Source organism: Orcinus orca, chromosome 9 (genome assembly GCF_937001465.1).
Source record: "Orcinus orca chromosome 9, mOrcOrc1.1, whole genome shotgun sequence".
In the NCBI taxonomy this organism is placed as follows: Eukaryota; Metazoa; Chordata; class Mammalia; order Artiodactyla; family Delphinidae; genus Orcinus; species Orcinus orca.
Genome location: NC_064567.1, coordinates 11,161,618 through 11,423,849, shown reverse-complemented (window position 1 = coordinate 11,423,849; position 262,232 = coordinate 11,161,618). Strand labels below are relative to the sequence as shown.

General features: G+C 42.0%; 5 protein-coding genes, 2 long non-coding RNA genes and 2 pseudogenes across 21 annotated transcripts; 5 read left to right on the top strand and 4 right to left on the bottom strand.

Annotated features, from left to right (window-relative positions):
• The first annotated feature begins 6,684 nt into the window (after positions 1-6,684).
• LOC117202320 (uncharacterized) lies at positions 6,685-9,372 on the top strand. Its single transcript, XR_004484599.2, has 2 exons — positions 6,685-8,430; positions 8,969-9,372. It is a non-coding gene; the product is annotated as an uncharacterized LOC117202320 (long non-coding RNA).
• Positions 9,373-23,465: 14,093 nt separating this feature from the next.
• Positions 23,466-25,430, top strand: LOC117202275 (taste receptor type 2 member 143-like). The gene is given in 3 exon segments (XM_033432257.2): positions 23,466-23,570; positions 23,721-24,054; positions 24,057-25,430. Coding segments are annotated over 3 exon segments (585 nt in total). The 3' UTR covers positions 24,203-25,430.
• Positions 25,431-28,760: 3,330 nt separating this feature from the next.
• Positions 28,761-33,155, top strand: LOC101285603 (taste receptor type 2 member 60). Its single transcript, XM_049714728.1, is given in 2 exon segments — positions 28,761-29,508; positions 29,511-33,155. Coding segments are annotated over 2 exon segments (948 nt in total). The 5' UTR covers positions 28,761-29,291; the 3' UTR covers positions 30,242-33,155.
• A 19,817-nt stretch (positions 33,156-52,972) lies between these two features.
• Positions 52,973-61,934, bottom strand: LOC125965371 (olfactory receptor 2F2-like; annotated as a pseudogene).
• Positions 58,650-241,859, top strand: LOC117202274 (uncharacterized). Of its 6 annotated transcripts, XR_007479158.1 has the most exons (6): positions 58,650-59,023; positions 148,539-148,621; positions 174,316-174,463; positions 220,844-221,012; positions 234,465-234,843; positions 239,132-241,859. It is a non-coding gene; the product is annotated as an uncharacterized LOC117202274 (long non-coding RNA). The 6 variants fall into 6 exon arrangements; XR_007479160.1 differs by lacking the exon at positions 239,132-241,859 and having other exon boundaries at positions 220,844-220,924; positions 234,465-234,947; XR_007479159.1 differs by lacking the exons at positions 220,844-221,012; positions 239,132-241,859 and having other exon boundaries at positions 234,465-234,947.
• On the bottom strand, positions 66,233-67,912 carry LOC125965369 (olfactory receptor 2F1-like; annotated as a pseudogene).
• On the bottom strand, positions 78,935-88,074 carry LOC101284833 (olfactory receptor 10AC1-like). Its single transcript, XM_033432282.2, has 2 exons — positions 87,158-88,074; positions 78,935-85,641 (listed from the first exon to the last, which is right to left on the bottom strand). Exon 2 carries the CDS (start codon positions 85,594-85,596, stop codon positions 84,694-84,696), a length of 903 nt encoding a protein of 300 aa, XP_033288173.1. The 5' UTR covers positions 85,597-85,641; positions 87,158-88,074; the 3' UTR covers positions 78,935-84,693.
• On the bottom strand, positions 130,716-236,678 carry LOC101270044 (TRPM8 channel-associated factor 1). Of its 10 annotated transcripts, none has more exons than XM_033432276.2 (9): positions 235,917-236,676; positions 209,440-210,073; positions 199,635-200,629; positions 199,248-199,345; positions 197,904-198,117; positions 197,349-197,588; positions 195,962-196,299; positions 193,986-194,262; positions 189,775-191,447 (listed from the first exon to the last, which is right to left on the bottom strand). In XM_033432276.2, the coding sequence occupies exons 1-8, from the start codon at positions 235,930-235,932 to the stop codon at positions 194,008-194,010; spliced, it is 2,790 nt and encodes a 929-aa protein (XP_033288167.1). In that variant the 5' UTR covers positions 235,933-236,676; the 3' UTR covers positions 189,775-191,447; positions 193,986-194,007. The 10 variants fall into 10 exon arrangements, with proteins under 10 accessions (XP_049570666.1, XP_049570668.1, XP_004272287.1 ...); XM_033432275.2 differs by having other exon boundaries at positions 194,012-194,262; XM_033432277.2 differs by lacking the exon at positions 235,917-236,676 and adding an exon at positions 235,141-235,280 and having other exon boundaries at positions 194,012-194,262.
• Positions 241,860-260,739: 18,880 nt separating the features above from the next.
• On the top strand, positions 260,740-262,216 carry LOC101284088 (olfactory receptor-like protein OLF3). Its single transcript, XM_012533908.3, is given in 5 exon segments — positions 260,740-261,200; positions 261,202-261,321; positions 261,324-261,552; positions 261,555-261,629; positions 261,632-262,216. Coding segments are annotated over 5 exon segments (960 nt in total). The 5' UTR covers positions 260,740-261,116; the 3' UTR covers positions 262,084-262,216.
• Positions 262,217-262,232: the final 16 nt, after the last annotated feature.

Sequence of the window (262,232 nt, the reverse complement as noted above, 5' to 3'; positions counted from 1 at the left end):
TCCAGCTTCATAAAATGGAATCACCTGATATGTGTTCTTTGGTGTCTGAGTTCTTTCATTTCCTCTGCTGTTTGTGAGATTTATTCACGTAGTTGTGTACTGATTCATTCCTATCACTGTGTGGTATTCCATTGTATAAACAACACCTTATTTTTAAAGACCTCTTGATTGGTGGTTAAAGTACTGCCCTTGAATTATCTACTGGGCACCCCGCGAAGTTGATCGGGCTTGTCTGGGTGTCTCTGAAAGTTGCTTAACCTGCACAGAAGGTATGTCCGGTTTTTTTTTTTTTTTTTTTTTTTACCGGTACGCGGGCCTCTCACGGTTGTGACCTCTCCCGCTGCGGAGCACAGGCTCCGGACGCACAGGCTCAGCGGCCATGGCTCACGGGCCCAGCCGCTCCGCGGCATGTGGGATCTTCCCGGACCGGGGCACGAACCGGCGTCCCTTGCATTGGCAGGTGGACTCTTAACCACTGCGCCACCAGGGAAGCCCGGTATGTCCGTTTTTTAAGGAGACTTTTTACTAGCCCCATGGCTCCTTAATTGATTAAATACGTGCAGAGGTGGCCTGTGAGCAATGCTGACCTGGTTACCTCCCTCCCCCCCACCATGTGCCTCCCCTCTTCCTTGTCACTTTGCCAAGAGGAAAACACCTGATGTTTAAGTAGCTGCAACTCTTCATACCAGAAGTAGGACTGTTTTGAGATAAAGGCAGTTTGAAGTTTTCTCTGAGATGTTAGGAGCAAAGCTGGCTATTAGAAAGCTCTAATATTGTCACTTCATAGCCGTGCGAGCTTGGGCAAATCATCTAATTTTCCTGAGCCTCAGCTTCCTCATCTACAAAATGGGGGAAATGGTAAGAATGATGTTGGTCCTAAACACCTACCTCACGGTAAATGAGAGTATATATATGATCAAGTGTGCAAACAGATATTCCTGGTACCCCACATAACTTAAGGCCACTTCCTTTTCATTTTCGTGTCCTCCTACACAGTGTTATTTGCAAGACAGATTTGGGAGAGTCAAAGGAAAAGTCTGCTGAAGGATGGCAGAGTCTTGAGTAGCATCAGCCCCTGAATTAAAAGGGATGTTATGTTGAAGTTCAGATCTCAAGAAGAGGCAAGAGAAGAGTAAAGAAAGAGCTGGGAGAAATAGCTCTGGAGCCATTTAGACTGTGAGGCACTATGGGAATAAAACCACTCTAACACTGTCAGGTCATATTGCAATTCTCCCTGCACTTAAAAAAATCCTGTCTCTCTTTGCAATGTTAACATCCTCCAAAGCATTCTGTTTGTCTTAGAGAGGCAAGAAGGTGGCAGAGAAGCTGTAAGCCTCCATTGCATTGCAGCATGGGCCACAGAGAAGTGGAAACTTGAGTTGAAGAATGGATAGTAGCAGACACAGAGAAGGAAGTCAGATTGTTTCTGGTGCTGATGGGAGAGACAAAGGGGGTGAAATGGGAATTCTCTTGGGGTTATGCATTACATCCAAGCACGCATTTAGGTACAAGCTTGACCACACCTTCCTCATTCCCATTCTTAACTGATCTCACTCAAAAGTAAAAATAAAACCAATTCACAACCGTCCTGTTATTTCCTTTGGTTTCTGGAGCAGTGACATGAAATCGTGGAAGGGTCAGTCACATGAAGACTCAGAATTCCTTATACTGACATTTGTATGTGTCTCATGAGAAATTGTTGTGTTTCTACCTTAACCTGTTTGCTTTTGCTGACCTGAGAAATTAATACGCTGCGTGAATGCTTGGGCAGGTAGGAGGGAGGAAAAGAAGGAAGAGAACAAATGAGTCTCAGTGAACTGGGGCATGTCAGAAATTTAATAAGAACAAGTCGAGACAACTGTTAAACCAGAATCCCTTGGGTGAAAAGAGATAGCTTTGTCCTCATCAAAAAACGTTTGCGGGGGCTTCCCTGGTGGCGCAGTGGTTGAGAGTCTGCCTGCTGATGCAGCGGACGCGGGTTCGTGCCCCGGTCCGCGAGGATCCCACGTGCCGCGGAGCGGCTGGGCCCGTGAGCCATGGCTGCTGAGCCTGTGCTTCCGGAGCCTGTACTCCGCAACGGGAGAGGCCACAACCGTGAGAGGCCCGCGTACCGCAAAAAAAAAAAAAAAAAAAATTTGCGCATTAGACCGCTGGAAGAGAAGCGAAAGAGGTAAAGTAGCTATGTTTCCAAGTCATTTTTAGTTTAGCTAGTATGAGAGAGGAGAAGGTCGAAATAAACCGTCAGCTTTGGTTAACCAAGATTATTTGTAAAGCTTCCAATTTTATTGCTAGTCTAGGCTGGGAGTTCTCGGGAACTAACCTCTAGAGAGGGCTGAGATGTAGCTGGTTATAACCCACACTTACAGTTTTCATTTACTGGTCCTATGGTCTGAAGGCAATAGTTATTGCTGTCTTATAAAAGAAGTATTAGATAAGTATGGGGCCTATTTAATTGAGCATAAATTTGATTCCTTTTAAATTTTGCTTTGAAGAAGTTTCTCACCATTGTGGCCTCTCCCGTTACGGAGCACAGGCTCCGGACGCGCAGGCTCAGCGGCCATGGCTCACGGGCCCAGCCGCTCCGCGGCACGTGCGATCTTCGCGGACCGGGGCACGAACCCGTGTCCCCTGTATCGGCAGGCAGACTCTCAACCACTGCGCCACCAGGGAAACCCGGAGGAAATTTTTAATAAAGGGATTCTAATAGGACAATCTATAACTTCTTCCAGCAAGTTCTAGTTAGGAAATTACTGTTATAAATGTATAGACACAGAAACATACATGTTTGAATGGTAGATACCAACCACCTCTGTTAAAACGTTAATGTACACTTCTCCAAATACAGCCCTGGGTTTAGAAGGTACCCAGGCCACAGGTCATAAAGTGTGAGCGCCACCTGGTGAGGAAAGTGGGTAACTGCATCTGTATCCTCAAATTCCAGGTATGCTATCAGCAGATAATTACTGTTTATAAAATTTTAGAATGTCCTGGGGATATTCATCAGCATGATGTGAAGGTGACAGTGATTTTTTAAAAATTCTAATTATTATGATAATGATAATGGGTAGGCTTTAGGCTAGAAAGTAGCTCTCTTAGCTTGTCGGTGTCATCCCAGTAATGACAGCCTCTGAGAGGAGGGAAGGTAAGACCCTGGGGGGAAAGGAAGAGACGGAGGGGCTCATAGTGGTATGATGAAGGGTTTGCCTTACCTTCTGGCTTCAGTTCTAGACACAGACAGAAAAGCAGAAACCAAATCGTCTAGGAGGTGCTGGCTGGGAAAAAAGAATGACCATTATTTGAAAGTGTCTCTTGATACAAGCTAGAGAGAGAGGCTTCACTCTGCTTAAGGCTTCTTGTTGACAAGCTGCCCATCATCTGGACAGAGCACCGACTAAGCAAAGGTGGCAGCACTGTTTCTTTTCTTTTTCTTTCTTTCTCCCACTCCTCCTTCCTTCCCTTCTTTTTTTTTTTTTTTTTTTTTTTTTTGCGGTACGCGGGCCTCTCACTGTTGCGGCCTCTCCCGTTGCGGAGCACAGACTCCGGACGCACAGGCTCAGCGGCCATGGCTCACGGGCCCAGCAGCTCCATGGCATGTGGCATCTTCCCGGACCGGGGCATGAACCCGTGTCCCCTGCAACGGCAGGCGGACTCTCAACCACTGCGCCACCAGGGAAGCCCGAGGCATATTTTTGAATTAAAAAAAAAAAATATATATATATTTATTTATTTATTTTTGGCTGTGTTGGGTCTTCGTTGCTGTGCGTGGGCTTTCTCTAGTTGTGGCGAGCGGGGGCTACTCTTCGTTGCGGTGCGCGGGCTGCTCACTATGGTGGCTTCTCTTGTTGCGGAGCACAGGCTCTAGGCGTGCGGGCTTCAGTATTTGCAGCACGTGGGCTTCAGTAGTTGTGGCTCACGGCCTCTAGAGCACAGGCTCAGTAGTTGTGGTGCACGGGTTTAGTTGCTTTGCAGCATGTGGGATCTTCCCGGACCAGGGCTCAAACCCGGGTCCCCTGCATTGGCAGGCCGATTCTTAACCACTGCACCACCAGGGAAGTCCCATATTTTTGATTTTTAAAAGACATATCTCATTGTGGAAGTAGGTGTTCTGGAATGAACGTCTGCTCTTCTCCTCCCCCTCCCCCTGGGTTAAATGCTTTAGAGATAATGGTGATGAATCAATGTGATATTGTAATTTAATAAATATATATTTGGTCTTTGTCCCTGTTTCTGACCAGCACCTAAAACTCTTGGAATTTCTTCTGATGAGAGTGATAAAGTGTCTTTTGTTATGTTAATGAGGCAACTCGTGGAAAGCCCCTCGGTAGCCTAAGGATAGGGGGCCTGGTTGCCAGGAGAACCTATCATGTGATTAGAGGGTTGGAACTTTCAGTCCCACCCCAATCTCTTGGGAGAAGAGAGGGGCTCCATCAATCACTAATGGCCCGCAATTTAACCAATCATGACTACATAATGAAGTCTCCGTAAAACCCCAAAAGGACAGCATCTGGAGCGCTTCTGAGTTGGTGAACACATGAAGATTCTGAGAGACTGGTGCCTGGAGAGGAAGCTTCATCCTCCATCCCCCTGCCTTACCTCGTGCATCTCTTCCATCTGGCAGTTCCTGAATTATATCCTTTTATAATAAAACAGTAATCTTATAAGTAAACTGTTTTCCTGAGTTCTGTGAGCTGCTCTAGCAGATTAATCCAACCCGAGGAGGGGGTCATGGGAGCCTCTGATCTATAGACTTGCTGTTGGTGTTGGAAGTGGGGGCAGTCTGGTGGGAATGAGCCCTTAACCTGGGGTAGATAATGTCAGAATTCTGTTGAATTGTAGGATGCTTAGCCAGTGTTGAGGAATTGTTTGGTGCTGTGGCGAAAAACATAGGAATTGGGAACAGGACCGTAGTTGGAATCAGAATCGTTAATGAGGATTTTGTTTGGCTGAGTGGGGCGTGCGGGCTGGGGAAACTGAGAAACGGGATTGGCGGTGGCGACGGAGAGGCAGAGAACCAGAGAGGCCTTGGAAGAAGGTGGCTCGAGAGAGAACAAGAGAGTTGGCGGACATGCGGCAGGTGCCTTCTGTTACTGACCCTTTCGAGTCAGGTGTCGCTCGAGCCCATAGAATGAGACCAAGTTTGGTTCAGAAACAAAGGAAAGCTTTATTATCTGGTCAAAAAATGGAGAGATGCAAGCTCTGCTTCAGAGCACAGTGTTCCCCACCTAGGCCGTGGGTGGGGCTGCTTTATAGGGATCTCCTCAGCGGGGAGGAGAGGGGACGGGACAGACTTCCCCCCCTTCCACCTCAGCAGTGATGCTCACGGCTCCAGAGATCAGCTCCAGGCGCAGCCTCTCTGCACACGTCCCCGGCCGCCATCTTGGATGACACCGTCACGTGCAGCCTCTCTACACACGGCCCCCGGTCGCCATCTTGGATGACACCGTCACGTGCGGCCTCTCTACACACGGCCCCCGGTCGCCATCTTGAATGACACCGTCACGTGCGGCCTCTCTACACACGGCCCCCGGTCGCCATCTTGGATGACACCGTCACGTGCAGCCTCTCTGCACACGGCCCCCGGCCGCCATCTTGGATGGCCCCGTCACGTGCAGCCTCTCTGCACACGGCCCCGGGCGCCATCTTGGATGACAGCGTCACGTGCAGCCTCTCTGCACACGGGCCCCGGTCGCCATCTTGGATGCAGTGTAGTTCTCCTCACTTCTGCACACGCCCGCCTGAGGCGAGGTGCCGGCAGCAGTCATTCCGCAGGGCCGGGTGCGAGGCCTCAGCACGTAGTCCCCTGTGAGCAAGTGAAACCCGACTAAGCACAAAGGAAAAAGAAAAAGGTGAGGCTTCATTTTATTACCCAGAGTTTATTTTTATTGCCAGGAAATAGTAAATGAGCTTAACCTGGTGACACTTCTGGGGCAGAACATTGGTTAAAAACGGCCCAGATACTTCAAGGGGACATTTGTGAAGCTGTGCAGTGAGGTGTGATGGGGGATGTAGCCGCCGCCTCTGCCTCCCCAGAGAGGCTCTGTCCAAACGAAGTCATGGTGTGGGGCTCTGGAGTCAGACCTCGGTTTTCTCGGGAGGAGCGGGTGCCGGTGCCGAGGACGCTTACCCGTGAGCAGGCCAGTCTTTTGTTTGCCGTGTTGCTGGGCGCCTGGTAGGAGAATGAAGCGAGTGGAAATTCCAAGCACACGATGATATGTTCTCTGTCTAATGTGTCCTTTCCTGCTGCTGCTCTGCGGCGGAGGTTTTGCTTCTGTCTCCCAGCAGCCCAGCTGGATTGAAAATGAAGGTCACTCTTTGCCGCCCCTTTGCCCTCCAGCTCGCTCCGTCGGGCCGGGTCTTCAGCATCCTCCCCGTGGGCCGGGTCTTCTGCCCCGAGCGGGGATTTGTCCCGAGAGGCACCAAAGCTTACTTTGTCCTTTACTTGTCTTTTTTTAAAAAAATTTGTTTGTTTTTATTTTTGGCTGCGTTGGGTCTTTCTTGCTGCGCGCGGGCTTTCTCTAGTTGCGGCGAGCTGGGTCTCCTCTTCGTTGCGGTGCGTGGGCTTCGTGGTGTGTGGGCTTCTCATTGCGGTGGCTTCTCTTGTTGCGGAGCACAGGCTCTAGGCACGCGGGCTTCAGTAGTTGCGGCTCGCGGGCTCTAGAGCGCAGGCTCAGGAGGCGTGGCTTGTGGGCTCTAGAGCGCAGGTTCAGTAGTTGTGGCGCATGGGCTTAGTTGCTCCGCGGCATGTGGGATCTTCCCGGACCAGGGCTCGAACCCGTGTCCCTTGTAGTGGCAGGCAGATTCTTAACCACTGCGCCACCAGAGAAGCCCCTTTACTTGTCTTTTATTTTCTGGTGAGGGTTTGTTTTTGTTCCCTCTTCCTTTGTCACTTTTCCAGCTTGAAATACATCCCTCGCTGTCATTTTGCAATTCTCAGAACTGGAAAGAAAACCAGTAGGAAAACAGAAAAATGGCATTAACCTGTTATTATCATAATTATTGTTCCTTTTGTATCAAAGTCTGGAGGAAGCATCTAATTGTAACTGGCCTTTGGGGACAGCAGTGAACAAGCATAGTTTTTGTACAGAAATGCCCTTGGTTCTTAGGAGGTTGAGGGTTTGACACCAAGAACCATGGACACGCATATACAATGGAAGTGACCAAATGTCCTAATTTTATTGGATTAATTCTAACTTCTTTCTGCCTTTGATCCCTCATCCTTTACTATGAGACCCTAGCCAGGTCTCTTGAGCTCTCTTGGCTTCCACTGGGGCTAATAAGATCTTACCTGAAGTCAGGGGCAGGACCACATCATCTCTGAAGGCCCCTGGGTACTAAGAGCTACAATCCTATGAATACTCTTTATTCAGAAGTCCCCCAAACAAAGTCACAATCCAGCATAATTTTAGAACTCCCACTCTCCACAGAAGCATTATGAGATAAGAAAACAGTGCTAAAGAAAGGAGATAGTATATACATCAGAATACAGTTCTCTAAAATGTGCATCTCTGCGTCGGGAAGTTGTAGTGGGGGTTTCATCTGCACTCTTTCCAGGTGGCCCCGGGACAGAGCATTGATGCTCTTTTGGAGTCTTATGTGAACCAGGACTGTGCTGGGCACTTCGCGTATATTGCCATTTAACGTTTGGAAGAAACGTGTGGTGCGCTTATTTATAGATGATGAAGCTGAAATCCAGGAAGTTAACTAGCTCAAGCTAAGTGATGGTAAAGGTGACCTTCAAACCTAGTGGGCCTGACACCAGAACTCACACTCTAAATCACATTTAATGCTTGCCTGTGTAGACACCCGGACTCTTATGTCTGTGAAGAGTTTGTTAGTGATGGCTAGGTTCTGGGGACTTGAGGGTAAAAAATAAAGCAGTAAAGAATGTCACCTAACTGGATGCCTAGAAGGCAGGGAACTCCCATCGGGGTTTGGAGAGAGTGAAGGTGTGTGACCTCTCATAGCACTCGGGTCTTGCCATCAGGGAAGTTTTCTCAGGTGTTCTGGTCCTGACCTATCTGTCTAAGGTGTGTCTAAGGTTGAAGGTTGAAGGAAGGAGCATGTTCCTCTGAGGCAGGAACATTCCTCTGGGAACCGCAGGGCGTGGTGGTGACGTGAGGACATGGGCAGGCAGAGCAGCGACCGGATGGACAGCAACAGTGGGGGAGCCAGACAGCCGTGGGAGCAGAGCCCTGCACAGCTGTGTGGGGGTGTGGAGGCCCGGGGGGCCGGGTGTGGAGATCCTCAGAGCAGGCTGGGGCACACGGAGCCTAGTGCCACTGTGATGCGTCACCTGTCCTCCAGGCTGCTGGGACTTGGGGAAATGACTGTTACCATGCATGTAGATGGATCTGTTATGTTTAGAACGTCTTCCTCCAAACTGGGCTGTCTAAATGTACTCTTCTACTGCTATAGCTGCCTTTCCAAAAGGTGAGTTCCAAGTTTTCTGTTGTATTTAATATGGACAGTAAGCCCAGTGAACTTCAGAGAGGGGGCCCTTCGTGCTGACCATAACCACGAATCATTATGACTTAGTCACATGGCACTGTGGGATCAGGTACCCACTTTCTTTCTCAGAGGACATTGAGCCCTTGATCCTATGGTGATGGCAGAAGGCCCAGGGGTTCACTGTAACCCTTCTCTGATGCTCCTGTCTCCTTCCTGTCATGGGACTGGGGTATCCTGGTGCTTCACTGAGTCTTGGTCTGAAACAGAGGGAGGAAGCCCAGTTTGGCGCAGTCCCGTCTTGACGGCTGCATGGCATTGGCCCTCCTCTCCTGCGTGTAAAGCCCCAAAGCAAGGAGGCTTACCTAAGGGCTGCCTTTACGGCTGATGGTGAAAATGCAGGGCTGTTCCCTGGAGTGGCAGACCTTCGAATTGGAAAGCCCATTTCCCAGTGGTGTCCCGCTCAGTGGAGGGCTCCACCTGGGCTAAGTGGAGACCCGGGTCAAAGTGTTTTCTATTCCAGTCTCCTGTGCAGGATGCAGGAATCCAGACGTGGCTGACTGTTGCCGGGGGACTGCAGGTGGGGCTCAGAGAGCCTTCGGGTTGCCTGGCGCCGGTGAAGTTCCTCCCGCAGGAGGGCTGGCTCCAGGGGCAGTGGCCTCGCTATACCCAGGCTGCTCGTGCAGACGGCCTCCCTGAGGTTCAAGCCAAGAATAGGGAGTGACAACTGTGAGAACTCAAGCTTAGCTTTTTTTCCCAGCAATTCTTTTCAAAATTTTAATTTTAGCAGTTTTTAATTATGTGATGAATACCTGCATATATTCTCTGTACACATTTAAGCATTACAAATAAAGTGGAAATCCACTTTGACTGCCATTCCTGATTCCATCCCCGTGGCTGAATAAAATATAAGTTTATTTTACAGACTTTCAGATGTTTCCTCCATGTAGTTTTTCTCTATATATACGTGTGTCATCATACATAGTGTGGTTTTGTGTGCGTGTATTTTTGTTTAATTGGTATTAGCTGTACATACCGTATCAATGTCTCTGTACATACCGTATCAGCTTTCTTCACTCAACTATCTGTCTTAACGATTTTTCCATATCAGTATATGCAGATTTAGCTAATTCCTCTAAGTGTTGCAGAGTTTTCCATAATATAATGTATCATATTTTATTCAAGATACTCTGTCTGGACCAATGACTCTTTGTTATAAAAACATCGGAGAATACCCCCATACTGTCCTGAAATGAAATTCATAAATAATACAAGTTACTTAAAATATGATTAAAAATCAATATAATGTTCTAATTGTAATATAAGGATATAAAGAAAAAACATTTATAATAAATTAACATGTACTTTGATATATAAATGACTTGGGCACACTGCAGCAGATGACATCATCAAGTAGACAGATGCTTGTACCAATATAGACTCAAGTGAGTGCTACATTCCCAAATGCAGACAGATCTGGGTGTGATTTGTTGCTGAATTAAATACCCTGGATGACATTGCCATGGACTGCATGATTTTTCTGAGATGATGAACAACTCGTGGTAAAGATTCAAACTAAACAAAGTTCCAATGTGCCCCAGTTTATTTGGTGGTTCCATTCTTAGAAATCAACATATATTAAAACTGTGCAAAATTTGCTTTGTGTTTATATATAGTGGAGTTAAGTTCTTGGCTTAGATGTTTTTTCACCAACAGTAATGTGGCAGGACACCAAGAGTCCTTGCTGGATGGGGAAAATTCTTCCTTGCGTGAGATACATCATGGCTACCAACCAATAAATACCAGTGGTAACCCCAAAGATCATGACAATCAACACCTGCATAAATTTCCTAGGTATCTCTTGAGGGGTGGCACTGAGAACTAATGATTTAATGAGGACATTTATGCTTTATTTTTTTCTCTAGATTTTTTGCTATTATAAACAAAGTAGCAAAGAGTATCTTTATATTTGCCTTTTTACATACATGTCAGAACAGGTCTTGGGGGCAAGATAGATCCCCAAGCGATTTCAACTGAGTTGTCCTCACAGGTTGGCTGGGGTGTGAAGTATGACCTCTCTGGAGGACGGCTCTTTCTGTTCCACTTTTTTCTGCTTCCCAGTTAGCTCCCAGACCTGGATCAGAGCTGGTTCTGGTTCACTGGGAAAATTCAGAGCCATGGTCTCCCCTCCATCTCCAGGCAGGCAGCCGTGCTCTGGGTCAGCTGCTCTTACCTGTCTTTCTAATGGAGGTGGCACATTCATGATTTCCAAGAGCTCACCCCACTCTTCCCACATATCAGGTTCAGAACAGGGCAAAATAATTAGAATTGTTATTAGACTGATTTTTGGATTAATGAGGTAATCTTAATTGTGCATATTGAAAATTATGAGTAGCTTTAAGGCATTGGAGAGATGGTGAAGTTGGACATTTTCCCAGGACTGATGAAAAAGAAAGAGGTAAAAAGTTCTCCCACAGTGATTGGGAAAGAGAGGAGTCAGAAACAGGGACTCTCAGGCTGTCAGAGAACTTTGAGGACATTTAGTCTGAGTCTTTGATGCCCATTCCACAAGAGAGACCACTTTAGAAAAAAAAGCGTTGGATGAAGCAGGTGCTACTGAATGTTCTGAGAGAAAGAAACAGAATTTCAGAACTTTACAAAGAAGCTGTTACAAGATTTGAGATTTATTCATCAGTAAGACACAAAAGGCATTTTGGTTTTTAAATGAGGAAAGGTATTGGAGCAGGAATGTTGTGGGAATAAGTTTCCCTTCAGAAAAGGAAAACAATAGACAGAAAACTTGAGTTTGCATTTTATTTCTTTTGCTTTGTCGGTACCATCTTTTGTGGGTTGTGCCTGTTTTGCTAAATGACTAATATACAGGCCTCAGCAATGGACAAAATATTTTTATATATATATTGCTTGGTGACAGTTCACAAACTTGCCAAGTTTTTATTGTTAAGTTGTACACACCGAGGTTGAAAAAGAGGAGATTTAGTCCTAGGTTACATGTTGAGAAAATGACAGAAATAAAACCAAGTCCAAGTCTTCTGAAACTTAGTTACATGCCCTTTACAACAAACTGGCTCTAAGTTAATTTAAACTTGTAGAATGTTAAGATGAGCATTTATTTTTGTAAATTGCTTTGGAATGTCATATTTTCTTAGATTCTCCCTGATGTTTGCCTGCGTGGGCATATATTTATTCATTGCCACCTGGTGGTAAATAAGAAATATTATGGGGAAGAGGAGAAACAGGGAGATGACAAAACACTTGTTAGTTATTCCAAACAGCCATCTTGGTTCAGAAATTTGAGATTCAGACACTGAAAAATCGCAGGTTAGGTAGAGCTGGTTTCTTCTGGCCCCACCGGGCAATGGAAAACCCTGTCAAGCCACATGGCTTCCTGATTTTCCATCAAGGGTAAAGGCAGAGTTGCAGGAGCTTCTTGATATTTTCCTGCAGAACAAAAACAAAGGCATAGACAGTGTATCTAATAATAAAGAGTAAAATCTGGAGCACATATGGCATCGTTAAATAAGATTAAATGAGAAAATGCTATATGCAAACGTGCTTAGCTTAATGCCAGCCACAAATTAGGTTTTCAATGAATGGTGGTTCAATTTGAGATTGTATTTCTTTCCTAGAACTTTCTACTTAATAACTTGTGATCTTAAAAATTATTTCTCGCCTCTTACTTTTTTTTTTTTTCCTGCCCGCGTGGCTTGCAGGATCTTAGTTCCCAGACCAGGGATTGAACCCATGCCCTTGGCAATGAAAGCACAGATTCCTAACCACTGGACTGCCAGGGGATTCCTTTTCCTCTTACTTTTATTGCCACGGTCTGATGGGCAAAAACTAACCACTCCGCCAGCCTACCTGCCTGGGAGGCCAGTGCCCATTCCCTACTGGTTCCACACTCACCCAGTGTTCCTGCCACCATTCTGCCATCCTTCCCTATGTTTACCCTGTTGGAACTACCACTGCAGCCAACTGAAATCCCTCTATTTCCTTCATTTCTGGAGATGCAGACAAAATGATGGGAGTTTTCTATCGGGATTGTCAGGAGGAGCTGGAAAGTTGGGAATGCTTTTTTTTTTTTCTTCCAGGTTTATTGAGATACAATTGATGCACAGCACTATATAAGTTTAGGGTATATAGCATAATGATTAGACATACATATGTCATGAAATGGTTATCACAGGTAGTTTAATAAACATCCATCATTTCATATAGATACAAAATTAAAGAAATAGAAAAAAATTTTTTCCTTGTGATGAGAACTCTTAGGATTTGCTCTCAACTTTCCTATATAACATACCACAGTGTTAATTGTATTTATTGTGTTGTACTTTACATCCCTAGCACTTGTTTATCTTATAAGTGGAACTTTGTACCTTTTGACTGCTTCTGGTAACTACAAATCCTATCTCTCTTTCTATGAGTTTGTTTTTGAAGTATAATTGACTTATAACAGTTAGTTCCTGGTACACAACATAGTGATTCAGTATTTCTATACATTTCACAATGATCACCATGATAAGTCTAGTTACCATGTGTCACCACACAAAGATAATATATAATTATTGACTGTATTCCCCACACTGTACATTTCATACCTGTGACTCATTTATTTTGTAATTGGAAGTTTGTACCTCTTAATCTCCCTCACCTGTCCTCCCCGCCCTGCCCCGCTTCCCCTGGCAATCACCTGTTTGTTCTCTGTATCTATGATTTTGTTTCTGTTTTGTTATGTTTGTTCATTTGTTTTTAGAATTTATATACAAGTGAAATCATACAATATTTGTCTTTCTCTGACTGAGCTATTGCACTTAGCATAATGCCCTGTAGGCCCATCCATGTTGTTGCAGACGGCAACATTCTATTTAATGGTGGAGAAATATCCCATTATATATATCACATCTTCTTTATTCATCCTTTGATGGGCACCTTGGTTGCTCCCATATCTTGGCTATGCTCTTTTTTAACTCCTTCTCTTGTCCACTGAGTTTAAGAGGAAATCTGTGAACTTCCAGATTCTTAACCATTGGACCACCAGGGAAGTCCCTCAAGCTCTTTATCAGTGGTTTAAATCTTTCTCAACAATTTTGGTCTCATCAGGTATTCAAAGATTTTATTTGTCTGAGAAAGTCTCTCCTGGAGCCTCTTGTCCTGCTTCTAAATGGACGTGTCCCCATGCTTGGTGTACCTCCCTTCATTTAGAGATCTGCCTTTTCAGTCATCCTAGTGACTTGTTTGCGTCTCTCTTGGATCTTGTATTGTCTGTACCCTATGTCTTCCTTTATCATGGTGTACTCTCTAGCTTTGGAGGAGTAGTTCCCAGAGAAAGTATATAGAAAGTAAAGTACATAGAAGTGTATGGAAAGTAAAGTATATAGAAAGTCTTTTATTGAGACTTGGCTTGGCTTGTCTGAATATTCTTTATTTCCACCTTGCACTTGAGTATCCAGATAGAGGACCTAGGTTAGAGATAATTGTTACATTGCCTTTTAGCTTCCAGAATTACTTTCAAGAAGACTAAAACCACTCAATTTCTAATATTTTGAATTTGGTATCCTCCCTCTTTTCCCTCTGTAGAAGCTTGTAGGATGGTCTCTTTATGCTCAGTATTCTGAAATTTTATGATGATGTGCCAGATACTTGGTAGATCCTTTTAATATGAAAATCCATATCCTTTAGTTCTGGGAATTTTTCTTCATTTATTTTGTTGATGCTTTTCTGCCCTCTGTTTATTATATCTCTCTTTTTAGAATTTCTGTTACTTGGGTATTGGATATTGTGGACTGGTGTTCTCTGTTTCTTCAGTACATTTTTTTTTTTTTTTGGCTGTATTTTCTGAGAGACTTCATAAATTTTATCTTCCAACTCTTCTACTGAGTTTTAAATTTCAGATGTGCTTTTATTTACAAAGAGCTCCCCTTTTGAAATTTTTGAGTGTTGCTTTTAAACAACATTCTCTTACTTTATATAGTTTTGTCATTTTCTCTTAATTCTCTGGGAATATTGATATTGGGGGGTGGGGGGAAGATTTCTTTATCTTCCTTTGTTTTTTCCTCCAAGTAGCTATTTTATTTCTTTGTTTTGGTTTTATCTTCCATCTTTTCTCAGATGTCCCAAACTCCTTGTTGTCTGCTCTGTTGAGTGAGGGATGGGAAGGCTGGTTGGAAACCAAGCTCATGAATGGGACTTGTTGACCATAGGCTTCACTGTAGAGTGATTGACTGGGGCAGTTGTTTGAGGCCTCTCTGATATCTTCCTCTGGGAAAGTTCAAATTCTTGGAAAAAGGCTATTCTGTTAGACCTGCGCGGTCTCCTAGGAGTTTCGACTCGCCCAGGAAACAACAAGAGTCGGAAGTCGATGCAAAACGCAAGAGGTTTATTGAAGGCCGGTGCACCGGGGTTCCTTGGTCCTCACGCAGGAGGTCGAAGAAGGAACCCTTTTGGGCGCGAATATGTCAGTTTTATAGGTTCCCACTTCCCCGTATGTAAATTATAGATTTGGTTGTGTTCTCCTGCTGATTGGTCCCGGCTTAGGCTCGGACCAGAGAGGGAACTTGTCCCCAGCTGCCTGATTGGTCTTTGACAGACACCTTTTTTACATTTTGTTATCTCCCTCCTTCTCCCCAGCTGCCTGATTGGTCTTTGACAGACACCTTTTTTACATTTTGTTATCTCCCTCCTTCTCGGAAGGGGGGCCGGACATCCTGGAAATTCACCCATTGTCTAAGAAGCCCCTATTGTCTGGAGAGTTCTTAATCATTAGCTGGAACAATGTCCCTCGAGTCCCGCAATTCTTACCTCCTGCCTGGAGGGTGAAGGCCTGGGTGCCAATGTTCTGGACTCCAAGTGAGGGGAAAGCGTTTGTCCACCTAATTTCACTGTTTTCAATATACCTTTGCCTCAAATGGATTTAATATGCACCCAGCTCAGAGATCCTGTTTAACCCTCTCCAGAGGATACACCTGCAGTCTTTTCCTGGGGTAGGCAGGAGTGGTTGCTCAGTTATGCAAAAGGGGAGAAGTGATCTGGGAATCTGAACCTTAAACTGACTTTTTGCTAATTTTTACCATTTCTTCTTTGATGGTACCTGGTACCACAAATCCTGAGTAAAAGTCAGGTTATTTTTTGATTTTTCCTTCTGCCTGCACAGAGTTCAGTCTCCTCAGCTCTGCTCTGTTTTTATCACTCTTCCATCTACATACTTTCCAGTCTCCCAAATGTTTGTGCTGTCATTGTGAATTGGTGCCTTGAAAATAATTTTTAAAAAATTCCTTTACAGTCAATTTAGAAGAGTTTTGGAAGGGAGTGAAAGAAGATGCATTGACTCAACCTGTCTTTTTCCCTCTTGATAACTTTTGATCTAGGACAGTAGTTTCAAATTTGTTTTTTCAGAGGACTTCTGTCTTTAACTTAGATCTTATGCAGAAGCTTAGTCTAGAAAGTAGATATAAACAGAGCTGCTTTGTGTGAAGAGAAGATGAGAAGCTGTGGTTCTACTTTCTCAGTTTTCCTTTGCCCCTTCACTACTAGAAGGAGCCCCTGGAAGGCATGGCTTCTAAACCACAGATTTAGAAGTTGTTGAACGTGATTTCTCTCTCCAGTAGATATTAGAGTGAACTTTATGGCAGTATGGAAGGAGCATTGATTTATTCTTTAAGAGATTAATTGTATTGCTTCCAATTTGTTTAAATGGTGCAAGACAGAGAAAGAACTATTCAAAAAAATTTTGATTTGAAATAAAATTGGAATCTGGACCTCCTTGCAGGCTAACCTTATCATCATAAAAATGCTATTTTTATTTGAAAAGAAACTGTATAAATTTACCTGAATGTTAAAAAATGTTTAACTTGCTTATACATTTTGATAATTGAGGATGTTGGAAATTCCCAATTTAATTTTAGAGAGCTAAAATGCTGTTTTATTTTGGATTGCTATCAGATCCAATGTTTTATCCAAAATTATTTACTTAAATAGAAGAGTGAGAGGAAGTCTGTAGGGCCAAAATATTATTTAGAACTCATTCTGTATGAGCATCATTGAAACTGTGCGTGATTTAGCTTCATATTTATGTACAGTCTCTCCATTAAAAACGTTGTTATTTCCTTCCTTCTCCACCTTTCTGTGGCACAGACCATCAGTTACCTGATGAAACCATGGAAGAATGTGGAAGTATTTGCACACTGCAGGTCACTCAAAGGTCCAGTGGGGAATGGACACCAAGATTTACAAACCTTGCCAAATAAAATGTGTATTTTCACATGTTTTTAAGATGACTCAGTGAGTTTTTGAACGTAATAAGAAAAAATAGAACAAGACAAAGAAGCAAACTAATGAACAGAAACCAAAAAACTCCTTTACAAGTGTAGAGCACCAAAATGAAGGGAGTACAAATAGATCTTTTTGGAATCATACACTTGGAATCTGTTATGTGTTTGACACTAGCATCATTTCATAGAAGACTCAGGCATCATCTTAAAAAAATATTGCCAATTGTGCTACAGAAAAGGATTTATATGTTTCATTTGCAAGTATGAGACACCTTTAGAAAGGAGAAACACGACCCAAACTCTTGTGAGAATCACCTGGTATTTTTGATTGCTTTTGTGTATTGAAAGGGCTCTTAGCAACAGCTCAAAGGGTTGCTCTGCCTGTGGCCTCTTTTGGAGGCAGATGGTGAATGGGATGTTGACTAAAGCTATTCACAGCCTAAAGGTTGAGGGTTATGTTTTATTTGGAGGGAATTTTTAGGTCTTCAAGCCCAGGAGGCAGCATCTCAAGGAACCCTGAGAGAACTGCTCCAAGGAGGCAGGGGGGGAGCTAGGATATATAGGAACTTTGCAACAAAGGGAAGGTAGTCTGAAAGTCAAAAATTATTATTAATGAAAGAAAACCAGATATCCCAAGTTAAGGAATTTAGCGCTTTTCTGTGTATGGGAAGATGCAGGAGTCTGGGCTCACTGAAATCATTCCTTTGAAATGCACCTCAGCTCTCTGGGGCCAGTATCCTGTGTTTTCATATCCTGAGTTTCCTCAGGGCTCACCATGGGGAATGGCTGCAGTTTGATGGCTGCTAGATGGCAGGTATTCTTTCCTTCCTGAGTCCCCTCAGGGATCACGAGTACAGCCTAGTGAGCTGCAACTGCTGATGACTGTGACATCCTTTGTTTACTGTTATGGCAGGCAATATTCCATTTATCAGGGACATGGGACCTCTCTAAGACAGGTCTAGTGGAGCGCTGAGAGACGGATGAACAGGTACCTGAGGAACGGTACTCTTTCAACTTTTTTATAGAAGAGTATCAAAATGGGAGAAAACATGCACTTTGTAGAGCTGTTAACTGTAGAAAAGGAAGAGTCTTGGGAAAGACTGTTTCTGGGAAAGCATATGTTTTGATGACTGTGCAAGTCACATGAAAGTTGCCTGTGAACACACAGGGAACACTTGGTTACATATGACCACAACAGGGCGTGTGTACCATGGCCTCAACTTGCTTCTTGATGACATCATGAAGCTGGCTTTTCACCGAAGGATTCTGAGAAGAGCCAAAATGTTGTGAAACCTGCAGAAACCACGCATTGCTGCTGTCTTTGAGAAGCCAGAGAAAACCGGCAAAGAACTAAATCACATCACTGAAGCTTTGTTGCAAAACCATTGGTCACATTGGATTATCTGCTCTTCGATAACCTTTTGAGAAAAATAAAGCAGCTCTTCAAGCAAGCAACATAACCTCTTTCTCCTGAGGTCTCCGCTGTAAATAGTTAACCTTGGTTTTATTTATTTTAAATCTTTTGCACATAGACCTCTCACCTTTGGAATCTTGAGTGAGACTATGTGAAGTGGGAAGCAAGGCTGTTATCTGTGAGTGGTCATGGGGGAGGACCCTGACTCCGGGATCTTCCTTGCTTCACCACCTTACCTCTGCTTTCTTATACCCTCCTCTCTCTTTTCGTTTTTCCCCTTTTTGGTCTGTTTTCACGTTCACAGGCATTCCTGCCTTTTACAACCCTCTTTAGTTGGATCTTTCTTAGTGGCTACCTGAGCCTGGGTTGGCTGATCTGAACCAGTGTCCCTTTGCATGGTGGGCAGTGGAGGCAAAATGTAACGTGTGAAATCACTTTATAAATGGCAAGGTGATGCTCTAACAGGTGGGTTGTTATTATCTTAAGCATTATTATAGGAAGTGGTTCATCCCACAGACAATAGTCCCTCCCTGGGGGCTTGTTCTGAGCTTTATTCTTAGCTCCTCTTATCGTCCCACCAACTCTTGCTTCCTCTGGCTCTTATTGTGATGTCCACTCTGGATCTGATCTGCCTATTTCCATTCTCTGTCTTTCCCTTCTTCTCGTTATGACATATCTACTCTCTCTCATTTCCTCAGAGGCTTCTTGGGAAATGATTAATTTTGGTTTTCTAAGCACATTGAAACTAAAGTGTTAATGGCTAACAGATTTGGGGTTAACACATTAGGGAAACTCACTTTTTAAGTGGAGACTCCTTGAACTCCAGTATGGAGCCTGCCAGTGAAATTTTAGGCAGCCTGAGCAGCCACTAGAAGGGAAAGGGAGCCTTTTCTTAGTGTTTCCAAGACTTGTGCGTATGTATGACTTCTTCTTCTTCTTTTTTTCTATATTTTACAATATATATATATTTTTAACATCTTTATTGGGGTATAATTGCTTTACAATGGTGTGTTAGTTTCTGCTTTATAACAAAGTGAATCAGTTATACATATACATATGTTCCCATATCTCTTCCCTCTTGTGTCTCCCTCCCTCCCACCCTCCCTCCCACCCTCCCTATCCCACCCCTCCAGGTGGTCACAAAGCACCGAGCAGATATCCCTGTGCCTTGTGGCTGCTTTCCACTAGCTAGCTACCTTACGTTTGGTAGTGTGTATATGTCCATGACTCTCTCTCGCCCTGTCACAACTCACCCTTCCCCCTCCCCATATCCTCAAGTCCGTTCTCCAGTAGGTCTGTGTCTTTATTCCTGTCTTACCCCTAGGTTCTTCATGACATTTTTTTTTTCTTCTTAAATTCCATATATATGCGTTAGCATACGGTATTTGTCTTTTTCTTTCTGACTTAACTTCACTCTGTATGACAGACTCTAGGTCTATCCACCTCATTACAAATAGCTCAATTTCGTTTCTTTTTATGGCTGAGTAATATTCCATTGTATATATGTGCCACATCTTCTTTATCCATTCATCCGATGATGGGCACTTAGGTTGTTTCCATCTCCGGGCTATTGTAAATAGAGCTGCAATGAACATTTTGGTACATGACTCTTTTTGAATTTTGTTTTTCTCAGGGTATATGCCCAGTAGTGGGATTGCTGGGTCATATGGTAGTTCTATTTGTAGTTTTTTAAGGAACCTCCATACTGTTCTCCATAGTGGCTGAACCAATTCACATTCCCACCAGCAGTGCAAGAGTGTTCCCTTCTCTCCACACCCTCTCTAGCATTTATTGTTTCTAGATTTTTTGATGATGGCCATTCTGACTGGTGTGAGATGATATCTCATTGTAGTTTTGATTTGCATTTCTCTAATGACTAATGATGTTGAGCATCCTTTCATGTGTTTGTTGCCAGTCTGTATATCTTCTTTGGAGAAATGTCTATTTAGGTCTTCTGCCCATTTTTGGATTGGGTTGTTTGTTTTTTTGTTTTTGAGCTGCATGAGCTGCTTGTAAATTTTGGAGATTAATCCTTTGTCAGTTGCTTCATTTGCAAATATTTTCTCCCATTCTGAGGGTTGTCTTTTGGTCTTGTTTATGGTTTCCTTTACTGTGCAAAAGCTTTGAAGTTTCATTAGGTCCCATTTGTTTATTTTTGTTTTTATTTCCATTACTCTAGGAGGTGGGTCAGAAAGGATCTTGCTGTGATTTATGTTATAGAGTGTTCTGCCTATGTTTTCCTCTAAGAGTTTGATAGTTTCTGGCCTTACATTTAGGTCTTTAATCCATTTTGAGCTTATTTTTGTGTGTGGTGTTAGGGAGTGATCTAATCTCATACTTTTACATGTATCTGTCCAGTTTTCCCAGCACCACTTATTGAAGAGGCTGTCCTTTCTCTACTGTACATTCCTGCCACCTTTATCAAAGATAAGGTGTCCATATGTGCGTGGGTTTATCTCTGGGATTTCTATCCTGTTCCATTGATCTATCTTTCTGTTTTTGTGCCAGATTCTCTATGTATAGTATCATGTCATCTGCAAACAGTGACAGCTTTACTACTTCATCTCCAATTTGGATTCCTTTTATTTCTTTTTCTTCTCTGATTTCTGTGGCTAAAACTTCCAAAACTATGTTGAATAATAGTGATGAGAGTGGGCAACTTTGTCTTGTTCTTGATCTTAGTGGAAATGGTTTCAGTTTTTCACCATTGAGGATGATGTTGGCTGTGGGTTTGTCATATATGGCCTTTATTATGTTGAGATAAGTTCCCTCTATGCCTACTTTCTGCAGGGCTTTTATCATAAATGTGTGTTGAATTTTGTCAAAAGCTTTCTCTGCGTCTATTGAGATGATCATATGGTTTTTCTCCTTCAATTTGTTAATATGGTTTATCACATTGATAGATTTGCGTATATTGAAGAATCCTTGCATTCCTGGAATAAACCCCACTTGATCATGGTGTATGATCCATTTAATGTGCTGTTGGATTCTGTTTGCTAGTATTTTGTTGAGGATTTTTGCATCTATGTTCATCAGTGATATTGGCCTGTAGTTTTCTTTTTTTATGACATCCTTGTCTGTTTTTGGTATCAAGGTGATGGTGGCCTCGTAGAAGGAGTTTGGGAGTGTTCCTCCCTCTGCTATATTTTGGAAGGGTTTGAGAAGGATAGGTGTTAGCTCTTCTCTAAATGTTTGATAGAATTCACCTGTGAAGCCATCTGGTCCTGGGCTTTTGTTTGTTGGAAGATTTTTAATGACAGTTTCAATTTCAGTGCTTCTGATTGGTCTGTTCATATTTTCTATTTCTTCCTGATTCAGTCTTGGCAGGTTGTGCATTTCTAAGAATTTGTCCATTTCTTCCAGGTTGTCCATTTTATTGGCATATAGTTACTTGTAGTAATCTCTCATGATCTTTTTTATTTCTGCAGTGTCAGTTGTTACTTCTCCTTTTTCATTTCTAATTCTATTGATTTGAGTCTTCTCCCTTTTTTTCTTGATGAGTCTGGCTAGTGGTTTATCTATTTTGTTTATCTTCTCAAAGAACCAGCTTTTAGTTTTATTGATCTTCGCTATTGTTTCCCTCATTTCTTTTTCATTTATTTCTGATCTGATTTTTATGATTTCTTTCCTTCTGCTAGCTTTGGGGTTTTTTTGTTCTTCTTTCTCTAATTGCTTGAGGTGCAAGGTTAGGTTGTTTATTCGAGATGTTTCCTGCTTCTTAAGGTGGGCTTGTATTGCTATAAACTTCCCCCTTAGAACTGCTTTTGCTGCATCCCATAGGTTTTGGGTCGTTGTGTCTCCATTGTCATTTGTTTCTAGGTATTTTTTTATTTCCTCTTTGATTTCTTCAGTGATCACTTCATTATTAAGTAGTGTATTGTTTAGCCTCCATGTGTTTGTATTTTTTACAGATCTTTTCCTGTAATTGATATCTAGTCTCATGGCGTTGTGGTCGGAAAAGATACTTGATACAATTTCAATTTTCTTAAGTTTACCAAGGCTTGATTTGTGACCCATGATATGATCTATCCTGGAGAATGTTCCATGAGCACTTGAGAAAAATGTGTATTCTGTTGTTTTTGGATGGAGTGTCCTATAAATATCAATTAAGTCCATCTTGTTTAATGTATCATTTAAAGCTTGTGTTTCCTTATTTATTTTCATTTTGGATGATCTGTCCATGAGTGAAAGTGGGGTGTTAAAGTCCCCTACTATGAATGTGTTACTGTCGATTTCCCCTTTTATGGCTGTTAGTATTTGCCTTATGTATTGAGGTGCTCCTATGTTGGGTGCATAAATATTTACAATTGTTATATCTTCTTCTTGGATTGATCCCTTGATCATTATGTAGTGTCCTTCTTTGTCTCTTCTAATAGTCCTTATTTTAAAGTCTATTTTGTCTGATATGAGAATTGCTACTCCAGCTTTCTTTTGATTTCCATTTGCATGGAATATCTTTTTCCATCCCCTTACTTTCAGTCTGTATGTGTCTCTAGGTGTGAAGTGGGTCTCTTGTAGACAGCATATATAAAGGTCTTGTTTTTGTATCCATTCAGCCAGTCTCTGTCTTTTGGTGGGAGCATTTAGTCCATTTACATTTAAGGTAATTATCAATATGTATGTTCCTATTCCCATTTTCTAAATTGTTTTGGGTTCGTTATTATAGGTCTTTTCCTTCTCTTGTGTTTCTTGTCTAGAGAAGTTCCCTTAGCATTTGTTGTAAAGCTGGTTTGGTGGTGCTGAACTCTCTCAGCTTTTGCTTGTCTGTAAAGGTTTTAATTTCTCTGTATGACTTCTTATTCCACCCATATATAATACATGCAGGATATGGAATAAAATATTAACTTGGGACATGAAGGGTCAGGGAAGGTTTGTGGTCATGGGAGGCAAACAGGGATAAGGATTTTTTCTAACTTTTAAGGAAAAGTTAGAAAAGAGTATAGTGAGAAATGTAGTGCAAAATATGGGTGTTTTCAATCACCCTTGGAGCCTCTATTCTGTTACCATTTTCCTACATCTGGCCCTAATGAAGAACAGGCAAGTACAGGTTTGGCAAAACAGAGACAGGGTGTCATTGAGCTGGGAGGGATTTGCATGCCCGGGGAAATCACGGGGATCCTCTTTTCAAATCCTGGAGGACCGGCGGGGGTGGGGGTGGGGAGGTGGTAGTGTTTGCTGGTTGCTACGCTTTTGCCTGAATCCAAGGACAGCCTCTGAATCTATAGTCTCAACAGAGTGTGGCTTGTCCAGAGAGGCTGTGGAGGTGCCCCAGCACCCCGGAGGAGAAGCCGGGTCTGAGCAGAGCCTCCCTGGAGAAGATGCCCTCCTCACCCATGTTGATCTTCATGGTCATCTTTTTCCTGGAGTTGCTGGCTGCCATGCTGCAGAATGGCTTCATAGTTACTGTGCTGATCAGGGAGTGGGTACAATGCCAGACACTGCTTGCAGGCGACATGATTGCGGCGGCCTCCCTGGCCGCCTCCCGGTTCTGACTGCATGGGATGGCCCTCCTGAACAACCTCGTGGCCTTCTTTGGTTTTGGTTCCAGAATTTACTATTTCAGCATCCCCTAGGACTTCATCAACTCTCTCACTTTCTGGCTTACTGCTTGGCTTGCTACATTCTACTGTGTGAAGATCTCATTCTTCTCTCACCCCATCTTCTTTGGGCTGAAGTGGAGGATTTCTCGGTCAGTGCCCAGGCTGCTGCTGGGCTCCCTGATCTTATCTGCTCTGGTAGCCATCCCGTTAGACACTGGGAACACAATTCGTGTGCGGATGGTTGCTGCCCAGAGTTCCCATGGAAACAGCACCCTGGCTGGTAGAACACAGACTGTCTCTTTGTACTTTTTTCTACCTCATGTAATTATTATGCGGTCAATTCCATTTCTCCTGTCCCTGGTGTCCACCCTCTCGTGTTCTCGCTGCGCCGGCATTTGGGGCAGATGAGGGACCATAGACCTGGCCCGAGTGACCCCAGCACCCGGGCTCACACCGTGGCCCTGAAGTCACTTGCCTTCTTCCTCACCTTCTACCATCACGTTACCTGTGCCTGAATATCGTTGTTATAAACATCCTAACCCTCTGGAATCACTGGCGCTGGGCCTGGGAAGTGGTGACCTGTGCAGGCATCTGTCGGCACTCCAGCATCTCGGTGCACAGCAGCCCCAGGCTGAGAAAGGCCCTGATGAAGAGGCCTTGGAGAGCCCTGGGCAAGGAGCAGTTTGTCTCATCAGTGTCAGTAACTGCTGTCACTGAACAAGCCCATGGGTGGCAAGAATGCACAAGGTTTGGGTGTTGTCCTCTCTGTTCATTTCCTTCTTTCTTCCCCACTCTTTCTACATCCCATTAATTCTTTTTCCACTCCTCTCTGTTTCTACCCTCCCTTCCAGTGGTCCTGGTCCCTCATCTGGGTCCCAAACCACCTTGGACTAGAATGGTGGCCTCATTTCCTCACAGGCCTCCTTCACTCTCTACACAGCAGCCCTAATAATATATTCTCCAAGCATCATTTTGGTCTGTACTCCCTTTACAGAGACCTGTAACGGTTGTCAGTTGTTCTGTGGTCAACCTAAAGTTTTTTTTGAATGGTGACATAGGTTGTCTCATACCATCCCACACCATCCCACACACATCAATTGCCCTCCTCAACCTTGCTGTGCTCTCAGAGCTCAGTCTCTCTACTTCAGCCCAGGAAAGCTTCTTTCTGTCTCCCCACATGCTCTTCCCTGCAGCCTGTGGTCTTTTGGCCCATCTGGAACTTCCTTCTTTCCTTTCTCTGCTGTTTTTTGCCATTCCCTTCTTTTGTGCCCTGCTTAAGACCAGTTCCACCCATGGAGCTTTTTCTTTTGAACAGTTGATGTCTGAGGGCATGTATGAGTTTTGTGCCACTATAGGACCTGCTCATGGTTTTGTGTGTTCGGTATATGTTGAATTAAAAGGAATTTTATGATGTGGAAATGCTTTGGCCACCAGAAGATAGAAAAGGGAAACAAAGGAAATTTGCTATAGTTTTAAATTTTGAGAATCTTACTCTTCCTGTCCACTCATCCAGGAGGTGGACCCTGGATGCCGATGTCTAGGATGGTAGTCTCTAAATTAGGGTGTTTGCATCCCGGAGTGTGTGCAAAATGATCCATTGGATGTAGAAAGAAAAGCGTGACAATTTCCATTTATTTTTATCTCATCCTTTTAATCCCTATTTCTGATATGTGTTTTATGATGTACATAATGTATTAGTAGAGTATTACAAGCATATAATTAAAATAAATAAACATGCATACGGTGGAATTCATGTTCATAATTTTTTTTTTAACTGATGGAGTTTACTATAAAAAAATGGTGGAGACCAAGAGACCAGAAGAGATTGGGAAAAACACCATACATGGTTAACAGATTTATATCTCTGAGCTAATCAAGATAGGAGTAATAAACAACAGAACAGAGTAGAGTTTACAAAGGATTTTCAAGTAAATAACTGCATTTATGATAAGTTGTTCAACAGTCTTGGGAGCTGAGACCCCAAAACATTCTGTTGTAATGCTAGCTGGAGGCTGAGCTACGGCAAGAAGAGCAAGAAAGAGGAACAGAGATGAGGTAACGGGGTGAGGAGTTTTCACTTGGAAGAAGAAGATTAGGGCTTTAAAAGAGGAGATTCCCAAATTGTAGGAGAGGAGCACAAGGGATTTCCCAAAGAGTAGAGAGAGGGTGAAGCTGGATAGAGGAAACTGTGGAAAGCTGGGAGTATCATAAAGAAATTTTTTCTTTTTTCCTTTTTTTTTTGGCAGCAATATGAGTGAGCTGGGAGGGCAATAATAAATTGCGGGGACTGAATTTTGGGGCTTAAGCCACAAGAGGGATGGGTGGAGGCAGCAAAGGCAGGAGCATCAGGGATGTCACCTGGAAGACTGGCTTTCCCTTGGACAGAGCTCCAGAACTTTACTGAATGTCTTGGGTGGGAGGGGAATGGTGGTGCGACTCTCATGTTCTGCAACATTTTCACAGCCTTTTGATTTATGCCAGGACTAGTGGGCTTATCTCAGGAGTTTTTAATTGGTTGATGTTCTCAACCTCCCTTTCCTAGGCTCTAGCTCATAAGAGCCCATAAACATTTGGTGGCCCCATCTTGACCAAAGACACAGCCTAATATCTCATCCTGACTTTCAAAGCCTTCTGGGATCTCTCCCCAGCCTGCCTTTTCAGCCTGATATGCCACCATTCCCTTATGGAAATCCCCTGCTGTAGTCAAACTTATCTATTTCCTGGACATGATCAAACTTCCATCTCCTTTACTGGTGTCATCTCTGTCCTTTCAACATACAAGACAGCACCTTTGCTGTCCCACAATGAAGGGGCTGCTGATGTTACTGAATTCTTCCCAGAATTCCTGGTGTGGAAGTAGGATGACACATACATTTAGAACCACAGCCTGGGAGTGCTCCTTTTTTATCCTCTGAGAGATAGAACTAAGTGTTTCCCACACAGACAATGTACTCAGGATTCCTACCTTTACCACCCTCGTGATCATACATACAAAGACTACCTGTGAAAATTTCAAAATTCTCAGACTTGGCTTCCACCAAATAAAGGCTGAGAAACAAAATGTAACAAACAAAAAGCACAAACAACAAAAGAATCACCATAAAGCATATTCCATATTAAAATACAAATGATTGCTCACACTTTTGGATTAACTTAATCTGCACATAGTGTATGTCCAGTAAATGTTTGTGGTTTATGGTTAGTGCATGAAGGCACTTTGAGGGCAGATACCTAGTTCATTGTTACAGCCCCAGCGCCTTTCACAGCGTCATTAAGATATACAGGAGGTGCTTATTAATTGTTGTTGGTCAAATTGAGGGTTAACAGCATATTTTTCCCATTATATGAGCCATCAAATATGTAGGAAGTAGAAGGGAAAAGATGTAAATTTTCCATATTGAGAACTTTGTGGCTGGCCAGACGCCAGAGCTACGAGCTCAAAGTTTGCTTTATTGCTCCGTGTTCCAGGAGCAAACAGCCAAATGTCAGCCAGAGGAACAAGGGCAGGGTAGAGAGCAGCTGGGAACTTATCCCCTGGAGATTTGCATCTTCTGAGAAAGGCAGAGTGAATTCGTCGCCTTAGTTCACCTCTCCTTTCCCCAAGATCACCATGTTCACCACAGCAGGGCTTCTGTGTTGGAAGGACAGTTCTACTGGACCTTTGTCTCAGGTGAACTGGGAACTAGAAAGAGATGCTGAGAGTTCTGGATTCTGTTCTGTCTTTGTGGGGTTCTATGCATGGAAATAGTAGGCTATGGTGCTGGTCAGAAGATGAGTGTTCTGTAAAATACTCCCTTACTCTCATGTTACTTGATCCTGAGCCTTCACTATTGCCATAGCTGACCCAGAACCCTTTCTGCTTGCCTTACTCTCTGTGACACACTAACCTGCTCACACGCACCTGAGTAAGTAAGCGCTCACCTGATTGCTTTTTTTTTTTTTTTGATTCTTTGAGCCTCATTCCTATTGAAAATGTGGCCTTTGCTTACTCCACCTTCCTCTAATTAAAGTAGATACCCAGTATTTGGTGCCTTGGACCTCTGTTGCATCCATGATGCTCTCCTGAATTTTCCTTGGACCACTTGTCTCTCCACAGGATGGATATCATTATAATAACAGTTGTCATCACCACCTTACTTATTTCTTATACATGTGTAGAGATTTCTAGTTTCCACATATACATCCATATATGTGTGTGTATATATATATACATATATTTGTGATCCATATTTTATAGATGAAGAAAGTGGGGTTCAGAGAGGTTAAACGACTAGTCCAAAGTTCCATAGATAGTGACTGTGACAGAACTCAAAGCCTGGTCTTCTGCCTTCAGCTGTGGATGAAGAAGATAGGATACAAGATGTGCTGCTAACTATACAAAGATTTCTGGTCTTGGAATCAGTTTGGGTCTCGGTCTTTTCTCCAAACTGTGACTTTAGGTGGGAGTCTTAATCTATAACTTGAGACTTCATTTATTCATCTATAAAATTATTTAATATCTTTTTTGATGTTTCTAATGTTAAAAAAAATTTTTTTACTGGGGTATAGTTGTTTTACAATGTTGTATTAGTTTCTACTGTACAGTGAAGTGGACTTCCATGTGCTATACAGCAGGTTCTATATATTGGTTATCTATTTTATACATACTAGTGTATATATGTCAGTCCATTTAATGTCTTCTTTCACTCTGAAAACTGAGGTTCTAGTCCTAGAATCTAGTCTTATCCTGTGAATTAGAACAGATGATACTTTTCACATCTTACAGATGGAGAAACTGAGGCACAGAGGGGCCTACTGACATACCCAGTAACTCACAGTGATGGTGGAACTAGGACTAACACTTGCCTTGATTCCTAGCCCAGAGTTCTTCCTGCCATAGACCATTAGCGCTATAGCTATCATAGTAGGCTTTCCTATATGAAATGCCCTTTAAAGGTCACTAATAAAATATGGTTAAAAAATTCACTTGCTTGATTATGTATAATTGTTTGCTATGTTCTATTTGATGATAACAGTCACCACAAGTAATAGTATTTGAATTAACCTCTCTCAGTAGAGGTTTTGTTCAGTTTTCTGCCTGTCAAAGGGGTTTTCTAAAGGCACTTGCTTCATAGGGTCATTGTGAGAACTAAAGACAATGAAGATCACTTAGGACAATGCCCAGAACATACCACCCAACCAAGGATGTTGAGCTCTGACTGTTAGTAGCAGGTGTGTTCACTGGATTTCCTCACAGAGCAGCCAGTAGGTGTGTGGTCATATCTTAGGTGTCAGCTTGGAGAGGTATAAGCTCCCATGTAAGGGATGCTAAATGCAAGGGCCTGAAATAGTATCCACAGCAATGTTGATATAGGCAGACAGTAGGCAGAGGAAGGACAGGCAAATTCATGGGCAGGCAGGGGGACTTTTGAAACTGAGCCTTAATGATATTTGTATCTATTCAGAGAAGAAGAAACCTCTTCACCCTCCTCAGATAGCCCACATCCTCTACTTTATCCTCTGTATGTAGGGAAGCTGGAGAGACCAGCATCATACAGGACCTCCCAGAGCCACCCTACAGGAATAGACTTTGAAGTCTTGGGACCCATCTTGTCTGCAGGAGAGATGAGTGGAGAGGACATGGTTCCAGGACCTCAGTTGGCTGATAAGATAGCCTTTATCTTTGCTATCATTTTATTCCTTTTGTGCTTGGTGGCAGTGGTGGGTAATGGCTTAATCACCATGGCACTGGGCATGGAGTGGTTGCTGCAGAGAACTTTGTCACCCTGCAATAAGTTATTGGTCAGCCTGGGAGCCTCTAGCTTCTATCTGTGATGGGTGGTGATAAGAACATTTATATTTTCCTGAATCCAATAGCCTTCCCATACAACCCTGTATTGCAGTTCCTAGCCTTTCAGTGGGACTTCTTGAATGCTGTCACGTTATGGTTCTCCACCTGGCTCAGTGTCTTCTACGGTGTGAAAATCGCCATCTTCACCCACCCTGTCTTCCTCTGGCTAAAGCAGATGGTGTCTGCGTTGGTTCCATGGGTGCTGCTCAGCTCCGTGAGGTTCTCCAGCTTTAGCACCATTCTAGTTTTCATAGGCAACCAGAGAATAGATCAGAACTATTTAGAGAGGGTTCTGCAACCTTGGAATGTCGCTGGGAATGCTGTGAGAACATATGAGAGACTCTGCTTCTTCCCTTTGAAAATTGTTACCTGGACAGTCCCTACTGTTGTCTTCATCGCTGGCATGGCTTTGCTCATTCCACCTCTGGGAAGACACACCAAGCAGGTCTCCCTGTCCATCTCAGGCTCTCACGATCCCAGCGCCCAGGCACACATCAAGGCTCTCCTGGCTCTCATCTCCTTTGCTGTCCTCTTTGTTTCCTATTTTCTGTCACAGGTGCTCAGTGCCTCAGGTGTGTTTCCATCACGGGAATTCAGGCACTGGGTGTGGCAGGCTGTGATTTATCTGTGCACAGTAGTCCACCGCATTGTTCTTTTCTTGAGTAACAGCAGGCTGAGAGCTGTGCTAGAGAGGGGCTGCTCCTCAGGGCATGGGGCATCTTGAGTTGCTTTGGTGAAGAGCCTCAGAGACTCTACTGCAGAAGGCCTGGGTAGAATGGGACATTGCTTCTTTAAATCTCTTTGCCACGTTTAATGCTCTTTCCCTCTTTGATGCATTTCATGATTTCAGTGAAATAGGATTTCAAGGTGAGATGGAATGTACTGAACTAGTGGTCTAGTGTCACTGATTTCCACTCAGCAAGGGTGTAGCTGATATAGTAAATGTTCCCTGTGGGACTTGATGTGGCCAGAGAAGCAGGAAACTTTTATTTCCCTGTGACTAAACTCGGTGTTTAAAATTATCCCTCTGGAAACTGGATGCAAGGATCCGGACACATGATTCACTTTTTAAAAAAAAATTAATTTTATTTTTATTTATTTTTGCCTGTGTTGGGTCTTTGTTGCTGCATGCGGGCTTTCTCTAGTTGCGGCGAGCAGGGGCTACTCTTCATTGCAGCGCGCGGGCTTCTCATTGCAGTGGTTTCTCTTGTTTTGGAGCACGGGCTCTTGAGCGCAGGCTCAGTAGTTGTGGCGCATGGGCTTAGTTGCTCCGTGGCCTGTGGGATCTTCCCGGACCAGGGCTTAAACCCGTGTCCCCTGCACTGGCAGGTGAATTCTTAACCACTGCACCACAGGGAAGCCCACGATTCACTTTTTATCTGTTGAATCAGACTGGAGAAGATTTTTGGAAACTGAATTTTCCTTTGGCTTCATCCTGTAAAACCATATTTCCTTTTTCATCCTTAACTGATTTCTAGCCGTCTAGTGCAGTGAAGCTCTCTCCTTTCATGCAAGAGTTCCTGGTGTCTGAACTCTCTTTACAGAGCATGGTGTGATCTGTGCATGTGTGCAGCTGTGTGTGTTACCTGGGATTTGTATATTCACAGATTACCTTTTGAGATCCCCCTGAATTCTAGGGGTTTATGATTTATATATGGTTTATGTCCTCTACAGTAGCTCAGTTAGTCTGTTCTATAAATGTTAAGGTCCATGAACCCAGATGTGACTTCTTTTATTTTACCATTGGGACCTACTAAAATTTTTGACATGGAGAGGCTCATCTGTTTCTGATGCATAAGATTTAAGAAGAAGGCTCCCGTCTTGGTTTGGTGAAGCATGTAGACTGCTTTTCTGCCTTTCACAGATTTTCTCAAACTTTCCTTAAGCTCAATGACCTCTTGAATCATTCAAACTGAGATCCCTCAATGTCCCTGTATCTGCTTTGAAATCTCTCAGCCTCATTTCCTCTTTTTCCTCCCCTTTCCCTCTGTATTAGAAGACAGGTCCCTGCTTTTGGCTTTTCAGGGCTAACATTCATGCTATCCTGCCTCTTTTCTATCCCTTGCTGAGTCAAGAATTCCCACTTCTACACCAGTCCTCAACCTTTTCCTATTTACTGTCCTTTCCTTCTTCAGTGTGCCTCTTACCTTCCCCCACAAAAATCCCCTCCACTCTTTCATTCCCTCAAGTTATCATTCTACTAATTAGTCACTTGCTGAGAGTCTCCCCATGGGCACTTACAACCTCCTGCTGCCTTTTCTGTTGAAATGTGTTTCTAAAGGATGCACATGGGTTCCTGATCCCTAAATGTGGTATTATCCTCAGCCCCCATTTTCATGTGTCGCTGTAGTATTTGCCTCTCTTAATAGAAAATGATTTCTTAAAAAAATGGATTAAAATATTTTACAAAAAGTAATACCTGATTTTGGTAGAAGATTTTAAAGCAGGAAAATAAACATCACCAGTAATTGCTTACCCACATGTCTTCCTAAAAGTCCTTCTCTTGGCCTCTCAGATGCTACACTAAGTTCTGTTCCCTGCTCTGCGGCTCCTTTCGTGTCTTCCTCACTGTCTGTTCATCATCTTGACTCGGTGTTTTCCTTCACCAGCCCTCTTCCTTCCTTGACATGAATCTTCTCCTTTTTCCTTCATGTTTACATCTACTCATTTGGTTTCAATTATGACCTTCATGTGAATAATCACCAAAGCCTTGACCTTCCTCAAAACTCTAAGCCTATATTTTTTCCTGCTTGCGGAGCATTTCTGATAGTACCATGAGCACTTCAAACTTAGCAAGTTTGTAACAGCTGTCCTTTTTTTCTTCCTCCTCTTTCTTTCCCTCCACCGCCCAGTTGAATCTATTTTTTTCTATTATTGATATCTAATAAATCAGACTTACCAACTCTGAGTTAGTTTTCACTCCTCACTCTCCACTGAACCCTTCTATCTAATCAGCAGCTTGTCTTCGATTGGTACCCTTGTAGTATCTCTATTATCTGTTCCTTTCTTCCTGTTCCTGTAGATCCTACCTTAGATTAGACTGTCCTCTTCTCCCACCTAGACTGCTTATATTTCTTTTTCACCACTTGCTTCATTACAGTGTCTTCTCTCCCACACTCCCCCGACCCCCAATCAAAAGTACCATTACCAGATTGATCTCTTGACAATTTCACCCACACCCTTATCACTGTTCAGTGACTATCAATTAAAGCACATGTCCCTAAATTGGCATTCATGGACCTCCACAATGTGGAAATAGTTTTATCTTTCACTGCTTCCATTCTAGTAGAACCAACCCTATTTTGCAGCAAAATTTGGGTTGTCATTGTTCTGGACATGCCTGGAACTTCCTCCATGACGTGCTGAAATGTGTTCTCTTATCCCACATCTACCTGTCAAAATCCTATTTAATTTTTTTTCCTGTTTAATTTTTTTTTGTGGTACACGGGCCTCTCACTGTTGTGGCCTCTCCAGTTGCAGAGCACAGGCTCCGGACGCGCAGGCTCAGCGGCCATGGCTCACGGGCCCAGCCGCTCCGCGGCATGTGGGATCTTCCCGGACCGGGGCACGAACCTGTGTCCCCTGCATCGGCAGGCGGACTCTCAACCACTGCGCCACCAGGGAAGCCCTCTTGTTTAATTTTAAAGGTTAATTCAAATGGCTTCTCTTCAGGGAAGCTTTTCTGGATGCCCCCACACCTCAAGCTTTGATCTCTCACTTCAGAGGACATACAAGTGGGGTGTTGCTCAGTTGTGACATGAATTCTGCCTTGTGGTGGTATGATCTGTATACTCATTTTATTCTCCTTAGTAGATTTTAAAGTTCTGGAAAGTGTGGGCTGCCTCATAGTCTTCCATGTGTCCCCTGAAGCACTTATAAATACTTGCTACATTGAACAGAATGGTTCTCTTACATCTGGAATCCAGCTGTAAGCACATGTACTTTTGTCTGTGTATATGTAATCTGGGCTACCCACTACTACCAGTTATATTTTTAGGGTTCTATTTGAGCTGTATGCCGTTCACTGGCCAGCTTGTTTTTGGAGGTCAGAGATACATTCTGTTTCTCTTGAGTGATGCACAATGCAGGAATAATAAATGGATGAGAGTAAAATTAGAGCAAAATAATAAATGGATGAGAGTAAAATTAGAGCAAAATAATAAATGGATGAGAGTAAAATTTTGTGATACCTTTACCTTCCTTCTTTCTTATGCATTTACATGTTGTTAAGCAACTGTGAAGCTCCTACCTCTGGAAATATAAGGGAAGTGCCATTTCTCCCCTTGGTTACTGACCCAGTGGACCTTTCCTAAGCAAACTGTCAACTACTCTTTGTTCCTTCCACTCTGTATTATTAGGCTAGGAGATGGGACATCTGCCAGCACCTGCATGATCTCCCCACAGGGAGAAGTTCCCTTGGAACTTGAACACACAGGGAAATATAAAAGAGAAGTAGGATTTGTTATATTTTTAAAATACCTAGTAATTATAAAGCAGAAACTAACACACCATTGTAAAGCAATTATACTCCAATAAAGATGTTAAAAAAATACCTAGTAATATTATTATCATTAATTTTTGCCTATAGTCTAATTTCATCATGCTTTATGGTGGTATTAATAACAATCATTCGTGAATGCTTATCTTGTGTGAGGCATGGGGCCACAAAATTTATTTACTTATATCCTTTATGTACTTAATTCTCAAACAAACACTGCAAAGTAGAAACTGAGGTTTAGAGGAGTTTACTGAGGTCTCATGGTCAGTGTATGATATAACTGTGATACTTTAGTGCTATAATATGTAAAACATTTTGTTATTGGTGTAGGAATAGGTAAGTACATCAGCAGACAATCCAGATAATAGTTACATGGAAAATTATATTTGATAAGTAAGGCATTTCAAATCAGTGTGGGAAAAGATAGTCATTTAATAGTGTTGCAGCAAATATAGAGCCAACATTTTATCCTAGATCCTACATAGATGATCTTTAATGTAAATGTTATTTAATTTTTTAAAAGCTTCCCTTTCTTGATAATTTAATTTTCTAATATTTTATTCCATAAAGTACTGCCTTTATATTTTACAGAAATATTGACTCTTTTCTCCCCACCCTTTTGGGTGTCATCAAGAGTATGTATTACCCTTCAGCTCCTACAATTCTAAACCCCTGTTTTCTTAGGTCTTCTTAAGTCAGACTCAAAATATTGTCATAATGGAAATAATTGGTAAATTTGACTACAGAAAAATTTTAAACTTTTTAAATAACAAATTCTGTAAATGTAAGGATCACTGAAGTCCTTTTCAATTTTAAAGGACAAGTAACAGAAAGGTAAATCTAATATCTCTAATATACAAAGAGCTTCTACAAATCAATAAGAAAAAGACAGGCAAACTAATAGAATGTTGATTAATGATGAAAATATATAATAAAGATTGCCAAGTAAACATGTGAAAATAAGATTATCATCACTGTTGATCAAGGAAATGCAAACTAAAACAACAATAAGGCATAAGTCAGTGTTTTTCCCTCTTCTTTCCCTGGAAAGCACATAAAAGCAATAGAAAGTTGAAAAAGACTTTGAAAACTGCATTTTCAGTAAAACTAAGAGACAAATAATCCAGAATTTCAAAATATGTGATACCACTACCAATCACAGATGAGATCAGTTAAAGTCAAGAAAGTCAAGACACAACCTTTACTACAAACTCGTAGCTCCTGTAGATCAGGAGTCCAGGCACATCGTAATACAGTTGAGAATTTCAGCTGTATTCTCTGGTTCTGGGTCTCACAGGCTACAGTCATCTCCAGGCTCAACTGTGAAGGAGCCGCTTGCCAAATCACTCACATAGCTGTTGGCAGGATTCACTTTCTCCTGGGTTGTTGGACTGAGACATCAGCTCCTCATGAGCTGTTGGTTGGAGGCCTCCTTAAGTTCCTGGCCACAGCCTTTTCCATAGATCAGAGTTAATAAATGGGAAGGTGACACAGAAAGTGTCAGCAAGAGAGAGTGCCAGCAAGATGGAAGTCACAGCCTATTGTAACATAGTTAATTATTTTTTTCATTATTGCTCATAGGTAGTAACCAACAGATTTGATCAAAAGAAGCAGAGGACTAAGAAAATTATGTAAAATTATAAAGGTAAGCACTAGAACAAAAAAACATACTTTCCTTAGAATTAATAGAACCACAAACAAAAATGAAGAAACATGCAACAAATATAAAAATCCTAAAGAAATCCTTTAAAAACAAAACACAAAACATAAAATAATGTGCTAGAACTAAGACTAAGCATATTGGATATATAATTAAATAAAAATGGGCTTTACACCTAAAAGACAATGGTCTTCAGATTGTCTAAAAAGCAAAAACAACTTTATGGTATTTCTAAGATCCATAAAAAAGAGAGAGTTGAAAATAAAAGAATGAAAAATAACATGTCAAGTAAACGCAAACAAAATAAATTTAAACCTAAATGATCAATAAGATAAATTTTTAATGTTAAGAGGTAAAATGCAAAATTTAGATTGGTGTGAATATATGATAAATAACATAGCAGCCTTATAAAGTACAAATTACAAGAAATATAAACAGAATCACTAAAAGACTTTACCTTTGTCAAAAAGAGAAAAAAATAAATATCAAATAAATTAGCTTTTATTGATGTCAAACTGTACACACTCAGAAAACACAACTTCTTTGCAAATACCGATGGAATAGTCATGAAAACGAGCCTAACAAACAAAAAAAATTAGAAAGCAAAGTCCAGCAGTACGTTAAATCATTATCAAATAGAGTTTAATCTAGGAATTAAAGGATGATTCATTGTTAGCAAATCCATTAAATTATCTTATAAATAAATCTACATGAAAATTCATATAACCACCTTCCAAAATGCTGTCATTTGAAAAAATTTGATATGAATTTTGATAAAACACTCAATAATATATGTATTCAATAACGATGCATATATCTATGTCAGCCCAAAACCTGCAGCATATTTAATGAATTTAGACATTCTTATAAGACTCAAGATATTAAAAGAATGAGTACTATGACCACTATTTACATTTTTTTTGGTGGTACGCAGGCCTCTCACTGTTGTGGCCTCTCCCGTTGCGGAGCACAGGCTCTGGACACGCAGGCTCAGCGGCCATGGCTCCCGGGCCCAGCCGCTCCGCGGCATGTGGGATCTTCCCGGACCGGGGCACGAACCCGTGTCCCCTGCATCGGCAGGCAAACTCTCAACCACTGCGCCACCAGGGAAGCCCTCCCACTATTTACATTTTAAAGTGATAATACCTAATGTAATCAAGAGAAAGAAATTGGTTATAGACATTGGAAATGGGAGGCAAAATATATGTTTGCATAGTTGAAAAATCCAAATAATCAACGTTAAAAACTACTATAGAACAGTAAGAATTTTGTAAAGTAGTGGGGAGAAAAATAAATGCACAGAAATCAAAATTTTCTAATATATACAAATAGTCACCAGTTAGAATGAAAGAAAAGATTCTGTTTGCAATAACAACAAAAAGACAAAATACTTTGAAATAAATTTTGTGAGAAATATGTAAGACCTACATGAAGGAAGCTTTAAAGCACTCAGGAAAACGTGGAAGAAGATATGAATCAATGGAATACAATACCATGTGCTTGGATGAGAAGGCTCAGTACTGTAAAGATGTCAGCTACTCTTAAGTTAATTTCTTAATTTAATGTAAGACCTATAAAAATGCCAACTTACCCCTCTTTATAAACCTATTTAAAAAAGGGCTAACATCTAAGGCTATTATGGAAGCTGGAAGGAACATCCCCCCCCAAAAAAAGGTAGATAAGCTCTATCATACATTAAAAACCATGGTTTGATTTGTGGTATGAACCTCAAAATTTTAAAAGAGTGTGTGACTATACAACAGTAGAATAGAGAGTCCAGAAAACAAATATTTATAATATGGGACTTTAGTATAAATTCAGTGAATAAAAATAATATTTCAGATCAGAAGTAAATGGATTATTCAGTAATCGATACTGAGATAACAGGATAGTCATCTGAAAAAAAGAATTAAGGTGCTGCCATACACTGGGATAAAGTCCAAATGGATCAAATATTTTAATGTTAAAAACGATAGAGTTGGGCTTCCCTGGTGGCGCAGTGGTTGAGAGTCTGCCTGCCGATGCAGGGGACACGGGTTCGTGCCCCCGTCCGGGAAGATCCCACATGCCGCGGAGCGGCTGGGCCCGTGAGCCATGGCCGCTGAGCCTGCGCATCCGGAGCCTGTGCTCCGCAACGGGAGAGGCCACAACAGTGAGAGGCCCGAATACAGCAGAAAAAAAAAAACAAAAAAATAACCCAATAGAGTTGGGCTTCCCTGGTGGCGCACTGGTTAGGAATCCGCCTGCCAATGCAGGGGACACCGGTTCGAGTCCTGATCCGGGAAGATCCCACATGTCACGGAGCAACTGGGCCTGTGTGCCGCAACTGCTGAGCCTGCGTGCCACAACTAATGAGGCCCGCACGCCTAGAGTTTATGCTCCGCAGTGAGAGAGGGCACCACGGTGAGAAGCCCGCACACCGCAATGAAGGGTAGCCCCGCTTGCCGCAACTGTAGAAAGCCTGCGCACAGCAGTGAAGACCCAACGCAACCAAAAATAAATAAATATATTAAAAAACCAAAAAAAACCCAATATAGTTACTGGAAAAAAGTGAGAGGATGAAGATTCTTTTAAAACCTTGGTGTGTGGAAAACCTTTTAAGCTTGTAAAAGAAAAGATTAATTAAAATGAAAAAGTTCTGCATGGTAAAAATTCATAAGAAATTTACAAAAAAATATAACAAGCTGGGAAATGATCTGCATTCATAGCCACAGTTTAATCTCTACTATATAAAGAGCTTTTAGAATCTTTAGGGAAAAGATCAACAACCCAAAAGAAAAAGAAAAGACAAATAATATGAATATGTAATTCACAGAGAAGGAAATACAAACAGTTCTTAAACACAACAAAGATTGTCAAACTAATTTATAACAAGAGACACGGAAATTAAAACTATACTGAGATACCCTTTTTTAACTATCCATTTGGCAAAATTCCTAAACTTTGGAAATACTTTTCTGTCAAGTTATTGGAGAAATTAGTTTTCTTACACATTGCTGATGGGAGTATAAATTAGTTAATATGGAGGGCAATTTGTCAATATCTATCGAATATACTAATGTGTACACCCTTTGATCAGCAATCCCCCCCACCCCTCGACAGGATTTTGGTGTGTATTACCTTCTTACTGGTCACATTTTATGTCTTACACTCTTGGGCATGCTGGGACTTGAGTCTGGTTATAGTTCTAGAAGTAATGAGGGGAGATAGAGTGGGTTACTAGTAGGATCAGTAATGCCTTGCAAGGAAACTACCATAGGGGAGTGGGTTACTAGGAGGATCAGTAATGCCTTGCAAGGAAACTACCACAGGGGCCTCCATGATGGGCTCTGCAGGGAAGGAGTGACCAGTTTCCTCAGATAAGGGAGGAAGAGTTGCCTCTATTGATAAAGAAGATTTGACAGAATTTAAAGGTTCAAGTTTCTAGCAATCTATACTCCAGATCTCCCTATAGTATCAAACCAAGACTAGATTAACGCTCAAACCACTTTTTTTTTTTTTTTGTCTAGCTTCTTCCCCTGCCCTATCGGTTTTTTCTTTTTAACATCTTTATTGAAATATAATTGCTTTACAATGGTGTGTTAGTTTCTGGTTTATAACAAAGTGAATCAGCTAAATGTATACATATATCCCCATATCCCCTCCCTCTTGCGTCTCCCTCCCACCCTCCCTATCCCACCCCTCTAGGTGGACACAAAGCACTGAGCTGATCTCCCTGTGCTATGCGGCTGCTTCCCACTAGCTATCTGTTTTACATTTGGTAGTGTATATATGTCCATGCCACTCTCGCACTTTGTCCCAGCTTACCCTTCCCCCTCCCTGTGTCCTCAAGTCCATTCTCTACATCTGCGTCTTTATTCCTGTCCTGCCCCTAGGTTCTTCATAACCTTTTTTTTTAGATCCCGTATATATGTGTTAGCATACGGTATTTGTCTTTCTGACTTACTTCACTCTGTATAACAGACTCTAGGTACATCCACTTCACTACAAATAACTCAATTTCGTTTCTTTTTATGGCTGAGTAATATTCCATTGTATATATGTACCACATCTTCTTTATCCATTCATCTGTTGATGGACACTTAGGTTGCTTCCATGTCCTGGCTATTGTAAATAGAGCTGCAATGAACATTGTGGTACATGACTCTTTTTGAATTATGGTTTTCTCAGGGTATATGCCCAGTAGTGGGATTGCTGGGTCGTATGGTAGTTCTATTCTTAGTTTTTTAAGGAACCTCCATACTGTTCTCCATAGTGGCTGTATCACTTTACATTCCCACCAGCAGTCCCTGCCCTATCTTGTGTCTCTTAATTTTCTATAGGTTTCTCCTGAAAGCAATTCCTCAAAAAATCACTTGCACAAGAACCTCCATTATAGGCTCTGATTCTAGAGAGCTTGATCTAAGTGGTCTGATCTTCAGATTGTATCTCTCTGATCTACATTTGTATAACGCTTCTTGAAGGTCTACATGGATGTATAACAGGCATTTCAAAGTTATCATATGCAAAACTGAACCCCTGACATCTTCTCACTTCAGTATGCTTCTGTTACTATTTTTCATGTTTCAGGATGCGGCCATTCTTCTAGGTGCTCTGGACAAAACATTTTACATTACAATCATGCAGCAATTCTGATGCTAAGCCATTTGACTTGTAGCTAAACCATTTTTAATTTTTTTTAAACTTTTTATTTTATATTGGAGTGTAGCTGATTGACAATGTTGTGATAGTTTCAGGTGCACAGCAAATTGACTTAGCCATACTATACATGTATCCATTCTCCTCCAAACTCCCCTCCCATCCAGGCTGCCACATAACATTGAGCAGCGTTCCCTGTGCTGTACAGTAGGTCCTTGTTGGTTATCTATTTTAAATATAGCAGTGTATACATGTCAATCGCAAACTTCCTAACTATCCCTTCCCCCCACCCTTCCCCCCCCCCCCCCCCGGTAACCATAAGTTTGCTCTCTAAGTCTGTGAGTCTGTCTCTGTTTTGTAAATAAGTTCATTTGTATCATTTCTTTTTAGATTCTGCATATAAGTGATATTATTTGATATTTCTCTTTCTCTGTCTGACTGACTTCACTTAGTATGACAATCTCTAGGTCCATCCATGTTGCTGCAAATGGCATTATTTCATTCCTTTTAATGGTTGAGTAATATTCCATTGTATATATGTACCACATCTTCTTTATCCATTCTCTGTCAATGGACATTTAGGTTGCTTCCATGTCTGGCTATTGTAAACAGTGCTGCAATGAACATTGGGGTGCATGTATCCTTTAGGAGCATGTTTTTCTCCGGATATATGCCCAAGAGTGGGATTGCAGAATCATATGGTAGTTGTATTTTTAGTTTTGTAAAGAACCTCCATACTGTTCTCCATAGTGGCTGTACCAATTTACATTCCTACCAACAGTGTAGGAGGGTTCCCTTCTCTCCACACCCTCTCCAGCATTTATCATTTGTGGATTTTTTTCATTAAACCATTTTTAGATAAACTGCTTTTGGGTTGGGGTTTCGTATGCAACAAGCATCTCCTTCACTGCAGTCTATTAAAAGTCCGCCCTTGACACAAGGGTTTGAAAAAATTAGTGTTAGAGTTGTTAACTCAGCTTTCCAAATGAACTTGTAATTCTACCACTTACCACCACCTTCATTGCTACCACTCAGTGCAAGCCACTATTATCTCTTTCTTGGTTTACTGCAATGGTGTCCTAATGGGTTTTGCAGCTTCTGCTTTTGTTTGCCTTTGGTCTGTTTTCAATACAGCAGCTAACAGCATCCTTTAAAAATATGTCACATCTCTTTCATGATTCTCCACCTTCTTTTCAACCTAGAGTAAGAAGCCCAAGTTTTCATGACGAACAAAAATGCCCTTTATGATTTTGTCCTCCACCTCATACCTCTGAAGCTGCCTCCTGCAATTCCGCCGTCCTCTCACACTGCCCTAGCCACTTTGGCTTCCTTGATGCTCCTTGACTGCTAGGCACATGCTTCCCCAGAGCTTCTGCCTTTGGTGATCTCTGGTTGGAATGCTCTTCGCCAGATATGGGCATGGCTCGCTCCCTCTCTTATTTCTGGCATTGTCATTGCCACTCCAAATTGCAATCCTCCATAAGACTATTCCTTGCTCTGCTTTCTCTCTTTAACGTTATTATTATTTTACTTATTTTTTTTTATCATTTGTTTCCCTCAATCTAATGTAAACTTCATAAGGACAGGGATTTGTGTCTATTTTGTTCCCCACTGGCAAATGGTAAACAATAAATATTTGTTGAACACACGAATGCCTTATTTTATTATAATTAACTAGATTACTTTATTAATGCAAAGTTTCATTATTTCTATGCCTGTAGAAGTAACTATGGCTGCTAGAGAATGGATCATCAATGGACATTCTCTTATAAATTCAGACACTTTAGTGATTTTTGCTAGTTCACTAATATAATACTCAGTCTTCATATTTTCTGCAGTTGTTATAGGTAATTGCTGCCATGCTTCCTTTACGTTTGAACAAGAATTTATTGATCATCTAGACATGGATGTCTAGGTATAGATCTCCTTGCTAAGTGCAATGGAGATATGAAAGCAGGATTTAAACATTCAAGAAATCTACCATGTACCATACTAAACCAGTTAGAGGAATATAGAGCAGTTAAGAGCTAGTGACCATTGTCAAGTACTAATAGTTCATATAGTAAAGAGAGAGAGAGTGAGTTTTCAGTAGAGAGAATTCTGAAATGGAAATTAATCAGACACAGTTGTCTAACATTATCTAAAATGTTTCGCTGCAAATTTTATATGTCTCAGATACATGATATTGGGGAGTTTCCATCTATCTTTGATAATAGTCTGTTTGATTTTTTATTTCTTTTTGCGGTACGCGGGCCTCTCACTGCTGTGGCCTCTCCCGTTGCGGAGCACAGGCTCCGGACGCGCAGGCCCCGCATCCATGGCTCACGGGCCCAGCCGCTCTGCGGCATGTGGGATCTTCCCAGACCGGGGCACGAACCCGTGTCCCCTGCATCGGCAGGCGGACTCTCAACCACTGCGCCACCAGGGAAGCCCAGTCTGTTTGATTTTGACATTTCTTAATATCACCAATGGCCTCCTTTTCTGAATTCCTATAGAATTGTAGCCTGTATCATGGGCCACTCTTGTGTGATTCACTCAGGTGAAGGGCAATAATCTTGATATTTAAAAAAGTCACAAGAACAAGGGCCCACATGGGAGGAGAGTTGTGAGGGGAAATGAATCCTGAAATCAGGTCAGAGTTGTGAAGCAGGAGTGAGCCAGGGTGTGGCTTCTGGTGGCTGCTCCTGGGGCTGGCCTCTGTCACAGGCTCATGATGAATCTGAGTTCCAGTGGTTTGGATGGTTGGCCTTAGTGACAAAGAAAAGCGTTTGAAGCTGGGCTTTAGCAGTGGGCAGCCGAATGCCTTTTGAACTTCAGTAGGCTAAGCTGACTGACATATCTTTTAACTATATATAAATAATACTTGTCCTGGACTACAGTGATGGAAACTCAAGGCCAGGGAGGGTGTGGTGGCATTTTTTTTTTTTTTAGGACTTTTATTTTTCTTTCAATAAAATTAAACTGTTTTTAAGAAGAGGTTGAATTAACTATTTAAGGTACACTATTTACATAATAGTATTCATTCTCTGTTTTTCTTAAGACAGTTTTTTTTTTAAATGACTCCTTTGTCATCAGATTGTTATATCACATTAGAACTAAAGTGCAATGATTTTTGAGAGCAACATGGAAATTCTTCCTTCAGGGAGAACTATAGTTTTCATAAGATAAGGGATTAGGACTACGTTTTTGAGGTTGGTAGCTTCCTACCCTGCTGGCAAACTCTGTGGGAGCCCTGAGGTTTGGGTCAGCACCAAAAGTAGGATCCATTCAATCCTGTAGGGATCAGATTCAAGGAGACTGTTGATCTTACTGCGGGAGAGTTTCAAATGGAGAAGGAAAATATCTGGTTCAAAGCTTTAGAATTGGAAAGCATTTACATTCGGACTCCTCTGTACTGAATAGAGAAATCCATGAGGAAGCTAGGGGGAAGGCTGCATTTCTCAAGTTAAAGCCAATGACTGTATTTATGTGAGTGAATAACATACTTTACCTTATCTGTGTTTGAAATTTTTTGTTACATGTATTACTGTGGTTGAGTTTTTACTGATCTGTTATTTTTGGGGAATATCATCACCAACCTTTAGTAGCAAGACCAGACTTTCAGGGCTCTAACAAGTAATACTGAAAACATTTTTGTATGTACAGCATACCTGTTTCTTCTCAGCATTTCCAAGCTAGATATAAGCATTACTGCTTCTATCATCACAGCGTTTATATAAAGTCTTGCTAACTCAGTCTCCTCAAAGAACCAAATATTGAAAACATCTGTAACAAAATATATCAGTAATGCAATTTGTTCAAGGGTGACACAAAGATTATTTTAAAACGGGGAAGCAAGCAAGCTCATTTAACAAATATTTCCTTAGTGCCCACTGTGTGGGAGGTGTTGGGCGCTGGAGAAGACAGTTTTTGTTTTTTAAGGGAACAGCATACTTTCTAGTAGACCGAGAGCAACATCTCACATTGAAGCACGAATTTAAAAGATTAAGACCTATGTTGTGCCCAGAAAATATTCTTTGAGAAAATACTTTTTTTTAAATTATGGTAAAATACACATAACATAAAATTTGCCCTTTCAACCATTTTAAAGTATACAGTTCTGTGGCATTAAGTACATTCCCATTGTTAGGCTGCCATTGTCACCATCCATTCCCAAGAACTTTTTCACCCTGTCCAACTGAAACTCTGTATCCATTAAGCAATAACTCCCCATTTCCCTCTCCCTCCCAGCCCCTGGCACCCACCATTCTACTTTCTGTCTCTATGAATTTGATTGCTTTGGGTACCTCCCATAAGTGGAATCATATAGTATTTGTCCGTTTGTGACTGGCTAGTATCACTTAGCCAGATGTCGTCAAGGTTCATCCATGTTGTAGCATGTGTCAGAATTTTCTTCTTTATCAAGGTGGAACAATATTCCATTGCCTGTATATGCCACATTTTGTTTCTCCATTCATTTGTTGATGGACGTTTGGGTTGCTTCCACCTTTTGGCCATTGTTCATAGGAGAATAATAATTCTATGAACAAAGCAATGGTAAGCCAGTCTTCAGAAGATTAATATACAACTCTGCATAATAATGAGACCTTGAATACTGCTACCAGTTCTATCCTCCCTTACCTTCCCTTGCCCTATGCCAGATCAATCAGTTCTTAACTAGTTTCAAATCAAAGGGTCTTGTAGGCCAAGGTTAATGTTGAAGACAAAGTATAGTTATTTAGTCTCCCTTACTTAAATATATCACAAATGGTTTATTAGTTTTAAAATGTTAGTATTCTTTTTTGATAATTTATGATTATTGTAGGAAACTTGGAAAATTTAGACTATTGTAAAGAAGTTTCAAAATCACTCAAACTTTCATTATCTGAAGATAACCACCATTATCACTCATTATTTCTTCCAGACATTTTTTTCTCACATAAAATTGTATTTATATATATATACGCATCTACAGAAATAAATAATGCTAATATCTCAGACATTTAAATGATTTTTTATAAAATTGGGATAATAATTTATATTTTTATGTATTATGAATACATCCCTTTTATGCAGTTACAGACATAAGCCTTTAAATAAGTATTGAAAGCTACTTTGAAATTTATAAGTGAAAAAGCATGCAAAATATAAAATGAATAACGAGCAGAATAATCATTAATTTCTCATAAGGAATCATCATTTCTTTTCATAGATGGCAGTGTTCTAGGATACCCAAATATTTTGTGGAAAGTATGGCATGAAACATGAAAAATAAAGCTTACGAGTAAAAATATTTTATTCAATAACTTAGCCAAATAAGCATGTTTTTATTATAAACCTTTTACAGTGATTTTAAATAGAACTAGGACACGATAAACTTGGTGATGTTGTTTCATAATTATTCCATCATAGTGGTGCTCTCACTTCCTAGAACACAGCAGGACAGTCTGAAAAGGCAAAGATTCTGAATATTTTATTGCAGGACATATTATTATATCTTTTGTTCATTGTTTTGCAATCTACATTGTGATGAAATTTTAAATGTTCCATTTCCTTTCTTCAGAGAGGGAATCATGGGTCAGTTCTACCTAGAATCTCAGCCAGTGTGTTTTGGCATTATACTTTTATGTCCCAAGGAGCATGCTTTCAAGCATGACTTCACATTTACTATTTTTAGCCACTATAGACAAATGTTATGTCCTCTAAGACTGTCCTAGAGACCATATTTGCTGACTCCGCCTGCCACTTTGGGGATATTTATTCTGACTATTCTAGTTTGCATCAAAAGTATCATTGGTTCTCTCCCTCTCTTTCTTATAATTGCAAATTATGTGTTTATCCTTGTTTCCATTCATCCTGTCATAGACATATATATTTGAATGGTAATATAATAGTTAAAAAACATCATATTGTGTTCTACCTTTCTTAGTTAACATTCATAGTTAGTTTCTGACTGACTCCAGTCTTTTTTTCAGCTTTATTGAGGTATAATTGAGAAATAAAATTATTATATATATAGAGAGAGAGTGTACAACATGATGATTTGATATACATATACATTGTGAAAGGATTCCCATAATCAAGTTAATTAACACATCTCACTTCATATTTACCTTTTTTTAATGAGAATACTTAAGTTCTACTCTCTTAGCAAATTTCAGTTATACAATGCAGTATTATTGACTGTAATCACCGTGTTTTATGTTACAGAACTTATTAATTTTATACTGGAAAGTCTGTATTCTTATCAACCTCTCCCCATTTAACCCACCCCCCAACCCCTGGCAACTACCATTCTACTCTCTGTTTCTACAAATTCAGCCTTTTTTTAAAAGATGTGCAGTTGTTAAATGGTCACGCAAGCACCCCCCAGCTATCTCTGGGCTCAGGGCAGAGGGAGCCTTTTCAGTAGGTGGTGTTGTGAAAACTGGATAGACACATGCAAAAGAATTAAACTGGATCCCTATCTTACACCATACACAAAAGTCAACCCACTGAGCCCACGTGCTGCAACTACTGAAGCCCACACGCCTGTGAGATCACACATATGAGATCACACGGTATTTGTCCTTTTCTGTCTGGCTTATTTCAGTTAGCAAAATGCCCTTCAGTTTCATCCATGTTGTTGCAAATAGCAGGATTTCTTTTTTTAAAAGGCTGAATAATGTTCCATTGTGTATTTATGTATAGATATACATGTATGTATATATATATCTTTATATCTATATCATATTTGCTTTATTCATTCATCCATCAACAGATACTCAGGTTGTTTCCATACCTTGGCTATTGTGAATAGCCTGCAATGAACATGAGAGTACGGATATCTCTTCGAGTCAATGATTTAATTTACTTTGGATATATACCCAGAAGTGGGATTGCTGGATCATATGGTAGTCCTATTTTTAAATTCTTGAGGAATCTACATACTGTTTTTCATAGTGACTGTGTCAGTTTCCACCAACAATGTACGGGGGTTCCCTTTTCTCCACATCCTTGCCAGCATTTGTCATCTCTCTTTTTTTTTTTTGGCTGTGTTGGGTCTTCGTTGCTGTGCACAGGCTTTCTCTAGTTGTGGTGAGCAGGGGCTACTCTTCACTGTAGTGCGCAGGCTTCTCATTGCGGTGGCTTCTCTTGTTGCGGAGCACGGGCTGTAAGTGCGAGGGCTTCAGTAGTTGCAGCACGTGGGCTCAGTGTGTTGACTTTTGTGTATGGTGTAAGATAGGGATCCAGTTTAATTCTTTTGCATGTGTCTCTCCAGTTTTCACAGCACCATTTATTGAAAAGGCTCCCTCTGCCCTGAGCCCAGAGAGAGCCGTGGGGAGGGCTTGTGTGACCATTTAACAACTGCCTTGTTTGCTGCTGTCCTGTGGGACTTATGAATGCAAGTCACATTAGCCCTCAGAACCAGGTGATTTGGGCGGGGGGGCTGTGCCTCAGATGGCAGCCTTAAAAGTTGGAGTACTAGATGTGTGTTCCAAACCCTTTGTTCCTTTGGGGGAAGCTGGTAGTTGGGGTCTCCCTCCTGATTACAAGGCACTATGCCAAGGGTGGGGTTTATGATGAGAGAGTGTCTCAGCCTTCTGAACCCATTTCGATATGGGTATTTTCTCAGTTGCCCAGTGGGTAGGAGTCATTCAACTAGTTTCTGGATTTCTTTCAGGGGGAATCGGTCCACATGTAGCTGTATATTTGGTGTATCTATGGGAGGAAGGAAAGTCAGGAGCCTTCTGTGTCATCATCTAGGGGATGTCACCTTGGTTCTCTCTCTTTTACTCTCAAAGCCATACACACACAGTGGTGGTTGATTAGATGACAGCAGAGTGTAGAGAACAGGGCTTAGAACTCAGAGTGAGAAAATCTAACTCATTAGAAAATCTTCCTCTAGTGACCTTGAAGCAGTCACTTAAATTCTTTTAAAAATTTTACTTACTTAGGAGCTTCCCTGGGGGCACAGTGGTTAAGAATCTGCCTGCCAATTCAGGGGACATGGGTTCGATCCCTGGTCCGTGGGTTTGATCCCTGGTCCGCGAAGATCCCACATGCCGCAGAGCAACTAAGCCCGTGCGCCACAACTACTGAGCCTGCACTCTGAAGCCCGTGAGCCACAACTACTGAAGCCCGCATGCCTAGAGGCCATGCTCCGCAACAAGAGAAGCCCGTGTACCTCAGCGATGAGTAGCCCCCGCTCACCACAACTAGAGAAAGCCTGTGTGCAGCAACAAAGACCCAACACAGCCAAAAAAAACCCCAAACAAATTTAAAAAATTTACTTAAAAAATTTAATTTTGGTAAAATATACGTAAATAAAATTTACCATTTTAACCATTTTTAAGTGTACAGTTCAGTAGTATTAAATATATTCACATTGTCATGCAGCTAATCTCCAAAACTCTTTCATCCTGCAAAATTGAAACTCTATAACAATTAAACAACAAATCTTCATTTCACACCCCTCCACCCCTCAGCCCCTGATAACCACCATACTATTGATACTTTCTGTCTTTATGAATTTAATTACTTTAGACACCTAACATAAGTTAGTGACACAGTATTTGTTTTCTTGTGACTGGCTTATTTCACTTAGCATGTTCTCAAGGTTCATTCATGTTTGGCATGTGTCACAATTTTCTTCCTTTTAAAAGCTGAATGATATTCCATTGTATGTATATGCAACATTTTGTTTATCCATTCATCTGTCCATTGATGCTTGGGTATTCCTACTTTTGAGCTTTTGTGAATGATGCTGCTATGAGCAGGGGAGTACAAAAATCTTTTGAGATCCTGCTTTCACTTCTTTTGGGTGTATGCTCAGAAGTGGAATTGCTGGATCATATGGTAATTCTATTTTTAATTTTTTAAGGGACAGTCATACTGTTTTCCACAGTGGCTGCACCATTTTATACTCCCCCCAGCAGAGCACATAGGTTCCAGTTTCTCCCCATTGTCATTAATATTTGTTATTTTCTGTTTTTTGGCTAATAGCCATTCTAGTGAGTGTGAGGTGGCATTTCATTGTGGTTTTGATTTGCATTTTCCTAACGATAAGTGACATTGAGCATCTTTTCATGTGGTTGTTAGCCATATACCACTGTTAGTATATTATCTTTGGGAAAATACCTATTCAAGTCCTTGTCCATTTTTTCTTCCAGTTTTATTGAGATATAATCAATATACAGCATTGTATAAGTTTGAGGTGTACCACATAATGATTTGACTTATACATCATTATATGATGACCATAATAAGTTTAGTAAACATGTATTATCTTATATAGATACAAAATTAAATAGAAAAATATATATTTTCCTTGTGATGAGAACTCTTAGAATTTTCTCTCTTAACAACTTTCATATATAATGTAGCATTGTTAATCATATTTATCGTATTTATTGTATATTACGTCCCTAGTACTTATTTATCTTATAACTGGAAATTTGTACCTTTTGACCGCCTTCATACAGTTGCCCCTCCTGTCATCCCCTGCCTCTGGTAACCACCAATCTGATCTCCTTTTCTATGAGTTTGAGTTTTTGTTTGTTTTTGAAGTATAATTGACCTATAACATGATGTTAGTGCACAACCTAGTGATTTGAGATTTCTATAAATTTCAAAATGATCACCATGAGAATTCAGGAGTTTTAAAAAATATATTCTGGATATTAACCCCTTATAAGATATATGATTTGCAAATATTTTTTCCCATTGTGTAGGTTACCTTTCACTTTGTTGATTGTGTCCTTTGATGGACAGAAGTTTTTAAATTTTGATATAGTCCAATTTACCTGTTTTTACTTTTGTTGCCTGTGCTTTTGGTGTCATGTCAAAGAAATCTTTGTTAAATCCAGTATCATGAAATTTTTCATCATCATAAATTTTGAGCATAAATTTTATTATATATAAAGTGATTATGATAATTCCTATCTCATTTCTTATGAGAATAAAATGTGATAATCAAGATTAAATGCTTAGCATGGTGCTCGATGAACATGACAGGTGTTCTACAAATGTTACTAGAATTTAAATGAGGGTGAGATTTCAAAATTTATATATCTGTGCCAGTATTATATTCAAGCATCCACATAACGAAAATATCTGTAATTTTTTAACCTAAATATTGGGGAATAACACAGAGACAACCATTCCTACAATTGACAGACCCATGATGCTTGGAATAGTCTGGGAAATTATAAGTAGAACTGGTAGGTCTAGCCTTGAGAAATATATGATTGTAAAATGAACTGTTGTTAATTGTTATTGCCGAAATTGGAGTAGTGGCCGCGCCACCACTGATTTCTGATCCTCAGTCCCCCTGCCCTCTATTCTATTGCAATGTGTTTCTCCAATTCTGGGTAGAGGGGTGAAATTTCCATTGGTCAGTATCTCATGTTTCCATGCAACAAGTACTGCATAGCATGCTTATTAGCATGTTTCTCCTTTTCAGTTCTGCCTTTCTGTTTGGTACCCATGCCCGTGAAGCTGCCCATTGGAGCCTCTATGGCTCAGGCCTCTTGTGAGACCGCCAACATCCATATCAAAGGGGCTGTCCCTCAGTGCACCCAAGTCACCAATTTCCAGGGTACCAGAGCAGTGCTGACTCTGTACAGAGCTGACAAAATACTTTCCACCTCTTAACTGGGCCCAAAGCGTCCCATCCATGACTTTGTGTAGGGAGTCACAAAGACAAAGAAGTGTGCTCCAAAGCAGAATTTTCTTCCTTTTCTTGATCAAGTTTTCAAAAATGGTTTCCTGTAAACTTCACTATAGAGTCCAAGAACCTGATAATGACATATCAGGAGCTTTGTGATCTGGCCCCTGCGTAGCTTTCTGACATCGCTTTTGACATCTGCTCCCTTCTTTCCCTATTTACATAACCTTTCTTCAAACTCCTGTCGTTCTGAACTGGCTTCAGCTAGCTCTCCCTGCCTGTACTTTTTCCTATCATGATCTTTTAGCCTTAGCCTACATCCTTCCTTTTTCCATCCTCAGCTGCCTTACTGAATCCTATGTGAAATTCAAACTTCAAATCAAGCCTTGTATCTTTTTGCAAGGTCTCCCCAGGATCCACCTGTTTTTCACCTTTCCCCTCCACATCCCACTAGATTTTATGCAGTTTTTAATGCTTTCAGAGCAGACACCAGGTACTGTAATGGTGAAGAATACAAGCTACATAGTTAGACTGCCTGGATTGAAATTCTAGCTCTGCCACTTACTATAGCTGTAACTAGGAGATGCTACTTCTCATGTACCTGTGCTTCCTTATCTGTAAAATGAGGGTAACTATAGTACCTATCTCACTGGATTTCTTTTATCTGCATTATTTTTAATTTCAATGCTGAAATTTTCCCAATGGAACACTCTGGAGGCAGGCTTCTTGTGTCTTTTGGATATGTCCATCAGTTTTTTAAAACAACTTTATTGAGATACTATACAATTCACCCATCAGTAGTTCATTTCTTTTTATTGCCACATAATATTCTACTTAATGATATATCCCATTGTGCTTCTCCATCAGTTGATATACATTTGGGTTTTTTCTATTTTGGGGCTATTGTGAACAAAGCTGCTATGAATATTTATATACTAGTTTCTGTGTGAACATATATTTTAATTTTTCTTGGGTGTATACCTAGGGATGGAATTTTTGGATCATATGGTAACTATGTTTTACATTTTTAAAAAATTTATTTATTTTTGTCTGCATTGGGTCTTTGTTGCTGCACGCAGACTTTCTCTAGTTGCGGGGAACGAGGGCCACTCTTCACTGTGGTGCGCGGGCTTCTCATTGCGGTGGCCTCTCTTGTTGTGGAGCACGGGCTCTAGGGCGTGCAGGCTTCAGCAGTTGTGGCACACGGGCTCAGTAGTTGTGGCTCGCGGGCTCTAGAGCTCAGGCTCAGTAGTTGTGGCTCACGGGCCCAGTTGCTCCGCGGCATGTGGGATCCTCCCGGACCAGGGCTCAAACCCATGTCCCCCGCATTGGCAGGCAGATTCCTAACCACTGCGCCACCAGGGAAGTCCCTGTTTTACATTTTAAGGAGCTACACTCAAGCAGTTTTTCAAAGCAGCAGCCCCATTTTTGTAATCCTACCAGCAATGTTTGAGGGGTTCAATTTCTTCCTATTCTTGTCAACACTTGCTATGACAAATCAAAACCATGTGAAGTAGCATCATGGTTTTGATTTGCATTTCAATAATGACTAACAATACGGAACATCTTTTTGTCATTTGTATATCTTGGCCATTTGTGTATCATCTTTGGAGGAATGTCTATTCTAATCCTGTGGGCATTTTAAAATTTGGTTACTTGTCTTTTTATTGTTGAGCTGTGAAGTATTCTTTATATATTTGGGATGCAAGCTCCTTATCAGATATATGATTTGCAAATATTTTTTCCCATTATGTAGTTTTCTTTTTACTTTGTGGATGGTGTCCTTTGAAGCACAAAAGTTTTGATTTTTATTTTTATGAAATCCAGTTTATCTATTTTTTCTTTAGTCACTTATACTCTTTCAATGTCATGTCTAAGAAGGCTTTGTCTAACCAAAATCATGAAGATTTACTCTTGTGTTTTCCTCTAAGTGTTTTATAGTTTTACTCTTACGTTTGAGTTACTTTTTTAGTATGGTATGAGGAAGGGGTCCAGTCTATTCTTTTGTATGTGGAACCTAGATGTTACAGCACCATTTTTTTTTTTTTTTTTTTTTGCTGTACGCGGGCCTCTCACTGTTGCGGCCTCTCCCATTGCAGAGCACAGGCTCCGGACACACAGGCTCAGCGGCCATGGCTCACGGGCCCAGCCGCTCCGCGGCATGTGGGATCTTCCCGGACCGGGGCACGAACCCATGTCCCCTGCATCGGCAGGTGGACTCTCAACCACTGCGCCACCAGGGAAGCCCCAGCACCATTTTTGAAACTCATTGAGTTTTTATGAGTTGCAAAAAATTAATATCTGTAAAGCGCTTAGAATAGTACATGGGGATGCTAGCAGAACTGAGTAAACAGTAGTAACTATTATTTTAACACTTATTATGCTAAATCATCATCATAAGTCTACTTGTCTTTCTCTCTCAAGACCACCTTAATCTTTGTATCTACGTGCTTGGCCTAGCACCTTACAGACAGTACATGCTACATGCCGAATAGATTTTTTTGAATGGATGAATGATAAGTAGGGCTTCTATGCTGATGCAATCAGTGGGTAAAGCACAGGACAGATACCAATTTCAACACTGACATTCTGTGCTAACCTTGGGTCCGAACCAAAGGGCCTCTCAAACTTAGAACATGTCTGCCCTAGGGCATGTCTCCAGAGAGCATAGCACAAAACCCCTGGGTTCAGATCACTCTGAACAACTAGAATCTCTTCAGCATGTTTATCATTCCCACTTGTTTGTTTCCTTCTCCTCTCGTCCCTGAACATGAACTCAGGGAATGGAATCCCTCCCTAATATTTGTTTCAGCAAAATCTCCTCTGCTGGATCCTTTGGATTTCAACCCCTAAAAGTTGAAGAGTGCAAGGCTTACTCCCAGCACCTTAACTATTTCCGTCTACATTCTTTCCCCACATGATCTCATCTGGTTTAATGGCTTTAAATACCATGTAAGTGCTGATGACTCCCAAACCTGTTATTCCAGCCGTAAATCTTCACTGAGATACAGACTTATATTTCAATTGTCTCCTTCACATCTCTTCTCAGATCTCTAACAGGCATCTCAAACTTAACATAAAGGTAACAGAGTTTCCCCACATCTTCTCTCAGTCTTCCTCATCTGAGGAAGTAAATGGCTCCATAAAATTCTCCCGGTTGCTGATATAAAAAATTTAGGATTTGTCCTTGATTTCTTTCTCTCACCTTCATATCAAGCAAATTCTATTGGATCTGCCTTCAAAATATGCCAGCATTGTATGCCCATTCACCATCTCCCGCGCTTCCACTTGAGGACAAGCCCTCTGCTTGTACTCAGTTTAATGAAGAAGCTTCTGACTGCTCTCTTCCACTCCTGCCTCTTTCAATTCCATTCTTTACATAATAGCACAGAGGATATGTTTGAAAACATAAATTAGATTATCCTACTCCTCTCTTTAAACCCCTCTAATGGTTTCAGTTACATTGGGATAATGTCCAAATTTCTTACCATGACCAACAAGACTTTTTTTTTTTCTTTTATGTGGACCATTTTTAAAGTCTTTACTGAATTTGTTACAATATTGCTTTTTTTAAAATGTTTTTTGGCCTCGGGGCATGTGGGATCTTAGCTCCCTGACCAGGGATCAAACCCGTACCCCACTGTGTTGGAAGACAAAGACTTAACCAGTGGACCGCCAGGGAAATCCTCAACAAGACTTTCTTGATTTTGTCCTTTAAATAACCAGATGTTAAAGGTTGAAATTTCTACCAGGTGCAAAGATTTAATAATATGAGATTTCAAACTGAGTTGCCAGTTCACAATATGCAGATGTTCAAAGGAAATGGACATAAACTTTTCATAACTCTTGAAACCCTTTGATAAAAGAGTTGAAACAGTAGAAGAGAGAGGATTTTGTGAGAAATAAATACTTAGAAAAAGCTACATTATGAGTCCCATTCCATATTCTGCCAAGGAGGACTAGGAATGCCTCCCCCTCACCTCAAACCTGGTGGTGGTCGAGAGCTTCCATGGGGCCACTTGCAAAGCTTATAGGGTTATTTCTTCTGTTGGGAGGGACAGTGGACTTTCTTCTGCCTGAGGGATTAAGAGAACGAGAGACAGACTGACTGGGTAATTTTGGGGGCAGAATCAGGAGAATGTGGCTACATTAGGATTGTGGGGGCAGGGTTAGGGGCCAGCTGTGGGCCACAAGGGAGAGAGCATGTGTGTGAGGGTGTCTTGAGATCTGACTAACGGGGCTGTCCAGTGGAGTGTGGAAACTCCAGCAGCAACTATTTGGTGGTGAATGCCTAGGGACTGAGGAAGGAGTCCTGAGGGAGCGCTCAAAATAGAAGTGCTTTTGCCCCATCACAGGGAACTGCAGAGAGAGGGCTCATTAGGGAACCTCCAGAGCCCTGAAAGTTCCCATGAGGAAGAGAGTCAGCATTAAGCGTCTGCCAGGCCTGGGAAATGCAAAGCCAGATTACTTTGGTTGTAGTCCAAATAAGACCCTTCCTGCTCCTTTTCCAGTCTCCCTATGCATCAGCCAGTCTCAGAAGGGTTGAAGCTGCAGTTACCTAGTTTTCAATGTGCTGAACTGAAATGTCCGGTTTCTGGTTTGAGGCTGTTTTGTGACTTGAAGTGATCTTGGAACAACCTGTTTGACAAGCGTGAAAAGTAAAGTCATATGACACGCTGGAGTTCTTTATCTCTGGCTGGAGAAGTTTCCCTTGCTAAATAAATTTGGAAGAAAAAGTAGAAAGGAATGAATAAAATTACGGCTTAATAGTATTGTAAGTACAGCCGAAGTACACATGGCGAAGGCTCTACTTGCTCAGCCCCTTAAGCCATGTTATCCCCTGAGAAAGCCTTCCCCAGCCTGCAAGTCTAAAGCAGCAACATTTTTTTCTCCACCTGTTCCTCAGCAATTTTACTCTTCTTTTTTCTTCAAAGCACTGACTACAGTATGAAAGTACCTTGTTCAGGTGTTTGCTTATTATCAGTTATGTTCCCTTGGATTGTAAGTTCCATAAAAGCAAGAATCCTTCCTCTTTGGCTCACTGCTATATCCCCACTGACTACAACAGGTGCCCTGTGTATATAAGTGCTCAATAAGTATTTTTTGAGTGAATGAATGAATGAGTAAAAACTGTATAAGGAACATAGATCTAAGAGTGAGAAAAATGTGTATTTGCCCAACTTTAATGGAGTTTTTCTTTTCTTTTCTTTTTTTGTGGTTTGCGGGCCTCTCACTGTTGTGGCCTCTCCCGTTGAGGAGCACAGGCTCAGCGGCCGTGGCTCACGGGCCTAGCCACTCCGCGGCACGTGGGATCTTTCTGGGCCGGGGCACGAAGCCGTGTCCCCAGTATCGGCAGACGGACTCTCAACCACTGCGACACCAGGGAAGCCCTAATTCAATGCAGTTTAACCCCATGTATAGGTTTGTGTAACCACAGTCAAGACACAAACAATTCCATCATCACAAAAGAACTCCTTCGTGCCGTGACTATGCATCTGTACCTGCCCCTCACCATACCCTTTGTGGTTTTTTTGTTTTGTTTTTGTTTATGCTTCTTACTTTTATAGTAGTGGCTTGTGCCACACAGAGTTTTTTTATCCAAAACAGTTTTAGTAAATGTTGAGATTTTTGTCTCAGAAGGCATTCCTCACATTGATATCATAAAAAAACTGCCTTTTGGTTTCTTTTAGCACTTCTATGCTATCATTTTTAAAATATTTGACCGCTATGGAATTTACTCTTATATAAATTATCATGTATAGATAAATTTTACTTTTTTTTCCAGATTATTAGCTTGTTTCCCTAACACTATTTATTGATCTTTTTCTTCACTAATTTAAAATGCTACCTTTTATCATTACTAAATTCCTGTCTATATTGGTTTATTTCCAGACTTTCTATTATGTTTCACTGCCTTGGTGTAATCATGTGCCACTACCATGGCATTTTGACTCTTAGATTTATGATGTTCGAATAACTAGTACACTAGTCTTTCTTCATTAATCTTCTTTTTCAGAAATTTCTTGGCTATTATTTTTAAAATAATAGTGTCTGGTCTCAAACAAAAATTTCTTTTTTGTTATATAAACTTGATCCTATTCAATTTACCATAAGGAGACGTACACATCCACAATATTGAGTCTTCTATTCAAGAATATGGTATGCATTTCCATTTGTTCAAGATTTCTTTTATTACTTTCAGTAGTGTTTTAATTTTTTAAAATATAGATCTTTGCATTTTTTGTGATGTGAATTCCTAGGTATAGTTAACCCTTTATGCCTTAGTTTCCTGGTATATTAAATTTGGTAATAATAACTGTCTTAGAATAATTGGCAAAGATTGAAATGTGTAATATATGTGCATGACATGTAAGTAGTGCTCACCATAACTTGTTAATAGTATTATAATAATGCATAGTTAATATTATTTTTTCAAATTATTTTCTGTATCTGAGTCAGTATGAAGAGAGTAGGGGAACTAGGGTGTGGCAAGGACTTTTCTAGCCACAAGGAAAGACCAGTTCTTCTTTTTCTTTCTCTGACTCCTGTTTTTTTCAATATTTTGAATTGCCAAAAAGGGCAAATATACTAAGTGTGACTGAGATAAAGGAAAACCACTTGTGGTGGACAAGAAATCACTGAGAAGGAAGTCCGATGCTCAAGAAGGATATTGGAGGTTCACTAGAGGGTGTGGCTGAGAGAATAATTTACTTAAGTAGCATTTTGACCTCAGCTGAGGGAAGTGAAAAAAGCCAGGAGTTGTTTTTCGTTTTGTTTTTTCCTTTGAAGAAAGAAAGGGGAAAAGATGAAATTATAGGGATCGTAAGAGTGTTGCTAAACGTTATGTAGCTATTATCTTTAAACTCTATATTATAGTTTGTAAGGTTGCTATGTTACACTGTGACATTGAAGAAAGAAGCGAAGAGACTAAGAAAACGTATTAGAGAAATCAGATTAGATCAATGGGAAACCAGGTTGACTGATGGACCCTGGACCACATGCTCTCTTTGGGCAGTGTTTTTTAATGGTAAGTCCAATTCTGTACCATCAGGGAAGCTTATCTAAAACCCCCATCTTATCAATCAGTGGCAAATATCACAGCTGTCCAGTAAAGGTTTTATAAAACACATTTTCTAAAATTTAAAATTTAAAAACGTTAATGCAAACCAATACATAAATCGGGACGTGTTAACCTTTTGTGGGCGCCACAGATTGTTTGAGAATGTATTCAGTTAGCAAATATGTTTTGAGTGCTTACATGTAGACAACGCCCTGAGCTGGGGATAAAGTAGTATCACAGAAAACGCCTCTACCGCCGTGGAATTTACAGCCTTGTGGGGAGTCAGGAGTAAAGCGTCTAGTCATACAAGTGAGCATGTCGTTACAAACTGGGACAAGTGTGAGGACGGGAAAGCATGGAGGCCTATGAGTCTGTGTAACAGGAGGACGAGGCAGAGAGCTGGGGTGGGGGAGGGCCACTAGCGGAAGGACTTCCTCAGGAAGTGACAAAAATCGGATGAGATACCACTTTAGCACACAATTCCAGAGGGGTCACAGACCCCAAACCTGTCAGTGAGCTCCAGGCTAATAAGCCCTGCTCTCCAGTGTGTTCCTGGTCTCGATTGTGTGAAGCAGAGAATGCTGTAGGGGAGATTTTGTTCTGGGTAGAAGAGATTGGATTTGTGCCTGAGGAGCAGGGAGGTTCTGCAGTCAGGGAACCTCTGTCGTGGGAATTCCCAGGTGTGTTCAGATCCATGTTGCGTCACACCTGTTTGCTCCCTGCCTTGTCTCTAAGTGATTGTAAAATGCTCTCCTAATCTCGTTCCCGTCTTGGACCCTGAGCTTTGTCTCCTGGGCTTCATGCACGTATTTATTCTCCATTAAAAGTATAAATTTGAAGGCTTTCCCAGGCTAGTGCCTTGGTGAGACTCAGACTCATTTTGTGAACCTGCATTAGAAAAGCAAACTCCAGATCCCTCCTGACAGGGGTGGGGCCTATCTAACCAGGGTGTTGCTGCTAGAGATGTGACATAAGACAGAAAAACAGGCTCATATCAGAGCTAACACTTAAAGAAAACACCAGGTAAGCTCTGCTTATTTTTGCTTGGTCTTCAGATGTTACTCAGATGGCATGGTTATCTTCTCAATTAAAAAAAAGGAAAACAGAAAGTGCTTTATCTATAGTTATACCCTCTGTTCAATTCTCAATTTGAAGATCTGATCATTCATTTTTACGTCTAACATTTCCCTGTATTCTAAATAACTTGTGGTCTATATCCACTAGCTTCCCAATTCTTGGTCTTTCAACCTTACCTTAAACTCTGCCTGGTCTATGAAGTTTACCCAAATTAGAGGAAGTTGAATTATAAATAGTTGATTCACTTACTCCCACTAGTGAAGCATGAAATAGAGAGTTTTTTGGACTAAAAGAAGAAAAAAGTTTGTCCTATTTATTTTTGTCTCAATTAGTCTAACAGTCCTGGTGGAGAAGAAGAGGATAACTTCTAGAACATCATATATTAGATGTGCTATTTCCCACATCAGAAACTGTGCTAACTTGCTATTGCCTCTAATGCAAATTCCATGGCCTTGTTTTCAAAGCCCTACTATGCACACCATCCCCACTTTCCAGCCTTACCTCCTCCGCAGGACTCCTCAAAATGAAATCTTTGCTCTAACCAAACTGGTTTGCTCACTCTTTCCCAGACAGACCTTGGTATTTTTTATCTCCTCACCTGGCTTACGTCATTCCCCCATGAGCCAAGAATAAACCTCTCTCTCTCTACTCCCTCATCTATCCAAGTTCTACCATTTTCTGTAGCCATTTTAATTTTTCCTTCCTCTTCAATTCCTTTGCAAACGACCCAGTTTTTTCCCCTTCATGGGGGAATTTTGTGAATCCCCTGGGCTTTTAATTTCTATCTCATATTTGGCAATTAACCAAATGTTGCCTAATTATACTTTTCCATTGCTGGATTGTGTTGCAATTTCTTTTTTGGTATTTATCTCTTATCTTTCCAAGTAATCCCCGGGTTATGGGGAAGGACCTCATATTAGACTCGGCGTGTCTCTTGCAGCACCTGGCATGGTGTATTGAGCACAGTGGAGCTTGATACGAATGTGTTTACTGATTGATATTTCTTTCCAAGTCCTGCCTTTTTTCCAGGGCACCATGATGCTCTCAACACTAGGAGGGAGTTGTGATGACAACTGTGGTGATGAAAGGAGTCAGGGTGAGCACAGAAGAGAGGTTCATTAAATGTGCTATTTGACTGATTGACTAGATGGTGAAGTTGACATTTAGGACAATGATGAAAGTGGTTGTGGGAATTATTCTGATGTTCACTCAGTCAACAAATATTTAACATTTCTGATTGGTGTAAACTGCTTTTGAATTTCGGTGGAAAAAAGCAGAGTCACAAAGAAGATTCCAGCGCTTAAGTCATTATTTGTCGATACCTTCAAAAACAAAGAGTACATCTTTCACACACACATGTACTTGTGTGTATACAGTTGCAGAAACACTTTATCCCTTAGTACAAGCTTCTTTGTTCTCAGGGGAAACCCTCCTATTTCTGTTTCTGAGTTCTTCTGTATTTCTCGGTTTCTACAACTGAATTCCTACCCAGCATTCAGCTCAAGGCACCAGCAACACAACTCCACTAGAGTCCACCAGGACACCCTAGTGTGTGTGACATCCACACAGGCAACATGATTCAGCACGTGGTGCCCACAGCTGGGCAGGTGCATGGTGATTGCCATCTCCACTACAGAATTAGCCATGCCCACAAGCCAAGAGACCACTGTCAGCCTCGGGCCGACTGCTGCCCTGTAGTGCAGGGGGTCACCCACCATATAATGGTCATAGGCCATTGCTATCAGCAGCGGGAACTCAGGCCCCTCCAGAGCCAGGGAGAGGAAGAGCTGGGCCCCACATTGAGTAAAGGAGATGGTCTTCGTCTCCAGGAGGAAGTGCACCAGCATCTGGGGAACCCCACAATGGAGAGGTTGCCGAGGAGGAAGTACATGGGCGGGTGGAGGCGGGCATCCAGCTGATCAGGAGGGTGATGAGCCCTTTGCCCAGCAGGGTCAGCAGATAGGCGGCCCCAAACAGGACAGAGTTCAGCCTGATTCTGCCTGTCCCTGGGGAGGCCCATGAGGACAGACTCACTCACCCAGGTCAGGGTATCCCTCCTCATGGAGCAGGTGGGTCAGGCTGCAGGAGGAGGTGCTGGGTTAGAGAGGCCAGAATCAGGATCAGAATTCACAGTCTGTGTTTGAACAAAGGACTTTAAGTAGGACTGCAAGTACTTGTATTTTTCCTCCGTTAGACTCTGAGTTTCTTGAAGTCAGGGACCTTTTCTGATTTTTCTTTTTGTACAAAGAAAGATTTCTAACAAATGTTTCACAATAAAAACATTTTGTTGGGTAAATGAATAGAAAGAGTTTAAAGTAGTAGTCTTGAGGATTATTATCTGATCCCAAGATGTAGGACTTGTATTCTGAAACCCCCCCTTGTCCTTATTACTCATGCTGGAGCAGGTGGTTTTCCTGCTTCTCCCATTATCCAGGCTGGGTCAGTGACAGAGCAAAAATCCTTCATTTGGTTCTCAGTGTACTGATGAATCAGGCTTAATCCTAGGATGATAAGATCAAGGCATCATTGTAGAACATTATACCAACTATAATTATGTCCCAGCTTCTGTGATTTTGCTGTTTCCTTGGTGAAATGCTGGCGTTTATTTGAGTGCTAAACTAAGTGATTAATGTAAGATGAATGCGCACATCACTTACTTGCAATGACGTTTGGAAACTGACGGTGCCCACTGGTGAAGGCAGTAAGGGAGTGCCTCTGAAACCCTTGGGGCTTTGTTATGTGTAAATCCTTCTGTCATAGCAAAGACATGTTTGCCCTTGGAACACCTCCCTATTTACTTTGCTTGTCTTTAGCCTCTATCAAAGGATAAAGATGTCTTTTTTTTTTTTTTTTTAGTAAAAAGGTACTAAGCAATTTTATAGTCTGTATTTCTCTGTTAATAACAAGACCCTCTAGTCCCATTTCAATGTTCACCTCATGTGTCTTTACAACACGTCAGGAGAAGGTAGTGCTATTGGCTAGTATGAGAGTAAGTAGAGACCACAGAGACACATAGAAGAGTCTGACTGCTGGGAAAGCCCTTTTGGATGTCCATTTGGGAAAGTTTGAGAGGGAAGGAAAAAACTCCATGTTAAAGGGTTTGCCTATGAAAATCCCACAGGACCCAAGGTGGAAACCAGAGCGGTGCTTTCCACATTGGCTACACATTAGAATCACCTGGGGTGCTTTGAAAACTCCAGAAGCCCAGCCCACACTCCAGAGTAATTAAATCAGAACCTCAGGAGGGTGAAACCCAGACATTAGTATGTTAGTAACTTCTTAATATTTCCTGGTAACTAAAATGTAAAACTTTAATTACAAGTTTGAGAATCACTGCTTTAGAGGGAACTTTTAACCTTATCTTTGAAAACTTAAGACGTAGTATTTTTGAGAGAGGAGTATGTTTAGAGATAAAACCAGTAGAGCTTTTGAGGAGGAAAAATCTTTGACCTAAACTTCTCATTCTTTGTTTGAAAAAGTTGAGGCCAAATCCCACTGAATAGTGAAAAAGTGATCCTGCATTTCTTGCCGTTTGTGTGCTGGGTCTCCCCTTAGCTTTAGCCTTCTGAGGTCTGTCCAAAACAAATGTTTTAGAATGTCTTAGATCAAGGGAAGAACTAGTTAGTATCAACTGAGACAATGTGTGAGAAAGCCCTTCATAACTTCAGAGCATTATCTAAATAAAAAGGATTTGTATTAAAGATATGAGAGATGGGTCACAGAATCCAATGAAATGGAAATGAAAACAATTCACCCCAAGTCTTTCTAACAGGGTTTGAAGATAGGGCTGTGGTTGGATGGGGGTGAAGAGGGCAGAGCAGCTGGATGCTATCCTCCGTCTTTCCTACTAGCTAGTTGGAACTTACAACTTTCTTCTTTCAGTCCTTTTGTGGCCGGAACGTGTCACTGTAGAAAATGCCCAGAGTAGAAACTGGCTTTGGCACAATACCCAGCTGAGTTTCTGAACCCTGCACCTGGGATGGGAGCCCCTGGCTTTCCACAGAGCCTATTTCTTTTGTCAGTGCAATAGGTAACCAAGCTTTAGTCCCTGAATGTGGCTCATGAGTGCCAAAGACAGCAACTGAAATTCTCACCACTGAAGAGAATAAAATGCAAAGTGAGAGTCACAGAAAAGAATGTAGGCTGGAAGGAAATTCTGGGATCACCATTTCAACCTCATCATTTTACAAATGAGGAAACTGAGACTCAGAAAGCAGAAGTGGTTTGCTCAAGATCATTCTGCCAGTTGGAAGCAAAGCTGGAACTGAATCTGAAATCTGAGGACCACAGTCCCCATCTTCTTCTTGCTACTTCACATTATGTTACCACGTGGAGCATGAAGAGTGTATCGCAGCTGCTGGTGGGGAGCCACGTTCCCACAGAATGAAATGTAGCACAGGTTTGATTTATGGGGGGAGGGGAACGTCAGAAAAGGTGTGGTGTTTGGATGCCGCTCCTGGGGAGCCAGGTGGAAACTTTGAACTGCCACAATGTAACACAGGGAAACAGGCTGAAGAGTAGTTTGGACAGATCAGTGGACTGGTGGTCCAGTTCGTCAAGTACCAGCTGACCTCTTTCCATTTTAGCTGTAAAAGGGAAACATCCACCCCGTAGTGTAATGGGGGGATAGAGCCCACATACCTTGACTCTTAACTTATTCTGAAGCCAGGAGGTGGAACTGGAAACCCCCCTCCACTAAGCCCAGCTCTTTCACTCCTCTTTTCTGATTTCTAGCAAACAAACTGCTTGAAGGGTAGAGAGGGTGTTTTTTCTTTTTATTGTGCCCTTTCTAGTTCTAACAGAGACTGGCATATAGAGCCGGTGGACTGAATGAATGAGTGAACATCATATCGAGGAGGGTTTCTTTAAAATTCCTCCTCTCATCTAGGAGCTCAGTGTAGAACCTTGTTACTGATGTTTTCAGAGTCTGCTCTGTGATACCGGCTCAAGAATGACTCTAAACGGAAGGGTCTTTTGAGGAACCAAACAGTTGTTTCCTCCTGATTAGTAAGTGCCCTTTAAATACATTGAGTCTCTCTTTAAAGAGGCAAGGGCCAAGAAAAATTTCTAAATTCTAAAACTCAAACAGTGGGATAAGTAGGAAAATATTTTGGACATTTCCCCCCTCTTTTCTAACCTACAACCTAATGAACTGATGTCTTCTTTGGATAAACTAGATGTATGCACTACTGCTGCAGACAGTACAATCTAAATTTTATTTTATATATAAAAGATATGCTTTAATTATTAGGATTAGAAGGTGTCAATAGATTATTGTCCCAACTACGTCATAATTTAATGAAGGATTATAGCTCAACAAGTATAGAACGAACATCAGTTGACTCCTTCCAACTTTTAGCTGGTTTTATCCAACCTCATAGACAAAGTTTGTTCAATCAGCTACTTGGTGAGCATTTCTGTAGCCAGGTTATGTTAGAAGGTGTACTAGAATACCACACTCCTCAAAGCTGGATGTTCCATAGACATGTGATGAGGGTAAAGGAAAATACATCAAAGTATAAGCACTGTGGGTTTTTTCTCACTCACTGACGAGGAAGAACTCCTGAGGCTTCTTTGCTGTAGAAATCACAGACACTGGGTAAAGGGAGGGCAAATGCCTAAGTGTGGAGGCTTTGGTTGGGGGAGAGAACTTTGAAAAGGAATAGAGAAAGGAAAAGGTAATCTGTTGATTTAAGGGGAGAAATTAATAGTCTAAAAATGAGAAGTCTAAAAATGAGAGTTAAAATATGTTTCTCAGGGGATGGAGCTGAGTGCCTCAGATGGGAGTTGGAGCAGCAGGGGAAAGGACCAGGGAGGGGATTAAGAGGAGGATGGAGGCTGGTGGTCATGGTCCTAGGGGGAGAGGGAGGCAGGAAGGGGCTGAGGGAGTGAATGAAAGGGAGGGAAGGGAAAGGGAGGTCTTCAATAAAATTAAAAACAAAAGTTTTGCTGGACATGTCTCCAAAGAAGATATACAAATGGCCAACACACACATGAAAAGATGCTCAACATCGTTAGTCATTAGGGACATGCAAATTAAAAACATAATAACATATCACTTCATACCCACTGGGATGGCTACAATCAAAGAATCAGAACGTAAGTGTGGTCGAGGAAGTAGAGAAATTGGAAACCTCATTCATTGCTAGTGGGAATGTAAAACAGTTCAGCCATGGTGGAGAACAATTTGGCATTTCCTTAAAAAGTTAAACATAGAGTTACCGTATGACCCAGCAGTTCCACTCCAGGGTATGTACCCAAAAGAATTAAAGACAGGTTTTCAAACAAAAACTTGTACATGAAAGTATATAGCAGTACTATTCACAATAGCCCAAAGTTGGAAGCAACCCAAATATCCATCACCTGATGAATGGATCAACAAAATGTGGTTATTTCCCTACAAGGGAACATTATTCAGCCATAAAAAGGAATGAAGCCCTGCTACATGCAACAATATGGATAGACCTCAAAAACATTATGCTAAATGAAAGAAGCCAGACACAGAAGATCACATATCGTACGATTCCATTTATGTGAAGTACCCAGAACAGGCAAATCCATGAAGACAGGATGCAGACTAGTGTCTGTAAGGGCCTGGGAGGGGGGATGAACGGGGAGTGAGTGCTTAAAGGGTATGAGGTGCGCTTCGGGGGTGATGAAAGTGTTACGGAACTAGATAGCATGAGGTTCTGCAACATTGTGAATATACTAAGTGCCACTGATTGCACATTGTAAATGTTTAAAATCGTGAATTGTATGTGATGTGAATTTTACCTCAATTTTTAAAAAAAGTTTTGCTAGGAGTTTTCAAAGATACTTCATTTTCTCCTCCTCAACCTTTTGACATTTTCTCAACAGACTAAGTTTGAATTGTTCTCAATTTATATTTTGTATATTTGCTTGTGGGTAAGACAAACCAGAAATCTGTAATATTTAGGTAAGAGATGCTTCATTCTGATTTTTAAAAGTTGTTTTAAACATTTTTCTGGATCAAATATTATTGCCTCACTTTATTCTCACTTTACATTCTAGGATGTTTAGAGTTTGATCACTAACTGTGGGTTAGAAGAGTAGAGTGAAATGATCACTAACAGGGAGTTGTAATTCTTTTTTAAGTAGCTTGGCTTACCCCTAATGGTACGTGGCACAATTCTTAGTCACGCATGTGTTCTGAATACACCCTTCAGTTTTCATAAGAGCATGTCCTTAGACCTGATTATGTAGAAAGATATTTGTTTGAGGTTATGAACATTCACTTTCTGGCCAGCCACTTGCCACCCACTGCGCAAGTCTGAAGGGGAAGTGAGCAGAGTGATATCCACGTGACTCACACTGTGTCCAGTCCTGCTCGTCAAGGATGTGGGGATTATTACTATGACTTTGGCTCCAAGTCCCCATGTGAATATACCCCAGCCTGCTGAGTTGAGCTGGACCACGTGTGATCACATGATGACGTTTGTACCTCTGGCCTAAGACCTGTTTGATCCCATGGGCACGGTGAATCTTGTAACTTACAGCTTGTCCCCTCTTTTTTTCACTGATTTCAGAAAAGCTTAGACATATGGTTGTAGCATGTAGGAAATAGACTTTCTTAGCATAAATTTTGTGTACTGCTCAAGATTCTGATTTAGTCTTCCTTTCTAATTCATATGTGCCAGTATATCTTTCTTTTTCCATTTAATCTTCTGTAGGCTGTATGTATTTCTAAGTTGTTGTAATTCACCTTCTTTAGACTAAGTCAGGAACCAGAAATAGTGCCCAGAGATAAAATTCCACTTCTCTATTATTTCAAAAGATAGTATGGATTGTGGCCTCTCTCACCTGCTTCCTTACACACACGTGCACACACATGCCCACACATGCACATGCACACAGTAGGCGGAGGGCACGCTCCAGTGCCCACCGTCTTCAGAGTGAGGCCCTCTTATGACTAGGTCACATTCTAATGCTTTGATTCAGAGCGCCTCATCAGAGCCTGACTCAGAGCAGCCTTCATCTCCTTGCTCCTTAGACTGTAGATGAGCGGATTCAACATGGGGGTGAAAGAGCACCACCACCTTGTCCTGCTTGCCTGAGGCCGTGGAGCCAGGCTGCATGTCGGTAACCAGGGCCGGCCTGTAAGGCATGGAGACCACAGTGAAGTGGGAGGCGCAGGTCCCAAACGCTTTGCGGTGGCCCCCGCTGGAGCGGATCCGCAGGATGGTGGCCACAATGTGGGCGCAGGACAGTGCGACCAGGCAGCAGGGCACCAGCAGCACCACCATGCTGGAGGCCACTGTGACCGCCTCGTTGAGGGTGATGTCCATGCAGGCCAACCTGAGGAGTGCCAGTGTCTCACAAGCCACATGGTTCAGCACGTGGTGCCCACAGGTGGGCAGATGCACTGTGACCACAGTCTCCACTGAAGCATTAGCCAGACTCACGAGCCAGGAGACCACTGCCAGCCGTGCACAGAGCCTTGGCCGCATCACTGCCACGTAGAGCAGGGGGTCGCAGACGGCCACATAGCGATCATAGGCCATTGCTGCCAGCAGCAGGAACTCAGGGCCAGGGAGAAGAAGAGCTGGGTTCCACACTGGGTGAAGGAGATGGTCTTCTTCTCCAGGAGGAAGTGCACCAGCATCTGGGGAACCCCACAATGGAGAGGTTGCCGAGGAAGAAGTACATGGGAAGGTGGAGGCGGGCTTCCAGCTGATGAGGAGGAGGATGAGTCCGTTGCCCAGCAGGGTCAGCAGATAGGCGGCCCCAAACAGGACAGAGAGCCCAGCTGCGTCTACCTGTCACTGGAGAGGCCCATGAGGACAAACTCACCCAGGTCAGGTTGTCCCTCCTCATGGAGCAGGTGGGTCAGGCTGTCAGGGGAGGAGCAGAGGCAGGGAGGGGCAAGTAAAGGTCTCACTCCAGGAGTCTGGGAGTAAGTCGTGGGCCAGGACTGGAGCACCTCCCGTCAGGTTTCTTAACCTAGGTGCTTAGGAGAGAATGCAGTGAAGATGGTGGGGAAAAGGACATTTGAGTTCTCACACTAGACTCAAGGATGAAGTCCCTGTTCTGGTCGTCCTTTTACATCTAGGATCCAGCAGTTACAGTTATATAGGATATAAGCTATTGGTATAGAAGGAAAGATAGAGGGAAAAAGTGGCGGAGAAAAAGGAGAAAGAATGATAGGAAAGAAAAAAGGAAGGTAAAAGAGAAAGGAAAACTAAGGAAGGAAGGTAGGAAAACAGGAAAAGGAGGGAAGTGAAGTAGAAGACAGGGAAGAAAGGAAGGAGTCTCCACTGTGGGGTGGCTGTGGGAAAAGTATTACAAGCAGATACTTGAGACCAAGAGCTCCTAGGGGTCCAACCCTAAAAGACTGAACTCATTTGCTCTGTATGTTTCTTCTGGGGTTCAGGTCTGGGTCACTGCCTAGAAAGGAGTCCTCTCACATCATTCTCGTGCCCATCAGTCTGGACGAAGTTTAAATACTTGAAATCAGTATAGGTTAAGCCCCTGCTGTGTGCCAGGGACTGTGCTAGACGTCAGACACCTGTCTGTGGACCAGAAACGCAGAAGCGCGAGTCTTGCTCCTTGGTTCTTATAATTTAATTGGGGACATAGAGATTAAATTAATGATTACAAAAATTAATTAAGTATAATTGTGCTAAGTGCTATGAAGGAGAAGAACAAAGGTTACTAGTTGGTTAATTAAATTTGCAGTTGTAATTAAATTATGACTGCAGTTATGCCTTATTTCTCAATAATATGCAATTTATGTAGTAAGTTAGATGTTTAAATAAATGATAAAAAATAATATAATGAGAGCATCTGGAAACCAATGATACTTAACATGTCACTACTGAGTATGAAGTGACTGACATCCACTGATTCTTTTCAGGGGGAGTGAATTCTTTCTTAGCCAAGTTTGCCCTGGGTCATTTTCCTTCCAACATATTGACCAGTCTTCTATAAACATAGAATTAAATGCCATCAGTTTTTCTTAATGGAAATGTAATATCAAGGTATATTTCCTGCTCTTATAATATGAATAATTAGTACCTTAATTAACTCAATTATTTAAAAATATTTATTGAGCATATGAGGTACTATGCTTTCAACCAACCTCTAGGAAATACTGCCTTTCAGTGTTAGGAATTTGTTTTAGAAAATCAGCAGTGCCACAGAATCAAATAAGAAATTTTTAAAAAATTGGGTCTTGGTCAAATCTATGAGAATCAAATGAGACAGCGTAACAAAGGACAAAAGCAATATATCAGTGTTAAGAAAACCAGAGTGGAGCCACATAATCAAATGCAACAGAATTGAAAAGCATAATCCAATTCAGATTCTCTCTAGCTGGGAAGGGGGTCTGGGTGCTGATTGGTGGAGGGAGAGAGCAGAGAACCTGGATGGATCAGGCATCTCTTGCCTTCCACTCAGCCCTGGTCCTGCAGTGGCCAGCAGGTGTCACTGTAGAAACTGCTAAGAATAGAAACTGGCTTTAGATTCTCAGGATTGGAGACAAGGCTCTGGGGCCTGAGTGCAGTAGTTGGTGGTTGGGATTCTGAGCGCTGCCCCAGGAAGCCTGTGGCTACCCACAGAACCTCGTCCTTCTAACAGCAGAGAAAGCAATTCAGCTCTCATCTACTACAATCCAGAGGCTGCGACAGCATCCAGAATCCTCACCTTTGGAGCTGCTGTCATGAATCCAGATTCCCTTCAGAAGGGCCCTGTTGCTATATAAGAAAATTTAAAAAAATGTTAGACGTGAAAGGAATCATAGAGATCATGTATTTTATCCGTTTAATTCTACAGACAGGAAAACCAAGGAACAGGGGTAAGGTGATTGACCCAGGTGTCAGATCTACCTGGGACACAACCTGGAACCAGGTTTAAGGCTGTGCTGCACATTCTCAGTTCTCACTGAACCTGTTTGTGAGGGACGGGAAGGGGTTCTAAAAGGATATGGTCTAGGAAGGGAGGCACCTAAGGAATCTTAGATTGGAGGCCCAGGACACCTATCTTGCCATGCAGAGAAATGCTGTGTGCTGAGTGGGAAGATCTTTGAATGAGAAGTCAAGGGACCTGAGTTCCTGTCTGCCTCTTCCATTAGCCTGCTATGTGCCCTGGGCAAGTTACTTGTCCTCTCTGAGCCTCAGTTTCTCCATTTGAAATGTGGGAATAATAATAATGCCCAGCTCACAATATTTTGAGTAAGATCAGATGAAGAAATGAATATGGATGGGCTTTGTAAGTACTAAGTAAACACAAGTGGCTATTGTTATTATACTCAACGGGTGAGGTCAATTTGCGTGGTCATCGGGTGACAAGAAACAATATGAATTTGTGCTATAAAGGCCAGAAATTTAACAGAATGTGAGCCGTTAAGCCCCTCTGCAATACATCTTATTGCCTAAATCACTTAATTAAAAAGACCCTGTTACTCAATACTATAACCTATATGGGAAAAGAATCTGAAAAAGAATAGGTATATGTCTATGTCTAACTAAATCACTTTGCTATACACCTGAAACTAACACAACGTTGTGAATCAACTATACTCCAATATAAAATAAAAATTAAAAAATAAAGAAAGAAATAAAAAGACCCTGTTTAAATAAAGTGAAGAATAAGGTAGAGTCTGTTTATACCAGGTGGGTAGTACCATGCTCTACACACAATATAAATGCAATATATTTTTCTCCAATAAAAATTTGATGCTGTTTTTAGATGATAAAAACATTGATTTTTATTAATAGATGGGCTTGTTCTCAGTTTTGGGGGATAATTAGAGAATTTCTTTCCATTTAGCTTGACTTAGTAAACATTCACTGAGCACTGAGTAGAACCTGGTCCAGTGGCAAGTGCTGGGGTGAGAAGGATCAATACAGTCTGGTCTCCATCTCTAGCAACTCGGCCTGGCAGGAGGATGGAGAGGATGAGTTATCATGATCTTATCAGAGTTTTCAGAGGAAGCTTGAGTATCAAGTCTGGTAACAGGAGACATAGAGTCGGACTGTGTAAATAGCCGGGAAGATATGTAGAAGTACTAAAGTAGAAGCAAAGAAACAAGTGCATTTACGTCTTGTAAAAGTAGATGTGGTTTACAGTGTATGTAGATTGGTGGTAAGGAGGCATGGTTTTCAACCTGTATCAATAAACCATGTAGGTATGGTTGTAGGTCACTACCTTTCTGAGCCATAGTTTCTTCATCTGCAGAACGAATAAGTTAGGTAAACACTAAGATTTCTATCAGCTCTGAAGATCTGTAGTAAGTGAATATACATAAGCTGTAGTTTAAAGCAGTATAAAAAGAGGGAAAAAAATCTTTGGTCTTTGATTACTCTAAGTATGCATAGCTAGTGGGGCTGTAGGAAATAAGATATGGGTTTCCGGGGTTGGGGATCAAAGCATTCGTATCACACATAACTGTCTGCGGAAGTGCCAATGAGTGAGAGACCATGTTGGCTTGAAAACCAGAGGCTAAGGAAATAGGGACGGCACCATACAAATAGAAATGGGAAAACTACTTGGGTCAAGGCTGAAAGACCTGTAGGGTTTTGACACATGAAATTCTTTCCAAAATTGGACCCAGATATTTCTTACATAGTGTGGTAATCCATAACAACACTAGATCAGGGACCAAACCTGAGAAAAGGAGGGGTCCATGTCTATCTTCTGTTCTTATACCAATCCCACCTTCTCCATTCCTCTTTTTATCTCCAGTATAATGCAAATGCCTCGAAGCTAAGAAAAGAGACTTATCTCTTTTGATCGCCACTCTTCAGCTCTTTGAATGTATGTCTGTATATACTAAGCACTTCAGTTTATACTGTTAATTGGATGACTGACCAAGACCGAGGACTTGATTGAGTGGAAGAATCAAAGCGCCTCCAACTGCAACCAGTGAGAAAAACGAAGTAGAGGATCCTAGGACAGTCCTGGCTGCTCCAGGGGTTTGGGCTCTACTGTCTCACCCTCCTCCTGTTGTTCCCTGTGGGGAGGGCTCACCGAGGCTGAGTCCTCACCTTATGCACAGAACTCACTCACTTTGGATGGGGAGGCAGCACATCTTTCAGGAAGTCCTTGAAGCAGTGGTCCATCCTCTTCTTGGGGATGGAGGTTTACTTTGTCAGTCTTAGCTGATAACTTTCCAGAACCTAAGAATCCCCAGAGGGCAATTACTTGCTCTTGCTGTGTTTCTTTACTCATTCTCCCCCCAAGCTGCTTCTTAGCAACCACAGCTCCCTACTCTTCTAAGTTCCCAATGGGATAAACATTTTGAAAATGTTTTCTCTCAACTTTTAATTGTCTTTCTAGTTCTCAGAGCCCTTCCCTGACTTTTTTTGAGTCTTTCACTGCTTTTCAAGGCTATGGCATTATTGGAGACTTTTGACAGGAGTCAGGAGACAAGAATATTTACACCTCTGACCTGATGGGAAGGGACTGAGATTAATTGGGAAGGAGAAGTGGAACTAAAATCCAAGTTTGACCTCCTTTCTAAGAGAAGATGAATGCGTCTTCTCCCCTCCTTCCACATATCTAGTTTTGGCGACCAGGGAGTGGGGAGTAAAGTAGAAATTGCCAAGTAGAACCATCATGTTCACGTCCCAGAAGTCATTGAGAAGTCCCAAGTTCACAGTCATTAAAATACTCCCACAGGCTCCTTGGTGGTCTCCAATATCACATAGCTGTTGAGTTGTGTATTCTCACACTATCAGAAGTTTTTCAGGCTTTCCCTAAGCTTGATCTCCCAGTTCTTGATCATATTGCATGAAAGTTTTAATCTCTTCACTGGAATTACTAGGAGCAGAGAATACAGTGGGTTGGGATTCGATTTTGTTCCTATTTACTTATCCGTTTCTGTAGTAATAGAACACGGTCTTTGGTAAGATGGAAACAGATATATTGTTAGCAAGTAACCCATTAGAGTTTTTCTGTAATAATTGGTCAATATTAGCAAGATAAAATTTAATTATCTTGAAGATTTGCCACTTTAATGACAATGGACTGGGGAACGGTAGTTTCACTGCATGCTCTTCCCTTTGTGCAGGACCTGTAATCTCAGGTTCACCTCTGTTCCTTCCACCATCCAGCTATGCTCAGGACCCAGAGGACCTGAAGCTCTCCCAGCCTCAAGCATTGAAAACTGATGGGGCCCTTTGACAGAGTTGGAGCCAAAAGTTGAGGGGAGGGCAGAAGTAAAAAGTCTGAGGGTACCATGAGGGAGAAGAGAGAGAGAGATTGACACCTGAGAGGTGGGACTCCGGAAGTACATCAAAGATAGACTTAGTATAAATCAATACAGGTGACTCAAGTGTAAAATAACTGCCGGGTACCATCTTCCAGACAACATAGTGTGTGGTCTTCTAATAAAAATATTTCCTTGCTGTTAAAACAAAAATTCATCTTTCCTACTTTTCCAAGCACTAAGGTTACAGATAATATGTAACTGGGTGAAAACAATAGGTTAGAAAATAGTAGGTTCAGAACAATCGTAAATTGAAAAGAATATATACATACAGTTAGATATGCATAAAGACAGAAACACAAAGAAAGAACTGAAAGGATAATCATAAAATGTCAATAGATTATCTCTGGTAATAAGTTTGTAGGTATTTTTATTTTCTTCTTTTTGAAAAATGTCTATAATAAACATTTTTCTAATATGAGCCCAAATTAAAATTTAAAAATTATTATTGATATAGATATGTCACATTGAGATAGGGATGCTGGGAAATCAACTTGCTGGCTTAATGTCCCACACTACTGAATGGTCTTCGGAAAACATGGGTGAGTGTTATGGGGTGGAGGGAAGGTATAATTAAAATCCTGCCTCAGCAAAGTAGGTATGACTACAGGTTTAAAATCATTTATACCATGAAAGGTGAATCTGTAAATATTCTATGGTGGCAAACACTCTGGACTAGGGACAAGATAATTGGTGTTTGCCGGGGCTTTGGTGTAAATAGCTCTTTGCCTTTGGGCATGCTGTTTAATCTCCTTGGGCCTCAGTTTCCACACTTGTGAAACAGAGATTCAGTGAGACTGTAAGGATCCTGCAGCTCTGGAAGTCTATGTTTTCCAGTGTGGACATTGCTATATTTTCCTAGATACTGACATCTGAGACAGGAGTTAGACCCTCATGGGATCCAAAGAGTGGTCTTGAGGACATAGGGGTAATTATCTCCTTTGAGCCTGATTCACATGAGGAGGGAGTTTCATTGACAGAACCAATATTTTATGTACTATTTGGATCCCTAGCCCTTGGAGATAATTCACTTCCTGCAGTGCCTGTGCAGGCCCAGGCCTGCTGCTTCCCTGGGTCTTTCCCTTCATTCCTTTGAAATTGCCCCACGACTACTGCTTCCCCACCCCTTACTTCTCCCCAGTGATATCTCCTTGCCACAAGACTTTCCTGTTACTAGGAATAGTTTAGTTCACTCCCAGTGAACTACTTTATCGGGTTCTCAGTTATGCACCTACCTCCCTTTTTAGTTCTTTCTACTTTTTTTTTTTTCTTAACCAGGGATAGCGTTCCCACATGAAATGTCAAGAGGCGGCTTCTAGGAAGCAGGTTACCTGGGCCGATGGTCTCTACACTTGACAGCTGATTCAATAGCTTTGGCTGCAACTCATCACAAATTATCTCTGTCATGAGAGGGTCTGAATACTTCTCTGATCCCTACCTCTAACACACTAGGAAAATGTAAAATGATTTCTGTGATTTGGTCTTCTCTTTGTGCATAAGCAGCTATGTGACTTGAGGGAAACCGCTTAGGTGGTGCTGGTGGGAATGAGAAAGAACATTCTAATGTTCTAATGGCAACTCATATTTAACGAGTACTGAATGCTTTATAAGAATCATCTCCTTGAAATTTTATGTAATTTCCGTATTTTATATTAACATTGGACAGGTTCAGTACAGCTCATTTCTAGAAAAGAAGTCTTTCCTTAATAGATTACTAGCACACCAAGGAGCTCAGAGATACCTTTACTTCAAGATCGACTTGCCTGTGTGATGGTGAAACAACTTTAAATACTCTTCATGGATGTTATATGAAAATGTAGCTTATTTGTTTTCTCTAGTGATCTTGTCATCCCAAGTTTACATTCTGATGCTTGGTATGGAAAGAGGAAAAAAGCAAACAATGTAATACTGCCAATTGAAAATATCTTAGTTTCCTACAGTATAAACAGTATCTTTTGACTAAAAATAATCTTTCCAGGTAAATAGTTAATTAATTCAAAGTTCAGCCTTTGATCAGAATGGTTTATTTCTTTCTTTTCTCATTGGTGGATTCTGGGTATAAGAGAAAACTGCTACTATGGGATAACGTGGAACTTGGGATGAGGGTGTAGAATCCCTCTTGTTTCATGCTGGTCCTGGTCCTGGTCTCTGCAGTTGGGCAATCACTCTTATCTGCGTGTGTACACATGGCAGGTTTCTGCTGAGACATGGTCAATCTTGATCTAGCCCATGGCATCCAGTATTGAAGTCTGTGGCTGAGGGACACATGGGCAGTTTGTTGTCTTGGCTTTGTCAGGGTTCAGTGGCAATCCTTTTGTTGAAATGGTTCTGCTTCGGGGTTTCTGATGTGATTCCGACCCCCGTTTTCCACACACACACCACCTCCAAGAACTGACCGTGATTCCTTTTGGGGGAAGTCCACCTTGTAGTCCTTTTTCTCCACCAAGTTGATCCTACTCTGGCAGGTTCTCTGGTGGAACTTTCAGCTGCCTTCTGTACCTCGCATTTGAAACGTGTAGGAGCTTGAGGCATCCATCCCATGTTCTAGGAGCCGGGAACATGTCTCAGACCTATTTGGTGCCCTCTTCCACTGCTGTGCTGTGGCCTCATGAGCTACAGTCTCCCTTGAGGTCTCCAAGTGGGGATCAGGTAAACGTTTCTACCTTTGACGATGTCCTCCCCCTATCGCTTGTCTATCCTTTAATCTCTGTGCTCCATATGTATCCCAACTCTCATCTAGCAATCAGCAGTCACTCTGTTCCATTCATTCTTCCATGGATGCCATTGCCTGGGGGCGCTGTGGAACCATGTGGGTAGAGGAGGGATTGAAGGACTATACCTGGGCAGCTCTGACTATGGGATCAGACAGCTACACGACAATCAGATTGTCATCACTAAGCATAAGACGTGAAATATTTTGCTAAAAGAGCCTGTTTGGTTCTTTGTGAGAGTCACTTCCAAGTTCCCCTAGCTTGGTATGGGCTCGACCCTAAAGGGGGACTTGGGTATGTGCCATGTCCTGGGGAGTGAGGAGAGGATAACAGTGTTCTGTCAAATTCGTAACAACTCTGTGAGGTAGGCACAGACTTGGCCAGAGCTAGACGATTGGTAAAAAACCAGCTGAGATGAAAATCATTATATGACCGGTTTCAAATCTTAGACTCTTTTTAAAAAAACATTTTTTTCTTTTAGGCCACGCCACATGGCATGCGGGATCTTAGTTCCCCAACCAGGGATCGAACCTGTGCCCCATGCAGTGGAAGCACGGGATCCTAACCACTGGACCGCCAGGGAATTCCCGTGAAATTTTAGACTCTTTTCACTAGACCATGCTGCCGCCACCATTATTCTTTTCTTTCTGAAATAAAAGGGTTGCAAATGGAAGAGTGTAGAAGTCTCTTCATGCCCTGATGTTCTGAACTTCACTACATAGAGGTCAGCAGAAGGAGAAGCGGTTGGGATCTCTTCGTGCCCCAGTTAAGCAAAACCATGCCTCTCACCCAAAAGGAGCAGGGAAAAGTTCTGGCCGGGTGTTTCCTGCTACTCTTAGATACAACTGTCTTCCTGGCCTTTAGACGAGGAAGCTGACTTGCTTTTTGCTCTGGAGTCTTCCTACCACCTCCAGGTCTCTACATTTGCCTCAAGCTTGCCCTAACAAAATTGGCTATTTTTAGTACTGAAATGGGACTGTTTGGGGAACTGAAAGTGACTGTAAACCTTTATATTTTCTACGGGAACCAGGACATTATGCTACATGCTATGGATTTAGTCCAAGCATACCCCACAGTTCGTTTTGTTTTAATACATTTATTTATTTATTTATTTACTTACTTATTTTTGGCTGCATTGGGTCTTCGTTGCTGCGCATGGGCTTTCTTAAGTTACGGCGAGCGGGGGCTACTCTTCGTTGCAGTGCGTGGGCTTCTCATTGCAGTGGCTTCTCTTGTTGCAGAGCAGGGGCTCTAGGCGCACGGGCTTCAGTACTTGTGGCACGCGGGCTCAGTAGTTGTGGCTCACAGGCTCTAGAGCGCAGGCTCAGTAGTTGTGGCACACGGGCTTAGTTGCTCCGCGGCATGTGGGATCTTCCCGGACCAGGGCTTGAACCCGTGTCCCCCGCATTGGCAGGCGGATTCTTAACCACTGCGCCACCAGGGAAGCCCCACAGTTCGGTTTTGAAGGTGTGGGGGTGAGCAGGAATAAAGTTATTTTCTGCTTATACCCTGAGAATTCAGGATGTTCAGTGAGCCAGTTCCTCTTAGTTCCCAGAACACAATAGATCTGAGATCTGGTGGTCTGGAGCCTGGGAATCTCATCCTGGCTCTGACCTTTTCCCAAGACTTTTAAGCCTTTTAAAAGTCTCAGATGGATTCTGTGTAGCAGAGGTGGTTTTATCTACTTAGCAGATCATGATGTTGCTGGAAGAAGCAAAGCCTGGTGGTTAAGAGTATAGGCGCCTAACCCTGATTGCCAGCGTCAGAATCTTGGCTCCCTACCCTGTGCATTTATGACATTGGACAGGTTAAAGTCTCTTTTGCCTCAGTTTCTTCAAATGTAAAATGGAGAGAATGATAATATCTGTCTCATGTGGCTCTTGTGAGGATTAAATGAGAGAATCCATGCAAAGCCCTTAGCACAGTGTCTAGTCTATGATGAACCCTCAACCAACGTTAGATATTTTTCTGTTTAAAATACTTTCAGCATTTTAGAAGAAAGGTGCTAGTCAAACCTATGATACAAATAGAAACTATCCCCCCCCCCCCGCCCCTCATGCATTTACTTCCGTCCTGTTGAGGCTTGTAAACTCAACACTTTCTTTTCTCTTTTGCAAAATACAAGCTGTTCCAGCAGCTCTTCGCATCAGATCCAGAGTGTTTCATGCCGTCCTTGGGATTTTGTGAGAGATGTTTTGGAAGTACCTTTTAAGAAACTGCACTGGTTGGAACTGATGCTCAAGCTTTGCTATAAGTGTAGAAAACTTCCGAGCTCCTGTCCTGTGGAACTGGAGAGGGCAGCTGGAGGCGATCCAAAGGAGAGGATCGATTCCAGCCCAAGAAGCCTTCTTCTGGCCAAGAGGGGTGGGCACGGGGAAAATGAAGCCTGAAGGGAGGTCAAAGAGGAAAGTGAGTGTAGGGGCTGGGAATGATTATCCAAGAGCAGATATGGGTCCAGAAGCTATTCACAGAGGCGACAAGAGCCCTTTCCGTCTTGCCTCTGTTCAGGTTTAATAGTGAACTTACTGCCAGTGTCCTGAAGAAAGGGTGAGAGGGTGAGGAGTGCTGCCCCAGAAACTGCCTTACAGACTTCCATCCTCTCCTATCTCCAGGCCCAGTGCGAAAAAGATTCAAAGAAATTCCTTTGGCTCCCAGAAGAAAAACAACCCTCCAGCTCTGATCTTGCTAGATGGGAGTTCCTCTTCTCTTTATCCTGAAAAACGAAAAAAACCTTATATTTATATCATGCTTAATTACTTTCAAGCAATTTCATAGACACAATCTCATCTGAGGAAGGAGAAAGTTGAGGCCATTAGGCTACACAAAGTTTGTCCATTATCAAGTATTTCCTAAGTCTGACTCCAAAGCTTGTATTAGGTTGGCTCTTTTAAGAATTCTAGTGGGAGAATACTGTAATCATGATTAATATCACCACCATCAAACATATATTTAAAATCCTACTCTACTAGTTTGAATAGCATTAAAATCAGTGGAATGTCTTTAAAGGAATTTTTTCATGTGCCTGTTAAGTGGGCCTTAGTTTAGATGTGGGCAACTATCTCATACATAGGGAAATTTCATTAAAGATTTCATAAGCATCTTCCATTCTCACTTCACCTTTCTTCATCTCTTCTGGATGACCGTATTCTAGCCCTCCCCCTGCCCTCTTCTAACCAGCTTGTCCCTTGACCTACCTCAGGTGGGGAAGTATTCACTGACTGGGAACTGCTAACTCTTAGCAATCTAGCCATCACCTCCCCAGTTGGAACTTGCCGCTTCAAGGAAAAGGACCTTGTAATCAGAGTAATTGGAATTTTCGTATCAGAAAGATGTTTATATGCTCGAGTTCGAGGCATGGGAGATGTAGCAGTAAGTAATGTATGAGCTCTCCAAGAAGGTGGGTAAAGATGGAATCTGGAGCCCAAGGAGAAGGATTATATTTATTCCACACACACTGTCTCAGGTATCATTTGTAGAGTTTGTGTTTGTATTAATCATGTTTTTATATTTTTCATACTTTATGATGTTTTGACATCTTAGGGGTCTTGCTGGTAGGGGATAGGCTGCCCCTCTCAGAGCTGGCTAATTTCTAGACATTGCAAACCAACTTCCTTTTGATTACAATTTTCCTATGCAAACCAACCAATCCAAAGCCCACATCCCAGTCCCCTTTATTTAACTCCCAGGCACCAAGCCACCGTCTTCCCTGCTGTTATCACCTCAGGGCCAAGTCAACTAGACTGGACAGCTAGAGGCCAGTCCTATGGCCCAGAGCCTGCCAAAATTATTCAGACTATCCAAGCCTCAGTTTCCTCCAGCTTTCCTAAACTGCCTAATCCATTCCTTCCTCAGAAACCACAGTAGTGTCTGAGGGTCATGCCCTCTCCTCTCTCCTTCTGCCTCCTGAGTGACCTGGTGCTTCCCCACGGGCCCTGCGTGGTGTGGCCTGCCCCCTTCCCTTGCTATAAACTCTTCTTTCAAAGACAGTTGTCTCTGTGTCTGCCACCTTACCATACCAGAGTAAAACAAATCCCAGGTACAGGTCTTAAAACGGTGTTAATGATTTCAGCATTTAAAATGAAAGCCAGTGTTACTTTTTACTCCGGCAGGTGATTAGGCACAATTTGAGTTGGTTCTACATGTTTCTTCAGTATTGGCTGGAGTCGGGCAGTCCTTGCATGATCTCTGGCTAGACAGCCTTTCTGGAAGTGGGCTGTGTAGTTTGGCTGCCAGGCCTTTACACATGCTTTGCTGAGGTTTGTACGAGTGAGCTTGGTGCTCTTTGGGCCAGATTAGACATCTCTAAAGTCATCTGTGGCTCCAGCATCATATTATTTAGAAATAGCAGTATCATTTGGCACTGTTGGTCACTCCATCCTTGAAATGGTCTTTCCTTGGTTTCCGTGACATCATGTTCTCTTGGATTTTCTTCTACTTTTTTGATTTTTGCTCTTTTTCAAAAACTCCTCTGTGCATTCCTTTTCCTCTGCCTAGCCTTTATTTTTTTTTGAAAACATTTATTGAATAAATAATGCATATATGTGTTTAAGGAAAGTATTAAAAAAAGTAAAAGTTTGCTCCACCTCTGTCACCCAGTTCCACAGACTCTTAATTTGATTACAAATGTGTGTGTGTGAGGGTGTAAAACTATAGGACATACACAAGCACACACATATGCTCATACACACATGATACTCTGTGTGTTTTTATATGTAAATGCTATCATACCGTAACATTTATTTATTCACTTATTCTTTAACAATTTACTGCTGTTTACTAATTAGCAGCTACTACATGCTGGACACTGTTTAGACCCCGGGAAGACCATGTGAGTAAAGTAGACAATTTTCATAGAGTTTATATTCTGTTGGGAGGAAGAGACAATTTAAAAGAAAGTCATTTAAAAGAAAGTCAGAGAATTTTCAGTAATGAGAGATGATTAGAATTTAAAGTGTGCTAATGTGAGAGAGGACAGACAGGTGACATGTAGGGTGCCCAGCGAGGGCCTCTCTGAGAAGCCAGTATCTGAGCCAAGACGGCATCTGCATGATGAAGAGCAGCATTTCAGGAGTGGACATAGTAAGGAAAAGGCCAGAATCAAAGATGGGCCAGAATCAAGGATGACTCCTTAGTACATACTTTCATGTACCTTGCTTTTTCATTTAATAGCATGTATGAGAGATGGTTTCAGGTCTATAACAGATAGAACTGCTTCATTCTCTTTAGCAATTGCGTAAGATTCCATTATAGGGATAAAACCATAATTTATTTCATCAGTCACATACTGCTGTTTAAAAAATCTTTAATCTTTTGCTGATGCAAGTAATGCTGAGATAAATATTTTTGAACATACATGTTTGTTCACAAGGCAAATACATTGGTAAGGTCAAACTCCCAAAGTAGAGTTATTGGAACAAATGATATGTTCTTTAATTCTCATTTTAATTGATGTACACAATTGGCCTCCATAGAATTGAACAAATATATTTTACCACCAACTCTGTATGAGGGAGTCTGTTGTAAATATCCTCCGAACTCTGTGTTCACATTTTTGAGCAGGAAGTGCTCTAAATAGCATTTTCTAATTTTATTTTGCATTCCTCTTATGAGTAAGGTTGAAACTCTTTTCCTGTTTAAAATCCATTTGCATTTCCTTTTCTGTGAACTGTCTATTCATATCCTTTGCCCATTTTTCTTTGTGATTGTTAGTCTTTTTCTCATTGATTGGCAAAAGTTTCTTATGTATTAATGAAATGAACCTCTTTCATAATTAGATATGATCTTCCCAGTTTCTCTTTTCATTTTGTTTAGGGTAGTGTCCCAGGAATGAAGTTTTTACTTTATTAATATAGTTAATAAATTATGCATTTGTGTCATACTTAGACAGTCATCCAGGACTTCCTCAGAGTCCTATCTTGGAACTGCTCTGTTCTTCCTCTGCTCACTCTCCCTGGATCATCTCAGCCGTGTCAGTTGCCATTGATGTGTGGATGATTTCTAAGTATGTTTCTCCTGACACATACCCAACTGCCAACTGTACATCTGCACAGCCCAGGTCAACATAATCAATACTGAACTCATCATTTCAACTTCGTCCTGTATTCAGACTGGTCACTCTTCCTGTGTACTCCATCTCAATGAGCCCAATGTGTCATCTTTTCCAGATCAAATAATCTATATCATCAGTGAATCCTTTTTTCCCTAAGCTTTCAATCTGCACTAAATTCTATTATATCTACCTTCTAAATATTTCTCAAATCTGTCCATTTCTCTCCATTTCCATTACCACTTACCTAAAATGGGCCAACATCATCTCTAACCTGTGTTTCTACACTAGCTTCCTAATAAATATACTTTCTGTCATGTCCTTCTTCAATTCTTTCTCTACACAGTAGTCAGAATGTTCAGACTGGATCATATCACTCCCCTGCTTAAATATTTTCAATGGCTTCTCTTTTTTCTTCTTCTCCTTCTCCTTCTCTTCCTCCTGCTTTTTTCTCCTTTCCCTCCTCTTTATTCTCATTCTTCTTTAGGGTAAAATCCAAACTCTTTAACATGGCATACAAGGCTTACATGATCTGGCCTGCATTTGTACCTCTAGCATAACCTCTTAATACCTCTCAGCACACAGCACCCCACTTCCCAACATCACCATCAATAAGAATCAGTCCTCTTGACAGGTCCTTGGAATGTATCATGGCCTCTTACCTTGGGGCATTTGCACATGCTGTTCCCTTTGCCTGGACTCTCCTTTCTCAGCCATCTTTGTCTGGCTCTAGCTATCACAACGTGCCCTTAGATCTTACACATTACTTCTTCCATAACCTCCTGATGCTCCCACCACCCCAAGACCAGGCACAATGCTTCCAACAGGATCTTGTCACACCATAGTACTCATCACTTAGTAATGCAGTGCCTGTTTATTTGCCTGAATCCCCTAGCAGATTTCAAGCTCCACATGGGCCTCACCTTCATCGCTCCAATAATGTGGAATGCCATGTTAGGTATACAGTGGCGTTTGATCAGAGTTGAATCCTTAACTCTCCAGTCGCTGGCATGGAACCATCACTCAGTAAACAGTTATTTGTTGCACGTATGGATGAAGGAATAAATTTTAGAATTTTCCTAATGTAGCCTAAGTTTTGTGCCAGTTTGTTCGCTTTACTATAGGATATATTGATGTAGTAACACTGTATAGAAATAGTCACATTGAGGGAATTTCTCTAGTCAGTTTTACAAGGCAGAGTGTTTAGTAACTCTTCCTTAACGTCTCCTCACTTTATCTTTGACGGTAATATCTCCACCCAGCTACCGAGGTAGATGAGAGCACGTCAGTGCGCCCCTGCTCTTGTGCTACGTGGTAGAATTCCCTTCCACTTCACCCCAGAGCCTTCAGGAGACATCCTTCAGGTATTCATCCTGGGGGTAGAGGGGAAGAAGTCTCTCTGATTCACTGAGGCACGCCAGTATTATTTGTCTTAAATAGTAATTTTTATATATAAGAGTAATATCCACTGAAAATGATTATGAGAAATTTGGAAAATATATAATCAATAAAATATAAATCACCTGTAATCTTATCACATAAAGAGCAATTATTAGCTTTCTGGTGGGTGGCATCACTTCCTTGTCTCAGTAGCTGTCTGTAGTCTCAAATCTGTCCCCCCTCTTGAATCTCTCCCCTGAGCTCTAGACTGGTGTATTTGCTTCCTCAGTCGCCATCTTCGCTGGCTTGTCCTGGCAGCATCTCAAGTCCACACGTTCTAAGCAGAAGTCCCCATCCTCCTCCCTCCTCACTTGCACCTGCTCCTGTGTCCTTTTCAGCGATTGTACCACCATCCACCTGGTGACCTAGGTTAGAAATGATCCTTAGCTTCTCTTTCTTCCTCGCCCTCATATCCAACCAAGATTCTGTGGTTTCCTCCTCCTGCATATCTCTTTATTCTTCCCATGTCCCTTAATCAGCTGTGTCAACACTCTGGTCCAGACTCCATCACCTCTCTCCTGTAATATGGCAACAGCGTCCATGGGTCTCCATGCCTCCAGTCCATTCGCCACACTGTGGCCAGAGTGACCACCCAAGGAGGGGCAAGCTATCGTATCACTCTATGAACTCAAATCCTTCAGCCCTTTACAAGGACCTTCCCGAAATGCCCCAGCCCCTGTTTAACCAGTTCCATTTAGAGCATTCTTCACTCTCCTCTTCACTTGGCTGGCCTCTACCCATCCTACAGTTCTCCACTGAGCCATCTTTGCCCCCCAAGAAGTTTTCCCTGACTCCCCTCTCCCCTGGAAAAGTCTAGCATGAGCCCCTCCGTCCATCTCCTGTTTTCTCCTCACATCTGTCCTCTCTCCCCGTGAGCTCCCTGGGGCATGAGTTGTGCCTTCTTTGTCACTACAAGCCTGCTACCTTGCCCAAGCCCAGCACATGGGAAGAACTCTACAGGTGCTGATGGATCCACTCAGATCAGGTCTAGGGTTCTATTCCACACAGAACTGGCGGAGGATGGGGAAACTGTTGGGAGACTCTCTTAGGGGGACACTTTTCCAGATTCTCTCTTCTGAATCCGGTTCTTGAGCTCTCCCAGTGGCGTCCTCAGTGCAGACACCTGCTGATAGGGGGAACTTTAGGGAGCAGAGCCGCCCCCCCTGGCCTGGTCCCTGCCGGCTCTCATGGCTCACACAGATCCTGCCCTGGGGTTCAGCACCCAGCGGGTGGCGGCCATGATTTTGCCGTTGCGCAGGCTGTAGATGAGCAGGTAGAGCAGCGGCGTGACGTTGGTGTAGGCCAGCGCCAGCGTGCGATCCTGCCATGGGGAGTAGCTGGCCTTGGGCCGCATGTGCGTGAAGGTGGAGCAGCCATAGTGGAGGAAGGTGACGGCCAGGTGCGAGGCACAGGTGGAGGCAGCCTTGCGCCTGCCGCGTGGGGAGCGCAGGTGGCTCAGGGCGGCGGCGATGGCGCCATGGAAGGCCAGGATGAGCAGCGAGGGCCGCAGCAGCAACACCAGGCAGGCGCCCAGCAGATGCAGCTCCTCCGCGTAGCTCTGCGTGCAGGCCAGGTGCAGCAGCGCTGTGATGTCACCGAAGCAAGGCAGGTTGAAGACGGCCACCGTGAGCCCCACGGACACCGCCAGTCCCCCGAGGCAGCCGCAGGCCAGGGCCAGCCGCGTGCACAGCCCAGGTGCCACCTCAGCCGCGTAGCGCAGCGGGTGGCAGATGGCCACGTAGCGGTCATAGGCCATAGCGGCCAGCAGGAAGCACTCGGCCCCGCCCAGAGCCACAAACATCTGCATCTGAACAGTGCAGCCCAGGAAGGAGATGGGGCTGCCTCGGCCGCGGCCTGGCGAGGCCAGGTGGGCCAGGAAGCGGGGCACCACTGCCAGCATGTAGCAGAGCTCGATGGCTGACAGCTGGCACAGGAAGAGTAGCATGGGCGGCCGGCTGGGCACTAAGGCCACGGCCACCAGGATGAGCAGGTTCCCGCTCGGGGTAGCCAGGTGCACGGCCAGCAGCAGCAGGAAGAGCATGGGCCCCAGGTGGGGAGACTCCGCGAAGCCCTGCGGGAGAAAGCCGCAGGGCATGGTGGCATTGCAGGCGCTGTCCGCGCACTGGCTGCCCAGGGGTACCTGTGGGAAAGAAATGTGGGAAGGGAGAGGTTGTGGGCTACGCTCCTCGAGCGCTGCTGGTGAAGAAAGGGCTGGGTGGAATTTAGAGGGTAGGAGGGAGTAGGGCTGCAGAGAGGGAGGTGGGTTGATGAGTCCATTCCCATCCCCCCTCCCCATGAGGGACGTCTTATTAACTTGTTCTAAACAATGGTCCAGTTTTTCCTGCCTCTGGGCTAGAATTCTTACAGGTGCTTTCTCAACATGCTGCTTCCAAAGAAACCTTGATTTTAGGCCCTTCCTTTACAGTGCATCTCTCGGGACCTCCGCCTATGGAGAATCACCTCTCTTCAGACTCCACGTATGTCGTGGGTCCTATACAGCCACCGGTATTAGTCCACCTCAGCCTCAGCTCCCCGAGGCAGGAACTGTGTCTTTAGGCTCTATTTCCTCCTCCCTGCTCTACTCTGTCACTTCTGAGTTGCTTGTCTAGTGTCTCAGAATCACAAAGACGTAATGCAGATGAGGATCTTAGCCATCATCTCATTCAGCCTCAAAATTTTAAAGAGAAAAAAAAAAAAAAAAAAAAGCTGGGGAGGAGCAGGATGAAGGGCTTAACTGCTCACAGAAGGTTAGGACCAGAATCTGCATTCCTGAGGCTGAATCCAGAAATTCCCACGACCCCATCTGAGGTTGGTAAAAAAGGTCACTGGCATCAGTCAGTCAGTCCATATTGATTTAGCCTTAAATAGAGACCCGAGTCTGTGCCTGGCACTGAGGCAGACACTTAGGCAACAGGGGATGGTTAGCAGAGAGGCCTAACCGGGCACATCAGGAACAATATGTCCTAACAGTCTTATTAATACTCTGCCAGCATGAGAAAAAGTGATGTGTATCTGTTTTAACTCGCCCTTCAGAGGGAGCAGTACATTCCAGATATGCTGTCGGAACACAGTCTCTTTCTAAGCATTATCCAGTGACTCATGCAGGCAACATTTGGAGAACATTTGATAGCATGTAGGTTGGCTGCAATTGTTATAAACCTCTGGAGTCAGGGAACATGAGGTGGTAAGAAATTCAAGGCCATGACAACTAGAGGAGGACGTTTGATTTTTCCAGTAGTTATTAATGCTATCTCTTTTTAATTTTAAGTTCAACCATTATTTCCTCTTAGTGACTCTGAGTCACTGTCTATAATCAGTGTTGGAAGTGGAGTTTGTGCCCGTTGTTACACTACAGAGTGCAACAGCAATAAAGCTGGGCCACGGGCGACAGGTAAATTGGATGCAAGAACCAGAAAGAATGCAAAGAGCTTGGTTTTTGCTATTAATACTCCTTTCTGAGATAGTTCTGGGGATTTCTATTTAGCAGCGTCAACCTGTGCTCTCTTTTTTGTCATCCGAGGGGAATGCCTTCAAACAGATGTTTGCATTGCAATGGAGGAGGAATAGGGTGGGGTTGTGGGTGGGTCTGAGGGATGTGGAATCACTTCCCATCATTTTCCCCCCAATATTCAGCCACCTGGACAAATTTAACAAACCTGCGTTGAGTGCCTCTTCCCTGCCAGGTGTCATAGCTGTGGGTGTGACCAAGAGAGAGAAGGCTGACTGTCCTGGAGGTTCAGACAGGACGAAGCTGTTGAAGTAACCGGCTCTCTTCGCTCTGCCTCTGCTTACCCCTCGGTCTTTTACTTCTTCCTTTTCATCTCCTTAGAGAAGCAGGGTGTTGGGGGTAGAGAAACACAGACAGTTCAGTTCTTTCGCCTTCATGCTCATGCTTCACAGAAATGGAGATGATGTGGAAGGCCGGGCAGTGGCTCCAGTAACTCTAAGCTCAAGGTATACCATGTTTACAAACAAGGCCATGGAATGCAAGCCAGACAGTTTAGTTCAATCAAAAGGAGACTGAGGAGTATTTCTACTTTGTCTAGAGTTTTTAGGAGGATTTGTCACAAACTCTAGGAATGTATGTTAGAAATGTCTTTTCCCTGGGAGGGAGAAGGGAAACAGACACTTTCACAACTTCAACAATTTGGTCTGTTCAAAACCAGGCTCCAGCTTAGTAGGAGAAGCTACAGAGGGAAAAGAAAACACCCCCTTCCTCCTCCAGGGCCAGAAGGTCTATATTCTCACTCTTCAACAGTAATAGCTAAGAGAGTGTCAGGCAAATGCTCATAAGGACTTAATACATTTAACTCACTTAATCCTAGCAACAATCTGATGAGGTATGTGAACTCTCATTGTACCTATCTTACCGGTGACGAAATTGAGGCCTAAAAGAGTTAAATGTCATGAAGCTAGTTAGCAGTAAAGCCAGGTTTTCACTCAAGCAGTTTAGTCCCTGCTAGTCCATGGTCTTATCCACTATACTGTCTTCCTTACTTATCACTCTCCTAAAAATTCTTCTCACATAAGACACAACCTCTTCCCACATCTCCTACCTTCCCCTGTCCAGAACTTACCTGTACTCTCCTAGTCATTTCTATTCTCAGATTTCCCTTTGCTGACATTTCTTCTGAGGACATGTGGATGTGAGCAGTAATACAGATCATCTAAGATAGCAAATCTAAAAATAATTTCTCCTTAGCCTTGACATTCTTCATTCCTGTTGTTACTGTTCTGACAGATCTGCTTTCCTAATTGTGTAAGGCTTCGTGGAGCACCCACAGATTAATGGCTGGCTGGTGGCCCGGGACATCTGGATGCGGCTGGAAGCCTTGCTGGGCTGGGGCCATAGATCTGGGATTTGATTTTCACTGTGTAGAGTAATTAAAATTATCTGTAATAATGATGTTTTTTAATCAGTCATTTAATAGCCAATTGAAACACTTCTAAGGAGAGGTTGTGGGGAGATTTGAAAGGCAGACAGGTCAGGCTCCTCTGGGTCTTGAAGATTCCATAAAATGCTGAACTAGCTTGAAGGTCAAATGGTCCAGATCCTCATGCTATAGCAAGGGATGCCCCATAGAGGACATACAACCAGCCTGGGACCTCACCACTGTCTGCTGGCAGCAGAACTGGACTCTCAACTCCTGTTTGATGGTTCTATTTCTGCCAGAATTGTCTTCCAGAGTAGACCTGAGTCCACTGATCTGGTATTAAAATTGTTTACAAAAACACCAGAGGAGAGGTCACAGAAAAATCAGATCATTGTCCCATAGGAGGTTAAATTTAAAGTTGTACATATGCCTGAATTTCCATAATTTGACTTAATAACCTGTCATGAGCATCTGGTCTATGAATTTATACAAATTGTTCTGAAATCTATTTTTGTCCAGTGCTTTTTTTTAAGGGAAAACACACACCATGCATTCAAAAGATTTTTCCTTTTTCTTTTCCTTAATCCTCAGTGAAGTAGAAAGTCTCCCCACAGCCTAAATTTTTGCTTTGTTATTTGATGGGTGCTTGATTTGGGTTGGGGACAAGCTAATTAACACTTCGGAAACCTTGCCTCCTCACTGTTGAATGGGGGTTGTAACAAAGGAGGGACGTGTGAGTGTTCCGTGAGACAGCATGCAAAAACTAGCACAAAACCCCACACAGAGCAGGTGCACAACAAGACTAAAAAGTATTCTCATCTCTGTCCTTCATGCCTTGACAGGCTTAGATTGTATTTCTTCTGAATATTCATCTTTCCACCATGAAAATCTCCTCACCCCTTGATGGTGTCTCTTCAGGTGCCTTTTCCGTCTTTCTGGGATCCAAGAAACAAAGGTATACATAGTACTCTGGATTTAGGGAAGAATACTTTTCTCATGGGGAGAAAAGTAGAGATAGACATAAATAAGTCTATCTCTATCTATGATCATTATCATTACCATCATCTTTCTCCCCCCACCTCTCTTTCTATCTTTCAACTTTTTTTTTCTCTTTGGTTTCCTATCATCTTTATAAGACTGTACAGACTATGGAAGAAGACATCTATGAATTGAAATCCTGGCTCAACCACTTACTAGCCACATTACCTGTGGGTAATGTACTCAATTCCCCTGATCCTCAGTCTCTTTACATCTAAATGGAGATAACGGTATCTAAGTCATAGGCGCTCTACAAAGGAAGCTCACAGCACAGTGCTGGGCACAAAGCGGACATGAAGAGATGGTTATTAATCACATCATGTTATAACCCAACTTCTGCAGTATGATGTCAGCCTTTGGGCTCCACCTGCAGAGCAGCTGACAACTGTAATTACTATAATGACTCCTTTTCCTATGTCATGAGCCTTTTCCTTGGTTTATGACAGATAACTTGAAACTCAATTAACATATATTTGGATTATTATATATTTCAAATTTAGATGTGTGTTCTGAAATAAAATCCCTTGAATTAAAAAACTCATTAACCTTTTTCTTGCTTTGTCACGCAAAATTACATCTTTTAGTGTTTGTTTTTTTTTCTCATCAGTTTGGTAATTTCTTTACTCCAAGGAGCTAAATATCATCTTTGGTTGTAAAGATTTCACTGTGCTCCTTCTTCCAACCGTTTATAATCTCAGCCTCAACCCTGAGACAACCCTGGGACATGAGCCTCTTTTCTGGCATGATGTTTCTGTCTTGTGAACCAGTTTCTCTTACATGATAAAGCGGTCTACTGAGCCCCCATGACTAAATTTGGTAAGATAGCTTGTCAAAGCTTTTGAAAGTCTAAATAAAAGAAGTCCTTGCTAGTTTCTTGTTGGCATCTTTATCCCCTAAAAGCATTTAAGTAGATTTAATAGGGAATGTTTTCCTTACACAAACATTCTTGCTTTTCTCCTTTTACAGCATTTTCTGAAGTATTTGTTGATCCTACATGTTATAAAAATGAGATGCCCTTAATATTTCTGTGTCTGCTCTGGAGCCCTTCTCAAAATGATGGTTACAATTCTGAATCTTTTAGTTCTCTAGCTCTGGGTCGATATGTTACCTTGGGTTTTGCATTTTGGCCAACATTTTCTCCTCAGTTTCCTGACGATTCAGAGTTACATGACAATATGTGCACTTGTGTTAAGAGATCCCTGAATAGTTGCCACTGTTAGTTCTCTTTTCTCCAGAAATCAATTGTGGGATTAAAACTTTGAGTAAAGTGTCACTTCAGGTGCGCTGGTCTCTTTTATTTTCATCTGGAGAGGACATTTGAACCATACCAATCTAGGAGTCCTGCTGATTTTAGAGCTGGCTCTCTGCCTTTAATGCTTTTAAAGAAACTCTCTGCTTGAACAAAGCAGCACCCATTTAAACTAATATCTCTGACCCAGGCTTCCGCCAGAGGAAGAAGGATATGCTTCAAACATGAGCCCTTTAATCTTCAACATCAAACTTGTCCGGCAAAGAGACTGTCCCAATTCTGGAATTGTAAAGGTCAACTTTATCACACATAAATGCATGAACATTGTGCTGTTACATATTTTTTAAAGTATTCTAGGCCTGAGGGTCAGTTACTTTGTCTACTTGAATAAATATTTGCAGTTTTGCTCTATAAAAAATCTAATTTGGGACTTCCCTGGTGGTGCAGAGGTTAAGAGTTCGCCTGCTGGTGCAGGGGACATGGGTTCGATCCCTGGTCCAGGAAGATCCCACATGCCATGGGACAGCTAGGCCCGTGCACCACAACTACTGAGCCTGAGCTCTAGAGCCTGTGTGCCACAACTACTGAGCCCTCGTGCTGCAACTACCGAAGCCCGTGCATCTAGAGCCCGTGCTCCGCAACAAGAGAAGCCACCGCAGTGAGAAGGCTGCACACCCCAAGAGTAGCCCCCCGCTCACTGCAACTAGAGAAAGCTGGCACACAGCAGCGAAGACCCAACACAGACAAAAAAAAAATCTAATTTGTTTTCAAAATTTATTTAAAAAATCAGCTGTTGTTTTCCATGAATTTGGTTTTAGTAGGTTTGAGAATACTTTTAATTTCTAACTTCGTCTTGTGCTACAAAATAGAGAATTCCCTCAAAAACCCAGAAGCCTCTGTTTCTTATTGGCCACAGACTGAGAGTTGGAACTAAGTAATGGGGCAAAGCAGCTGCATGGATGAGGAAATCAAGGCTACCTCAGTTCTGTCAGGGTATTTTCATGATTCATTAAAATGGGAAAAAAAAAACATGGTTAAGGAAAAAATGTTGATTTCCTCGGCCAGCCACCTTCCAGGAGAGGGAGCTTCTGATATCTTTGGAATATTGTCTCAGAAAGCCATGGGCGCCTCAGAAAACCTGTCATCTGCAAGAGTCATGTGCATAATTTTGGCTTCAGGACCTTTTCCAATAGGACACTCCCCCTACCATCCTACTGCTTACCCCTGAGTTTCTAGAAGAGACTCCTGTGGTTGCTGAGAAAGAGGAACAAATTACTAGATGAAATAAGATGGAATGCACAGGATTCAGCCTGCCCAAGTGTGGGCTCTGATGGGGGACTGGGTCTTCTTCAAGGAAAGCCCTGTGGCCGGTGTACGGGGCATAGGGATTTAGTGCTTTGTCCAGGATGGGAGCATACATGGAGCTTTTCCTGTCATGGTATCATCAGTGGTCAGATTTTTGTGTCCCATGAGGTAGGATGATAATCATAGGTAACACCTTTTTGAATACTTTCTTTTCTGTCTCTGAGAGTTGAAGAATTCATATTTTCTTCAATTCTGTTCTTACATATTATTCTAAAGAAACAAGATATCATTGGATGCCTCTCGCCATGAAAACTTCTGTTCATTTGAGAAGACAGAACTCTCCCATTTTTAGATGAGGAAGCTGAGGCAGAAGAGATGCATTGGGGCAAAGTCATTCAATAAAAATAGAAGCAGAACCTAACAGTCCTGGCATTTGTAGCTGCCTCGTGTTTCTCAAGCCCAACCCTACCTCAGTGCACCCAAGATTGAAGGGTTCCACAGGTTACAGCACCTCGAACACCGGGTGCTCCATGGTTTATTGCTGTGAGGCAGCAGATCTGATCTAAGGAGGGTGGTCTTTCTCTCACCAGCGGTTATCTCTTTTGGGTAAACCTACTCGGGAAGTATTTTTATTTCCTTATTTTCATACTCTGCTCTCGACGTTTCCCTCTCTTCCTCTGCCCTCCTACCCCACAGTCTTCTTACCTGGGCTCAGAGACAAGGGTGACTTGGAGATGGGCGGAGAGGAGGTTCAGATCATGGTGACTGGAGATTAGAGAGATCACAGGCAAAATGAAAAACAGCAGACTCTAGAGCTGCAGTGGGCAGGTGTAGAGGAGAAGGGCTTGAAAGGAGAAGAATGAGGGATGGAGACGCTGGAGAGGGGCGAGCACCTGGAGGGGATTTCCCACAGCAGTTTCTGATTCGCTGTGTCTGGTCGGTACTATAACCTTAGCCTGCTTTATATCCCTGGAGAGTTGGGAGGATGGGGAGGAGAAGGTTATACTAGTCCCTTCCAGAGGGAGGGCAAGAGAAAAAGCATCCTGTGATTAATTCTCTCATCATAAAATCCCTCCTCAAGGTTGGAGACCTAGGAGGGCTTGGCACACGTGCAGTGACTTTGCAGCTGTCCAGAGAGAAACAACTCCCTATTTCATACTGACCACCTGCCGAGTTCTCTCTGCCCCACTGGTGCCACAGTCTTTCCCTAGAGTGTTCCGTACTCCTCTGTCATCACAGCAATTCTCATCTGTGCATGTGGTAGTTCTAGAACCTGTGGAGAAGGATCAGGTACCTGATAGGTCTAAGCTGTGTTAGTTTGTCCCATGTCTAGAGCAGGAAGCTAGCTGGATGTTGTGATGCATGAATGAATTGTCTTTAACTCTCACATGTGTCCAAGGACCCCAGAAACTGCACTAGGAAGCTTCCACCACGGGATACTCCTGACAACTCTGGCAGGTCCCTCTAAGTCTGAGAGCTGAAGACTTGCTCTTGATTTCCCGGTTATTATCCTGCCTGTCCACCTGTGTATATGCACCAGAATCCCAGGACTGTAGAGGTCATTTGCTCCAGTTCATTTACTCGTTCACTCATACTTTGATTTAATTATTCAACACATGATGCTTATTGAGTACCTACTATGTGCCAGCCTTTGATCTAAGTACTGGGGTATAGATCAAGGAGCAAAACAGACAAAAATGTCTGTCTTCATGAAGCTTACATTCCAGGGAGAAGAGATAGACAATAGCCAAATTAGGTAAATTACATGGCATATTTGAAAGTAGGTCCAATGGAGAAAAATAAAGGAGGATAGGAAATGTGAGGGGACATGCAATTTTAAATAGGATGTTTGAGGAAGGCTTTAGTGGAAAGGAGACATTTGATGCAAAATTTGAAGGAGGTAAAGAAGTGAATCGTGTGGCTATCTGGGGGAAGAAGATTCAAAGCAGAATTAGTCAGAGATCCTGAATGGAGAGCAGGGCAGGTGTGCCTGAGGCACAGGGAGGGAGCCCAGTGTGGCTGCGGTGAAGTGAGGACAGACTAGTGGCAGATGAGGTCAAGAAGACTGTGGACAGCCAGTAAGAGGTGCCTTGCAGGGGATTGTGAGAGACTGGCTGAAAGACTGAAATGATGTAAAAAAGGTCAGTCTGGTTGCTGTGTTGAGAATAGACTTTAGCGGGGCAGGGTGGAAGCAGAAATCAGCAATGCAGTAATCCAGGTGAGGGAATATATGATCTAGATGAGAATAGCAATAGAAGTGGGAAGACATGGTTGGGTTTTGAATGCATTTGATTTATTATTTCTTTTTTAAAAATACATTTTAAATGTAGAGCCAGCAGAATTTCCTGATGGGTTGGATATGGGATGTGAAAGAAAGAGAGAGGCCAGAATGATTTTTTACCTGAGCAACAGGAAGAATAGAGGTATCATTACCTGAGATGAGGAAGGCCTCAGATGGAGCAAGTTTGGGAAGAAAGAGTGGTCAGAAGTTCAATGTGGGGCATATTAAGTTTGAGATGTCTCTTGGATGTCCAAGTGGATCTGTTTAATTGACATACAATCTGCAGTTCACAGAAGTTCAAGTTAGAGGTGTAAATTTGAAGTCATCAATTATAGCTGATACTTTAAGTTATGAAACTGGGTGAGATCGTTATAGGAATGAGTATAGTTAGAGAAAAGAAAGGGTCCCAAAACTGATTGCAGGGGTTCTCCAAAATTAGGGCTTTAAGAAGATGAAAAGAAACCAGAAAGGGAGAACATGCGGGGAGTCTATAGCCTCCATTTTTCAGCTCGGTAAACCATATAATTGTGTCTGCCTATCACCAAATTTGCACATCTCCATCATGGAATATTTACATGGAGAATGATTCCATGATATAGTAGGATGACTTCCCCCATTGATAACAAACGATTATTTCAATCCCTACATAATTCTTCTGTTAAAGGTAATGTGGAGGGTTGAATGGTGTTCTTACAGGGAGCAGTGGACCTTCCTCTTCCCTTTTCCCCTTCTTCATAAAGTGTAAGGAGTTATACCGGAGGCTGGAAGTGAGGGCAGAACCCAAACCCCATGGTGAAGGAAAGAGTTGGAAACAAAAACTTCTGGGTTCTAAAATTGTAGATTTCTTTGCCCAATTTTTTTTTTCTCTGTATACTTTAGGAAGTAATTTACTTTGTCTGAGCCTTAGTTCACATGATTAAATATAAGAATGATAATACAACCTGTGTCTAATTAGCAGATTTTGTTTTGACATTTTATTTTTAACAGTTTTATTGAAGTATAATTGAAATACAAAGAAAACTGTACACATTTAATTTGTTCAATGTGATGTGTTTGGATGTATGCAAACACCCATGATACCATCACCATAATTAAGGGAATAGACATAACACAACACCTCCCAGAAGTTTCTTTGGGTCTCTCTTGCTCTCTTTCTCTCTCCCTCTTTTTATTTTTGGTGGCAAGGACATTTAACATGAGGTCTACCCTCTTAACCTCTTAACAGATTTTGAATACAGTGTTATTATCTATAGGCATGGTGTTGTACAACAGATCTCTAGTATTAACTCACCAAGCATAACTGAAATTTTTACCCTTTGAATAACAACTCCCCATTTTCCCCATCCCTCAGTCCATGGCAACCACTATTGTATTCCCTTCTTCTATGAGTTAGACTACTTTAGATTTTTCATATATGTGGAATTAAACAAACTGATATTTCTCCCATCTTATAGAAAATCTTTCTTGGTCCTATTTTTTCATCTAGTTACCATTTTTGTGCACTTGGAGAAAATCCTTAGGAGAGTTGTGTGCAGTTGCTCTCTATACTTCCTCTCCTCTTATTCTTTTTAAAAATAGCACTTCATTGAAAAAGCAACAACAAAATAACAGCTTATTGAGGTATGATTGACATGTAAAATGCTGTTTGGAGATTTAAAATGAGATCTTACTTATGAAAACTTTTATAAAACCTAAAGTACTCCATAAATGTCACTTATTATTATGTTGAAGAGCCTTGATCAACATATTTTCCAAACAGAACTCCATCCTGCCTTTCCCTGGCACTGAGTTTCAGCATGTAGAGTACCCTCCCATTCTCATTCTTTTTATGCCCATAGTTTCCCTGTAAAGTGAGAAGCAGTTGGGAAGGGACTCAGTCTGGACAGGCCTCCTTAGTGGTCAGGACTCACGGATGTGACGATACCGTTCACAAACAGCAGTGTATCATGGTTCAGAATTTTGGGAATGGTGCCAAGAGACTCTTAGACATAATTTACAGGATGTATAAGCCCTGACCTAAAGCAAAATTTACCAGTGACAGGAGTTTAGAGTTTTATACATAACATTTTCTTTGGCTGGAGTCTGGCTTTATTTAAAGAGTTGTGTCAACACAGGGATTGTCTGCTTGGGCCCAGGGATTCCTCAGAGTGTTGGTGCCTCTGTCGCCTCTTGGAAGGTTGGGATGAGTTTTCTCAGACTCAGAATTATGTGGGATCTGTGTTTGAACAAAGACTGGAAATACTTACATCATCTCTACATTCCTCAGCCATTTGTCACCAGATTGCAAATCCCTGCTTCTAGCGAGAAAAGATACTGCTGCTCTCTGACTTCAGCAGAGAAGAGGTCAGTCAGGTTATTGAGTTTGATGACTATCTATGGCCCTAAGGAGGAAAAGTTAATTTCTTTGCGGGTTTTGCATAATTGTTTTGGTAAATTTATAGAAATACAGGTGATAGGAAAAGAGCAATAAACTTAAAGTATCAAAAATAAATGCAATTATAATGCTACACAAAGAAATCAAGAGCACAGAAAAGAAACAACACAGATCATAAACAAAACCTTAAGTTGATTCTCTGGCGATTCTAGGAAGACAGACAAATTTCTGGAATTTTCACCATGGAAAAGTGAGAAAAGATACAAATGAATTAAAAAGTGAAAAGGTAGAAGTTAAAATAGATATAGTAGAGATTAAAAATAATAAAATAATATTATTAAATAGTATCTATGGATGCAGGTGATACATATCTGAAAATAAAAGCCTAATTGGCCCAAGAAGAAATAGAAAATTTGTATAGAATTATGATCATTAATGACCTAGAGCTGCTACTGAAAATATAACCCCTCTGCCCTTCTCACTACTCCGATGGAAAATACTTTTACTGATGGACTTTACCAAACTTTCAAGATGAATATAAATATAATAATAAATATAAATAAAATAGAATATAAATATACTATAAAGTATATAATCCACATATGTTTTTCCAGAAAATGAAAAAAAGCAAGAAAAATTGCCCAACTCATTTTATGACATTTGCATAACCTAGATTTAAAATAATTCTTATTAGTATATTATGTAAAACATATACACTAATTTTACAGATGAAAACATTTAAAAATATTATCCAAGGAAATTTAACATTTTTTTAAAAAACAACATATTTTTACCAAGGGACAATTTTCCCAGGAATACACAGATGATTCAACCTCAGAAAAATCTATAAATTCACTCTCATGTTGGTTGACTAAAGGAAAACAGAGTTATCTCAATATACATGAAAAAAAACATGAGAATTCTTAGAAAGCTAGAACTAGAGAGGAGCTTCATAACCTAATAAAAGCTACATATAAAAATTCTACAACAAATGTGGTATTTAATGGAATCTGAGGCACTTCTAAAATCAGGAGCAAGATACATACTATAAGTATAAATGATACTTAACAGCACAGTACTTACAATTCTAGCCAATACAAAAGGAATGAAAATAATAATTGATATGGAGGAGAATATAATTATTTGCTGACGATATGATCAGTTACATTTAAAATCTGAGAAAATTAATAGGCAAATGAGTCACACCAATAAGAAAGTTCAGCAAGATTTCCTAATATAAGATTTACATATAAAAGTAAATAAATTTTTTCTAAACCAGCAGTAATCAATTAGAAAATATCATAAAAAATAAGATACCATTACAGTAGCAACACATTATAAAATATATAGGAATTAATTTAACAAAATGCACAATAGCTTTGTGAAGAAAAATATATAAGACTCTAGTAAAGGACAAGAAAGGAAATCTAAATAAAGGTAGAAACCATATTCATGAATGGGTCATTAAAAATGCCTTTTTTCCTTGTAAAAATGTCACCTTTTCCAAGTTTGAGATATGTTAAATGCATTTCCAATAATAATTATGATAGGAAACGTGAGGCAAATTAGTATATTGGTTTAAATATACATATAGAAAAATAAAGACCCTAAAATAACTAATAAAAATGTAAAATTTTAAACATTTTTTCAAAGAGGAAAGAGTAGAGAGGATGAGTAACCCTCCAGATATTGACACACTGCAAAGCATCAATTAGTAAAACACATTGATATACATTTGTATAAGAAAAAAAATGGGCATTTGGTAAAAGATTGACACCTCAGAAACAGACCCATAAATTCAGGTGAACTTGGTAAAAAAAATTGATGGATTTGAGTACATTAAATATAACTATTTTGGTTAACAAAGGACAACCAACATAAGTAGAAATAATAGTCCAGGAAGTGATACTTGTATCATCAATAATAAAAAATGTATTGAGTTATTTAAGGAAATATCACTAATTAATTTTAAGAAAACAAAAGTGGACAAAGGATGTGATCAAGCTGTTCAAGAAGAGGAATTTGAATGAACAAGAAGTCATTGAAGAGATTGTCAGCATTGTTTTCAGCCAGGGAGAATAGCATTAAAATAGCCATGCAATCCCTCTTTTTTCTTTCTCCGTCATCACTGCTATGACTTGGATACTTGGCCTTCATTTTTTTTTCTTTTTTAACATTTTTATTGGAGTATAATTGCTTTATGATGGTGTGTTAGTTTCTGCTTTATAACAAAGTGAATCAGTTGTTCATATACATATATACCCCCATATCTCTTCCCTCCCACCCTTCTTAGCTGGTCACAAAGCACTGAGCTGATCTTCCTGTGCTATGCGACTGCTCCCCACTAGCTATATATTTATATTTGGTAGTGTATATATGTCCATATATACACTACCACTCTCTCACTTTCGCCCAGCTTACCTTTTCCCCTCCCTGTGTCCTCAAGTCCATTCTCTAGTAGGTCTGCATCTTTATTCCTGTCTTGCCCCTAGGTTCTTCATGATCTTTTTTTAAAATTTTTTTAGATTCCATATATATGTGTTAGCATGTGGTATTTGTTTTTCTCTTTCTGACTTACTTCACTCTGTATGACAGACTCTAGGTCCATCCACCTCACTACAAATAACTCAATTTCGTTTCTTTTTATGGCTGAGTAATATTCCATTGTATATATGTACCACTTCTTCTTTATCCATTCATCTGTTGATGGACACTTAGGTTGCTTCCATGTCCTGGCTATTGTAAATAGAGCTGCAGTGAACATTGTGGTACATGACTCTTTTTGAATTATGGTTTTCTCAGGATATATGCCCAGTAGTGGGATTGCTGGGTCATATGGTAGTTCTATTTTTAGTTTTTTAAGGAACGTCCCTACTGTTCTCCATAGTGGCTGTATCAATTTACATTCCCACGAACAGTGTATGAGGGTTCCCTTTTCTCCACACCCTCTCCAGCATTTATTGTTTCTAGATTTTTTGATGATGGCCATTTTGACCGGTGTGAGATGATACCACATTGTAGTGGGTTTTTTTGTCTGTTTGTTTTTTGCGGTGCGTGGGCCTCTCACTGTTGTGGCCTCTCCCATTGTGGAGCACAGGCTCCGGACGCACAGGCTCAGCGGCCATGGCTCACGGGCCTAGCCAATCCGTGGCATGTGGGATCTTCCCGGACCGGGGCACGAACCTGTGTCCCCTGTATTGGCAGGCGGACTCTCAACCACTGCACCACCAGGGAAGCCCCGCATTGTAGTTTTGATTTGCATTTCTCTAATGATGAATGATGTTGAGCATTCTTTCATGTGTTTGTTGGCAATCTGTATATCTTCTTTGGAGAAATGTCTATTTAGGTCTTCTGCCCATTTTTGGATTAGGTTGTCTTTTTGTTATTGAGCTGCATGAGCTGTTTGTAAATTTTGGAGATTAATCCTTTGTCAGTTGCTTAATTTAAAAATATTTTCTCCTATTCTGAGGGTTGTCTTTTGGTCTTGTTTATGGTTTCCTTTGCTGTGCAAAAGCTTTTTAAGTTTCATTAGGTCCCCTTTGTTTATTTTTGTTTTTATTTCCATTTCTCTAGGAGGTGAGTCAAAAAGGATCTTGCTGTGATTTATGTCATACAGTGGTCTGCCTATGTTTTCCTCTCAGAGTTTGATAGTGACTGGCATTACATTTAGGTCGTTAATCAATTTTGAGTTTTTGTGTGTGGTGTTAGGGAGTGTTCTAATTTCATTCTTTTACATGTAGCTGTCCAGTTTTCCCAGCACCACTTATTGAAGAGGCTGTCTTTTCTCCATTGTGTATTCTTGCCTCCTTTATCAAAGATAAGGTGACCATATGTGCATGGGTTTATCTCTGGGCTTTCTATCCTGTTCCATTGATCTATATTTCTGTTTTTGTGCCAGTACCATACTGTCTTGATTACTGTAGCTTTGTAGTATAGTCTGAAGTACAGGAGCCTGATTCCTCTAGCTCCATTTTTCATTCTCAAGATTGCTCTGGCTATTCGAGGTCTTTTGTGTTTCCATACAAATTGTGAAATATTTTGTTCTAGTTCTGTGAAAAATGCCAGTGGTAGTTTGATGGGGATTGCATTGAATCTGTAGATTGCTTTGGGTAGTATAGTCATTTTCACACTGTTGATTCTTCCAATCCAAGAACATGGTATATCTCTCCATCTATTTGTATCATCTTTAATTTCTTTCATCAGTGTCTTATAATTTTCTGCATACAGGTCTTTTGTCTCCTTAGGTAGGTTTATTCCTAGGTATTTTATTCTTTTTGTTGCATTGGTAAATGGGAGTATTTTCTTAATTTCACTTTCAGATTTTTCATCATTAGTGTATAGGAATGCAAGAGATTTCTGTGCATTAACTTTGTATCCTGCTACTTTACTAAATTCATTGATTAGCACTAGTAGTTTCCTGGTAGCATCTTTAGGATTCTCTATGTATAGTATCATGTCATCTGCAGACAGTGACAGCTTTACTTCTTCTTCTCTGATTTGGATTCCTTTTATTTCTTTTTCTTCTCTGATTGCTGTGGCTAAAACTTCCAAAACTATGTTGAATAATAGTGGTGAGAGTGGGCAACTTTGTCTTGTTCTTGATCTTAGTGGAAATGGTTTCAGTTTTTCACCATTGAGGATGATGTTGGCTGTGGGTTTGACATATATGGCCTTTATTATGTTGAGCTAAGTTCCCTCTATGCCTACTTTCTGCAGGGCTTTTTATCATAAATGTGTGTTGAATTTTGTCAAAAACTTTCTCTGCGTCTATTGAGATGATCATATGGTTTTTATCCTTCAGTTTTTTAATATGGTGTATCACATTGATTGATTTGCATGTATTGAATCCTTGCATTCCTGGGATAAACCCCACTTGATCATGGTGTATGATCCTTTTAATGTGCTGTTGGATTCTGTTTGCTAGTATTTTGTTGAGGATTTTTGCATCTATGTTCATCAGTGATATTGGTCTGTAGTTTTTTTGTGTGACATCATTGTCTGGTTTTGGTATCAGGGTGATGGTGGTCTCGTAGAATGAGTTTGGAAGTGTTCCTCCCTCTGCTATATTTTGGAAGAGTTTGGGAAGGATAGGTGTTAGGTTTTCTCTAAATGTTTGGTAGAATTGGCCTGTGAAGCCATCTGGTCCTGGGCTTTTTTTTGTTGGGAGATTTTTAATCAGAATATCAATTTCAGTGCTTGTGATTGGCGTGTTCATATTTTCTGTTTCTTCCTGGTTCAGTCTCGGAATGTTGTGCATTTCTAAGAGTGTGTCCATTTCTTCCAGGTTGTCCATTTTATTGGTATATAGTTGCTTGTAGTAATTTCTCATGATCGTTTGTATTTCTGCAGTGTCAGTTGTTACTTCTCCTTTTTCATTTCTAATTCTATTGATTTGAGTCTTCTCCCTTTTTTTCTTGATGAGTCTGGTTAATGGTTTATCACTTTTGTTTATCTTCTCAAAGAACCAGCTTTCAGTTTTATTGATCTTTGTTATTGTTTCTTTCATTTCTTTTTCATTTATTTCTGATCTGATCTTTATGATTTCCTTCCTTCTGCTAACTGGGTTATTTTTGTTTTTCTTTCTCTAATTGCTTTAAGTGTAAGGTTAGGTTGTTTATTTGAGATGTTTCTTGTTTCTAAGGTAGGACTGTATTGCTATAAACTTCTCTCTTAGAACTGCTTTTGCTGCATCCCATAGGTTTTGGGTCCTCGTGTTTTCGTTGTCATTTGTTTCTAGATATTTTTTGATTTCCTCTTTGATTTCTTCAGTGATATCTTGGTTAATAAGTAGTGTATTGTTTAGCCTCCATGTGTTTGTATGTTTTACAGATTTTTTCCTGTAATTGATATAACGTCTCATAGCGTTGTGGTCGGAAAAGATACTTGATACGATTTCAATTTTCTTAAATTTACCAAGGCTTGATTTGTGACCCAAGATATGATCTATCCTGGAGAATGTGCCATGAGCACTTGCGAAGAAAGTGTATTCTGTTGTTTTTGAATGGAATGTCCTATAAATATCAATTAAGTCCATCTTGTTTAATGTATCATTTAAAGCTTCTGTTTCCTTATTTATTTTCATTTTGTTTATCTGTCCATTGGTGAAAGTGGGGTGTTAAAGTCCCCTACTATGATTGTGTTACTCTTGATTTCCCCTTTTATGGCTGTTAGTATTTGCCTTGTGTATTGAGGTGCTCCTATGTTGGGTGCATAAATATTTACAATTGTTATATCTTCTTCTTGGATTGATCCCTTGATTATTATGTAGTGTCCTTCTATGTCTCTTGTAATAGTCTTTGTTTAAAAGTCTACTTTGTCTGATGTGAGAATTGGTACTCCAGCTTTCTTTTGATTTCCATTTGCATGGAATATCTTTTTACATCCCCTCAGTTTCATTCTGTATGTGTCCCTAGGTCTGAAGTGGGTCTCTTGTAGACAGCATATATATGGGTCTGGTTTTGTATCTATTCAGCCTGTCTGTGTCTTTTGGTCGGAGCATTTAATCCATTCACATTTAAGGTGATTATCGTTGTTTATGTTCCTATTACCATTTTCTTAATTGTTTTGGGTTTGTTATTTTAGGTCTTTTCCTTCTCTTGTGTTTCCTGCCTAGAGAAGTTCCTTTAGCATTTGCTGTAAGCTCGTTTGGTTGTGCTGAATTCTCTTAGCTTTTGCTTGTCTGTAAAGGTTTTAATTTCTCCATTAAATCTGAATGAGATCCTTGCTGGGTTGAGTAATCTTGTTTGTAGATTTTTCCTTTTCATCACTTTAAATATGTCCCGCCACTCCCTTCTGGCTTGCAGAGTTTCTGCTGAAATATCAGCTGTTAACCTTATGGGGATTCCCTTGTATGTAATTTGTTGTTCTTCATTTGCTGCTTTTAATATTTTTTTCTTTGTATTTAATTTTTGATAGTTTGATTAATATGTGTCTTGGCGTGTTTCTCCTTGGATATATCCTGTATGGGACTCTGTGCTTCCTGGACGTGATTAACTATTTCCTTTCCCATATTAGGGAAGTGTTCAACTATAATGTCTTCAAATATTTTCTCAGTCCAGTTCTTTTTCTCTTCTTCTTCTGGGACACCTATAATTCGAACGTTGGTGCATTTAATATTGTCCCAGAGGTCTCTGAGACTGTCCTCAGTTCTTTTCATTCTGTTTCTTTATTGTGCTCTGCAGTAGTCATTTCCACTGTTTTATCTTCCAGGTCACTTATCCGTTCTTCTGCCTCAGTTATTCTGCTATTGATCCCTTCTAGAGAATTTTAAATTTAATTTATTGTGTTGTTCATCATTGTTTGCTCTTTAGTTCTTCTAGGTCCTTGTTAAACGTTTCTTGTATTTTCTCCATTCTATTTCCAAGATTTTGGATCATCTTTACTATCATTATTCTGAATTCTTTTCCAGGTAGACTGCCTATTTCCTCTTCATTTGTTAGGTCTGGTGGGTTTTTACCTTGCTTCTTCGTCTGCTGTGTGTTTCTCTGTCTTCTCATTTTGCTTATCTTACTGTGTTTGCGGTCTCCTTTTCGCTGGCTGCAGATTCGTACTTCCCGTTGTTTTTTGTGTCTGCCCCCGGTGGCTAAGTTTGGTTCAGTGGGTTGTGTAGACTTCCTGGTGGAGGGGACTAGTGCCTGTGTTCTGGTGGATGAGGCTGGATCTTGTCTTTCTGGTGGGCAGGTCCACGTCTGATGGTGTGTTTTGGGGTGTCTGTGACCTTATTATGATTTTAGGCAGCCTCTCTGCTAACGGGTGGTGTTGTGTTCCTGTCTTGCTAGTTGTTTTGGCATAGGGTGTCCTGCACTGTAGCTTGCCGGTCGTTGAGTGGAGCTGGGTCTTGGTGTTGAGATGGAGATCTGTGGGAGATTTTTGCCATTTGATATTACGTGGAGCTGGAGGTCTGTGGTGGACCAATGTCCCGAACTTGGCTCTCCCACGTCAGAGGCACAGCCCTGACGCCTGGCTGGAGCATTAACAGCCTGTCATCCACACGGCTCAGAATAAAAGGGAGAAAAAAAGAAAGAAAGGAAAACATAAAATAAAATAAAAGTTATTAAAATAAAAAACAAAAATAATTATTAAGGAAAAAATTTTAAAGTAAAGAAAGAAAGAGAACAACCAAACCAAAAATGAAATCCACCAATGATTACAAGCACTGAATACTATACTAAAAAATCAAAAACAAACCAAAAAAATGGACAGAGAGAACCCTAGGACAAATGGTAAAAGCAAAGCTATACAGACAAAATCACACAGAGAAGCATACGCATACACACTCAGAAAAAGAGAAAAAAGGCAAAATATATATATATATCGTTGCTACCAAAGTCCACCTCCTCAATTTGGGATGGTTTGTAGTCTATTCAGGTATTCCACAGATGCAGGGTTAACTGCATCAGATACATCATGTTAACTGTGGAGCTTTAATCCGCTGCTCCTAGGGCTGCTGGGAGAGATTTCCCTTTCTCTTCTTTGTTCGCACAGCTCCCGGGATTCAGCTTTGGATTTGGCCCCGCCTCTGCGTGTAGGTCGCCTGAGGGTGTCTGTTCTTCGCTCAGACAGGACGGGGTTAAAGGAGCCGCTGATTCGGGGGCTCTGGCTCACTCAGGCTGGGGGGAGGGAGGGGCACGGATGCGGGGCGAGCCTGTGGCGGCAGAGGCCGGCGTGACTTTGCACCAGCCTGAGGCGCGCCGTGTGTTCTCCCAGGGGAGTGTTCCCTGGATCCCGGGACCCTGGCAGTGGCGGGCTGCACAGGCTCCCGGAGGAGGGGTGTGGAGAGTGACCTGTGCTCGCACACAGGCTTCTTGGTGGCGGCAGCAGCAGCCTTAGCGTCCCATACCCGTCTCTGGGGTCCGCGCTGTTAGCCGTGGCTCGCGTGCGTCTCTGGAGCTCCTTTAAGCGGCGCTCTTAATCCTCTCTCCTCGCGCACCAGGAAACAGAGGGAAGAAAAAGTCTCTTGCCTCTTCGGCAGGTCCAGACTTTTCCCCGGACTCCCTCCCAGTTAGCCGTGGCGCACTAACACCCTGCAGGCTGTGTTCACGCCGCCAACCCCAGTCCTCTCCCGGCGCTCCGACCGAAGCCCAAGCCTCAGCTCCCAGCCCCGCCCACCCCGGCGTGTGAGCAGACAAGGCTCTCGGGCTGGTGAGTGCCGGTCGGCCCTGATCCTCTGTGCGGGAATCTTTCCGCTTTGCCCCCCGCACCCCTGTGGCTGCCCTCTTCTCCGTGGCTCCGAAGCTTCTCCTCCGCCACCCGCAGTCTCCGCCCGTGAAGGGGCTTCCTAGTGTGTGGAAACCTTTCCTCCTTCACGGCTCCCTCCCACTGGTGCAGGTCCTGTCCCTTTTCTTTTGTCTCTGTTTTTCCTTTTTTCTTTTGCCCTACCCAGGTACGTGGGGAGCTTCTTGCCCTTCGGGAGGTCTGAGGTCTTCTGCCAGCGTTCAGTAGGTGTTCTGTAGGAGTTGTTCCACGTGTAGATGTATTTCTGATGTATCTGTGGGGAGGAAGGTGATCTCCACGTCTTACTCTTCCGCCATCTTGAGCTCCTCTCCTTGGCCTTCATTTTATATCTTCACGTTAGCTTCTCAGGATCCAGATATCTTTTGTCAAGAAGCAAAATTGCCCTATTTCTCAAGGGATTTGTATAAAAATTACTAATCCGAGCAGGTATGATACCAACACTAGACATGGAGAATAAGGAAGCTGGGTTTACATGAGGACAGCAGCTCACATGTTTATCTTCATTGATTCCACATTCTTACTAGACAGCTCTGAGCCAAGGACCTTTCATGGTAACTAGTTGCAACTTGGTGGAAAACATAACTTGTTGTTGTTTTCCCTGTTTTTTTGAAGTTTAGTAATAAATACATGTGATAACTTTTGAACTATTTTTATCCCTTAGTTTGTGAAATAACATATTTACCAAATGTGAGTTTGAGGCTACACCCCAACCTCACTCAGATGGTTTAATACATTGAATATCACACCTGACATTTACAAGATGCTAAACAAACTATTAAATGAAACAAGCAAAAACAAAAATCAACCAAGAATAAATGAGAAGCCCATTGTATAATCATCAAATTGGCAAAAATTAGAGTGCCAGATGATATAAGGTCCTGGTGGGCTTGTGGAGAAATAGGAACCCTCCTGCACTGTGAGTGGAGGTATAATTAATGCAGTTTTTATGGAGAACAACTTAATATTAGTGAAATTGCATCATGTTAATAGTCTGTGTCTGTGCAGTTTCACCTCTGAGAATATATCCCACACTTACTCTTCTGGAGAGACAGGAAAGATAAATTCTCAGAAGTTTACTGCAGCACAGTTTGAACCAGCAAAGAGCTGGAAATAACAGGAGTGCCCAATAGTAGAGAAATAGGTAGGAAAATGTGCCACATGCAAATAATGGAATACCATGCAGGGGGTTAGAAGTAATGAGCTAGAATTAAGTGTGTCTACATTAATAACTCTCCAAATGTAATGATGAGGGAAAACAGTAAGAAAAAGAAATGTAGCATAATGCCAGGTATCTTAATTAAACACATGAGTGAGTACCTGAATAGAATAAGAAAAGAAGAACCTTGCGTGACTGATAATGTAATTGTGCCGGAAGGTGATTATAGCCAAGTTAGCATTTTGCGTCACTCCCTGAGGCTTAGTTTTTCCCTTTATCCCCTGAAATGAGTGGGAATGGGAAAGGATATAATTGTTACAGCTAATTAATATCAAATAATGATTGATCCTTCCCTTATTACCGAGTCTTCTCATTTGAGGTCTATGGTATCACCAATTCATATCAGAAATTATTGTCACCATTGTTTACAAATTTCTAAGATTACTTTTACCATCTTTGATGATTTCTCATAATAACGACTTCGAAATGTGGGGATGAGGACAATATTTTCAGCCTCCTTGCAGTCACATAATTCGTTCGTTAATGAAGCAGTACTGTCGAACCTTGTCCCTGATTTTCCTATCCATTCACCTTCTGCTGCATTTTCAGTGACTTCGGCACTTAAGTTGTAATATACTAACCATACTTCCCATCCTTGACTATTTCCACCTTTTTGCTTAACTAGTAGTGAGGAGATGATTTAAACTTCATTACTATCACCAACACTCCTCTAAGATAACATCTACTAAACCTTTTAACTAGTTGCACCCTTGTGTAGTATGACTGCCTACTTACTGAAATTTCACCCATTATACTAGCCTACTTTCTGACCAGACACCTCCCAACCTTTCCCAATACCAATGCCTGGCTAAACTTCAAGTGGGTTCCTACAGATGCTTAATAATAGTTTGCTCATTTGCTGGTGAAATCTCCACAGTTTCCCTGTCCACCAACCTTCTTCTATTTTTCTTAAGCTTACCTCTGCTCACTTTATTCTGAAACATATTTCTTATTGATTATTGCCACTGTTGCTCTGTCTAATTCCACCATCCCCACTATATAATAGCTTAGAAAAGTTCCTGGAATACAGTAAATGCGCAGTAAATGTGTCCTGCTGTTCTTACTACCACCACTCCTACCATCTACTGCTATTCAGTCTCCTAGGGTCACCATATGTCAAACGATTATTATACATTAAGCCTAGTGCCAAGGATTTTACGTATATTATCTCACTTAATTTAATACGTTTTTACTGAGAACACTGAAACCGTTCAAGAAAAATCTTTAGGCTGTTCAAAATTGATCTCAAAATTTGAGCCCTCCTCTTATCCTTTTTATCTCAGAAAAAGAGGTGTGTTCCTCCTCTCCAGGGCCAACACTTCAATGTGTATTTCATTCTCAGTCCTTGTCTCTCACTCCCAAGACCATGTGTTCTTGTTTTCTGACTCCAGATTCTTTAGTCTCTCTCTTTCCACTGGCTCCTTTCTCAGACTTCAAATATGCTCAGGTCTGCCTAACTCGTCTTGAAAATCCCCAAGTTTGAACTGATTTCTGTATAAGATTCTATTATATCTTTCTCCTTCAGTTTTCACTATCTTAACACCTCTTCTTGCCTGAATTCTATGTTCCTAGAACCCACCTCTATTATTTCTGAACTAATCATAGTTGGTAATGATTTCCTAGTTACCAAATCCTCTTCTAAATTTTTAGTCTCATAGATTTTTCTAGTGCATTTGCCCCTTTGACTGCCGTATCCTTAAAACTCTTCTTTCATTTGTATTACAGGACAGATTCTTGATTCTTGCATACCTTTCTGTGCACGTTTCCTGGCTCTCCTTGCCTCTTAAAGGCCAGATGGTGAGCATCATATGAGGGTACCACCTGAGGGATGTTGGAAACAGAGCATGCACAGAAGGTCAGGGTTGAGGCAGCAGCAGAGTCATTATTCACATTGTTGCAGAGAAACCAAGAGGACACAAGAAGGTAGAGAAAGCCAGAAGGTTCATATTCCTGGCACCAATTGAGAGCTGAGATAGCTGCAGTTGTAGGTGAAATATTATGAATGTCTGGGCATAGTTTGTCAAAGGGTTTACAAAAACTGATGGAGCTGGAGGAAGGAAGGGCAGAAGGTGTGCAGGGAGCAGTTGGTTGCAGGTGTGCAGGGTGACAGGGAAGTAGGTTGGTTGGTGGGCAGAAGAACAGATGGAAAGCAAAAAAAAAAGGGATAAAGAGAAGAAGTTTTGGCACCATTTACTTACCTCCTCCTAGTGAAGTTAATCTTGGCTTGACCTTGCTCAGAGGCCTGGGGGTAATTATAGCACGAAGCAACAGACTGGGTGATCGTGAGAGCAAGGTGAAGACCTGGGTTGGTCTGATTATTGGCAGTGGAAAGAGTAGAACCTGGCAGAGGTACAGATAAGTAAGCAAGGCACTTGGACCATCATCATCCTTCCTCTTTAGTAAACATCAGCCATGCACACATTTTATAGCTTTTTATTGTAGAAAGTTTCATATATACTTAAAAATAGAGAGAATAGTACAATAAGCCTGCATGCATTTATTATCCAGTTCAGCAGTTATCAACATTTTGCCAATCCTGTTTAATCTATCTTTGCCCCACCCCCTTTGGATATTTGCTTTTGCTGCAGTGTTTTAAAGCAAATCCAGAGCATCCTGTTATTTCACACACAGATAATTGAGTGCACTCATTTGTTTCGTATCTAAGCACCTGCACACACTGGTGCATTTTCTGCTCTGGAACAATTATTCATGTAGCTCTTCAGTTACGATATTTGAGTACCAGATGAGTCTTAAGAAGGAGTAGTAGCCTAAAAGCCCAGTGGGTTCTGCAAATGGATGTAATAAGGACTCTGGAACTAGTATCTTCTGTCTCCTTTAAATTTTGTGGCTTTAAGAGGCCCCACTAAGGACTAGACCTTATTCCATAAATTAAAGCAGGTTATTCCTTTCTTAAGCAGTCTTTAAAGTTGAAATTTGTATTTTGGGTAAAAAGGATTTTGTTATTTGAAAGTCTCTGAGCTAGTCTGATAAGCAACATTAGAATCATCATTATAATCAACCTGAGTTATAGAGCAACTAACTCTGGGAGATAAATAAGTACTAGAGATAAATGAGCCAAACTATCAGGAGAGAGATGAAGGAATATAAAGCATAATTAACAACACAGTACTGCATACAGTGCCTCCAATAAGCGGTACAAAAATAGGTGTGCTCAGTAATTATAGTGAACTAACTATAAGTCAGCAATCAGAACATATAATTTAATAAAGGATTTTTTTCCTAACATGTGAATTTACTTACCTTAGAGATCCCTTCAAAAAAATCACATTTCATGCTATGTTTGAATCATCTTCATTTAGAAGAATAAATCATGTAAGCCCAGGGCCATGTGGACAATCTGGGACGAGTGAGCTGAGCACTCAACAGGCCTAAGGTAGTTACGGAAGGGTAGTGTTGAGCTCAAAGGTGGGCTTGATCGTACTTGGTCAAGAGCCAATTTAAAGGCCAGGAGGGATTTGTACAGGGTACTAGTGGAAGGTAAGTTCAGAAAAGGATGTGGACCTGAGGAGGTAGATGTCATAAACTGTGTTTTGTGGAACATTAGTGCCAAGCAGATGTTCTTAAGTTTTCATTGAAAAAAGTGTTCTTCTCAAGTGCATTTTGAAATGCAAATTTAAAAAAAGTTTCCGGTCTTGATCACATATTCAGGCTGTTAGCTAATGTTCATGTAAATGGAGAAGAGATGACGGTAGGTAGCATTTCTTTCTTTCCTTATTTTAAATGAAGTGTCTAGTATCCAAAGAGCATGTGTTTCTCAACACATGGTTTGGGAAACACCAAGGTAAGGAATTGATCTTATCTTAAAGGATATGAAGAGTCATGGAAAGTTTTTCTGCAGGAGACGAAGTGACATGTCACCAGGATTAATCTGGTGTGGTTTTAAGATGGAATGAAAAGGGAGAAAATGGAGACAAAGAGAACACTATAGTAATAGTTGAAAGGTGAAGTCGTGAGGGCCTGGATTTGAGCAGTGGGTGTGTGAATAAAAGAGAAAGTTCACATACGGGAGAACCTTCAGGTTCAATAGATAACTGAATGAGAAAGGTGAGGGTAAGGGATAAGTCAAGTGTTATTCAGAGTTTTTGAGTGTAGGCAAAATTTGTGACCGTTGACAGAAATGGAGGCATACGCAGAGAGAGAGCTAGTGAGCTGGAAAGGATGCTGAGGTCAGAACGGGACTCACTGAGCTGCACGTGGCCATTCAGGTGATGATGCACAACAGCTGCTGATGTGGGTGTAAAGTTCAGGAGAGGGAGGGCAGGGCAGGACATGGAAGCTTGGAAATTTTTGTGGCTGGATTTTGAGTGGCGGAAGGCTGGTAGTAAGAGTCCATGCAGATTTTATAGGCAGTGTGGTACCCCAGAAAGAATAGACTCTGTCTGGAGTTAAATCTGGTTTCTAGTTCTATCTCTGGCACTTTGCAACTTTGGACAAATTATTTATCTTTCCTGAACCTCGATAGATAGATAGATAGATAGATGATAGATAGGTGATAGATAGATATACAATAAAAATGTCTGTCTCGAAGGATTGTTGTGAAGGTTGACTTAGATAATGTTTGTACAGTATAAACTGTAAAGGGCGATACCAATATTAGTTACTGCTATGAGTGTTAGAGTTAGCAAACTAAAATGTAAACTCCAGATTCAGAGATCAGTCCCAGAATAAGTGGGCAGTGAGTAAAGACCATTATAGTTCATGTCTACACAAGTGCCAGGGGCTTCCCTGGTGGCGCAGTGGTTAAGAATCCGCCTGCCACTCCCTGACTTCAGACTATACTACAAAGTTACAGTAATCAAGACAGTATGGTACTGGCACAAAAACAGAAAGATAGATCAATGGAACAGGATAGAAAGCCCAGAGATAAACCCACGCACATATGGTCACCTTATCTTTGATAAAGGAGGCAGGAATGTACAGTGGAGAAAGGACAGCCTCTTCAATAAGTGGTGCTGGGAAAACTGGACAGGTACATGTAAAAGTATGAGATTAGATCACTCACTAACACCATACACAAAGATAAGCTCAAAATGGATTAAAGACCTAAATGTAAGGCCAGAAACTATCAAACTCTTAGAGGAAAACATAGGCAGAACACTCTATGGACATAAATCACAGCAAGATCCTTTTTGACCCACCTCCTAGAGAAATGGAAATAAAAACAAAAATAAACAAATGGGACCTAATGAAACTTCAAAGCTTTTGCACAGCAAAGGAAACCATAAACAAGACCAAAAGACAACCCTCAGAATGGGAGAAAATATTTGCAAATGAAGCAACTGACAAAGGATTAATCTCCAAAATTTACAAGCAGCTCATGCAGCTCAATATCAAAAAAACAAACAACCCAATCCAAAAATGGGCAGAAGACCTAAATAGACATTTCTCCAAAGAAGATATACAGATTGCCAACAGACACATGAAAGGATGCTCAACAACACTAATCATTAGAGAAATGCAAATCAAAACTACAATGAGATATCATCTCACACCAGTCAGAATGGCCATCATCAAAAAATCTAGAAACAATAAATGCTGGAGAGGGTGTGGAGGGAAGGGAACACTCTTGCACTGCTGGTGGGAATGTGAATTGGTACAGCCACTATGGAGAACAGTACGGAGGTTCCTTAAAAAACTACAAATAGAACTACCATATGACCCAGCAGTCCCACTGCTGGGCACATACCCTGAGAAAACCATAATTCAAAAAGAGTCATGTACCAAAATGTTCATTGCAGCTCTATTTACAATAGCCCGGAGGGAAACAACCTAAGTGTCCATCATCGGATGAATGGATAAAGAAGATGTGGCACATATATACAATGGAATATTACTCAGCCATAAAAAGAAACAAAATTGAGCTATTTGTAATGAGGTGGATAGACCTAGAGTCTGTCATACAGAGTGAAGTAAGTCAGAAGGAGAAAGACAAATACCATATGCTAACACATATATATGGAATTTAAGAAAAAAAAAAGTCATGAAGAACCTAGGGGTAAGACAGGAATAAAGACACAGACCTACTAGAGAATGGACTTGAGGATATGGGGAGGGGGGAGGGTAAGCTGTGACAGGGCGAGAGAGAGGCATGGACATATATACACTACCAAACGTAAGGTAGATAGCTAGTGGGAAGCAGCCGCATAGCACAGGGAGATCAGCTTGGTGCTTTGTGACCGCCTGGAGGGGTGCGATAGGGAGGGTGGGAGGGAGGGAGATGCAACAGGGAAGAGATATGGGAACACATGTATAACTGATTCAGTTTGTTATAAAGCAGAAACTAACACACCCCATTGTAAAGCAATTATACTCCAATAAAGATGTTTAAAAAAAAAAGAATCCGCCTGCCAATGCAGGGGACACGGGTTCGAGCCCTGGTCCGGGAAGATCCCACATGCCGCGGAGCAGCTAAGCCCATGCGCCACAACTACTAAAGCCCGCGTGCCTAGAGCCTGTGCTCCGCAACAAGAGAAGCCACCACAATGAGAATCCCGCACACCGCAATGAGGAGTAGTCCCCGCTCGCTGCAACTAGAGAAAGCCTGTGCGCAGCAACAAAGACCCAACACAGCCACACACACAAAAAAAGTGCCAGGATCTGAGGAACTGAACTGGTATGGGGGAGGTAACGTAGGGTAAGAGTGGGCAAATAGTTTGTAACAAGGAATTCTGTTAGCAATTATTAGAGATCTACGCATTGGGAATCTGGGACAGGTGGGGGCCAGCCCCTGGGTGCACTATATGAGGGAAGAAATCTAAGCAGCAGGCCTGGGGTGGAAGATAAGGACACCCACTCCCTTGGAATGCCAAGAGCTCAGCATTAGCAAGAGCAAGGCTGGCAACAGTTCGAATTGGTCTCAGAGTTTGGAGCAGAGAATACTTATGGGGGTCCTTCGATAATAAAAATACAACAATAATAATTAACTCTCCAGCACTTACTGTGTGCCAGGCTCTATTATAAGCTCTCCTCATACTGACCGAATCATTTGATCCTTAGAGACAACCCTAGGCTTATCAGTCTTTTGCAGATGAGGAAACTGAAGCCCAAAGCAGTGAAGTGACTTGCCCAGGTTCACACTGCTGGTTAGTAGCAGGGTCAGGATTCGCAGGGAGCGGGCTGGCTTCAGAGTCTGCCTTTTACCTTGGGCCACAGTTCTAGTGTTAGAAGGGAGAGGAGGTTCCTAGAGGGTGGAGAATCCATTCAACAGCCCACATTCCCAGGGTCTGGAGCTTTTTACTGCTAATCCCTGTTCTTTACACCTCTGTACTCTCCATCGCCGCCATTAATTAGTGTATTCACAGCCACTGTATTAGTCCTGGGAAAAAGGGTGGTGGCTTTTCTTAGTCTACTGGATTCTCTATTATGGAGGCAGAGCAATGCGGGGTGGGCCCAGGGCTCTGAGAAGGCTGGGTTTGAGGCTGACCCCACTCTGTGTGCCCTTGGCTGTTACTTAAATTCTCCAAGCCCCAGTTTTTTCATCTGTTGCTTTAGACTAGTATTGTGTGTGAGGAGTCCATGTACAGGCTTTGGAATCACACACTTTGAATCCTGACTTGGCCTCTTATTAGCTGTGTGCTGTTGGGAAAATGATGGACTTTTCTGTTTCTCTGTTTCCCCATGTATAATATTGGGATAATAGCAATCATACCTGTGCCAGAGAGCTGTTCTGAGGATTTAATAGAATATTAGCCCCGATACCTGAGGCTCAGTCAGTGTTCTCTATATGCCAATTTATAGGGTTATGGAGAGGGTGCAAAGTGCTCATTCTGTGCAGTGGTGAGTACAGTACATGGCACAGAGTGAGTCCTCACTAGACCTCATATGTTATTATCTCCTTGTTTATCCTAATGCTTTTACCACAGAACAACAGCAGTGCACGGCCCTCATTCTTTTCCTTGAGGACTGAACCTCTGCGTGTTCTCAGGGGATGTGTCTCTTGAATGTAGACGGCCTCTAGGTAGGATTGAATCTAAAATTCAGTCTTGTTACTGATTCCAGAATACAGAGAGATATTTTTGTCTTCGACTACTGGCCGCAGGGCAACATCTTCCCAGCTCCTTTCCGTGGTCTCACCTGGAGCGCTCTCCTGCCCTTTGTCGCTCTCTGAAGGCTTTGCAGCAGGGACCTTAGCCCTCCAGAAGAGCCCTCACAAGGCGTGGCTCTGTGGCTTCAGGAGTGATGGCTGGCAAGTCTGCTACCTCCACTTGCTTTTGGCTAGATGACCCCTTGTAAGCTTGCTTCATGAATCTTACCACATACCCTACCTCACCCTCAAGCTCCTGGCAGGAAAAAGCACTTCTGTTTTAGCTGGAGTTTTATTTTTATCAAAGTTAAAAAATAATTATGTAAGACTGAAAACAGTATTTCCCCTACTCTGCCCCTGTCTGCCTCTGACTTCTGCTCCTCAGTATCTTAGTCTATTATTGGTTGATATTTTTTTTCTTTTTTTTTTTTAGTTTTACGTATTTCTCAACTTTCTATTGTGGAAGATGGGAATTTGGCTTGCTTACACTCCTCCCCAACACAAACACACACAAGACAAACACACATACTTCCTTTCCCCATAGAATAATTACATCATTATCTTGGTATAGAACAATATTCACTGTATCCATTATTGTAATTATGTTAAGAGTATTCATGATGAGCCGTAGATGACACTATTATCACCAATTGTTAAATTTCCTTTCTTGTAAAACTTTCACTTCCCCTGGAGTTAATAATTACCTCATTTTTGTTTGTTTGCTTAGCTTTCTGTGTAGCTATTAGTACTTCACCCCAGAGCACTGAGCCAGTAGTGTAAAGCTCTGAGTACATTTAAACATATCAGCAATATGTCAGTTTCACCATTGTCATGGAGACGTCCCCCCTGGAGTGGAAAACTACTGCTCCAGCCTGGCTGGTTGGTCTTTGCTCACTGTATGTACATCTGTCTTCCTCGCATAGATGGCCCTTTATGCACATCCTGGAGATTACCTTCACTTTCTCTGGGGTCCCTGTTTCCTGGATGCCCGATTTTTCTCTCTCTCATTTATTCCCTTATTTGTTGGAAAATATCCCCCTAGAAACTTCCTTAATAAAAGGAATATGAGAAAATAAAGTTGTTGTTGTCTTTAACATCTGTTAATGTCTGTCTGTCCACACAATGGATTCATACTTCGGATGGGTATAAGATTTTGTGCTGAAAATCATTATTCCTCAGAATTGTGAAGGATCATTCTATTGTTTCTGGCCTCCAGTGTTGCCTTTGAGAAGTCCAGTCCCATTCTGAATCTCAACCCTTTTCATATAACCTATTTCCGTCTTTCTCTCTGAAAACATTTTGTGTCCTCTGTTTGTCCAGAATAACCTGACATATCATGGCACTGTGCCTGTGGGTGGGTCATTTTAAAATTGAATCATGAGTACTTCAGTGGGTTCAGTCTTGAAACTCAAGGCTTTCGCTTCTAGGAATACTCATTTATTATGTGTTAGATAATATTCTTCACTTTCTTTGTTCTTTCTTTTTGGAACTTCTGTTCAGGACCCTCTGGACCACTCCTCTTTCTTTTTTTTCAGGTATGATTTTTCTCTAGTTTTTCCTGTATGTCTTTTTCTTTACTTGTATAAGGGAGATTTTCTTGAATATCTTCCTAAACTTTCATTGAATTTTTCATTTCTACTGTCAAAGTTCTGATTTTAAAGAGCATTTTATTCTCTGTTGTTTCTTTTCCTTGTGTGATATGATGTTCTATTTGTTTTCACTTGATAGATGGAATATCTTTTGTAATTTCTCTGGGGAGATGCATTATATATATTTTGTAATAATTTTCTTTCTCCTGAGAATTTTTTGTGTGCATATTTTCTCTAATGTTAGAGGTTTTTAAAATGACTGGTGCTTCCTAGCTTTCTGTCATATTTATGAGTCAATAAAACTGTTGAGAAGCACAATATGTACAGACAATTCTTGCTGATTGGCAGGCTTCAGCAATTGAGTGGTGCCTCCGCTACTTCGACAGGGGACCTCTCAGTGTCACGATCATAAATTTCTTCTACTGACTTGTCAGTATATTCAGAAAGCAGTTCACATATCTCTAGCTGGTAGGGTGTAAGTCTGGCTGCCAACATCTCGGGTGAAAGGGGTTTGAGGGTGAAATGGGGAAGAAGCCTCACTCAGTGTCTGTAAACTACCCCTGTTCTCGGATGTGTATGGAGTCCCTGAGTGCAGAATTCCTCTAGTTCAACCTCTTCATCTTCACCTGGGGTAGAGTAGGGGCAGCTCACTGACTGTATGGATCTCACTGGTTTTGTGCAGACTTTTTAACCAGGCCTTATTTCTTCAGCTTTCAAATCCCGACTCTTCCCCAATTCCAGAGACTTTCTAGTAATCTGCAGCATAAATCTAGCCTTTAAGAGCTACTATATTTCCAGCTTGGTTTCTGTTTCCCTTGATCCGCTAAGTTGGTTACCCATCAGTTTGTTTTGCAAAGACTAAAATTGTGTTGCTCTCATCACCGCTCCTGTTTTCTTGATCCCCTTGAAGATTTACACCTTTTGTAATTCCTTAATTGTCATTTTAGTGAGGTATGAGAGGAAGAAGAGGTAAATCTCATGCATAAATGGAAGTTTCTTGAGAAGCACTTTCACCATCTTCTGCAGGGCATGTGTGGTTACCAAGCATGGAAGATAGTCTTGTTTTTGTTTTTTTCATTTATTTTCCTTCCTGACAGCAGCCAGATTTGGTTTTAGGATTTAACTCCTTCATAGTCAGATGAAACAATAACCACTGGTCCTGCTCTCTCCAGTCAGGGGCTGGGCATGTGTCCCATGCTGAGCCAGACTGATTCTTTCCCTTAAGATTTCAATCTTCAGAAGATGTAAGACAAGTCTGAAGATATTTGCCATTCATCCATCCCATCCATGGCATCCTAACTAGATTTCTTCTTCTATTAGACAATTTCTGGTTTTCTTGCCTTCTAGATTTCAGAAATGACTGCTGACTTTAAAAAATGCACAATGTGAGAGTTTCTAGTTAAGTTTTATTTGGGGCAAAATGAGTAATATAGCCTGGGAGACAGCATTTCAGATAGCTCTGAACAACTGCTCCAAAGAGGTGGGGGGAAGGTCAGTATATATTTGTGATTTTGGTGAAGGGGGAGTACACGCAATCAAGCACGTATTTTTTGCAGAAGGTGTTTGCTGGTCATGAGGAGCAGTCATCACCATGAAAGCTTTTAGCGCTTTTCTAGATATGAGGAGATGCAAGAATTGGGATCATAAAATGGGCCCCTGAAAATATCTATCTGAAGACCTGTTCTGCCAGTTTTTCCCAGAGGCGCCTCGCTTCTGCTCTCCACCCTGAACTCCTTTCGGGGGTGTTGAAAATCAGCAGCTGCAGCAGCACATGATTTAATCCTTGTAGAGGTAGATGGCAAGTGCCCATTTGTAGTTGACACGACTCTTATTACTGTTGGTTTCAAATCTGATTCTATGGGCTTCCAGTCAATTTTATTAGCTTCTGATAATGTTTCAGTAATTTCACACTAGATTTTGTCATTACTCTAAGGCTGTGTAAAAGTTGCCATAACTTTGATTTGGTGAGAAGCTGCTTCATTACCCAACCCTGCACATTTCCAACTCACTAAATTTTCTCTAAATTCTTGCAAACTGACCAGTTCTTTCCTCAGTTCAGCTCTTTTAGGTAGCACCTCAATAATGTAGCTAGTAGCAGTCAGCTCATCGTTCAACATTCTTCTACAAAACATCTTTGCTTAATGTTATAATTTTGGTAAGGAATTTTTAAAATTTTTTTCCCTGTACGCGGGCCTCTCACTGTTGTGGCCTCTCCCGCCGCGGAGCACAGGCTCCAGACGCGCAGGTTCAGCGGCCATGGCTCACGGGCCCGGCCGCTCCGCGGCATGTGGGATCTTCCCGGACAGGGGCACGAACCCGTGTCCCCTGCACTGGCTGGCAGACTCTCAACCACTGCGCCACCAGGGAAGCCCAATGTTATAATTTTGTTAATGACAGTTTCTGTCTTACAAATTATCACAGTCACAATTTATGCCAAATGTCTTGCCTCTATATAATACACACCAGCATTTTTTCCAGCTTCCACCAACAGTCTCCTTATAGCCTAAAGCTAATGCCACATATTCCCGGTTTTTGTTATGGCAGTACCTCACATCTGTGTTTCAATTTGTGTTTCAGTCAGCTATTGCTATGTAACAAACAACCACAAATCTCAATGTTATATGACAAGATTATGCAGTCTTCATCAAGTTGCCTTTACATCCTTGTGAAAAATAAGTTGATCATTTATTATGTGTGAGTCTATATCTGAATTCTACGCTTTTACATTGATTTATGTGTCTGTCCTTCCACCAACACTACACTGTCTTGATTAATGCAGTTTTATAGTATGCCTTGATATGAGGTAGTCCTCCAGGTTTGTCTTTTTCAAAATTGTTTCAGCTCTTACAGTTCTTTTGATTTTTTTCAATGTAAATTTTAGAACCAGCTTCTCAATTTGTACAAAAAATATCCCACTGTAACATTAGGATTGCATAGAATCTATAAAACAGTTGATGGGGAATTGACCTCATAGCAACATCAAGACTTTCAACTCACGAACAAGGTAAATCTCCTATTTGTTTAGGTCTTTGATTTCTTTCACCACTTTTTTGGAGTTTTCAGTACAGAGATCATAAACATATTTTGCTAAAATTTTTGTGTTACAGTGCACCAAATTATTTTGTATTTTTTGGTGTTATTATAATGTTACTGTTTGCAATTTTCCAGTTTCCATGGGTAATATATAGAATATATACAGAAACATGATTGATTTTATACTATATGTAAATTGAACTTATATTGGCCTAATATCCATTGACCTTGCTAAACTTATCTTTTAGCTCTATTAGCTTCCTTGTAAATTCTTTGGGATTTTCTCAGTATACAACCACGTCATCTGTGAAGAGAAACATTTTTATTTCTTCCATTGCAAACTGCATGTCTTCATGTCTCTTATTTATATCTACTTATTGCAATGAGTAGAACTTCCAGTATGATGTCAAATGAGAGTGGTGAGAGTGGACCTCCTAGCTTTGTTCCTGATCTTAGGGGTAAAACATTCGATCTTTCACCATTAACTATGATGTTAACAGGTCTTTTGTAGATGTTCTTCCTTAGTTTTAAGAATTTCCATTCTGTTACTAACTCCCTGAGAGGTTTTTTTTTGTGAATAGATGCTGAATTCTGTCAGATGATTTTCTGCATCTCTTGGAATGAGCATATGATTTTTTCCTTCTTTTGTGTACTGATGTGGTGAATTAATTCAGTTAACTTTGGAATGTTCAGCTGTCCTTGCATGCTGAGACAAACCTCGCTTCATCATAATGTCTTTTTTTACATATTGTTGGTTTGCAATTGCTAGTATTTTATTGAAGAGTTTTGGATCTTTTGTTGTGAGGGATATTTGGTCTGTAGTTTTCTAGTAATATCTGTTTTTAATATCAAGTAATGCCAGCCTCATAAAGTGAGTTGGATAGCATTCCCTCCTTTTTTATTTTCTGGAAAAAATTTGTGTAGAATTGGTATCATTTTTTGAAATGTTTGAGAAAACTTGATGGTACAGCAGTCTGGCCTGAAGAGCTCTTCTTGGAAGGTTTTTTAACCACATATTCTATTTCTAAAATACATAATAGATTATTGAATCTATATATTTCTTCATATCCATTTCATCTTTATAGTTATAAATGTCTGTAGGATCTGCAATGATGTCCCCTCCTTTGTTCCTCTAATTGGTAATTTATATCTTTTCTCTTTTTTTATCTTTGTCAATATAGCTAGTCATTTAATAATTTTTAATTTTTTTCCAACGGAACCAGCTCTTTGGTTCATTGATTCTTTCAGTGTTTTTCCATTTTTTATCTGTTGCTATTTATATTATTTCCTGGGAATTCTGGAACAATTTCCATGAATCAACACTCTAGGTCACTGTGTTTAAAACTTAAAATAAATTGTGACTTATAAGAAATACTCTTTACATCATATCTTGATATGTGTACAAAAAGCCTACATACATATAATTACAACAAACTTTCTTGTATTACGTGTGATAAATTTCATTTTTCCCTAATTTAATTCCCTTCGGTTCCAACCTGACTATATTCTCTTTTGTTAAGAAAAATCTGTTCACAACCTGCTAACTATATTCGCTGACCGCTAATGGTTAGTGATCTACAATTTGAGAAACTTTGTTGAAGATTATTCTGTTAACAGGTCATATATACCACACTTTGTGAAACTGGTTACTATTTCTTGATCCATGTCATTGATAAAAATAAAAAACAAGATAAGCTACATTATCTAGTCCAACAGCATATCCCTAGAAATCTATTGAGAGGTTGAAACAGAGCCATTAATGAATATATTGATACTTTGCATGTGGTGGTTTATATATCCATTTGACAAACACTGAACCCAGGTATCAATTTAGGTAATGTGAATACAGCAGTGAATAAAGCAGTCCTTTACCTATGATGTTTCTATCTTAGTGGGTAAAGTAGTTAATAAACAGAATGTATAAATAAGTATGTCAAGTGATAATAAATGCAATGACGAAAAGTAAAGCAGGATAAACGAGAAAGACATGGGATGCCATGCTATTTTATTTGGCAGAATTAGTGACTATTTCTCTTAAAAGAGAAATGAAGAAGTGAGAAATAGCTGGGGAATGAGTATTCTAAACAGGGGAAAGAGCAAGTGCAAAGGCCCTGAGAGGAGAATATTGTGGGAGGAGAGTGGTAGAGATGGGAGCAGAGAGGTCGTAGAGTCCAGGCCATGGACTGCTTTACAGGCCTTGGCAATTACTGGATTTTACTCAGAGAAAGGGGAAGCTACTGAAGTGCTTTTGCAGCTGAGTTACATGATCTTATACACTTACATGCTAAAAGACTCAGACTGCTGTGGGGAGAGTAGAACACAGGGAAGTAAGATGGGGCAAAGGAAGGTATTGCAAAGGTCCAGGCAAAAGGGGGTGGTGACTTGCGTTAGGAAGATAACAAGAAAGATGGGGAGAAGTGATGAATTCTGCTTCTATCTAGTAGGTAAGGCTGACCATACCTGCTGATAAATTGTATGGGGGTTCAAAAGAAGGGAAAAAGCCAACCCCCAGTCCCTATCATTCCATTTTATGTATTTTTATAACATTAGGTACCATTTATAATTACACTATGTATTTTTTATTTCTTGTTTATTGTTTTCCTTAACCCGTAGATTAGGTATTGCATGAGATTAGAAGCCTTGTCTGTCTGTTCACAGCCATATTCGAGCACCTAGAAGAGTGCCTGGCACTAAAGATGCTTATTACATATTTGCTTGTATGAACGAGTGAAAGGAAGGGAATTTGACATCCATATTGAGTCCTAAATATATTTTGGCCTTTTCACCTCTAATTTCACTTATAGGAATCTATTTTGAGGAAATCTTCACAAATACAAAGACTTATCCCCATAGACACTCATCAGAGCAACTGCTGCTAATAGTGGAAAATCAAACACATCCTAATTGTTCAACAAGAAGAAAATCTGGGGCACTTCCCAAAGGTTTAAGGAAGACTTTGACCACTTTCAGGGCAGGACAGTGGATGGCAGGAAACAGCTGTCTCTGCCAGGGCTTTAGCACCAGAGCCCAGCAGACCCATGGACACAGGACCATGCCAGCTGGATGGCAGGGTGATGTTAGTTCACTTCAAATCATGCATTCTAATCACAATGCTTAAAATCTCAAGGGTTTAATTCTAAAAGTTTTACAGCGGGCTTTGAGCCAGTTCCTGGGGCCTCACCATGGGCCTGTGTGGAGGGACTTAGGGGGAAGGAGAGCAGTAACTAAGGGAGAAGTGTACATATAGAAAAACACGAGGGAAAGTGAGTGCAGAGCTTCAGTTAAAACCCAGCTGGGCAATTTGCATCAGTGAGTCTAACTCCGAGAAGGAAAAGGTAGTCTTAGGAAATGCTGTGGGACTATGGGTTTGCTTGGCCCCTCAGAGGTAACACTTCCCATAGACATTGCCAGTATAGCTCATGGCAGGAACTCGGCATCTTCCTGTGGGAACTCATGCTGCTGTGCTCAAACTTGACACACTGGCATGTACCATTTTACTAATTACTGAAACCTACACTTATTCTGAGTGCTGAGTGCTGGGGAAAATGAATGAGATCTATAACCCCATTTTTTCCTCACCAAAGAAAGAATCCTCTTTAAAAAAAACTTGCACACAACAGAGTTCTAGTATCCAATCTTCAGTATATTTATTCCCAAATCAAAGAATTTCTGAGCTGAAAGGGAATCTGAGCTATTTTGCCTCTTTATTTTACAAATAAGGAAAATGATGTCCAGAGAGTACCTCAAGGTAGTAGAGAAAAGAAGAGAATGCTTTGTTTTCTGACCCTTATTTCAGCTCTCTCTCCATGATTCTGTACTGTTTACTCATTTTTTAATGGATTTACTTATTCAACAAACATTTACTGAAAATTTATGTGCAATGCACTGGTTAGCCATTGGGGAAAGATAAAAAGGAAATGAATTATATTTTCCAGGGATGTGTACTCTGCGTGTACATGTTCTTGTACTCATTCTTTCTCTCTTCCCTCTGCCTAACTCGAAAACCAACTTTAGGTGCCCAAGACTTTGATCATTGGGAGCCAAATGCAGGACCTAATGCAAAGGGGAAAATGTAGTTACTGTTTGGGCTTCCAGAGACTCTAAGATTTGGGTGGAATTCTTGGAGGAAGAGGCTGTGAAGTTGGCCTGGGGGTCCTACAGTTGTGGGTATATCTAGTATAGCGCTTGGGGATCTTGGCTGGATAGCAACAGAAAAGAAAGCCTTGGCTAAATTTTGCAGGAAGGAAATTTACTAGAAGTAATTTGGGTACTTCTCGTAACTAATGTTATATATGGAGAACTGGGCCTGAATACCCTAGGCACCAAAATCTAGATGTTTGGAAGAGCAGCAAAAATTATGCCACAAGAAGAGTTTGGTTGACATGTGGCTGCTGTGGTCACTGGTCACTGGATGCCACCAACAGAATTAATTCCATACTTTACACTCCCCGTGTGTCGACTACTAGCTACAGGGTTGAGGGGAAATATATATGTATCTGGCATTTTTAGCACGTGTGTTGTGAAGAAGAACCTTGTCTTACACGGTGACTTGGACTATTTGAGAAGACCCCAAACAAAATGAGGGTCCAAATGCAGAGCAGCCAAACAAGAAAAAAACCCAAAACTCTAAAAAAGTCTGTTTAAAATTGAATATAATTGAGTTGAGACCAAAGAGGCAATCTGTATAAATTTAGTCAGATTTCCACTTTTTCATCCATAGAAGGTTTCTAGGTATGAATTAATAAATATTTTGTTAACATAGGTTTATCCTAGATACCCAAAGATATATTGGGAAGTAAGGTGCTATGATTAGGGGGAAAGCTCCCAGATATTTTACTATAATGAAAATAATCTCTGAGCTAATTAGATATCTGTAAAAGAAAAACTGTCTTTTACACATCAGTCTCTTAAACGTCAAGCATATAACAAAATTTAAATCCAATTGAATTAATAGAGAATCACTTAGGCTGACTTACGGATCATGTTCTATCTAATCTCTTTCCTTTTACTTGAGAACTACTTCATAATTTCCTATAAAACTAAATTTAATTTACCTCCCCCCCCCCTTTCAAGCACATGTCAAAATTTCTCGCTCCATACTGGATTATTCACATCTTCATTGTAGAAATATTCTCTATTATTTCATTATCTTCAAAAACAAATTTTTTCTTAGTCCTTTATCCCTCTAGTTATCACCCTTTTTCTTTGCTTCCATACCAAGAAAAATGTGTCAAAAGTGTTTCGAATATGGGTTGTCTCAAATCCCTCACCTCCCATTCTCCTCGACCTGTTTTCTGACTCAGCCACCACCCACAAGGACCGACCCCAGAATTGTCTCCACACTCGTTTTACGTGATTTTTTCACGAGCATTCAGCAACATGAACCGTTGACATCTCCCCCTTTCTTTGCTATAAAAAACTATTTTCTTCTCCACAGTTCTGTGACACTGTAATAAATTTGGGTTTTCTTCTTATCTCACCAAGCTAGTCTTTCCCAATCTCATTTGCTTTCACTAAAATAGTGGCTTGCAGCATACTAGTGTTCTTTTTCTTAAGGTATTCAGTGTGGCCTAAAGCTTTGAATACCGTCTATATTCTAATGAGTTCTAAATTTATATCTTCAGACTGGACCTCTGCTCTGAAGTCTAGACTCATCTATCAAACTGCCTATCTAATAACTCCTCTTAATTTTGTACTCCAAACCTCTAACGTCTAGACTCATATATCAAACTATTTCATGTTTTCTCTTAATCCCATACTTTCATTTCCCATCATCTCAGTTAAAGGTATGAAAAACACTGAGGGCTCATTTGCAGCAACATGGATGGACCTAGAGATTTCCATACTCAGTGAAGTAAACCAGATGGAGAAAGACAAATATATGATATCACTTCTATGTGGAATCTTAAAAAAAAGATACAAATGAACTTCTTTCCAAAACAGACGTAAAAAGCAAACTTATGGTTACCAAAGCAGAAAGGGGGCTGGGGGGAGGGATAGATTAGGAGGTTGGGATTAATATATATATACACACTACTATATATAAAATAGATAACCAACAAGGACCTACTCTATTGCACAGGGAACTATACTCAATATTTTGTAATGACCTACAAGGGAAAAGGACCTGAAAAAGAATCTATCTATCTATCTATCAATCTATCATCTACCTATCTACCTACCTACCTATCACCTATCTCTAAATTGGTGTGCAGTAAACTTGACACTAACACGATATTGTAAATCAACTATATTTCAACAAAAAATTAAAACAAAACAAAACAAAACCCACTGAGGGCTCAAGCCAAGACCCTAGGTGTCATCCTCGATCTCTCTTTACCTGTCCCCATCACATCCACTTCATCAGCTGTCTATTATATACAATCCCAAAATATAGAGGGTCATATTTTCTGAAAATAATGACTGTTTTCCCCTTCCTTTGCAGTCTGTTTTTCTTGTCCAAATGCATTAATAAAGACCTCCAAGGATATGCTGAAGGTAGCACTAAGAGTGAACATTCTTTTCACATTCTTGAGTGTAATGTGAGTGCTTCTGCTTTTTAACTACTGAGTATAATGCTTGCTAAAGGTTTCTGGTGCATACACTACTTGTTATAGGAAGTTTCTACTTCACTGTCTTACAAAATGTTTAATCATGACTGTGTCTTGAATTTGTCAAACTATTTTTTGTCACGATTGTAAAGTTTTTCTCTTACGATCTGTAAATTCAGCGAACGTATTAGGTATACTATAAATGCATCATCCTTGCATTCTTGAGATCGATCTGTTCCCCCAAGCTACCTTCTCTGGATTTGGAGAATTCCTGTGGTTACTCCTCTCTGTAAAGCACTTTGCACTGAGCAGGTTCTTGGTTTTCTTTTACCATGTGATACCATCTCCCTGGATCTTTTAGGGGATGCTGTGTTAGAATTTTAGAAAAGATCTGGCCTTCCTAGTAATCTCTGGCCAGGAGTCGAAAGAGGCTGGAGCCTGTGCTCAGTGTGCCATCTTGAGGACAGACAGGAAAGGACTGGGTTACTTTGGTTGATGATATAGAAAGATTTGGGGATCATCCTGACTTAGAGGAATGCCCTTGATCCACAGTTTAACAGCATATAGCGGGACTAGGGGGAGTGATGATTCAGAGAAAAGGAAAACCTCTCCAAAATTAATGTTGGCTGAAGTTCAAGTGAAGCGAGAAAAGAAACAGGTATGCGAAGAAGTGAAGACAGAGACCATAAAATGTCAAGACCTAAGAAATTTATTTTAAAAATGATTACATCCCTTGAAAGTTTCCATCTTCATTCCCCACAAAAATTTTGCTAAAAACAAACATTCTCATAAGTACTGAATCTTGAATATACGAGTGGTTGGGAGGAGACCAATGGAAAGTTCCCACTCATCCAGTCTGACCACAAATATGACCAAAATTTTTGTAGCCGGGTATGAGGTGTAAAAAAATAGAGGAAAGGCTAAGGTCATATTACTGCTTCCTTCTAGAATAATGGAAGAATTTCTTTGAATTTCAGCAAATATCATAGGACTCTATAAGATACTCATTGTGGACAGGCGTTGGGAGTCCTTAATCAGTCTTGTCAGCCAACAAATACCTATCCATAAAAAACTTCCGATGCGTCAGGAACTGTGCTATTTATTGGGGATAAAGTCTGAGAAATATAGACGGCAGCCTTGCCTTCATGAAGTGTGCAGTCTGGTGAGGGAAGAGAACATTAAACACACATTAAATGTGAATGTGATAAGAAGTATTGGGTGAAGCATGGGTGGCGTGGCTGCTGGTAAGCAGCGTGCATGGTCAGGACACAGCTGGGCATGGCGTTTCCTCTAAAAAATGACTTTTAGATTGAGACCCAAAAGAGAAGACAAAGAACCATTGTCAGCCTTTCCGACCAGATTCCTGTCTTTCCAAAGCTGGAAAATAAAACCCAAATTCTTTGTCTAGCCTCTCTGTCCAGAGGTACCTTTAAAAACAAGAGTGTATGGTTTCAGAATCATGGAATTCTAGAGACGAAGGCTTTGGGGACTGTTGCTTATCTTTACCATCAGTGGAAAGCTGGCTTGTGTTACCACTGTCTCAACTCATGTTATACTGCAGCTGCCCACTGTGAGTAGAGGAGAGGGATGTGAAAGCAGGAGGGTCTATTCCAGGTAAATCCTTCCCGAGAAAAGGCAGGAGTCACATTGCTCCAATAGCAAACTGGAGAGGACTTAAAAAGGGGAAAAATTTTATTTGGACATTTCTGATGACAGGTAACAGGAACTCAGCTCAAACTGGTAGAAGCAAAAGGAAGCAATTTATTGATTCAAGGAACAGAAGAGTCTGGGTGTTGCCATGGGGCTTGCAGCGCTACTAGATCTAGATTCTTGAACAATGTCCTTAAGGATATAGATCTTTGTCTTTGTCATTGTTTTTCTTTGTGTGGGTTTCATTGTCCATCAGCCTCTCTTTATGCAAAGATGATATTACAAGGCAGCTCCTGGCTTAAATGGCTCATGGAACCTGTGATCTCAGAAAAAAAATTGTTCTTCCTCACCAGTGACTTTATTACTTATCAAAAAAGGACACTGCCTGGTTCTACTTAAGTCGTGTGAACATCCGCAATCCAGTCACTAGGTCCAGAGGATGGAGTACTCTGGTTGTCCGTGGTCTCGTGCCGGCTCTTATGATGGGAATGCTGTGGTCCCTTGATTGACAACCCCATTGCAATCATGGAGAAGGTAGAGGCAGCTCTCAAGAGGAAGCGTCATAGAACAGATGAAAAAGTGAGTAAGTCCACTAAAGAAAGGCGCATTTATGTATTCTTCTCCTTTGAGCTTACATTTGGCTCCTGTAACTAGAGGAAGAGTAGCTATGATCATCTGTTCTTACAGTTAATCCAAATCAACTGTTCTTACAGTTAATCCTTGCTCTGCCACTTGTTAGTTTGTCACTTTGAAATTTAAGCATCCTTGTGTGCCAGTGGAGATTATATATGCATCCATGGCTTAGCAGTACTCCATTCAGCATGGATTTGCAGCAGCATTAATCCTCCAGCACAGAAGATACTGACCAAAACGCAACCACGTGCCTTGCAAAGGTTTCATTGATATGCATGGAACAAGCCAATATATATATATTTTTAACATCTTTATTGGAGTATAATTGCTTTACAGTGGTGTGTTAGTTTCTGCTGTACGACAAAGTGAATCAGCTTTATGTATACATATATCCCCATATCTCCTCCCTCTTGCGTCTCCCTATCCCACCCCTCTAGGTGGACACAAAGCACCGAGCTGATCTCCCTGTGCGATGCAGCTGCTTCCCACTAGCTATCTATTTTACATTTGGTAGTGTATGTATGTCAACGCTACTCTCTCACTTAGTCCCAGCTTACCCTTCCCCCTCCCTGTCCTCAAATCCATTCTCTACATCTGCGTCTTTATTCCTGTCCTGCTCCTAGGTTCATCAGAACTATTTTTTTTTCTTTTTTTTTAGATTCCATATATATGTGTTAGCATACGGTATTTGTTTTTCTCTTTCTGACTTACTTCACTCAGTATGACAGACTCTAGGTCCATCCATGTCACTACAGATAACTCAGTTACGAAACTTTTTATCAAGCCAGTATTTCTTTCGTTTGCTTGCCTGGGTCAATCTTTCTGACACTAACATCAAATTTTCTCAGATAACAGGCTTTGAATTGTCAGCAAATTGTTTGATCATTTCCCAAAGGAACCACATGGGGTGTTTGGTAGGCCGTGTGGCAGCTCCCATCTGTAGAGGTGAAATGGATGTGCGTGGTCCTCTATGCTGCAGGAATAATTCTAAAGAATTTTGTGAAGTAGTAAATCAGCACCCCCTCCCCTATGCATATGAAATATATCTTCATGAAGTTTAACCTATTATAACGTTAGAGCTTTAATTTCCAGGAACACGTTTTCCTACTTGGAACAGGACCTGTAATAGTTCCTAACTCAGGGTCGCTGCAATCAGGAAATGACTTGGTCCAGTTAAAGCACTTGCTGGCTGGCACACAGTGAGTTCTCTATCATGTAGTTGTTATTATTCATTTTCTTTTTCTTCTTATTATTTATTTATATTTATTTTTAAAATTTAGTTACTTATTTTTGGCTGCATTGGGTCTTCGCTGCTGCACGCTGGCTTTCTCTAGTTGCGGTGCGCAGGCTTCTTACTGCGGTGGCCTCTCTCGTTGCGGAGCACGGGCTCCAGGCGCGCGGGCTTCAGTAGTTGTGGCTCACGGGCTCTAGAGCGCAGGCTCAGTAGTTGTGGCGCACGGGCTTAGTTGCTCCACGGCATGTGGGATCCTCCTGGACCAGGGCTCGAACCCATGTCCCCTGCATTGGCAGGTGGACTCTCAACCACTGCGCCACCGGGAAAGCCCCTATTATTCATTTTCATCAAGTATCTGTTGACCAACTACTGTGTTCAAACCATGCAGACAAAAGATATTTGTGAAACGTATGAAATAATTTTAGGATAAAGAGAAAGGTGCTCTAAAGGGATCCAAGGAAAGACATTCCTGGGGTTAAGTCTTTGGGTCTGAGCAGTTCCTGTCACCCGATAAAGCAAATGTAAAACACTAAACAAATCAAGAAAGAAATCTCTTAAGATTAAAAAATAAAACTAGAGAAAACATGGTTGAGTTATGCAAATTACTAATTTTGAAAAATCACTGTCTAATTTAATCTCTATGTTGCAAATGAATTAGGATATTCTGAACAAGACTGAGAAAAAAAATAAAGCTGAAATTTGGGTTGATTATGTGAGAATTAGATCTGTTATATCCAATGATCTGTTTTAAAGTGAACATTTCTACAATTCTTCACTCCTTTCTGTAGTGTGCATATGATTTCATGGGATTTTCTTGCCACTCAGGCAGACAGGGCAGGCTATCAGCCACTTCCTTCTGGACAGGCCAGCCCCAGGCCTCAAAGGAAGGAGCCAGATTCTTCTGCACCTTTTCAGAGAACTTCTTCACCACAGATTCATCTTGCCAGTGTTGTCTTTGGGGATGCCAGAGAGGGTCTGGTACTCAGGAAAGAGCTGGACAAATGCCTCCCACCCAAAGGCCTCCTGGAGCTGGGAAGAGAAGGAAGGGGCAGAATGAGGTGTCTGGTCTACAAAAGCCACGCCCCCCCCGACACATACTCACATAAAATTACATGGTAATGCTTAGTTGTAAGCTATCTTTTAACACTGATTTAATTCTCAACAGTGGCTCTCTCCTTCTCCATTCTCTCATATGCTCATTCCAGTGACTGGTGTCGTATCTTATTCTGCCTCACTCCAGTCTCAGAGATGGAGTCTGTGCTTGCACTTTACTTGGTCTCTAATAAATGGTAGTCACTTTTAGTATTTTTCTCCTAAGCTTAGTGGTAGATAAAGATTTTAATCTGACATAGATGAGGATCATCTTGTGGAGCTGAAAAGTGGAATCCTTCCACTTGAAAACACAGACACCACCCAGATGTAAAGATATTTTTGTTCTTTGTTGAAGACTCGACTCTTAGTAAGTCTGCCACATTGTCTTATGGAGACAGGCAGATGTGTAAAAAGAATGCATTTTTTTGTGTGGGTAGAGCTAGGATGAACTCAGACATAGGGAGAGATGTGTACTCAGAGTCAGTTCCTGGAAGGCCCTCTGAAAAGGATAGTTGGGATTATAGAACTTGAGAGCTAGAAAGGACACAATCCTGGTCCATCATTTAGGAATCTATGACCCTGGAGAAGCACTGCCTTGAAGACAAGTTAAAGTAGAATGTCTCAGCCAACACCACTATCATTCTTTCATTATTGCTCAGCTGAGATCACAGACTGAGCCATTAGGAGATATCTAATACTAATTGTAATCAACTTATTAAGTTACATTAAATTTTAATTAATTGAATTGAATTAAATAACTGACAACCTGGGGTCATTTCAACACAATTGTAACATGGGGGAGCAAGTAACTAATATCTCAAAGGAACATATTCAGGGAAGGCTTCTTGGAGAAGGTGACAATGGTCTGATTTTGAAAGACGGACAGTTTTCTTGGTATATAAAGAAGGCAAAACTATTTTGGTGAGAAAGAGCAATATTTGCAAATGTACAGAAACATGGACCGTGGCAATGTGTTCTGAAAACTGTAAACAGTTTGGATTTGCTGGCGAATGAGTAAGAAGGCAAGAATCTGGATCTCGAGGCAGGAGGAGAAGGCAGAGCCAGCTATTAAAGAGTGTGGCATTCTACCTGGAGGCACCAGGGAGTTACTGAAGTTTTATTAGCTGAAATGTATGTTTTTTTTGTCAGCACCTTTAGAAGACAGGTCAGTTGGGGTCATGGATAGAAGCAGGGAGACTAGTGAAGAGGCTATTGGAATAGCTTGGATGACAGACGCCCGGGACTTGAATTTTGACCATGTGGTGGGAATGGAAGGTGAGGGGTCAGGGAGGTGGCCGCCTGGCCTGAATCCAGCCCCAGAGCTATGGAAGTCCAGGTAGAGAGCAGTGAAGGGAGTCTGCCCCCAAGGGCTTTGAATTGAACTTGTAGGTCAAGCTTCTGGGACACTGACTCTTTCATGCATGTGCTCAGACAGATTAGTTATTGCTAAGGAAAATGGAACAGTCCAAATTTATTGTGCGGCCTGAAGTAATCTCGGAATCTTTGGAATCGTGAACATCCAGACGGCGTGCGGTAGTGCCAAAGGCGCGGGGGTCTGGAGTCAGAACACCACACCTGAGTTCTAGGTCTTCCCCTTTCTCTCAGTTTTAAGGTCGATGACAGACTGCTTATGCCCTTTAACCTTCAGCTTCTGCACTTGCCAAATGAGGATTGTGATAATACGTCCTTAATGTGTTTCACGAGGCTGGCAAGGATTAGATGGGGGAAATGGAAGGGAAGGCTTTGAAAAGCTGAAAAACACTACACATGTTACTTCTTTTATAATGGAACTAGGACTTATCCACACTTGGGGTTTGAGTAAGAAGATACCATTTTGAGAAACTTGCTACCAGGTCACTTTCCCCAGCCTGTGTCCTCGTAATGCATTGTTGTAGTGAGGTGATGTTCTTGTCTTCTGAACTATAAAGATAACTCAGGAGAAACCACTCAATTTTGTATTTGGCAAAGCTGCGAGTCTACCTCAGTTTTCATGGCCAGAACTGTGTTATCGTGCTATACTTTTCACAGTGATTCTACCCACTTTCATTTATTTCCACAAAGTTCTGAGGTGGAGGGGAGGAGTAGGACACACATCATTATCCATTTTAGACATGTGAAACCTGAGCCACAGAGAGACACCACCATGCAGCCGTCTCCCATGTCCAGGGGAGGCGGTGCGCCCATGGCTGGTGGCGGTGTTGAAGGACTTGTAGTGTGGTCCCCGTTTCCCTCCATTTCTGCTCTGTACCTGAAGATATGTTTCCAGAGCCAGTCAGGGGGGTTCCCTTGTCCATGTGCATTTTGATCCTCTGCTCCCGATTTTGAGGACTCAGACGAGAGTGGGCCTGATTCCCAGGGATGTCCAGCACTGTCTCTCTCACATAGACTGACCAGAGGTTGCACAGGGCCTCACTGGTATGAGGATGGATAATCCATCCAGAATGCTTCAAGTTGCGGCCCATCTCGTGGAAGAGACCCCAGTGCCTTTGGATCTTATGATCGTCTCATCAAGGAACACAGGCACTGACTGCACGTGGCACATGATGGGGTATCCAGACTGCACCCAACCTGAAGGAAGCAATGAGGAAGAAGAACTGAGGTGATGAACGATGTTCTTTGTAGATTATATCTCTCCCACCATCCCAGGAAGCCCAGAACATTTTAAGTAGTCCCAGATTAATCAGAAAAGCATCGGACTTTACCCTCTTGTCCAAGCTTATTTGTAATCTAGCCGGTCTCCTTCCCAGTTTCTTGGACTTCTTCATTTTCATCCCTACTTGACCCCAGGGGTATACGTACATGTAATGTGACTATTAGTGTCATCATTCCTTTTTTTTTTTTTTTTTTTCCATTTTTGCATGGGTGACTATTCCCGTGAATTGCTATGTGGGTGATGTGTTTCAGTGCCATGATGTCCTGTGTCTGCATTTGGGACTATGAGGGAAAACACTATAATTTCTCCCTTCTCTAATTTAGTCTTAATCCATTTTATGGAATCATTTTGAGAGCCTGAGGACGGCAATCAGACTTCCTCATTTTTCTCTAAATACCTACCTTTACTCCAGGGTTTATTTTTTAAAACATCTTTATTGGAGTATAATAGTTTTACAATGGTGTGTTAGTTTCTGCTTTATAACAAAGTGAATCAGTTATACATATACATATGTCCCCATCTCTCTTCCCTCTTGCATTTCCCACCCTCCCAACCCTCCCTATCACACCCCGCTAGGTGGTCACAAAGCACCAAGCTGATCTCCCTGTGCTATGCGGCTGCATCCCACTAGCTATTTATTTTACGTTTGGTAGTGTATATATGTCCATGCCACTCTCACTTTGTCCCAGCTTACCCTTCCCCCTCCCCGTATCCTCAAGTCCATTCTCTAGTAGGTCTGCATCTTTATTCCCGTCTTGCCCCTAGGTTCATCTGACCATTTTTTTTTCTTTTTCTTTTCTAGATTCCATATATATGCGTTAGCATACAGTATTTGTTTTTCTCTTTCTGACTTACTTCACTCTGTATGACAGTCTGTAAGGTCCATCCACCTCACTACAAATAACTCAGTTCCGTTCCTTTTTATGGCTGAGTAATATTCCATTGTATATATGTGCCACATCTTCTTTATCCATTCATCTGATGATGGACACTTAGGTTGCTTCCATGTCCTGGCTATTGTAAATAGAGCTGCAATGAACATTTTGGTACATGACTCTTTTTGAATTATGGTTTTCTCAGGGTATGTGCCCAGTAGTGGGATTGCTGAGTCATAAGGAAGTTCTATTTTTAGTTTTTTAAGGAACCTCCATACTGTTCTCCATAGTGGCTGTATCAATTTACATTCCTACCAACAGTGCAAGAGGGTTCCCTTTTCTCCACACCCTCTCCAGCATTTATTGTTTGTAGAGTTTTTGATGATGGCCATTCTGACCGGTGTGAGATGATATCGCATTGTAGTTTTGATTTGCATTCCTCTAATGATTAATGATGTTGAGCATTCTTTCAGGTGTTAGTTGGCAATCTGTATATCTTCTTTGGAGAAATGTCTGTTTAGGTCTTCAGCCCATTTTTGGATTGGGTGTTTGTTTTTTTGATATTGAGGTGCATGAGTTGCTTGTATGTTTTGCAGATTAATCCTTTGTCAGTTGCTTCATTAGCAGATATTTTCTCCCATTCTGAAGGTTGTCTTTTGGTCTTGTTTATGGTTTCCTTTGCTGTGCAAAAGCTTTTAAGTTTCATTAGGTCCCATTTGTTTATTTTTGTTTTTATTTCCATTTCTCTATGAGGTGGGTCAAAAAGGATCTTGCTGTGATTTATGTCATAGAGTGTTCTGCCTATGTTTTCCCTCAGAGTTTGACGGTGTCTGGCCTTACATTTAGGTCTTTAATCTATTTTGAGTTTAGTTTTGGGTATGGTGTTAGGGAGTGTTCTAATTTCATTCTTCTACATGTAACTGTCCAGTTTTCCCAGCACCACTTACTGAAGAGGCTGTCTTTTCTCCACTGTATATTCTTGCCTCCTTTATCAAAGATAAGGTGACCATATGTGTGTGGGTTTATCTCTGGGCTTTCTATCCTGTTCCATTGATCTATAGTTCTGTTTTTGTGCCAGTACCATAATGTCTTGATTACTGTAGCTTTGTAGTATAGTCTGAAGTACAGGAGCCTGATTCCTCTACCTTTGTTTTTCTTTCTCAAGATTGCTTTGGCTATTTGGGGTCTTTTGTGTTTCCATACAAATTGTGAAAATTTTTGTTCTAGTTCTGTGAAAAATGCCATTGGTAGTTTGATAGTGATTGCATTGAATCTGTAGATTGCTTTGGGTAGTATAGTCATTTTCACAATGTTGATTCTTCCAATCCAAGAACATGGTATATCTCTCCATCTATTTGTATCATCTTTAATTTCTTTCATCAGTGTCTTAGAATTTTCTGCACATAGGTCTTTTGTCTCCTTACCTAGGTTATTCCTAGATATCTTATTCTTTTTGTTGCAGTGGTAAATGGGAGTGTTTTCTTAATTTAACTTTCAGATTTTTCATCATTAGTGTACAGTAATGCTAGAGACTTCTGTGCATTAATTTTGTATCCTGCTACTTTACCAGATTCATTGATTAGCTCTAGTAGTTTACTGGTAGCGTCTTTAGGATTCCCTATGTATAGTATCATGTCATCTGCAAACAGTGACAGCTTTACTTCTTCTTTTCCAATTTGGATTCCTTTAATTTCTTTTTCTTCTCAGATTGCTGTGGTTAAAACTTCCAAAACTACGTTGAATAATAGTGGTGAGAGTGGGAAACCTTGTCTTGTTCCTGATCTTAGTGGAAATGGTTTCAGTTTTTCACCATTGAGGACAATGTTGGCTGTGGGTTTGTCATATATGGCCTTTATTATGTTGAGGAAAGTTCCCTCTATGCCTACTTTCTGGAGGGTTTTTATCATAAATGGGTGTTGAATTTTGTCAAAAGCTTTCTCTGCATCTATTGAGATGATCATATGGTTTTTCTCCTTCAATTTCTTAATAAGGTGTATCACATTGATTGATTTGCGTATATTGAAGGATCCTTGTATTCCTGGGATAAACCCCACTTGATCATGGTGTATGATCCATTTAATGTGCTGTTGGATTCTGTTTGCTAGTATTTTGTTGAGGATTTTTGCATCTATGTTCATCAGTGATATTGGCCTATAGTTTTCTTTTTTTGTGACATCTTTGTCTGGTTTTGGTATCAGGGTGATGGTGGCCTTGTAGAATGAGTTTACGAGTGTTCCTTCCTCTGCTATATTTTGGAAGAGTTTGAGAAGGATAGGTGTTAGCTCTTCTCTAAATGTTTGATAGAATTGGCCTGTGAAGCCATCTGGTCCTGGGCTTTTGTTTGTTGGGAGATTTTTAATCAGTTTCAATTTCAGTGCTTGTGATTTGTGTGTTCATATTTTCTGTTTCTTCCTGGTTCAGTCTCGGAAGGCTGTAGTTTTCTGAATGTGTCCATTTCTTCCAGGTTGTCCATTTTATTGGCATATAGTTGCTTGTAGTAATCTCTCATGATCCTTTGTATTTCTGCAGTGTCAGTTGTTACTTCTCCTTTTTTGTTTCTAATTCTGTTGATTTGAGTCTTCTCCCCTTTTTTCTTGATGACTCTGGCTAATGGTTTATCAATTTTGTTTATCTTCTCAAAGAACCAGCTTTTAGTTTTATTGATCTTTGCTATCGTTTCCTTCATTTCTTTTTCATTTATTTCTTATCTGATCTTTATGATTTCTTTCCTTCTGCTAACTTTGGAGTTTTTTTGTTCTTCTCTCTCTAATTGCTTTGGGTGTAAGGTTAGGTTGTTTATTTGAGATGTTTCTTTTTTTTAAATTAATTTTTCTTTTTCTTTTTTTTTTTTTTTGCGGTACATGGGTGTGGTACATGGGCCTCTCACTGTTGTGGCCTCTCCCGTTGCAGAGCACAGGCTCCAGACGTGCAGACTCAGTGGCTATGGCTCTCGGGCCCAGCCGCTCTGCGGCATGTGGGATCTTCCCTGACGGGGCCATGAACCCACATCCCCTGCATCGGCAGGCGGACTCTTAACCACTGCGCCACCAGGGAAGCCCTGTTTCTTGTTTCTTAAGGTAGGATTGTATTGCTATAAACTTCCCTCTTAAAACTGCTTGCTGCATCCCATAGGTTTTGGGTCATCGTGTTTTCATTGTCATTTGTTTTTAGGTATTTTTTGATTTCCTCTTTGATTTCTTCAGTGGTCTCTTAGTTATTAAGTAGTGTATTGTTTAACCTCCATATGCTTGTATTTTTTACAGATGTTTTTCTGTGATTGATATCTAGTCTCATGGCATTGTGGTCAGAAAAGATACTTGATACGATTTCAATTTTATTAAATTTACCAAGGCTTGATTTGTGACCCAAGATATGATTTTAAAGTCCATTTTGTCTGATACGAGAATTGCTACTCCAGCTTCCATTTGCATGGAATATCTTTTTCCATCCCCTCACTTTCAGTCTGTATGTGTCCCTAGGTCTGAAGTGGGTCTCTTGTAGACAGCATATATATGGGTCTTGTTTTTGTATCCATTCAGCCAGTCTAGGTCTTTTGGTTGGAGCATTTAGTCCATTTACATTTAAGGTAATTATCGATATGTATGTTGCTATTTCCACTTTCTTAATTGTTTTGGGTTTGGTATTGTAGGTCTTTTCCTTGTCTTGTGTTTCCTGCCTAGAGAAGTTCCTTTAGCATTTGTTGTAAAGCTGGTTTGGTCATGCTGAATTCTCTTAGCTTTTGCTTGTCTGTAAAGGTTTTAATTTCTCCATCAAATCTGAATGAGATCCTTGCTGGGTAGAGTAATCTTGGCTGTAGGTTTTTCTCCTTCATCACTTTACATATGTCCTGCCACTCCGTCCTGGCTTGCAGAGTTTCTGCTGAAAGATCAGCTGTTAACCTTATGGGGATTCCCTTGTGTGTTATTTGTTGTTTTTCCCTTGCTGCTTTTAATATTTTTTCTTTGTATTTAATTTTTGATAGTTTGATTAATATGTGTCTTGGCGTGTTTCTCCTTGGATTTATCTTGTATGGGACTCTCTTGCTTCCTGCACTTGATTAACTATTTCCTTTCCCATATTAGGGAAGTTTTCAAGTATAATCTCTTCAAATATTTTCTCAGTCCCTTTCTTTTTCTCTTCTTCTTCTGGATCCCCTATAATTCGAATGTTGGTGCATTTAATGTTGTCCTAGATGTCTCTGAGACTGTCCTCAGTTCTTTTCATTCTTTTTTCTTTATTCTGCTCTGCTGTAGTTATTTCCACTATTTTATCTTCCAGGTCACTTCTCCGTTCTTCTGCCTCAGTTATTCTGCTGTTGATCCCTTGTAGAGAATTTTTAGTTTCATTTATTGTGTTGTTCATCATTGTTTGTTTGCTCATCAATTCTTCTAGGTCCTTGTTAAACGTTTCTTGCATTTTGGCTATTCTATTTCCAAGATTTTGGATCCTCTTTACTGTCATTATTCCTATTCTTTTTCAGGTAGACTGCCTATTTCCTCTTCATTTGTTAGGTCTGGTGGGTTTTATCTTGCTCCTTCACCTGCTGTGTGTTTTTCTGTCTTCTCATTTTGCTTAACTTAGTGTGTTTGGAGTCTCCTTTTCGCAGGCTACAGGTTTGTCGTTCCTGTTGTTTTTGGTGTCTATCCGCAGTGGCTAAGATTGGTTCAGTGGGTTGTGTAGGCTTCCTGGTGGAGGGGACTAGTGCCCGTGTTCTGGTGGATGAGGCTGGATCTTGTCTTTCTGGTGGGCAGGTCCATGTCCAGTGGTGTGTTTTGGGGTATCTGTGGCATTATTATGATTTTAGGCAGCCTCCCTGCTAATGGATGGGGTTGTGTTCCTGTCTTGCTAGTTGTTTGGCATGGGGTGTCCAGCACTGTAACTTGCTGGTCGTTGAGTGAAGCTGGGTCTTGGCGTTGAGATGGAGATCTCTGGGAGATTTTCGCCGTTGATATTACGTGGAGCTGGGAGGTCTCTTGTGCACCAGTGTCCTGAAGTTGGCTCTCTTCTCTCAGAGGCACAGTCCTGATGCCTGGCTGGAGCACCAAGAGCCTTTCATCCACACGGGTCAGAATAAAAGGCAGAAAAGAAGAAAGAAAGAGAGAAAGAAAGGAAGAAAGGAAGGAAGGAAGGAGATAAAATAAAATAAAGTAAAATATATAAAATAAAGTTATTAAAAAATAATTAAGAAAAAAATTAAAAACAAACCAAAAAAATGGACGGACAGAACCCTAGGACAAATGGTAAAAGCAAAGCTGTACAGACAAGATCTCACACAGAAGCATACACATACACACTCACAAAAAGAGAAAAAGGGGAAAAAAAATACATGTTTTCTCCCAAAGTCCACCTCCTCAATTTGGGATGATTCGTTGTCTATTCAAGTATTCCACAGATGCAGGGTACATCAGGTTGATTGTGGAGATTTAATCCACTACTCCTGAGGCTGCTGGGAGAGATTTCCCTTTCTCTTCTTTGTTCGCACAGCTCTCGGGGTTCAGCTTTGGATTTGGCCCTGCCTCTGCGTGTAGGTCGCCTGAGGGCATCTGTTCTTCGCCCAGACAGGACGGCGTTAAAGGAGCAGCTGATTCGGGGGCTCTGGCTCACTCAGGCCGGGGGGAGGGAGGGGTACGGATGTGGGGCGAGCCTGCGGCGGCAGAGGCCGGCGTGACGTGGCACCAGCCTGAGGCGCGCCGTGCATTCTCCCGGGGAAGTTGTCCCTGGATCCCAGGACCCTGGCAGTGGCGGGCTGCACAGGCTCCCCGGAAGGGGGGTGTGGAGAGTGACCTGTGCTCGCACACAGGCTTCTTGGTGGCGGCAGCAGCAGCCTTAGCGTCTCATGCCCGTCTCTGGGGTCCGCGCTGTTAGCCGCGGCTCGCGCCCGTCTCTGGAGCTCCTTTAAGCAGCGCTCTTAATCCCCTCTCCTTGCTCACCAGGAAACAAAGAGGGAAGACAAAGTCTCTTGCCTCCCTGGCAGGTCCAGACCTTTCCTCGGACTCCCTCCCGGCTAGCCGTGGCGCACTAATGCCCTGCAGGCTGTGTTCACGCCGCCAACCCCAGTCCTCTCCCGGCGCTCCGACCAAAGCCCAAGCCTCAGCTCCCAGCCCCGCCCGCCCCGGCGTGTGAGCAGACAAGCCTCTCGGGCTGGTGAGTGTCGGTCAGCACCGATCCTCTGTGCGGGAATCTCTCAGCTTTGCCCTCCGCACCTCTGTGGCTGTTCTCTCCTCCACGGTCCCGAAGCACCCCCTCTGCCACCCACAGTCTCCGCCTGCGAAGGGGCTTCCTAGTGTGTGGAAACCTTTCCTCCTTCATGGCTCCCTCCCACTGGTGCAGGTCCTGTCCTTTTTGTTTTGTCTCTGTTTTTTCTGTTTTCTTTTGCCCTACCCAGGTACGTGGGGAGCTTCTTGCCCTTTGGGAGGTCTGAGGTCTTCTGCCAGCGTTCAGTAGGTGTTCTGTAGGAGCTGTTCCACATGTAGATGTATTTCTGGTGTATCTGTGGGGAGGAAGGTGATCTCCACGTCTTACTCTTCCGCCATGTTGAAGCTCCTCTTGTGTTTTTAAGAAGTTACTTAGAATCAAGTCCCAGCAGAGTTTATTGTTGTAGTTGTTCGCTTATTTGTTTCGGTGAAACGCAGTGAGCTGATTCTAAAATTTAAATGAAAGCAACAAAGAACCAAGAATAGTTGAATGTTCCTGAAGGAAAAAAAAGGTAGAACAAATATCAAGATTTTTTGTAAAAATATTGCAAAAGCATAGCATTGTCATAGAGATAGAAAAATTAATCAACAGAAAGGAAGAGAGAGCATCCAGGAAGGCCCACCCATATACAGACACTTGACCCTGTAGATGAGAGGGGGGGGGAGCTTTTTAATGAACAGTGCTATGATAACTGGGAATCCATGTTTTTAAAAACTGAAATTGTGTTTCTACTTCACACTACACACAAAACTCATTCAAAGATCTAAAATTGAAAGAAAATTTATAAAACGTTAGAAGGATACTGTAGGAAAAATATCTACATGAAGTATGGGTAAACAAAAAAATTAATTAAGATACAGACAGTACTAACCATAAGGAAAAGATTACTAACTTTGACTACATAAACTTAAGAAACAATGTTTATCAAAAGATACCCTAAGAAGAAGGGCAACCCAGAGTGGGAGAAGTTATCAGCTACACAAAGAACTGACCACAGTTATATACACAAAATATCATGACACAGAAAATCCAACAGAAAAATGCATGAGAGACTTAAATGGGCACTTCAAAAACAAAACCAAAAAATAAAAATCTAAATGTCTAATTAATATATGGAAACTGTTCGACCTCATTAGTGACCTCTGTGCTGGATCTCTGAACATGTGAGATTTTGCATGAGCCGTTTAAAAGCAGTCTCTGTTTCCTACAGCTCTCTGGCTCTCCTGTACACAGGCCCCACAGGCCTAAAAGCCAGCTGTTTTGGGGCTTATCTTCCCAGTGCAGGACCCCTGGGCTGGGAAGCTCCATGTGGCGCTTGAACCCCTGGCTCTTTTGCAAGAGCCTCTGCAGTTGTGATTATTCTTTCATTCAAGGGTCTTCTCCCCGGGGTGTGGGTGTTGACTGCACTGCATTTCCACTCCGCCTACCCATCCTGTGGTGCCTCTTTACAGCTTTAGTTGTGGAAAATCTTTTCTGCCATACTTAAGGTCATTCTCATTGATAGTTGCTCTGTAAATAGTGTAATTTTGGTGCGCTCATGGGAGGAGGTGAGCTCAGGGTCTTCCTACTCTGCCATCTTGGCCACACCTCCTACAATTATTATTTGAATTGTGCATATGTTTTACACAATTTTTTTGTGAGCATGATGCATTTCATAATAATAAGAATATTGTTGGGTTGCTTATTGTGACTCTAAAAACTCCAAATTTAGTTATTAGAGCACATTATAACTTGTGTAGAAATCATGACAATGTTCATAAAAATACTTTTCCCCCCATTGTTAAAGTCTGTATTATAACAACAGGATTATGGCAAGTAAAGATGAAAGTCCTACTTGCTTCTCAGTTGTATCTTATTGCTTCTTCATTCAAATTGTCTGTCCCTAGCACAGATTCAAAGAATTTCCATGTTTCCTCTAAATTTGATCTTTAAATGTCTTAAGACTATATCCCAACTCCCAACCCCTACTCCAAGGTCTCATTATCTCTGGAGGGGTTCCCAAGAGGTTTGAGTATTTTTGCTAGGAAATCATAATAGCCTAGTCAAATTAATTTAAATCACTATTGCCTTAAACTGAGAACTGTGTACATCAAGGAGTCTTGCTTCAAGTAAAGACAAAGAAAAATAGAGTAGAATCTCCCTCAGTACTATCTGTTCTTCTTTGTCCTTTTCCACTTGAGTGTAGGATTTTGGTAACAATTAAAGGAATACATTGACTCAGATCCTTCTAAGGGCAACCAGCTGTTCACATTCATACAACAATTTCTTGCCACTAGAGGAATAGCTAGAGCTCCCTAGAACATGAGTTCTGATTAAGATATCCACTGCATAATTCTGCTTAGAATCTTTTCATATATATATACACACACACATTTTTATGTATATTTGGTTGGTATCAATATATGAGACTAAAATTGTACTTAATCTGTATATTTGACCAGCGCTTTTCAGATTTACTTGTTCTATATTAGTTTGGATCCAGTATACTAATTGTCCCGCACACTAGCGCTTGATCCCAGGTTCCAGATCATCGGAGGTGGTGCAGGAATTTTCTTTGTACCTAAACATTTGATTCTGCAGCCTTTCAGGATCTTTGGGCAGGACATAGATGTTGCTTTCAGTGCTGTCTTAAGCAGGGCCACAAAGTTCTTGACAGAAAGTTTGAGAACAGAGAATCAAAACTAAAGACCCATGAGGTCAGAACTCTGCTCTTAAGAGTAGTGTTAGAACTCCCTGGTCATGGATCCTATTTTGATGAGGTGATGAATGACCAAGATATGGATGAAACTCCTCATGAATTTATTTCCAAATGTACTTGGACATTTTTTTGGCAGAGGTCTTATTAGCCTTAATTGTCCTGTGGCTGGAGATATTTTCGTTACTCAATTTTTAAAAATATATATTTATTTATTTTATTTATTTATTTTTGGCTGCGTTGGGTCTTTGTTGCTGCGCGCGGGCTTTCTCTAGTTGCAGTGAGCAGGCGCTACTCTTCGTTGCAGTGCGTGGGCTTCTCATTGCGGTGGCTTCTCTTGTTGTGGAGCACGGGCTCTAGGCGCGTGGGCTCAGTAGTTGTGGCTCGCGGGCTGTAGAGCACAGGCTCAGTAGTTGTGGTGCACAGGCTTAGTTGCTCCACGGCATGTGGGATCTTCCCGGACCAGGGTTCGAACCCGTGTCCCCTGCATTGGCAGGTGGATTGTTAACCACTGCGCCACCAGGGAAGCCCCATTACTCAGTTTTTAATAAGTAGTTTGTAGCACTTGACGTCCTTCTGTGAGTAGCTTTTTTCCCCCCAAAATTGGCCCTTAGAGGCACCAAGCGGCCAAGTTTCCTTTTCTCTGTGGCATGAGACAAATGGAAAGGCAGCCTGTACTGTGACCTGAAAAACTTGTAAACATCTTACTAGTTCTTTTCCCCAGTGGGAGGTCACTAATTTACACATGTCCCAAAGCATTAGGCTGGAGAAGCCTAACCAAATCTTGAATGGGCTACCACTAGTTATAAGGCTACTAATCTTTGTACCTCTTTCTTACAAGAGCTAGTGTAAATGAGAGAAAGGTAATGTTTATTTTGGGAGAATATTTCTCTGTGGTCTGGATGGCCCCAAAGGTATATTTTGGGAAGCCTCTTGGGCTTGTTCTAATAATCATTTATTTTATGAAAGTCATAAATTTAGTAAAAAGTGTTAACTAAAACTTCATATGTGTAATTGATAACGGCAGTAACTCTTTTGTATGCCAAGAATCTAAATCCATTTTAACAACGTTATGAGCTAAAGAGTAGATGAATTTGTTTCCATTCCAGTTGAAGCAAATTGATTTGGGTGGTTTTTTTTATGGATGTTAAAAGTGAAGAGCATATTGACCAATCTGTTTCTTCATGGGAAGAGTCACATGAATATGTCTTTTAAACTAAAACTAAGACAGAAACAGAGTTTGCCTCCATGGGAATAATTACACTGTTACAATTGATGGTCAGGAGCTGTAAGGTTTTCTAGGTGGCCATAAGGGGGAGACAAAGAGCAACATAGGCGATCAGGGAATGTACAATGCCAGAGATTTAGTCAAGATAGAAGATCACTTTAACCTTTAGAAGTGCTTGTTATTTTATTTCAACAGTATTTGCCACAAGTATGAGGTGTTGTGGTTCCATTTAGTGTGACCAACCACTAATGCTTTAATTTTTTGAAATTAATTGTCCATTCTTCTAATAAGTCGCTGGCTATCTCGTGCTCAGGGGAGATAAGATAGAGGTATAGTCCTTTTTAATTTCCTTTAAAACTTTAAAGTAGCCATTATTACTTCCCTGAAGTATCCTATGGTGATTTCTTTCCTTAGAAAATTATCCAATTTGCTAGAAATTTCGGTATTTCAGATATTCGATCTAGTAACCTATAAGAATGCATGGGCTCCTTTGTCTAATAACAGTCTTAGACATGAGGATGGAAGTTTGGGTATCCTTAAGAATGAGCAAAGGACACTTGGATACAAGCCCTGAGGTTAAGACAAGCTTCCTCCAGGACTCCACGAAGTTGTTATTTGAAGCATAGGATCTTTAAAACCTTTCAGACTTGGTAGGGCAGGGTCTTGGTATTGAGGGATGTGTGCCTTGGATGCATGACCCTAATGGTTAAATAATTCCTGTTTGAGTAACTAGAAGTAGTCTGTTTGGTTTTTAGTAGTTTTTATGTGGTCATTTGTGACGCAGTAGCCATACACATAGTTCTGTGCAAGTAGAGCTACAGGTTGTGGCAGACCCAGTAATATAGTAATATAGTGTGCGGTAGTATATAGTGTGCTGGCTAAAGTGTGGGTCCTGAGTCCAACTTCCAGGGACAGAAATGTGGTTTCACCACTTGCTACCCCTGTATCTCTGCTTCTTTCTCTGAAAAATGGAGACAGTCATAGTACTTATTCCATAGGACTGTTGTGAGGATAAACAAATAAAAAGCACTTATAACAGTTCCCTGGTAAATGGCATTCACCAGACCTGCACAGACATCCTTCGGAGCAAGTTTGCTCTGGAATACAGAATACTCTGAGAGTGTCACAGGTACACGCAATTAATTCTGAACTTAGAAACAAGCGGCAGAGCCACAGTCTTTCTGTAAGAGGGAGAAGGGCTCCAACTTCCACTACAGAGAATGTGGGGAAAAGTCAGGTTTTGTCTTTGTCTCTATGGCAACCTCTTAAACCCAGCATTATCCATTCATTTACTCATCCCTAGCATCACGGGTAAGAACACCAGTTCTGGAGTTGAGTTGCCTGCGTTCAAATCCTTTCTCTACCTATAGGGAAGCTAATCACATGCTGAGACAACCAGAAAATCAGGTACCAATATTTTCTTAGAGGTTAAATTTTGTATTTAATAAAAATTCAATAGTGAACATGGCATAAGTCAGAACTTTGTTGAACTTCCATTTTCTCGGTGAATTTGTTTCTAAATTGAAAATCATCCTTGGAGACAAGCTCTACAGTTTTTTCATTGCTGTGGGCTTCAGTCAAGCCCCGACTCTTTCTCTTATTAGCTTTGTGACTTCAGAAGCTATTTAATATCCTTAAGTGTTCACTTTCTCGTCTATGAAATGGGATAATAATATCCGTAAGATAACTCATAGGAAATACCTCACACGATGTCTGGGACATAAAGACTGTTCATTATGTGTTAGGTGTCTTTACTTTTCTTTCAATTAACAAATATTTACTGAGTACTTTTCATGTGAAAAGCACCTGACGAAGGACACTAGTGAAATAAAAGGAAATTATCCTAGAATTGGGAGAAGGATGTGCTGATGGGTTTCAGAAAAAGACATTCCCTAGGTTAGTTCTCCACCTGAGGAGTCTCTCTGTTCTCAACAAAGCTAATGGAATGATATTGAAAACAACAAAAATATGGTTTAAAAGCAAGCTAGAGGAAAATGGGTAGATGTACACCCATTAATCCTGAGGATGCATCTCTAATTGGAATGCCACCCAGCCAAAGAGCCGGGATGGGTTGGAATGAGATTATGAGAAAGCTTGGGGATGCTGGTTTGTGGGGTAATAAGTGAGTGTGGGTTAATTCGGTCTGCTGCACTCAGGAATCCTGTTCCATTGGAGCCTGTCCTGGCCATGGCCCTCTCAGCACAGTAGCTGTCGATAACTGACAGTGCCTTGATTCCAAGGTGACCAGAGGAGTCAGACACCTGTTTTGTACTAAGAACCAATGGGCTTATGGAGTTGGTAGGGCTGCTGGAATGATTTTTTCCTTTGGTCGAAGCAAATGTACTCGAAGATGAAACTAACCAAGAAGACCAAACCCCAATAGCTTTGTAACCTCCAGTTTGAGTTCATACCACATTCTTGGGCTTAGGTTATACCCAAGAATCTTTCCAGAGGCAGAAGAAAGGACACATAGGATGGGCTAGGATCGTGAGGACTATCACTGATACCATGTCTGGGAACAGCACTGGTGTTCACTGAATACTCTCACACAAGACTGAATGCTGACCTCAGGGAGGTTGACTCTGAAGGGAGATTCAGTTTTCAGGTTGTCCACATGAAAGTGGGCAGACAGGCTACTGTGGGGCCTGGTGAAAGCTGAAGAGCTCCCTTATATGCGTCTGCAGGTTGTGTTCAAAGACGTTCACCATCATCAAACAATAGATTTTTATCCCATGTCATGGATAAGAATCCAGATGCAGACGGAGTTCAGTGATTTTCCGTAGAACCAAAGCTGGTTCAGGGCTCTCTCCATCATACCAGCCTGTCTCGCTTGCTGTTAGAAAGCTTCTCAAAGCAGAAGTTAAGAGCTTTGTTCAGGGCTGGCTGGGGTGAGGGAGTGATACCAGATTATAATGGAATCCATGGTCTTTAGAACTACCGGTCATAAATAGAAGCAAAGAGCCTGCAGAAACTCAAGATGCCAAGACGAAACATCCTCTTCTGGAGGATGAGGATGGTGAAGCAAGGCTCTTGATGAGAGCAAGAGCACCAGCAGAGAAACAATAAAAGAAGCACAGCAGCCTGAGAAGGTTGGTCCCATTGTGTCTTAGGGCCTTAAAGGCCTTCCTGAGGAAGGAAGTAGGAAGTAGGAGGTAGGAAGGAAGTAGGAAGTAGGATTCAGGCTCAGGGTACACTAGGCAAGAAAGAGGGTGGCAGAGTTGGTGAGTGATCACCCCCCGTCCCACACACACCCCCCTTCGTGCACATCTTTTAGTCCTCAGTCTGGATGTACATCTGCATGGGGTTTTCCTGCCACTCAGGCAGACAGGCCAGGCTCGCAGCCACTTCCTTCTGGACAGGCCAGCCCCAGGCCTCAAAGAAAGGAGCCAGGTTCTTCTGTACCCTTTCAGAGAACTTCTTCACCCACAGATTCATCTTGCCAGTGTTGTCTTTGGGGATGCCAGAGAGGGTCTGGTACTCAGCAAAGAGCTGGGTGAATGGCTCCCATCCAAAGGCCTCCTGGAGCTGGAAGAGAAGGAAGGGGCAGGATGAGGTACAAGTTTGTGAAAATACCTGCAACATGCGTGTTCATGAGTGCATCTCATTTCTGGTGATTTCTTCCCCTTAATCATTCACTAGCTTCATTTCTCTGCTTGCCCTTATCTCCCCATCTCAACCCTGCACATAAACACAATCTTATTGGCTCATTCCACTTCTTGGCCACAAACTCTGTACCCCCTGAATGTAGTAGGGGACTACATGAAGACCCTAATGGGTGAAAAGAGGTAAATACTCAATAAATGACAGTTATCATTATTATCCCTATTTTAAAAAATTATATCCCCAGTTCCTAAGTGTTTCCCAGGCATCAGACAGGTTTGAGCCTGACTGAGATGGGGATTTTGGGAGCCAAAATCTGGGCACTTCCGACACCTTCCAGACATAATAAAACCTTCCAGACAGAATAAAACCCTTGTTTTTTTCTCTTTTTCAGCCGTCTCAGAGCTGTGACTATTTTCAAGGCTATTGTTTTTCTCTGTGGAACACTGCCTTTGGGACAAAACAAGGAAGAAGCAGGTATGTCACAAGGAGCTCAAAATGAGAGTGACTCATATTTTACAGGGAACAGCCCACCTGAAAGCCATGGGCAGGAGACTCTTTTCAAGATTATAGAGATTTAGAATTAGCCGGGATCTTGAGGTTTCCGAGACCACGCCCTTTTATGGAGGAGAATCCTCTGACTCTGAGGGGCAAAAGCCCGAGGACAGATGGCATTTGGATCGGCCTCCCTCTGCTCTCACTGTTGTGCTCTCACTGCTCATCTGCTCTCACTGCTTGGCCTTTGACAATCGTCCTGCTCATCTCTCTTAATTAGTACTCAACAAATTAAACATTTATCACACACATAACATTAAAAAATGCCTACAATGTGCCGGGTATTTCACTAGGCAAAATGATTAAGGCTCTTGTTTATCTGGAGGTCACTGGTCAATGGGAGAGACAGACGTGTAAGTAAACAAATTACAAAAAAAGTTGGCTTGTCAAGGAGATGATGTCGGGAGAAGAGGACAAGAGAGCTGAATTTTGACAGGTGACTTGACAGGTAACAGACAAGGTGTTCAGGCACGTTGCAGCTGCAGGAAGGAAACGTGAGGAGGTATAGGAACAAAAACAGCAAGATGTGTTTATAGCGGGAAGCAGCTCAGTAAACTGCAGGATAATTATGGAGACGGGAAATTGGGAGATGGAGATGGAGGTGTTGGCCAAAGCCTGATGATAAAGGGCCTTCTGCACCCAGCTAAGCAGCTTCCATTGTATTCTGTGTGTGAAGGAGAACACTTGACGAGCTTAAACATGGAATATTCAGATTATTTTGGAAGTGGTGTGGAAGATGGATTATAGGTGGTTGAAGCAAGATGCTGGAAAAACTGAGGAGGCTTGTAAAACCGAAGAGAGTCCTGAGGATCTATGCTAAGGCAACAGCAGGAGGAATGATGGCGAGCAGACCTCCCACAGGTGAAGAAAACAGAAGGTATCTCTCTGTCCTGGGACCAAGTCTCAGGCTTCAAGGTGAGGGGTCTCCCTCCCTTGCAAATATCATTGCAAAATGATATTCATGGTGAGTGGGTCAGTAGGTAGGGTGGAATTAGGGCTTTGCCTTACACTTCAGTGGCAACTACCATGTAAGGTCCCTTTCCCTGTAGACCCTCAGACTGGCTCTAGGAGAATCCTGAGCTGATGCTACACAGTTAGTTATCTCATTGACTGGGGCTGTCTCACACTCACTCTTCAGAAAATGAGTGAAAAAAGAAAAAAAAATCAAAGGGAGGGTTCAGAAGTGCAAAAGCCTGGGCTTGTCATTAGCTCCTGATTTTAGGTTCTGGGTCCATCATTTAAATGTGTGACGTTGGACAGGATGCTTAAACTCTCTAACTCAGTATGTGCCTGTAAAAAGTGGGCAATACCCACTATCTAAAGAGTCATGGTAGACAGTATAGGAGATCTGACATGGGGAGTGGCTTTGACAACTTGAAAATATAAAAATTCAAAGCAGGATGGGGGAGGGGAAAGGGATTTATGCTTATTTTATAGGAAATCGACTCACTTTGGGACTTCGGTGTTCTTCTATTGGGTTGGTTATTTACTTATTCATTCTAAAGACATTTTGGGTTCAAATGGGTGATGGAAATATGAGAATCTCGTTGACACATTTACCTCCTAAGAGGCCTTCTTGTAATGGAGTTGCCCCTAACACATCACTGTAATTATGAAGGGATGCAACACTCACTTGACGCATAAAACTAAGGTGAGGGAAAACGAAGCAAAGCAAAACGATCGCCATTTCCAAGGCACCTACTCGGGGACAAGGGACGGACGAGTGAGTGGGAGCGCTGTGACTCAGAGCTTCTGCTCTTGACCGATATACCCAGAGACTACATTCTCTGCTTCTTTTCTTTTCACAGTATTTTTCATTTCCTCTTACATATCATCACAAAACCACAGTACGTGAGTGGGACAGGCATCATTATCTCCATCTTAGAGATGTATGACCTGAGAAGCACCGCCATGCAGCCAGGGGAGGTGGTGGGCCCAGGCTGATGGGGGTGGTGAAGGAGTTGGAGAGCTCCTGGGATCCAGGATGCTACACGACTGAGGGTCTAGTGGCCCGCATCTCCCTGAATTTCTGTTCAGTACCTTTAGATACGTTTCCAGAGCTGTCCACACATTCCAGTCGTTCAGGGGCGCTCCCTTTCCCAGGTGTGTTTTGATCCTTTTCTCTCGTTCTGGAGGGCTCAGAGCTGGGTGGGCCTGAGCCCTGGGGATGTGCAGGACCGTCTCATGCACATAGACTGACCAGAGGTTACAGGTGGCCTCGGTGGTGTGTGGGGGGAACTCCCACCCATGCCGCTGCTGGTTGTGGCCCAGCTCGTGGATGGCTCCCCACAGACCTCTGCTTCTCATGCCCATCTCACTGATGAGCTCCTGCACTGACTGCAGGTGGCACATGATAGGGTATCCTGAGTGCATCCAGCCTGGGAACGCAAAAGGAAGAGTGAGGCATGGTGGGCGTGGTCCACCCAAACCCATCTCCCTTCATTCCTCTCCATGGTGTATTTTTTTCTCGCCATCCTGGCTGCCACCATAATTCCAGAATCTCCATGCTGATTGGAAAGCAGATGCTTTCTTTGACTTGGTCTGAAAAGTCCCGACCCTTCTTCCCGGCCTCCACACTGGAGCTATGCCTTGCCTTCTCTCTGGCCCCCCAAATGTTAACACTTTATATAGTCATTCTCACTATAATTCAGTGCTTCCTTTTGTGTGAGTTTTCTTTGCATGTGAGTCTGCAACATTAGGTCCCGTGTCTGAATTTGAGATCCCTGAGGCTAGGGCAGTGCCGTTCCTTCTCCTGTGTACGCTACTGTTGGCCAGAGTTATACTTTTTAACAGTGAAAATCTTGTAGTTTTTTGAAGATTAGAAAACAGGTCCAGAGGAATTTTGCACATGTTGGAACCAGATTTCCGTGTTTGTTTTTTTTTTTTTTTTAAAGATGGCCTTCTTTCCTCTAAACCACCGAATACTTAACATAAACCTCTTTACTCTCTCTTTTCATTGCCAACACGTTTGAAGGAGATATTTCTGTTTTAAACTCTCCTTGAAACAACGCTCACTGCCATCTTGAACTCCTGGTACCAATTTTTCTGAGACTGTTCTCCCTCCTGTGAAATCTTACGCTTTAGATGAACATGATTTACCTTTTCACATGTAAACATCTTTTCATCTCCATCAAAGTCCATGTCTTGAACATCTTTTTTTCCCTTACTTTACTGGTAAAATTATGCCTTACACATATTGGACATTTAAAAAGGGCAAAATAGATGTCAGCAGAAGGAAGGAAATAAAGATCAGACAGGGAATAAATAGAGATTAAAAAAACAATAGAAAAGATCAATAAAACCGACAGCCGGTTTTTTGAAAGGATAAACAAAATCAACAAACCCTGGCCAGGCTCACAAGAAGAAAAGAGAGGGGACTCCAATAAACAAAATAATAAATGAAAGAGGAGAAATAACAACTGATACCACAGAGATACAGAAAATCACAAGAGGATACTATGAACATATGCCAACAAATTGGACAACATAGAGGAAATGGATGAATTTCTAGAAACACACAGCCTGCCCAAATTGAGTCAAGAAAAAACAGATAATTTGAACAGACCAATTGCTAGAAGTGAAATAGAACCTGTAATTTAAAAAACTCCCTACAAACAAAAGTCCAGGACTGGACGGCTTCACAGGGAAATTCTACCAAACATACAAAGCAGAACTTATACCAATCCTTCTCAAACTCTTCCAAAAGACGGAAGAGGATAGAACACTCCCAAAGCCATTCTATGAAGCCGCCATCACCCTGATACCAGAACCAGACAAAGACACTACAAAAAATAAAAATAAAAAACTGCGGGCCAAAAAAAGGCAAAATAATAAATAAATGGTGTCCACAGACTAGGAGCATCCCTCTGGAGCACCCACCGGCTGAGATCTGCACATCAGCAACAATCCTCTCTGGACGGAGGAAAGGAAAGGGCTGGGCTGCCAGCCTGGCTATAGCCCGCATCATCTCATCCCAGAGGTGGAGTAAAGATTCAGGGTCCTCCAGGGCCTGGAGGTCTGCAGTTGGCACCGTCAAGATGATGTTGTCTGTTGCCAGCTCTCCCCAGGGAGCTGTGCTCTCCTGGATACGCCTCTTCCACTCCTCCAGGGATGTCTTACCTGGGAATAAAGGGCATGGAACCTGTCACCCACTTCCTCAACTTTCCTTGAGCTGAAAAACACAACTGGAACTCCAGGAGGAGGACAGTGAAATGATGAACTACTATCATGTGGGTCTATGTGCTGTGAAGTGAAGGACAGGCCCCCAGACCCTTCCCTCTGTTCTGCCCAGAAGTCTCCATGGACACAGGGAGTCCCTCATCTCCTACCTCCACTGGCACCTCAGACAGTCCCTCCTCCTTCTGTCCACCAATCCTCTTCCCTCCCCTCCTTCAACCAGCCCATCAACACCACAGCACCCCCGGCTCTCCCACTCCCCTCCATGTTCAGTCCACTCACCCAGCCTGTAATATGGGGCAGGCACAGCCCTCTTGATGGTGACGGACACGGGGCCCAGTTTACTGCCCTTGGGCACGATGACATAGAGAAGGCCGCCCCAGAGGCAGGAGACTGACAGTTTGGTCCTATCCATGCAGCACTGGTGAGTTACCACAGGGGCTCGAGACAGCTTGCTGGCACTCGTCAAGTCATCGGTGTGGCAGCCAATCTGTACCTGGAGAGGCGATTCCACCATGTGTGCTGTGGGTGTGTGGTACTGTGTGGATGGAGGGTATTAAAAAACTCTAGCTTCCCCTTTCTATGAGCAGTGCATGCAGACCTGTGAGCTTTTAGCACTCCAAAAACCATATGGACTGAAAGGTACGCAGAATCATTTTTCTAGGGATTTAAGCAGCTCCACAATGGACCACGATCAGGCAGACCAGGCATAACCCCGAGGCTGATATTGACTAGGGTCCGTGGTGCCTCTGTACCAGGCAGAACCTGGGCTCTCGCTCCAGGGTTCAAGTCCCTGACGTGATTCCGATGCTGGGAATGAGGCAGAGGGAATCTTCATCTGCCCTTTGTGCACAGACAGGAGGCCTATCCAGAGGCAGTGGGATATGGGGTGACGGGGGAGAACTGGTTCTGTCTTCCCCCTTTGTCTCAGCCTCCCCTCCTGGTCAGGTAGATGGAGTGCATTTTGTCTGGAGTCCTGTGACTGCTTTTCTTAGGTTTAATGTAAGTGAGCTCGAGAAAGGAGACTAACCCAAAAGAGACCCTTACTGTGGTAGGAAGTGACCCTCAAAATCGAGGCAGGAAGAATTTTACTTCTGCATGACGGCCTATTTTTGTGAGTGACAGGGTTAAGTACACCCTTCAGCGATCAGGGTGAAGAGGTGAAACCCAGAAAGGCTGCGTTGGAGAAATGAGTGAGGTTCCGAATATGTAACAGGCGCTCCTTCGCCTCATAGCCCTGTCGGGAGGTGGAAACCTGAGGGCTTGTGTTTGAGGACTGGATCTGATGTTAGGAGCTCTGGCATCTTCAGTCACTCCCTTAGGCTCCGTGAAACTTAGCTGTTTCGTCTGTGAAATCTGTAACGTGGGCAGAACAATGCCTTCCTGCACTCCTGGAAGAAGTGTCGCGAGCTGGATGAGAATGAAGCTCTGTGGCTCTGAGATGTGGCAGTGGCGTTCTGGCCTTACCTTCAGGCCAGCAAAAACTGCAGCTTCAGACAAGGAGACTTCTGCATTTTGTCCATTTGGGAGGTAGAGCCCTGTACTCACCCAGGAATCACCGCTGCCTGACAAAAGCCATAGGAAAGGCTGAGTTATTCCCCCACCTGACTCCACCCCACCTGGAACCTCACAGCCCCTCCCAGAGGTGCAGCCCTGCCCTGCGCACCTCATCTCATCCATGCTTCTTGCATCCATCCCACCTAATCCCTGAGCAGAACCCCAACCCCCGTCTCCTGGGAAGAAGTACCTGTTAGAGAATGGAGCTGGCCTACCTGAGCTTCAGCACCTGCAATGTCCTGCAAATCTCGCTAGCCCCACCTTCCCCCAGGTCCCTCATTCTGTACCTGGGTTGCTTCCATCAATCTCCACTGTGATGGCGTGTTCTGAGGGGTACGAACTGGAGCTGCAAGACCAGGTTCCAAGCCCCTGTGCCAGCTGAGAGCAGTCTGTGCCGGAGCGTGCCAGCTCCGTGGCCAGGCAGAGCAGTGCAGCCTCATAGGAGTCACTGGCAACTGGCTTTTCCCTGCTCACAGCTGGGAGGCCTGACAGATGCAGCATCTTCCTCAGGAGCCGGTGCAAGGAAGCATAAGCAGGGACCCCCTCTGCACGGATCTGCAGGAAGCTTGCTGCATCTGCTCCCAGTTTGGCCAGCCAACTCTTTTCCAGGTTCCCACCCCCGCGGTTCACGATAAGCTGGAATTCAGACAGTGCCTTGCGGAAGTGGTAGCTCTGCTTCTCAGGGTTAGGGACAGGGAAACAGCCTGGCTCCAGAGTCCGAGCTAGGATACTGAGGCCAAAGCAGTTGAGTATGATGTTACCAGGGAAACTAGCCAAAGTGGAGCGGCCGGGGTTCTGGGAGGCCCACCACCAGGCCTGGCCCCCGATCAGCAAGCCCCCCCCCTCAGCCACAAACTCCTGCAGCTGCTTAGCCTCCTTGTCACTGTAAGCCACACAGCAGTAGACACTCAAGTCAGCAGTCAGACGGGGCTCCAGACTGCACTCCAGGCCATGTTCTGACAGCAGGGCACACAGATTTTTTAGACGTGTGTTCACCCCAACTTTGCGCATCTGGCCTCTGGCCAGCCAGCGCACAGCATTGAGCAAAAAGGGCCCCATCTTGGGCGTACAGAGCATGCCCTCATGGGCAGCCAGAACCACGCGGCCCCGGCCATAGCGGGCAGCTGCCAGGAAGCAGCCAAGAGAGGCGTCTAAGCCCAGGGGGAAGGCCAGGGCCCCATGTACCAGCAGCTGCGAGGGGAGTCCCCCTGTTTTGATGTCCAGCTCTGAGATCCCTTCCAGGAGCTCCTGCTGATCCTGCCCGAGATCCTCCCCAAACCTGGAAAAGAGACAAAGGAAAAGGAACAAAGGGGCTACAGTCAGTGAGTGAACCACTGAAATGAGCTCACTGAATAGAGCAATCTGTGTGGGTACAGAGATACACAGTTCATGCCAATCTTCTTCTTCTCGCTAAGATTTGAGATTTGAATCGCTCGTGTGACTCGCTTTATTGCAGTGGTCTGGAACTGAACTCGCAGTATCTCCGAAGTCTGCCTGTTACTAAACATATAAATGAATTCTTAGAAAAATGGATCTGTTATTCTTAGAGAAAGTAGTCCTACTTAGACGTTTTTCAGAGTAACATTTCTGTAAAAGAAGGCAGTAAAAATCAAATCTCCCTCTCCATGTGCTAGCACTGATCTAGGAACATGTTACATGTAAACTATTTAATACTACACTTGAAGATTTATACAAACTCACTCTTTTTAAAAATTGTCACTTAGGTGATTCTAATGTGCAGCGCAGGAGGACAGCCACTGCAGGCCACCTTCTCCAACTCTGAAGGCACTCCAGCCATGTGGCTGACAGGGTCTTGGTGCTCCGGCCAGGTGTCAGGCCTGAGCCTCTGAGGTGGGAGAGCTGAATTCAGGACATTGGTCCACCAGAGACCTTCTGGCCCCACGTAATATCTGGGAGAGCTCTCCCAGAGATCTCCTCCGTCTCAGTGCTAAGACCCAGCTCCACTCAATGACCAGCAAGCTCCAGTGCTGGACACCCCATGCCAAACACCTAGCAAAAAGGAACACAACCCCACTCATTAGCAGAGAGGCTGCCTAAAATCATACTAAGTTCACAGACACCCCAAAACACACCACCGGATGCGGTTCTGCCCACCAGAAAGTCAGGATCCAGCTGCATGCACCAGAAGACAGGCACCAGTTCCCACCACCAGGAAGCCTACACAAGCCACTAAACCAACCTTACCCACAGGGGGCAGACACCAAAAAAAAAATGGGAATTACGAACATGCAGCCTGCGAAAAGGAGACCCCAAACACAGTAAGTTAAGCAAAATGAGAAGACAGAGACCTATGCAGCAAATGAAGGAGCAGGGTAAAAACCCACCAGACCAAACAAATGAAGAGGAAATAGGCAGCCGACTTGAAAAAGAATTCAGAATAATGATAGTAAAGATGATCCAAAATCTTGGTAATAGAATGGAGATAATACAAGAAATATTTAACAAGGACCTAGAAGAACTAAAGAGCAAACAAACAATGATGAACAACACAATAAACGAAATAAAAAATTCTCTAGAAGGAATCAATAGCAGAATAACTGAGGCAGAAGAACGGAGAAGTGACCTGGAAGATAAAATAGTGGAAATAACTACAGCAGAGCAGAATAAAGAAAAAAGAATGAAAAGAATTGAGGATTGTCTCAGAGACCTCGGGGACAACATTAAATGTACCAACATTCGAATTACAGGGGTCCCAGAAAAGAAGACAAAAAGAAAGGGACCAAGAAAATATTTGAAAAGATAATAGTTGAAAACTTCTCAAACATGGGAAAGGAAATAGTCAAGTCCAGGAAACACAGAGAGTCCCATACAGGATAAATCCAAGGATCAACATGCCAAGACACATATTAATCAAACTATCAAAAATTAAATACAAAGAACAAATATTAAAAGCAGCAAGGGAAAAGCAACAAATAACATACAAATGAATCTCCATTTAACAGCTGATCTTTCAGCAGAAACTCTGCAAGCCAGGATGGAGTGGTAGGACATATTTAAAGTGATGAAGGAGAAAAACCTACAACCAAGATTACTCTACCCAGCAAGGATCTCACTCAGATTTGACGGAGAAGTTAAAACCTTTACAGACAAGCAAAAGCTAAGAGAATTCTGCACCAACAAACCAGTTTTACAACAAATGCTAAAGGAACTTCTCTAGGCAGGAAACACAAGACAAGGAAAAGACCTACAATAACAAACCCAAAACAATAAGAAAATGGTAGTAGGAACATACATATCGATAATTACCTTAAATGTAAATGGACTAAATGCTCCAACCAAAAGACCTAGACTGGCTGAATGGATACAAAAACAAGACCCATATATATGTTGTCTACAAGAGACCCACTTCAGAACTAGGGACACATACACACTGAAACTGAGGGGATGTAAAAAGATATTCCATGCAAATGGAAATCAAAAGAAAACTGGAGTAGCAATTCTCATATCAGACAAAACAGACTTTAAAATAAAGACTATTACAAGAGACAAAGGAGGACACTACATAATGATCAAGGGATCAATCCAAGAAGAAGATATAACAATTGTAAATATTTATGCACCCAACATAGGAGCATCTTAATACATAAGGCAAATGCTAACAGCCATAAAAGGGAAAATCGACAGTAACACAATCATAGTGGGGGACTTTAACACCCCACTTTCACCAATGGACAGATCAACCAAAATGAAAATAAATAAGGAAACACAGGGTTTAAATGGTACATTAAACAGGATGAACTTAATTGATATTTGTAGGACATTCCATCCAAAAACAACAGAATACACATTTTTCTCAAGTGCTCATGGAACATTCCCCAGGAGAGATCATATTTTGGGTCACAAATCAAGCCTTGGTAAATTTAAGAAAATTGTAATTGTATCAAATATCTTTTCTGACCACAACGCTATGAGACTAGATATCAGTTACAGGAAAAAAACTGTTAAAAATACAAACACATGGAGGCTAAACAATACGCTACTAAATAACCAAGAGATCACTGAAGAAATCAAAGAGGAAATTTAAAAATACCTAGAAACAAATGACAAAACACGATGGCACAAAACCTATGGGATGCAGCAAAAGCAGTTCTAACAGGGAAGTTTATAGCAATACAATCCTACCTCAAGAAACAAGAAAAATCTCAAAAAAACAACCTAAAGCAATTAGACAAAGAAGAACAACAATAAAAAAAAAACCCAAAGTTAGCAGAAGGAAAGAAATCATAAAGATCATATCAGAAATAAATGAAAAAGAAATGAAGGAAACGATAGCAAAGACAAATAAAACTAAAAGCTGGTTCTTTGAGAAAATAAACAAAATTGATAAACCATTAGCCAGACTCATCAAGAAAAAAAGGGAGAAGACTCAAATCAACAGAATTAGAAACGAAAAAGGAGAAGTAACAACTGACACTGCAGAAATACAAAGGATCATGAGAGATTACTACAAGCAACTATATGCCAATAAAATGGACAACCTGGAAGAAATGGACAATTTCTTAGAAAAGCACAACCTTCCGAGACTGAACCAGGAAGAAATAGAAAATATGAACAGACCAATCACAAGCACTGAAATTGAAACTGTGATTAAAAACCTTCCAACGAACAAAAGCCCAGGACCAGATGTCTTCACAGGCGAATTCTATCAAACATTTAGAGAAGAGCTAACACCGATCCTTCTCAAACCCTTCCAAAATATAGCAGAGGGAGGAACACTCCCAAACGCATTCTGTGAGACCGCCATCACCCTAATACCAAAACCAGACAAAAATGTTACAAAAAAAAGAAAACTACAGGCCAATATCACTGATGAACATAGATGCAAAAATCCTCAACAAAATACTAGCAAACAGAATCCAGCAGCACATTAAAAGGATCATACACCATGATCAAGTGGGGTTTATCCCAGGAATACAAGGATTCTTCAATATATGCAAATCAATCAATGTGATACACCATATTAACAAATTGCAGGATAAAAACCATATGATCATCTCAAGAGATGCAGAAAAAGCTTTTAACAAAATTAAACACCCATTTATGATAAAAACCCTCCAGAAAGTAGGCACAGAGGGAACTTACCTCAACATAATAAAGGCCATATATGACAAACCCACAGCCAACATCGTCCTCAATGGTGAAAAACTGAAACCATTTCCACTAAGATCAGGAACAAGACAAGGGTGCCCACTCTTACCACTATTATTCAGCATAGTTTTGGAAGTTTTATCCACAGTAATCAGAGTGGAAAAAGAAATAAAAGGAATCCAAATCAGAAAAGAAGAAGTAAAACTGTCACTGTTTGCAGATGACATGATACTGTACATAAGAATCCTAAAGATGCTACCAGAAAACTACTAGATCTAATCAATGACTTTGGTAAAGTAGCAGGATACAAAGGTAATGCACAGAAATCTCTTGCATTCCTATACACTAATGATGAAAAATCTGAAAGAGAAATTAAGGAAGCACCCCCATTTATCATTGCAACAAAAAGAATAAAATATCTGGCAATAAACCTACCTAAGGAGGCAGAAAACCTGTATGCAGAAAACTATAAGACACTGATGAAAGAAATTAAAGATGATACAAATAGATGGAGAGATATACCATGTTCTTGGATTGGAAGAATCAACAGTGTGAAAATGACTCTACTTCCCAAAGCAATCTACAGATTCAGTGCAATCCCTATCAAACTACCACTGGCATTTTTCACAGAACTAGAACAAACAATTGCACAGTTTGTATGGAAACACAAACGACCCCGGGTAGCCAAAGCAATCTTGAGAAAGAAAAACAGAGTTGAGGGAATCAGGCTCCCTTACTTCAGACTATACTACAAAGCTACAGTAATCAAGACAGTATGGTACTGGCACAAAAACAGAAAAATAGATCAATGGAATAGGATAGAAAGCCCAGAGGTAAACCCACGCACATATGGTCACCTTATCTTTGATAAAGGAGGCAAGGATATACAGTTGAGAAAAGACAGCCTCTTCAATACGTGGTGCTGGGAAAACTGGACAGCTACATGTAAAAGAATGAAATTAGAACACTTCCTAACACCATACACAAAAATATACTCAAAATGGATTAAAGACTTAAATATAAGGCCATACACTATAAAACTCTTAGAGGAAAACATAGGCAGACACTCTATGACATAAATCACAGCAAGATCCTTTTTGACCCACGTCCTAGAGAAATGGAAATAAAAACAAAAACAGATGGGACCTAATGAAACTTAAAAGCTTTTGCACAGCAAAGGAAAGTATAAGCAAGATGAAAAGACAACCCTCCGAATGGGAGAAAATATTTGCAAATGAAGCAACTGACAAAGGATTTATCTCCAAAATATACAAGCAGCTCATGCAGCTCAGTATCAAAAAAACAAACAACCCAACCCCAAATGGGCAGACAACATAAACAGATATTTCTTCAAAGAAGATACACAGATTGCCAACAAACACATGAAAGGATGCTCAACATCACTAATCATGAGAGAAATGCAAATCAAAACAACAATGAGGTATCACCTCACACCAGTCAGAATGGCCATCATCAAAAAATCTACAAACAATAAATGCTGGAGAGGGTGTGGAGAAAAGGGAACCCTCTTGCACTGTTGGTAGGAATGTAAATTGATACAGCCACTATGGAGAACAGTACGGAGGTTCCTTAAAAAACTATAACTAGAACTACCATATGACCCAGCAGTCCCACTACTGGGCATATACCCTGAGAAAAGCATAATTCAAAAAGAGTCATGTACCACAATATTCATTGCAGCACTATTTACAATAGCCAGGACATGGAAGCAACCTAAGTGTCTATCGACAGATGAATGGATAAAGAAGATGTGGCACATATATACAATGGAATATTACTCAACCATAAAAAGAAACGAAATTGAGTTATTTGTAGTCAGGTGGATGGACCTAGAGTCTGTTACACAGAGTGAAGTAAGTCAGAAAAAGAAAAACAAATACCATATGCTAACACATATATATGGAATCTTAAAAAAAAAAAGTGGTTCTGAAGAACCTAGGGGTAGGACAGGAATAAAGTCGCAGATGTAGAGAATGCACTTGAGGACACGGGGAGTGGGAAGGGAAAGCTGAAACGAAGTGAGAGAGTGGCATGGACATACATACACTACCAAATGTAAAATAGCTAGCTAGTGGGAAGCAGCTGCATTTCATGGGAGATCAGCTCAATGTTTTGTGACCACCTAGAGGGGTGGGATAGGGAGGGTGGGAGGGAGACGCAAGAGGGAGGGGATATGGGGATATATGTATACGTATAGCTGATTCACTTTGTCATATAGCAGCAACTAACACAACAGTGTAAAGCAATTATACTCCAATAAAGATGTTAAAATATTGTCACTTAAATCTGATGAGCATATTTACTACTTCTTATTGAGAAATGGTCAAAATGTAATGAATTGAGGAAAGATTTTGTATTTCAAGGATTTTTAAAACCCATTTGTAGATACTTTGTCAAGCGACAGGAGATTGGTTAAATAAGTTATGGTTAACTGTAGATAGCATATCATATGGCAATTAAAATAATTACTGGAAAATGCTTCATAGAAAAAATTTTAAGTCAGATTCTAATATACTATGCTCTAAATAAGCCACATTTTGCACAACAAACTGCCAAGAACAAACAAACAAACAAAAAACAAAATCCACAAGACCAGAGAAACATTATCCAGAGTATGTTTATCAAAATGTCCTCAGTGATCATCTTGGCTAGTGGGATTTAGATGATTTTAATTACCTTTATAAAACTTTGTCTCATAATAAAAATCAAATGTTAATAAAAAGGTTTAGTCACTCAAGTAGCAAAACATTACTGAAGAAAATTCCTCCCGTACAGTTTCTCCTTAATTTCTCTTTAGCATGAAAATGGAGACACACGTTTTAATTTTGTCATTCCGTTTTCAACTAACATGGCCAAATGTCAAGAGGGTTCTGGCATCAGTTTAGCTTGTATCTTTTTTCCACTTGCAGAGGCTTAAAGACTTATTTTGTGGGGCAATGACGTTGAGCCACAACACTTAGCTTATAGACGTAGCTTCCACACTAAGTGTTCTGCCGGAATCTTCTGACGGGCACCTTGTGAAGTCCAGCTACTGATAAAACACCTTCACTATGGAGAGATGTGATAATGAGACTGGGAACCTGAAGGTTTACACTCATGTGCTTATAAAAATGTCTAACCGCCGCTGTCCAGCTGAGCAGGTCATTGGTGGACTCTGGCTCTGACTGGTCAGGATGATCCTGCTTCCTCCCTTGGCAGAGTAGCTGGAAGAGCCTGTGAAATTTACATCCCCTCTCCAAGCCACCACTTGCTTATCACCACTTGTGTCTGGGAGTATTCAATAAAGACGACGTCCCTGAGTTGGCTAACATAGTACCTGATATATAGTAAGTCTTCAACACATGTTAGTGGGTATATAAAACACACAAATACACACAGAATATTTATCTGATAATGAAAGACTTCATATCTGATAGACAGGGACCTTAATACCTAAAAGTACTAAGGGTATACAGGGTTATGGGTTGAGTTGTGTCTCCTCCAAATTCATTTGTTGAAGTCCTAACCCCCAGGACCTCAGAATGTGACCTTACTTGGAAATAGGATCATTGCAGATATAATTAGCTAAGTTAGGATACGGTGGGCCTAATCCACCATGACTGGTGTCCTTATAACAAGAGGAAATTTGGCCACAGACACACACACATAGGGAGAACGCCATGTAAAAATGAAGGCAGAGATCAGGGTGATGCTTCTGCAAGCCAGGGAAGGCTAAAGAGTGCCAGGAAACCACCAGAAGCAGGAGAGCGGCCTGGAGCTTATTCGCCCCACAACCTCAGAAGGAACCAACCCTGCCAACCCCTTGATCCCAGATTTTTAGCCTTCAGTGGTGCGGTGACAAAATTCTGCTGTTTAAGCCAGCCAATCTGTGGTACTTGGTTATGGCAGCCCTAGGACGTTAACACAGTCACAATTCTGAAAACTGATCCACACAGGACACTCTGGGGGTAGGTGATCCGTAAAATTGGTCTGGATGTATCCTGACATTCTTGGACTAACTTTTTTTGTTTTTAATTAACTTTTGGCTGCACTGGGTCTTCGTTGCTGCGCGCGGGCTTTTCTCTAGTTGCAGCGAGTGGGGGCTACTCTTTGTTGTGGTGCGCGGGCTTCTCATTGCGGTGGCTTCTCTTGTTGCGGAGCACGGGCTCTAGGCACGCGGGCTTCAGTAGTTGTGGCTCGCGGGCTCTAGAGCGCAGGCTCAGTAGTTGTGGTGCACGGCTTAGTTGCTCCGTGGCATGTGGGATCTTCCCGGACCAGGGCTTGAACCTGTGTCCCCTGCATTGGCGGGTGGATTCTCAACCACTGCGCCACCAGGGAAGCCCCTTGGACTTACTTTAAAAACACTGATAACTGAATCAGAAAGTTACCCAGGGGTAGGACCATATCTTGTGTGTCTCTAGTTCCAACAGCACCTAGTGTGGTGTCCGGTGGGAAGCACTACCTAGCGGTAGTAAGACATGCCACAGAAATGAGGGGGCAATCATGTAAAATTAACATGCAGTGGGCTGAGAGCAGCCTCTGAGCTGCAATGCCTCTCACCTTTCTTCTGAAAAAGGACTCACCCTCTCACTTATACAGGAGTACATGTGTGTGTATGTATTTTTATGTGTTTATATATACACATAGGCATGCATATATACACAGAGACATGTGTGCACACCCATGTATGTATACATATACTATATATGAAATGATGATATGGGCCTGAGGAAAACTATGGAAGATGACATCCTGGGTTGTCAACATGGTTCCTGGGGAAGGGGTGGGAAGATGGTGTGCAGAGTACCATGAAGGAGGAGCAAATAAAAGCCTGGCATTTAATCATACTACAGCTTACTATTTATCAGTTACAAACAACAGGGAGACCTCTGAGAACTAACGTGGTCAGATGTTCCAAAACAGTTTTTTGAGTAAAAATTTTAAAAATAAAAACTAACAATTTGGTGATAGAATTTATATAAGACAAAAATAAAACAAAATAAATATATGTCAATATATATGTCAAAAAAGTCAGGACAAAAATCACAAGAGTGTAAGAAGTATTCTGAATTGTGTGATGGAGACAAGGGGTTGGTATTGAAAGAGCTGCTCAAAGGGGACTTGTCTCATCAGTATTTTTTTTCCAAATACGGAGAATGTATGAATATATTTCTCAGGTAGTTAAGAATTAAATTTTAAATGTTAAGGTAACTGATGGAAAAATAGAACTGAGAAGCATAATCTACAAATATGCTGGGAGAATTTAAGGAGTGGAGAAAACTAGGTCAAATACTGTAACGAAGGAAAAATGTAAAAAGAAACAAAGTATAAAAACAAAACCAGGAAACAACAAGGCAAGAGTAAGAAATACACTTGAATTATCACTATCTAGGACTGGATTAAATTTGTATACGAAGAGACAGATGCTCTCAGACTGGGCTAAAAACATCTAGTTATAAGCTGCTTACAAAAGACAATTGAAACTATCAATAAATGGTACACAAAGATTGAAATGAGGAAATCAACAAAGGTATATCTGGAAGATACAACAAAAAGAAAGCAGAAGTGCCGGTATTAATGTGAGATGCAATTGATTTCAAAGAGGAAAGAATTAAACAAAAGATGAATATTTTCTATGAATAGAAGTTAAGCCTTCCAAAGATATAATTTTCATTAATTTTTATGGGCCTAAAAACAAAGTGCTGAAAGCAAAAACTGCTACGAAGAAAACTAAAATTTGATGAATTCATAATCACATTTGAAAATAGTAACAGATCTCTCAGCATCCAATGGATCAATTAAAAAAAAAAAAGAAAAAAAGGATAGAGATGATTTGAGCAGAATGACTGACAAACTTGATTAGAACCAGAACACAATGGTGCAATATCGCCTGGAATCTGAGGGTGAGAAAGTGAGAGCCTAGAATGCTGTGCTCTGTCAGTTCGTTGTGTAAATATAACAGAAACGAAGACATCCTCAAACGTGATACATTAAAAATATAATGTTTTAGAACACACACACAGGCATAGACAAGCAATTGACAGGATCCTTATCAAACTTCTAAGAGCGGCTGCCTTAGTCCAGAGGCATGAGACTGGGAACGGTGGTGTGGGATGAAAGACACTTTGCCACTCTCCTCTATACATTTTTTAATTGGAGTATAATCGCTTTACAATGTTGTGTTAGTTTCTGCTGTACAATGAGGTGAATCAGCTCTATGTATACCTATATCCCCTCCCGCTTGGACCTCCCTCACCTCCCCCATCCCACTCATCGAGGTCATCACAGAGCACCGAACTGAGCTCCCTGTGCTGTACAGCAGGTTCCCACTAGCTATCTATTTTACACATGGTATCTATGTATCTTATTTATGTCAAACCTAAGCTCCCAGTTCATCCCACCCGTCCCCTCCCGCCTCCCGACCCGTGTCCACACATCCATTCTCTACATTGCGTCTGTATTCCTGCCCTTGTATTTTTCATTATAAGCTTGAATTCATTTTGAAATATTTTTTATAAAACGGTGAAATGTTTCGGGACTTCCCTGGCGTTCCAGTGGTTAAGACTTTGCCTTCCAGCACAGGGGTTACGGGTTCAATCCCTGGTCAGCGAGCTAAGATCCCGCGTGCCTCGCGGCCAAAAAACCAAAACGGAAAACAGAAGCAATATTGTAACGAATTCAATAAAGACTTAAAAATTGGTCTACATCAAAAAAAAAAATCTTTAAAAAAATTTTAAAAAAAGGTGAAATGTTTCTCAAAAGAAAAGAAAGGAGCGAGAGAGGGAGGGAGGGAGGGAGGAGAGAAGGAAGAAAGGAAGGGAGGAAGGCTGGACAAGCAAGCATAGAAGATGGGATGTCAAGGAATTCTCAACAGATGTTTCTATTTACCAATATTTGAGTCTTGTATAATATCTATTTACAGTATTTAAGTTTGTATAATAACATAATGAAAGTAGCTATTATTTAATGAGGTTTAATATATTCTAGGCATTTACACATACAGATCATCTCGTTTAATCATTATAATAAACCTGAAAGTTATTATTCTTGCTTTATAGATGAGACAGAAAAGTTAGGCTATTTGCCCCATGTTTCTTAGCTAATAACTGGAAAGGACAGGAAACAAATCCAGGGTGGTTTGTCTCTAAAGCCAATGATGTTGTCCACACACCAGTAATCTCTCAACTACTGAGTTTTGAATGAAGACCACAGTTGGGTATGCGGCAATCAACAGGTATATTTTGTGCAAAAGAGGCTTTAAGTAGACATGAAAGTGTGAATATACTGCATTTATGGAAAAGGAAAAGCATGTGCTCCTTCAGAGCTGGAAGTGCAAGAGAGGGCACTGAGGAAAGGAAGGGAGAGGTGGCAGTGCTCAGGTACCAAATCACACCTGAGCAAACAGGTGATACAGGAGATGGCTTTCTGATGGAGATTTAAAACCTGTCATAGTAACGACAGCAATGATCAGAGAGTTCAGTGTGAGGCGAGCTGCTGTCATTGTCACCATGCATTGGCCTTGTCTCTTCTCTCCCATGTGCTGGCTACTAGACCTATTTCACGTGGGGTGTTTGCTTCTTAATTTGTTTTCTTCACTCTGAAATTCCCCCTTTTCATCTCATTCTGTCTCTTGTTTTATATAACATACATTTTTAGAAAGTTCTGTTAGAGCGTGAAGCATTCTCAAGGAGTGAATGTGTCCTCATTCATGTATTTATTTGCTAATTATATAGTCTGCAAATATTCTGTTCTGTTCATTGGGTCATATTTTTCTTCCAGCCATGATTGATTCTGTTGTCTTTCCACACTAAATTTCTGTCTAATATTTCCCTTTTAAATTTAATATAGCCTTTTTATATAGTTATTACATAGTTTTTTTTTTCCACCATGGGCATGAGCAGATCTTTTGCATGTTCTGATATCGTGTGGGTGAGGTCCTCTTGATATTCTTTCTAAGTTACCCCAGACCAGTTTGTTTGTAGACACGTACCACATCCACCACCTTCTCAAATTACATTGGGGTCTGTATAATGCTTCCTTCCACTTTCTTATTGCTTAACGTCTGTATCTCTAACTGAAGCCAAAGATCAGCTGGGGCCTATTGCTGTCTTTACTGGGGGCGTGTCCCTCCCCTCTTTAGGGACCTAGAGCAAGGCCTACTCCACCCAGCCAGGCATGGAATGCACTGGAGGTGTTCAGCCCACCATTGTCTTTGGAAGATGGCAAACTCCAGCATCCCTTTCTGCCTCCACCAAATTCTGAAGGAGCTTTGCTGCTTTTACATTTGAGGGTTTTTTCCCTTAAGTGTCTACTCACCCAGTTTGTTCATTCTTCTACAGCATGAGAAGGCATCAGTGATACTCCTTGGATTTGTTTCAGCTTTTTCCTGTGGTTGTGCATTGTGGGTAGGTACAGTCTCAGGAGATGCTGCACACCGTGCCACACATCAGTCACCTGGCACTGCCACCGACTGTGCTTTCGCAGTACGTGGGATCAGCATCAGAACCTCCACATTTAGTTGTTTGCTTACTATTTTTCATTCACTTGGTCAGATTTGGTGGAGAGGGCAATTCTGGGCTCTAGGCTCATTTCACACTACCTTTACCTGGAAACTCTCTACATTTATGGGTCTTGAATATGAAAACAGAACAGTGCTGCTTACAAGCTGAGAGTCCTCAGACAAAGACCTTTGCACTCTATGGGAATGTGGTGATGATCAAGAGAGAGAACACATCATCTTTAAGAGAGGCATAAACCTAAGCTACTAGTTTGTATTTACTTTTTATGAGCAGCTCCTAATACACTCTAGGCCTTGTAGGTTATGCCATGTGTAAGAGTAATGAGCTGCTGATCTGAGATTAATTTTTCCCCAGACTCTCCTGTGTCTTGGTATAAAAGCAGCAAATGCCTTTGGGTCTGGCTTTGCACGTTAAAGTACAGGCAGGACCTCCTCAGGTGTGTAAAACTAGGTGTGCAGGCAGCTTTTGCCCTTGGGGATAGGACCCTTGAGAGGATCTTTTGTTGGTTTCATGAGACTGCTCCTCCCCTGGGCAGACAGGGCAGTTCCCTTAAGGAGCTCCAGAGCCTCCTGCAGCAATTTAAAGTCATTAAACCTGTTCGGTCAGCCCAGGAGCCATTGACCAAGGTTTGTTGGCAAGAAAGTTCACTGAAAACCTCAAAGGAGACATGCGTGAAGGCGGCAGGAATCTGAGCTGAGGGCCTGGGCACCATACAGGCCTTTTAAGACTTTAGAGTTGATGGGGTCAGTCAACTCCAGCTCAGTTTTGGGCTGAGGCTGGAAGCCTGAGACACAGCACATTCTATAACATGAAGCTGTCTGTAGGCTCAACCCTGGTACCCAGGCCACCCTTTCCTTTCTCGTGGTTTAGGATGTGTATTCGTTCATATATTTATTCATTAATTTACACAGTCTACAAATACCTGTTTCTCTCTACCATGTTTCACACATCAGGCACTGAGAATAACGCAGCACACGTGACAGGCAAGATCAGTGCATCCGTGGAACTTTAGTCTTTGGTTGGCTAGACAGGTACCAGCAAGCACACATGTTGGGTATTTACAGATCGTGATCACTGATGTTTAGGCAAGAGATGGAGAAAAGTGAAACTGGAAGTTTAGTCTTAGTTTCAAGAGTCATTGAGGAAGACTCCCCTGAGGAGGGTGTTTGAGCTGAAACTGAATAAGGAAAATAAATTGGCTTTTCAGGAGCTGAAGGAAGATCCAGAATAGGAAGAGAAATTTGAAAACCAAGTCTTACATTCAGCTTTCCCGGAGCTACCAGTGTAATTTTTTCGATTAACTGAATTTCCAAATATCTGATATTTTGTAAGACAAACTGTAAGGAAAAAATGTTGCCTGCCATCCCAGTTCTATAAGGATCAAGCCATTGGCCAGTGCGGTCACGCACTGACTTATATAAAATTCGAACACGCATCTGATCAAGCCTCTCAACCAGGAGGTGGGAAACTTTTTCTGAGCAGCCCAATAATAACTATTTTAGGCTTGTGGGCCACATGCTTTCCACTGACACAACTCAACTCTGCCACTGTAACTCAAAAACAACCACAGGGCTTCCCTGGTGGCGCAGTGGTTGGGAGTCCGCCTGCCGATGCAGGGGACACGGGTTCGTGCCCCGGTCTGGGAGGATCCCACATGCCGCGGAGCGGCTGGGCCCGTGAGCCATGGCCGCTGAACCTGCGCATCCGGAGCCTGTGCAAACAACCACAGACAATATGGACACAAATGGACACCGCTGTGTTCCAATAAAACTTTATTTATGTAAACAGGGGGCTGGCCCACAGGCCATAGTTTGCCAATCCCTGCTGTAGAATCCAGATTTAACTTCCAATTTACAAGAAATATAGAGAACAGAGGAATACATTTAATGACACCACAGGGATTCAATCAGCAAAAGTCAGATTGTTTTGAAGGAAACACATTCTGTACTGTGGGGAAACTTCAGGACAAAGGACCTAGTTTCTTCAACAAAAAAGCAGCAAGAGATAAAAAGAATTGGAAAAGAAACTCAACATTATATGAGACGTAAAATTCATATCAAGCAATCAAAATATTTGGGTTTTAATAAAAGACCAATTCCAACAAACAGTGAAAAAATAAGACAGTTATGGAAACGAATAATGACATTAAGAGAGTATTACTTCTTTTGGGTATGATAATGGTGCCTTGTGGTTATGTTTTCAAAACGATTTACATCGTTAGGGATACATATTAAAAAACAGATGGAAGGGCTTCCCTGGTGGCGCAGTGGTTGGGAGTCCGCCTGCCGATGCAGGGGACGCGGGTTCGTGCCCCGGTCCGGGAGGATCCCACGTGCCGCGGAGCGGCTGGGCCCGTGGGCCATGGCCTCTGAGCCTGCGCGTCCGGAGCCTGTGCTCCGCAACGGGAGGGGCCACGGCAGTGAGAGGCCCGCATAACGCAAAAAAAAAAAAAACAGATGGAATGATATGTCTGTGATTTGCTTCAAAATAATCTGGGGTGAAGCGGGGGTGTGGCTACAGATAAAATTAGATTGACTGAGTTAGTTGGCTGTTACTGAGCTTGGGTAATGGCTGCATGGGGGCTCTTTGTACTGTTCTCTCTACTTTTGCATATCTCTGAACTTTTCCATCATTAAAAGTTAAAACAAACATAAAACATACTTCAGATTCAGTGGCAGAGATGAAAAATGTAGGTGTGGATGAAGAAAAACAGGTTTAGTTTGATGGACAGGAGTCCTTTGGAACAATTAAGAGCAGTTAGGTTGATGGGATTTAACCTTGTTTGTCCCTTAGAATTAAAGAGAAGTTGGAGTGAATCAGATCCACCCTGCCTCTCTGAGTAACTCCTCACCTCCCAACCCTCTCCGAGGGAAGGAAGACCAAGGGAGCCAGGACCTGGGGCTGAGGACACTGCTAAATGCATACTAAATATGTGTACGCCCTTCCTTGTAGCAGAGTCTTGATTTCTTCAGAGATGCCAGGGCGCATTTAAAAATATTCGGCCCTTCAGACCCTCTGGCAGCTAGAGTTGGCCAGGTGAGCTAATTTTGGCCACTGAAATATAATAGAAGCCTAATGGTCAGGGCTCCCAGAAAATATATTATTTTCTGCATTAGAAGGGACATATTCAGCAGGTGTATTCATTCTAGCTTATTCTTGCGGAGGTGTAATTATAGTGCCTGAAGCAGTAGTACCAATCTTGTAACCATAAAGATAAAAGTGAAACATTGTGATGGGAGGGGTGGGGGCCACGGGGGTGGGGAGAGAGCAAGAGAGAGATGGAGGGCGAGGGAGGAAGGGAGCGAGAGAGGGAGAGAATGGATTTGCATGAACGAACCTGGTCATCATGAAGCAGGGACTCAGTGCCCCAGGCCTGATTATCTTGCCCGGATTTTGTTACATGAGAAAAATAAACTCCTACGTGGTCAATCCACTATGATAAGGCTTCTGTTACATGTGGCCAAGCACAGTGAGTTACTGATAACAAGTTACCTAGAACCCCAGATATCCAAAACTAAACTCCTGACCTCCTCTAATCTGTCTTCTCATAGACTTTCACAGCTCCTTACGTGGCAACACACTCACCTTTTTTTTTGCGATACGCGGGCCTCTCACTGCTGTGGCCTCTCCCGTTGCGGAGCACAGGCTCCGAACGCGCAGGCTCAGCGGCCATGGCTCACAGGCCTAGCCGCTCTGTGGCATGTGGGATCTTCCTGGACCGGGGCACAAACCTGCGTCCCCTGCATCGGCAGGCGGACTCTCAAACACTGCGCCACCAGGGAAGCCCCAACACTCACCTTTAAGGCATTCGACCACCAAAATGCTTGACTCCTCTTTCCCCCCCCCCCACTCCACATTCAGTCCATCAGCCAAGCCCGAAGGCAGGAAGGAGGAAGGAGCAGAGGTGTGTGTCTCTCTTAGGCTGTGTCTCTGGCCATCACTGTGTCTTCTCTTAGGCTCCAGGTCCCATCAGACAGCCCCCGCATCTGGGGTCCCGGCTCCTGCTGGACAGGCCTCCACCAGGTGGCTGCAGCCCCTGGGCTGCTGGACCACCACTGCCTCTGCCAGTCCTGCTGCTGCTCATCTCCTGGCTACCTCGCTGCCTCCTGTGCAGCTTTCAGCGATGTGTCGCCTGCTTAGTCAGCTACCCATATTAAATCCCTTCTGTTTGAAACACCAGTTAATGCTGACCAGGCCTGACTGATAAGCCTTCCCTGATGACCCTAACTAAAACATTCTCCACTCCCCTCGCTGTCACTTTATCACTTATCCTGCTTTACTTTCCTTGTAGCTCTTATCAATACGTGCTAGAGTATGTATCTGTTTCCTTAGTTGCCTAATTTTCCACTGGAATATAAGTGTCAAGACAGCAAGGGTCTTCTGCATGGGGCCTGGCACATGGTATGTGCCTCACACAAAGAAACAAATGCTTTTCCATTCCTTTAAGAGATATTGACACACACTCTCCAAGTCTCAGGCACTAGACAGATTGATGAATAAGACAAGTTTTAGACTGTCGCTTTGGCCACAGGTGGGAGTGGCAGTGAGAACCCAGCCGCTCTTGGGCTTCAGTGCATTTTAATTGTCCTATTTTCTGTTTGTAGTGGTTCTGAAAAGCAGTGGAAAATCATGTGTATTTGGAAGCTCACCGAAGAGGGGGCTCAAATCTATTGTGAACATACGTCAGACTCCCCATAGGGAGACACCACTCACCTGACCTGGAGAGGGATCTTGGGCACCTTCGTAGAGACCTTGAACCGGCTTCTGTCCCCACAGGTATCAGTGAAGTACACACCAGCCACACTGGTCACCTGGTTCCCTGGGAACTTGGACAGCACCTTGTCACGACCATGCTGACTGGCCCAATACCAGGCTTGGCCCCCCATGAGCAGGCCCCCTCCACGTTTCACAAACTGGATCAGCTCTGCAGTCATGGTGTCATTGTAGGCATTGATGCAATAAACCCCCAGGGGTTCTCTCGGTTCTGGCTGAATCTGTGCCTCAACCCCAGAGCCCTGCAGGATGTTTGCTAGTGATGCCAGGGATGGGTGCACTCCAACGGGAGCCCCAGGAGAGGGACAGAGCCAGCCCACTGCATTGAGAAGAAATGGGGCCAAGCCGGCGTCCAGCAGGTAGCCCTCATGGGACACAACCACAAGGCGGCCTCGGCCATAGGAGGACGCAGCAATGAGGACCTGGCCCTGATCATTCACCATCACCGGGAAGGCAGCCTCTCCAGTTAGAAGGAGTTCACTGGGGATGGGGCCTTTAGGGACATCCCAGCTTGTCACTCCATCCATGAGGGCCTCAAAGGCAGCAGCAGGAGTTGTCGCCATGGTTCAGTCAGCTGCAGGAGAAGAAAGCAAAGACTGAGCTTGGTCAGAACAAATGAAGGAATGAGTGAAAACAAAAACAACTAAATGCATTCAGATGAAAACTACTTGTCAGGTCCCCCACTGTGTGCCACGGCCTGGGGGTGCAGCAAGGAACACAACAGACAAGGTCCCTGCTTTCACGAATCTAATATTTGAGAAGGGGAAGGACAATAATTAGGTAGATAAACAGATAAAATGCAGCAATGAATAAGTGTTAGATGAAAATAAAACATAGTGATGTGATATCGAGCAACCGGAAAATTACTTTAGATTGGGTGACAGGAAAGGCCTACAGGAAAAAGTGACCTTGAAGCTGAAACCTGACCTTTAAGTTGAGGCCTGAAATGCTGCAGGAGAGCATTTTAGCAGTGAGAAGCCCCAGGGTGGCTGGAGGAACACACAGGGAGGAGCAGGACCTGAATGGAGTGAGGGCGGGGCTGGATCCCACGGAGCAGGTAGATCGAGGTGAGACCTGAGCTGACTTAGCGTTTTCCTCTCTGGAAGAAAAGGTCAGTTGACCTTTCAGAAACTAAATTTCTTCTGGTAGCTTTGACCAAATGAATTGGAAACGCCTCCCAATTTATCATATCTGCCCTAAGTAGGGAGCTCCCCGCCTCTACTTGGGGAGCATCCTGAGGTTTACCAGGTCTTTTAAATTTTGGTGTGCCTAGAACTGAGTTAATTATTCCCTTCAGAGCAGTTCCTCTTCGATAAATTACTTACACTTTAGTCTCTCCATTTACATAAGGAGAATAGTACAGCCTTTGGAGGATTGTTTTTGAAGATGAAGAGAATGCGAATAAAAACGCCTTGTCCAGTGTCAGGTGTACAATGAGCACTGAGAAAACACTAGTGTCTGTCCCTCTGCTGTCTTTTCTAGCTTCCTAAGTGACAAGAGCCATGTAGTAGGTGCTCTGGGGGCCCCGGACCGCCTGTGACTCCAGCAACTGCCCTGGAGGACTTTCCTGGGCACTGGGAAACCTTTCTCACCTGGCAGGTGCCCTGAAGTGGCGGCGAGCTGATACACGGTAAGCTTCACCCGGGGGAGGGCGTCACGGATAAATGCCACAGGGCTGTCCTAGGTGCATTCTGGAGCCCCTCACGAGGTCACCCAAGGAACTGAGTTCCAGCTGCCCACAGCGGTAAACAGCTCAGCGACAGCCCTTCCTTGCTGGCTTCGCCTCCTTCCTGGTCTCTTCCTCCCCATGTCTTCACTGTGCAGTACTGGGCTCCCTTCCCAGATACACTACCTGCACTCAGGTCCTTCTATCAGGTTTTGCTTTGGGGAACAATCTAAACTGACAGACACCAAACCCTTCCCTTCCACTACATCTGCCTCTGTCCTTCCTCCCTCCTGCTTCCGTACACCGTCAGCCACCTCATTTTGTTCATCTTCTTTCACGTATCTCTCAAATATCAGTCCCTTAAGTTTACATTCATATCTAGATGAAGCCAATCTGGTTTCTGTCCCCAGGATACATTCCCACCAACAATCTCCCTCAAGCCATCCTACTCACACGTCTTCCTAATCAGATCCCTCAGGTTTATCCACTCCCCCAGGTAAAAACTGAGTGGCTCACCCTGGATTTTAAGCCTCCAGGGTACGGGCTCTCCACAGTTTCTTAGACTTCTTCCCTTCACTTTCTCCACCAAATCTCTGGTACGCTTGGCTCCCTGAGCATGCCCTGTATTCCTTGTAAAGTTCCAGCTCCTTTTTTTTTTTTTTTTTGGTTTTAAACTGCCGTTCCCATCTACCACCTCTTAATGTTGCCCCCAGTAAAGTGAATTCACAAAAAAGCACCAGTTCCCAGCTGGAGTATGGAGCCCGTGGGTGAGTGAGCTCAGCTTGCGGGTTGGGGGTAGGAAAAGGCAGCGAGAGATCAGGAAGCCTGAGGTCGAGCCAACCACCTCTGACAGGACAAGGGAGGTCTTTCACGAATCCGGGCCTCCCTAGTTTTACAGGAAAAGCACCAAAAAACCCAGGAGATGAGTAATATGTTCTCAGAACTCTGACCACAGCTCTCCATAACTACATGCCCGCGCGCGCGCACCCAGAATCACACCCACACACGATCACACATCTTTTGTCAAATTCTTGACTCACAAATTCAAAGAGGCGAGAGAAAAGTGTCGAGACAAACAGCAAATAGGGAAAGAAGGGCGAAACGAAACAACGTGAACCTAAGAAGACAGACACCCCGATTGCCGGGAACCTTCTCAGATCTGTAACTGACACCTTGGGGCGTACCCATGTCCCCAGGTGCTCGGCCCCCGGCCCACCCTACGGACCCGCTCGGATCGGCAAACTCACGCTGGGGCGGCCGGGGTGCGCGGTGCAGGCCAGAGCGTGGAGGCTGGAGCCGAGGTTCGGCAGGCGGTCCCGGCGCGGCAGGAGCTGCGGGGCGGTGCGGGGCGAGGGGGCGGTGCCCGGGAGGCTCCTCCCCGCCGCGCCAGGGGCGGGGCCGGACTCCTGCGAGGTTCGCAGCCCGTCCCGCCCCCCCGGGAGGTGGGGCCTCTCGGCTCTCGGTTGTCCGGGCCGAAACCGGCTACCCCGGGCTCTCCGAGGGTCGCGTCGGAGCGAGAGGGAGCTCCGCAAAGTTGCTGTCACAGTTGGTGAGGAAAGCACACGCCAAGTCTCCAGTAAGGCAGACTCGGGGCGAAGAATCCCCCAACAGCAACGTAACCCACGGCCGAGGCTCTGCTTGGGACCCGCGTGGAACTGGGTCCCCTCCCCTCCGGTCCGGGGGTGCGGCGCCGGAGAATCCAGGCTGTCGTGTCACCGCCTCAGGGCGGCTCCTGAGTTGAGGGGCTGCCCCCTGGTGGCCAGCGACCGGCCTTGCACCCCGTGCCGGGCGGGATTCTCGGCGGTCCACGGAGCTCCCCCAAGAGAACTGAGTCTAGGAGTGTAGGCAGAAATGCCGCCCCGTGATGTGCTTGCTGGGAAGGAAACGTGCTCGTTACAACACCAGACACGTCCATTCCAGCTAAAGCTATAGAGTGGCTGCTGCTTGGATTTCTACCTAAAACTGGTGGGAAGGTCAAAATCAAGGTTAAAGAGTTCTAAATTTGCCGCGAATCTGATTTTGCACAGCTTTGTGCAGCAGATGCGCTGTTTTAACTTTTATGGAGTTTTTGTTTTGTTTTAGGGGGAGAGAGTAACAAGTAGGGGTGGGGACACCCGTGCGTACTTGAGAGCGATTATGGAGACGGGGGCTTTAGATCCCTATTTTATAATCCCCCCACCCCCGTTTGGGGCTAACACTGGTTATACATGTAAATCATCGCACTGTTCGTGAAGTTACCGGATGTATCTATTTTTCTTACAGGTTCATGATTGTCTTTTTATAAGTATGAATTAAAAGTAGCAGTTAATCTTACATCCTCGTTGATTTTAACATGTTGTGGACACTTCACTCATATTCTCTTCTGTCTCAGGGCTTATCAAGGCCAGTGCCTTCACCAGATCTCGAGCCCATTCTCTTTGTAAAATAGGTAGCACCTCCTCCAGGATCTTGCTGTCGAGTTCCCTTTTATGTATTTTCATTTTTAAAATCTCTTTTTGACTTCTTCCTGGGTAAAAATATACTTTGGTAAACTCCGTTTCTTGCCTATCTGTATAGAACATGTCATTTATTTCCTGCAGCTCACCCTCACCTTTGCCAAGAATGAAGTTCAAACCTTGCAATCCAGCTTCTGCTTCTTCCACTTCATTCCCTTCCCAAGTCCATGCTCCACCCCTGCCTCCCCTTAAGTGTACACTGGGTAGTGTTGACTGACTTTTCATTTTCCCTCTTTGGTGTTAAACTAACATAATGCTAATTATTATTCTATTTTTCTTTGGATCTTTACGAAAATACACTTTCAGGATTTTAAAGCAGTTTTTTTTTTGTTGTTTGAGAGTGGGGGCAATCAGGAATGAAGTGCTGATACTTATTTTAATATGTTGTGAAATGCTTTTTGTTATGGGCTGAATTGTGATTGAATTAAAATGAGGCCAGTGAGGTGGGGCCCTAATCTAATAAGACTGGTGTCCCTGTGAGAAGAGGAAGAGACACTAGGGATGCCCTCACAGAGAGAACAAGCCATATGAGGACACAGTGAGAAGGAGACATCCCTAAGCCACTGAGAGAGGCCTCAGGGAAACTGACCCCTGCTGGCACCTAGATCTTGAACTTCCAGTCTCCAGAACATGAGAAAGTAAATTTCTGTTCTTTAAGCCAAAGACAACTCAAAATTACCTAATCAGTAAATTCTAACAGTAAGTTAGTGGTTAAATTAAGCTACATCATACAGTGGAACACTTTTCAACTGTTAAAAGGAATGAAGTAACTCTGCAGGTACTAGTATGGAAATGTTTAAAAGTTTAATGTTTAAAATGTGTTGGTTAGTGTATATAATATTATCTTGTTTAATATAGAAAAAGATTTTATAGAGACACACAGCTTCTGTGTGTGTGTGTGTGTGTGTGTGTGTGTGTGTGTGTGAAGAACTTGATAACCATAGTTACCTCTGATAAGTGATTCCAGGGTGTTTGGGAATGGAGAATACTTTTCATCTACTGTAGTTCTTTTTTAAAAATATATATTAATTATTTTATTTATTTATTTTTGGCTGTGTTGGGTCTTTGTTGCTGTGTGCGGGCTCTCTCTAGTTGTGGCGAGCAGGAGCTACTCCTCATTGCAGTGTGTGGGCTTCTCATTGCGTTGGCTTCTCTTATTGCAGAGCACAGGCTCTAGGCACACGGGCTTCAGTAGTTGTGGCATGCGGGCTCAGTAGTTGTGGCTCGCAGGGTCTACAGCGTAGGCTCAGTAGTTGTGGTGCACAGGCTTAGTTGCTCCGTGGCATGTGGGATCTTCCCGGACCAGGGCTCAAACCCGTGTCCCCTGCATTGGCAGGTGGATTCTTAACCACTGAGCTACCAGGGAAGTCCTTCTTCTTTTAAATATAACTTTTCTTTTTCTTTCTTTCTTTTTTCTTTTGGTTTTATTGAGTTATAATTGATGTACAGCACTATATAAGTTTAGGGTGTACAGCATAATGATCTGACTTACACACATAAGGAAATGATTATCACAATAAGTTTAGCGAACGTCCATCGTCTCATATAGATGCAAGGTTAAAGAAATAGAAAAAAGTTTTCTTTGTGATGAGAACAGTTAGGATTTACTCTCTGAACAGCTTTTGTATATCAGGTACTGCATGTAAATTATCTTTATCATGTTGTACCTTACATCTCTAGAACTTATTTGTCTTATAACTGGAAGTTTGTACCTTTTGACTACCTTCCTCCAATTCACCCTCCTCCCCACACCCAGCCTCTGGTAACCACAAATATAATCTCTTTTCCTAGGAGTTTGGTTTTGAAGTATCATTGAGCTACCACACTGTATTAGTTTTTTGTTACATAACACAGTGAGTTGATATTTCTGTACGTTTAAAAATGATCCCCTTGGTAAGTCTAGTTGTTGTCTACCACTGTACAAAGATACTACATAATTATTGACTATATTCCTCACACTGCACATTTCATACCTGTGACTGATTTAGTTTGTAACTAAAAGTTTGTACCTCTTAATCTCCCTCACCTCTTCACCACCCCCCCACCCCCCCCGGCAACTGCCGCCTGTTTGTTCTCTGTGCCTATGACTCTGTTTCTGTTTAGTTTTTTTTTTTTTTTTGCGGCGTGTGGGCCTCTCACTGTTGTGGCCTCTCCCGTTGCGGAGCACAGCCTGCGGAGCACGCAGGCTCAGCGGCCATGGCTCACGGGCCCAGCCGCTCCGCGGCATGTGGGATCTTCCCGGACCGGGGCACGAACCCGTGTCCCCTGCATCGGCAGGTGGACTCTCAACTACTGCGCCACCAGGGAAGCCCTCTGTTTAGTTTTGTGTGTTCATTTGTTTTGTTTTTTAGATTCCACATATAAGTGAAATCATAAAGTATTTGCCTTGTCTGATTTATTTCAGTTAGCATAATACCCTCTAGGTCCGTCCATGTTGTCGAAAGTGACAAGATTTTATTCTTTTCTATGGTTGAGTAATACTCCATTGTGTGGGGCTGCAGGGCCTTGGTGGTACCAGGGCTAGTGCTGGCCTACTGGCAGGTGGGGCTGGGTTCTGGCCCCTCTGGTGGGCAGTGGCGTGTCCTGGGGTGACTGGGGGTTCAAGGGGTCCTATGGTAGCTGGCCTGCTGTCTGCTGGGGCTGTGTTTCTACCCAGCTAGCTACTTGGTCTGGGGTGTCTCAGGACTGGGCCTGGCTGGCTGGTCGGTGGGGTCAGGTCCCAGTTCTAATAAGCTAGAGGACAGATCCCCAAATCACACTTGCCAACACCGGTGCTTCACCGTGGGATGAGCACCCCAGAATGGCCGCTGCCAGCATCTGTGTCCCCAGAATGGGTCCCAGCTGCCGTCTGCCTCTTTTGGAGGCTCTCCAAGATGAGTAAGCAGGTCTGACCCTGGCTCGTTTCCTATTACTGCTTTTGCCTTGGGTCCCGGAGTGGGTAAGATTTTGTGTGTGCCCTGTAAGAGTGACGTCTCTATTTCTTACAGCCCTTTGACTATTGCGAAAGTAAGCCGTGCTAGCCTTCAAAGCCAAACATTCTGGGGCTTGTCTTCCCAGTGCAGAACCCCTAAGGCTGGGGAGTCCCAATGTGAGGCCCAGACCCCTCGCTCCTTGGGGAGAACCTCTGCAATTTTCATTATTCTCCTGTTTGTGGGTCACCTACATGGGAGTATGGGTCTTGATTGTACCATGATTCTGTCCCGACTACCCCTTTTGTTGTGGTTCCTTCTTTATATCTTCAGCTGTAGAAGATCTTTTCTGGTAGATTCTGGTTTTTCTCATCAGTCCTTGCTCTACTATCCTCGTAAATAGTGTAATTTTGGTGTGGCCGTGAGAGGAGGTGAGCTCAGGGTCTTCCTACTCCACCGTCTTGGCCAAACTCCCCTCCAGGGGTTTTCTTTAAGGTTGCTCGATGTACAAAACTCCCTCCTACCAAAGTGCAATTTCCTTCTCCTAGAAAATGACTCTTTTTTCATATCTTAGCTCAGTCATCACTTCCTAAGGAAAGACTGTCCTAACCTCCAGAACTGTACTAAATCGTCCTTCTGATAAACCTCTATTCTTACCCAGGTTGTAATTTTACAGTTATTTGTATGCTCATCTGATTAATGTTGTTCTCTCTCATAGGCTCTCATGGTATGAGTGTGGAGTCTGTCTCCTTTTTGCCCACCATTGATTTTGGTTCATTTCTGGAATGTAGTATCTTAATAAATATATAAATGTATGTTGAATAAATAAGTATATAGTGAATGTTCAAGAAATGTCTGCTGAATTGGTGAGTAAATAAGTCTTTGGAGGATTAGTGCAAACCTGATTGGCAGAGAACCAAATGCAGTCATGTTGCAGAAAGAAGGAGCATGGCGAAACCTATACAAGGAAGACAGTTTGGATACAACAGATCAGAATTTCCGAATACTTCAGGATGGAAACCCAATGTGAGGTGAAGTTAGTTGAGTTCTTGGTCTCATACCAGCAAACAACTGACCTTTGAGAAGCAAAGTGGGAAACGAGCCCTGAGGGAGGGTCAAGCAAGTTCCATGTCAGCGCTGAGCTCAAGATCTCTTTTGAGAGTTTGTGCTCTTAGGTTTTAACCGGTTTCTACCTACATCAATCTCAGTCTTTATGGTAAAATACCATATTTACTTTACCATATTGTTCTAAAAGGATTCCTGAGCCTATTTCAGTGTTGATCTAACAGAAGAAGGGATTTCAAACAAAGGTGATTTTTCCAGGGTCAGAGAGCAGAAGCAGACCCACCATCAGTAATGTACCTGCCATTTGGGAGCAAGGGTTGGCTGAAGAATGGAGACAAAGCAACATAAGGCACAGCATAAGGGTCCATTTTAAAAAATTGGGAAATGAAAGATGGTGACCAGCATGGATGTGACTAAGGATCATTGCTCATGTGAAGGTGTGAACCCCCAGGCCTTTCCTCCCACCCAGGAGAGCACAGAAACTAGTCCATGAAAGTCAGAATATTCTCACGGGGCACATATTCTGTGAGGCACTCTGGGAGATGACGGTGATACTGTGGTCAGTAAGTCGGGAGAGGAGAGGAGACACGAAACAGCTATAGTATCAGATGGATTTATGTAGATGCTGAATTGGCTGCAAATTAAGTGCAAGGGAACAGAAAGGAAGAAGCAATGATTTCTAATCAAGATATCAGAGAAGAACTTACAGAGGTAACACTAAAACTTAGCCTTGGAGAAATATGTATGGTCTTTGTGGGCAGATGAGGGTGGCAGACATTACAAAGCGAGGCTGTGTCATAGTCTGCAGCATGAACATGTGTGTGTGAAAAGCTTGGTTTGAGAAAAAATGTTCATTGTGAGTGAAGCTTGGTAACAGGACTTGTATATATAGTGCTAGCTCTACGAGGCATTTGGGCCAGATTTTAAGGGACTTTGGCTGGTATATTAAGGAGCTTGGATTGTAGTCTCCAATTTGTAGGAAGGTTTTTAAGAAATGCCATGTAAGAAACACTGAGGTTACCTCCTCAACATCTCTTTTCTACCTCACCTCTCTTGTCCTTTCTAACCAAATCGCAATTTTGTTCAGATAATCTACCTCTCCCCTACAAGGTTCAGGGGGCAATGAAGCCATTTCCAGTTCCAAGGGTAGATACGAATTAGCTTAAGCCAGGCATGCTAATCCACGCCCTTTGCGCTGCAACGATGGGCTCCTTTTGGGTTATAAACAATGTAATAATTGTCTAGCGCACACAGATCAGAGTTTTCATTGTTACTAGTGTTACATCAGTCCATTTTTGTCAAATAGAGGAAAATCTCTGCAGTAATTCCGGTTTCTCACTACGCCAAATGCAGGGGTTACTTTATACACATGCTTTGCAACTGTGGGCTAGCATTAATAGTCACTGGCCTCCTTCTTCAATTATTTTTAGTTACGAGTTAAACTTAATGTGGTCCCATATAGTCTTTCCCTAAAGGGCCTCAGGAATCTGGAAAGGATTAGCCACACTCTAATTTAGGAATAGAGATGGATGAATCCACCTATGTGCCTGTACTGGTATGAGTCACTGGCGAGGTTAATTAAGTCACTAAGATGATCCAGAACAGGTGTCTACAGCTGTTTCAAGAAGGAGTGTTTTTGTGGCTATGAAAATGCTCGGCTCAGATCTCCCAACTGCAGGGAGTGGGTATGCAGCTGACGGACGGACCCAGCTGCTGTGCTCTAGAATCCTTGGCGCCAAAGCCACGTGGCCCAGGAGCTTCTGCTGGCCAGTGATTAAGTATGGTGGGGGCACTAAGGAGACGTGGGACTTTTTTGGTTTGTGACTTTGGCTCACGGACTCTCCAGAGGCCTTGTCAAAACCTTCTGACACCTACAATGCAAACCATTCCCTCTTTCACTCTCTCCTCACAAAGGTTAAAACTACATCGCAGTCTGATGGTTCTTCCAGCCTCCTCTGGGTCTCTATCCATCTTCTCTCACAAGTGTTTCCCTTAATAAACCTCTTGTACACCTGACCTCATCACGCTTCTGCCTCTTGGAGGACCCAGGCTAATATAAGTACTGTTATATCTCCTAACATTAAAATGCTCAAGTGTATTCATTAAAATTGTGTTGTAGTGGGAGTAAAGAGCAAAGTCATCAACTTGAGAGTATTTAAGGAAGACTCATCCACATTTTTCATTCTGTAGTACATGTATGATAACCTTTATTCAAATTATAGCATGGTCTGTTTCCAGGGGCAAGTTCCTGCCTGCATGTTTATTTAAAGCAATAAGCTGGAGTTTGCTGGCCATCTTGACAGGTGGCCAGCCCTAATTCAGAGTTATAAAAGTTTTCATATTCTCCTTTGGTGCATTTGTGAAATTAATGTGGGGTGATATTTTCTTTTTTGGGTTATAAGTATATGGAATATATATGGTAGGAGCCAGTAATATTCCAACCACAGAAGATGTCTTGGAGAAAATCACTGCCACTCCAGAGATATCCAGGCTGAAACTCTCTCCCTCCATTGATGAATGAGGGAGGAGGCTTCTTACATTTCTAAACTCCTCCCATTTCCAGGTCAGACATAAACTTTGGTTTTGTACCGAAGATTTCAGCCATCTGGGAACCAGTGGAGCTGACTTAGCCCAAGGCTGCGTGGATGTTCTTCCTCCAGCTCTGAAATATCAGGCCCAACGGGTAGGCACACAACAGATCCAAGTTCCTATAATTGCACCTACACCAGTGTGGTTTATACATCTTCATACACAATCCCACAAGGGTTACAACTATCAAGATGCCAGAGGGGCTGTTGTATGGGGATCGGGAATCATGGAAGGCCAAATATCTCCATAACAAAATTCCTACAGAGGAAGAGTGTGTTAAAGTTCCTACTCTTATAAAGACCAGCAACATAATTCTTTTTCCTGCAAATGTTATTTCAGAATTTATTCTGAAGTTCCTGTGACATGAAGGCCTTCCTTCTTAAGTCTTCCCGTTATATATTGAGACTTGTGATCCAAAGTGTCTTTTAATTTGAACTGAGGTCGAATGGACATCGTTCAGCTTCTTGGGCAGGTGGGGGAAAGGGGGAAGGGAGGATATAGAATGACAAGCCAGGAGTAACTGAGTCTAAGGTTCCCACTACTCTCTACACATTTGTCGTGATGGGCATCAACATATACGACTAAAATTTTCATTGCTATGCAAATTTTGTCAATTGTTTCCAGATCAATTTTCTCCGTATGAATTTGGTTCCAAATTCTACTTACTGGATCCATCGGGTCATTGACAGGGGCCCAGAAATTAGTATAGAAAAGTATAGAGTCATGTCTCCATTCAGTCCCTTTGGTAGAGGCCATAACAACTACTGAGATGAGCCCCTCTTTCTTTTTAGTCAGAGAAATTTCAGAGGGGAGCAGCTGCAAAATTTATTGTGAAATGTGGCTTGACTTTGAGGACAGCCATTCAAAAGTTACAAGTGTCCATTAGGTTAATGGCCCCTAATAGAATGTTAAGGTCAGAAATCTGTGGTCAAGACTTACATCTGAGAAAGTAGCTATTGACTGTTCTAGGGATGAAACTCATGTCTGTCTTGCTGCTCTCAATATGCCAAATATAATTTTACCTCTCTTTGCCATGAATTATCTGCAGGCTTTGCTCCATCATTTCCTTTAAGAATTTGCTCAAATGTCACCTTATCAGAGAGGCTTTCCTGGACCTCACTACCCATTGTCTACTCCTCTATCCCAGAACACTCTCTTCCCCATCCTTTGTTTTGTAATACTTCACAGGACTTAACATACCTGATATATGTTTATTTGTTCATTTTTATGTTTTAACTGGAACACGGGAAGGAGCTTTATTATGTTTACCTTGTATTTCCAGGCCCTGTAACAGTAATTAGCATTGCAGTCTGTGTTCAATACATGTTTATTTAATGAATTTTTAGGTGACTTGATGGCTAGACTAGAAGAGGATGCCCAAATGTGGGAAATGTATCTTTCAGAAACCAAAATTTTATACTGGTTTTATGAATGTTTAAGAAACATGTTATGAATGTTTCTTAAAAGAGGGCAGATAAAACAAGAAGGTTGGGCTTCCCTGGTGGTGCAGTGGCTGAGAGTCCGCCTGCCGATGCAGGGGACACGGGTTCGTGCCCCGGTCCGGGAAGATCCCACATGCCGCGGAGCAGCTGGGCCCATGAGCCGTGGCCGCTGAGCCTGCGCGTGCTCCACAGGCTGTGCTCCGCAACGGGAGAGGCCACAACAGTGAGAGGCCCGCGTACCGCAAAAAAAAAAAAAAAAAAAAAAAGGTTTTTAATTTAACTTGGAGAAGTGTTTCTCTAGTGGCTTCATGTAGTTTAGTGCTAAAAAAATGTTGAAAATCTGGGTGAGGCCATGGACCTTTACTACCTTAATCTCCTATCCCAACAGAGATTCTAAGTTTAGCAAGGGAAGTCTGAGCACTGGGGAAATGCATCTTCCAGTTTCCGTTTTAAATTTCAATTCCTTCTGTGTGCACCAATTATGGCAGTTAGCAAATGAAATTACATGAATTGTAAAGGTTTGTTGTTATCCCTCCTATGTAAAAGCAAACTGCTACTCTCATGACTGCTTCCTATTCCTCCTAGGCATGGCCCAGAACCTACATTTAAGGAGTGGGCATGTTTCAGACAATAAGTGAGTGCCCCTTGAGTACTGAGCACGGTCCCAACTTCATTTTGGTTTACAACCAAGACTTCCACCAAGTCTAGGGGATCATTAGGGAACCATCCTTTCCCAGGATATCTCTTGTGATATTAATTGTGATATGAATTTTTTTCTAACTTATCCCTTATGCTCAGTCAAGAGAAGTACAGTTTTGAATTTTCTGTAAGAGAAACAAAGGCTCTTTCTCTATTCTTTTGCGTTAGGAAAGAAAAAAAAAAGCAGCCCCTGACACCCAGGAAGTTGTCTGACACTCACAGCTAGAACATGGCCATGTTTGCCCTGTCGGACATAAAAATTTCACAGAACATTGACCTCAGACAAGGTCACTCTGAGACTATGATAAATAAAGTTAGATGGAAACAAGATCTCTGGGCAACCACAAAATACCAGACACATCTCTCTCTTGTCTAAAGTGAGTAACTGCTGCTTTTTTTAAAAAAGCCAATTCCAGCTTTAAGCTCACTTTAGTCAGCCCTCCTTAGAGATGAGATTTATTGAGAAACTCACTCAGAAGTGCCACTGCTTCTTGAGAGCATCCAATCCAGAACAAAGCCTTGCTTCCTTAGACCCTCCCTTAAACTACCTACCCAAGCCCAAATCCTATAACAGGTTCTTTCTAACACTCTTTTACTGAGACTCCCACAGTTCCCTGTGCTGTGCATTTCCCCCAGCTGCGATAAGTAATACATCCAACTTGTTCAACTACAGGTGTGTTTCTGATGGTCTTTGGCTGGAGGGCATTAACACCATCACCGGCTATACCTGAGCATATTCTCTCCTCCCCACACCATCAAAGGCCCTTTTTTTTTTTTTTTTTTTTTTGCGGTACACGGGCCTCTCACTGTTGTGGCCTTTCCCGTTGCGGAGCACAGGCTCCGGACGCGCAGGCTCAGCAGCCATGGCTCACGGGCCCAGCTGCTCCGCGGCATGTGGGATCTTCCGGGACCGGGGCACGAACCCGTGTCCCCTGCATCGGCAGGCGGACTCTCAACCACTGCGCCACCAGGGAAGCCCCAAAGGCCCTTCTTTATCCAGTACCAGAGATCCACTGGGTTTTATCCAAAGGTCACTCAAACACTTCTGATAAGTCAGATCTTTGCCCTTTTATCGTTTATCTGAAAGTTTCCCTATGAGGACCTGAGATTTAAGTCTGCTCTAAGTTTTGATTAAGTTTGTCATCAGTAAATAAGCTTATAGTGCCAATCATCCTGTGATTAAATGTCAAAAGCCTTAACTAAGGCTTGTTATTGTTTGCTTTGTAACAGTTTGGTTCCAAGGCTACACAGATAGCAAGAAAAGGAGAAACTATTAAAAAAAAAAGTTGGAGTTTCCTCTCCTGTCTCTGTTAACCTTGACAAAGGGTGAGGCATGAGCTTATCATCTTTCCAGGTTCTTGGCTCCTGTTTACATCAGACACTTCCCAGATGAGAGGACTGGGCATAGGCAGAGGCTGCTGTATTGTTGAGAAGCGGAGCGGGGTCTTCTCTCTATGTCTCTGGGCCTCTTCCCAACCACTTGACTTGTTTTTATACTGTACATTTGATCATTTTGCCCTCCCTCCTACCCTTTCAGCACTATCTCAGTTCTCAAATTATACTAAATAATTTTGGCAATCTGTGAAAGTGCCTATGATGTCCAAATTTAGGCAGCTCATGCAAAGAAATTTTTAGTACCTCCACGTACATATTTCTTAACTAATTATATATGAGTCCCTATCTAGTGCAGATGAACAGGACTAACTCTCTGATGGCCCTCAGGTGCACATATTTGTATTAACATAATCCTTGGCTTCTGACACTGTCATCACTGGTCAATGCATACCTTATTTTTAATTTACTCATTTATTTATTCTATTTATTTCTAATATAATGAGCGCCTATGAAACCAACCACCTAACATGACAGTAGAACATTGGAAATAAACTGCTCAAGCTTTCCTATCAAAGAAACGCTTCTCTTTACAGCATTTAAATCACAAGAATCCAAATAAGTAACATTTCTGTAACTCTCTCGAATTAGATGTGGAATTGTTTTTGTGTATCTGTAGCTAGATGTCTGAAAAGTTAAGGATAACCTCCACCCCTTCTGTACCACACTTGGAAGACTGACTCCAATTATGTGGGTCAATGAAAGAAATCTGTTTCAAAATGGAAGCCAAGTAGGGGTCCAAAATCTTTGAAGGCGTAAAGAATGTAGGCGTGAATTAGTCTTGAAAGAAGGGTGTGTTACTTTTGTCAGCAAGAATAGTCAATATCTAGGGCAGTATTTGATTACTTACTGGCCTGTTAAGTACATATATTAGGTGAGGTTGTGACATTGGGTGGGGACATTGGTTTAGGGACTAGGTAAATCAGAGAGTGATCTTAAGAGGAGATAGGAAAGATTTCCAATAAATGCAGTTGTTGAAGATTGGCAGTAGGGTCAGTCAGTACTCATTAGAGAGCTCCAGTTGGCCTGGGAAGGTAGACAACAGAAGAGAGCAAGTTAATGAAGAAGGAAGAGCCACCAAGAAACTAGGCGTAGCAGGACACATGAAACTTGGGAGCCTGAAGATGTCCACTAGACAGCTGGCTGTTTCTCCCAACTACAGGGGAAAAATAGCAGAAAATCGATTATGATATTGAGGCAGTTTGGCAAAGAACATACCAAAGAGACAGATGGATAGAAATCCTCTGACGTCACCTGGTCTCATATATGACTAAAACTTATCAAAACTGTGAAATGAATAGTTCAGGAAAGCGTACATAATGGTCTTGAAATGCTCCTGGAAGAGAGACAAACATCATGTGCCTTCTTGGGAAAGAACACTAGTTGGTGATTTTCATGAACACCCTGTTGCACATTCATTCACTCAACAGATATTGAAAACCTGCTAGACAGTAAGCTTAATCAGCAGACACATGGTGAGATCGGGACAGGATTTGTTTTCTGTGGAACACCTGTAGAAACGAGAAGGGGAAGTGTGTCTGAATAGCTGGAGGGTATTTAGTGCGGTTAGAACTAGAGAGTGATGGGGAGATGTGATGAGCCTTGGACACACCGGGTGGATCCAAATACTTGAGGGCCTTATAAGCCATTTTAAGTGTTTTGATTGGACTGTATCTTAGTTAATATGAAGCCATTGAAGGGTTTTTATTTAAGTTTATTAAAAAATTTTCAAAGTAATACATGCACAAGGTAAAAAATTAAATAGTACAGAAGGACTTAAAATGAAAAACACAGTTTCCCACCCCACCCTTTTAACCCTAGTCCCATACCCTAGAGGCAATGCATTTAACAATTTCTATTTTTAGATATTCTGTTAACTAACTTCCTAACATTAAATAACGTTTGAACAATAATTTCTTGACTTATTAACTTTAGACAATCTTTAATAATCCCCCATTACAAAAGATAAGGATTTAACTTACACTATTCCCACCTTTCATTTGCCTATCCTTTTCCAAATTTTTGATAGATGTCATTTTTAATACTCCTATTGGTTTATAGTTTTGAACAGTAACAATCCTTTAGTCCTTGTTCCATTAACTGTAGACTTTATCTTTTCATCCCCATTTGGAATAGGTAAGTAATTCTACTCTTCCCTCCACCTCTCTTCCCCCAACTAATTCTCAACCTCTTTCTGCTTTCTTTTTCCTTTTCAGGATTACTTTCCCTTTTATTTCTGAATAAAAGATTAAGCCTTTCATGTTTTACCTATAGGCTGATCAGAACACTGAATACCAATCAATAGTATCTACATTATTTTGGCTTTGTAAATACTGTTTACTGGGAGCTAAGTAGAAGCTAGGATATTTTCTTCCAAACATATCCAATGTCATGTTTCCTGTGTCACTTGAAATGAAATGTACCTACTGCCAATATCAAAATGAGTCTCTTCTTACATTCCATGATTTTTTTTATTATTGTCTCATAATTGAACCTGAATTTGACATTTCTATTTTGTTCTCTTGTTTACTAAAGAATGTATCTCCTCCACATTCTCAAACATTCCAGCTTCTCAAGGATATCTATGGCACAGAATGCATATTCTCCCCAGAGAGCCTGAGACTGTGTACTCTCATCTGAAATGGGGCTCTTGGATAACTGTCACTCTAGAGTGAGCCATCCTATTGGATACCTGTCACTCTGGAGTGAGCCTTCTTGTTGGATAACTGTCACTCTGGAGTGAGCCATCCTATTGGATAACTGTCACTCTGGAGTGAGCCTTCTTGTTGGATAACTGTCACTCTGGAGTGAGCTATTCTATTGGATAATGGTCACTCTGGAGTGAGCTATCCTATTGGATAACTGTCACTCTGGAGTCAGCCATCCTGGGTGAGGTCCACTGTTTTCTGGATTCCATTTCTTTCTCTTTCCCGATTTTCATTCTCATTTTGCCGGAGAACTTCCTCAGTAGGTGAGAGAGAACTTCCTTTCCAGGTGCTAAGAGGGTAGACTTTCTGAAAACTCGCATGTCGGAAAATTCCTTTCGACTTGACTCTTGACAGTTTGGCTTGCTATGGAATTCTGGGTACAAAGATTTTCCATGTGTGAAGACACTTCTCTATTGGCTTCTAGCATTGTGTTGATGATGAAAAATCGGCTCCCAGTCTAGTTCTCATCCCTTTTTAGTTGAGCTAATTATGATGACCTAATTTTATTTTTTTCTCTTGGCACTTTCAGTATCTTCGCTCTATCCTTAATATCCAAAATTTCACAAGATTATGTCTAGATGTAGGTTGTATAGGGTCCTCTCAATTTGGAGACTTATTTCTGTTCAATTTTCTTTTCTTCACAACATTTCCTGTGCTCTCTCTTCCAGAAACTCATAACAGTTAGATATTGTCTGTGTCTCTTTCCTCTCTTTATATTTTCTATTTCTTTTTGCTCTATATCTAGGGAGATTCCCTCAACCTTATTTTACAGCCTGTCTACTAAATATTTTTGGCAGTCCTATTTCAATTTAAGGGCTCCTCTTATTTTCAGCGTTTTCCCTTTCTTTGTAGCATCCTGTTTTTATCTTACAAATGCACCTTAGATGTCTCCGAAGATATTTAAGTCATTTTCTTCCATGTTAACTGTTGCCCCTAGAGTCTGTTATATTTTTCAAATCTCCTGATTGTTTATTTTTCTCACATGCTGCTCCCCTGGTCCCTCCCCCAACCCCTACCCCTAAGGCTCAATGTCTGGGAATTCCCAGCTGACCATTTGCATTGAAGAATCAGTATAACTGTTTTTATAGGAGTTGCCGTGGGTTCCCTCTGCCATTGTGTGGTCTGTCTGCTTCTCCAGTAAGCCTTTCTGTGACTAAAATCACTTGGTTACTTGAGTAGGGATCTCAGCCATCTGTAGAGAACTAACTGCTAGGGGCTCACTTTTCTCCCCAAAAGAGAAATTTATTTTGGAGCACCAACTCCTACCTTTCCTCAAGCAGTTTATTCGATTCCTTTACACAAACAACAACAATAAACAACAACAACAACAGACTTAACAGAAACCAGTGGTAGGTTGCCTGTATTCTGTGCAAAGGTTGGGGTAGAATGAGATGGGGTTCAATTTCACAACTGACATAATTCTTCAGTAGACAGACTTTTCAGGTGCCCAAATCTCTTTGGGGTTACATGTTCAGATCAGCTTATATTCCGTCTGAAAGGAGCTGCACTCTTTCATTATCACTTCTTCCACTTTCTCTCTTCCAGAAATGTGTTGAGATCTTCTTCACTTATAACCAAATTCCTTCAGTTTTCTTTGCTGAGATGTGTCAATTCTCTTTTACATTTCTTGACTTCGGTTTCAGTGGGGCCTGGGGAGGGAGGGAAGTAAACTTACATGTTCAGTTCATCATCTTAAATTCAAAGTCCCATTGGAAGCTTTTAGACAGGGGAGTGACATGGATAACTTGATATTTTTAAAAGGTCCCCGGGGCTGTACTGCTGAAAATGGACTAAGGAGGGCAAGAATGGGTATAAAAATTGTTCTAAATGACTGAGGATCTAATTTCCTTTCTGAAAACATACAGTGTCTGAGACTTTTGGGAGTCAGACACTTTACCAAAATAGCCCATCGTTCAAAATCCAATAAGCTAGTAGAATGCTTTCATGGTGCCCTGGAGATAAGGACTGAAACCCGAAGATCCCGGAACCCAGATGACTGGGACCGTACTAAAGGGACCATCCCAGCACTGTCCATTGGGAGCACCTCAGGAGCCAGCCTCAAAGTCTTCCTTTGAACTGGCATTCGGGGTAAACAAAAGGACTTTCTGTTCTGATAAAATTAGATGAGAGCTAAGTAAAAACAGCCAAATTGCTGGCGAGGAGGGACATAAAGTTCCTTCTGTTTGCTGGTTCATTTCTTCATTTCCTCATTTATTTGCTTGTTCAAAGCACTGTAGTTACTACAACTCATTTGTATTCAGAATGCCTGGGTTCAGATCCCAGATCTATCACTTATTACCAGTAAAGGCTTAGGCAATTTACCCAATCTCCATAAAATTCAGTTTACTCATTTGAAAAATGGGAGCTGTTCAGTTTCCATTCCATAGGTTACTGTGAAGATTAAATGAAACAGTCTATATACTTGGCACATACTCAACAACCCACTAATTGATAGCAATTATTTTCAATGCTGAATGAATATTTAACATCTATGTTTGAAGTACCTGGATGATACATACTCATGAAATAAGGGAAAATAATTCTAGTATTAAGAAATGACACAATAAAAGAATCGAAAGAAAAACATTGTCTAGGTCAAATCTTATTGTCTGTGCATCCATCCAATTCCCAATTAAGCAAATAAAACAGTGCATTAAAGCAACTAAATCAAAAGAAGTGAGCTAAAGGAAAACTGGCTGGATGTACACAGCATTAATCCTGGAGCCCCAACTCTAGCTGAAACTACGAAGAATTGGGAGGTTCTGAATAAGACTGGAAGAAAAGTTAAAAATCTCTGAATGTACTGTAATTAAATGAAATTTGGGTCAGTTGCATCCAGTTATCTTGTTCCAGTGTAAAGGTTCTATTTGTGCATGGACTTTATCTGCCAAACAGCGACAGGAATCTGTGTCACTGCGGAAATATAAACACCATCACTCAGCCGGATGCTCCTTGTTTGCTAAGGATGAACATCCTCATGGAATTGTTCTGGTTTTCAAGCGACTTCCACTCTTAATCAAAGAAGGGATTTTACCTGAAAGATGGAATTGAAGAAGGAGACCAAACCCCAAGCAGCTTTTAAACCCCACTATAAATATAGAGACCTTCCTTTAGATCATAGGGCAATATACCAGAATCCTTTCAGAGTCAGTGTATAAAAGTGTAGGATGGGATAGGGTTAATTCACTGCATCTGTAAATGCCATCTGAAAGTGCAGTCCTGATCTAAAATGATACTGAGTTAATTTGACAGTAACAGTGGCAGCTGACAATTTCTCAGTACCTACTAAATGCCAGGTACTGTCACTTTTAGAGGCACTAAAATTTAATCCTCACAATAGTCCTATGAAATAGATCCCATTTTATAGATGAGGAAATTGAGTCACAGAGAAGTTCAGGAGCTTGCCCAGAGTCTAACTGGTGAAAGAACCAGAACTTGGATGTGGTAAGTCAACTGTGAGAGATGATGACCTTAACCCCTGGGCTGTGGGAAGAGAATGGGGAGTAGGAAACTCACTACTCTGTGGACCATCATGAAATAAAACCACCCCTTAGAGTGCATGCCCAGTATCCACACTCCTCAGAATGACCGGTCTGTCTTCACCCACAACCCTGTGAGGCAGGGATCTTTACCCTCACCTTACACACAAAGAAATGGGAGTTCAGAGATAAAACGACTTTCCCAAGAGCTAACCCTAGTTATGGGCTCTTCATAATACACCAGACAGCTTTTGGAAAACTACCTAAGACATAAAATATATGAGTCATCAGGGAGCTGTCTGAATATCATGGTAAATTAGTATTTCATTTGGGTTCTATGGTCAGGTTTTTGGGGAAATGATCAAAATAAAAGCCCAGGGAGTCCTCAGGGTGAGAGCCACCCTCTGGGCTATGGCCCACGATGGTGAACCAAGGGCTGGCATAGGAGCAGGGGCCAAAGCTCTCAGCACTGGCCCAGCACAGGGTCAGGAGGGCATCTGCTGGCTGAGAGCAGAGGAATGAGCTCATAAACAGAAGGCTTTGCTCCTGAGGGATTATGATTCCACTTTTTTCTATGTTCTGAACCCACTCCCCAGAGATATGACTAAGATCTAGGGGCAGTGAGCTTGGGAGGGCAAGGCTAGAACCTAAGAGACAGAGGTCGAGGAGTGAATCCCCATCTCTGCCTAACTCCCCAAACCTCTCTACCTGCCACCTCGCTGGGCACTCCTTACATCTGTGTGAGGAGGTACAATTTCATAATATTTTCCTTCCACTCAGGCAGATAGGCCAGGCTGGTTGCCACTTCCTTCTGGATCGGCCAGGCCCAGGCCTCAAAGAACGGAGCCAGGTTCTTCTGCACTTGGTGGGAGAACATCTTCACCCACAGATTCATTTTGTCGACATTGTCTGTGGGCAAGTTGGTCTGGTTCCTATACTCAGTGAAGAGACGGATGAACGGCTCCCACCCAAAGGCCTCCTGGAGCTGGAAAGAGAAGGAAGGAGGAGGATGAGACATCTGATCTACAGGAGACCCAACAAACACTCTAAATGAGTTACCGCGTTTCACCCCTTAAACACCAGTTTCATGTCTATCACTGACCCTCTGCTGTTTTACCTGCCAGCCTCACGTGCTACTCTCATGTTCTGATGACGAGAAGGGCCTCTGAGCCGGCACAGGGCTCAACACAAAGCAGACACTCAAGACAGCTGTGGTGAAAACTGTAGGATTTACTACCAATATCATTATTCACCTATCTCACTAGACCATGAAAGTAGTCACAGGATATTACACGAGGATTTAAAATTGGTTGAAGTGAAAAAATGCACTGTTTTTCATAGTTGCAAAGTTAAACCCCAACAATTAGGGAACTCTCAGCCGTATCCTGACATAATCCACACTAACTGTAGGTCTATGTCAATTTGCAAGGCGACCAAAAACGGCCTTTGGGAAAAAAGGTGAGTCCAGTAGAAGCAGAAGACAATGTATAGTCTAGGTAGCTAGAATTAAGAGTAAGGCATAATTTTGGGAAAAGGCAGCCGTCCCGAGGCTGTTGGAAACAGCCCATGTTAATTTGTTTATTTTTGGCTGTGCTCGGTCTCTGTTGCTGTGTGCAGGCTTTCTCTAGTTGCGGCAAGCGGGGGCTACTCTTTGCTGTGGTGTGAGGGCTTCTCATTGCGGTGGCTTCTCTTGTTGTGGAGCGCGGGCTCCGTAGTTGCGGTGCACGGGCTTAGTTGCTCTGTGGCATGCGGGATCTTCCCGGACCAGGGCTCGAACCCGTGTCCCCTGCATTGGCACATGGATTCTTAACCACTGCGCCACCAGGGAAGCAGTTCCAACCTCAACTTGATTTCACAGAGGAGGAACTTCTGTCCCGATGACAAGGTTAAAGCAGTCTCCTAGCAGTGTCATCGTCATTCTTGTGGCGGAGGGGATCTGCAGTGAGAACTCCAGCAGGTGGAAGGGCCAGAATAGAGTGTGGCTGGCCTGAGACTGAGTTCCAGAATCCAAGGTGATGAAACTCTCCACAGTGAGCTGGGAACTGATCCAGGGACTGGGGGACTGGAACTGGGGTGTTGTGTGATAACTAAAAGGCAAAGGCCACCCCCATGTCCAGTTCAGTGAGGAAACCTGGCTTGCTTATAAGGTGGAAACCGAGGCACAGCCAGGTCATAATAAGACGGTTTACTCACCTAGGGAAAAAACAGCTCCTTTCCCACATATTGTGTGTGCGTGCGCGTGTGCGTGTGCGTGTGCGTGTGTGTGTGTGCGCGCGCGCGCGCGTCGGGGTGTGTTCAGCTTTAGGGAGCTATTTGAACAGCACAGTTTGGCTTCTGTCTCAGGTATGTCTAGGTTTAAAGCCAGTGACAGCAACTATATTTGTAGCATCACATTTGCCTCTACCAATTTTTAACCTTTCTCAGTGCTTTCTGTCTACTCTCAAAAATCTCTTCAGAGTCCTGGGGTGAAGGGCGGGGCTGAGGCAATTAAGTCCACCTTAGGGCCATGCAAAGTGATGCCCTGAGAAGCATCCTCAACCAGCACCTTCACACCTGGGCGCTGTCAGGACCTCCCCAACCTGGTGTGGGAGGCGGGTCAGCGGGAGGTCCCCTGGGCACCACGCTACCATCTGCTCAGGGTCCCCACTGCGGGGCTCCCACCACCGCCCACACTGGCCCAGCACCTGTAAGTACGTTTCCAGGGCCGTCCACGCGTTCCAGTTTTTCACATTGGGACCCTTGCCCAGGTAGATTCTGACTCTCTTCTCCCGAACTGGGGGCCACAGAGCAATATTGGCTCGTCCTCGAGGGATGCCCAGGACCGTCTCGTGCACATAGACACACCACAGGTTGCAGGTGGCCTCGGTGGTGTGCGGGGGGAACTCCCACTCCTGCCGCTGCTGGTTGCGGCCCAGCTCGTGCACAGGGCCCCACAGCCCCTTGGTTCTGATGAGTTTCTCACTGATGAGCTCCTGCACGGACTCCAGGTGACACATGATGGGGTAGCCTGCGTGCATCCAGCCTGGGAAATGCAGGAGGGGGAAAAGAAGGTTAGAGCGCTCCCCACCCATCTAACAAAATTATTCTCTCTGTTGTATCTCCCAAAACACCCAGTCCCCGCTGACCCCATGACTTCCAGAACCCTGTAATGCTCAGAAAGGCAAAACCCAGAGCCTCCCGGGCCTTCCTCCTTACGCTCTCATTTTGTAATAATGCTTTCATCGCTGCTCTGACTGGCTATGGGAGCCGAGGCAGGTTACAGATCGCCATTCGTGTTACTATTCAATTTTTCTGTTTCTCTGAGAGTGCTCTGTCTGTGTGAACCCATCATTATACTCTTTTCTCAAAATTAAGAACTTATGGTTCTCATTCTTTAGACATGGAATTGCCCACGTCGACACTACCTTACAGTGATCATCTACATAAGCCAAGAAAACTAAGGTCCAGAGACATTTCCTTGGTTCTTTAATTTCTATACACCCTTCATTTTTCAGGCCTCTTGACCTGCTGGCAAAGATCTCTTTATTCAGTGCTTTCTCCCAACACCTGTGACCTAGGAAGAGGCCCTCGGTCGGTTTTATCCACTCCTTGAAGTCCCCTGATGGAAGTCTGTGAAAACCCAGCATGTATTTTCTGCACCAGTCCCACTGTTTGATAACATCTCTTGACTAAAACTGTTACATATTTTAACATACTGTGTACATATAGTTCTACGGCCTGCTTTTTATGTGTCATACAACCTCATCATATTTCCTTATGCCATCAAAATATCACTTTAAATGTCTTCCTTAATGTCCACTGAAGGTATACACAATACATTACTGAACCATTCCATAACCATTCCTAAGTGGGCACTTAGGTAGTTTCCAGTGTTTTGTTGGGGGACACAGCGAGTCTTTTTTTTTTTTTTTGACGCATTTTTTCCCTTTCCATTTAAATAGCAGGGATTACATTTTATATGCCTTGCCATAAGAACATTTCTACCCTCCTGGCTGCCCACTGCATGGCTGTTGCAAGAAGGAAGGCCCTAAGTGGGGGCAGCATGCAGAGAGGTTCGCCCCAGGCACCTACCGACTGAGATCTGCACGTCGGCAACGATCCTCTGAGGCAGACGCAGGGGGAAAGGTTCAGCCCCTAGCCGGGCCACGGCCTGCATCACCTCGTCCCAGAGGCGTAGCAGCGGCTCAGGGTTCTCCAGAGTGCGAAGGTTTGCGGTTGGCACCGTCAAGATGATGTTGTCTGTAGCCAGCTCTCCCCAGGGACCTGGATTCTCCTGGATACGCCTCTTCCATTCCTCCTGGGATGTCTCCCCTGGAAGACAGGCCACAGCGCTTGAAACTTGTTTCCCCAAATCCCTGACATTAACACGTTCAACTTGAACCCCAGCAGGAGAATACCAATGCCATGAACAGCCACATACCTGCTCTATCCTTCTTCTACAAAGGTCCCATGGATGGGATACAGTTTGGTCTTTATCCCCTCAGCCTCAAAGCTGACTGTAAGGAAGCTTCCCTCCCTTCCCTCCACCAATCCGAATCGCCCTCTTCCCATACCAGGCAGCCCCAGATGACCTCCTCACCCCCAGCTCTCCCTGTCCCTCGGGCTCGCTCCAGGGCGTCCACTCACCTAGCCTGTAGTAGGGAGCATGCACAGCCCCCTTAACCGTGACAGGCACGGAGCCCAGCTTGCTGCCCTGCGGCACAATGATGTACAGGAGGCCCCCCCAGAGGCAGGTTATCGACTTCGTGGGCTTGTCCAGGCAGCAGCGGTTAATCACAAGGGGGCCTCGGAACAGCTTGCTGGCCCTGGTCAGGTCATCGGTGTGGCAGCCAATCTGCACCTGGAGCAGAGAGATCCCCCACGTAGTGACCCTGGGGCATGCACGAGCCAAAGGGGAGAGCGCCCAGGACACGGGGACAGGAAGGGTCACGGGGCCATGAGCCTAGGCGAGTCCAGGCATCCCACCATTTATAAGCCCTGTGCGCTAAACCCATGAAATTGTATCATCCCTCAAGGTCGTATGGACCAGATCGTGTAAATTCACTCTCGGGGCGGGTCAAACAGCTCCACAAAGGGTCACGCTGAGACGCTGATGCAGGGGCACCAGGTGTGGCCCAGATGCTAATTCTGAGGTGGGTGACTCCCACACAGAGTCCCTTGCTGTCTCTGTAACAGCCAGAATCCTGGGCTGCCTATTCCCCCGTGGTGATTCTGGCTCTGGGAAGGGGCAGAGGCGATCCTGCCTTTTGACCTGAGAGGCCCAGTGGGAGAAAACGTGACCGGCTGATGTGGAAGATTGATTCAGTTCCACCTGTTCTCCCAGGCCCCTATTCCTGCGCCAGTGGAGTCACCCCTGTCCTCAGAGGCATCCTGGGACTGCTCTCCCGGGTTTATGCTAAACAAGTTCCAGGACAGATACAGGCACAAAACAGACGCTAACCATCACGATGGCCCACAAGGGGGATAGAGCAGGACGGCAGCTTAACGTTGTGAATACCGTGTGTGCATGTGAAAGTGACAGAGCTGACGCGGACCGGGCAAGCTAGGAACAGTGTATGGTGTCACAGGGAAGAAGCTGGAGTCAGAAGGACCTCATGCTTTGATGTGAAATGTACACGGGGTGGAACGTGGAGTAAGATTTATTGGACTGTGTGCTACGGCACCAGCCATCTGGTACCTTTCTTATTCCCCACTCTATGACATAAGTTAAAAGCACAAAACTTGAGCCAGAAGCTGGTTAGGTGTGAGTCCTGGGCGCTGAAATGTATCAAATCCATACATTTCAATCAGTCAGTTAGCTGTTCTGCACCTTAGCTGCTCCATCCTAAGCAACTAAGGGGGTAGAAGTACATGCCCTTAGTGCCAGCTGGTTTTGTAGGAAGGTCAGGTAAGATGCCCACTATGAAAGCAAGAGCATCTGGCTTCCGTATTTGGGTTCCACGTTACGTGGTGAGATGGGGCATGCCTTACCTTCAGGTCAGCAGAGGCAGCGGCTTCAGGCAGCGAGACCTCTATAATTTGCCTCCCGGGTATGTAGAGCCCGGTGCTCATCCAGCAATACCTGGTGCCTGCCAAAAGCAAAGGAAGAGTAGACGTTACCCTTCCTCCGTGATTCCATCGCCACCCAGCTTCCAGAGTCCCTTCACGAGCTCTGCACATCTTCCTGCCTCCGTGCCGCCCTGGCTCTACTCTTCCAAACATCACCTAAAACCTCAACCCCCATCTCCTTGAGAGTGCACGGCAGAGGACGGAGATGGCCCCCTGGGGGTGATCAGATCTGGAGCTGAGCTGCTGAAGTCATCACGACCCATTGCCCTCCAGTTCCCACCCGCCAGGCTCCCACCCCTCATTCCTTACCTGGATTGTTGCAGTTGACCTCAACAGTGATAGGAGATTCCGAGGGGCGCAGGTAGGGGCTGCTGTACATATCCTCAATTTCTGGGACTAACAGAGAGAGGTCGCTTCCAGAGTGGGCCAGCCCAGTGGCCAGGGAGAGCATAGCACCCCTGCAGCAGTCGTTGATGACAGGGTTCTCTCGGGTCGCTACTGGGAGCCGATAGCGACTCAGCAGCTTCCTCAGGAGCCGATGCACTGACATGTAGGCAGGGATCTCCTCTGCGGGGATCTGCAGGAAGGCTGCGCCATCCGGTCCCAGCTTTGCCAACCAGCCCTTCTCCACGTTCCCTCTCTTCCTGCCCATTATAACCTGGAACTCGGCCAGGGTGGAACGGAAGTGATAGGTCCTTATCCCTGCCTTAGGAGTACGAAAGGGCCCAGGGTTGAGGCTTTGGCTGGTGATGCTAATGCCAAAGGGGTTGAGGAGGAGGTTTCCTGGGAACCGAGCCAAAGGGGACACTCCTGGGTTCTTGAAGGCCCACCACCAGGCTTGGGCTCCAACAAACAGGCCCCCGCCCTCTGCTACAAACTCCTGCAGCTCCTTGACCCCCACATCACTCACGGGCTCAAAGCAATAGACACTGGCATCGCTGGTCAGATTGGGCTCAATGCTGCTGTCTATGCCCCCCACTGCAAGCAGCCCACTCAGAGTCCTCAGTTCTGTCTGCACCACGACCTTGCCTCTGCGGCCCGCGTCCAGCCAGCGCACAGCATTGAGCAGAAAGGGGCCCAGTTTACCAACGGTGAAAAGGACCTTGTGGCCAGTCACGACCACCCGGCCCCGGCCGTAGCGGGCCGCCGCTATGACACAGCCATGGTAGGAATCTAGCCCCAGGGGAAAGGCTAAAGCCCCGTGCACTAGCAGCTGGGACGGGAAACAGTCCGAGTTGCTGATGTCCAGCTCAGAAATCCCGTGCAGGAGTTCATCTCTGTCCTCGGAGAGATCGTCTTCACAACTGCAAAAGACACACGTGTTCTCTATTACAAAGCGCTCAGAACAGCACCCAGCACATAGCAAGTGTCAGACTTACTAATACCATTTTTAGCTCTTACACGGGAACTGGGAGAACAAAGTGGGCAGACCCGGCCTCACTGGGTATGGAGACTTGTTGGAGGGAAGACAGAGGCACTCGGCATTAATTCTGCTCTTTGTGTGCAAACCCTCCAAAGGAAATCTCGAAAGAAGTCCTGCTGGGTGTACCCAATACCGTATCTTAAATATACTGGGTTTAAGTGTTTGTTTCAGCCTTTGAAACACTATACAAAGAACTGAATGGAAAATCATGGTTTCATCCTTATAAGGAGGCTTGTTTATAATTTCATGCATCGAATTTTCTACAAATAAAGTCAACAGAGAGCTGAGTCAGTCAGTGGCGTTAGTGAAGAATCACTATTATCTCAAAAGGTGGGGCAGGGAGCTGACCGGCCTCAACTCTAGTGGGACCCTCCTGTTACGTGAACCCAAGAGGATTGACTGCCTACACCCAGAATCCCACACATTCGTTGCCGGCTCAACAGGGGTGATACACATCTGTGCTATAAGGTTTTTCTCATCACCACCTGTTCCTATCTAAGGGTAACAAACTCCTATAAGACTTTCAGGACACCTATAACCCCCAAAATGGGGGAAGCCCCAGGTAGTGGGATTATGAGGGGGTAAGAGGTAGAGTGATCTCTAAGCTTGAGGTCCCAGAGCTGGTTAAGTCACTCTCGTTAGGTAAATCTCTGGCAACCGTATGGTCAGAGGACGTTGTAAGGAAACACTGAAAAATTTACAGTATTTGTGTTGTACTCTCTGTGGTTGGCAGAGCTGTAATTAACTGATGGGGAAACTATAGTCCTCTTAGCAGGTACATACCTTTCCTGAAGATAAAGGTATCACCCTACAAGATGACTCTCCACCTCCTTGAAGCACTAGCCATTAAAATCATTCAACTAGCTGTTCGTGCCCTGATTCCAAATTTACCAAACAACCTTGTGATAATAATAGTACTTCCCAGGATCATCTGCCTAAAGAAAGAAGTCACTGGCCAGGGAAACCAAAATCTTCTATTTTTTTGTGACATTTATATTTCTCTAGCAACATCCTAGTATATCTTTAATTTGCTGATTCTAAAGCAAAAAACATTCATTTTTAACTTTAAGTACTTTATGCATACAAAATTAAATAGAAAATGTTTTAGTTCTTTTTTTTTAATAGATCTTTATTGAAGGTGTGGCACATATATACAATGTAATATTACTCAGCCATAAAAAGAAACGAAACTGAGTTACTTGTAGTGAGGTGGATGGACCTAGAGTCTGTCATACAGACTGAAGTAAGTCAGAAAGAGAAAAACAAATACCGTATGCTAACGCATATATATGGAATCTAAAAAAAAAAAAAAGGTTATGAAAAACCTAGGGGCAGGACAGGAATAGTGACACAGATGTAGAGAATGGACTTGAGGGCTTGGAGTGGGACGGGGAAGCTGGGGTGAAGTGAGAGTAGCATCGACATATATATACTACTGAATGTAAAATAGTTGGCTGGTGGGAAGCAGCAGCATAGCACGGGGAGATTAGCTTGGTGCTTTGTGTTTTAGTTCTTATCACGAGTTCTGTTCATAAATTTCATGCAATTAATTGTTTTACAAGTGTAGTCAGTGAAGAGGTGATTTACGTTGGTATCAAGGTTTGTACATTAGCCTGTTACGACAAGATGAGCAATACTGAATGTGCAAAGTTAAGACCCAGACACTGCGTCACTAGCAGGACCCTAGATGCTCCCTGCTGAGTCGGAAGCATCGTCAGAGACCTGTCTGTTATTTCTGAGAGCCATGGCTTATATGCAGGGGGAGATAAATGTTTCATAAAAAACTTGAATTGGATTTTTACTTTTCTTTTCCCTCTGTGTTCTGAAATGAAACAAAAGTTATTAAAAAAAGACAATAAAATCATGATAGCACTACATTCACCATATTTCAAGAAGGGTGCAATCAGCAAGCTGGGACAGGAGGAATTTATAGGAAATATAAATCAAATGAAATCAGACTGATCAGAAACCCAAGAGAACAGAAGAGTCTGTAACTGCACATGTGTGAAAGAGAAGATCAAGAAAACAAAAGAACAGGGATTAATCGTCATTTGTGAAAACAGCTATCCTTCCTTGCCTTGTTCTCAATCTCAGGGTATTTCACCATTAAGCATGTTCTTAGCTATAGGTTTTTCAAAGAGGACTCATCACACTGAAGAAGTTCCCTTTTATTTCTAGTTAGCTGAAATTTTGTCATGATTTGACACTGAATTTTGTCAAAGGTTTTTTTTGGTCTGTGTACATCTATTGAATATATATGGTTTTTCTCATTTATTCTGTATTAACAGAATAATTAATTTGATATTTGAATGTTAAACCAGCCAAGCATTCCTAGAATAAGCCTTACTTGGTCATGATGTAGTATCCTTTTTATATATTGCAGTCTACTTACAATATTTTATTAAGAATTTTTGTATCTATGTTCATGAGGGACATTGTTCTGTAGTTTTCTTGTCTTGCAATGTCTTTTTCTGGTTTTAGCATCAGAGAAATAATGTTTTAATAAGTTACAAAAACTTTCCTCTCCTCTTATTTTCTGAAAGAGTTCATGTAGCGTTAGCATCAAAAAAGATACAGTCCAAACTGTAAGCAGTGATTACCTCTGGGAAGAATTAGTAAGAGGCAGAGGTGGAGGACGAAGATCTTTCACTTTTTACTTTGTATACTTTGGGACTATTTCTCTTTTTTCCTGTAAGCATATTATTTTGAAATTGAAAAAAGGAAAATGTGCATAAAAAGGAAAAGAAAACTGAATCGTGACTTAGCAATTTCTCTTCTAAAGTGGCATATCTTCCCACTTGAATTCACTCTCTAAAAACTTCTAATTTATTTTGTGAGAACCAGTTAATACAATTCTACTATACATGGCTAGGACTGTAGTAAGACGCTCAGAGTTAGGTAGGTATGCTCACCCCATCTCGCAGGGCCATGACCCTGACCAACACCTGCAGTTAGCATTCTATCTATCCTAGCAATGACCTCCAAAGACTTGTGGATCCTTGTTACAAATAAGCTTATTAACATCTGTTCAGGTATTTTTGTTTTCCAAACTTGGGGAGTCACATACACGCTGATTATCTTCAGGAATTTGGCAGTTCTCTTGTTGCATTTCGGCTTATTTGAAGTAGTCAATTTTCAAAATCCTGAAATCTTCATAATCTGAAATTCAAAGACTTTTCTATATAATATCCCTTGGCCATCTTTCAAATTGAAGTAGAGATGTCTATATACATTTATATATGTGTGTGTATATATATACATACGGCATACGGCATCAATTTAGATAACGTTTGCCAATTCAGGTTTCACAGGGGTGTTTTCAAGCCAAGGAGTTTGGAGCACGTGGACATTTCAGAGCATGACCACTGTTCGACATGCTTTTCTCTGCATCTCTGATGACCGTGAATATACAGGGATTACTGAAGACTGAAAACCAGTCTCAATGGAGTAATGGCTGAAATGAGGGCAAGGACCTTCTACTCCAGCACTTCCCATTTAGAGGGAGAAAGAGAGTTGAAAGCACACGCTAAGGTCACGGCGTGCAGTTGCTGGCAGCAAGCCCAGGTTTCCAGGTTCTACCGAACCTTGATATCACAAGCCCTCTTCCTACAACAGTTACTTGGTATTTGTGACTTCCTCCAGGCCTGGTTATTGGAGACGTTTCTGCTCTTCTAATTCTCAGATCTTTGGAAATCATTTTTTTGAAATAAGAAATAAAGCCTGAGACATAGCATATACCAAATAAATTGCTGGCTAAATGAATGGATGAATGAACACACATAGAACTAGAACTCTAACAGAAGCCTGAGATTTGTGTTGAAATGAGACAAGGGCCTTCTTAGCCATAAAACAGATTAAACTATTGTGGTTGATTCTCCCCAAACCTCCCTCAGATCGGTTATCTAATGATATGTTTAATCAGCATCAAGTCCCTTTATCGGTAAAGCCAATTCAGTGTCTAGTCCCTGTTTTGTTAAATGTAGAAAGAGGGTAAAACATGGCAATCCATCATGATGCTGCTGCCTCAGTTTGGTGGATGAAGTAGGAAAAATACCAGTTAAAATATCAATAGCTGGGCTTCCCTGGTGGCGCAGTGGTTGAGAGTCCGCCTGCCGATGCGGGGGACACGGGTTCGTGCCCCGGTCCGGGAAGATCCCACATGCCGTGGAGCGGCTGGGCCTGTGAGCCATGGCTGCTGAGCCTGCGCGTCGGGAGCCTGTGCTCCGCAACGGGAGAGGCCACAACAGTGAGAGGCCCGCATACAGCCAAAAAAAAAAAAAAAAAAAAAATCAATAGCTTATACAACTGGAGAAACATACATGACTTGGGGCAAAGCAGCATAATGATGGCTGCCAAGTAATTTTCAATGTTTGGAAATGATATTCATGACCTCATATGCTTACATTACCACAGCCTGAAGGGTGATGTCAAAATAATTAACGTGTTTTAGGTACTTTGAACATGTTTCTTAATTCATTTAATCCTCACAACCACCCTTAAAGGTAGTCATTGTTAATCCTACTTTAGAGATGAGGCTTACTTGTGGCTCAAGGTTTTAGAGCAAGCACCAGACAGAGCTTGGGAACTTATTAAATTTGGCCTCCACTAAAATCTGTGCTTTTCCCAGTAGATATGAAATCTCTTACTAGAATCCTGAGTCTTGAAATGAGGCTGTGTTTATGACAATGGATCCAGTGTTTGTTCAAATGAAATACTTAATAGAAAGAAGGTGGGACTGGTTCTGCATTTAAAGTACAATAGCCATTGCCCTCAGATCTGGAGATACAGTGGAGACCTCCGAGGATAAGCGGACGGAAGATTAGAAATTGTTCAGGGAACAGAGTACAGGCAGTGTGGCCACAGAGACAACATGGTGCCAGTGCTCTAAGTGCAGATCATGGTGCTTTCCAGGCAGGAAGTGAGGGCAGTGCCTATGAGACTTGTGTCCTGATATCTGCAGGTATTCTCACCAGGCTAAGTAGATCATCTGGTTTTATTATTTAGGGTTTTATTTTTCCATCATAAAATTAGTAACTTCTTCTGATAAAAATTTGATTCATCTTGATAAGACCTGTGGACAGTTTATTCTTGGAAGGTTCATCCTAATATCTTCTTTAGAATTTAATTTAGTAAGAAATGCACAAGTAGCAAGGTTAAAGCTATCTTAATTCACTCTCGCATGTTCAAATATGGGTTTAAAAATAAATATTTGGGCAGAGTAACTAAACCCACAGGGACTTTCAATGTGAACCTGACAGCCTGTGATGGAAATAATCTTCCTTCTTGAATTCTAATAGAAGCATGTTGGTGTCTAGTATTGCTGAAAATGCGTTGATGATAATGTTACACAGTATTACATAATTACAAGAACACTAAAGAAAGATCCAAATCTTCAACAGTAGGCAAATGATTAAATGAGGTATATACACTGGCATTTGCATAAAATGAATCAAGTATAATTTTAAAGATTACATAGAATGAAAAAGTTTATGAGCAGAATTCAAAATAGCATGTATACTAAGATGACAAGGGAGCAAAATTATGAATGAGTGGGGAAAATAATGTGCAAAGGTGAAAAGAGAGTTGTATTGTGGGTTTATGATTTAATAATTTTAAAATGAAAATAAAAAAATAAGAGATCCAGCAATGTTGAAAAAGTAATCTAAAAGAGTATCCAATGAAGAAGAATCATAATTCAAAAGTACAGTTGACCCTTGAACAACATAGGTTTGAACTGTGCAGGTCCACTTCTACACAGGTTTTTTTTTTCAATACTAAATACCATAGTACTGCACGTTTCGCAGTTGGTTGAATCTAAGGATATGGAACCGAAGATACAGGGGGCCGACTGTAAGTTATACGTAGATTTTCAACTGTGTAGAAGGATGACCCAAACCCTCAAGTTGTTCAAGGGTCAACTGTGTTGGCAACACTGCACATGCATGTGTGTGTGCATGTTTCAGAAATATTAGAAAGGAAAGTGGAAAAAAAGTGTTCTATTAACGAGTTAGAATTTTAAAAATATTTTCTGCTTATTAAATAAAAAAGCATTTGTGTGTCATAAAGATGTGGAAGATTTTAAATGTGATTTCTGAATTGCATGTGAAGCAAGGTAATGAAATATATGCCTTCTTAAAAAATTTGATAGGATGTTTGAAAATTAAAGTTTATAACTGAAAATCATCTCTCAGTATCCCACAATCAAGAGATCTACCTATTACGGACATTTGGGGCTTTCTTCTTATGTAATATTTTCTACATATAGCTATTTTTTTTTAAAAAAACTGGGAACATATTGAACCACCATTAGTATCCTATTTTATTTCACTTAATAGTATCCCCAAAGAGCTTTCCCTTGTCCTTAAATATTCTTGGAAACATAATATGTTTAATGGTTAGTTAATAATCCATTGTAGTGTTCTATAATTTCTACTCTTCCCAATAACAAATAATGCTGAATTGCACTCCTTATACATGAATCTGATTATATCTCAGATTATTTATTTTTTAAAGTCCTATTTTAACAAATATATTTTCAAAGGTTGAGGTTTAATTTACATAAAGTAAAATTCACACAATTTAGGTTTATAATTAATGAATTTGGATAAATGTATAGTTTGGTAACGACCACAACAGGAGGTGCGAGAAAGATAGGTTGATGCTGACCTTTCAGCATTGTTTTGATTTTTTGAACTCTGTGAATATATTACTTTGTAGAAGGAAGGAAATAAGGGATGAGCAAGGGAGAGGGAAGGAGGGAGGGAAGGAGGGTTGGATGGAACACACATACTGGGTGCTTGAGAGCTAATATTAAAGAAACTGGGGAGAGGTTTTTCTTTTCTGTTTTTCCCTACTCATCTCAACCTATGCATAGGTATTTCCTTTTTTTTTTTTTTTTTTTTGCGGTACGCGGGCCTTTCACTGTTGTGGCCTCTCCCGTTGCGGAGCACAGGCTCCGGACGCGCAGGCTCAGCGGCCATGGCTCACGGGCCCAGCCGCTCCGCGGCATGTGGGATCTTCCCAGACTGGGGCACAAACCCACGTCCCCTGCATCGGCAGGCGGACTCCCAACCACTGGGCCACCAGGGAAGCCCCATAGGTATTTCTTAATGTAGATAAGTTAAGAAATGTATATATGTGACACACACACACAGACATATATTCTCTTGTACCTTTTCCTTCTCTTCATTTCATCTCAGCCAATTAACTTAGGAAATCATTGCTGCCATCTTGAATCCAGCCACAAGTCAAAAAATGACCCTCATAACATATAAGTAATTCTGTGATGTACCTACCTGCACAAGCACAGAGTCAAGCATTGCAGTGACGTCTTACCTAGTGAATAACCGACGCTAATAACCCATAATCTCCACAGGAGGTTCTATGCACTTCCCTTATTAAGTCTGATTTTTCCTCCTGCGTCAGCCTTCAAGTTGATTTCCCACGTGCACGCATGCACATACACACACACACGATTTAACCAAAAGGCAAAAAATTCAGATTCAGTGATGATGAGAGATGATATAGGCATAGCCAAAGAAAAAAGAGGTATGATTTTGATAGAGAAAAACATCTTTTAAGGCAACTAAAGGGGATTACGTTGTTAAGAAATAGAATTACGCCCAAGTTTTACCTTCCTGGTCCTTAGAATGAAGATCACTAGTAAGCTGAAGTTTGAGCAATCTGATCAATCCCTGTGCCTCTGAACAACTCCTTCCTCACTGCACATATGAGAATGGAGCTGTGGGGTGTTCCAGGAGTTCCATGCCAAGGAGAGGCCACAGCTCGTTCCCTAAGTCTCTGTACGACCCTAGTATACCGTCCTCACTCAGTTCTACCTCATTCTGCTCCCACCAGACAGAAATACCAATGCTCTTTGCTCCAAGGATGCTGAGAGTTTTCATGCACAATATAGGGCGTGGCCTGGTGTGATTTTTCTACTTCTGGGACTACTCCAGCTTCTCATCTCTCTCTTCATCCATCCAACACATGTTTACTGAGCACCTACTAACCTGCTCCGTGTTCAGCACCATATGAGGTGCTGGAGCACAATGTGAAGGGAACAGGCTGGGCAAGGCCCTCAAAGAACTTTCTGTGTAGCCTGTCTTGGAACCTATCAGCTGCCGTCTTCATCCTCCATCAGCAGGTCTTTTGCTTCCAGAGATAAAAATCATCTCTGACTCCTAGATTTAAGGTCTAGCACGTAGAACTTACGCCATCTTTCTGGTATCTCAACTTCTAAATCCTCTAGTTTTTACTTCCATCCTAACCCTATCTGGCTGGACACTGCAAAACCTTTCGCACAGCTCTCTAGACTTTGTCTTACTGGACCCCTCGTGTCCGTCTTCCTTTTCCTTACACTTCAGTTGCAGGCAACCTTCACCTGTCACCTTCCTGGATTAGTCATGTGAACCCTGGGATTCAGCGATATATTTTACTAAACAAGATGCCGGGGGACATAATGGTCACTAAGATGTTTCTCCCCTCAAAGAGCTAAGTGATCTGGTCTGAGGAGGCAACAGGGATCCTGCCCCTCCAGCGCCTCAGGGTATTTTAATACTCTGGTTGATTTATGGCGAGTCCACGTCGAGTACCAAATTCTCTTCTGTTAGCCTGGGAGTAGCCTGAAGACAAGAACCACCTTCTGCTTTTTAACCTGGGACCAACTCCCCACTGGGGTGATGCACTCACCTAACTAAGACTGGGATCTTGGGCATCTTCTTAGAGACTTTAAAGAAACTCGTGTCCCCTTTATTGTCGGTGAAGTACACGCCGGCCACGCTGGTCACAAGGTTCCCAGGGAACGTGAACAGAACCCTTTCATCGTCGCCCTGGTTGGCCCAGTCCCAGGCTTGGCCTCCGACTAGCAAGCCCCCTCCACGTTTCATGAACTTGACCAACTTTTCAGTCATGGTTTCGTTGTAGGCATCAATACAGTAAACCCCCAGGGAGTCTTTCACTTCTGGTTCAACCTTGGCCTCTACACCAGAGCCCTCAAGGATTTTGGCCAGAGGTGCCAGGGATGGGTGTACACCAACAGGAGCCCCAGGGGAAGAGCAAAGCCAGCCCACTGCATTGAGGAGGAAAGGAGTGAGCTGGGCCTCCACCAAGTAGTCCTCGTGGGACACCACCACCAGGCGGCCTCGGCCATAGGAAGAGGCAGCAATGAGGACCTGGCCCATGTCATTCACCATCACCGGGAAGGAGGCCTCTCCAATTAGAAGCAGTTCACATGGGATGGCATCTTCGGGGACATCCCAGCTTGTCACTCCATTCATAAGGGCCTCAAAGGCAGCAGACGGAGTCGCCATGGCTGGATCGGCTTCTGCAGAGAGGAAAGCAAAGACTCAGCCTGGTGAAGAATGGATAAACAAACAAAGAAGCCACTAGCTGGGGCAATTCTTCCCATTAAGCAGATGAGACCGACACTGTGAACTGACTCGAGCACTCATCAGGGCCCTCAGTGTCTCCAATCCAGGAGACCCTGTTGTGCGCTGTCAGCTAACATTCTAAACAAGCTCGACATTTTGCATCACATAAGGAAGCAAACAGAAGTGAAGAATTCGGGCAGAATTGAGTCTCCAAAGACATATATTTAAGTACTAATTCCCAGTGCCTGTGAGTGTGATCTTATTTGGAAGTAGGGTCTTTGCAGATGTAATCAGGTTAAGGTGTGGTCATACTGGATTTGAGTGGGCTCTAATCTAATGACTAGTGTCCTTATAAGAAGAGGATATTTGGACACAGACACAGGTACACAGGGGAGAGACACACAGGCTACGAGAACATGTGGGCAGAGACTGGGGTGATGTCTCTGTGAGCCAAGGAATGCCAAAGATTGCTGGTACACACCAGAAGGTAGGAGAGAGGCATGGAACAGACTCTCCTTCAGAACTTCCAGAAGGAACCAAACCTGTCAACACTTGGATTTCAAACTTCTAAGCCTCCAGAACTGTTAGAGCAGGGGTCCCCAACCCCTGGGCCGCGGATCGCTACTGGTCTGCAGCCTGTAAGGAACTGAGCCGCACAGCAGAGGTGAGCGACGGGTGAAGCTGCATCTGCCGCTCCCCATCGCTCCCCATCTCTTGCATTACTGCCTGAACCATCCCTGCCCCCCCGCCCCCCCGGCCACCGCCGCCCGTCCGTGGAAAAATTGTCTTCCATGAAACTGGTCCCTGGTGCCAAAAAGGCTGGGGACCGTTGTGTTAGAGAATACATTTCTGTTGTTGTAAGCTACTCAGTTTGTGGTACTTTGCTGCGGTAACCAGTGGAAACCAACGCAGTGGTGTAGCATGCTATCTCCCCACCCCAACTCCTCCCCATTTGGCTTCCACACTGATCGTATTAATCTCAGTTTGGGGCCAGAATTTCAGTCTGAAAAGTCTGGGTCCTCATAGAGGGTTCTCTGGTCACAGTCATAGGCTGGGTAAGAGGAAAGCAGAAGTCCTCTGGCTTGAGTCCAGGTCCCAGACAATCAGAAGCAGAGGTAACAATTTATGAACTTACGGCAGATTCTTACTTGCACCTGGACATAGCAGAGAAAGGTGTGTATGTCTGTGGATGCGTACTCACAAAACCCCTCTGCTTCTTCACCACAAGCTCCCCGCTCAAGGTCTCTCTGCAGTCTGAACTCCTCCATATGCACTTCACTGAAGCACTTCCCTCAAGGACAGACGTGTTGAATAGTCAGGACATCCAGGCCTCACTGACCACTCGGTGGGTCTGGACAGTGCTGCTCTCCTGGTCCTTGAGGCTATTACCACCTCCAACCTTAGGGCCTGAGCCAACCTCATCATGTGTAACCTCTCAAACCGCTTCATTCCTATCCTTCTCTTCCCTCTTCTGAACATGCAGATATTCTTTAGGTGTTTATCTCTGGCCCTTACTGCTTTTTTCCCTGTGAAAGAATATGCTCACTCAAGGTACTACGGCAAAGCAATTACGAGCTCAGGCTCTGGAGTTAGGCTGAACTTAGCTTCCTCGTTCATTAAGTAGGGATAATACTATCTACCACATAGGACTGTTCTGAAGATTAAAGGAATAGCATAGGTTAAGTGCCTTTCCATTATGTATTATATATGGATCTATAGATATGTAGACACATACACGTGTTCAATTATTATATATATATCTTTGCTTAAAATTACTTGGTTACGAATAAGCTATTTAAGTATGTGCAAAATAGGGAATTATTGTAAAGCGAAAACAAATCTAACCTAATGTTAGATTTTACCAACACTGGATTAAGCATTTGTCGACTCTTGATTTTACAGGTTTCATATTTTGGAGCCAGTACTAATACTGATGATTGTTTAGTTCTCAAGGATTTCTACGGGCCCTTGGCAGAGGCCTTCCCTGTGCCTTCCCCAGGCCACAGATGCAAAGGCCCTGGTCCTGACATAAACCATAAACTCAAGACCCCTATTGAAAGCACACTCTGCCATTTATAACTGTCTCTGAAACCGAAAAGTCTTAAATTTATTCTTTTCCCTCCAAGTTAGCTCCTCTTGGGTAAAAACATAAGCTCGAGGTCCCTAGTTGTTAAAGAGGGTAACCTCCACCCCAGAGAACTACTGAGAAGATACAATCAGCAAACAGTTGGTTAATAAGAATCTATCACATCCCTGGCTCCTCCTGGGGTCCACAAACAGCCAGGACAGCAAACGGCAAGGAGTCACAGTTGTGTCCCTTCTCTCTTCTGATCCATGTCCAGCTGGTCACAGTGTCGTTCGTCCTTCATGGTTTCCAATCACACTGCCGTTAACCTAGTTTGGGTCCTCAGCGATTCATTCCTGGACTAAATGGACCCGGCTTCTAAGTCACCAGCATCTGTTCTCGCCTTTATTCTTCTACAGCCACTGATTGTATTATTTCCCAGAAAAGAACCCCCCAGAGCTTCGCCTTTGCCCACAGGGGAGAATCTGAGCTTCCTCTTGGGGTTTAAGGCCCCCAGGGCTGCCTGCTTCTTACTTTCCAGCATATCTCTTGCAGCTTCCAGGATACTTGGCCTTCCTGGACATGCCCTGCTTTCATTTTAGATTCTCTTTCCGTTCTCTTTATTCCTGTTCCCTCTCCCACATCTTTCAGGCCACTGAAATCCTACCTTTCTGAGAGAAAATATTCACAGAAAAGGAAACTTAATAAATCTATGCAAATAGGCTCAATATCACGAATCAGGCAATTAAATACAATGTACGTTGCCCATAAGATTGTCCAGAAAGAAGGGGGCAAAAAAGAAAGAGGAAGAGGAGGAGAGAAAGGTAAAGATAATAATGTCCAATGCCCCAAGGCTGTGGAAACACTAGCACGATCTGTTAGAAGGACTGAGAATCTGAAAGCAATCTGACAGTGGCAACTCAGTTTCAAAGGTGTGCCCATCTTAAGATGAGCAGGCCTCCTGATAACCTTTCTTACAAAATAAGAACAGCAGTATTAAAGATATACGCACAAGGATGGTCACTGCCCAACAAAACTGCAAATGGAGATAGATAAGTGAAAATCTAGACAGGGAGATAGATGACAAACAATATTCCCTAGAACCATTTTTGACTCCCGTGGGTACAGGATCTCTAACCCAAAGTCACGGCTACCCAACTTCCATGTAACCCCTGGATAGGCCATGGCACCGAACCTGAGACCCTGGGGCACAGCCCCCAGGTGGCCACCTGTACACACGCTGTGAACAACTGCCATGCTGCCCCCAGCACTGATACTCCAGACACACCCAGAGCAGGGAACTCGCAGTTCTGCCTCACTAGTTGTACTCCGAGCTAGTTCATGGGAGAAGTAGTATCTGTAGAGAAGTGACAAAGGGATGGACAGCTGGCCTGGAGATTTGAAAAGTAGGGGACAAGGGAGAAGAGGGGTGCTTTTCCTGCTGAGTCTCCCACCTGGTTCCTGGGCTTGACAGGTGGCCTGAGGTGAGTGGGGTTTGGGTGGAACCACCTGAGCGCCCTTCTCTCTGCCGGTTTTCCTTGTTCCTTAGTCTGATAGCAAGGCTCTGAGTGTGGCAAGACAAGCTTTGAGAAGGAGAATGCTTGAGAAAAGCATGATAATCTGTATTATAGAATACCACGAGGCTTTCATAAAGAACAGCGTTAAACCTATTTTTCTTCTACCTAGAAGAATGTCCTAGATATATCTGAAGTGAAAATTTCAAATTGCTATAATATGTAGGACAAAAACCCACCTTTGTATGGATGAAGTTACTAACAATAGTAGTACTAGCAATTTTAGTAGTAGTGACGACAATTTAGTGCTTACCAGGTTGCAGGCATCATTATAAGCGCTTTACATACATTATTTAATCCTGACAATAGACCTATGAGGTATGTACTATCACTATCCCAATTTTAAAAATGCGCAAGACCAAAAAACAAACAAAACAAAAAACCCGATGGCCAGAGAATTTGTTACTTGCTTAAGTCACATAGGTGGTAAGTGGATCCTTCATTCAAACCCAGGAAATCTAGCACTGGAGTCCATGTTCTTAAGTACCAGAAATACATAAGCCTGTTACTAGGATTTTATATAAACAGAAAACTATGGAGGCCACATTTCAACAGGCTAACACTGACTGCATAGGAAAGGAAGAGGTGAACAGTATTCTTTCTCTTTATATAAGTCTGCACAACAATCCTTTGAATTGTTGCATGTATTTCTATTACAATTAAAAATAGCACAGGTGTCATGAAGAACCTAGGGGTAAGACAGGAATAAAGACGCAGACCTCCTAGAGAACGGACTTGAGGATATGGGGAGGGGAAGGGTGAGCTGTGACAGGGCGAGAGAGAGTCATGGACATATACACACTAACAAACGTAGTAAGGTAGATAGCTAGTGGGAAGCAGCCGCATGGCACAGGGATATTGGCTCGGTGCTTTGTGACCGCCTGGAGGGGTGGGATAGGGAGGGTGGGAGGGAGGGAGACGCAAGAGGGAAGACATATGGGAACATATGTATATGTATAACTGATTCACTTTGTTATAAAGCAGAAACTAACACACCATTGTAAAGCAATTATACCCCAATAAAGATGTTAAAAAAAATAGCACAGGTAATATAAATTCAATCAAGTAAACACATTAAATGATTGAATATATAAATGATTGGATTCATCAACTGATCCTATCTCACTCATTCTAAAATGTCTTCCTTCATCTCCCAAGTTGTGCATTTGTCCACCAATAAATGTGAATTCCTCCTCTGTGGAGGTTCCCTGAACTTTGTAGCTGGTTCTGTCCCCACTTTAACCAGCTATCAATGACTCCCACACTCAATTTTTCAACCAAATGCTTCTTCTTTGTGCCTGAATCCCTGTCTGCCCTCCTAGCTTGGTGAGCGCAGATTGACATAGCCTGGGGTAATTTCTTATTTCTCCCCTTAAGTTCTTCATCCTTGGTTCTCCTTCTGTGGATCCTGCTTTCTCTCCCCAGACCCGCTAACTAATGGAACCCAAGGCACTTCGGGAGTAGAAGGCACCTCAGGCACGACCTGTAACTCAAGGAGAGAGCTTTACAGATCCCTTACCCCTTCCACAAAGAGGCCCCATGGCACCTAAACGGGGTCTCCCTTTAAGAGACGTACCTGGAAGGCAAGAAGGTAGTGGGCCTGCCTTGGATATGGCACCACATCCTGCACTGTAGCTTGGTCTGAAATCCCCAAAGTAGAGTAAGTATCTGAGGTCAGGGGACGTGATTTATATATCTGGATTCCCCACAAGAATGAAGAGGTGCTCCACGGGTGGACGACTGAATCATGGATGTGAACGTAAGGGCAAACCTGGGATCAATTCTTCAGCATACAGCTACTCGGGCCTTGCAAAATGATCCATATCACAGACACCCAATCCTATAGGTCTTCTCGTCTTCATGCTTTTTTTTCCATGAACGCTTTGTTTATTTTTCCTTATATGTCCAGTATCTTTTCCAGTGTCCACCATCTTCTGTTAATAGTAGCCAGAATTGGGGTGGGTTCATACCAGCCCAATCTTATTTATTTTTCACTTAAAATGGTTTAATTCATACATTTAAAAGAATATGTAATGCACGTGGAAGAATTTGGATGGTAAAATAATAAAACGATTTAAAAATTAAACAGACTTCCATACACCAATCACCCAGATTAAACAACAGGCCGTTACTAACATCTTTGAAGGCCCTCTTGTGGCCCTCCAGAATCAGTTCCCCCCCCCATCCCCATAAAAACAGGCAGGATGCAGAACTCTGCTTTTTCTATTCCTCTAGTTTAATCTTAATGCGCTCCCTTCTTAATTCCTAAGTTCCCCCTGGGTTCTCTGTCTTTCTCTCACTCATATTTGCTCACTTTTCTCACTAGGTAAATCCCAGGAAAATAGCATAATGTAGGAGTATGAGCGCATAAGTGAGACCTGAGTTAAAAAAAAAAAATCCAGGTGTTGCCTCTTCCTAGCTGTTGATCATCTGGCTTCAGAGGGTGTCCTATCAAATGGACAATATGGGAGAGGGCCGGCCTTGACTCCGAGGGGCTGTCAGGACTAAGTTCTGGTGTGGGATCCTCCTCCCTCCTTTCCTCTCCAGGCCTTCACCAGGCCAGACTTTCCTCCCCAGGCCCAGAGCCAGTCTGCAAAGAGCATGTCGGTGACGTCAGAGGAGTGGAGAGGGGGCTGAGGTGGGGGGAAGCAGCAGAAGGAGGGGTGAGAGGAGGGAAGACAGCGGAAAAGCTCGCGTGCGTTGGCAGGGAAATCTCCAGGCCCGCTGGCACGGAGGTCTGGGTCGGTTGGAGGTACACAGACCATCGGCTCCTCTTAGACACACACACACATTCCCTAGTCTCGGTGGGGGCAATGCAAGTGGGCGAGGGATCTCAGTCCCAGAGAGTGTTTGCAAAGATCAAAGGGCAGTAGGACAGAAGTGATGCTCTACCACCAGCTCCCCGTGTGACCCTGAGCAAGCCCTGCCACCTGCCTGGGCTACGGTAGTCTCACCCGATAAAGCTGCGAATTAGATGCTGTTTCTCTAGGCCATGTTTGTGCGCAACTCGACAACACAAAGCAATTAAACATCAGATGTTAGAACCCCAAGAGGAGGAGCAATGCGGCAGGAGGGATGCAGAGCCGGAGAACACAGAACAATCTGTCACAGGAAGGCGGACACAACAGCGAGGGATTGTGCCCCTATCTGGGAACCGGCAACCCTGCCGCTCGCCGGGGCCCACAGGTCCGCCCGCGCCCCCCTCGCGCCCCCTCGGCCTCCGGCACCGCCCTCTCCCTACCCGAGCTCAGTCCACGGCCACCCGCCCCTGATCCAGCCTGCGGGGCATTCGGAGAGGGCCACTCACCAGGTCGCCCTGCAACTTCCAAGGCGGCAGCTGGAAGAAGGAGGGCTGGGGGCAGAGGGAGACGCAGGGTTTTGCGGGGAAGGGGCGTCCCAGCAAGCGGCGCTGGGCGAGCGAGCTGGGCGGAGACGAAGCGGGGGTGGGGTTCCGGACTAGTCTCCTCCTCCCCGCTTCCTCCTGGGCGGGACCGCGACCCCGAGGGGCGGCGCTTGGCAGGGGACAGCACTTCTTTGTGTCGCCTGTGGGCTCGGCATTGCGGTGGCCCCCATTCTGGCAGTGGGGACGGCCGTCTAATTAAAGACAAAACTTCTCTGACTAGTCATTAGTAAAGGAAATGGCTGAACAAATCATAGACACAGTCTACAGAGTATTATTCAATTCTCATGAAGAGGTTAGATCTCCATTTCGTCGGAGGAATGTACTTGACATATTGCCTAGGGGAAAATAAAAATTGCAGAAATTGTTGAATATGCTTTCATTTTTGTAATAAAAAGCATCCCTCCATATATTTGTATTATGGTGGGTGAAAGGATAGCTACATCTCTACCTGCTAATATTTGTTTAATTGGAGGAATAGTGCAGGGCAACTTTTATATAGCGCTGCATTATTTGCACTGTTACTGTGTTGTTTGGTAAATTAAAAATAAGAATATATTATATCTCAAGCAAACAATAGGTGACTAAAATTGATTCTTCTGTGTACTTTTCAAATCCTCTTTCTTTCCTAAAGTCCTTTCTGATGACCAGTTGACAGTTGCTCCTCCCTTCTCTGAATTCCAAGTTCCTACTTTGTGTGGTGACTTCACCTAGCTCAGGTGCTAAGGTAGTATAATGTAGGATAATGGTTAGGAACTCAGACTGTCACCAGATAACCTGGATTCAGATCTTAGTGCTATACTTTAGGGGCTGAGTGACTTTGCACAAGTTACTTAATTCCTCTGTTCCTCGGCTTAAGCCTGGTGAGTGAATACAAAGTTCTTGGATCAATGTCTGGCATATACAGTAAGACTGTAATGACTGCTTGTTAAATAAAATAAATATTCCGGTCATCCTAAGAATTAATAAATATGTTTCAAGAAAATGCATACTTTTTCATCTTGACTAGGATTTTGGTCCAAATCCAAGTCATATTTCCTTTCTCCATCTCCCTTCAGTCCTCTTTCCCTAAATTGAATCATATGAACAATAATTCAATAGGAGCATGTGGGCAGGTGAGCTCACTGGCAGGGTTTACATAGAGGAAATGCCAGGAACAGAAATCAAGAGGACCTGAATTCAGGATCCTGCTCGGTGAAAGAGTGACGGTGAGGCTGTCTTTTATCTTCTCCAGGGGTCAGGGTCCTCTTCTAAACAAAGAGGGCTGGTGACTTGCTTGCTAAGAAAGACCCTTTTGGGTCTGAAATGCCAAGACTAGTAGCACCAAGGTAAAACCTGAAACATTGTTTCACGAAAAATTTAAACTTCAAAACAAATGCATATACTGCATACATAAAAATAAATAATAGGACAAAAATATACATGGGAGGGATACAACCTAACTTACCTCTCAGGATGGTGGCATGAGACTTGGTGGGGAAAAGGTTTTAAATGTCAGATTTTGTTTCTTAAAAAGGAGGAGAGACACACACAGAGGGAGAGAGGGGGAGTGACGTTGAGAGAGAAAGAGGGAGCTGAAGGAAAGGTGATAAAATGTCAACACCTGATAAATCTGTTATATTATTTTCTGTACTTATCTGTAGCTTTGACAGATTTTATTATGAAAAATGTTTAGAAAGGGCAAGAATGCATTAGACTTTTGATGGTTACCTTCCCGGAGGAGAAGAAATAACAGAACTAAAGAAATAAAAGCCAGAGTGGTGGAAAAAAAAGCAGAGCCAGAAACAGACATGGAGAAACCGCAGGGAATCCTCTTTGAAAGACATCTGCCTCCTTAGGCCCAACTGGTCTCAGACCAAAAACCCGACCACTTTCTCAGTCCCGCTGGGCCCACTCCCCTGGGACCCTGGCCGCGTCCCTTCCTCTCGAAGCCCGGCCGCAGGGAACTCGGTTGGTGCTCCGTGGCCTGCTCTGGTCCCAGAAACCATCTTTGTACAAGACTCACCCGTAGTCCAGCAATATCCACACCCGCTACTTCAAAGGGGGGAGGGACTCCTCTGCAGAGACGTGACAAGGAGATGGGGCACACAGCCCGGGATTTGAAAATTGGTGGAGGTGGTGGGGGACGCTGCGGGTAGAGGTGAGCAGCGGCGGGGGTGGGGAGGGAGAAGGCGGCCGTCCCGGGAGCTGATTGGCTGACGCAGCGGTGGGGGCGGAGCCTGGCCGGCAGCCCACAAACCGCAGAGGCTCCGCTTTGTGTCAGTTTCTGCGCGCAGATGCCCCCAGCAAATGCAGGACGGAGAACCCCCGCCCCCGCCTTGGCAGTGTTGCAGGGCAGTTTGCGGAAAAAGAAATCCGTGATACTATTTACCAGCAAACGAGTTGGTGGATAGTGATAGTTCTTTATATAAAATAATACAACTATTTCCAAGGATGTGTTAAATCTATATATATTTGCCAGGAGTTTGGCTATATTTATTTATTTATTTTTATCACAGCTAATAAAGGTTTTTTTAAATTATTTTTTTTACATCTTTATTGGAGTATAATTGCTCTACAATGGTGTGTTAGTTTCTGCTTTATAACGAAGTGAATCAGTTATACATATACATATGTTCCCGTATCTCTTCCCTCTTGCGTCTCCCTCCCTCCCACCCTCCCTATCCCACCCCTCTAGGTGGTCACAAAGCACCGAGCTGATCTCCCTGTGCTATGCGGCTGCTTCCCACTAGCTATCTATTTTACGTTCGGTAGTGTATATATGTCCATGCCACTCTTTCACTTTGTCACAGCTTACCCTTCCCCCTCCCCATATCCTCAAGTCCATTCTCTAGTAGGTCTGTGTCTTTATTCCTGTCTTACTATATTTATATTTTTAATAAACATTTAACGTGGTAGTAAAACGGAGATTTTGCAATTTTGTACAAATAAATTTAAAAATATTTTTATATGCTTATATAAACACAAATTTTATGGAAGACATACATCAAACTATAAGAATTGGACAGTAAAGAGAAGATTATTTGTATTTTTTCTTCATACACCTCATTAACGTTTCAACGGTAATATATATTATTTTGTGATAAAAATAGATAAATTTAATCAATGAAATAGATAAAATATCCTTGCTCAAGCAGCCGGTAGTGACCCTCCTATAAAAATGATTTCTCCCTGTGTATGGGTTTCCTGAATTTCGTTCCTATTCCTGACTCATTTTAATCAAGGAAGAGTGGGATGCAACACTTGACTTTTGAGCCAGGATCTGGCTTTATGCCTGGCCACGTGTTGTCTTGAATCAGGTGTCTGCTGATCTAGCTTGGTGAGCTCAACATTAGAAACCAGGGTGAAAACCACAGCCCCTTTTTATGGCTGGCCCCAAAGGCCTACAAGATCTGTGGGGCCTCTGTATACTGTCCTGTTTCCTCACCCCTCACCTATCACCACCCTGGTCCCTATACACTGGGTACCTAAGGAGAAGATGTCCCCAGACCAAACTATCCTCAGGAAGAGACAATTTTAAAGCTTTCTCCCCTAGCACAAAACAGTGTCCAGGCTGGACCTTCCACAGGAATGTGGATTCAAGGTAAAGTGGATAGAGTACCACACCTTGTACTACTTCTGGGTTTCATTACAACTCCCCAAACCAGAGTAAGCCCAAGCCAAGAACTCTGTCATTCTTTTCCAGATTCTCCACTTCATGTGGCCGTAAACAGGTGATCCGTGATGTCCAACTGATGGTTGAATGGACAAGACAGATGATTGTGGGGTGAGGAAAGCAATCCTAGGATCACTCCTCTATGAAACAAATAGGACCGTGACATAGAAAACTGACCACATTGCAAATTTTCTGTATTGTAAGTTTTCTCCTCATGTTCGTGCTCTTTTAATTTTCTCCCTTAAGCCTTTTGTTTTCTGTGTCTCCCAAAATTTCAACTGGTTCTATCCTCTGTTTCTCTGTTTCAGACTCTACCTTACTAGCTCAAGTATAAGTATAAATCCTGTATCCTTTCTTTTTTTTTTTTTTTGCGGTACACGGGCCTCTCACTGTCGCGGCCTCTCCCGTTGCGGAGCACAGGCTCCAGACGCGCAGGCTCAGAGGCCATGGATCACAGGCCCAGCCGCTCCGCGGCATGTGGGATCTTCCCGGACCGGGTCACGAACCCGTGTCCCCTGCATCGGCAGGCGGACCCTCAACCACTGCGCCACCAGGGAAGCCCCCTGACTCCTTTCTTATTTCTACTTCCCCTAGAGGTTCTGTTTTACTTTCCAGTTTCTGCCCTGAGTAATAGAGACTGCCATGAAATCCTGAAAGCACTGAAATAACTTTTGAGATATTAAGTTCTGTAGATACTCAGCAACATAGGAATGAATGAAGAAGTTATTAACAGTCCATACTACAAAATGTTACGCAGTTTTTTAAAAAGATGAGCTCAAGTCAAACCTTGAGGAATGCTCTCAACATATATTTTTAGTGAAAAATTAATGATCCTACTTTTGTATGTTTCTGTTTATCTAACAGGAAAAATAAGGATATATTTGGCTACCTCAGGAAGTGGGAAGGGTTGACCAGTAATTTTTTCTTTAGATATTTTGTATTTTTAAAATGTTACAAAAATTATTTTGAAATAAAAAATAAGACTATTCAGTAATACCACTCTTAAGTATATATCCAACAGAAATGCAAACACACGTCACCAAAAGACATGTACTAGAATGTTCAAAGCAGCACCATCCTTAATAGTCTGGAAGTGACCCAAAAGCTACCCTCACTGCTTTCTCATGCCTAGTGCCACCACGGCACTACCTTCTTTAAACTACTTTTTATTTTTTGGCTGCTCTGAGGCATGTGGGATCTTAGTTCCCCCACCAGGGATGGAAGCTGCGTGCCCTGCATTGGAAGCACAGAGTCTTAACCACTGGACCGCCAGGGAAGTCCCCTACTTTCTATTATAAGAGTCTTAAATGTTACTTTCAGACCCACAAATATTGAGAATTTATTATCAAAATGTCTGCTTTAACAGAAATTCTAAAGGATAGATCTCAAGAAGAAATAAAATAATCTTAGATAAACAATCTGAGATGTAAGACAAAATGGTGAGAGACTTCCAATTCTGTCATTGAGAAAATACCTTGTTTAGAACAATGCTTCCACTAAAAACAGCAATAAAAGTTGGATAAAATGTAGGAAACAAGGGAAGACTTTGAAGAGCAAACAATATAAGCAGGATGAGAGAAGCTACAATCCTGAGGGAAGGAAAACTCAGGACATGAACTGCACATTCACTGTGGCTTCTTCTTTTAGGGCATTTTCCAGTTCACAATGCAGGATAACTGAGGCCAAGCAGGAAGTGTCAGCGTTACTGGTTCAAGATTACCAAACCAGTTAAAACTCAAAGGAGTGAAATTTCAGACAAGAAGAAACCTCAGAGAAGTGAATCTAAAAATCTATGTACAAATTCCCCTTAAGTCACTGGCTGACTCCTAAGCTATGCATGCACAGGGAGAGACCCAAAAAACCTGCAGAAAATAATGGCTAAAATGCCAATCAATTGAGCAGTCATTTCAGTAGCTGTACTATTATGGAAATATGGAGGTCCAGTCCCACCAAAGTAACTAATTTTTATCAACACTATCTGCTTTCAGTTGAGATATGAGAAAAACCATGGCATATGAATAAAAATAATGCCTGAGAAGTAAGGTCTATGCTCTTGGATAAAGGAAAAACCTGAAAGGGACCAGTTCTAAGAAAGCTTAAAGCTAATCTCTGATAGTATTAAAGTAATCTGCTGGTACTTTATCTGTCCCCCACGCCAGAAAAATCCTCTTTGATAAACAATAACATCAACCAGAACTTTCTGATTTTTCATTCATGATGTCCTGCATCCAATCAAAAATTTAGAAGGAGGCTAAAAATAAGGATGAATTATCAAGAACTCAAGAGAAACAACAAAAAATAGAAATAGACAAGTGGTTCAGACATTTGAGTTCTTAGACAGGGACTGATTTTAAAATAACTGTGATTAATGTGTTCAAAAATAACAGAAACAGCCTGGAGAATACCAGTATAGAATTAAAACGTAAAATATTAAAATACAAATTTTAGAAATAAAACATAATCATTGAAATCAGGAATTCAATAGTTGGTTGTAATACCATATTAGACACAAATGACCAAAGAATTGATGAACTACAACAAGAATCAGTAGAAAGTACCTAAAAATAACACACAGAGGAAAGAAAGGATGCATAAGGAGATGAAAGGATACAGTAAAACTATAATAGGAATTATGAGACATAGTAAAAAGTCTTGACATATGTGTAATTAGACTCCCAGAAGAAGAGGAGAGACAGTGAAACAGAAGCAATATGCTAATAATTAATGATTGAAAATTCTCAAGAGATGAAAAACATCAAAACTCAAATTAAAAAAAACCCCTCAGGCTTCCCTGGTGGCACAGTGATTGAGAGTCCACCTGCCTATGCAGGGGACACAGGTTCGTGCCCCAGTCCAGGAAGATCCCACATGCCGTGGAGCGGCTGGGCCCGTGAGCCATGGCTGCTGAGCCTGCGCGTCCGGAGCCTGTGCTCCACAACGGGAGAGACCACAACAGTGAGAGGCCAGCGTACCGCAAAAAAAAAAAAACAAGAAAAACAAAACAAAAAAACCCTCCTCATTCCCTAAGCAGAATAAATACAGAGAAAACTACACCTAGGCACATTATAGTCAAATGCTAAGAAACAAATTCAGAGAGGAAATCTGAAAGTCAGCAAGAAATAAAGGATACTTTCCATTTAGAGGAACAATAATACATCTGGCTTTTCAAAAGAAAATGATAGAAACTGGAACATAGTGGTATTGGTTAAAAAAAAAAAAAAAGACAATCTGCCAACCTAAAACTCTATGCACAACAAAAATACCCCTCAAAAAATGAAGGCAAAATAAAGACAATTTTAGATAAACAAAAGCTGAGAGAATTTGCTAGCATTACAGTATAAAAAGCAGTACTTCAAAATTAAGAAAAATGATCCCAGATGGGAGTACATAACTATAGGAGGAATTGAGAATACTGGAAAGAGTAAATACCTGGGCAAATATCAATATTGATATTTAAATAAACAAATACGTCTTGTGGGATATAAAAGCATAATAAACATACAATAACAAGAGCACAGCTGCAAGATGGTGGTTAATGAAGATAAATGGTTTTAAATTTATTGCATTGTTTGAGCCTTACCCATACCCTGACACCAAAGTCAGACAAGGAGACTATAAGAAAGGAAATTACAGACCAACATCCCTGATGAATATAGATGCAAAAATCCTCAACAAAATATTACCAAAGTGAATTCAACAGTACATTAAAAAAATCATACACCATGATCAGGTGGGATTTATTCCAGGGATGCAAGGATGGTTCAACATCTGCAAATCAATAAATGTGCTACCACATTAACAAAATGAAGGATAAAATCATCTCAGCAGATGCAGAAAAAGCATTTGACAAAATACAACTCCCTTCCATGACAAAAAACTATCAACAGATTGGATATAGAAGGAATGTACCTCAACAAAATAAAGGCCACATATGGCAAGCCTACAGTTAACATCACACTCAAGAGTGAAGGCTGAAAGCTTCTCCTCTAGGATCAGGGACAAGGGGTCCCCCCTTCACTTTTTTTCAACATAGTACTGGAAGTTCTAGCCAGAGCAATGAGGCAAGAAAAAAGAAATGCCATCCAAAATGGAAAGAAAGAAGTTAAATTGCCTTTGTTTGCAGATATCTCTGTTTGCAGATGACTAACTTCTTTTATTAAGCTTTTCTATATATAAACTTGCAGAGACAATTCAACATTATTACTTCTTCCAATCCATGAACAGAATAGCTTTTAATTTGTGTCTTCAGTTACTTTCATCAATGTTTTATAGTTTTCAGTGTACAGGTCTTTTACCTTCTTGGTTAAATTGGTTCCTAAGTATTTATTGTTTTTGATGCTATTGTAAATGGGATTCTTGTTTTAAATTTTCCTTTCAGGAAATTGCTAAATTGCTGTTAGTGTATAGAAACACAACTGATTTTTTTTTTTTTTAATTTAGGTCCTGACTAACTGGTACTCACTTATTTATTTAAATTTATTTATTTTTGGCTGCGTTGGGTCTTCGTGGCGGTGCGCGGGCTTCTCCTTGCGGTGGCCTCTCTTGTTGCACAGCACGGGCTCTAGGCACGTGGGCTTCAGTAGTTGTGGCACGTGGGCTCAGTAGCTCCGCAGCATGTGGGATCCTCCCTGACCAGGGCCCGAACCCTCGTCCCCTGCATTGGCAGGCAGACTCTCAACCACCATGCCTCCAGGGATGTCCCCACAACTGATTTTTGTAAGTTGACTTTATATCCTGTAACCATACATTCAACTGATCTCTGACAAATGTGCGAAGCACACACAATGGGGAAAGGATAGTCTCTTCAATAAATGGTGTTGGAATAACTGGATATCCACATGCAGAATAACGAAAGTGAATTCTTCCCTCATACCATATACAAAAAGCAATTCAAAATGCATTAAATACTTAAACATAAGATCTGAAACTGTAAAGCTACTAGAAGAAAGCATTGGAAAAAAGCTTAACACTGGGCTGGGAAATACATTTTTGGATATGACCCCAAAAACACATGCAATAAAAGCAAAAATAAACAAGTGGGGCTATATCAAACTAAAGTTTCTGCACAGGGAAGGAAACAACAGAGTAAAGGGACAACCCACAGAATGGGAGAAAATATTTACAAACCATATATCCAATAAGGAGTTAATAATATCCAAAATATATGAGGAACTCAAACAACTCAATAGCAAGAAAACAAATAATCCAATTAAAAATAAGCAAAGGACCTGAATAGACATTTCACAAAAGAAGATATACAAATGGCCAACAGGTATATGGGAAAGTACTCAAATCCACTAATCATCATGGAGATGCAAATCTAAACCACAAGATATCACTTCACACCTGTTAGAAGGGCTAATATCAAAAAGAGAAAAAATAGCAAGTGTTGGTGAGGATGTGGAGAAAAGGAAACCCTTGCACATTGTTGATGTGAATGTAATTGGTACAGTCATTATAGAAAACAGTATAGAGATTCATCAAAAAATTAAAATTAGAACTACCATATTATCTAACAATCCTAGTTCTGGGTATATATTCAAAGGACATGAAATCAGTAACTGGAAATAATATCTGCACTGCCATGTTCATTGCAGCATTATTCACAGTAGCCAAGATATGGAAACAACCTAAGTGACTAACAAATGGATTAATGAATAAAGAAATTGTGGCATATGTACACAATGGAATTTATATAGCCATTAAAAAGAAGGAAATCCTGCCATTTGTGACAACATGGATGAAACTCAAGGCATTATGCTAAGTTTTGAAATAATTCAGAAAGAGAAAGACAAATACTGTACAACTTCACTTATATGTGGAATCTAAAAAAGTTGAACTTATAGAAGCAGAGAGTAGCATGGTCGTTACCAGGAGTTGGGGAGAGGTTGGAAATGGGGAAATATTGAGCAAAGGTTGCAAAGTTTCAGCTATGCAGGCTGAATAAGTTCTGGAGCGCTAATGTATAACACAATGACTGTCGTTAACAATATTGTATTATATACTTGAAATTTGCTAAGATAGTATATCTCAATTGTTCTCACCAAAAAACGGTAAACTATGCAAGGTGATCAATATGTTAATTAGCTTGATTGTGGTAATCATTTCACAATGTATACATATATCTAAACATCACATTGTACACCTTAGATATATGCAAGTTTTATTTCTCAATTATACTTCAATAAATGTTATGAGTTAAGTGTGCTATACTACTAGAATTACTGCTAAAACATTTGACCTAAAACATTAGAACATGTAACTTCCAAATAAGAGAAGGAGTAAAATGGGGAATAAAAGAGAAAAAAGAAAGAGTGTTTAGGAATGAAAGAGACAGATAAAGCAGAAAAAATTAAAAGCAGATATAAGATGGTAAAAATAAATCCAATTGTATTACTAATCACAGTAAATATAACTGGATTAAATTATTCAATGATGTTATAAATTGTCTAACAAAAATTTTAAAAACCTAGGATTTAAAGAAATACACATAAGTTTATGACATATATGCTTTTTTATGTACTGGTATCTCATTGTGGTTTTTATTTCTTTATTTTTAAATTTTTTAGTTTACATTGGACTATAGTTGATTTACAGTGTTGTGTTAGTTTCAGGTGTACAGCAAGGTGATTCAGTTATACATATACATATACCTATTCTTTTTCAAATTATTTTCCCATTTAGGTTATTACAGAATATTGAGCAGAGTTCCCTGTGCTATACAGTAGGTCCTTGTTGCTTATCTATTTAAAATACAGTAGTCTGTATATGTCAATCCCAAACTCCCAATCTATCCCTCCCCACAACCTTTCCCCATAAATTTGTTTTCTGTGAGTCTGTTCTGTTTTGTAAATATTTTCATTTGTATCTTTTTTTTTTAGATTCCACATATAAGCAATATCACAAGATATCTGTCTTTCTGTCTGACCTACTTCACTTAGTATGATAATCTCCATGTCCATCCATGTTGCTCCAAATGGCATTATTTCATTCTTTTTAATGGCTGAGTAATATTCAATTGTATATGTGTACTACATCTTCTCCATCCATTCATCTGTCAATGGACATTTAGGCTGATTCCATGTCTTCGCTATTGTGAACAGTGCTGCAATGAACACTGGGGTGCATGTATCCTTTCAAACCATGGTTTTCTCTGGATATATGTCCAGGAGTGAGATTACTGGATCATACGGTACTCTAGTTTTAGTTTTTTAAGGAATTTCCATACTGTTCTCCATAGTGCCTATACCAATTTACATTCCCACCAACAGCGTAGAAGGGTCCTCTTTTCTCCACACCCTCTCCAGCATTTATTGTTTGTAGACTTTTTAATGATGGCCATTCTGACTGGTGTGAGGTGATATCTCATTGTAGTTTTGATTTGCATTTCTCTAATAATCAGTGATGTTGAGCATCTTCATGTGCCTGTTGGCCATCTGTATGTCTTGTTTGGAGAAATGTCTATTTAGGTCTTCTGCCATTTTTTGATTGGGTTGTTTGTTTTTTGGTATTAAGCTGTGTGAGCTGTTTGTAAATTTTGGAGATTAATCTCTTGTTGGTAGCAGCGTTTGCAAATATCTTCTCCCATTCTGTGGACTGTCTTTTCGTTTTGTTTATGGTTTCCTTTGCTGTGTAAAAGCTTTCGAGTTTTATTAGGTCCCATTTGCTTATTTTTGTTTTTATTTCCATTACTCTAGGAGACAGATTGAAGAAGATCTGTGATTTATGTCAGAGAGTGTTCTGCCTACATTTTCCACTAAGAGTTTTATAGTATCTGCTCTTAAATTTAGGTCTTTAATCCATTTTGAGTTTATTTTTGTGTATGGTCTTAGAGAATTTTCTAATTTCATTCTTTCACATTTAGCTGTCCAGTTTTCCCAGCACCATTTATTGAAGGGACTGTCTTTTTTCCATTGTATAGTCTTCCTTCCTTCGTCATAGATTGATTGACCATAGATGCATGGGCTTATTTCTGGGCTTTCTATCCTGTTCCATTGATCTATATTTCTGTTTTTGTGAAAGTACCACACTGTTTTGATGACTGTAGCTTTGTATTGTAGCCTGAAGTCAGGGAGCCTGATTCTTCCAGCTCTGTTTTTCTTTCTTAAGATTGCTTTGGCTATTCAGGGTCTTTTGTGTTTCCATTCAAATTAAATTTTTTTTGTTCTAGTTCTGTGAAAAATGCCATTGGTAATTTGATAGGGATTGCATTGAATCTGTAGATTGCCTTGGGTAGTACAGTCATTTTGACAATATTGATTCTTCCAATCCAAGAACATGGTATATCTTTTCATCTGTTTGTGTTAGCTTCAATTTCTTTCATCAGGGTCTTATAGTTTTTAGAGTACTGGTCTCTTGCATCTTTAGGTAGGTTTATCCCTAGGTATTTTATTCTTTTTGATGAGATGGTAAATGGGATTGTTTCTTTAATTTCTCTTTCTGGCCTTTCATTGTTAGTGTATAGAAATGCAACACATTTCTGTATATTAATTTTGTATCCTGCAACATTACCAAATTCATTGATGAGCTCTAGTAGTTTTCTGGTAACTTCTTTAGGATTTTCTAGGTATAGTATCATGTCATCTGCAAACAGTGACAGTTTTACTTCTTCTTTTCCAATTTGGATTCCTTTTTACTTCTTTTTCTTCTCTGACTCCTGTGGCTAGGACTTCCTAAACTATGTTGAGTAAAAGTGGTGAGAGTGGACATCCTTGCCTGGTTTCTGATCTTAGAGGAAATGCTTTCAGCTTTTCACCACTGAGTATGATGTTGGCTGTAGGTTTGTCATATATGGGCTTTATTATGTTGAGGTATGTTCCCTCTATGCCCACTTTCTGGAGAGTTTTCATCATAAATTGGTGTTGAATTTTGTCAAAAGCTTTCGGCAAATTCTATCAAACATTTAAAGAATTGTTAACACCTATGCTTCTGAAACTCTTCCAAAAAATTGCAGAGGAAGGAACACTCCTAAACTCATTCTATGAGGCCACCATTACCCTGATACCAAAACCAGACAAAGGTGCCACAAAAAAAGAAAATTACAGGCCAATATCACTGATGAACATAGATGTAAAAATCCTCAACAAAATACTAGCAGATCAAATCCAAGAATACATTAAAAGGATAATACACCATGATCAAGTGGGATTTATCCCAGGGATGCAATGATTTTTCAATATCCACAAATCAATCAGTGTGATACACCACATTAACTAATTGAAAAATAAAAACCATACAATCATCTCAATAGATGCAGAAAAGCTTTTGACAAAATTCAACATATATATTTAAAACACAGATTTAGAAAGATTTAAAGTGAAAGGATGAAAGAATGATAAATGAGGTAAACACCAATCAAGAAACTCTTGATTTGATGATATATGAACACATTAAGAATTCAAAACAAAAGCATTAATATTTTATTTTATTTTAGCCATAATATTTTATATCCCTACATTATGATAAAATTTTCAATTTATTCCAATTCCCTAATAGCATTGCCTCAAAATATATAAAGTAAAAATAAACAGATCTACAATGAGAAATTTCAAAATTCACCATCATAGTGAGAGATTTTAATGTATCTATTTTTGTATTGATAATTTAAGCTGATAAAAATTGGTGAAGATATGGCAGCTCTAGATTTCATAATTAACACACTTGTTTTAAAGGTATATACAGGACATTATATAATTAGAGACTACACATTATTTTCAAGCACACAAAACTGACAATGTGCTAGGATGTAAAGCTAGATTCAATAATCCAAAGGAATTGGTATCATAATTCTCTGAATTAATTATAAATTAGCTAGGCAACATTTACTAGAAGATAATAAAATATTCTTTATGGACTGACTGGAAATTCAAATACACATTTCTTAAAATTTCATGGCTCAAACAAGAAACCATAATAGAAATGATAAATATTTAAAGTATGAGAGCAAAATATTCATATCAAATCTTGTGAGATAAAGCTAAAGAGCAGTGACACAAATTTATAGCCTGAAGAGCTTATGTAAGAATGATAGCTCAAAATTAATGAGTTAAGCATATACCTTAAGAGCTTAGAAAAGAAATAACAGAAAAATTCTAAGAAAGCAGAAAGAAGTAATAAAATAAATAATAATGAAGAAAACAAACAGTTTGTGTGTGTGTGTGTGTGTGTGTGTGAAAGAGTTAACAAAGTAGTCCAAGTTCTGGCAAAATTAATCAAAAAAAAAGAGAAAATATACACACATTAGTAATGAAAAGGGGGTCATAATAATAGAAAATATTTAAACGGATAATGAGAGAATATTGTGAACAAGTTTGTTCCATCAATTTTGGTTAAATATCTTGGAAAATGCAATTTATGAAAACTGATTCCATAAGAAAACCTAAATAGTCCTATAATCTTTAAAATAATTGGACCAACAGGTTTAATATCCTCTGACAAACTAAACTCTAAACGCTGAGTGTTGTGCTGGTGATTTAAAGTAATATTTGACCAGATAATTCCAATCTTGCACAAATTCTTCCAGAGAATAGCAACAGTGAGAATACTACTCATCTTATTTTATGAAATGATATTACCGACAGATAAGGTTAGTACCGTAAAGAATATTTACAGGCCAATCTTAATTCACATATATAGATACAAATATTTAATGCTTATCCTTATATCTATATCTAAAAGTTATTAGATATTTATCATAGAGAGTTTATTCCAGGAATGTAAAGTTGATTTAATATTACTTTGAATAAACTAAACTTCACCACATTAACATACTTAAAGAAAAAAATCATATGAGAAAATCAATAGCTATAGGAGAAGCATTCAATGAAACATTTACTCATAATAAAAGTGCTTACCAAAAGAAGAACTGAATTTTCTTATCATGGGACAAAGCATTTACAAAATAACCATCATGAATGCAATATTTAAAGTTGATATAGTGAAATCTTTTTCTTTATTATCTTAAGGATAAAACAAGACACCCCTCCCTACTTTTATTTAACATTATGCTGGGGTTCCTAGCCAATGCAGTAAGACAGGAAAAAGAAATTAAAAGTGTAAAGATTAGAAAGGAAGAAACAAAACTGTCATTATTTTCAGATGATATAACTGCCTTTTTAGCAAATCTGACTCTATAGGTAATTTAGAATTATTAATGGAGCTTATCAAGTTTGATATATAATCAATATATAAAAGACAATTGGATTTCTATACACCAGCAACAAACAATAAGCTACAAAATATAATTTTTATAAAAGAAAACATTTACAATAGCAATAAGAATATAATGTACTTAGAAATAAAGTCAACAGAAGCGAGCAAAAGGAAAACAATGAAAGATACTATAAAACATTACAAAACATTAAAAAATATTAATGGTAAGCTAAATAAATGGCATTATATACCAAGTTCACAGATGGAAAAATTCACCTTGAAGACAACATTTCTCCCAAAATTGATACATAGAATTAATTCAGTATCAATAAAAATTCCAGCAAGTTTGCTTCTTTGCTTGTTTGTTTCCTGTTTTGAAGAATTTGACAAGTTTATTTAAATATTTATATGGAAGATCAAAGGTCCAAGAATTGCTAAAAAAACTCTTGAATTAGAATGAAGAGGTGGGAGAATCTTTCCTACCAGATTTAAAGACTTATTATAAAACTATAGTAGTTAAAAACAATTTTGTATTGATGTAGAGTTAGACAAATAGATAATCAGAGAGAGTAGGGAGCTTAAAACAAATTCATGCACACATGAAAAACTTGATTCACGCAGATCACTGGTGCTAGGACAGTTGATTATTCATATGGAGTAAATAGTATAACAAGAAACTTCCAGGTGGATTAAGACATTGCCAAATACAAAACTTTAAAAACTTTTAGAGGAAAGTATAGTAAAAGTGAAATTAAAATTCAGAACTTAATTCATTGGCAGAGACAGGCAGACATATGGAGAAAGAAAAGCTAAGCACCAAAGTGAAAGCAGATATTTGCAGCATATGTGGTTAACTAGGGATTGACTAGCATCCAGGTTATGTAAAGAAAGCATTCCAATAGACAATACGAAAAATACAAACAACCCAACCTGAAAATGAATGAAAGAGAGGAAGCAGAATTTCTCAGACAGAAAGGAAAATAGCTCATCGTTATATGAAAATATGGTCAGTTTCATTAGTTATCAGAGAAATGTTAATCAGAATCAAAACTGAATGCTGTTTCATGCCTGCTCGACTGGCTAAAAATGAAGTTTGATAATACCAAATTGTGACAGGTATATGTAAAAACAGGAACTCTCATCTGTTGCTGGAGAGAGTGCAAACTGGCTCAACACTTTGGAAACAGTTTAGCAATAACCTAAGAAAGTTGAACATACACAAATCTTAAAACCCAGTATTCTACACCTAGGTGTACACTCCAAGGAACCAGAGTGAATGGGTGCACGTGAACCAGAAGGCATGTACGAGATAGTTAGAGGACATTATTTGTTAATATCCCGGGTAGTAGGCAGCCTTTAAAATGGCCCCCAATAATCGCTGCCTCTAGATATTCATGGTCTTGTTTAACCCCCTTCCTTTGAGTGTGGACTGGAACTAGTGACTCACTTCTAATGAACAGAAGACGGCAAAAATGATGGGATGTCACTTTTGAGATTAAGTTACAAAAAGTCTCTGGCTTTCGTCTTTCTCTGTCTCTGGAAGCCTTCACTCTGGTGGAAGCAAGCTGCCATGCTGATCTTATACAGAGGCCCATGTGGCAAAGAAGTGAGGCCAACCAAAGCCAGTGAGGCCAAGAGGCCTGCCAACAGTCATGTGAGTGAGCCTGAAAGGGGTTCCCTCCACCCAGCCTTGAAATGACTGTAGCCCTAGCCAATACCTTGCTTAGCGCCTGAGAAAGACACTGAGTCAGCTCCCAGCAAAGCTCCTCCTGGATTCTTGACCCACTGAAACTATGAGATAATATGCTTTTTGTTTGTTTGTTTTGTTTTAAGCTGCTAAGTGTTGGGGTAATTTGTTACACAGCAATAGATAACTAATATAAACCCCAAAGGAGCAACAACTAACAAATGTAGAATGAATGAATTATAGTAGACTCAAGCCATAAACAGTGAAAATGAAGGAATCATCAACTGGCGTGAACTTCAAAAACTTAAGAATACGTATGGTACAATGCCATTAATACTAAAGTAAAAAATAGAGAAGGCCAACGCATATATATGTTTTTGGAATATACACACAAATGGTAAAATTATAAAGGAAAGCAAAGGCATGATTAATACAAAAAATCAGGATAGATGTTATCTCTCAGGGAAGGGAGAAGGATGAGCATGACCTAGGATACAAAGGGGCTTCTAGGGTACTGCTATGTCCTATTTCTTGACCTAGGAGATGGTCAGGCACTCACTTTATTAGTGTATATACCTTTTATTAATAAATTTAAAAAAATCAAACCAAAGAAAAAAAGAAAGCAAAGTACTGCAGTGAAGTCAATTCACAAATAAATATTTTGGGGTACAGAAGGATGGATGGATGGTCAGCTAGCCATACGTTCTGTCCTTTATGTCTAGTTAGACCTGCACGTCCTCCAAGAAGTTTCCATGATTAACTGATTCGTAAATTTTTTTCTCCTATACATAAGGCCTTCTCCCTCCATTTCAGGTTGAGCCAAGTCAGTGGCCAGCTCGGGTCTGTTTACCTGGGAACTGTTCAATCCAACCCTGACTGCCTCAGGCCAAAGGCACTGCATTCTGAAGAGTCTGCCCGACGCCCCGCACCCACTCTCCCGCACCTTGCCCCTCACTCCCCCACCGTAGACACACTCAGAGCCTGAGGGCGCGTAGAGCACTTGGGGAGGAAAGCACTTTCACCTTGCGCGCTCTGCAGAAGCAAGCCACCCGCAAAGAATTCAAGAGCAAGTCCCTGGGAGGTGAAATGACATCGCCTCCACGGTTCCTTTCAGCTGAAATCTCGACGGCTCCCAGCGGAGCACAAAAAAGCACAAGAAAACAGGGGGTCCCGCGCCTCCAGACCAGCAAGGGTGAGTAGCAACGAAGCAAGAAGGGAACAGAGATGGAGCTGCAGGGAGACCCCAGACAAGGAGCCGAGAAATAAACAGCAAGCAATCCTCTGTGGCACTCACCTGCTGCCTCCCCTTGGGTACCGCAGAGGCCCCACGGCAGCCCTCACGCCTCCCGGACCCCACACAAACGCACGTCCCGGGCATCCGCATCGCCCACGTCGCCCGTCTCCCCGCCCGGCCACCCGCGCTCCGGACCGTGGCCTGTGTCATCGCCAGGCCTCTCCTGTCCAGAACCCATCGCGGGCCCACACTCACCCTTAGCCCCGCTATTCCCTGCAGCGCGGGTTGGGGGCAAAGAACAGCAGCTAGGCGGGGGCGGCGGCGGTTCCCAAGGGGCAGGAGTTCCTCAGGCGAAAAGGGACTGGGCGGCTGACTGAGGACTGGGACGTAGAAAGGACGGGGGTTGGGGGTGGCTAAGAGGGGGGCGGTTCCGGGATCTGACTGGTGGCCGCGCTGGTGGGGGCGGAGCCTGGCCGGCCGCCCCAATTGCAGAGGCCCCGCTTTGTGTCAGTTTTTGCACGAAGATGCAGCCTTAAATCCGCCTTAAATCCAGGATGCAGACCCCAGCCCCTGCGCTGGGAGTGCAGGAGGGCCATTTGTCGAAAACGAAATCCGTCAGACTATGAACAAGTGAACGGTTGAAAATAATAATATATTTTCATATAGTATAATGCACAATTATTTCCAAGGACGAGTTAAGTCTATGGGTCCTAGACATATTTTTAATTAAAAGAATGAAGTTGCCTTAAAATGGAGGGTATGGTTACATGCTTATATAAGAGAAGACAATCTCATAGTGCTTATATAGGGCGGAGGGCTAAGAATGAAGAAGTTGGCTATTGATACTTCATAACCACTGAATTTTTTAAAAATATCACATGTATTGTTCTATAAACCAAATGAAACAGGAAGGTGTTAAAATTTTTTGCTGACCAACAAATAGGTGACAGATATTGGGCATGAGGGAGAGACAGAAAGGTGTAGCTGTTGAAAGCCTGGACCCTGAAGCCACTGCCACATCTTCTGCTTACCAGCTGGGGAGTGCATTCCTTTCTGTGGGTGCCCTGACAAAGGACCACGAACTTGGTGCCTTGAAACATCACATTTGCTGTATTGCAGCTCTGTGGGTCAGAAGTCCAGCGAGTGAGCATCTCACGGGGTACATCAGGGTGTAGGCAGGGCTCCCAGTACCTTCTGGAGGCTCTAGGGGAGAATCCATTTCCTTGCCTTTTCCGGCTTCAAGAGGCTGCCCGAATTCTTTGGCTTGGGCCCCTTGCTCCATCTGCAAAGCCAACAGTCTCATCCCTTGGATCTCTGTTTCTGTCATCACATCCCATTCTCTGCTTCTCCTCTTTCATTTGTTTCTGGGTGAGTTTGACCTGTTAGTTCCTTTGTGTCCTGGACCCAGCAGGCTTCCCTCAGTTCTAAATCTACTGCCCTTTTTATGCTCATTTCCTTCGGTCTTTCTGTTCCTCTTGTCCCTTTTACATTGTTCATCTTTGTCCCCCAGATACTTTAGTTTTTTACAGGTAGGAAGTGTTGTGGGTAGAACATCTTCTCACCAGAGCACTTGCATTGTTCTACTGCTGCTGAAAAGTCTGCTGCTTCTCAGAGTTGTTGACACACATGTGACATGTGTGAGAAGGACGTTCTAAACTCCCAGGGGCTGTCAGGCAAGTTCCCAGTCTTCGTGGTCTCCTCTCTCCCTCCTTTCTTCTCCAGGCCCTCCCCAAGGCCAGACTGTCCTCCCCAGGCCCAGAGCCAGTCTGCAAAGAGCATGTCGGTGACGTCAGAGGAGGAGGGGCGAGGGGCCCGGGGGTGGGGGGAGGCAGCAGGGGGAGGAGAGGAGCTGTCCCCACTGGCAGGGAATTTGCTGGCTGAAGTCCACGTAGTCTGCTTGTGTTTGCAGGCTGGAGGAGGTTCACAGGCTGCACTGGCCTTGTCTCCTGCCAGCCCCCAACACACACACACACACACACACACACACACACACATTCTCTCTCTCTCTCTCTCTCTCTCTCACACAGCAAAGCCTAAAGGACCTAAAGGACTGGGCCGGTGATCTTGGCCTCAGGGATTTTGTACTGAAACCACTGGAGCCTAATTAGACATCTGAATGTCAAGGTCATGCTGCATCTCCACCTGTGCTCACCCTTTCTGCTGCCTGTGTTTCAGTATTCCTTTTTTGATAAAGGTGGAAACTGGAGGAGATGTTTTAGCTCTGGAACTCTGTGACCAGTTGCACAGCAAAAACAACCCCAGCTGAAAATGGTGGGCTCTACTGCTGTCTGGGAAGAGAGTGTGGGCGGGCAGGCAGGCATGTGCTTGCCTTCTGACTGTCAGTTTTTGAGAGGAGGAGGGATATGGCAAGAGAGAAATGCAGCTGTCTTGGCGGAGAGAACGAGAGAGAGAGCTCAAGGCCAAGGAACCCGGGTCTTTTAGCAACACTCAGTCTGCAATCCCTCGACACCCATCTGCATCCACCCGGTCCCCCAGGATGCCCCACTCAACTGCACAAACATTGGCTTTTCCCTTCACCTTCAAAGGACTTTGTAGTCAGAAACTACCCCTCTGTGCCTGGGTTGCCGGCTTGCTCACTTCTGGAAACCTCTGAGAAGTGAACCCCATTGTCTGCCCTCCAATCCCAGGTCAGGCCTGGTAGGGTAGCTCTGAGGGAGATCAGACTTTGCAGGGAAGTGAGGGGACTCATGACATGCCGGGGTTTCGAGGAAAGGAGGTATGGGAGAAGGGAGCAGAGGTCGTGCTATGAACACAAAGGCTGACCCTCCCCTGAGTAAGAGGGAATTCTTCCTGCCTTCAAACTGGGACGTGGCCTTTTGTCCTGCCTGCAAACTCCAGCTGAACCATGGGTTCTTCCTGAGTGTTGTGCCTGTTGACCTTCAGACTGGAGTTACACCATCTGCTTTCCTGGGCCTGCAGCTTGCAGACAATCCCTGCAGATTTTGAGACTTGCCAGCCTCCATAATTGTGGGAGCCAATTCCTGATAATATCAATAAATCTCTCCCTATCTATCTATCTATCTATTCATCCATCTATCCTGTTGGTTCTGTTTCTCTGGAGAACTCTAATACGGCCCCCACCTTCTCCTGGGTTATTCACTTGGAACTTGCTGACCAGAACTATGTACACCCCCTGTGCCCCCCGCACTGCTCCCAGCCTCTACATGGCTCTGCTGCTGGTCACTCCTGTTAACTCCTGAATACAAGCCCCTCACAGGGGCTCCTGTTTATTCACAGAAGCAAAGGGTGAACTCAGGACAGGCCTTACTCCACGTGTTTCCTCGTGCTTTTTTTCTCCTCACCACCCATTAGAGATCTATGTTGTACAGCAAACGGACTTCCAGTGTGGAAGGGGGAGATTTCAGTACACTGATTGTTAACTCTTCACCCTAGTCTGGGATAAAACCCCAAGGGAATCTGCTACAGGAGAGTCTTTATGGTTGCTTCCTTCTCTCCCCATTTTTTTCCTCATCTCCTCATACGTCCCTCCCTGTGGACTTTTATAGGGACTAAAATAGATGTTTAAAATGGAATTATTACAAACACCAACGCAAAGAAGAAAATTTTTAAAGCTCAAGCTTGGAATATTTTGTGTTTGGAAATCAAGTTTGCTCAGTCTTAAGTAGGAACTTCACTGAGAAATAAATATAATCAAATTAGGAACAGTGGGAGGACAGGAGGAAACTGGAGGAAGACTGATTAAGCTGGAGAATTTTTTTAAAAAGAAAAGTTAAGTGCTATCTCTTTTTTTTTTAGGATAATGACTTCCTCATTTTTATGAAAGCAATACAATGCATAAATAGATGGGGAAAAAAGGAAAAACATAAAGAGGACCATACTGTACATACTATTTAATTTAAAAGGTATCTGTCTTAGATAGTTTGGGCTGTTACAACAAAAATATAGACTGGGTGAATTAAACAAGAAATATTTATTTCTCACAGTACTGGAGGCTGGGAAATCCATGATCAAGTTGCCAGCAGATTTGGTGTCAGGCAAGAACCCTCTTCCTGGTTCATAGATGGTGTCTTCTTGATGTTCTCACATGGCAGAGAAAGAGAGCTCAGATTTCTTTATCCACTTGCTAGGGCACTAATCCCATTCTTGAGGGCTTCAACCTCATGACCTAATGACCTCCATCACATTAGCGTTTAAGATTTCAACATATGAATTCTGGGGGACACGTTCATTCCATGACAGTATTACTTTTTTTTTTTTTTTGCAGTACGCGGGCCTCTCACTGCTGTGGCTTCTCCCGTTGTGGAGCACAGGCTCCGGACGCGCAGGCTCAGTGGCCATGGCTCACGGACCCAGCCGCTCCGCGGCATGTGGTATGTTCCCAGACCGGGGCACAAACCCATGTCCCCTGCATCGGCAGGCGGACTCCCAACCACTGCGCCACCAGGGAAGCCCGACAGTATTACTTTTAAGCTAACTTGAATTAAACAAAGAAGATGAAGAATTGCTCAGGTAAATGTTTCTCTACAACAAGAACATCTGAAATAATGTTAAGTGTTCTGCACCAGGGTTTTCTCCACTGGGCTGGGTGTGTCCTCTACTGATGGCATGATACTTTTGAACCCTGGGAAACCATGAGTGCTGCAGGTTTCCCTGTTCTCTGCCAAGACCATGATGGAGGTAGAGAGAAGTTTCTACACGTGAAAGATTGTACTCTGACTTTTTCCAGGGCTACTCACCATGTCACTCCACTGTATCAGGACTGGATGATAGCAGTGAGAATTCTTAGCATTTTATACACTCACCTTCTTCCCTCAGTACAATTTCTCAGCCTCTGCTGGGGCTGTTAGCAACATGAGTGAGGGTAGTGTTTAAACATTATTCTAGGATGAACCAAAATCTAATTTTTTGTAGAGGCAGGATCTGGAAGCTGGCTTCAAATACCCATTTTTATATAAAACATGGCTAGAAGAGAGCCTGGTATATAGCAAGGGCCATGCATTTATTATTAAATTATACTCACTTTCAGAAGTTTATGAAATGAGGTTGTGCCCCCATTCCTTCTTTGCTGTATGATAAGAAATATTTCCTTTGAGCTCTTACACCTTTCTTTAAATTAATTTCATTACATATTGATGGAAGGGAATTTTGTGATCTGGCCTCCTTCTGCCATCTTTACTTGGAGATTCCTACAGCTGCCGTCTAACAGAAGTAAGCATTTATGCTAAGCAACACGTTTCTGGAAAGATTTCATCTATTTTATTTTATAGAATTCTCAAGTGATCACACTTTTTACATTAACTTAAAAAAGTTTTATGGGTCATTTTTCTCCTAGTCTCTCAAATAAATAGTCTCTCTACCCTAAATCTGCAGTCTCTTTCTCTTGCTCTCTGTCTGTATCTCTTTAAATCCCATTTAGAAATTCAAATAAGGTGTTTTGAAGAAAGAAAAAAAAACTAACATCCTTCTAAGGGAAGAAAAACAATCTATTTTAAAGCAAGATCCAAAAACAAGAAAAAAAGTCTTGACACTTTTTTTGGTCCAGGCTCAGGCTGGGACACTCTTGGGGAGGCACTCTCAGACACTCCTTGGCTTATAGAAGTTACTGATGATGGCACTACCAGAGCCTGGGGGCATGGGAGCCTCCAAATCCACTCATTTTCCTCTAGCTAGCTTCTTCCCAGGCCCCCATTCCCTCAGATTCAGGGCCTGGATTTTAGGCATGTGACCCTGGGCAAGTCAGATTTAGGCTGGCCATTACTGGAGAAAGCTCCCAGATCCTGAAGACACTAGGGGTCTGCCTCAGCAGAGCTTGGGGCAGGGGAAGCCTCCCAGCCCATCCATCCATCTTGAGCTAGCCAGCTGCTCTACCCTCATCCCCTTAAACCAGGGCCTGAATACTAGGTCAGCAAGTCCCAGAGCAGCTGGAAGCTGACCTAGACTTGTGTGTTCTGAAAGGCAGGAGACTCAAACAGACCCTTGGATGTAAGGGAAGCCTGTTTTCTCAACCCACCCACAACCCTTAAGTTAACTGCAAGTTCTTCCCCGAACCCATCACACTCTAGGGTCTCCATGTCTGGTCTAGTAATGGTCAATCCATGTTCATAGTGACCCTCTTTATCTAGAAGGTATCCTCTGCCCTCAATCTCTGCTGTTGCCCAAAACAAAACAAAACAAAACAAAACCCCAAACCTCTATGTTTTGATTTGCTTATGGATAGAAAAATTAACGTCCTCACTAAGTTAGATACCCATGTGGATTAACTAAAAAACATCCCTTAGAAATGGTGCAACCTACCAATGTGACTGATGCACTTCCAATGGCAGGTGCAGCAGGGCTGAAGAGGTCAAACCCAAACCTGGGTATGCAAACACTGTGATTATGTGAGGGTTTGGCTTCAGGGTATAAATCCTATTTATATCCTGCTTTTTTCCCAACTAAAATTGTGTGTGTGTGTTTTCATTACATTTTCTGACTGGTCATTGCTAGTCTGAAGGAATGCTACTGATTTTTTTTAAAGAAACTATCGAGAATGATATTAGTTATTGATTTAAAATTGATATAATATTTATCAGGTTAAGGAAATATCTTTTTATTTCTTAGTGTACCCAAATATATAAAATCTGGAATGGGTGAAGCATCTTATTGAACTTTTTCTCTTTTCTTTCTTAGTGATCCAGTAGATTTCTAGATTTTAACTTCTTACATTGGAGGAATGTATGTACTTGGTTATAGTAAATTCTGTTTTCATTAAGCTGTTATACATTTATTAAGCTATTTATATTTATTTAGAAATGAAACTCTTTTTTTCTGGGATATCTAGGGACAGAGTACTGTGGAATACCAACTGGGGACAAATTGGTCTATGGGTTTGTTTTCTTGTTCTAACTTTGCCAGGTTTACTACCAAAGCTATGTTAACTTTATAGAATCTAGACATGAATAAAGCTTTGTCAATATTTTGGTTTATTTATAAAATACTAAAATAACATATTTTTCATAATTATAAAACTACCACATGTTCATTACAGAAAATTGGGACAATACCAAAAATCAGAGAACAAAAATATTTGTCACCTATATATGCATTCCCAATATTAGAGATAATTGTGGTTAACATTCTAATCAATTTTAATTTATCTATATCTATATAGGTATCTATCTTAGATTTATGTATATTCAGATATTTATAAACTTGAAATTATCATGTGTATTGTGTACAGTTCTATGTTGTATTCTTTTCGCCATGATTTATATTTTGGACATTTTACCATGTCATTAAATATTCTTTAAACATATTCTTTTAATAGCTGTATAACAGTTCAACTCATTTACTGAAATTATACTTAATTATTTTCCATTTTGAAATTAGGTTATTCCAGAAATTTGCTAGTCAAAAGCGTCTGGTTAAAAACATCTGTTTTACTTACATCTTGATCTGCATTCTGATTATAGGATGGATTCCTTGAAGCAGAAGTAATGAGCCCAAAGACATAGCCTTTAGAAGATTTTTGATACATAGTGCCAAATTATCCTCTAGAAATGTTTGATATATTTCAGCTCAACATAAATGTATCCATCTGGACTTCCAATGGACTGAATATCTTCTTTTCTAAACATTATGTAGTATTTCCACATGTTGATTGAAATCCGTTTTGGTATAGTTTGAAACATGTGTGGCCTAATGGGCTTTTCTCTACTTTCTCTCCTTCCCGGAGTCCAACACATGTAGAGCCTAAAACGAGAGAGAGGCATATTTTGAAATATAAGCTAGTGTATGGGGACGTTAGGAAGATTTACTAGCTTAAAATCAGATTTGCGGTTGATATATCTGCTGCTCACGACTGCAGATGACAGTGCCGGGCACAGCAATCTCTGCACACGCCCGCTGCCGCCGTCTTGAATTGCAGTGTCCCGTGCAGTCTCTCTGCACACGCCCGCTGCCGCCATCTTGGATGACAGCGTCACGTGCAGCCTCTCTGCACACGGCCCCGGTCGCCATCTTGGATGCAGTGTCGTTCGCCTCACTTCTGCAACACGCCCGCCAGAGGCGAGGTGCCGGCGGCAGTCATTCCGCCCTAGGAACTCCGGTTGGAAGAGCCGGGTGCGAGGCCTCACCACGTAGACCACTGTGAGCAAGGGAAACCCGACTAAGTACAAAGGAAAAAAAAAGGTTAGACCTTATTTTATTACCCAGATTTTATTTTTATTGCCAGGAAATAGTTAATGAGCTTAACCTGGTGACGCTTCTGGGGCAGAACATTGGTTAAAAACGGCCCAGATACTTCAAGGGGACATTTGTGAAGCTGTGCAGTGAGGTGTGATGGGGGATGTAGCCGCCGCCTCTGCCTCCCCAGAGAGGCTCTGTCCAAACGAAGTCATGGTGTGGGGCTCTGGAGTCAGACCTCGGTTTTCTCGGGAGGAGCGGGTGCCGGTGCCGAGGACGCTTACCCGTGAGCAGGCCAGTCTTTTGTTTGCCGTGTTGCTGGGCGCCTGGTAGGAGAATGAAGCGAGTGGAAATTCCAAGCACACGATGATATGTTCTCTGTCTAATGTGTCCTTTCCTGCTGCTGCTCTGCGGCGGAGGTTTTGCTTCTGTCTCCCAGCAGCCCAGCTGGATTGAAAATGAAGGTCACTCTTTGCCGCCCCTTTGCCCTCCAGCTCGCTCCCTCGGGCCGGGTCTTCTGCCCAGAGCGGGGATTTGTCCCGAGAGGCACCGAAGCTCACTTTGTCCTTTACTTGTCTTTTATTTCCTGGTGAGGATTTGTTTCTGTTCCCTCTTCCTTTGTCACTTTTCCAGCTTGAAATACATCCCTCGCTGTCATTTTGCAATTCTCAGAACTAGAAAGAAAACCAGTAGGAAAATCGAAAAACAGCATTAACCTGTTATTATCATAATTATTGTTCCTTTTATAGCTAAGTCTGGAGGAAGCATCTAATTGTAACTGGCCTTTGGGGACAGCAGTGAACAAGCATAGTTTTTGTATAGAAATGCCCTTGGTTCTTAGGAAGTTTGACACCAAGAACCACAGACACTTGCATACAATGGAAGTGACCAAGTGTCCTAATTTTTTAAAAATTTTTATTTAGTTAGTTTTGGCTGTGTTCGGGTCTTCGTTGCTGTGCTCGGGCTTTCTCTAGTTGTGCGGCGAGCAGGGGCTACTTTTTGTTGCAGAGCACGGGCTCTAGGTGCGCGGGCTTCAAGTAGAGCTTGCGAGCTCTAGAGCACAGGCTCAGTAGTTGTGGTGCACGGGCTTAGTTGCTCCTTGGCATGTGGGATCTTCCCGGACCAGGGCTCGAACCCATGTCCCCTGCATTGGCAGGCGGATTCTTAACCACTGTGCCACCAGACAAGTCCCCTAAATGTCCTAATTTTATTGGGTAAATCCTAACTTCCTTCTGCCTTTGATCCCCCATCTGTTCTATGAGACCCTAGGCAGGTCTCTTGAGCTGTCTTGGCTTCAGGTGGGGCTAGTAAGATCTTACCTGAAGTCAGGAGCAGGACCACATCATCTCTGAAGGCCCCTCAGTGCTAAGATCTACAATTCTGTGAGTACTCTTTACTCAAAGATCCCAGAAACAAAGTCACAATCCAGCAAAATTTCAGGATTCCCGCTCTCCACAGAAGTGTTCTGAGATAAGAAGAAATGCTAAAGAAATGAGATCGTATGTAAGTCAGAATACAGATCTCTAAAATAGAGAGGACTGAGAAAATGTATACCAGATTTCTGACTGTCTGTCAGGCAATGGGCCAAAAATTCTAATTATGCAATGAGATTATACAGAGTTTTCTGTAAGGCAATAATAAAGTCCCTAAAAATGTGACCTGGTTCAGCTAAGGCACAGACAGGAGGCATTTAGAGTCAAACACGACTGACTCACTGGCATAACCAGGCTCAGAGCCATTTGGGGTTCTTTTTACTAATGTATAATTGAAATGGAAGAGGAGGAAAGCAAAGCCAGGAAGAAATATGAGACTCAAGATAGAACGGCTGAGACTGCATCTTAGACCCAAGCTTAAGTCTCAGAGTATGATGGACAAGGTGACAGGTTGAACTGATGGTGGCTCTTTGCTTCTAAAGGCAGAGAGGACTGAGATGCAGCAAACCCCACCTTGGGCGGGGGAGGATTCAGGTGGAAAGGACATCTCAAATTTTGTTATTCATGAAGACTGGATGGGCATGAGATCACCGACTTTACTCTCCTGTAGGGATTTCACTTTAGTACTGAAGTTAAACAAAGTGTCTTAATAGTCATTTGGATGATTTTGTTAAATAGATGTCGGGCATTTGGATCAGAGACTGGCCCAATTCATTATTGATCACACAACCACCCTGACCTTTGGAGATTCCATTATCTCCTCTGAAGGATTTGGCACTACCTATGCTTCTAGATGGAATTACCTAGAATCTGTGGCTGGAAATGGTTTTGCATGCATCTTGATGACAAAATGAAATGCATCTCTATCTGTGCAAATCTACCTGTATTAGGTCCTATAAAGCACTTGGCTGTTGCTTTACAAGAAAATGTGGGAGTTTGTGAGTTTTTCTTGTTATGAACACTTGCTTCATTTATGATCAATTTATACTCCACACCTTAAGTGTTATTCTATATACAAACACTTCATTTCAATTAGACTTTTTATTGAAAGTTGAATTTCAGAGCAATATCTCTGAAGAAAATTTAACTACAATTAGGCTTCCAAATTAAATGTAAAATTCAACTGCTTGTGTTTTTTTCTATGTGAAAAACTCAACAAAGATGGCAAGACGATTAAGGCCTATATTTCAGATGGTTAAATTTAGATATGCCCAGGCAATAGTGACTCCATCATGATTCACTCCTCTGCCTAGAAGACAGTAGTTTCTTTTGATATTGGATACTTTAAAATGTAGAGAAAACCAACTATCATTTTAGAAATATAAAAGACAAAGGAATATGTAAAATGGCAACAGGTGTTGCATTTAATTGTCATTATCTCTTTAGTCTGCTTCAGTCTAGAACAGTTCACATGTAGGAACATTGTACCGTTGGTTTCTAATATCTCACTTTGAACATACAAATTAATGTGCAGAAAGTATATTTCTTCAATTTATACAACCCTTTATAAGGAAGACTAGATAAATCCTTTTATTCTATATAAAAACAAAATATATGTGTTAGAATTATTTGTCTAAATTAGGTTGTTAGGGAATCATATGTAAAATGCAATTTTGATTTTCAAAAGAGGAGAAGGACTTGACGGGAGGATAGGAAGAAAGTGAGATGGCAAAAGTAGACGGGAGAGGAGAGCTGCGTCCACATCTGCCATCGTGAGTGGAGACTGCACCCGGGTCTGCATGCCACATGTATTAGTGCTGCGTGGCGGATTGCCATCTCCAGTCCCTCCAACATGTGTAAACGGGGGTGCGTATACTCGGCTCCAGGGGTTATGTAGCAGAGAGAGCAGATGGAAGGTAGCAAACTTGGGAACTCCTGCCTGTGCTCCATCCTTAATTCCTTATGTGATGCTGTCGGTTTTCTTCTCTGGACCTCAGTTTTCATGCCTTAGGGGGAAAAAAGGGATATGTCAGGACTGTGAAATTCTGAGATGAGAAATAAGGCGCAAGAGTAACACAAGTGGAGTACAACAGAAACAGATAATCGTCAAGAAAACTTTTGCCCACTTTGGGCTCACAGTCTCTAACCCAGAGACACACCTTCCTACGTTCCACACATTTACAAAGATCCGAGATTCCAACCACATGAGTGCTCAAAGACTGCCTTCCTCCCCACCTGCACCCACGGACCTTTCCATCTGTCCTCTCATCCTTGACGCCTGTTAAGCGAAATTTGCCATATGCCTGAAACTCTTAGAGGTAAAATCTCCCTCTTTTGTGCTACTCTTCCCACTCAGAATGTGCTTAGAAGGAGATTCATTGTCAGGGGAGTGAAGAAGAGACAGATAAACAGCCTGCAGTTTTAAAAAGTAGGAAAAGAGAGTTAAAAAGGAGAGTTATTATCCATAGAAGCCTCTTTTGTTCCTGCCGGGCCTCACTGGAGGCCCGAGGAGCTGGCGTTCTCTGTGGAGACACTTCTGATTCAACAAGATTTATAGACACAGCTCATGGGGCTCCTATGCTTAAGAAACTCATAAAGCTGGGTGCAAAGAAATTACAAAACTCTTAAAAATATTTTAATCTTATTAAAATGTGATTTTTCTTCTTTTAAAGGATCAAGTCTGACATAGCTTTCTCACTGAAGTGCTGTCAGACACATCCTGCACAGCTGGAGGTGGCGAGTTCCAACAGGGTTTTGAAAATTATCACCAAGGGGCTTTCAGGTAAAGGAGCATACAGGAGAAGGAGGAAGGTTGTTTTGCATTAAAATACATACGTACAATTAAAAAGCTGAGCTGCCTTCTGGGAATGGAAAGAATTAGTCATGGACGTGGGCTCTCCAGTGGCATTAGGAACACCGTGCTTCTCCCTGCCCTCAGAACTTCTCTGTTTCAGGGGATGGGGCAAGCAGAAAATATTTCCTTTAGTCATACTAACAAAATCAAACCTGTTCTTTCAGTGAACTTCAAATACCAACAAGACAAATTGATGACTGCAGTGGCAGAGGAAGGAAGACAGTTTAAAAAGGCTGTCTAAAGAGATTATAATTAACAGCTTCCAGAATTATCCATGTGGTTCACCATGTTCCGTGGATGGTCTTCCACCTTAGCGCAAATTTGGGGCTCAGTTTAGGGGCTGTGGGTGAGGGAAGGTTGATATCTTTAAATTTCAAAGGTTATTTAAAGGCCTCCTTCTGTGGTAGGAGACTGAAAGAATATCTAAAGGAATAAGAAAGGTATGGACCAAAAATTAAAGCCGAAAGTGAAATATTTCCATTAAGAATTTAAACAGATAGGTAGAAAGATAAAAATAAACCTCCCATCATTACAAGATCCAAAGAAAGCTACTCTTAACCTTAAATATTTTCTTCCTTTTCCTGTTTTTAAAAACATAGTTGCAAATTGGGTTTAATTAATTAAATGGTTCAACAATTATTAAAAAAATTTTTTTTGAAATGTAGATTCATAGGAAGTTGTAAAAAGATGTACAGAGAGTTTCTGTGTACCCTTCACCTAGTTTTCCCTAATGGTAACATCTTGTATAATTATATTACAGTATCACAGCCAGGAAACAGACATTGGTACAATCCACAGAGTTTGTTCAGATTTCACCAGTTTTATATTCACTTATTTGTGTGTATGTACAGTATAAATAGTTCTGTGCTGTTTTTTTTTTTATTTTTTTGTTTTTGGCTGCGTTCGGTCTTTGTTGCTGCGCACGGGCTTTCTCTACTTGTGGCGAGGGGGGCTACACTTCGTTGAGGTGCGTGGACTTCTCACTGCGGTGGCTTGTCTTGTTGCGGAGCACTGGGCTCTAGGCGCGTGGGCTTCAGTAGTTGTGACACATGGGCTCAGTAGTTGTGGCGCATGGGCTTAGTTGCTCCGTGGCATGTGGGATATTCCCAGACCAGGGCTCGAACCCGTGTCTCCCGCATTGGCAGGCGGATTCTTAACCACTGCGCCACCAGGGAAGCCCTCTGTGCTGTTTTTATCACATGTGTACATTTGTTTAACCACCACAGTCAAGGTACAGAACTGTTCCATCACCACAAAGCTTCCTCATGCCACCCCTTTATAGCCACATGCACCCTAACAACATACAATTTTAATTTTTGCACAGTATCACTGTTATGGCCCTAGAAAAATATTATTGAACAAGCAAAAGTCCCTGCTCTATTGAGAAGAGACAGAAAATAAACAATTTTAAAAAATGAATACAGGCATACCTTGGGAATATTGCATGTTCAGTTCCAGACCACCACAATAAAGTGAGCATTGAAATAAAGGGAGTCACATGAAGTTTTTGGTTTCCAGTGCACACAAAAGTTAATGTTTACCCTATACTGTAGTCTTTTAAGTGTGCAATAGCACTATGTCTAAAAAAATTACATACCTTAATTAAAAAATATTGCTTAAAAATGCTAATCATCATCTGAGTCTTTAGCGAGTCATAATATTTTTGCAATAGGAACATCAAAGATCACTAATCACAAATCCCCATAACAAATATAGTAATAATGAACAATTTTGAAATACTGCAAGAATTACCAAAATGTAACACAGAGACACAAAGTGAGCAATTGCTGTTGGAAAAATGACGCTGATAGATTTGCTTGATGCAGGGTTGCCACCAAAACTTAAATTTGTAAAAAATGCAGTAACTGGGAAGCTCAGTAAAATGAGGTATGCCTGTAGAAAAAAAAATCAAAAGGCTTTTAGGACTGGAAAGAACTAGTAGTCATGGGTGTTTTCATGGTTTTAGGAAAGGCATGCCTCTATGAATCTAAAGCTGTATTCTGGGTTTCAAGTGGATGGGACGAAAAGTTTGAGGAGATTGAGAGCAGGAAATACTGAAGATTTTTCCAGATAATGAAGGTAGATAGAAAAACAAACCAAATATATCTTCTCAATTAGCTCTCCATGCTTAAGCTAGGAAATTCACTCTGGCAGGGACAGACGGCAGGCACTGAAAACTATCAGAGGCAATTGCTGACATAGCTTGAAGTAATTTTCCTGATTATCTGTGGTGAGTCATCCATTTATAGGGCAAAGCGGTCCTGTTGGTGCCTTCAGGTCACGGCAAGACAGTGAACTGAGATTGCTGCCTTGAAGTTTCAAGGGTTAATTTTTGCAACAGTTCTTTGAGGGTCTCCTCCCTGTGGTTATAGCCTGGGTCCAAGCTTTTTAAAGAAAAATCAGATGGGTAAACAAAAAAGGAAACTTGCTCTTTTTCTTTCTTCTCTTATGGCATTTTAACAGATAATTGGAAAGAAGAGAAAACCCAGTCATTATACCACTCCTGTTATTTATCAAGTTTCCACATATATCATCATCATCCAGTGTTCATAGTTGCAAGCAATAGATGCAAACGTTGGCTAATTAAAGCAGAAAACATTTATTAAGGGGTACAAAGTAGCTCACAGTCTCTGAGAATCAGGCTTGGAGTTGACCAGTGTCATGCAAAACGGTCAAAAATCATTCTGCAGAACTGATTCCATGAGGACACCACCCCAAAAAGTCTTTCGTGGGCCTGGACAGTGTGGTGTGTGCTGGACTTGCTACAGCTTATAGTGCCAGCCTTATCACGTTTAATTCTGGGTGGCTCCTCCCTCTACCATTACTGGTCTTTGTGCCAAATTCTGGCACAAAAGCACCTGAGCGACGGAGCTTGGGTCACGCCTGTGCCCCTGCTGCAAGGGATGTTGAGAACATTCTAGTCTCTGATGAGGGAGGATACCCCAAACAGAGAGGGAATATTCAGATGTGGGTTAAAAAACATATTTCCTTCTTACAACCTTAACAACTCCTCCCCTGTAAAAAGCTCTCGCCTACCACAATGCACAACTCAAGTGTGCTAGCTGACTTCTCCAGTGGTATCAAAGACTCATCCATCTCTAAGACCAGAATTCCTAGATGGACCCTGCTCCTTCTCTAGAATGTGAAAATCCTCTCTGGATATTCTGTAATTGGTGGGATAATGTGAAAAATGCGGCACCATGAGCACACGCTATATGTAAGAGGGGGGGAAAGGGAATGAAAGAAGAAAATGGGTCAAATATGCAAGTGCACACAGGACACATCAAGGAAGAAAAGGTGTGAAGATGCTAAATCCTTATTTCTGTGACTGCTGTTGAGGTCACAGTACTTGTGGCTTTTGTCCCCCATCTGTCCCATGGTATCTTTACCCCTACCCAGCTTCACTGGTTGTTTCACTTCACTCAGAGAGTCAACCAGTGTTCATTCTGAGAAAACAGAAATGTTGAGAGTGGGCATTACCTATGTAGAAACATAATACCGTGTACCACAGAGTACCACAGAGTCTATCTGTTGACTTCTGTTTTTCTCTTTTTCATTTTGTAGACATTATGTTTTTTCAGGGAGGTATTTTCTCAGCCAGTGCCAATAAATTAAATTCCTCCTGGCCACCTGGAGGCTACAGGCATTCCTAATTAGTAGCTGCTTATGAAAGACATTCTGGGTCTGTAGGCGAGAGGAGAGAGAGAGCTGTCAATACAGGAGCAACAGAAGAGGAAATTCTAAACAATAAAACCATTAAGAAAAAACTTGTTTTTTAAAGTTGGACGCTAAAAATGTTTGAGAATAAAAATCAGATTCAGAATTTAATAACAATAAAGGCATCCTTGAAGGTTGTCTGCAAAGCAAGCCCTTTGGGGAGCAAAATCACCCCCAGTTGAGAGCCGTTGGATTACAGTGTATTCAACCCCAAACCCTCACAAAACATTGTTTCCCAGCTGGAAATATCCGAATTTTTCAATCGACTCTTCTACCTGGGTAATGGGCTCCATGGTGAAACTTTTGAATCTCTTAAGCATTAGACCATTTCCTTACTTATTTTTCTGAAGAATACAAGTAAAATTATGAGTTTTGAGTTCTTATGAGCCGTGGTTGGAAGCACTTTTCACTGTTAACTCATTTAGTACATTGCCTTTTGGGGAAAACACTTTTATTATCCCTACTTTATAGAAGAGGCACCTGAGGCCCAGAGAGGTTAAGAAACGTCTTAAGGCCACACTGCAAGTAGGGGATAGAGCCAAGATTTTGAAAATTGATTTTTAGAACATATTTTATTTTGAATTACTTGGGGCTGACAAAATTTTCTGATAGTACAAAAGGGTATATTAAAAAACAAATCTTTTCTACACATTCACTGTAGTCTTCTTCCAAAGCAAACACAGTTTGTATGTATGTATGTATATACAAATAGCCCTTCTAACACAATTTGTACACATACAAACTGTTTATATCTTACTTTTTTTACTCTTCAACATATCTTGGAATCCATTTTATGTCATTAATATATAAGGAGTTACTCATTTTTACATTAAAATGATTGGCTCTTGATACGATTAAAGAAATTTTTAATACAAAATTTTAAAAATCTGTGAAAGAGAAGGAATAGTAATGAATCTCCGTGTTTATATGTGTACAACACTCAGCTTCAACAATGATCAAATCATGGCCAATCTTGTTTTATATGTAACACCGCCATTTTTCCTTCCTTCAATTATTCTGAAGCACTATTTCATTATGTACCTCTAAAAGACAGAGACTTGTTAAATTTATTACCAAAATACTATTATTACACTTAATAAAATTTAACAGTAGTTCCTTAAATCATCAATTATCCATTAAACGTTCAGATGACTACTTTAATCCCACTTGGCATCCTAATTTTTAAAAATATTCTTTGTACTATTTAGGTATTAGATCAGGGATACACCAAATTAAAAGCAGACTATGTTAGAAGCACACTGAGTCTCCAGCCTGGATCTGACTCTGCGGTGGTCTGGTCTCTAGAGGCTGAAGGCCACATGCTGCTCCTGTGTCCTTCTCATGAGGTAACACTGAGTGGACCCTGCTTTAGACTCTCTGTTATATAGTCGTCTGTTAAAACTTTCTAAAAATGAGTTTAATGTTTATCCTCAGTTTTATCATTTCAGCACTTTTCATGTCTTTGTGTGTATCCAAATTTCTGTCTGGTATTATGTTCCCTTTGTCTGACAAATTTCCAAGAACTTTTTTGTAGTGTGGGTTTTCTAGCAATAAGTTCTGTTTTTGTTTTTTTCTGATGAACTCCTATTTCTTCTTGATCTTTGAAAGATATTTTCACTGAAATTTGGGTTGACAGCTTTTCTTTTTTCGTCAGCACTTTACAATTGTCACTCCATTGCCTTCCAGCACATTTTTTTTTTTTTTTTTTTGCGGTACGCGGGCCTCTCACTGTTGTGGCCTCTCCCGTTGCGGAGCACGGGCTCCGGACGCGCAGGCGCAGCGGCCATGGCTCACGGGCCCAGCCGCTCCGCGGCATGTGGGATCCTCCCGGACCGGGGCACGAACCCGTGTCCCCTGCATCGGCAGGCGGACTCTCAACCACTGCGCCACCAGGGAAGCCCCGGCACATAGTTTTGATGGGGGTAGAGGTTTCTTTTCTCTCGTTCTGATTCTCAGTCTTAGGCTCATCCTTTGTTCCAAGTCTCAGTCAAGGGCCTTCTGCAGAGCTCCTGTTGGGGTTGTGTTAGAGACGACCAAGTAGGGTGCCAGGATTTTCCTCCATGCCAGCCAGCAGTGAGCCACCTCTCCACCTGGGCATCAGTGGAAACTATGTGGAGAGCCTAGACTTTCACCCCTACGTGGCTGTAGTGAGGTACCCTCCTCCTTTTAATCTTCTCATTGTTAAGAAAATTGAATTCATAATGTAAAAACTCCCCCCCAATAACTCTCCAGGCCCATATGGTTTTACTGGAAAATTCTACAGACAGAGAAGAATTAACACGAATTCTGCCTGATATTTTCCAGAATTAGAAGAAAGAAGTGCTTCCAAATTCATTTTATGAAGCTAGTATTATCCTGATACCAAAACCATAAAAAAGACACATAAAACCACAAACCAATATATCTCTTGAAAATAGATGTAAACATTCTTAACAATGTTTTAGCAAATAGCATACATCAGTATATAAAAAGAAGTATACAGCATAGTGGAGTTTATTTCAGGAACGCAAGTCTGGTTCAACGTTTGAAAATAAATCGATGTATAGACAATATAGACTAAGAAAGAAAAATTACATAATCATCAACTAATGCAGAAAAAATTTGATGAAATTCAACATATATTCATAATAGAAATCCTCAAAAAATAGGAATAGAGGGCAACTTCCTCAGCTTGACAAACAGCATTTACAAAAAGCCCACAGCTAACACTAAACTAAATAATAAATGAATGATTTCCCCCTAAGATCAGGAATGGGGTGGTAATATCTGCTCTCAACATTCTTATTCAACGTAGTGCTAGGCATTCTAGCCATGCAGTAAAGTAAGAAAGAAAATGAAGGCATGCAGATTGGAAACGATGAAATAAAGCTGTCCCTACTAGATAGTTTCTGTTGTCTACCTAGAAAATCCCAAGGAATCTATGCAGATCTCCTAGAGTAAGTAAATTCTTCAAGGCCACAGGATATAAGAGAAGCAAAAATCCATTGTATTTCTATATACTAACAATAAATATGTGAACACTGAAATTAAAAATACAATACCAATTACAAGAGCTCAAAAATGAAATAATTTTATGTAAATCTGACAAAATATACAGAATTTATATGCTTCAAACTACATATTGCAAATAAAAGAAAAAAAATTATTTAAATGAGAGATACTGTGTTCACAGATTGGAAGACTCAGTAAAGATTTGAATTCTCCACGAATTTATAATAGGCTTAACACAATTCCTATCAAAAGCCCAAGATTTTTTTGTACGTATACAGAAGACTGTTCTAAAATTTATATAGAAGGGCAAAGGAAGTAGAATAGTGAAACAATTTTGAAAAAGGAATATAAAATGAGGGGGGAATCAATCTATCCAGTTTTAAGGTTTATTATATATCGACAGTAATAAAGACTATGTGGTATCCCGTCTCTGTGGGATAGATGCATAGATCAGTGGAACACAATAGGGGACCCAGAAATAAATACATGTATGTACCATACTAATTTTTGACAACGGTCCAAAGCAATTTAATGGAGAAAGATAGACTTTACAAGAAATGGTCCTGGAGCAATTGGCCATCCATCCATAGGCAAAAGGAAAAAAAGCTCCATAGGTCTTACAGCTTATTAAAAAAATTCACCTAAGTGGGCCATGGACTTAAATGTAAAGCTATAAACTTATAAATTGCAAGATATTACCATTGGGGGAAACTAGAAAAGGGTACAAGTGATACTTCTGTATTATTTAATACAACAGCATGTAAATCCACAATGATTTTAAAATACAAAATTTAATTTAAAAAACAGTTTGAATCCCTTCACAATGTATACATATATCAAATAATTACTTTGTGCACATCAAATATTTTACAATTTTGTTAATTATACATCGGTAAACCTGAAAAAATGTTTAAAGAGGTGTAGAAGTTTCACCCTTCTGTGTTAAGGATTTTGGGTGACCTTATTGCTTTTCCATTTTTTTTCAGTAGTTGCTGAAGCTCCCTTTATCAACTTTCTGTAGAACTGGATTTTAAAATCTGTGTATTTAATGCTGATGTCTATTTTCTGAGCTCGTAGTACTATGAGAAATGTACTAGGATGTCCATTATACTCCCAATGCTCACAGAAGCCCATGAGACTGCACGTACATCAGGGGACTGAGGTGTACATCTCTCTTGTCTCTAGGAGAAGAAATAAGGGCATCTGGATCCAAAAGGGGAGAAATGGTATTTACACTAGAATTAGATGCAGCCCCATCACTTCTCCCTAGATTGGGGCATTGAAGGCTAAAGTTTGACTTGGGTTATAGGAGAACGTACTAAAGCCTCAGTAAGCTGCTTCTCTTTTTAGAGTGACTTAAGGCTATAATGAAGATGTTGGTGGGAGAAGGATGGAGAACAGCCTTCCACAGGGAGAAGGGCAGCATGGAGGCCCTGCTCTTGTGAATTGGGAATGGGGGCAGCAATTAACATTCTAATGCATGGGGCTCCCGAGGGGAATCTGTTGGCCCAACGTTGGCCAGCGCAACTGCTGCCGAAGCCGTTAGGTCTGTGTTGGAGCTGTTTCTGGAGCTCTTGTCAGCTTGCTCCCAGCAGTGCTCCTCACAATCACAGTCAGTCCCAGATGACTTATGAGCCTGGAGCCCAAGGAATTTGGGGGTTTCTATTCTACATGGTCCACCTCTTTGTTGGAAGGGAAAGCTCTTTAGATCCACTTAGACATAGATGGTAATAGAGATGTTTATTTTGTTAGACACTGATTAATATTTGAGAGGCATCAACAGCATGTGGGAGTGTGAAATTATGTGACTTATTAGGGACTTTGGATTAGGGATATGAAACATGACTGGTGAAATCTTATTCTAAGTATCATAGCAAATTATATAGTAAAATAATTCTGCTTTGCAGAAAGCATGAGGCTTGGGTATAATATTTTTCAACAGACCTCTCCCAGGTTTAGTACTGTTATAAAGAGACAAAGACACTAAAGGAAAAAGCCCAGAATTATAAAATCTTTAGTTAGGTATTAGTATTAACTAGCAGATGGTGGGAATATTAGCATATTACATTTCCAGACAAGAAAAGATAAATTATTAATTGCTTTAAAGCCTTCTGTCTCAATTATTTCTGAAGGGTTTGCTACACATGATACTATGCTTTTCCTTTTAATAACAGATAAATTAAGATATAAGGCAATTAATGGTTTATGCAAAGACCTTCAGCACTTAGGGAGTGAATTGGAGTTAGGATCTATGTCTCCTCCCATCCCAGGCTTGGTTCCTCTAGAATTGGCTGTAGGGACTGCACTGTGGAGACTTGCCAGACAGAGGGAATTTTACTGCAAAAGAAAACCCTGGTCTTAGTAACAGGGGACAAGAAATACAAAGAAGGTGAGAATTCACAGGATGAAACCATAATAAAATATGTCACCAAAAGTGAATGTTAGGTTGCACGTGTTTGAGAAACTGAGTTTTAAAAATTGGACTTGATTAAGTAAAAATTCAAGTAATCGTATCAGGCTAAAGAGGTTAACAAGACCCCAAATAGAAAAAAAAGTTAATTCTTCTTTCAGCATGTCAGACTCATCTTTGAGATGTCAGCCACCCAAAGGGCCCTGGGCCCTGTTTCCGTACATGAGGATGATGCAAATTCTACTTCTCAAGGTGGAGACACTCAGTGTCTACATCAGCCAACTCTCGAGTCACGAGTCAGAGAACTCTTTCTTTAACTGAAAGTGCCGTTGCTATGGCGCAGGTGTATAAATATGTGGGGCCCACAGTCATGTGTTCTGCTTCTTTATTCAGGGCTTTCACTTGTCCCATCCAAGACTGTTTAGAATCCCAATACAGAGGTCAAATAGGTTTAAGCTTAAATGGACACATTTTCTTTATTTAAACAAAAAAAAATCATAACTGACTAAATTGAACTAATTAGTTGTATTAAATTATATAAAATATGTCGTATTAGGAATCTGAAAACTAATTTTCTGTTTTCATTTCTTTGTCATAGAAGGCATTTTAGTTCTATTTGTTGTATTAATAACTGGAATAATGGGAGAAGGCACATGGAAGTATGTTTAACTAGGTTCAGCAAAGGTTATATTTTAACCGTGAGGAGTTGGTCTTTGCTCTCCAAACCTCATGCCTGATTTTTCCTATAATTTCTGTGTCATTCCTCATCCCTCTGTCATTTGTAAGGGTCTCAGTTTTTTGTTTTTTAATTAATTTTTGGCTGTATTGTGTCTTCGTTGCTGCGCGTGGGCTTTCTCTAGTTGCGGCAAATGGGGGCTACTCTGTCGAAGGCAGAGGAGGAGGTATGAATTCATGTAGATGTACAGAGGAATGGAGTTGACTTTTTGCTTTCTTTCACCCAGAAAGTGCTTTTTCAGTAGAATTGTGTGTTATAATGTCAATTTTGAGTATTAATAAGAAGCCATTTACATTTTAAAAATTTTTATAGGACTGATTCATTCTTATTATTTCTCCATGCCTGCCTAATTCACTAACTTTTCATGCAGTGTACAAAATAAAGTACAAAATAAAGGAAAATAGGAGATAAGGCAGTAAGAGGGCTTGAGGGCAGAAACAGAGCTGCTTCTGTCATCCACAAACCCTTTGGGGTTAGGGTAGGGTCTCTGAGCAGAAAAGTGAATATTGTCTATGCTTCAACTCTCTTACCTGTGTGAAAATTAACAAAGGAAAACCCTGCCTAAGGGAGACCTGACAGGGAGTCTCAAGCCGACCGTCAGAAGGATTGTCAATTACAGGCCCCAGGGAAGAATCATCAACAGGAAAGAATCATCAATTACAAACCTCAACAGGAAAAGATACACACATTGCATCTCTTGTAAGTAACCGACTACCCCAGCAACTCAGCCAGTGAGAAACCATCAAAACCCTGAATTCTCAATTTCCTCCAAAGGACTTTGGTTCAAAACAACCCTTCCCAACATCCTCCTTTTACTCTATAAGGTTCCTCTCCTTTGTTTGTGGGACTTCTATGGCTTCTGCTACAGCTTGCATGTCCTGAATTGCGATTTCTCTTGCAATAAACCCTCTCCCAAATAAACGCATTTTGCTGGCAAAATAATTGTTCTGTTTTTAAGTTGAAAACCTATTACAGGACAAAACAAAGCAAGTAGGTCTAGAAATGGCCATATATTTCATGATTCAGATACATAAATTTTCATAAACCTCTTTTGTGATGTCCACAAACCTGATGTCCTCCACTGCTCTATCAAGATACTTCTACCACCGCCCCTCACTTTGCTTTTCTTCAACATGGTCAGGCTGAAATAACATCTACTTGCCTCAAAGAAGGCCTTCAGATATAATTGTAAGACTGCAAGAAAATATTTAAGTTAAAAAATCTGTTCACTTTGTTGAATATATAGCAGATCTGCAGCAGAAAGTAGACATTTCTTTTTCTGTTAATTTGGCAAATATCTATAAAGTCTCATCTTGGCTAGATGTTGGTGTTTCAAGGCGAATATTACATTTACCTGTGTTCAAAGACTTAACCCATCCATAGAGGAAATGACACAAAACAGATCATCATCACATCATTTTTTTCCCCTGGTGCATGTGCAAGCCGCCTGGAGAACATGCCAGCCAGTGACTCCCCTGTGCTCCTTTTACTCACCCTGCACATCTCTCCACTACAGCTTGTGCCTCATTACACACAGGTGACAGTGCCACTGAGTGCAGGTATGAGCTTCGGAGTGTAATAGTTTCTGCTTTGAATTCATTCTCTTCCACTTCCTGAAGCAAGCCACTTGGCCTCTCTGAGTCTCATTACTCTTCACCTATATAATGTGGATAATATTGGCCTACTGAAAGGATCATCGGTGAAATTAAGCAGTTGAAGACCCAACATTCCTATACTAATGACTGAATTAGGGCAGGTACCCATTATTTGGTGATGATAATTGATCTAACCTTTGATTCCATGCTCTCTCTCTCTTTCAGGATCTTATTTCTTCATTTAGTCTGTTTGTCATCCTGGGGTTTCTCCTGCTTCTGATGGACTCCCTTTCCCTCATTATAAAAAATATACATGCCTCTCACCGTGGAGAGAGGAATCTTTGCTATTTTTCACTCTAATTATTTCTTTCTTTCACATCCAGAGTTCTCAAATGATTGGTATCCACTTGCTGGGTTTATTTCCTCAAAACATTCTTCATTTAAGCCATGGAAATGCAGTTTTCACCTTCACTAATCCATAGAAACTGTACTCTTAAAGGTCACTCATGGCCTTCCTGGCATCAAACTCAGAAACTTTCATTTCATTTTCATTGCTAACTTTTAACAGTGTTAACCAATTCCTCCTTCCAACTCTCAACTCTATCATTCACTTCTGATCGGATTTTCCTCCAATCTGTTATTCCTCATCTGCATTCTTGGGTAATTTTCCTAAATTCTCCTACCCCAGTACTGTGAGAACTTTGTAAGTTTCTTGCTCACAGTTAATACATCTCCATTCATCTCCCCACATGCTGTATTCCTTCCTCACTTCTTCATGTCTGACAATGGAACTAAAAGTTCTCCCACTCTTCTAACACATCATGATTGATTTTTTTCTTCTTCCTCACCACTCCATAGAATAAATCCCCATTTATTTAAGCCTCAAATAAATAAATAAATCTTTGTTTTAATTACGTATCTTCCATCTTTCATTTAGTGTTCATTCACACTTACGTTTGCCCTCATCAATCCCACTTTATGAAGTGTAATGCCTTCCTTGTAAATTCCCTGACGTAAGCTCTACCCACTCCACACATCCTACACACTGCCTCCACGTTAATCATGCAACACAAATTTCTTCACATCACTTTCATGCACAAACAGATCTATGATGTGTAAATGTATACAGAATTAAGTTCATCCTGAGCAGAATTCCCACACAATCCACAATCTTGTCCTGTCTTATTTCTAAAATTTATTATCTGTAGAATTATTATACTATGTTTTACAGCAAAGTATTTTATTAAAATAGCTGAAATATCTTCCGTTGGTATGCTGATTAATTTTAACCTAAGACTATTCATTTTTTTTGAAAGCCCGCGTACAGCAAAAAAAAAAAAAAAAAAGAAAGGTATTTAAACATTTGCTTCCCTTTCTCTTTTGTAAATAAAAAGTCAAGCATTCACACTCTCATTTCCTTCATTTTGAGCCCATATAAAAGGGTAGATTTTTAACAGCAGCAAGTTGAAAGGAGAAAAATGAAAAGAACAAGTACAATTACAATCATCTACCCCACTGTATCTCACTGAGGCTAAAGAGACCCAAGGCTATCAGAAGGACAAATGGTCCCCAGGTCCTCAAAGTGACCCAGCTATTCCTAAGCCCTCAGTTCTATTAAAAGTTGCCTCCAATATTATTTATGACTGAATTGTTGAGGGGGGGGTTACATGGGAAAAACATGTTTGCTACTTTATTTACGCCAAGGCAGAGATCATATGACTACTAATACCCATACTACTACAGTACTGCTACAAGTAATAGTTCACAGAGTACTTTCTCCATAAATTACCTACATGTGAGCTTAAATGTACTTGTGAGTTGTATAATATTACCTGTTTCATATGTAAAAGTTTGTCACTAAACCTACATCACATAGCTGGTAAATAAAATCAGTTTTCAAACCTAGATTCTCTGATTCCAGATCTTTTCACAAGCCCCTGCCTCTTTTCAATATTTCTTTTTATAATAGATTTATACATGTCATCATAATGGATCTAGTTGACATATTTAAGGTAGTTTTTGTAACTTTCCTACCAAGTTTTTCTTCACTGTTTATCAGTTTACCTGCCATTGTTATCTACCATCCTTCCCTTGCCCTAGAAACTTAGGCAAGTTGGTAAAGATGTGCAGCTCCTAAAATTGTAATGCATTATCTTCAGGCTTTAACTGGGCCTCCCAGGGACAACATCAAGTCCTTAGGAAGGTGCTGTCCTGTTCTCTGATGCAGAATGGATACAGTGTATATCAGGATGAAGCCTGTCATCTTGGCCCATGAGTGATGTGAAACATCTGACTAAGGGTGGCCAATTGTATATAGTTTGTATTGATAAAAGTTATTTTTATGGTTCTGTGATTCAGTAGATTCTGTTATTTCTGTCTCTCTGCAGATTAATAATCCTCACATTTTTAAATGGGAGCAGATAACCATACTTTGGTGAGAGAATTCATTCTCCTTGGCCTGTCCAGTGACTGGGACACTCGGGTTGCTCTCTCTGGCTCTCTCTGTCCTGTTCTTGGTTATGTACCTGGTGACAGTGCTGGGGAACTTCCTCATTATTCTTCTGATCAGACTGGACAGCCGACTCCAGACTCCCATGTATTTCTTTCTCACCAACCTCTCTCCCTTGTTGATGTCTCTTATGCCACAAGCATTGTCCCTCAGATGCTGGTGCATTTTCTTGCAGAACATAAAGGAATCCCATATGTGAGCTGTACAGCCCAGTTATTTTCCTCCCTGGGCCTGGGTGGGATTGAGTTAGTTCTTCTGGCAGTGATGGCCTATGACCGCTATGTGGCTGTGTGTGACCCCCTGAGATACTTGGTCATCATGCATGGAGGGCTCTGTACTAGTTGGCTATCACATCCTGGGTCAGTGCCTCTGTCAGCTCTCTCATGCAGACCACCATCACCTTTCAGTTGTCCATGGGCACAACAAGTATATTGATCACATATCCTGCGAACTCCTAGCTGTGGTCAGGCTGGCCTGTGTGGACACCTCCTCCAGTGAGATCGCAGTCATGGTTTCTAGTATTGTTCTGCTGATGACACCTTTCTGCTTGGTTCTCTTGTCCTACATCCAGATCATCTCCACCACCCTAAAGATCCAGTCCACAGAGGGGAGAAAGGAAGCCTTCCACACCTGTGCCTCTCACCTCGCAGTAGTTGTCCTGTGCTGTGGCGTGGCCCTTTTCACTTACATCCAACCACGCTCCAGCCCTTCTGTCTTTCAGGAGAAGTTGATCTCTCTCTTCTGTGCCATTTTGACACCCATGCTGAACCCCATGATTTACAGTCTGAGGAATAAGGAGGTGAAGGGGGCCTTTCAGAAACTACTAGGGCAGTTGTCTGGATTAACGTCAAAACTGGCAACTCGATGAATCATGAGCATCACTTAGAGAAAAGAGCTTTGCTCTTATGCTTTCCCACCCAACTCAGATATGAAGCATTGTTACTGCGTTGCCCTGGCAACCAGGAAGGAGATGACAAAATGTGTACTTGTGGTACCGGGTAGGAGGCTGAGTGATTG

What these genes read in the sequence shown, in the direction of transcription:
- LOC101284833 (XM_033432282.2), bottom strand. Translation starts at nt 85,596, where the DNA reads ATGCCCTGCGGCTTTCTCCCGCAGGGCTTCGCGGAGTCTCCCCACCTG.
- LOC101270044 (XM_033432275.2), bottom strand. An exon ending in AAGATCCCAGTCTTAGTTAG is followed by an intron (nt 200,630 to 209,439) that starts GTGAGTGCATCA and finishes TGTCTTTTGCAG; the next exon opens with TTGTGAAGACGATCTCTCCG. An exon ending in CTGCCTCTGCTGACCTGAAG is followed by an intron (nt 198,118 to 199,247) that starts GTAAGGCATGCC and finishes TCTCTGCTCCAG; the next exon opens with GTGCAGATTGGCTGCCACAC.